Source organism: Uloborus diversus, chromosome 3 (genome assembly GCF_026930045.1).
Source record: "Uloborus diversus isolate 005 chromosome 3, Udiv.v.3.1, whole genome shotgun sequence".
Taxonomy (NCBI): Eukaryota; Metazoa; Arthropoda; class Arachnida; order Araneae; family Uloboridae; genus Uloborus; species Uloborus diversus.
In genome coordinates, this window is record NC_072733.1 from 201,590,337 (window position 1) to 201,844,781 (window position 254,445).

Sequence of the window (254,445 nt, forward strand, 5' to 3'; positions counted from 1 at the left end):
TTTTCATAATTTTTTTTACTGGTAAACCTCCGACCACGCTTGTTAACTTAGCCAGTTGACCTTTTCTTACCTTGTTTTCGATCAGATTCTTGTCTTTAAAGCATTTTATCAAGTACTTCACTATAGAATGGTATGAATTAACTAATTTAGAGACATTTCAAACCAATTTATGACTACTGCGAGGGAAAAAAAAAATCAAATTTCGAACCGTGTGTTGTTTTCTATGCATACCTGCCATTTTAACATAAGCAGAATATTAGGGAATAAATAAACAAAAAATTAAAGCCAAATGACTTTACAGTGTCATTACAATGCAAAAGTAATAAAAACCACATGAATTTATTCGAAAATATTTCAATGCACGAAGACTTTTGTGGCGTATTTTTTCTCTGTCTCATCGTTTTTTGACAAATTTCAAAAATAAAATTTGGCAATATTTTGAAAAAACTACTGGGTTTTATTCAGAATGGCATAGGAATGGTGTGAAAAAATTTGTCTTCATATTCGAATTCAGTTTTGCGTTATTTTGGTTTTACTACAAATTTTCAAGGTGTACGAACACTTTTGGGAGCCACTGTATATGAAGATTAGACGTTATGAAACAAAAAAGAAACATTAGGGAGACGACCTTCGAAACTCCTCTACATTCCCCAAACGTTGACAAAACTCGCCAAAACGGCGTTTATAACTAATTCCAAAACATTTACGCGAGAGAACATCAAAAGCCCCCCAACTCACTCAAGATAGATTAAAATAATCTTCAACTTCCTACAAAAAATTTGCCCCCGCACTCATAAGCCCCACTCGCCGCCTCTGACAAAGAGTAAACCTTCTGTTTTTCCAAGTGCTAAACTACGCTGAGTAGTTCATCCTATACTTATTTCCGAGGGACACTCACAGCTTTAGCAGATATCCGGACATAAAGCAAAAAAGTAACGAAAGTAGCAATTTCAATTGACCTTTGCCCTTAAAACCAATAGTGAGCCGTCAAATTATTCATGATAGCATGTACCCAGTATCAAGTAGTATCCATATTTTAAAAATTCACGTGGGTCACTCATTGCTTTTGAAAACTGTCATATACTTAGTATCATATATTCACGACTTTAAACTTTGAGCTCTACAAACAAATGAAATGTATAAGAGAACCATCACTTTTGCTTACTATAGTACTGCACAAACACAATCTTAAATTTTCACGAAAATGGAAGGAATGAACTATCAAAAATGACCAACTTATCAAAAAATGACACTTAAACAATCATTACTCTCATTCACACCATATTTGAAAATTAAATAAGAACTTCAAGAATAAATATATTTATTTAAAAAGAAAATTTCTAAAACAATAAAATTCAAACATGTAGAACTTGTATAAATATAAGTTGATTTAAGCTCTCACAGAGATTCTTCTTCCTAATCCACTTAGCACTGAAATACCACTATATTCAAGAATCGATTTGGAGCTTGGTAATGGAAGCACAAACTTTACGCACAGCCAAAGTTTCCAATGGTGTTTCTTGAATAAATATAAAACTCCTATAGCTGAAGCACATTTTAGAGTCAGCCATAAGTAGTAATACCTAAAAATAAGACCAGATTGATATAGCATAGTTTGAATATTTCGATAGAAGTACTCGAAATTATTTAAACATTTTGTACATGAAAATTAACTTCGTTAACCCTCGACTGTGTACCGTGTGACTCTGAGGTCGCCTCAAGTTTCATTATATTTCCCTAAAGGAGCGTTTCTTTGTTGGCGAATGTGACTTGGTTGTTGGTACTGACAGAAGTTAATATTTCAGACAGTGTCTTAGTTTGAGACCTGAGGTCTGTTTTGAAAACATTAAAAAAAATTGAACAAAACTCCACATTATATGTTTTGAATACATCAGTCTCAAACATTCTGTGAAAAGATTTCTTTTTCTACAGGAAGTAATTTGGGCTTATGAGGGTGTTATGCAGTTTCAACGAAGACAAAAATATGTATCAAAACTGAACAAAAAATACTGGCAATGGTGTTTGCTAATTTGAGAGAAATTAGGAATGAATTTCGTGAATTATGCCGTAAAAAACGGCGATTTGAAAACTTAACTGGTTATGAAATGTGCATTTAAGTTGTAAATAAACTTGATAAGTCCCACATTAGAATCGTTTTCCCTAATAAACATGTATAAAATAGTCTCAAAGCTTTTTCCTTAATCAAAGTAATCGCTTCCTCGAAAATCATTTTAACAGATATGATCTGAAGTGACACTTAAAAGTTCAAATTTATAACTCAAGTCAGAAAACTTAACCTTGTAAGGGAAGTGCTTGCGTAAAACAATTTTGAATGAATCGTGCATGAAAGGAGTAACACAATCCCGAGATTCTTAGCTCAAGAATAAATGGAAAACCTTTTGCAACAGTCGCAAATTAGATTTTTTTTCCTGGCCCGATGCTAGTTCGAAGTTCGAAAGAATTTAGGAAAATGATACTTTTCGATTCTAGACACGACATATTAATCTGTAAACAGATCATTCGGCGGAGGGGGGGGGGGGGGGACAGCTTTCTTCGTAGTTCTGCGGATACTTACCAGTAAATCAGATGAAGCTTGAGATCAGTTGTCTCATTTTTGGTGAATCTTTTATTACAGTTAGATTTACTTAATTCAAAGCTCATTTAAAAACACAGAAGTAGTATTCGAAGAAAAAATAGGCAAACATTTATTTTTGTTAGAAATAGTTTTGATGCACCTGTTTTGGTTTTAGTGTCCATTTTCAGTTTGAAATTGGCGCAAATTTAAAAAATATGCGAGCCGTTGAGAGCAAAAATGGTGTAAATCAAAAACAAGATTGAGTAATTGAATGACTTTGTGGACACTTTTGCAAATTACTACTGTCGCTCCGTATTTTGATTCTGTCTATTGGTCTACGACAGAATGGGCAATAGTTGATAGACTTGCATCACTTCGTATGAAGTAGAAGGATAAAACAAATTTCTTGATAGTGAAAATACAAATTATCAACTTACACTACTTTTGCTCTCAATGCATATATGGGTCTCCAAAATCCTAACAATATTATGTCCGAGTAGCATAACACAAAATTTGTTTAAATCAGAAAGTCTTCCTTTTTTAATAGTTAGAAATAACTTATCTGATGTTATTCTACTCTTATTAAAACAACTCATTTAGTTTTTTCTACAAAAACTTTTAAATAATCAGAAAATCACACTTTTGGCATGTCCCCATCCGTTTTTCAATTTTCTTAAATTATTTTAAATATTTTATATCAACATTCCACAAATTCAATTTGTAGTACAAAATTAAGCATACGTAAAAGGTGTAAAAGAACATTCCTTCAAATAAATTAAGTTATTTAAATCATCAAGGTACATCGTTTTAAACTTTGTCCCCAGGTTTCATGTCATTCTCCTATCCTAGGAATGAGTTCAATTATTACAGATTAAAAAAAGGAATTTTTGATTTGCTGTGTTACAACACTGTTTATTATCACCATTTTGTTAGATTCCTTGAGTATTAAGCTCATATGATTTATCTGCTGTTCTTCTTACTAAAACTTTCAAGTTCAAAAATGGGGTATGTAACACTTTTGCTGCCATTCTCCTGGACAAAATTTGTGTTAAATAAAAGAAAGATAATTCTACTCAGAGTGCGTAGTTGAATTAAGAGTTTAGGAACGAAAACTAACATTAGTTACCTTAATTATAATTCTGGGCTTACGAAAGAGGCAAATGTCATACTCCTGTTCTAAAAATCACTCTACTTGCATTATTTCTCAAGCACCGGTAATGCATCTCGTAGAATAAAAGGATTTATTTCTAATTCATTAGTTGGAAAATAAGATTGAATGAAAAAAAATAAAGTTAAATTTGGCAAACGGTTAAATAAAAAATGTATCAGGGGAATAGTTCTATTTAATTTTTTTTTTGTTCAGACGAATCGTTCCAAAAGATTTATTGGTTAGACATTTGTTTATCTAAATGTTGCTCGGATAGGTTAGTGAAGTAGCTTTGAATTTCGCAGTTGCTTTAAATTAAAAATAGATGTTATTAATGTTGCCGATTCCCTCTTTGTTTCATGTTTGCATCTCCTGAACCATAAAACATTTTGCAGGTAATGAGAAGGCAAATTTGTTTTTGCAAATGTTATCATAGCTAACTTAAGGTTTTAATGTAGCAATAGTTTTTTTTTCGTTGAAATAAATGACCATTATTCGAAGTGTAAGCTATTTAGAATGAATAATATGGGAAAACCTATGTGGGACTTGTTCTCCAAGAAATTGGGGGTGTCCGTTAAGGGAGGCTTTACATAAATTTTGTTTTATCATTTAATAACTGTACTTTGCTTTAGGCTTCAGTTATTTTAGTTACATCCCATAAATGCATTTTGTAACTCTCCTGGTGCTGCTTGTCAGTCTCTTGCTGTATGAGAATTTGACTCCCTCTTTTGAGGGTGTAACATAGTTAAAGCGAGTTTCCTGTATTATTCTCTTTATAGGTTCCTAACAAAGAGAAAGCACAATTTCAGATTTTTCCAGCATTTTTTTTTTATATGTGATTGGAAAAAGTCAGATTTTTGGAGCATCATCTATAGGGTAAAAGCTCCAGTCGGCCATTAAAGAGATCAGTTGTTGAGTTTTGTTAACCTATCAATACAACAACAAAAACAATGTAAACCCTTTAGGCTGTACCTTTCTGATGATTCACTAACTTGTTTCTGGAATAAAAACATTTATTTTCAAAACCAAGCTATTGTTAATACGAGAAAATGCTCCAGTAGTCGACCATAGAAATCCAGTGCTCGGCCATGCACGAGCCAGAAGTCGGCAGTTTCATTTTTGTTACTCTTATAAGGTGTAAGTGAATAAATTGGAACAAAATTGAATGCGAAACTTACAACACAGCATTGTACTTGAAAAATTAATTATTCCAGTAATTACGAAAGAATTTTCATTCTTGATGTCTTCCTAAAGTTTCTTTATATTATCTAAACTGCAATCAGCTTGAATATGTATTTCATGCATTTTTTTTTATTATTTATCTTCTACATCAGCGGTTCTCAACCTATGGGGGGGGGGGGTGTCAAAAAATATCAAGGCGACGTGAGGGGGGCGTTAGGGTATATCAAAATAAAATCAACCCTCTCATTAATGTTGTGAAAGTGACTAATGTGTACGCCAATCTCACTTGGATCCTAAATTACCTCAAAAAATTGTATTTACTCTTCATCTTGGATTTAATATGTTCTAGTCATAAGCTGTTCAAAATACAGTTTTAAACAGCTGAGTTAAATTTTGTGTGTGAAACTACCTAGAGTTTTCCTTATTTACTTGTTTTCAGCTATCCATATCAGCTCCAGTTTCCAATTAGATTGCTTTTATTAAGCACGTACGGAGGAAGGGGTGACCTCATGTCTGTCTTTAAAGGGGCTGCAGAGCCTGAAAGTTTTAGAACTCCTGTTCTTCGTCATTGACTAAAATGATATATGCTGCGAAAGAAGAAATTTGATGAATGGAAAAGACCCGGGTTAAGCAAAATTCTTTTTTTAGGGAAAGGCATTTTGAAAACTTCTAAAACATGAGAATTTTGACTCGTCTCTCCCCGGCACAAAAAGATTTCAGCGTTAACTGTTTATGTTAACATTAAGACTGAACGAAAGGGTTGATAGAATTCATGACCGATAAGGAGCGAATTATTGATCGACATGATTGACATTTGACTAGCCTATGTTTATTAGAACGAAACTTTAACATGCGGAACACAACATTAAAATTGAAGCAGTGAGAAGCAAAGGGATGTAAGTGGCAATATTAAAAATTTCAGGATAACCAGTACAAATGGTAGGGAACCTCTCCTCTACCTTGGGGACAAAGATAGCACAAATAGCCCTGGTAAGTGCTGCTGTACAGCATGGTTTAGAAAAACTTCAATGAAAGCCTACCTAAGACTATCTTTCTACGCAGTTTACTCGAAACATGAAAATGTCCATTTACATCCCTTTGCTTCTTGCTGCTTCAATTGCAGTTTTGGAAACAATTTCACCTCGAAACAATAAAAAGTAAAAATCCTTTTACTTAAAAGATTAGCAATCAAAGTCACGTCTAAAGCAAAATGTATCATAAAAAACAATGGTACTTCGTTGTGAACGAACTGCAGTAAAATGAATTATGTAGGCTCGTCCGTATTTTCAAAGTTTTCCGTCGGGGGGAGGGGAGGCAAAGGGTATGAATTCTGTTCATTTGAAAGGAAAAATACACCAAAAGACAAGCAAAAATGCATAATTGCATTATGTTGTGAAAATCCAGAGGGGTCAATTGCCCCCCTCCCCATTGATTGGACGGGCCTGTATTTAGGTAAATTGAAACCGAGACATTTGGGGTGTCATGAAGATCAACATCCTTCAAGAATATTAGTAAACGGTGAATAAACTAAAATGGAATTAGTAGCACGTAATGCAATTTTGAAGCTAAGTCAGCATTATTTTAAGCAAGAAATAAATTTTGATTTCCTAGAGAAGAAAACCCAAGAAAATAAATATTTGGTTATGGAAGCAGTAATAAAAAGTGTTACCAACATTTGAAATAATTAGCCTTAGTAAAATCAAACCATAAACGTAAGATGGTTTGATAAAGATAAATCACCATTTGGTAATGACATGTTAACAAAACATTTTTTCTAAATGCAATGGACTAAATTTACAACACCAGTTTCCAAGAATTCTAAGTTTAAATCAACATTAGAGGTAATAAAATGACGAAATAACCCCCTTTTGTCAAAAAAAAAGTTTCGGTAGGTTGTTAAGCTAGCTAAGGAAGAACCATTACCGCTTCATCCTCAAATTACTCCAACATTATCTGCACTATGTCAATAAAAAGTCACTTTCTATTTGTTCTTGCAAATTCAGCAGAATTTTAATTTGTATCAACTTCCCAACATTAGACCTACGTAAATCGTTATGATTTTCATTCGTGTATGTTTCACAAATACATAATCACCAGTTTCGGCAGTTTTTGTAGCTGAACTATCAATTCCTACTAAGTCATCATAGTTGTCTTGTATTCACTAATACAAATATTTAATCAGAGTTGCTTTTGATTTTAAAATCCTCATTATAGGGGGTCCCACTTACCCCTTATAGCAAAAATGTACGGAAGTGGGACCCCCTCCTCTTAAACACTTATTGTTCTTTTTTCCACGAGAAGGCTCGTGATTCCTCCTTCGTCACGTGGTATCCGATGATTCTATTTCGCTGTTTTTGGCAGAAGTTATATTCGGATCATAGCATTTTGTTGTAAAAGCAGCAGTTTTAAAATGTAAGAATAACGAAAATAGCAACAGACAAGTGAAGCAAGTGATGTAAAGGACACTAAGACTTTTTTGCACATTAAGATGCACGCTCAAGTTAAGGTTGTCTGGTGTCTCATTTAGAAGCGCGCGGATATGTTTACCTATCACCCCCGCGTAAAATAGAACTCGGCGTTAGAAGGGGCGGAGCCAAGTACCTTCTCGTGAAAAACTGACAGTACTAATATCTTATAAAAAAGTTCTTGTTGTATGAACTTTAAGTTTAACTATATGGGAAAGATTAATTATAAAAAAATAATAAAAACTAACCTGGAAACACGTCTTTAAAAAATGTAGCTTGAACTAACAAAAAAAAAATCGAATTTTTTTGACAAATACTATGACCTAGAAAAAAAATTCCACGAAACCCAAGTACGTGAAAAACCAATCACTGATGAAATTAAACATTTATCAGTGCAAAAAAGTATGAAAACTTAATCCATATTTCAGTTTTAGGGATATGACTCACTTATCCCAACCAAACCTGCTAGTATATTGACCAGTGCACCTTTGGCTGTCAAACTTTTGGTAAAAAGTAAAAATTAACGTCCCGTTACTTATTTTTGATTACTTGTATTTGCATCATTTTGAATATACATAATTCAAAGTTCAACTATTTTGCTTTATTTTCCTTATTTTTCAGCTTATGGGGAAGTCTTAAATCAATGGTTAGTATTAAATTTTAAGCTTAAAAACCTTGATTGTTGGTGAGGGCATTCGGTATTTTCAACCTAAAGGAAGAGAGGGAGGCACACAATCGAGTGTGCTTCTTCGGAATTTTATAAAATTACAGAAATGTATTATTGATTTAAATGAATAAAAAACGCATTTAACGTCTTAAATTCAGAGTCGAGATTCAAGCTTCGTGTCATTAAAATACAAAAATGTTAATTGTTTTTTATAGATTAATTTATATCTAAAAGAAGTTCTATCCTTCCTTGCAACTAGTGATATTTTTTCCATTAAAACTTCTGTTTTTCTAGACTGCTGGATTGAGTTTTTTTTTTTGCTACAACTAAAATCAATAGAGCCCAATGGCACGTGTAATGATCTCCCCTCATAGTTTCGGAAAAATCTTTCTGTAACATAAAGCACAAAAAAGGAAAAGTTTTGATTACCTAGTCATTTATGGTTTATGTTCATACGTTACATTTTCACACTTTTTAAAATCATTAATGAACAAATTTTCTTACCTCATCATTTTTCGTCGAGAACTTTCCAGTGTGCTATCGCTTTCCTTCAAATAATAACGTCTTACTCCTAGTACGTAATTCTTCATGTATTCTTCCCAATCCAGTTTGTTTTGATCAATTGGAAATATCTGAAATGCAATCAGAACCGTTAAGTGCTCTTGTTCGTTGAACATATTTATGTAATTGATCATATCCATCAAGGTTTCGGCTTCTAAAGCTTTTATAACTGTATATTCAAAAAGATACATAAAATTGCAAGTCATTAAGCAGTGAATTTTGAGACATAAAATATCGGAATTTTTGGTTGAAGGAGTAGGAGGCTTTAAAATTCCAGTAGTAGGTCATTTTCAATCCTACCCCCAACACTTTAGAGTTTTTTTTTCTTTTTCAGGAGTTCAACTGTGCTGTGGGAAAAATTAGTCAGTTTTTATGGAATGTAGGTTTACCATAAATAAACTTTTTATTGATTTATTCAATTTGTACACATTGTTTGCATTTAGATATCTTTCACATTTGCACCAGAAATTAAAAACATGACATTCAAAGTATAGGTTAGGTCCAAAACTTATAAACTATTTCAATCTAAATAAAACTTTATTAGGAGGTTTTTGAAGATTGAGGTAAATAAAGGTTACATTGACAATTTAACTGTTCGACTTCTTCCCAAAATTTTTCTGTCGGAAAAATTAGGAGTATTTAAGAATCCGCACGTTTTCTACAAAAATTTTCAAGAATTTAAATGCTAAAAAAATTCCTCATGGACATTTTTGGACAATATTTTCAGGGATTGCGAGGAAATTACCATGAAACTTACGAATTATTTTGTGTCGTATGTGAATTTTTAATTTCAGTTTATTAAATGAGAAATATATATTTTATTCCAATGCTAATTAGTTGTGAAATTTAGTAAAATTAAACTAATCAAGTTTTAAACTATGTTAGTGTGATGTTACTCAAACCAGCTCCATGGTAGTGGGGGTAAACAATATGAAAAACCATGAGCATAAATTTTTTCTCATGTAGCACACACGCGTCATCGCTCGAGACCGATACATTTTCTTACATATTTGATAATTTTATATTGTGTTTACTTAGATCTCGATACATGGATTTTGAAAGCAGAAAAACAACGTATTCATGTACTGCAAATCTGTTACGTGAAAGAGCAATTTACCTCGGCGTCTGCAGGCTCCATATCTTCCACCAGTTTTCTCATATTTCTTGTAAGGAAAAAGAACTTGCGATTTGTGTAGTATTGCAGGTGGTTCATAACACCGTGGATGCGATGGTACATGTTAACGAACCTGCAAGAAATTAAAAATATTGGACTAAAATTAACACTTTAAAGGAAAAAATCATATCGCAATGTTAGAAATGAGATGCGAGTCACTTAGTTTCGAAAAGTTCAAGGTTTTGTTAAATCTGCAAAAAATCTAGACTGTAAATTTCGACTTAAAAAACTGAACTTAAACACCGGTATTTTTTTCATTCCGCGTTATCTTATCAGAAATTAACTAATTATTTGTTCTAAAGTAACCTGAAATGGCGTACATTCAAAACTTAATTTACTCATTTCGTCTATATAAAAAGTATATTTAACTGTACGTTTATGCTTTGATTAATTTTATAGTGCTTTGATACGCCAACTATAATGTATTTAAAAACCAACGTGGCTCTGAAGAGCCATGAAGCTCATTGAACTGGTAATAATTGCTGAAAGGAAGAGATTGACGAGAGGCAACTGTGTTACGTTGATCACCCAAATAATTAACTTCTAATCAAACAGAATATGAAAACAGATGCAGACCGGGATAATTCGGGATGGAAAGAAATCGCATAAAGCTTTATGTAGTGGTCACACTAACTGCCCATACTACTGTACAATGTGAATTTTGTACTTAAATATCCAAATCTGTCCAAATCTGGGGCGCAATCATCAGACTATATCCAGCCCCAGAAAAAAATCATGACATTTATGCAAATGAGTTGATTGCAAACTTTTCCTTTTGCTTTGGAGTTATACATCGATGAAAAAATCTTTGGTGCTACTTGTCTAGATAGTAATGGGTTTTTTTTAAGTGAGTGGCATTTACCCTACTTTCTTCAATGTATAATAAAATTAAGAGTCACTTTTATATCCATATTTCAATTTTCAACATTGGAACATTCAATTATATACTTAAGTGTATTAAAAAGGTAATTAAGAGATAATTTGAGAAAGTATAGACAACACTTTGTTTTCAACCACTTTTTCTGCCTCACGAAGATATATATTTTAATTAGCACGAAAAGAACAAAATATATCTAATTGTTTTTTCAAAAACGGGTAGACTGTTGGTAGTGAGAGATACCAACAACTGTCAAACTTTTAAATTCAAGTTTTCGTGCGATTTTTTTTTTACGTAATTCGTATTGCTCATACAATTGCTGCGTATTATTTAAACGTATTAGAATGGGTGTCAATGTTGTGAAAACTTTTAAAGTGTTTGTGAAACGTTTAAACGTAACATATGCTTACTATATATAGCTTTTGGAAGTGAATGACGTACTTCGTTTTATGGACGATTTGTATAATCATTAAAAATTTTTGAACGACAAATGCACACTCGAATAAAAATAATGTTTGCTCTCGGTTATACATTTCTTTATTACTAATTTTATAAAAATTTAAAACATTTATTCTAAACCATAATAACAAACAGATAAAATAGAGACAGAATATTCTTAATTATAAATTTATAATTTTAACACTTTTCTACTGTTGCATCATTTTCAACAGAGAATATATATACTTTTGTAAAACGAGCCATTTTCCCTTGAAATGCTTTGAGCTTCACATCAGCATTCAATGAAGTTTAAAGTGGCCTAATTTAGGGAATTATGAGTTGCTCTATTGAATTTCATCTTTTAAACAGTTCGTTCAACAATCCTACAAACTTCGGAGGCATCAGTAAAATCTGATTCAATTTTCTTTTGATAATTTCCTAACAACATTTGATAGGTTGAAACATAACACTTTTGCAATTCGAAAGAAAATCAGGAAAATCGTACTCATAGCTCTGAAACATGCATATTTAATAAATGAAACATTTACATACTCATTTTTAGGAAAGATAAAATTACCTGGGCTTCTTTCTAAAGATGAATGCAATGCTATCCGTGATGTATGCGGGAATATAATGGTGGAAAATTTGACATATTTTATAATGTACATAACATGATGTAACTGTACCACCCGGCTTACTCCAAACTTCAGAACTTGGGTATTTTATCAGATACGGTAGACACAGGCTCACAACCTTCATCCACGATATTATGTTACTATTTGGACAAGTGCAGTTAACTATAGGAACTTTGGAAGGGCATTCTAACTTCACCTCGGAATCGGGAAGCTTGCTGAAAGTAAATGTTTAAAACTTTAGAAGTCTGAAAACATGAAAAAAAAAATCATTAACCATTTCAAAATCAATCGCTTAGTGTAATGAAAATACAGTAGATGTTGCAACAGATTCACCGCGTTCTAAAAGGAAAATACGGATTCCATATCACTTTCCATTCATTAGGATTCCATAAATTCATAATTATTGCAGGTTTTATCGTCACACGAATATAAACTGTAACCGTATTACACAGCAAGTAGTACTAATTGCTTAGATAATGTTTATAACTGTTTTTACAACACAATTCATTACAAGGAAAGGGATGGTGGAAAAGGTGAACGGATCTCAATGCCAAAGTCAACAGCTAAGTAAAACCAATTTGAGAATAAGCAATAAACACCGGAAGATTTATCGCATTTGATGCAGGAACCATGATTTAGACCACATAGAAATTCTTGAATGCAATCGCAGGTTCTTACAAGAAAACGTGACCTAGACTTGACAGATTTAAGTATCATCGAACACGAAACTACGCTATAGTTCGACAAGAAACGGGGCTGACACTTGAGATCAGTTAATTAAACCTTCTGTAACTTATAATACAAAATTGGAAAAAAAAAACGTGCCGGGAACCATCGTGTTGAGCCACATGCCTCAAAAATATGCCATTGCTATATCAATTAATCTAACTCATTCGGAGGTTATTAAACAGATAAACCTAAAGCGCCTACAAATTGCCATGTAAGAACTTAGTACTACATACTGTATTCATACGGATATCCATGAATTATCACGCTTCAGTTACCTAACGTTAGAACTAACAGTTTTCCCACGTTCACAGTGAAATTAGCTAACTCTAAGACCTTATATCGCTGAATTATGTTTTGAAGATACTCTCCAACAATACATTACAAGCATCAGATGATATACTATGCTTACTTTTCAAAGGGAATCTAGTGATATACTGGTGACCTTTAACCGCATTTTATTTTTTTTTAACTTAAGTGGTCAAAATTCGAAATTTACGTACTCCACTAGTTAAAAAAAGAAATCAGTTATCATCAAGTCTATTAGCAACTATTAATGAGTTTTGTATTCGACTTTTGTTGAAATATTTTTAACTGTTCGATATTGAATGACAATTATATAGTGGTTTTAAACTGGTTTAAAAAACATTCACTAAAACGTTATATGGGCACAGACATCTGAAACGTTAAAATGACTTAATACGGTAACAATAAGTACTTCAGCATTTTCCTACAAATTTCATTTTCTTCATTTAAAAGGAACAAATTTCAAATTTTTGCAAATTTCAAAGCAAACGTAAAAGAACCCTAAAGTATCCGAGGAATTGCTAGTTCAGAAATATTGTTTTAACTTATAAGAATTCTAACTTCACCTTTTAACAGCAATGTAATGTGCTGCTACAATCAGCGTATTAGCCACGGTGTCTACAGGAACCCAGTCAGCATTGACATTCTTACGTACAAGCAGTGTACGCACCACACCTTTCCCGCACTAAAAAAAAAAAAAGAAAAATTCATTTCAACATTCTTAATAGAAGTTGTAGACACTTCTATTGAAGTCTTACTTAAAATATATTTCAGATTTATAGATCAGTAACACTGGTATGTCTTAAATGAATATTGAGTTCAATATTCTTGTATGTGATTACACAAGAGCATTTTGCGTTTCGGAACAAATGTAAGAGTTAAATTCAATTCTTAAACCTAGTAAATTTTTGTTGTACCTTCATATTCCGAATCAGACGAATATGAAATGTATATAAAAAAAGGTTTGATTAATAAAACATATCCCTCTTTGGCGAAAACTGTTATGGTCACTTAATCCTTAATCCGTCAGTTTAGATTGTAATCTTACGCGCAAACTTCAAGCTACGTTTGAATTAGAACCACTTCTTTTGATGACTTAAATTTGTGCTCTCCAGTATAAAAGAGCTTATACTTGAGACACTCAACTTAAAATTTGCGATTTTTGTTCGACGAATAATACTTGAAAGTTAAGAAATTTTCAAGCAGAAAATCTTTAACAATTCAGCTCTGTATGGAAAACAAATAATAAATAAAGGAAAGTCTTGAAATATGGGGTCACAGCAATGCATACTAAATGTGACTTAAACAGAACTCAAAGATTGACCCTCAAATGTGCAATGAGATGCAAAGACGAAATTTCTCGCAAGGACAAATAGCGAAGGTGAATATATCTTCATCAGTGGCTGAACTTATGACGTCTGCTATTTTCATATGCACGTGAAGAAACTTGTTTCTCTTCCCGAAGTTTATTTCCGAATCACGATTCATCCTTAAAGTCATAAATGCTGTATGGTTCTTTAGCACATTCATTTCAAGATTTTAGAAGCCAGAGAATTTGAGAATTCGAAATAATTTCTTAAATTAGATATAGATTTGTTAGAATTATAATATGTTCTAAATTACACTAAAATTTGCTGTTATTTTTGCGTTATATATACTTTCGGCTACAGTGTTCTATTAATTTTTACCTCACTTCCTGTAAGCGAAAACGGGAAGATTTATGTTTACGACCCCGATTAAATAGGAAAGTTTTTTTTCAACAAGTCAGAACACTTTCTTCTACGCAGTTATATCTACCTTAAAGCAGCAACAAACAACGTATTCAGATTTTCACCAAATTTAGATTATGATAGATATCTGTCCACTTAGTAAACCTTTTAGTGCAAAAACCAATCTTATGCAACCACATTTATACCATACAACCAAGTCTTATAACTTTAGTTTTTCCAGCAATCAGTCTTTAGAGCTGAAACAGCCAGTTTCAATTGTAATTCAAATATGGTTAAAATAATTTGAAATTCTATGTACATTCTTAATGTACATAGAAATAAGCATGAGACACTGTCTTGAAGTGTTAAAAACTTCGCTCGGCTGTCAGAACCAGAAAACTTGACATTTTTCTCAACACTTGGTTTTAACATTGGTTTCTTCTTGATCCACGGAACAGATAAAATTTGAGATTTATTTCAAATGAAATATGTAAGTTTAGAAACCTGTAAAGTTTGTCAAGCATGATCTTCAAAGCCTAGAACAAAGAGTTGGAAGAAAATAAAACTAAGATGCATTCACTGATCATGTATTGTATAGCAACACATGATTTCCATTTTAAAATGTATTTTGATGATTCCGCGTGCAATAATTTTAGAGAACGAAATTAAGAGCAATAGATCTCGGGTCCAAAAAACGAAAAATTAAAATAAAAAACTAAAACAACTAATGTAATTATCAATCTAATTCAAAAGTGTTTTAAAACCAAGAATTTTCCTCAAACATTCTTCAAAGAGATATTACTACTATTTCGGCGGTTCATAATAGTTACAATTTCAGATTGAAATCCTAATGATTTTCAGTATTATAAGAGCTTTTGAAACAATATTTTTAACCTTACTAGGGGAAGAAACGTTTCATTAGAGGCCTAATTAATAGTTTTTGGAGAAAAAGCAAAAATTTTAATAGCGATATTTAATCCACTGAATTACAAATATCTTAAAATTCATGAAACTATTAAAATCACAACCAGCTCCTTTATTTTCAGCAGAGCAATATCAAATAAGTTTTGGTACTGTTTTATTTGTTTCGACCAAAAATTTGAAATAAAAAAATCCTGGTCTGCTGTTTAGATCTTGTCGAACTCTTTTAAAGGAAAAATTCCAATTCTTACAAAATTCCAACGTAAAAATTTTGCGCATTAACAGATAAATGCCAGAAAAGTAGAAGCGCTTTCGTCTATTTAATCAAACCTGCTTTCTTGTATACGAAAATAGATTCCCTAACCTACTTCTATCAATTGACTTAGGCTGAAAGTTACTTCAAATATAGTTTGAACAAGATTATTTCTAACGTTTCAATAAAATCCAACTGGAATGGATTTTTATTAAGCATCTACCCTCCCCCAATAACTTTAAGCGTACAAACTATTGTAGAGCCAACTTATAACAATTGTTTCTCTCAGCGTAAGATTTCGTATCAGAAAAAACAAAAATTATTTTCATACAATGCTTTACAAAGGAACTCAATTTTAATCAGATATGTAAAATTAAATTATTTTTCCCTGAAGACTAATTATGTATTTTGTTTTATAAAAAATATTCTTTATAAAAACTTTTACAGCAGTAGCCAGAAACAAAAAAGAATAGTAATTTTAAATTACTGTGAAAAATTGTTTCTGTAATTATTTACATTTAATAGTTTGCAGTGTATAGTGCAGCTCTGATTAGTTGAGCTGCGACCTTTACTATGTTTACATGTTTTAGGGAAGTTTAGTGAAAAATAGACGTTATTGGCTCGTATTTCAGTTGGAATATTTTTGAAAAACTACCAAGAAAGTTTCTCAACTTAACTTAGCGCCAATTACCCCTCCTTATCTTCTGAAACACAGGTAAACATTGTCCGAGTCGGAGCTCAACTTCTCAGAGCCTCACAATACTATTGCGTGAGAAGTCGAGCACTTTGAATTCGCATCTCATTGGTTAAGTCTACAGGAAACTACACTGGCCCCAAAAAGTTAAGGTACAACATGTTTTTCGAAGCTCACCATTAAAAAAATGGCAGTAACAATAAAATACATAGTTTGCATGAATGATAACGATCTTGAAAACCATTTATGAAAAACCATAGCTTCCACTTTTATAGAAAAGAACATAACTTTATGTGTGAGAAAAAAATATGCAAATATCAAGCTTGCGTACTTGTGTGTAAGTTGTGATGATTTTCAACTGTTGTTGGCAGCTTTGGTAAAAATAGTCAAAAGAGTTTTGAAAATGTCTCAGAGACGTCGTTTGCCCGATTGGTTTAGGTGGTTGGCTGGTGGACGGATGGAAAAGTCTCAGGCTGAAGCTGCTAGACGTCTCGATGTGTCTCGTAGTGCTGTTCAGCGACTATATGATCAATACCAATCATAAGATTCCGTGTCCAGAGAGCTGTTCCAGTCCGACCACGAGCTACAACACCTGTAGAAGACAGTTTTCTAGTTCTTTCAGCAAGAAAAACCACTACTGTGCCGCAGCTCGTTGCAGACCATTTTGTGGCATCAGAAGGAATCTCTGCTACTACGGTGCAAAATCGTCTTCACAATGCAGGTCTATGCAATACGACCAGTTGTGTGTGTTCCGCTCAACGGATTAAGGCGAAGGATCCGCTTATACTGGGCAAGCGAACACGTTTCCTGGACCCAGCAGCAATGGACTTCTATGCTGTTTACAGACGAGTCCAGATTTACATTCAGGGGGTCTACTGATCTGGGAGGAACAGCGCACTAGATACAATCAATCCAACACTGTTGAAAGGCACAGTTATAGAGATGGTGGAATCATGGTTTGGGCAGGGATCTCACTCGGTGGTCACACTGACCTGCATGTGTTCCATGGAGGAACTGACTGCTCTGTGATATCCGGATGAGATCCTTGAGTCATGTCCACCCATATGCTGGTGCTATTGGTAATTACTTCATTCTGACGGCTTGGAATGCACGACCTCACCGAGGTCGGATTGTTGAGTACCTTGAGGACCACGGTTTGGAAAGAATAGGAAAATGGCCAGCTCAATCTCCAAACCTGAATCCGATAGAACATCTTTGGGACTATCTTGACAACCGGTTGCTGCTTTAAATCCCCCTCCAAGGTCGTTACACGAGCTGGAACAAGGCTTACTCTGTCTGGTCTTCGCTTCCTATTCCGGTGTCCGACAACTTAATAAACAGCATGGAAAATCGACGCCACCAATGCATCTAAGTTGGGAGGGGGGGGGGGGACACATTCCTTATTAGAACCCATTTTGGTATTGTTTTTATGGCATTTTACTGTACAACACTGTTATGTTCTGTTTTCTTCAAGAATGGACTTTTCCGCAAAGATTGCTTTTGTTCTTATAGTTTTTGCAATACACTTATACAAATTTCTATGACGCATTCAATAAAAAACTAATACACATATCCTGCAAATGTTTTGTTTCTACATTCATTCATTTACAAATTAGACTCAAAAAACCGGTTGTACCTTAACTTTGAGGCGAGTGTATATTATGATAAACTTTGTTTGTTGAAATAAAAAACAAATACATCCAGAAATCTGTTTTTGGTTGGATGTTTCGGTGTCATAAAACAATGTCTATTTTTTTCCTCACAAATTAACTTTTTTCCCGTACGTTTAATTGTTAAAACATTTCAAACAGTTAAGAAAAAAACTAGTTAAAATACCCAAGTTGGGAAGAAAAGAAATATCACATGACCTACATCAAGCTATTTCCAATAAAAATCTATTGACAGTAAACTGTTTCACCAGCATTTATACATGACTAATTTCTCCCTGGGCGCTAATGGTAGATTTCTTTAAATTGCAAAAATTATTCAAATCAAACATTGAAATAAAAACGAAACGTTTTAACCCAGGAATTGCAAGCGGAAAATATTTTGTTTGAATCAAACTTTTGCCGCGAAAGTTATTAGGGGGAAGTGGAACAGATCAACCATACACGTTTCCACATCTTGTAATTACATTAAAAAAAAGAATTTATTGAATTAATTTGATTTTATGATGTTTTTACGATACAGCTTTCAATAAGGATTGTTTTCTTTTTTAAAACTCTTATGGGAAGTAGATTGAAGAGAAATCATTTTAAAATTCTTTTCTTTTAAATTAAAAACACTCGTTACAATAACTACAAGCAATTGTGGCCTAAAAGCTTAGAGTATGGAAAATGCGATAATTTTGAAAACAGGCCAAAGAAAGGAGAGTTAGTCATTTCGTGGATCACTCATGCTTGCGTGTGGTTCTGAAGATTTTTTTTTTGTTTGCATTAATCCCAACGCAAAATAGCAAGTTCTTTACGGACGGGAATAAAAACTGAATTAAACGTCAAATGCGCATGGAAATTATTGAAAAACGGTAAGTTTGTCTTTTGCCCAGAAGATCGGTATTTAATTCCGGAAGTCGTCAAAATCTGAAAAGTTCGCAGGTATACGTGATCCATTGGCGAAGTTTTAGCGACGTAGTTTTTACATTATTCAAATTAAAGGAGGCTTAAAAACATTTGAAAATTTCATGAAGAGGTTTAAACAAGAAAACTTCAGTTTATTAATTTACTAGCTGTACCCGACGCGCGTTGCTACGCCAACAAAAAAATACATCATTGTACTGATTTTCATGACAATCGGTTGAACGAGGCAGAATTTGCTACTCTGCAGTGCCACCTGGTGGCGAGTGGCTTCAATGAGCATATTATGCACCTTCTCCGTGGAAAAATACACATATATAGCAATTTTCATAATAATCGATGCAGGTATCAAGTGAAGCCGTGACTATACTCAAATTTTGTACTCACGCAGTTTGCAAGATCAATCAATCGCTAAAAATATCAAATAGAAAAAGTTTTAAATCCCCCCCGTTGCATGAAAAGCCCTAAAACAATAAAGAAAGAATTTGTTCAAACTCAAGAAAAAATGGCAACAGCTAACTTCTTATCAATGAGATCTTTCACGCGAATTAATTTCTGCAGCCGATAATTTTATTCGTATTTATCCAATGGATTGTGACTTAAATTGGAATAAAAAAGGAACTATCGATCGGATTTTTTTCGAACTGGTCTATAAACATTCCCAGTACCAAAAATAACAAACTGTGAAAGTTTCAGCCAAATATGCCGGGTAGTTTTTGAGTTCATGGATGACATACAGACAAACATTCATTTTTATATATATAGATGATAATTTCTTACCACCATCAGGAAACCACTTGGCCCGTTATAATTATCAATCCATCCCTGAAAAGAAAATGAAATCAAGTACAGTCCACAATTGCATCAATAACATGCATTCAGTTTCGATTTTTAAGGAAATGTACTGTAAGCAAGGTTGAAATTCCTTTTAGTATATGCGCAGAATTGTTGAAAATCTAAACAGCTCTAGATGCTGTGTTACAATTACACTCATTAACATGTAATTTGAAGTGTAACACTTTTGCTAAATAACAAGACAAATCAATACTCATAACATACATGTGAAACTATTTATTGCTAACTGAAGAAAAAACTGCAGTTTTTCCCTCATCATAGAGTTTTGTTTTTCTAAACAATTCCGCTGCTGTTTCCATTAATACATTTTCTGCCATGCGGTGATTCAAACTCGCACGAACCAAAAGTTAATAGTTAAAAATTTTGAAAATATGAATTAAGTTTTTGACTAAAAAGCAAATATCAAACATTTATAGGCTCAATTTGAGTTTATTTTTTGCACCAGTCATTGTTCAACCACTAACTAAACAATGCTGTTTGGGATGCAAAGACATATTTCATATTCACTGGGCTGAGCCCTTTTTTCTAAATACAAATATTTTTAAATTCAAAAACCTAAACTTCAAAACTGTATCGCTTTGATAATAAGTAGGTAACTGTTTCAATTCGTTATGTCAAAAAAGAACGTAATATTGAAAAAACATAGGTAATACTTTCATGAAGGATTTATCGTTCTAAATGTGAAATACATAGTTTTATCAATATTCATTACTTTATGTGGATGTGGTATTTTATTATGGAGAAATTTCTTTCGGACCATCATGTATGTATACATATGTTACATTTTAAGTTTGAACATTCATTTTTCCTTTTTTTGTACTTTCAGAAAAATTAATCAAACATTTAATTTCTTCAAAAAACAAGCCTTTTTGGTCATGTCAGAAAAAAATGGACATTAAAGGCGCATTACACCAATTAGGATATCCCCCACCTGTGGTATAGTGAGAAAATTTTCAATCCTGCATCAATGATTGAATTAACCAATTGATCTACTTAAACTCTACATGGAATTTTTATGCATAGCATAGAATGCGATAGAAATCATTGAATTTATCAAATTTTCAGTTTTCCATCGATATGTAATATGTCATCTATTGTCAAAAGGAAGAAACACTAAGAAAAGGCTACAGCTGCTCAGTCGGTGTCATAGCCGGCAATGTTATAACGAACTAGAAAGCTTCGGACGACTGCATACACAGATAGAATTTTAAAAAAATCTACATGATTTGCATGGATTTTTTTTTATTATTTTCGATGTTTTTAATAACAGTAGGACCTCACAAATCCGAACGCACATTTCAAAGCTCGGCCGAAAATAGATTTTTTTTAAATTGGGTTTTCGTTATAAAGATTAATTAAATTTTATTTGTGCGTAGTCTGTGCACTTTAATGAAGTTCATTCAATTTTCTTTGTTTAGTTACTGCTTAATAGTTCCTCAATACATATGGTACTGTAAATATTTTTCATTATGTTCAGTAAATAGCGAGTGTGTTAAATTGTTTAAAAATGTAACATTGTGTTTTGTACTGTATTTTATGTCATGTTCATGCATATTGTATAATTATGTGCATACATATTGTATAATTGTTATTAACTAGCATACTTTTTCCTAAAAGTTGTTATTTTCAAAAATCTGAACCACCTATGATACCAATTAATTCCGATTTTCGACGTTCTACTCTCATTTCCTTGTGTGGTGCGCGTACTAATTTGTGCAGTGCGCGTTGACAAAACTTTTACGCACCTTCTAAATTAACGTTAAAATACACAATATTAAAAGATATACTTAACTGTGTGTTTATCTTAGTAAAAAAAATGAGAGCCAGAAATGTGTAATGCATGTCTCACTTCTATCGGCAAACACATAGTTAAATTAATGGACTGTTCCAGCAATCCACATAACTTAGCGAGTCGAGGGAAGCAGTCTTTATTAAATACCTTAATTTCCTTGACTGCCTGTAAATATTTTAAAGTGCTACATAATATGCAGTTTGCTTGCGGGGCATTCCGTGGTATTTTTGACATTTATGTAGAGTCCGTAACGTGACCTTTTTTGCCGTAACTTTTTAATTTACTGTTTGATTAGCATATTATTTTATTTTGATCTTTTCCTACCAACACACCAGCTCAAATTAGAATAATTTGCAAATCAAACGGTAAATTAAAAAGTTATGGCAAAAAAAGGTCACGTTACGGACTCGACATAATGTCAAAAATACCGTGGAATGCCCCTTGCTGTTATTTTGAATGTGTGTCACTTGTACTTAGAAATAAGTCATAACCGATTTTTACAATGTCAAAAAACCTATATGTGAATTAGATTCTAGGTGATTTATTGCGTGCAAACTTGAGGAAAACTTGTACCCAAGTTTTAGATCAACACCCGTCTGATTACGTCAATTCAGAAAATGTGTTTATTGCATTTCCGCAACTTTTCAGATAATAAGTATACTCCTGGGGTTAAACCAAAAGTTGCCTAAATATCTAACTCTTACGAAATAACGTCAAAACTTCTGAAAAATTTACTTGTTTGTTACAGGAAATTCTATTTTTGCATCTCTTATACAGTTGAACTCGTACAACGAGTACGAAAGAACCGCAATATTTGCTAGTTTTGACAGTGCTCGTAAAAAACTGGTTCGTGAACAAATTCATAAAAGTTTACTTTGTTACTTTCTATTTCTGTACAGTAACAAAGTTTGTTAATTTGTTTCGAATTTTCTTTTCTTTCTCGCGTGTTATTTTTCGAAGCAGTTCTTAGAAATAACGTCATTTGCACCGCTGGACGCTGGCTTCGGAAGATGTTTGAAATTTTAAAATAAAACAAGGCCTTCCATGATTTGCTCTCAATTCATTACTCATCTCTAACATTCGAAATATTGAAGGAATTTGGGCAATTTTTTTTTTGTTTTAATTTAGTTGTGGATTCGAGTGTTCCAGCAGCTGGAAAAATTATTCAACCAGATTTTAAATAAATGCTCTGTAGCGCAACCCCCCTCCCCCATGTTATGCTAAGATTCACAAACCTTTAGCAAAATAAGTTCCTGTAGTGTTTTCTAACCTTTTTAGCAATATTAGATCCAAGATATTCATGTACAATAAGAAATAAATGTTGTCTGAATTTTTTTATACAAACTGTGTCTGCCCTTTTTATTATAAATTGTGTCAAACTATTTGCAGTTGGAAAAACGGATCTTAGTTATTTTAGAAAAATGGAGAAACATGAATGAATCAGTAGTAGTACTATCATAATTTTCAAACTTATTTCTTACGATGTAATTTACTTATATTTTCTATATTAGTACTGTTTCACATAAAATTTAACTCCTGTTTTAAAATTTGATGTGCATCTTGTTTTAATCATAGGAGAAAATATTAAACAAAAAGTAAATATTAGGTGCACATATTATGAAATGAAGACAAACTGAGTTTCAAGGAAAAAACATTTTAAATGATTTCAGATTTGATGCTACTATCGATAATATAAACTACTGTCTGTTCTCGAATTCCACGACCAGTAGCTGCGAACGGTTCCAATTGAAAAAGGGGTGATGGTTTAAAAAGAAGCGCACTTCCCGATGCATTCAGTTTTCGCTTGCTCGTTACTTCCTTCGTGCTATCACCCCTGTTTTGATAAAATTAGGAGAGACCTGACGCATGCGCAAATTCGAGTAAGGTTTCACGTTAAAATATCGGACAGTATAAAATTCGACAGTAAATAAAGAAATCGAGATTGTTATTGATCGTGTAACATCTCCACTTATTTCGGATGCAATCTAAAATGCTATCAAAGCCACACATCAATAACATATGCATGCGTGAAGAATTTTACTTTGCGTTTGACGATTGCAAGTAATGTCCCTCATACTTACTGGAAACGGTTCAGATACAGATGCCGTTACAATGGAAGGGCGTACAATAATTGCAGGTAAAGGTGGCTCATTTGCACATACAAGATTCTCTGCCAATGCTTTAGAAAAATGATAGAGTGAAGGCCTGCCTTCCAAATAGAATTCGCACAGACTCCGCAGTTCCCTATTAGACATCCAGCTAGAAAAAAAAAGCCATTTGAATTTAGCCTTTAACAACTACTTACAGCAAAGTATTGGGACACTCAAAATTCACATTTTTAGATTAAGAAATAAAAGACCAGTAGTTCTGTAACTTTCGGAACAGAAAAGGTATGCTCCAGTTGTCTTTGCCAAAAAAAGTAAAACATTCACGGATTTAGGGGACCAGCAACAAATTGAGAAATATTTTTTGATCATCTTTCATTGTAAACAGCTGGGCTTGTAAGCAATAAATACAAATTTCACTATTAGGTTTTCGGCTCATAACACGATGAGTTTTCCCTTACCAAACTTTCAGAATATTTGACAGCATACAAGAGAAACATAAAACTTGAGATCAAAATATGGAAAATTTGATGAAACATGAGCTTTGAAAGCAATAAAACTTTCACTGCGCATACGCAAAAATAGTAATTTATAACCTACATAATTTAAAACCCAAGAAGATTCCCCAACCCATAATACAATTCCTGTTTAAATAGCGTAAACTATAGATATCAGCAATCTATTGAGCAGAGTTTCAATAACTCTTGGATAGGCAAAGAATTGTCAGAGATAGTTCTCAAATAATCTATTTTTTTATCATGAATTACAATAAACTACTGCAGTCAAGTGTTGCAAATTTACAAACGACCTGTGATGATTCGACCTGTGATAACGACCCTTATGATTCGTGACCTGTGCAAGAATTATAGAAATTCGGCTCATTAGATATAGCTGATATTGTTTTATGTTTTTAAGATATTGAACTCTAATTTTATGAGTTGGTCGACCTACTTTGGTTTTAAATTATGAAGGCTATAAATTGCTATCTTTTGCGCATGCGCAGCGAAAAATTGCTTTAAATGTTCATATTTCATCGAATTTTCAGTATTTTAAGTTCAAGTTTTAATATGTTTTTCTTGTATGCTGTCAAATATTTTGAAAGTTTGATAAAGGGTGAGTGAGAAAAATGCGTGTTTTAAGCCAAAACCTTCAAACAAAATTTGTGTTTCGGATCGAAAACCTTATGTTTTCTCAACTTGTTGATAGTCCCCTAAATGCATGGATGATTTACTCATTTTCAAAGACTGCTGGAACATACTTTTTAGGTAGCAAAAGTTACAGAACTGTTTTTTTATTTCTCGAGAAATAAGTAAAAATGTGAAATTTTGAAAAGTGTCCCAATATTTTTGGTGATATAGTGTATATCGAAGAGTTTGAGCAGGTGATTTTACCTGAGTATTTCAATAATCTGATCAGGAGTAGTTGCTTCTCGGTATATACGTTCATCAATAAAAGCTTGGTTGCAAAAAGCGTAAGCAGTTGATACATGAACGAAAGCCTGTAAAAATAGATTTCAGTTTAAGATAAAATTACAAAACACTTATATTTTTATTAAAAAAAATAAAATTCTGGTTATTTTTAGTGATTATGAATAACTTTCCAGTCACCCGTTTCAAATATAACATTTGCTTAAATTACTTTTCGGAAACTTTTTTTTTTTTTTTTTTGGGGGGGGGGGGGGTAATATTTTCGAGGCATTTCGTAAGCCCGACGTAAAAGAAATTCCAAAAATAAATGTCAAAAAATCCACTTATCTTCCGTTGTATTAAGAACAATAAGTCTCAGTTGCATTGAAACACGAGAAAAACATCAGATACTGAAAAAATATTTGTCAAAAAGAAAGTTCTTTCTACATCAAGTTAACATTCGCAAACTTTTTTTATAAGAGCAAAACTACCTTAACATTTCCTTTAAAGCAAAATTAAAAAAAAACTTGATGGCTATCGTTTTGAACAGTATTTTACAGTATTATTTGAAATTAACAGGTAAAATAAGAAGCAATTGAAACCAGGGTGCAATCTCTGGCATAAAAGAATTACGACTGCCCCTTTTTGAACTACAGAATCCAGCGCCAGGCCTTCTTAGAATGCAGTGAAAAAACGAGCTGATGTGTGCATCACATGACTTCCTTTTACTGCAATTTAATGATAATAGCGCCTCAGAAGAAACACTTTAAAATTTTCACACCAAGTTTGTTGCGAATCGAAGCAAAGAACCTTTTACATACATAAGTATTCCCAATATTGGCAATTTTAATGTGATTCAATGGTTGACTCGAAATATGGTCAAATTGAAATTAGATTTAAAAAATTAAAATGAAAAACCCACCAAATTTGCAGCCAAGTTGGTGACGAAACTTGACTACCAAAAACTTGGCGATATATCGCCAAGAGTTAAATTATACCACTTGAGTTTGCACTGAAATTAACAATGATTTCCCCCAAAAAGGTGTAAAAGACCCCCTTTGGAACACTCAACTGCAATCAAAAAGAGAAAGTGCACACTAGACCCCACTAGGGGTCTACGTACCAAATTTCAACTTTCTAGGCCATACCGTTTTTGAGTTTTGCGAGATACATACGCACGTCACGAGAAAACTCTTAACTCGGGGATCGTCAAAATGGATATTTCGGGTGTCTATACGTTCTTAGACCCATCCGCGTGTGGTCGGGTTGAAAAAAAAAACTTTATATACATTCGAATGGCGAGCAAAATGGAAATTAAGGTCAATTTTTGGGTGAAATTTTTTTCGCGAATACAATACTTCCTTTTACTATGTAAAAGGAAGAACCAAAGCTCATTTTGGAAGAATGTCGTAGCTTTCTGTAACTACTTAAGAATAAATAACCGAAAAATGCTAGGCAAATTAAGTCATGATGTTGAAAAATACCCAGCATACAAAATGTACCGTAAGCTGCTAAATATATCAGCATTGAATGATGAAAATCTTCTAGCTTTGCACCATAACTTTTTAAGCTATTTTACTTCCATGCATAACTTTTTTGAAGACATTTGATTGTGAAACATTCATGCTTCTAAGTAAGGCCTTGGATGCGTTAAAAGTAACGTACGAAACGAGAAACTAATCGTATGTTTTGGGAAAACAAAGACAAAAGCATCGATGTGTAAAATACTTTTATAAATAAATTGTAACCATTGGTATCTACTGGAGACCAGTTCTAGTCGTGTTAGTCACTACAAGCTCGATAGGGCCTTGAGTCAACAAGCAACGAAGACTAACTCATTTGAATTTTTCAGAAGCAAATAAATCTTTCGAGAAGAAATTTAATTAGCGTTTATAGAATAAAAACCGAGGTTCCTAAGTCTTCTGTTTGTTGCCACTCATTTGACCTTTAAATATTTGTTTGCATTTTAAACGAGAATGAGTAGTTTCCCTCTACTTAGTTCTTACATAGGGCAAGTCTACGACGTCTACAGGAATAGAAACTTCAGTGTAATATTTTTGAGCATTAAATTCATAAAAGAGGTAAACAGATTGTGCATAAACATTTTACCACGTCTGAAAAAAAAGCGATGTATTAATTTTAGTGATCAGAAGTAAATGAAGTTTTAGCAAAAATGATTATCCTTAGAAGTAAAACAGGGAATTAAAACCATATGGAAATTGACTTGTAATAGGAGTCACTTCAATAATTTTCCTTCTGTACAGAATTAGGACAAACTTTTCATGGCAAGATTATCTAATATTTCTAAAGTGTTAAAATTAAATACTTCTCTACCCTTTAACTGAAATCCCACTGAATGTTTTAATTACATATTCTTGATAGCGTTCACGAAAAATAAGGAAGTGCTTTAGTAAACTTTGCAAGTTACCTCAAGTTTTATGATTTCGTGGCAGATTTTCAGAACATTCTTCACTCCAAGTAAGTTAATCCTCATGGTTGACCTGCAAAACAATGGAACAAGGTACTAGTTTTATAGGAAAGGAAAGATGTTTGACCAGACAAATTGTCATAAGATTTTATGATACATTAAAATGTCATCCGAATCTATGAACAGATACGTGTGATTCACAAACTGAGTGAAAACTTATCGCACATACGTTAGTAATTTCTTAAGCAACAAAATTTTGTTCATTAATCTTTTAAATAAATTTTTGGTGAAATTTGATCTGCCATGTCAAAATGTCCGTTTTTTCGTGAACTGGCCAGTTGAAACCACACTGCTGAGATACGAGTTGACTGGATAACACATTTAATGGAGAAAAAATGTTACATTTTTAAACAATTACGCACTGCTATTTTTACTTGTTCATATTTTAGTATCGAAATGCTGTAAAGGTTATAGTGTCATACCTCACTGATTAACACAATTTAAATACTTTAGCTCTACTTTTATATACCCTTGAAGTTATTTCTGACAAGAATTTTAAAAACATGGAGACTACGAACTCGTTCTTTTAAATAAAAATGCTTGTTGAATTTGGTTGTAAAGTAACAGAGCTATTTTCTGAAAATGAAATGATAATTGCATTGAAAAATTACATAGCATATTGTACAATATTTAAGGCAATGAGTTAAAAATATGACAACTTGTATACATGCACAAATAAAAGCAATTAAAAATAGTTAAACTCTGCTAACAGCTGTTTCGAGGGTATAAAAACAAGCCCTTTCATCAGTGCATAAAAAAAGATGATACACAAAGTCCGATGACGAATAATTTAACCACTTGTCCGTCGTCCGTTTGTACATGTATACACGTTGTACAATGAAATAAGTAAAAATATGACAAAGTTTTTGGTTGCGTCTTTTACACATTTAAGACATTGTCAACATGAGGTCCTACTTGCCTATTATCGTAACATTTTAACTACAACCTGTAAAATATAATGGAAACTTATTTTTTAAATATAAGTTGAAATGATTTAGTCTATGTTAATCCAGGCAGGGAGGTTACCTCCATAGTCTAAATTTTTGAATAAAGAAAAGTTAAAATTCAGAAATAGTAAGAGGCATTTGTGTCCCCTAGAAAATGCCTTGGTCCTAGAAACAGCTCACTAAAGATACAAACCAGTGCGCTATTTCTCACTTGCGATTTTCGAATTTTTTGAACTGCTTTATGTGTCCGGAATGGAGCATGATATTTTTTATTACTGTTTTTTTCACGAGAAAATGATTCTCTTTATAGAGCCATTTCAGATCAGGCAGGGCCTGTCAAATGATCACCGATTTTTTTTTTGAAAAAGTTACAGTAGTTACAACTAAAGGACATATGAAATACCCCGAAAGGATTTTGCAAGAATTTTTTTTTCTCTTCAGGCACATCTTACTAAAATTCTGCACAAAATCGGCCAATTTGGAAAAAACTAGCAAAACACTCGATTTGAACTGGACACCACTTCAAAAGTATTTAACCTATTTGAATAATTCTTTTTTCTCAAAACAAATCAATACTCGTATATCACCTAGACATCTTTGAAAATTTAGTCAGATTTTTTGATGAAGAAAAAAATATTTGAGGCGAAAAAATTGCATTTTTACCGATTATGATTTTTTCTCCGAGAAAAAAGTTTACTAAACCGAGATGGCAGTCTAAAGCCCTTATATGATAGTTTCATAACATTTTATTATTACCCTTAGATCCATACAGCCTTGGAAAAAAAATTTGAAAAGTTTTAAAAATCAAAGATTTTTGAAAAGAGATTACTCAAAAGGCCCATTTTTTTAAAGAATCTAAAAATTAGCTCATTTGAAACCCTTTTAATGCTCAACAATTGGATATACACCGCACCCCGTTTTTTCCCCAGAAAACGTTTTATGATTTTTTTTTTTGAAAGTGACCTTATCGACGATGGCATGCATGTAAAATAAAAATGTCTAATTTCATTCACTTAAATTCTAATTATATAAATGCCTAATAACTACAATAATTGTGTACTTTATAGCACCAACTAAAATCTTACTGACTTAATATATGTGTAACAAACCGCTTTTGATGACCCAGTGTATTCGTCTTTTTGTATGCCTGTGCGTAATTATAAAAGAGCCTTTGGTAACCATCTGACATCATTATATAAATATTTTACTGCTGATCAGGGCTTAATTGTTATGGGAGATGAGCTCCCATACTTCCTAGCTCATTTCACTCAAATTTTTGACAGAGTTCACGCCACTCAAGCATTAGAATAAGTTCTAAAGACTATAGGGCTCCTGCACTTCTTCAGTTAGAAATTGGATCCCTGGCTATAATAGCTACTTTTGGTGAGATATGTTTGGTTACCGCTTACAACCATCTTGAATTGGTTACTTCCCTCATAAAACAGGTGGGTTTTTTAAATTCTCAAACAGTAGGCGAGTTTTGCGTTTTGAATTTAGTGTACCTATACTTATGTATCAAAGTAGTCATACGTGGTAGGATCCAAAAATTCTGGAACAGTCACCAATGACAACGAAAGCACGAAATTAAAATAGTAAATCGTTTTAAATGCATTGTACTGCTTTTCCCTTAGAGCTTGGATGGTTTCCCCTGTCATGTAATTGAGTTGCACATTGCAATTGAAAGAGAAAAAATTAGACTCGTTGCGGCATATGTAAGTAACGGTGAATGCATAACTTTGATGCCAAAATAAACTAATATTGAAACAAGAAAAAGGAAGGATTTCAGCTGTTACTGATAAAGTTCACCATTATTGCAGCTAGTAGACATTAATATGATCTGAATTTCAGTGAAGGAAATTAGACATTTTCATTTTACATGCATGCCATGGTAGATAAGGTCACTTTCAAAGAATCATAACATTTTCTTTGAAAAAATACGGGATGCGGTGTATATCCACTTGTTAAGCATTAAAAGGGGTTCAAATGAGCCAATTTGTATAGTGGGTTTTGAGTAATCTCACTTCAAAAAGAAAAAATCGTTGATTTTTGAAAATTATCAAAATTTTAAATTTTATTTCCAAGGTTGTATGGATCAAAGGATTATAATAAAATATGCTATGAAACTATCATATAAGGACTTTAGACTGCCATTTCCATTCAGTAAAAAACTTTTCATGAAGAAAAAAAAATCATAAAATCGGTAAAAATGCATTATTTTCGCAACTAAAATATTTTTCTCTTTATCCAAAAAACCTATCTAAGTTTTTAAAACGATGTCAAGATGATATATGGGTCCTTATCTGTTTTTAGAAAAAAATATTCAAATATGTTAAATACTTTTGAAATAGTGTTCATTTCAAATCAAATGTTTTGCAGTTTTTTTCCCAAAATGGCCGATTTTGTGCAGAACTTTAGTAGGTTGTAACTGAAGGAAAAAATTTCTTGCAAAATCCTTTTGGGATATTTAATATGACCCTCAGTTGTAACTACTGTAAATTTGTCAAAAAAACAGTGACTGTCATATGACACTTTTCATACCTGCCTGCCTGATTTGAAATGGAATGTCTATAGTGATATGCACCACCATTTGAAAATGTGAGTTCCATTTTTCTTGCGACAGCCTTAAAAAAAACAAAGGCTATTTCTGATTTTTTTTTCGAAACTGCCAATTAAAAAAAATTTTTATTTTTGATCTGTATCAGTACTGGATTCTCAGAAAACAGTTTGACAGGCTTTAAAGGCAATAAAAATGACTGGTTTTTAGAAACTAATGTAATTCTTAAAAATTCAAACTTGATTTCGCAGCAAATGGTCACAAGACACTTAATTTAGTTATGTAGATACTTTATTTTTCCCGTGCTGTGCATATGACAGTTGCACTTTATCAAAGATTTTTATTTGTGAAAAAAGTCGATCCTTAGGCACTACGCTAAAATAGCGCGCGGAGAGAAGTATTGGCATTAAGGTGTCGGCCGACAAATCTGCTAAAGACAGCGTTCTTGTTTTCCTAAAAAAATAAATTACTAGATGAAGCGGACTCTAGAGACAAAAAATCTTTTTTTGGTAAGGCAAAAAATTTCTATTTTCAAGTCTGCATTTACATGCATAGTTGCCGAAAAAGTCATTTCTTTCAAACTCTTCAACCTGTCAAATGCAAAAACAGGAGCTCTTTTTCGGAGAATATAGTACCCAACGATCCTGATTAACAGGAAAAAACCCATCAAATTTGAAATTGCCACTTTTGAAAAAGAAAAAAATAATCACGTATCGTTCTGGAGATAAAAAGTTTAAAATTTTTGTTGGAAATCGCAAATTAGAAATGTCACCAATGTTAAAATATTTTTATGACTATCTCGGGGCAGGAATTTTTTTTGGACAATAGAAAAGTTTTTTTTTCTGAATTTCAACATATGCTTAAATTCCGCGACTGAAGATTTTTTTCTTTGCCTGCGTAAATTGACATGTACTATGCCAAATATAAACAGCCCAAAATACAAGTTAAGAAATCATCATTGTGCACTAACCGTCATGCCTAATGTCTCAATGGAGTCTTAAAACTCATTCATCCTGTAACAAATCTGATTGTTTTAGAAAACTTTTAAGTTACACGTAACAAAGCTTTTACGGTCTTTGTGTTCATGGGAAAAACCAGATTTTCCAAATCTAATCGAATTGCCCGGTATTAGAGTACCTACGTTACTTCATTCACCATCATTTGATATATTTTCATAAGTAGTAAATAAATACAGACCATGGTAACAAACTCAAGGAAGTTTTGAAGTAAATTTCCTGAATGAGGAAGCACATTTACGACTATTAGCGGACCAAGTGCAGCCGAACGTGATATACATACAATACCACGTTTATATCTGTTCATAAAGTTTACTATTAAATTCTTGTTTTTGTAAGATACAAAACCTAAATGCCATAGATTGATGCAGGAAACATCCGTTCAGAAAATTTGAGGAGTAATTTATCAAAAGGGAACAAATCATTTTATTGCATTTTCTACATCTTTCAGATGACTCAAATTCCTTACTCGATGGAAGTCTAAACGAAAAATCTTATTTTATTTTAGGGTAAAGCGACTTTTTAATCAAAAGGTAAGAAATCCGTCCGCTACAAGTTTCATTTCGAACAAAAGGGGACACGTCCCGAAAGTATCTTTGTACGAAAACTGATTCAAAAGAACACATCCAAAATCTAATCTACAAGTACTTCGATATGAGAATGTGGTGGAGGAACAATTGGGTTTTGGTAAAATTGGAACTCGCAACATTCAGGTTTTTGTTCAAAAGGGCACTGATCCAAAATTAAAATTATGATACCTTCTTATTTTTTTTAAATAAGTACTAAAATTTCTTACCCTGAGATGCAATCTGTTATGCTTTTGGGATCAATTCTGTGCTCGGAAAAAATGCTAAATTATTTCAGTTTCCCTAATTTGCTTTTTCCATCTAAAAATTTTTGGGAAAAATGGATGTTTTCTTGATAAAGTCAAATCTACTACATTCCTTTTTCTTGTGTCTGGTACAAAATATTACAAAATTGAGCTGTCTGAAGTCTTAAACTAAAGTAAGATCTTTGTCTAAAAAGCGCAAATTTAAAAATGAAAGATTCGCCGTTTTCAAAAGCAAAATATGGTTTACTTTGATCATTGAGGACGAAAATTTATGTTCTACGGTGAAGTTAATTTACTTGAATAGCTAATGTACAATAAAAGAACTTATCGTCGCCTCAGTCACGGTAAGATATCTGACAACAGGAAGATATTTGATCATATACTACTGTTCTGAGGTGAATTGTATGTTTAAACAAAGCAATATGTTGCCTTACCTTGGTTCGTCGTCAAATCTTACATTGGCTGCACAATGGAAGAAGAATGAGACATCATTTATTACTTTTTTGAGATCCTCATCGCTTAATCCTAAATTAGGAGCAACTAAATCACCATCTAGAGGCTTCACTTTCTTTAGGACGTGTTCACATTCCTCTCGTATTCTGTCAAAAGCCTGTAAGAGAGCCTAGTGCAATAAAACATTCACATATCACAATATAAATAACAAACCAACGTAGAATCGGTTGACAGAATGATTACACAGGCCTACATGTTTTTTGGTGTTTCGAATTTCATAAGTGTCCTTTGCTAATGCGAGTACTCCGATTCTGAATATGGTTTGAGCCTATTATGTCCAGATTTTGCACAAAATTAAAAAACCTTTTGAGATAATTTGGACTAAAGCAAAAAAGTATTCTTCATATTTCCTGAAATACATTGAAATTAGTTCTTTACAATGTCCTACCGTCAAAAAAACTAAATGTCGGCCACCAACCAAAGCCAAATATCCTTCACCAAGAAAGACGAAAGAAAATAAACGCGCGACTAAACACAGTTCACATGACAGAACAAGTTGGGTTCTTCACTCTCTATCTCAACCCCATGAGTTAAATTTTGGTATACATAATCCCTAGTGACCCCTGATGAAACCTTTATACACCAATTTAAAATATTTTAGTATAATGTTATGTTTATTTCAGTGGTAGCACTTTTTCATTTTCGCATCTGTCAAAGTCAACTAACGGCATCAGTAGTTGTTTACAAAATAGCGTCAGTTGTTTGTAGCAGCGAATTGCGTTTTGTTTTCTGAGTGTTTAGTGCGCTATACTATCATCAAGAAAGTGTAAAAACCGTTCTGATACATTTTGTGACGTGTGTGGTGAGTTAACGATAGAAAATCTCAGCGAAACATAATAGTATTTATCAAAAAACTGATCACGCTTACTTCGGTGTAAAGTTTGATCAGAACAAACGTCGGGCTCCACACAAAGTGTGCTTAGCTACTGAGAAAATAGACAAAAAAGTACAGGTAACTCTTTACCATAGAAATGCCAAAACGTATACTCGTATAAAGAACCAAAAACCATGGAGACGACTTGACTCCTGCGATGTCAAGGCTTTCAGTTCGAAAAATACAATTCAGTATTCTGATTTACCGTCTGCTACAAGACTTGTACCTCATAGACCGAGAATTCCCATTCTTTCACCTTTTCCAACCATCCAACAGCAATCATCAGATGAAAGTTCATACAAAACCGAAGAAAAAGCGAAAAAACAGATTTTATTTTTTAAAAACCCTAACGATTGTCTAACGTCGATAAAACTGCATTTTTTAAAAAAAAGAAAAACTCAATTTCGCAGGAATTGTCGATTAAATCTAGTTTCAATAAATATTCAGTATTTTTGGTAGTTTCTATGAAAAATTTCAAACACTTTTCTTGAAATCCTGACGTGCTGGAAAAACAAGCTCAGATTCGTGATCAGCACACCCCATTTACTATAGGGCACCTATTAAAATTGAAACACTTTCATAAAGAAAAAAAATGTAGGCCTGTGTTATTTTGCATTCAAGGATTACTTGCTCGAAAGAATGTTTCTTCACGAACACTTGTAGAAGAATTTTATGTTTGAAAAATAGAATTAATAAAATTTTCCGATTATTCATTTAGCAGTGACCTACGTGAAACTTCTCTCTCTTGGTAGTCGAGGAACTCAATTTTTACCATTGTTGGATGCGATGTTTTTCAGTATGGTGTTTTACAATCTCAGGTATTGAAAACTAGCAAATATAAAGTCGCCATTGTCGCCAATTAGTCATGCAGAAAGAAGAAAAAGTTTAAGATATAAGTCCCTGCATGCAAAAATAAAATAAGGGTTGGGGGGGGGGGGGGGGTCAATAAGCGATAGGAGTAGTAAGAGCCTTCATTTAATGGATTATTGACCGTACCAGTTATTGAGATTACTGTTCATTATTATCTTTAGTTTTTAGATTGAATACATTCAATCAACTTTTCTGAAACTCTTTTTCAAAAAGTTAAGTAAATTCAAGTTTATAAAGTGCAAAGTCGTATTTTGTCTTGACTCAGAATTTTTTTTTCTGTGTTTCAAATGCCGTAAAGTATATTAATTTATAGTATATGAATAATTACTGTGGAATACTTCCTTAAAAATAGTTCTACTAGTAAGCTTTTTTTTTATGTTCACTTATTTCCTTTTTTTGCAACTTTAACTAGGTAGTAATGGGCAATCGTCAAGGGCATTTAGGAACTAACTTGCATCGTCCTTAAGTGATAAAAACAATTCTACAGTCACATCACTAAAAGTTCAATAGCTAAAATATGGATTTGACATAGTAAATTATATTTTTTACTCGCATTTCTCTCACAATTAGGTGTTCAATTTTGAAAACTATAAATGGGAAAAATCGAGCTTATATTTTACATGAATCTGAGGATTATAATCATTTACTTAGGTGCCGATGCTTAGCTCAAATTCGATTATGAAACATTGAATATTATACGACTGTCTTATTCAACACTCTTCACAAGGGAAAGACTTTTTAATGCGGGAGGGGGGGGTTTAAAATGTTTTGAAATTACATTTACTTTTCTCTTATGAGAAAGAGATCAAGTATTTTACGTTCTGTAAAAATGTTATATACTTTATTTTCTATTTACACTGCTCTCTCCTACAAGAAATTATAATTTGAAGAATATCATTCGCATTTGTTCAAACGAAGACCCGTAAAAATGTTTAAATTACAATTCAAAATTGATCAGTTCGTACCTTGTGCTTTAACAGATCCGATAATCTGCTTTCAACAGTTCCTGGTTCTCTTGGACGAAGTAAAACCAAAATTTCTTGAATATCGGGGCATGAACGAAGCAACTTTTCCAGCAAGACCTAAAAACACATTCAAAATAGAAAAAGAGCTTCAGTACACCAGATTCTGCTCATACTAATCAAACAGCTAGTCAATTATTGTCTTTTGACTTTTTTGACTGCGCGTCGGGTGATGCGCTGAATTACGAAATAGCTATATAGCGTATGGTTTGGTTCTGATAATGCTAAAACCGATGAACTAAAGATAAAATTATGACATCTGTTGAAAAGGGTTGACGAAAGCTGATTTCCTATGCCAATAACTATTTTTGACGTTGTACCAATATAAGTTTCCTCCTCTTTGAACACAAGCAGAAATAAGCACTTCCAATTCCCAACCTGCTATGAAAAGCATACTATACTGAGCGATAAGTTTCCAAATTAAGTGTAATTTATCTAATGTTTGTTGTAAATAGTCTATTTCCTAATAAATCTGTTAGAACCAGAAGCTGTTTTTTCATTCTTAAATTGCCTATGTTCAGAAATTTTTATTTAGTCCGAAGTGTAGTAAGTTTTAAAAGAAACTAAACATGATTAGACTTGAATATGATTGAGGCTATGTAAATGCTTCAAAATGCACTAAACATTTCATTCTTTCATGTTATGTGAAACTCTAAGCTGATTATTGTATCGATTAAGACGTTAATAAATTCTATTTAGGTGATTATAAAGTTCTAAACATATTTCAGTAAACATAATTTTTTAAACTTCTAGACATTATTTAGCAAAATAAACTAATCCTTAAATTTAAAGTTGAAAAATATATTGCTTAAGTTAAGAACCTGTCTTTGGAGAGCGAGTGAACATTCACTCCGAGCAATTATTTGAGGCATGCTCTGATTCTGGTTGTATGCCAAGTAATGTGACAAAAAAGCAATGCTTTCAACATTATACTTTTTACTGTTCAAATATTTTAGACAGAAATAACAGTCAATTTTGTGACAAATCCTTCATTACTCTCCCCTGCAGCCTTCAACATGAAGCAGACCTCAAAAGACTAATATCGTACGAATTTGTGGTAGTAATCTTTGGTCACCAAGTATAAACAATGTACGGAAGCTCAATTTTAGAAAAGATACTTTCGTTTGTTGCTGAAAAGTACAAACTTTCGTGCAAACTGGCAAAAATAAAATTTATCCAATGTACGCAACTATCGTTCGACTTTCTATCGAGTACAAATATTTTAGAATGTGAGCCAAGGTTTTTAAAATTTCAAAAACTAATCGTAGAAAAATCACTCCATGCACGTTTTATGCACTTTCGAATCCATGGGAAGACCTGGAATCATTTTTTCAAATATAAACCTTGAAGGGGCCACTACTAAAACACTGGCCACTCCTAGAGTATTTATTTCAATGTTGCTTTCCAGATCTAATGTAATTTAAAAACGCTGTTCGTAATAAGTCATTTTTGAAATACGTATCACTAAGCAGGAAGGCATTAGCTTATGTGCTGGAATATTCACAAAAGCAGTATTTCACTTTATTTGCCATACAATTTATCGCAACGGATTTCTAATAAAGAGAACATCTTATGTCAATATATTAATTTCAAGAATAGCATTTATGGTACTCATTTTAATTTGTAACTCGTTCTGCTTTATTTTCACCATAAATTTTTTTTCCTGGCAGATATTACGAACAAATTGAACGTAAACCTGTACTCTTTTTAAAAATTACAAATTTCGTATTGAAGGAGAGCTACTGACATCTATACTGAATTATAGAAATACAAATTTTATAAGTGAATAAGTGGGGTTCCAGCATTGAACTAGCATAGGTTCTTTTCAAAAAAAGAAAAAGTTATGAGAGTTTCATAGTAGCTATTAATTTTTTAAGGAATCTAAACCTGCCCCGAGTTTTATACCTAGATTTAATATTACAATTGAGGCAGTGGGAAGCAAAGGGATGTAAGTGGACACTTAAGTTTTGAGTAAAACGCGTTTATGATAAGGTTCTTGGTAGGCTTTCATTGATTTTTTTTCCTACATAACGCTGTATAACAGCACTTAATAGGGCTTTTTGTTCTATCTTTTGCCCCAAGACAAATGAGAGGTTCACCTACCATTTGTACTGGCTATCTCGAAATTTTTAATTTTGCCACTTACATCCCTTTACTTCTCGCTACCTCAATTGAGCTCGAGCAGTGTCGGATTTAGTCGACAGCAAGACGGGCAACAACTTCTGGGAGCGGCAAATGTACCCTATTTTTGTGGATGTTTTTCGTCGTAATTAGAAAGAAAAACTTTCAAAAATCGAGGTAAGTTGAACAGTTTGAAGTTTTTGCCCTGGCTCTGAAAAAACGTAGATTAGGCACTGAGCTGGAGTAAGACACAATGGAATTCATTTCCAGTAGCAAAATTCTATTCAGGTCACGCAGAACCTCCCGCCAATTGAGGAAGACTGATTTTGTCTAGCTTTTAAGGATAGTCGTTACGCAATTATCCAAACATTTGTGTGACTCAGTAACATTTACTTGCTTAACAAGTTGACACGGTCATTTCCACATTTAATGATCAACAGTGGCGGATCTATTAAGATACGACAGCCGTTTTCCCCTAGAACTAAACAAAAACTGGCTTTAATAACACAAGCTTATATGTTTGATGTGGGCAACATTATGTTCTTATATTACTGACTTTAATATTTCCCCATTATGTTAATGCATTGACATTTTGTACACTCGTTGCAAAACCACCTTTTCCTGGCAACTTATTTCATTGCGATTCGATTAAATTACACTGCTAAACACATGTTTTCCACCACGCGTGTCGTGCTTCTCTTGAAGAACTTTCGTATGAGGAATAAACATCTAATATCGAAAGTTTGCTGTCACCAATACCTTTTTAGTGCTTATGTGAACATTCCATTTTAACGTTTTTTCACTATTGACTTGGAATATACAAGACTTTTTAATCTGAAAAATAAACTCACCCGCGATTCCTTTATAAACTAGGTTATTTTAGGGTTATTTTTCTAAAAAGTTGGGGTAAAGCGTTATAAACAGCTCCCAAACGACAATTTTCTGTTCTTGACCTCTGACCCCCCCGCTAAATAGAAGTAGCTATCAGATTACCGCAGTAGGTCTTGGGAGAAATACTGCAACCAATATGAAAGAAAGTTACGAATATACAAGGACAGTCCCAGGCAAGTTCCAGTATGAAAATTTCGTGCGCAAAATATTCTCTGAACATAAAATTGGGTTCAATGGAAAGAAAAAAAAATGTGAAAGGCTGCGGACAAAAATTATGTTTTTTGTACTTAGAGAACTTTTCAATGGAACTCAGATATCAGGGTCATTGGGGCTGAGTTAATGCTCACCAAATGCTGCTGAAGTATTACAAGGTATGGTCCTTTGTTGACGTAAAAAAAATTGAAAATAAAACGTTTACAGCAATAGGCTAAAAGCAAACGCTGCTTTCTAAAAATTAACATTGTTTACAGGACCTGGTTTATGAATTTAATTGTGCAGGATTTGTCCCTTCTTAAACTTCCCTTCAAATCAATGTGTGGTTGTTGTGCATCTATCTCCAGTGGGATTTTGTGTATCTTAAAAACAAGACCTAATAAAAAAATTCACTACCACATCCGTTTTCTCGACCAGGAGTTAACTATTTAAAACCATGATGCAGACAAAGTTCTTTGTTGCGTAGTGTTATGATAGCGGTTTTCACGCAAAATCATTGTGATGGAGAAAAATAGCTTACATTTTCGAATTCAGCGTAAAAATTACTACCAAGATTTAGTAAGTCTTTGGGACAGTTACTTTGCATACGAGTGTTATTGAAAGTAGTTTTCCCCTGACGAGCTCAGCACTCAAGTACTGTGTGTATTATCTACATTTTATCTTCCTGTTTTGCACTCAAGCGCTGTGTGTATTATTTATATTGTATCTTGTTTTATTTTATCTTACATGAATTCATGGGAATTAAAACTTTTATTACAGTAAAATATGCAGTCCGAGAAGAAAAAAATAAGTTCAGGTCTTCAGTACTACTGAGATTTTGGTGACTAAAGTTTAGTTTCCAATGTCTCCATTCCATTATATCTCAGACATCGCATTTCTATGTTTACCTTTGAATTTATTGACATTTACGTAATTCATTGAAAAGACTCAAAAATAAAGTTATGTGCTAAATTTATATAAAATACACAAAATGTGCAACTCGCATTAAAATCCAATAATTATTGCTTTCCAGAGTTATCAAATATAAGAAGATCCAAGTGTTTCCAAGTACTCCAAGGTGCAAGGCGCATGGAATAATGGAATAATTGGTAACTTCTATTTTAGGCATAAAAATAACAAGAATGATGAAATTTAAGACTAAATGTTTTTAGTTACATCCTTAATGACTGATTTTTTTTTAACCACTCGCTTCACGTATGTAGATCTGCTTGATTTTAGATCACTAAACTTTGGCTAATCATTTTACTTCTGGATCCTTTTCAAACAGTGTTACTTTTCCCCACAGCTGTTCAGAAACAAGGAATTCACTCAGTGTCTTTTGTATGTTGCTAAGTCGACACTCGCAATTTAACTTTTGAAATTAGCACAAGTATGGAAATACACGTTTCCATTGATCCCCTGTTTCAACTCGCCGAAACTGGGCGCTTCTTGTAGAAAAGCAACGTTTTGTAATGTACAGAAAAAATTAAACAGAAGCACGTATCGCATCCCGGCAAAGAAAGTGACAACTCCAAGAAAACAGCATTGGAGAAAATAAAGGCTTTATGCAATTGTAGTTTGAAGCGATTTCGTTACAAATGTTTAGACGCAAAAGAAAGTAAAAACTTAATTGATGTTTACTGTTTAGTTTGTTGTTGAAATTGATAATGCATACTTAAAAGTTCGAAAAATTTTCTTTTACATGAAATTTTAATGCGTCAATATTGATTATATAGTTTTTTTGCCACCATACACCAGTTGTGTAAGCTAACTTTGCTAATTTTGTGGCAAGAAAATAGTATTAAGTTTAGATTTTAAATCCATAGCTAATAAGTTCTACCCAAAATTTGAGTTTCCACTTTCCTTGCCAGAAATTCGGTGACAATGTTTCATACTTTTCGTTAACCTATTGGGCTCAACTTAACGTTTCAAATAAAAATAAAATTGCTTAATATCTGGACCTGTACTACAGAGGTAAAATAATAAGCACATCGAATTTCTCAGAATTTTGAATCAAATAATGAGATTTAATTTCAGCTGCAATAACTTTGAAATATATGTATAGCAACATCCTACTTACCCCTACGTGTGCAGCAACCTACAAATTACATAAATATTACTTTTGTAGATTCAGATTGTACGTAATCCCAAGCCAAAATTGGACTGAAATCCTGAACAGTATTCTCGAGTTTCAACATTTCAGCTCTATATTTGATCTAGCTGTAGCAAAATCAAATTTTCTCTGCTTGAATGATAGACAGGTACTCAATGAAACTCATCTTATTCTTAAATGACGATTCTTCTCATGTATGGTAAAATAGTCGCCAACAAGAAGACATGCAAGTTTATTTCGTTATTTTATAAATTAAGATCCCAAAGCTCATTTTTAAAACATGGATCTTTCTCAAGTGTTTGTCAAAATAATACACGGCAATGAAACAATCTCACATCGGAGAAATTGACTTAATAAAGTTCCATTGTTTGGAACACTTTCATGAATGCATACAAAAAAGAAAGCTGATCAAATTATGAATACAAAAATCTTAAATCTGCGTCAGGTCATCATGACTTCGAAGCAGCTGAAATAAACATTATTGAATAAAAGTATATGAAAATTTGCAATGTTTAATTCCAAACCTTTCCCTTAGATATGAATTTAGAGAATATTTCAGCTAAGTCAACTTACTTTACCCAAAAATCCAGTTGCACCTGTGATAAATATACATTTTCCTTTAAAAAGCTCCGGAATGCTGGGCTTTTTCTGCTCTGAATTTTTTTCCATTGCAAGATATGTTCTAGGAAACGAAACAATATGAGACAGTGTTACAGCAATGGTATACAAATTTGCACAATAAAATAAAGCAAAATGTGTTAAAGCATCAGTTTTAAACACTTCTGCCTTGCATTTAGTACATGCATTATGCACTCATTTGAGATTAAACCCTGTAAATTTTAATTAAATAATTTTCGAAAAGAAAACTAATTTATGTGATCTTAGGGCATTCCACTGTCGCATTTGAGCCAACCATATACAAAGTTATGCATGAAACATGCATTTCATGCTATTTCGCCAATCATTTTGTGTCAAGTGTAAAACATATTTAATAAGTTTGCAGTAAACCCCGTTAAAGATGTCAAAACGTTTTTTCTTGAGAAAAAAAAGGAACTTTTTATCAAGCCATGTGTAGAACATCTGAAATAAACTCAAATTGAATTCCTTACTTCAGAATCTTTTATGGCTGTACATGCTTCAAAACAAGTTTCAGTACAATCCTGAGAAAAATGCTAAGATAACCGTCTTATAAAAGCAAACCTTTGATTGTCACGTATAGTAAAATAAAGTTTCACTGCAAATTTTTTGTATTTCCAAAAAAGTGCTAATAGCAATTAGACAGTGAAAGAGCAATTTATAATAGTAGAATACAGTAAATCCTGTAAAGTTTACCACCCTTGTAAGTTGACCACCTGTCTATGTTGACCTCTATTTTCAGGCACAGAATTAGCTCTATATCATAATTCAACCTCTATAAGTTGATCACCTGTTTAAGTTGACCACTAAAATAGTGACCGCATGTGGTCAATATATACAGGTTTCACTGTATTTCTACATTTGATGTACAACTGAACAGGGCCCGACCAAGCGAACGGCCGGTTAAAAGTTGGCTTAAGTAAAAATTGGTGCCCTTTCACTAGAAAAGAAGTGTTTTTCAAGTAATTGTTATGCACCATATTCTATGTATTTAAAACTTTCCTTTCCCTCTTCTGGGTGTCATAGTTACGGCACTAAGAACTTTTTAACCACATTGCTTCTGCAAATGTTATGTGTTGCAGAAACAACGTGTCGAAAACGTTCGAATGCTGTAACCATGGCAACAAGAAATGGAAAAGGGTGGAGAGTAGAAAAGTTATTTGGCCTTGACACGCCGATTTTAAATACCGTTTTCGCATGCATTAAATTTCGTCGGAAACATTTGGACACGAAATATTAATTAATAATGTGCGTCATTATAGTTAACACAGCCATACCTTTAAGCATAAATTCCTGTTATGAGTTCAAAACAATTTGGAACTTCAAAAACAAATATTCAAAATACTATGAATTTGTCAAAAGGTTTAAAAATTCTTGTCTAGATTTCGTCGATTCAATTGGAAGGATGAAGTACACCAGGCTCTGATCTGTATACCCGCAGACCCCGCAGTGTGGGGGGGGGGGGCACGTCCTTAAGGTGGGCCCAATGGCCTCAGAAATCGGAAAAACCCTGCACTAAGACTCATTAACGTTGCAAATATACAGGCCTCTGGAAAGAGGCCCTACAGATTGTTAAAGGGGAAGGGGCGACTTAAAATTAGAGATCTGGAACTGAAGCAAATTTATTATTCTGTTCACTTCATCCTTCAAGGAATCCAATTTGAAATTTGCAGTTAATGTACTATTATCAGAAAGTAAGATATTTCAAAACTGATTTATATTTTATATATATATAGTTTTTGAGCATTAATACCAAAATACGCAGATGCATTTTCATCTAATTGATCAAGGATCAAAGCTTTAAATACATTTTTAAAAGTTAGTTTTATCTAGAATGAAAACTAATGTTAACTAAACGCAATAGTTATGAAAATAAGCACTCTCTGAAACAAGTTAATATCAGCAAAACTTTCCCTTAAGTGCAAAGCAAATAGTGTTTTTCAGTTTGTTAATAAGATTTTGATGCTTCAGTGACATGGAAACAAATATAGTGCATAAGTTACTTGCACTAGATTATAAAAGAAATTTTGATCTTTTCCAAGGTCGTTAAAGGGCTACGTCGACGAAGTGATTTTTAACAATAACTGAGAAAGAACGATCTATACGCTCACTGCAAAGGTTTCAGAAAATATTAAATTTCTAAAACAAACGTATTTTACAGTTACAGAACTTAAACTGCAGTTCTGCGTTTTTATAGTGATCATAAAAATTATTGCAAGAGTGCACGCGATCTCATTAATAGTGCAGTTCTGCGAAATTCAAGAACAGCATTATCAAAACAATTGTAAAGAAATATAGCATCAATTAATGGGGAGGCACACATATTATTCATATCAAAGGAACTCTTAACATACAAAAAAATTACAGGGAAGACTACACATTAATAGTCGGTAATAGATTCAAAATTAAAGAGCAATGTAAACATGAACCATATTTTTCAATTACAGATGAGCTGTACATGACCTAATGATTTACTTCCATGTTAGTATATGATTAAGAAATTTAATATCAATTGAAATTGTCTAATTGTAGCCTTTTCCCACAACAAGTGAATATTTCGTTGGTCATGAAGTAAGATGTAATATCAATGAATAAACAGATGGCATTACACTGTCGCAACAAATTAATGAACAATTTTCAGTTTAAATAATGAGTAAAATTAGGATGTGAGGAAGATAAAAAGTTAAAAGAAATCTGAAATTTGACTCAAAAGACCTGGTACACCTTTTGTAAAGTTTGAAGCTTATGTACGTCATTTGAGATTTCAGTACGGAAAATTTCATACCTCAATAAAGCGGCACTGATCAACCATGGTCATTAATCTAATTTGATTATAACAAGAAGTTTCACCTTTTTTTCGTAGTTACGAGGCATTTTCAGAAATATAATCACGTTCGAATTACATTGAAATTATATTTCAAAAGGAAAAAATATATGCAACACTGGGATATATCAATATAAAAATAACTAAATATTTAGTTAATTTAAATTATAAAACAGAAAAATTCATAAAATTGTTACAGTTGCATTGCTATTTATGCTGCAATATACAGTACATAAAACTGAAATTTAATGTTTTCATTTATTTCTGAGCCATGTGGCGTCTTTTCGCAAATACAGGGAGATGCCACAGGTTGATCATATCGATGCATAGGTTACGACTACCAAAGCTTACCCCTTACATAACAAAATGTGGCAAGCGGAACTTGCTTATATTGTAAATATCTTATTTAAAAAAATAGTCGCAAATCAAAACTTAAGACTTGCGGATTACTATGGGCACGTCAACACGACGTACTTTAGAAACGACGGAATTCCAATAATAACAGTTTTCATGGCATCCTGCAGTTGACGAATACCAATTTGAACTACCCACATTCAACCTGGTAAGGAGTAGCTTAGAAATTTTACCTTTAAAGATAAGCTTTTCAGACTAAAATTTGTATGCTGTTTTAAGCTTAACTTCATGGAATCTTCAATTAAAAATTTGAATGTATGTTTAACTTCATTGGCTATCATATTTGCATAGGCTATGAAATTCACATGGGCTATGAAATTCAGGGAGAGGTTGTAAATGGATACATCCCAGACAAAGCAGCGTACTAACACACATTAACTGGAAGAATATTTCAACTATTATATTTGTTAATTAAAAATTAATATCTACTTTTTCTTGAAAATTCATGCTTGTTTATCTAGTTAGCAGCCTTTATATAAAGTTCTGAAGTAATTCATGTGTATTGATAACACTCCATAATTACTTCCGTACATTTAACAGAATAATTTTATAAAGAGTGATGAACTTACAAAATTATAAATACAAGTATTTTCTGACTCAAAACTGGTACGATTAGGAAAGCATTGAAAACAATTTAAAAAAACCTAAGCAGCTTTAAATGTAACTCTTTAGTGAATTTAAAACCTGAAAGTAGAAAAGGCTTACTTAGTTGCTTCTATGCATTCAAACCACGTCGTAGAGAACCTTTGAAGTCACAGTCACCGCCCTTACTAAAATACCTATCGTTGCCAAACCACCTTCGACATTTTTAGCAGAATTCTGCCGTTGCCAGTTAAACACTAAAATCTTGTACAATCGAGTCAAAAATTTAATTGATAAAATTAAAAAAACTCTGTTTTAAATGAATACAAAGACTCACGACCGTGTCGAAATTAAACCATAGTGCATATTTAAAAAAAAAAAAAAAGGCACTCCGGGAGAGCGGGCAGAAACGAAAACTTGAATAATATTACGTGTGTATTTTTTGAATCGTCAGGAAATATTTGCTGTTTAGGAAATACGTTCAAATTGAGTGTCTCTTTATTCATTGTGAACTGTTAGATCCAGGTGGAACTACGTTCAAATACCAATCATGTGAATTTTTGCTATTCGCAGTGGTGATGGTTGGGGGGGGAGGGGGGGGGGGGGGGCGATTGATGCAGGAATTATCATAAAAATCGTTGAATTGCTGCGAAGTATTTTTATCTAGCATGCACTTATTACACACTGTTTAATTATTTTGCCATTAAAAAAAAATAAATAAACAAAATTGAGTTATTTATTTGATTTAAACCGTATTTTTTTAAATAGCGAAATAAGTTTATATACTGATTAATTTTCGTCTGTGAAAACAATATGATGTCTTAACAATGTCTAAAAACATTATATTTTAATGACCTCTCACTTTTAATATACAAATAGTATGCATTTTGCGATTCCTTTTCAATCTACTTTAATGTTTGAGACAGCGGGAACAGATGAAAAGATAACAGTACAGGGATACTCTTTCTGTTCAGTTTTGAAAAATATTTGACAGAAAAAAATCGCAGTCTGATTGCGTGCATAGCCAGCTACCAATTGGTTTTCTAACAACTCACAAAAAGCGCAGCCTCATCAAATCCGAATCCAGTCAACTCAAAATATTTAGAGGGGGGCGGGAATATGTAACTGTTGTTCTACATAACGTACTTTCCCAAAACTACCACAAAAATAATCCAACTCAACTCATTTTCTATCACCTTTGCCTATTGTCCCTAAAAGAAGTAAACGTTGTCAAGATCAAGCTTCAACTTATCAGATTTATCTTAACAGAGTTAACTTAATCAGAGTAATAAGAGATATCTCAATTGATGAAAACGATGTCAGAGCAAGTGTGAGTAAACGAATGCGCCTCTTATTTGCTAATTTTTTTTTACGATTTATGTTGTGCATGAGTGAACGCTCCCCGCCAAGGAAAGTGACGCAACTCAAAAAATAAATAAATAATAACAATAAAAAATTAATAAATAAATAACAGCATTGGAAAAAAAATCAAGGTTTTACGCAATTGTAGTTTTAAGTAATTCAGTCTCAAATATTCCAATACGCGACATTTTTTTAATAATATATTACTGGCTAGATTTTGTTGCCTAAATTGCACACTTAAAGTTCGAATTTTGTTTTCTAAATTATGAACCTTTAATTATGTGTGACTATTGATTACATCATTTTTACGCCACCACGCACCAGTCACGTCAGCTAACTTTGCGCGAGTTTTGTGGCAAGAAAAAGCATTATAAATGTACACTTTAAATCAATAGCTAGTACGTTTTAACTAAATTTTGAGTAGTGTCATTTTCCTTGCCGTGGGGCGTTATGATGAAGAGTTTCTTTTTAGAGCTAGATTAGTGCACGGTATGGGGAAAAAATATTTTACGAATTTTTTAGTAAATTGTGGAGGTGGAGATAGATTGGTTAGATTGGGTTTTTTGGTGCATGAGCCTTTTTAGGGTCATTCCACAGAAAACGGTCACTTTGTCCCGCAAGTGACGCTTCATATAGCTCGTTAAAAATAACAATTTAAAAGGGTGAACGAAATTTTGTACCTTAAGAAATCACAAACGTATGTGTGACTTCTTAAGCAAAAAAAAATTTGCCATTACCTTTCAAAATTATTTATTTTTTATGAAATAGAGGACGTGCGGGACAAAAATGACTGTTTTTTAGTAGAATGAACAGATACATAATTATTTTCAACGAATTAAATTATTATTCCTCAACAAATGAGATATGTTTCCTTTACGTTGGAACCTTGGCTTTCAAAACCTACAATTTGTTTCGTCATTGCTACATTAATAGGGCAAAAATATTAAGTAATGCAGACCGCAAACTACAAGATGTTGACTTAGGACTCCCCGCACGTGACGCATGCAAATGAATCAATTTTTAAGCAATTATTAGTTATTTAATTAAAGTAATACTGTGACAGGAGTATCTTTGTAGCAAATGTAAAGATTGAAAAATGTGCTCATTCCTGTTCAGTTAAAGTATTAAGATCTATAACATAATGTTGGTGAAATCATCGAGTCAGATTGAGGGTGGAATGGCTCCTTACAAGGCTATACTGCGCGAGATAGATTGGTGGTACCATGCTTCAGAAGTGGCTTAAGATTACAGGGTTGTTCAAGTCTCGAGGACTGTTTGTTCTGGATGCTCGTAGGGAGGTGTCCAAGTTGAAAGTGATTTTTCTGAACTAATTAAAGATGCCAAAGAAAAATTTTAATACGCATGTTAATTATCTTTAGTATTATTGAAACTTAACGTGAGGGTGGTGGGTATCTCAGGTTTGGAGGTCAATTAAAATAATGAATTTTGGAAATGGGTGGGATTTTATTATTTGCTTTAAGTTGAGTAACATTTAAAATATAATTTACACTTTCAGAATTATATTAACGACTTTATTATCCATCAATATGTGGCCTTTAATTAAATTGCCAATTCAAATAAATAATTATTTTACTCTTTGTTGTCATAAAATAGGACTCGTTAGTCTTTAATGAACCGGAAAAAGAGCTCTGGTAAAAATATGCAACTTTGTTTAAGCTTTGCGATTAAAAAAAAAAATAAATAAATGAAAGCATTTCAAAATTTGAAAGAAATGCCTTAAAAAATAAAGACATACATCGAAATTTCGGCAATGAAACTTATTAGCAAAAAACAAAACCTTGCTAAAATAACGTTTGAAAATCATTTCAGGGCGCTGCGTTTCTTGTTACTTGGAAAGAACAAAGAAATGACAACAAGCACTCTATTTACTGAAGGTAAAAAGAAAAGAAATTGCAAAAGTAAATCAGTTTCTTTTTTCCTCCTTCTCATTGTCTTGAACGTTTGTGACATTAGTGGCAATTACGCTGTTCCTACCAATGAGAAAATATAAGTGCAAAGGATGGCTCACTTAATCGTTAATTACTTTCCTGCTTTAAAAAGAGAATTGTACGCACTAGAGTGCGACTAGTTGAAAAGATTTCATAAATCATCTGCTCCAGTTCAAGCTCTTTAACTTAAGATTGAGATCACGAGGTATGTTCTTTTTAAAAATTGAGTCAACACGATATATTTTAAATTTAATTAACGATTTATAAGGTACCTTTTTATTTGCATTTAACAATGGCTTGAATTTCAGTTAATGATTGGCATATTTGTATAACTTCAAATATTAGAAATTTTAGCCAAATTTCCCTGATGGATAAATGTGCCGGTATAATATTTCAAAATATAATACCAGGGAAGTGTTAATTCAAAGTAATTTTGGATGAATTTTACTCCGGAATATTTGACGACACATATAACAGTATACTTTTAACTAAATAAGTGAGTCATTGCTTGCATTTTTACTTGTAGTGAGTAATAGTTTGGTTTTCTGATTAAAATTAGCATACATGTTTAATTTTAATGACTTATGACTTATTTTCATTTATATTGATTAATAGTTTGGATCTGTTAATAATAATAAGATGCAATAGTGCTCAAAATTTCGTAAAATGAAAGCTCAATTCATAAAAGTTTTGATAAATAAGTTCAAGAAAGCTATTTCTCACGTTTTTGGCAAACGTATCCATGCTTTTATAAATGTTTTGTCATATATTTTGAGACTCTAAATGCTAGTATTTTGTGTTACGTGTATTTTCAATTGAATATTATGGTAGTCATAAGAGCATTTAAATGTAATGCAATTCATGAAATAATAAGCACTATTTTACCTTACCGCAAAGCTCATAAAACAATGCTTGCGCATTATCACTTTTACAAGTTGTGGATGTGTATCATAAATGCAGTATACGCAATAAAAAATTGATTCGCGTTCAGATTGTTTTAAAATTATTTATCAGACTCCAAAGATATAAAATTATTTCAATCTAGATAAAATGTTTTTTTTTTCGTAAAATAAATTACCTATTGTTTTTTTATTCCTTTGTTTTATTTCCTAAGTTCTGACTTGTACTGAATATGCACCAAATTCGATCCTATTATCAGCTGAGATCTTTTAAATTCAAATTATTTTTTTTTTCTGAAAAGTAAAAATAGATATGTTGTGTGATATTCTTTTGATTTCCGTTTGAGTTAAGTTCTTTTTTAAACGTAACGTTTTTATTGGGTTGTCAACTTTTCATAAACTTTTTCTTTTACTATGTTAACAAGTACGACAAAGGAGTAAAAAGTCTATATTTTTTAAACAAAAGTTGAACAAATATTGTTTTAAGAAAGTTAAAAAAAAAGGGAAATAGCAACATTAAAAAAAAAGTAATAATAATATCTTATTTTGTTCTATTATTATATTTACCGTAACGTTATCATTCGGTAAAAACATGACATCTCATTTGCTATTGTTTTTACAGCCACATAGTCATAAAAAAATACCTCGGTTTTAATGTTGAAATTTTTTTTCCTCCACATTTTCAGTAAAACAAATACATTACATTTGTAGAGAAAGATTTACAATTACGGCTGCAAACATTTATTTTTATTTTTATTTAGATCTTTCACGGAAACACATTTCTGTCTCGACAGATTATCATTTTACGTTAAAATAAATATCATGAATGTTATTGAAATAAACGCTATTGTGAGTTTGGCAGCAATCGGAATGAGTTTTTGCACCCCTCACTGCAGCTGCTACACAAAAGAAGCATTATAAAGGATTATTAGTACACATGACTGACTCGCTAAATTAATTCTAACCGGTTTTAAGTTAATGTTTTATAAGTGACATCTTGATAGTTTGAAGGCAACCTTGTGCATTAGCAAAACACATTTGTTTTCTATTATCATTTTTTAAAATAGCTTTATCTATTGGCAACAAAAAATTTAATTCTGTGGTGGTTTGAAAATTAAAGTTTTATCACGTTAATTTTCCCATGTCGTTTATTTGAGTATAAATGACTACACTCTTAATATACACTTTTTGTGAAGTTAACCCACGGCCTCCTCATGACATCCAACTGCCTTTACATTTTATATTTACGAAATATTATCCTGCAATTAAAATTTTTTATTTGGAACGGCATTCCATGCGTGAAAACTTTCGAATAAAATGCAGCAGTAATTATTGTAGCCTTATGAAAAATTAATTTTTATGAAATAATAGTGAAAGTGGCAAAATTCACTTTTGTTGCCGAAACAGTATCTCTTGGGTGAAAATTATATATTTATGAATTATTAGCCTATTCGAGAAAATTGTCCTTTGTGAAATACTTTCATGCATTAAAATTTGCTTTTATGAAATCGTATTCTTTGCATGAAGACATGTATATTTGAAGGCGTATTCCGTGACATTTTCTAATATTGAATTTGCATTTACGAAATGACCATTTCTAGTTAAAAATTTATACTGATATAATACTTATCTGTAAGGGAATGTTTCTTTATGAAATAACACTTAAGGTCAATATAACGTAAGTAGTGCAGCAATGCCGATTCAGACGCTTGCATTCATAAAATACACTTGAACCAAATACCATGTGAAATATTGTATGTGTGCAACAGCATTACACACAAGTTATTATTTTTTTAATAGGAAACGGCACCATATGAGTAAAAATCTCTGCAACTAGAATATTACAAGCGTAGTAAAGTATTGGGAGCCAAGAAAAAGTTTTAGGCACCAGATAAATTATTTATCAGAGTTAATGGGAAAATTCAATGTCAGGCGGGTTGACAACACATCTTTTTACGAATAGAACAAGAATAAATAAATAAATAAATAAATAATAATGCAGAAAAAAAAGGCCCTATCTTGAACTATTCAAAAGATACATTTCTTTTAAAACTTTAAAGAAATTGCCATTGTTCTCTTTAGAGAGCTTTAAAAAAATATTTCAATTGTATACAAGTGTGTGTCGACTCCATTCTGATCTCTTAAAAATTGAACTTTTCAAACTTAACCCTTTAAAGATAACAAGCTTTGCGTTAGAAGTTAGAGTATGTACTTTTTAAGTACTAAACTGCTAAATTTCATTGTAAGTAACATATATGTCTAGTTTTGATAAAATTGGTTCAGTAGGTTTGCATAAATTGATGTATTAAATGCATCCATAGGTCCCTAATAAATGCAAAGCTGCAACTATTTTCAAAAATATAATTAACTTATTATTCATCTCAGAAATATTTGGATAATTAATGACATACCCTACACTCAACTTGAGTTACAAACAAAAAGTAGACAGATGTCATTACGAATGCAAATTTATTTCATTTGCAATGTTTTTAAAAACAAACAATACATTTTTTACAAATTAATTAATTTATTTTTTGCTAATATTGAGATTCTGATGTCGTAATGATGTATAGGTAAAAATAAAATATTTTAATCATATATATCCGTTTCTTTCTAAATTAAATTTTGAGCTTAGGGTGTACATATGCATCATGGTAGTGAAAGGGTTAATTGGTGACTTAATCAACAAAATTCTTCATTAATTCAACTTTAAATTAAACTTTAAATAACTAACCTATTTATTGTTTTTGCATCACTTTACACATACTTCGGACGTTAATAATGTGGTTTTCAAAAGAAAAGTGGTATTTTTACAAGTGCTAATATTACTTTAGTGTAAAATATCACTTTCATTGGTGTTTTGAAGACAACAGAAGGAGTGTAAATACGCAAGATTAAAAATTATATTCGTATTTTTTTTTTTTTATTATTGTTCTGAAAGAATTGTTTGCCAATGTATTTTTTATAGCATCACTGGATTTATTGGATACAGTCTACAATATAATAACATACATCAAAATTTGTTTTTTTTTAATTAGAACCTTGTACACAAAATCGTATTTGCGAGAAGCAATATATACGGGAAGACACTAAGTAGTAATGACTGAGCGTACTAATATTATAATGTAAAGAGAATTTTTTTGAATTTTTTTAAGTTCAAAAGCTGGAAATAGTCAAAGCTTAATGCAGTTGGGCCACCTAGCATTAAAAAGCAAAAGTGATCCATACTCTCTTTTATTTTACGAAAGTTTTCTTTTTCTATTTTCTTAAAACAACTTTTTCTATTTCAGAATTATTGTCAAAATGGAATATGTATTAAATTTCTAAAATATAAAATTTATGATTTGGAAGTACTACTAAAACATAATGGTGTCGGCAAAAAGTTTTGTTTAAAGAAACACTGGTTTCAGACAATAAAAAGAAGATCAAATCATTTTTTTTTTTTTGCTTAGTGTCAGGAGTTTTTCACTGATTTCTGCACAAAATTATTTCTAGTGACTGTAAATAAGAAAGCAGGTTTGCTCTATCAGGTGTAATTTATGAGATTAAGTGGAGCTTAAACTTTGTCACAAAATAGCACTTTGAGCTGATTGGAGGAACCCATTTTTGTTGATATAACCTAGTCTTAAGTATATGGTTAAGTTTTCTTCTTCGTTTTTTTTTTTTTTCTTTTTGCCAAATGAAAAAAAGGAGGGCATACATCAAAGAAAGCGAGGTAAACATCCTAATTTATTTTCCCCACACGTACTGAGTACTCATAATAAATGAGGCAGAGAAAATAAGGTAGCTATCATTTATTCTTCCGAAGAGCTTTTCTAAATAATTACAATGTTATCAACGAACACGAATTAGCATACAACATATTTAGCAATTGCAGAGACTTTGGGTATAGTATGAGCATGAAGTGTCATTACTTTTAGTACAATTTTGACAGTTTTTTAGAGTATTTTGAAGATTCTAGAATAGGAAAAGATTGAAGTCAAAAGAGGGAAAATACCAAGGCAAGTGTGATGCTTAAATGAGAATTTTACTGTTGAAATCTGTGATGAAATTGACAAAACAAATGAACAAAAATATCAAAAAGAAAAATTAATTTGAATTTTGACATCTTAAATTCAAATTATGTTTTTCGCAATCACGAGTGTGTGTATGTAGGCGTGTGTGCTTGTGTGTGGGGGTATGTGTGTTTGTGTGTAGGGGGTATGTGTGTGTAGGCATGTGTGTTTGTGTCTGTGTGCTGGCATAAGTGTGTGGGTAGTTGTGTATATGAATGTGTGTGTGGGGGGTATGTGTATGGGTGTGTGTAAGCATATGTGTTTGAGTGTGTGTGCAGGCATGAATGTGTGGGTAGTTGTGTGTATGTTTTTGTGTATGTGTGTAGGGGTATGTGTGTGTGCGTGCGTGTGTGTGTAGTTGTGTATGTATGCGCGTGTGTGTAGGACATGGATGCAACCTGAAGACGGCTTTCGCTAGAGGAGCAGCATCGTGAGGACCCGGTCGACGGTGATGGTGCGGAGGGTGGCGGTGGGAAAATAAAATGATAGGACATCAAAACAGTCAAATGAGAACAATAAGCAATCGTGATTGCTCAAAAAAAAAAAAAGAAAACCATTTTAATTAAGAGAAAAACCAATTTATTTAGTGTTTTGAATTTAACTATTGTAGGTTATGTTTCGTGCATGAGTTTAGATGTCTAATAGATATTATTCGAAAACGTGTCTTTACTTTCACCCATATTTTAAGCCTAATATAACATGTTAATGAAAAAAAAATCAATTTGCAAACAAGACTTTATGGGCAGAAACAAAGTTATATTTTGCTTTCTGCACATAAAATAAATAAAAAATTATTTCATTAAAAATCTGCACCAAAATACGCATTGTCCTGTGTTAGCTAGAGGGATTAACAGTCCTTGACAGTTTCAGGATGATATTATCCTTTTATTTAAGCTACTTTTATTCTTCACCCAGATGTCAAATATTAATCTAAAATATTAAAAACAAAGGCCAAACATGCTGTATAAAGAAAACAAATGAACGAAACTGATGATTTTTACTTTGTTTCTAGTTTTCATACAGTACGAACTTAAATTTTGTAACTTATTGTTAATGTGTTTAAATTGATAGTAGAGAACGAATTATTTCAGAATATGTTTCTTCCCTGTACACGAATCATGAAATGATATTTCTTACTCCTGTCGGTTAACTTAACTGATAAGACTTTCCAAGTGTGCATAGAATTCTTCATTTCTGTTTATTCTCGTTTCAGAAAGTCGCATATGTGCTGGACATTTCTGAGATGTCTAATTTTATAGCCATTATGGGGAAAAACGATGAATATTGCAAAATATGAATTTGTAAAAGCGATGATGATGAATTCAGATGAGAAAGAAATGTGTGAAAGCAAATATAGCTTTTTTTTCTCGCATGCAAATGAGAAATATATCAAACGAGGCACAATATAAACATTTATTTAAAACAATGAGAGTTTTTTTTTTTTTTTTTTTGCTGTTATGGCTGAAATTAACAAAAGATCCTTTTCAGGGCCAAATAAACTGTTGCGAAAAATTGTGAAAAAAGTGTTTCGGAATGCTAGTCTAAATACAAAAAAGAAAAAATAAATGAAAAAAAAAACAGCACATCAGGGCTTTTTATGCTTTTTAACTGCTTTCACAAAGATTCTGATTGGCATTGGAAGAACAATTTCGCATGCATGGAAATTTTATTGCACAATTGCAAATTTCCGCCCAGTTTATAATATTTTGAGGATAAGAATAGCTTCTCTTATTTCAAACGGTGAAAAAAAATCTTTACAATTTAGTATTCATAGAAATATATCCGAAACGGAGTAATTTTCGCAATCATGCATTTTTTAAACGACTGAACTACGCAAGAGAGGTTGAGCGGGTTGATTACCTTGGAGAACCTAAAATGTATTCTCCAGAGCACTTCCTGATGCAGTTCGGTTTTTAGTAATTTTCCGACGCACATCGTGAAACATCTTTGTTGGTGTAAGTTTAAATGACGTATGGATTACGGGAAAAGTTAAGAAGTAAGTCATCTTTTGTCTGAAAACTCTAATTAGATGTTTTTTTTTCTTGAAAGCATGATACTTTATTTTACATTAGTAAGCTTCCGTAAGCAATCATGTGAATGGGCTTATGTATATTCTTTCTCAAAAGTTATGTTCAAAATGTAGTTAATAAATTAATTTATTTGAAACAGTATTTGTCGATTTCTACAGTATGCTTTTTTACGCTTAGAAATACTATTTCACCTCTCTTTTGAACATCCTTTTTTTTTGAAACGATAATAATAATAATAATAATAATAATAATAATAATAATAATAATAATGATGAAATAATTGTAATAATAACTATATTAATAATAATAAAATAGTAATAATAATAATAATTATTATTATTATAAAGTAATTACTTTTGAAAAAGAAACATTCCAGACTGACTTCAGTACTATATCCTTCCTAGTACCGAAGTTAAAGCAGTTTTAGTAATAAGGAAGCTTTTTTTGCAACCTTTTACATTTGTTAATGTGTATTGTAAAACTGCCTTCTAAAGAAAAAATCTATTTAAAGAAAAAATTTCTTTGAAACTTATATTTCTAGTGAAAATATTAGTAAATAGAAATAAAATTTTGAGCGTACGTCAAACGGTACACATCTAGCATATAAAAATAGACAAACGAAAGGTTTTTTTTGTAAGTATTTAATTGAAACCTGTAGTTTAGTTTGTAGTTTTAAAGTCTGCATAATTAACTTTCTCAGAATAAAAGCATCGTTCTATGAAAAGTCATTAAACATAAAAGCTCCAGTAAAAGGGTTACTCGAAATAGAGTAATAGGGGAGGGTGGCCCAAAGCGGGTAGGTTTTCGAAGAACGCTCGAAAATGCCAGTTTTTGAACTTTTATCGCAACAATTTCGGTTTTATTTCCTAGCAAGGTTGTTGAACTTCAAAAAAAAAAAAGTGATTTTTGTATTTTTTCAAACCCAATATTTCTTTAATATTAAACTTTACAAACATTTGAAAAACCCACTTTGCTCTACCACGGAGCCCAAAGCGGGTAAGCTTAACTAATTGTGATTTGGTACATTTGCTCATCAAATATGAAGTTATAAATGATTAAAATATTTTACTAGCTACCTGCCATTATATATATATATATATATATATATATATATATATATATATATATATATATATATATATATATATATATATATATATATTATATATATATATATATACATATATATTTATATATATATATATAACAGTTGTACTTATCCAATTTAAAATCAGCACATTTGTTTATAAAACATAAAGCTGATTAAATTAGTGGACTAATTAATTGCCATCCTAAAAATAACTTTTTAAAGTTATACTTATCCTATTGAAATAGAAAATCTAACTCAATACACAAGTCAAGAAATTATAAATAAATATATGATTAAATCCTATACTCTCATTGTTCGAACCGCTTTGCCCTAAAGCATGCTTTTTATTTCAATAATTATAACCTTAAATTTAAAAAAGAAACAAACGAAATGACTATCGTAGTTTGTAGGTGGATGGTGTCAGAATAACGTAATATTATTGAAAATAAAAAAAATAAGCTGGTCTTCGACTAATCACAAGTTACAAAACTTCATTAAGAAAAATAATTTTTTTTTTGGAAATGTATCATTTTTTTTATTTTATGCCTGGTTGCGCCATGCCGCTTTACTGCTGCTTCCTTGGTCTCTGGGACTAATTATAACTCGGGGGTGTTCATGTAATCACGACATACGTATGCAACGCCGCTTACACACCATGGAGGTGCATACGAAGGCCTACCCGCTTTGGACCTCCCTCCTCTATTATAATTTGCTCTAAATTATATATATATATATATATATATATATATATATATATATATATATATATATATATATATATATATATATATATATATATATATACTATATAAGTTCGAATGCACTAATATCTTACGACCAACGCGGAGTGAATCAAACTCACAATTGAAGCTTCAGACATCAGAGAAGAATTACAGCGAATCAGTTAAAACAAAATAATGAAGTTGAGAAAAAAAAGTGATCATCGATTGTGACTTTTTCTTCAACGATAATGTACAAACTTTGATCTTGTACAAAACCAAGATTTCAGTTTTTGATCGGAAAAACAATCTTATTTAAAAACGAAAGATTTTTTTATTATTTATTATTTTTTTGCGTTAATGTTGGATTTAACCACTTTTCTATTTCGTTAGCCAACAACATTCAATAAAGAGAAAAGTTTTAAGTTTAGTAGTAAAAATCATGCCTTGAAAATGTGAACTAAGTGCTAAATGCGTTTATGTGAGTTTTAAATAAAAAGTATTCTAAGTACAATTCAGTGAAAAATACCAATTATGGGTAAATCAAATATAACATTCTAGCTATTCCAGTTTGAATTGTTAATATTCGATAGAGTTACAGTTTATGTTTTAACGATTTCTTTCTTTTCTTTCTCATTTTTGCTCATTGCGAAAGTTTTCTTTTGATTGTGCGTCAGTTCTTTTATGCAACTGTCTCAGTTGTACTGTTTGTTAATTATACAGAACTTTACAGTTACGAAGCTTTTTTAATGTTGTTTTTGCATATTTAGCTGAGCGAAGCATTTTTTATGAAGAAGAAGGGCCAGAAAGAAAAAGCTGAATTTCATTAGACTCGGCTCGAAACTTTAAGCGATGCTCCCATTTTTGTTTTGACGCCACACGCGTACATTTCACATTTACCATTACCAAAATTAAATTAATGCGTAATTGGTCACTCGGAACTGTTAAAATTACAAAGCCATTAAAATCTGTGTCTCGTTTTATTTTCGAAAGAGAATTTTTCATCAAATTTACATAATGTTTTGAAACGAGGAAAATGCAGCCAATTATAAAAAAAAAAAGATATATTTTTTTCTTTCCAGCTTTTTTAAATTACTTTTTTATGTTTACTTTAATTTTTAAGTTGTACTTAAAATTTTACCGTCGACGGTCCGTAGAATTTTACCGTCTTTTAAAAATAATTTATATTTTCATGCAGTTAAAAAATATACCTTTTAACATGAAGGAAATGATATAGGAAAATTTCATGCACATACGTTTTTTTTACATTTACACTTTATAAGCATTTAAGCATGTAAAAACTTTATAAGCATATAAGAACATTATAAAAATTTACAAAGTTACAATGACAGAATTGACTTTTAATAAAAGCTAAACTGTCACAAAAGCATAGAAATTATTTTTTATTGTTGATTCCTTGAGAAGTATTTTTTGACTAGTACAAAACTGGGACTACTATAGTGCTCTGTTTCTATAGACTACAAATTTATACTTCAAATTTGTACTATACGTTCTATTATATTTCATATTAATAACATGAAAAACAATTTAAAACACTTTTCATGTAGAAACATGTTAAAGCGCCAACCAGCTTTTTTGTTGTTAAGTGCATTATTTATCAAAGCTACATAAACCCTACCAATGTCCTCTTGCACAAGCATTTACAGTTAATGCAATATTTTCTATGCACTAAGAATTTCTCAAAATGAAACTTTACTATATATTTCCTTTCTCCTCAAATCTTTTAAATGTTTTTGTTTACAAATAATTTTTATTCATAATTCATATGCAACTGCTTTATAAATACAGTTAATAATGGTATTCTACAAGTGGACGCTGTGCAAATAAAAGTGAACTTACTTCCTGGACCTTGAAGGAAGTTTCACTGTTTGACCTTCTTTGTGGCTGCGGGGATTTTTTTTGGCCTTCAGATATTCCAGTCAAGGAAAAGTCTATTTAAGTTTGTGTTCCGAAGAATAAAAGGTTATAAGTGTTACCGACTATGCGAAAATGCAGTTTAGTCTCAATTATTGTCAATTGTTTCCATTCGTGCGAACACTTAGAGCGATTTGTTGCAGAAAACAAATTTAAAGGAAATCAAAACGTCATGAAACGCAATCTTTTTATTTTTTCTTTGTTTAGTTTAACCATGCTCAGCTATACAAGGGGCTGATCAAAAATTATAGTTTTTAAACTGTTTTTACTATTTACTCTACCAGAAGGAAAACAGTTTAACGTTGCGGACTCTTCTTTCCCTCTATGTGTTGTCACACATTACTCATTTAATTGCTCACAAAACGCTCTTCCTTCCCTCTATGTGTTATCACATAATGCTCATTAATCTGCTCACAAAACAGAGCTCCTTCAAAACAAAGTAGGTCCCCCCCCCCCCCCCTCCCGTTAATACAAACCAATGTAATCTGAATGATAATATTCGAAACACCAATAAAGCAACCTGTTTTAAGTTCCATAAAACGAAGGGCAGATTTAGTGTCAGATTTTGGAGGGGGTATTTATTGAAATATGAAAAATTAAATTCATAAGTGTAGCATTCGATCACAAACAGGAGAAGGTCTGTTTGGCTTCTGTCCCATTTTTTTAAGTTTTTTTTAAATTGTAGTTTGTAGAACCTAGTTTTCAGCCATATTTTGTCGCATTAAAGGCGAATCATGACATCGATGACTCATTATCTAAATACGCACTTGCGTACATGCAATACAACTAACGTGCGAAACAAACTATTCTCATATTTATTAACTGTTTTATTCTGACTTTTGGTGTCAAATGAACAGTAATAAAAGAAATACGAAAAAAAATGAATGTCCTTAATGCGAAAATAAAACTTGTTCATGAAAGCAGTACTTTTTTCCTTCCATTTTCTAAATAATTTTGTTCGTTTTCGTTTATTATATTTTAGGTCTCTGGCTATTTGAGTCAACCGCTAAAGAGGGCCTTGAGGTAACTGCTTTTTTTTTTTGCTTTCGCAAAAAATGATTATTTGTGCAAGACTTACTTTTGCATGGGATGCATGTAAAAAAAAAAAACATTTTCTGTATTTATATGTTTAGTGATATTTGAAAAGCATTGCAAAGCATGCACTAATCAAGATCGTGTGGTTCGCGATCTCTTGAACAATAAAAGAAATATCCTTTTAACAATAGACCGATAAAAGAAAGTACATCGGAGGGAAAACCCCATATTTATATCTTTCAGCACACGCATTTTAGCCTGTAAGGGGATTTTCCTGCAGGAATTGTTCCTTATTCGAACGATTAGTTAGCTTACTCGCCCCCCGCCTCTCCTCATCATTTCCCCATAGCAACCAGTTCGGAATAACGAATTTCCACACTATACGATATCCTACTCATTTAATTATGCATGATTAGAATGCTTATTAATTACTTCAGGGGTGCCCATCGATAGCGCATTCCCCTCAAATGGTGCAAAGCAATTTGCAGAAAAAGAACTCCCCAAAATGAAATTAAAAACGCCCCCCCCCCCGCTCCCCGTTAAAAGTTTTAATGGCGCAGCCTGCGCCAAGGGCCCCTATCGTGGGCACACCTGACTCTTTAACTTAGTATCGCTGTGATAATATATTTTATTTCTGCGAATAAAAGGGTCTTTTGAAATCATTAGTTTTGTACAAAATATCCCGCTCAATATAACTTTGCTTTTATACGACATTTACACAGGACCATGTGCAATATATTTGTGTATACATGGCAAAAAACAATTTTTTGAGAAACGGTAACTAAAGATTTTTTTTTATTACCGACTGCGCGTGAGCGACGCAAAGGATTGTAATGTGTTTATAAGTCTATGTATGTATGTCTGTTCCTATGTGGCGTTCTGCAGGCTGAACGCCTTGGCCAATTTTGGTAATTCTTACGTCAATAGATTTGTCTTAACCTCAGGAGTGTCACTAAACACATGACAGCAATCAAAATTCATGATATCAACAACCAGTTGCCATATTTTTCAGTTTGGGATCGGCGTATGTTGGGTGTTGCACACTGTGTCGCACGCTACCTGCGTGGGACAAATGCAGGTAGTTTTCGCTGCCTGAAATTTTTGTTTACTAAGTCTACTAATTGGGGTCTGATTGACCTAGTGGTCTAAGCGATTGCTTCTCCCACTTGAGGCAGTGGGTCAAGACATCCTCGCTCCGGATGTACTTTCTCCTCTTTCTGATGTAAATTCTTTCGTGTGTTCTTTATATGTATTCTATACTGCAATAAAAAATATATTATGCGTAACGAAGGCAAGACACTCAGATTGTAGTCCTCATCAAAATAAACCCGTGCAATAAGCACCAAAAGAAAGAGAGCCTACTAATTCGATTTTCATCTCTAACATGTTGCATTTGTTTTTGCCTTGATTCAAGGGACTGAGTTTCGCGACAAGTGCTTTCTTGAGAGGCTTTTTTAGTTTTGCGAGAAAGATTTGACTGACGACGTTTCCGGTTTCGCGTCATCATGAGTTATACAGGCTGTTTATATAGCTGTGCTGTGGTTGACTTAAGTTCTTGCATTTTTGCTAAAGGTCAAGCACATGTAGCTTTAAACCGAGTTAAGTCCCTAGGGGGACTAATTATCAGTAGTTTAAACCACCGCAAGTTATTTAATAAACCTCACGATACAAACTCTCTCAATGAAAAGACAAGATTGCGAGTCTTATAATCATAATGACTAAGTCAATGAAAATTAACTAAAAAGTGTAAAATAAAAATAATTATTAAATAAAAACAAAAACCCGACTCCGCAAAAACTAAAAAAAATAAAGAAAAAGAAAAATGTATAATCCCAGTAGTTTAGAATGCTATTAAGTACTACTGAATAACTGTACCATTGAAATAGTTTTATATTCGTACACAGATAAGACATATCATAAATTCAAAAACAGAACAGAAATATCAACAGTCGGGCCCATTTGAATTTTACTGGGTTCTTTGAATCAGAAAGGAATGGGCCTCGACTGTTGATCATTCTATTCTGCTTTTGAATTTATGATTTGTCTTATCTGCGTACGGTTATAAAAATATTTCAAGGGTGTAGTTATTCAGTAGTACTTAATAATATTCAAAACTACTGGGCATATACATTTTCCTTTTTATTTATTTATTTATTTATTTATTTTTGTTTGTTTGTTTGTTTTTACTTAGTCGGGTTTTTTGTTTTTACTTAATAATTTTTTTTAACACGTGAAAATAATTATCATGAGAAAGAAAAGACCAAAAATGAAATTAAAACCTACACAGTTTCACGTTTTTGAAGCCTTCATACGAACAGACACACACACACACACTCACACACACACACACTCACACACACACACACACACACACACACACACACATATATATATATATATATATATATATATATATATATATATATATATATATATATATATATATGATTGAAATCTTGAACTGCAAACCATTTAACTCCACATATTGTCTAAAATAAGTTAAAAGAAAAAAAAACAAGTAACTCCAGATGTTGCGTACAAATAGAGACGCTCTTGGTATTAAAACTAACTGCACAGCTTGTTACAAACCTAACACGTCTTTATTGCCTCCTGAAAAGTAGCCTATCATGGAGGTAGTTGGTTTAGTCTAAGCCGTCGGTAGACGAGTTTATGTGTATATGTGCGTGTTTATGGTTTACTAAGGGGAAAAAAACATCAATTTAATTATGATTTTTTATATTTTAGAATCTATTTTCTCATTGAAAAAAAAGTGTATTAAAGAACGTAGTTTTAATTCTCTTTCATTTTCTTATTGTTTTATTTTTTGTACACAGACCTAACTTTATATCAACCGTCTCCAGAATTTTCATACGTTTTAATAATAAACTTTCTCAAATATTCATTTTTGCATTGTAGCAATTCTAGCCATTGCCAATATACACATCTCTGTAGGCTGCTTAGGTAACTGAATCACTAATGAAATAACCGAAAATTTCAAGATAAAGTAGTTGTAAGAATCTTTTTTTTTTCTTTTTAAGATTGAACGTTTCTTCAGTGAGGACTTATTAATTAAATAATTGATGTATTAAAAAACAAAACCATTTTAAAAATTGTAATACTGATATCAAACATATATGAATTCTTGTAATGTATTTACAATTAAAAAAAATATTCCTTCTGTGCGCTTGCTCTGGATTTAGCCCATGATTTTTAAAAATTTCTGAGTTATATTTATAATTTAAAGGGAACCGTAATATAATCAGTGTTTAGTTTTTGACAGTAAAAAGCTGCGAAACATTAGCAATTGAAGTATTAGTTTTACTGGGTCACTTTCCCTTGTGATCTATTTCCCCCAACCAACTCTACTTATTATTATTATTTTTTTAATTTATGTAAAATTGTTTTAGCATTTTTTATGCATTGAAAATTGAAAATGTACCTAAATAATTTAGTCAAGCTTATTTTCTCTTTTCGAATTAGACGAACAGTAGGGTCTGGTGGGGTAAAGTGGTCATAAAATCCAAGTTTTTCAACTTAGGTGGATAATAAACCAAAGAAATTCTCTAGAAACTTCTTTAACTTTTTTCTGTTGTTATTTTACATTACAAGGGTCGCCGAGAGCCGAGGCAGGTTCCATATCCATTTGCTTACCATTCCCCCTGAAACATGTCATATTTATACTACTTCGATTCAGAGCCGGGTCCCTAGTTTCTGATTAGGCTGACATGGTCTCTCGTCGGTACTGTACATGTACATTACATTAATAAAAAACACGGAGCATTGAATTTTAGGATGAAAAATATTGATTCAATTAGTCTTATACCACTTTCTTTTCCCTATGTATTTTAAGACCACTTTACCCTATGGGGTGTGGGAAAATGATCATAACATGGAGTAAAGTGATCATAGTTAAAGAAGTAGTAAAACCATTATGAATAACCGTAATATTTATATATTTTGGTTTCTTTCCAAGCTACAGCCATTTATCTGATGTATGTCCATTTTCCCCCACCTGGCTCTGCAGTTTATGAGCAGATAAAGATACAGGCTAATCATTTAGGGGCCCCTGGAGGGAGCAAGTGCCCTTCCTGACTTTGAGACTTAACATTAAGTGGGAGTGCTTTTAAGGGAGATTTTGACAAAATTTGCATTGAGTGACCCTTTGCCCCCAACCCTTTGAAACATTGGAAATGACTATCCAATAAAAAGACCAGAATGTTTTGACGGTATAGCAGCTCACTATTAACAATATCTCTGTAATCAAATTCAACTGTATGTGGTAGTACAATATAATTTAGCAGAAAATAATATAGAAATATTTTTACACTTATTATGTCTGAAGAAATTAAATAATCATATCGTATGAGCTGTGCAGAGATTTTTGTTCCTCTAGAGCAAAAATAAATAACTTCACTCATAATTGCGTAATTGAATAGTTTTATTTCGCTAGCACCTAATTTTCTTAATATAGTGAAGATGATTATATAGTAAGGTTTGCTTTTTTACATGAATAGCACTTTCAGCATATTCTCATTACTTCTCCTTTCAAATACCTATACACCTTTCAAAAACCTGCCTGATGAAATACTATAGTTTTGCTCGCATGGAATATGTTTACACAAATTGTATTAACACGAAATTTATTTTATCTAAATTAAGCAGTAACACCTTTGCAAGAGAAAAATCTTAATAATTTTCAAAATTATGTAGCTATTTTTCCCTTTTAGTTTACATTTTCATTCATCCATAGCTCGAAATTTGTCATATTTTACTTATTTTCAGGCTGGAGTTTTTGAAAAAGAATTACTGACGTGTTACAATGGAAGCTGAAATGGAACTCGAGGCTTATTCCAATTTAACTCCAGTTCAAAGTTTTTTCTACGGAAAATCAATTTTTCTTACAGGAGTAACTGGCTTAGTAGGAAAGGTAATTTTTTTAATATTTCATATGGACTTACTTTTTTCATTCTGAAAAGAGATTTAATGAAGGCGAGCATGTTTTCATCGTTTTTAAGGAACAAGTGACTTGAATCATTTAACCTAAAAAAAAAAATATGTATAGAAAAATAAACCTCTAAAAAATACGCCTGCAAAGTAAGAGACGAGTGCACGGAAGATAGACGAAATGTAATTTTTTTCAGTTGAGTTGATTTCAATGTAACAACAAGTGTTTTTTGACTAGAATTCATTGTTTAAATTTCAACAGGTACAATAGGAGAAAGATCAACGCAAAAATTCGCGAAAAGATTTCCTGTACAATGAAAAAAGATTGAGGTTTTGAACTTTCAAACGAGGTTTTCTCGAACACCGGAAATACTGACATTTTGCCATTCTTCAGTGTGCTCTTGATATGGAGGTTGGAAGACAGTACTTTTAACTATGTTAAATTTTAGTAACTTGTACCAAAATACACTCTGTACAACTGTTAATTACAAATTGATTAATTACATTCAGTGGAGATGAAAACTACTTGAAGTGTTATCCTCTACGTTCAGCAGTAGTAATTTATATATTTTATCAGTTTGATGAAATGTTTAAACAAATCATATAAATTTATTTTACAAAAACGCAGTTTCAAGACTAGAGCTTGGTAGCTACTTCGGAATCGCATTTTGAAAACCCCAAGATTTTACGGAAGTCTTATTTTAAACCATAAAGTAAAATCAGAAAGTTAATCATAAAGATTTCAAGAATTGGTTTTAAGTCACTTGCCTCATCAGCGGCCCCATCTCCGTTGCGAAGCACCTCCTTAGCCGGTTTATTCCTTGTTCAGCAGTAATAATTTATGCATTTTGATAAAAATGCACCAGTTTGATGAAAAGTTAAAACAAATTAAAAAAAATTAATTTGAATTTTGTCATCTTGAATTCAAATTATGTTTTTCGCAATCACGAGTGTGTGTATGTAGGCGTGTGTGTTTGTGTGTGGGGGTATGTGTGTTCGTGCGTAGGGTGTATGTGTGTGTAGGCATGTGTGTTTGTGTCTGTGTGCTGGCATAAGTGTGTGGGTAGTTGTGTATATGAATGTGTGTGAAGGGGGGATGTGTATGGGGGGTGCGTGTAGGCATATGTGTTTGTCTCTGTGTGCAGGCATGAATGTGTGGGTAGTTCTGTGTATGTGTATGTGTGTGTATGTGTTTGTGTGTGTGTGTGCGTGCGTGTGTGTGTAGTTGTGTATGTATGCGCGTGTGTGTAGGACATGGATGCAACCTGGAGACGGCTTTCGCTATAGGAGCAGCATCGTGAGGACCCGGTCGACGGTGATGCTGCAGAGGGTGGCGGTGGGAAAATAAAATCAAAGGACATCAAAACAGTCAAGTGAGAACAATAAGCAATCGTGATTGCTCAAAAAAAAAAAAAAAACAGTTTCAAAACTGAAGCTTGGTAGCGACTCTTGAACCGTATTTTAAAAATCCCAGTTTGTTGCGGAACTCTTATCTTAAGCCACAAATCAAAATGGGAAAGTGCCTCATCACGATTTCAAGAATTGATTTTTAAGCCACTAGCCTCATCAGCGGCACCTTCTCCATCTCGAAACACCTCCGTAGACGATCGACAGCCTCTTGTCCAAGCTTTGCACAATTGCATAAGCCATACCCTTTTGGGTAAAACGTAAGTCTTTTTGCTAAAGTTGGAGATAGGTGGAGAAAAGTACTTCTGAATTCATAGTGTAAGCTCTGAATGACAACAAAAGGAGTTGCTATTCAGACTCGAATGGAATTTTATTTTAAGTTTCAGATTCTTCCTATACAAATTCTATGCTCGTATGATTTTACATTCGTGTTGCTACTCACAAAAAACCAACCTAAACTGGCTCCCTCACTTAGCTACCTCTTTTAAACGAAAAAAGGAACGGTTGCTTCAGTATGCAATTTAGCATGAATAAATTTTGTATGTTTATGTAAAAAAAATACAAATAATTCATTAGTAATTATTTAATGCAGGTTTTATTAGAAAAATTGCTACGATGCTGTCCAGGGATCAAAAAAATCTACCTGTTGATAAGATCAAAGAAAAATTTAAGCTCTCATGAACGATTGGAGAAGATTTTCAAAACTGAGGTAAATAATTTTCCTTTATATCACATAGTTATATATTGTAGTTAATTGGAAAATGAATTACATATTTTATTTGTAAACCACGCAACAACCAAGCTTAGAATGTAACCATCCCTTCCCCCCTTCCAGCCCTTACCCTCGGCTTTCAATTTTAAGCTGAGGTGAAAGTAACTGACCTTAACTGGCTTAAACAGTGCTTAACAGTAAACTACAGAAAGTAACTGGCTTAAGCAGTGTGGAGCGATGAAACTCGTCTAGCAAGGTTCTAGTCGAGAGTTTTTCATAGGTCTTAAAAATCCAGACAAATTAATGGGGAGGAATCGATACAAGTAAGTCAAGTTATCAAGATCTGAAGAACCAATCTCTGGATAAGAGTAACTGAAGGGTTTAAATAATTTCTTTTAATATTTTAGAGAGAAATTCCCCCATGAGTCTCCCAACTTACTATAAATGTTCATGCTTTTGAACTTTGCACCTCTCTACCCCTCAGAAGACTATAAATGGTTAATATAATGCTCCCTTCCCCTCCAAATAAAGATGATGGCTTTGAAACTGTCGGAAATGGAAAAATGGAGGGCCGGTAGGTGGGCATTTATAAAAAAAACTGGGACGTAATGGGAAAAAAACAGGGGTCATATTTGGATTTAGGGGATCATTTTACTTAAAAATTAAGCAATAATGGTAATTTTTTTTTCTTGCCGTGCAGTGTTACTTGTTGTATATTTTACGATTATTTGTTCTTAACATCCTGGTCATATCATTTTCACTTTTTCAATTTTCAAGTTGGTATCAGTTAAAATTTTTGTTTAAATCATTTTCACTTTTATTGCTTTTAAATTGAAGTCCATTGATTTTTTTTTTTTTTGGTATTTTACAGCTATTTAGTAAAGTCAAAGAAGTTTACCCACAGTTCCGCAACAGCATTTGTATTGTTGAAGGAGACATAACCAAAGATCGACTTGGGCTAACTATTGAAGACTTCGAAAAGGTTCAAGCCAATGTTCAAATTGTGATGCATTCTGCTGCAAGCGTCCAATTTAACGATCCCTTAAAGTAATTTATATCACTTTCTTTCCTTGCATGCTAAGCATACACATGTAGTAATGCACAAAAATAGTGATGTAAAGGGTGTCCCAAAATTAACGCAAGATTTGAATTTGCCACCATTTTTTCCATAAATTGTTGGCAGCCATGAAAAAAGAACAATTTGACAGTTGAGAGTTTAGGGTTAGTAAAAATGGGGTGTTATTGTACCATACAGCTAGAGAGAGTGAAACATTTCGATTACTGCATAAGGCATTTCCTAGTCGCGTACTCTCTCATTTCGGTCATCAGAATTGGCACCCTAGATCGTGTGATTTAACATTTTTAAATTTCTTCTTATGGGGTTATTTGAATTCAAAGGTCTCTGTCAACAAGCCCACAACCACCAGTGCATTACCGTGTTGCGATACCGATCGCCAATAACAGTAACTGCTTGACCAGCCTCAACTTTCATTATTTTTGAAACAATTGTTCAATAATGAAAGCGCGTTATTGTATCGTATAACGCTCCATTTTTGATTACCCTAAACTCTCAGCTGTCAAATTGTTCTTTTTTCAGGGTTGCCAACCATTTATTGCAAAAATGGCGGCAAATTCAAATCTTGCGTTAATTTTGGGACACCCTTTATAATACTGCAGAGCTAAGCACAAAACTCGTATCTGCCCTAACCGACAAGACTTAAAAATAATTATAATTCTAACGTCTGATTTTCTCGCAATAGATGAAAGGAACTGGAGTTCAATGAATATACAGTTGGCTCTCTGCTTAACGACGCTCTATTTAACGACTTTCTCGATTTAACGACGGCTTTTCACGGACCCAGATGGTCCACTGTAGTGTTAAATGCATTCTATTTAAGGACGCTCTCTACTTAAAGACGATTTTGTGTGGTCCCTTGAAAGTCGTTAAACAGCGAGCCAACTGTATAGAAGTCATTATGGGAAAATCTTCAAAAGAAAGCCTTGGTTCGTAACTGGGCTGTTTAGTCAGCTATGATGATGATGATGATGATGGTAACGCATATGTGAGTGTAGAAAAGTTATTTGTGAAATGACGTTTGATGCACTGAAAATAATAAAGTTACGTCTAAAAAAAATCCCTGCATGGGACACAGTGGGGCATTTTGAGGGCCTTTCGAAAGTAATTTTGTTAGAAAGAAATATAATAAGAAAAATTTACACTGATTGTTAAAGGGTTCTATAATTATGTTCTGCAATTAAAATTTCTTTATATCTAAAATTAAAGAAACTATTACAAAAATGAAAATATTGTCCGACTCTCTCCCCTATTTATTAACATTCCTTTACTTCTCGCTGTCTCATATACCTAATATATTCACATACAGGGTCCCACTCAAGTCCCTTGCCATCCTCTTAACAACATTACTGCAGCTGTTATATTCATAAAAGTGGTCTTTAGGTATACTAAAGGTGTTCATGCGCTACTAAATAAAATTGCTTACGGCGCCACCTGATGGAAAATTGCGGAGTTAGAATTTTTATCTCAAAAACGGTTCGAGATAGGGGAAAAAAGGGCTTTAAAAAGTTGTAGGACACCATCAATTTAGAACAAATATTTACCTTGTTGACATTAAAGCAAAGAATAGAATGGCTTAGTTTTCGTGATGTCACGAAAACGGTCCGGATTCACGTTCCCGTGACGTCGCGAAATTTGAACGGAAGGAGAAAGAATAATCTTCTGAGTAAAACACGTTCCGAAAACGTCAAGTATATTGTTACAGCTTGTTGTTTCTTTATTTTTATTTCGGATCATTTTCTTACGTCACAGTGTAGGAAATCCAGGAAAAATAAATGCGCGTTACAGCGTTCTATTCTATGCGTTGATGTTCACGAGGTGTATTTTCTTACTAAATCGATGATGCTCTACAACTTTGTACATCTCAATCCGTTTTCAAGATAAAAATCCTAACTCCGCAATTTTCCACCAAGTGGCACCGTAGGCAATTTTATTAAGTAGCAAATGACTACTTTACTATACTTAGACACCACTTTTATGAATATAGCACCAGCCGTTCCAAAGTTAAGAGAGTGGGAAGGGACTTAGTGGGCACCCTGTACAGTGGCGTAGCGAGAAAAAATCCTTAGGGGGGGGGTTCATTTTTTCTGTAGGTTAAAGTATACATATATATATATATATATATATATATATATATATATATATATATATATATATATATATATATATATATATATATATATATATATATATATATATATATATATATATGTATGTATGTATGTATATATGTATGTATGTATGCATATATATATATATATATATATATATGTATGTATATATATATATATATGTATATATATGTATGTATGTATGTATGTATATTTATATATATGTATGCATGTATATATATATATCAATTAAACAACAATTGACATTATAAACGAATCTTCAGGTTCGACTGAAAAATGCTTTTTTGGGGCTCATGGGAGGGTTCTGACCCCCCCTATCCCCCCATGGCTACGCAACTGACCCTGTATAACGTGAAAGCATTGACGTGTAGAACGTAAACGTGACGTGTAGAAGTAACATAAAGATATTGAATATACCATCGCAGAAATCTATGGAAAAAATCGCAACGGCAAAGCTGCGTGTTCTGCTCTGCTTACACCCCGTAAATACTAAGCACAAGAAGCCCTGAAAAATTCTTCACTTTTTATGGCACAGTTTAAAGAATTCGTAAATTCCAAAACGGTGGACTGTTGTAGAGGCCTGTGCATTTTAAAAAATACTTTTCTTTGGTTTAGAACGCGATGAACTAAGAGCATGAACAAGTTATAAAATAAGTATTAAGTTGATGGTTTGCTTGAACGAAACCCAGGTAGCATCAACTCATCGGATTTTGCTTTTGCTCGGCCGATCATCGACTCCTCCTAAACTCATCGCGTATTTCACGCTGATATCGTTGCGATCAGAATCCGAGAACGGTTTTCGATGAGACGTTTTTTATCGGAAAACTATATCCTTACGATCAAATTTCCCGATGAAAATTTGCCGAGCTGCATTTCATCGGAAAAAGAGATCGTAACGACCAAATTTTCCGATGAAAGTTTGCCTAGCTACATTTCATCGGAAAAAGAGATCGTAACGATCAAATTTTCCGATGAAAATTTGCCGAGCTGCATTTCATCGGAAAAAGAGATCGTAACGATCAAATTTTCCGATGAAAATTTGCCGAGCGAAATTTCATCCGAAAAAGAGATCGTAACGATCAAATTTCCCGATGAAAATTTGCTGAGCTACATTTCATCGGAAAAAGAGATCTTAACGATCAAATTTTCCGATGAAAATTTGCCGAGCTACATTTCATCGGAAAAAGAGATCGTAACGATCAAATTTTCCGATGAAAATTTGCCGAGTTACATTTCATCTTAAAAAAAGTAGGTCGTTTAAATTTTCCGATAAAAGTTTTCCCAATCTAAAATTTTTGGAAGTCTCCCAACTGTTAAAATAGGATAAGTTTTATTATTCGAATATCCGACTATTGATCAAACGTAAGGCTATACGGATCAACATTCAGGGTTGAGTATCGGAGGAAAAATGACTGAGACTTTGACTGCGAATCCGACTCCTGGATTTTGGAAGGGTTTACTCCGATTTGCTGCAAAATGCATTCAACTTTAACTCCACGATTCCAACCCCGATTACCTCACTGGAATTGCGAACAAAATGAGACTCCGACTCTGGAATGATTTCTCTCTATCTCCAAAACAATTCCATTCTGTTCAATTTGACTCCCAAAATTACCGACTCCGACTCGGTTTGCGGGCAAAATGATCGACTCCGACTCTTCACTAGCTGGCGCCACAAGTATATTCACTGAAGAAAATTCTCACTTTCCGTTCAGAAATCTGTCATGGCCTTGCCCCCCGATAGATGGCGCCACAAATGATTTTCTATTTAATACATTATTTTCCTCTTTGGAGAGAGCATTGCTTGTCTAGTGGTTAGCATATGAATCTCGTACTCCAGAGGTCTAGGGTTCGATTCCCGGTTAAAGTGAATTAGATTAAGCTCATGAATCACGTTCATCAAAAGTTGTTAAATTAGAAATTAACTAAACAAGTTATTAAAAGAAATTAAAGTATATTAAATAATTGTCCCAAATGACGTCATCCGAAAATACCCCTTCTGAAAGTTTTAAAGATGGCGGAAGTGTCACGTGATCATCCAAGATGGCGGTCCCATCTTCCCACTGTTAATTTTTTTTCCCTCCTGCTTGTCCCTATATCGCGGTTGTTATTACTTCTCATCGTATTTTCATCCTAAATTCATCGCCTCGGAACAGCACTGCTCGTATATTGGTCCAAATCTCATCGTATTTTCATCCAAAATTCATCGCCTCGGAACAGCACTGCTCGTATATTACTCCAAATCTCATCGTATTTTCATCCAAAATTTATCGCCTCGGAAAAGCACTGCTCGTATATTGCTCCAAATCTCATGGGTATAGGGAGCAAAATTCATCGGATACCGATGATCGGATTCTACTATTGCCGATGAGACATATTGGAGCAATTTCCGATGAAAAATCCGATCATCGGCAGATCATCGACCGATCAAAGTTTGATCGGATTTCGATGAACGGCCGATGATCGGCCGATGAGTTGATGCTACTCGGGAACAACGTAGAGCACAAATTATGCAGCGAAAAATATACACGCATGCTTCTGAGTCACAAGAAAAACCTTGAAGTGTGATTATTTTTTTCCACTTTTAACCCTATAACAATTTTTGTCCAACGCTTGGGCCTCACTTAAGTCGTTTTGTTTGTTTTTATATTTGTGTTGAATAGGTTCCAAAACTACTGGACCGATTTTAACCTTTTTTCCACTATAGATGGCTACATTATCAGGAAGTAACATCGGCTATAATTTATTTCTAAAAACTTTGTTGTTCAAAAAAAGTTCTTTAATGTTTTATGCTATGTTTAGCACTTTTTAGTACGTTTTACCCCACAGACTCGGAACCAATTGCGCCAGAAAAATATTTTTGTACTAAAATGTAGGAAGTTTAATTTTAAGTATGTTTAAAAGAAAAACTCTGCAGACAGAGCGATTTTTGTATTTTTTTATGAATTTTTGCAAAAAAAAAAAAAAACTTTCGAAGTAAAAACATTTCACCCTTTTCAGAAAAAAAAAAAAAAAAAAATCAATGATACGCAATATTTTTTTTTTTAATTTTTTTTAATGCAGAGCACGGCATGACGATAGTTTTTGCGATCTTCAATTTACGATGACGCCATAGCCACGTGTTTTAACTGCAGCGCTTGCTTTAGCTTATTTTTTTTTCTTTTTAATTTAGGGAATTTATTCCTTTCTCTCCCCCCCCCCCAACACATACGTTTTGCTGTGTTTATTTAACGTCACATATTTGTGTGCATTTAATTCAATAAAGGCAGCGAGTGTTTTTTTAATCTTTTGCACACTGTGAGGATCATAGAGCTTTTTTTTTTTTTGTGCTATTTTAATTAAATAAATAAAGCGCGCGGTTTTTTGAACGATCTTTGTTTTTGTTAGGGATTGGCGGTTAGATTTAAATAAATAGAGGTACATAAGATAATTTAGAGATAGATCGTAGAAGTAGATAGATAGACATTGCGTGTAGAGAAAAAAATGTGTTTTTTTTTTCTTTTTTTTTCAAATTAATACTTATATACATAGAAAAAGATTGTTAACTATCATCAGAGGTAGACATGCATACATCGTATAGATAGATAGATGACTAAATGTACAGGTCGATATAGGTAGATGGTCAGTATGAAATTGATAGACCCGTCATTAAGGGACTTCAACGGGGGATAAATGCCCCCCCCCTGACGTTGGAAAAATAATGCATTTACATAAAAGTGGACGTGCTTTTTACTATTTTCCGACAAAATGTACATTGAGAGTATCCCCCTCCCCTTTTTCTGGAGACTATTTGCATAGAAAGTCGAATGGCGTAAAGCTTTTCGCCACAGGCGGCTAGTAAGTAAATAAAATGACGTAATTATACAATTAATTGTAATTCAAACAAAGTGAAGAAAAAGAAGATATCCGTTAAAAACACGCAATTCAACATGAAGCAGCCGTAAAACTAAGAAAATAACGAGTCATTAGTTTCCCCAGTAAAACAGGATACACACATTTCCAAGATGGGGATGTACGAAGCTGTTCCTTTGAAATCTATGCGGTAGCAGAAAAAAGAACTGGTTTCTGTTCTACACTTACGAAATTTGAAATAGTTACCACGGTACCCGGTTATGGATAGTACGGGCAGATTACGTTGGTCATTGACGAAAGACGTTGACGCATGGGCAGCACTTGCTTTAAAATATTTTTAAGCTATTTTTCGAAATAAAATTTTGAACATAAGTGTTTAATTGTTATTTTTATTTTGCATAAAAATATGTAATAGTTATGTGTGTGTTTCAGAATTGCAGTTGAACACAACTTGATTGCAACGAAAACTGTCATGAAGTTTTGCCATGAGCTGCCAAGAATTGAGGTAAGAGTGCAGTTGATGACTATTCACTCAGAAATTTTTCGTATGTTCATTTATCCATAAGCTCATTTTTCTGCATTGAAAAGGTGTAATCCCCAAAATCACCTGTATGCCATCATTTGCAAATTGTTTACTTTAATGACATTTCCGGTATCTTTCATATTATCAATGATTTATATTAAGTAATTTATGCATTAAAGTACAATCTGAAACCTACTAATTTCTGTAAAATTAGTTATGAGACAGCAAACACATAATGAAGAAAATATAGTACCGTGGCTCTGTTAAAAAGTCTTTAAAATGGACAAGTTCATTTATGGTTGGATTGATAGAAGAGAAACTCTTATACTGGGAGAACAACGACAATATCCGGAACAATAGCAAGTGCTTTGTCCGGTACAACAGCAAATGCTTTGTCCGGTACAACAGCAAATGCTTTGTCCGGTACAATAGCAAATGCTTTGTCCGGTACAATAGCATTGGTTTTCTTTACCCCTTTTTTAACCGACTTCAAAAAGGAGGCGGTTATCAGTTCATACCGTATGTATGTTTTTTTTTTTGTTTGTCCACTCATAGCGTCTCACTTAGTGAACCGATTTTGATGATTCTTTTTTTAATGGATAGAGGATGGCTCAACTTAGGTCCCATTACTTTGTTTGACCATATTTGTTCTTTAGAAAAAAAGTTATGGGCAAAAAACAGTAAATTTCCCTATTAAATGATTAAAATGATATTGTAGCGAAGTTCGCACGTTTCATCCGTGGATAACGGTGGCTCAGTGGTAGAATTCTCGTCTCCCACACGAGCAACCCGGGTTCAAATACCGACTAGGACAAATTGAATTTTACTAAAATTTCGTTTCTACCGTTTCCCGAATTTTCTCGAATGTTCTATTAATTTCTGTATCTTTTCAAGTCTGGAAAGTTCCAGCACTTTTTCAAGTTGTATATAAGAAGATGTAACGTTCATTCGTGGTTCTGAATAAAGATCTCGAGTTGAGACTAACGAGTATTCGCTTCATTTGGCTTTCACATTGCCTTCGCTATCTTCATCTACGCGACAATATGAAACTCATTGTTATAAAAGTTTGGTGCCATATAACTGTAACATTAATAGTAATTGTAATGATAATTTTGAATAAAGGCTTTTCTAAAGTAATACAGTGATATAGAGCCGCACTTCTTACTAGGTAACTTCTTTACTTTTACTGAAATATCTACATTTACACTAAAAAGAATGAAATAAAAAAATTTTGAAAAAAAAAAAAATAGAACCGACTTCAAAATTGCTCTAAAAAGTGAAAAATAATTTTATTCTTTAAACACCATCGATAATACTTTTAAACATAATTTTTGAAGTTGGCGCAAAAACAAAAAGTAAAATCCATTGTAACCATGCTTCGTTCATATTTTTATCAAAAAATCATCCAAACTTAGGAACGAAACATTTATATCGTTACTCAAATATGCTGTCATCAATGCGTAATGCATGTGGTAGTGAAGAAACTGGACGTGGTTAAATTTATACTTGTAGTTGAGTTATGGCTGTGAATGATTTTATCGATCGTTTTTGCGCCAACTTCAAAAATTATGTTTAAAAGTATTATCGATGGTGTTTAAAGAATAAAATTATTTTTCACTTTTTAGAGCAATTTTGAAATCGGTTCTTTTTTTTTTTTTCAAAAATTTTTTTAACAAACCGAATCGTTCAATCTTTAGCCCGTCGGAAATCATACTATCAGAGCCAGATTGTTCGTATAGTTGAACCAGTGTACAGAAAATGTGCCTTTCTCACTGCCAGAAAGCAATGGAGAACATTAATCGGCAGAAAGCATCAGGGGGGGGGGGGAGGGTAGAGGAAAAAAATATTATAACTTTCCTTTACCAGTATCATCTGCTTCCTCTTTCTTCGCTCTATCTCTTTTCGTCAAAAGTCCCTCCCCCCAACCATTCTCCAGTTAATAGTTTGATTTTTTTTTTCTTTCAGTTTGTGTTTCCGTAATGCATAGTAAAGTGTTTCAATGCACTATGAGCAAAATTCTGTTCATATTTTCGTAGTGCCTTGAGCATCAAATTCAATTTATTATGAGACTTGTGGGGAAGAAATATGAGATATGTGTGAAAACAAGAATCTCTATTCATGTAAGATTTACCTCTTCAACACAGTTTAAATTGTAAATATATTGTGACCAGATTTTTTTTATGTCGCCTTTAATAATAATAATAATCTCTGCAAAATTGAGAAATTTTTTTTGTGTTACATGTAATAATTATTATTATAAGTATACAGTAAAAGAATTGCTACATATGTATAAGAATGTCAGTCTATATAAGACTCATTTCGTGAGAAAATAAAATTAAAAATATTTCGTACAAAGCATTAAAATTTAAATCTTTTGATCCCACTTCAACTGTCAACCACAACACCATAGAAGGGAAAATAAGAAATACTTTTGTGCTGAAAAGTGAAAGGAAATATTAACGTTGTTAATATTTCCTTTCACATAATGTATATTCAAACATTTTTCAACTTTTCTTTAGGAGAACTATTGTATATGTACTACTACGTACTATTTTTATGCACCGTTATTTTCGGACGTTTGGTACTTTTATAATGTATGTGGTATTTTACGAGTGTTAATTCTGTGATAAATGTGACTTTGGGCAATTATTAAAAAGTGCTATGCTCAAAAAGTCAGGTAGCATTTTTTTCTCATGGCAAAAATAATTTTCATACTTATAATATTATAATACAGTTAATTATTCAAAATTCTTACAGCTTGTTATATATATATATATATATATATATATAATATATATATATATTATATATATATATATATATATATATATATATATATATATATATATTATAATAGGGAAGTTGCAACCTATTAAATGTTCATATTTTGACTATTGGATATTGTTAATTGACCCTCAAAACTAAAAAATTCACCATCGCCGAATTTTAAAACACCGTGATTGATATTTAATGAATTTTTATAAATCCACGCGCAAAAGTGCGCTCTTCTGAAACGTCACGAGCTTACGTCACTCGGCACTAATGGGCAGCCTTCCACCGAAGATCCCTTGTTTTCGCTACGGACATTTTGAGCGCTCTGATATTTTTATTTTTTAGAAATTCAATAAACCCTTTGAACACACTATGGAGACCTGATTCGTTAAAGCACAATCTAGTAATCTTCCTCAAGTAACATCAATGATGGTATTCGAATATTTCCGAGAGGATGACAGGTTTAATGTTTCAGAAACGCGAGGAGTTAAATGCGAGGAGGTAAGCCTTACGTTTCGTCTTCGAAGCCAACTGCTCGTCCTTCGCCTTCTCCCGCGGCGGAAGCGCGCATGACGTCACTTCCTGTGCCATTTGACGTCACAATTGCTTGAACTTTAAAAATTAATTAAAAAAAAATAATTATCGTATCGCAAAATTTTTTTTCACCTATGATGTTCATACATGTTACTCTATCATATAAAAATAAAATTGAAAAATCGAAAACTTCTCTATTCTGGGCGCATCCACAGAAACATATATATACATTAATGATACACTAAAAGAATACTTACTTTCATTTTAAATCTTAATTATATCTGTAAATGTAACTTGAGTGAATATTTTTTTTTTACCCGACTACGCGTGCGCGGCGTAAAGGGGGTTAATGTGTTATGAATCTATGTATGTTCGTTTGTTCCTATGTGGCGTTGTAGAGGCTAAACGCCTTGGCCAATTTTGATGATTTTTACGTCAATCGATTTGTTCTAACCTTGGGAGTGTCACTAAACACATGACAGTAATCAAAATTCACCATATAAACAGCCAGTCACCATATTGTCAGTTCGAAATCGTGTCTTGCACGCTACCTGCGTGCGGCAAACGCAAGTAGCGTTTTCACTGCCTGCATTTTTTGTTTACTATGTCTACTAATTCGATTTTCATCTCTAACATGTTGCATTTGTTTTTGTCGTGATTTAGCGGACTGAATTGCGCGACGTGTACTTTCTCGGGCATTTTTACTTTTTCGAGAAAGATTTGACTGACGACGTTTCCGAGCTCGCGTCATCATGAGTTATACAGGCTGTTTATATAGCTGTGGTGGACTTAAATTCGCGCATTTTTGCTAAGGTCAAGCATATGTAGCTTTAAGCCGAGTTAGTTACCTAGAGGGACTAGTAATCAGTAGTTTAGATCGCCGCAAGTTACTTAGTAATCCTCACGATATACACTCTCTCAATAAAATGACAAGATTGTGAAATTTACCGTCTTATAATCATAATAACTAAGTCAATGAAAATTGACTAAAAAAAGTAAAATAAAAAAATAATTAAATAAAAACAAAAAACCCGACTGCGTAAAAACCAAAAAAAAAAAAAAAACTAAAAAGAAAAGAATATAAGCCCAGTAGTTCAGAATGTTATTAAGTACTACTGTATAACTTCACCATTGAAATAGTTTTATAATCGATACACACACAAGACAAATCATAAATTTAAAAGCAGAACAGAAGGATTAACAGTCGGGACCCATTCAAATTTTAGAGGGTTTCTTGATTGGTCAAAAAGGAATGGACCCCTACTGTTGAGCCATCTATTCTGCTTTTGAGTTTATGATTTGTCTTACGTGTGTATCGATTATAAAACTATTTTAATGGTGTCGTTATTCAGTAGTACCTAAAAACATTCTGAACTGCTGGACTTGTATTTTTTTTCTTTTTCTTTTTATTTTTTTAAGCAGTCGAGATTTTTGTTTCTATTTAATAATTTTTTTTTATCCTGAAGAGATGCGATGCGACTCCTATGCAACATGCTACGTTTCCAAGAGCTTTCTTCTCTTCTTAATTGCAATCTAAGCATTTTTCGGACATGAGTCCGAAATATGCTTATGTATATATATATATACATATATATATATATATATATATACATATATATATATATATATTATATATATATATATATATATATATATATATATATATATATATTATATATATATATATATATATGTATATATATACATACATATATATATATGTATATATATATATATGTATATATATACATACATATATATATACGTATATATATATATGTATATATATATATATGTATATATATACATACATATATATATATATATATATATATATAATATATATATATATATATATATATATATATATATATATATATATATATATATATATATATATATGTATGTATATATATACATACATATATATATATATATATATATGTATATATATACATACATATATATATATATATATATATGTATGTATATATATACATACATATATATATATATATATACTATATATATATATATATATATATATATATATATATATATATATATATATATATATATATATATATATATATATATATATATATATATATATATATATATATGAGTGTCGCTGATAATCTTATTCTACTTCCAAAGGAAAAAAAGACGGAAAAAATATTTTTTTAATGATTTTTTAAATGTGTGAGTAAGGTTACCCCTCTGAGGATCTTTTTTTGCTGCAAGTGTTCATATTTTTGACTTTTCATCTCTTTAGCCAATCAGCTGTTTAGTCCGCTGTCGAAAGCTGAAAACAATAGAGAGAAGCTATCTCAAAAAGTGGTGGACGATGGGGAAAACACAAAACAGTGATCATATGAAGGGTTCGGGGGGGAAGAATGTGATATGCCACGTGATGTGAATTTTCAGTAGGCAAATTTCCAACTTACAAAACGTATTTGTAGAATTTTTCCAAGGTATTATACATTCTATATTCTGCAATGATAAAACCAGATATGTTTTTCTCCAAATAACATTAATCTATTCCATGTTAATTTCAATTCTTGTTATGAGAAACAAAAATTTCGACCGAATAGTCATTCCTTGCGACTTGTCACATTTCTGCCCCGAGCTCTTCATATATGGATTCAGGGGGTCATTTTATATAAGTCTGAGCAAAAAAAGTGTTAAATTTTTTTTTTTTTTTTTTTTTTTATTCAGTATAATTAGTGCAAGCAAATTTTTCTAGAAAGATGAAATATGGCCTAATTATACACTGGTGTGCAAAAATTAAGGACGAGACGGTTTTTTCAATATAACTTTGTACAAAAGCTTTCCAAATCAACACATTTAATACCGTAAGATCCCCAATACGTAAGGACATGTGTAATGTAAGCAACACTTACTAAAAGAGAAATCAGAGGGATAAAAAGAAGCTTTATTGAAAAAGTAGCATGGAGCGCAATGCGACTGAAGGCCGAAACATCCCTGTGATGGGTGTCCAGCAAGAAACATCCGGTCTTTAGTAGGGGATATGATCTCCCCCGACTGCTAGGTAGGTTTCACAGCCTCTGGCCATGTTGAGAATGAGGGTGTCAATGAGTTGTTGAGGCATTGCTGCCCATTCGTCTTGCAGCGCCAATCGAAGCTCCCGAATCGTTACTGGTGGTAAGGTACGAGCTGCCAAGCGTCTGCCTAGAAAATCCCATACATGCTCGATGGGATTGAGATCCAGAGATCGCGCCGGCCAATCCATACGTTCAATATCCTCACTCTCTAAGAGCTGTTCGGCAGCTACTGTGCGATGACATAGTGCATTGTCGTCCATGAAAAGTAACTGCGGACCCATAGCGCCTCTAAAAAGACGCACATATGGAAGAAGAATCTCGTTACAATAACGGGTCCCGTTGACTGAACCTGCGTCGAAGATGTGAAGGTCTGTACGACTACCAAGCATGATGCCTCCCCAAACGAGAACACCGCGACCTCCATAGCTGTCCCTTTCAATGATGTTCGAGGGATGATTGCGGCTTCCCCGCTCTCTCCAGATGAGTATGCGATGAGAATCGCAACTCAGGACTGAATCTGCTCTCATCTGTAAAGAGTACTCGTCCCCATTCATTGTCTCTCCAATTCCGGTGTTCCCGGCACCACAGAGAACGCTTCTCCGATGGGCAGGCGTTAGAGGTACACACCGTATAGGGCGTCGTGCAAACAGACCACCACCGTGCAGTCTTCTGGCCACGGTAAAACGCGATATCGGTCGTCCAGTCGCCTGTGTCGTGTGTCTAGCGATTTCTCCCGCTGTCTGCCGCCTGTTTCTTCTGGCCTGTAAAACAATATACCGGTCATCTGCGGGTGTAGTTCCTCGTGGACGACCACTACTGAACCCCCGGATAGCTGTTCCTGTAGTTTGAAATTGTCTCCAAAGTCGTGAAACGATGCTGTGAGCAATTCCGAACTCTGCAGCCACACTTGTCACACTGCGGCCTTCCTCCAACTTCCCAATGATTCAACCTCGGGTAAAAGCATCCAGATGTCGTCTAACAGATTGATTATTCGCCATTTCTCGCTGAGGCAGCAACTCGGTGTGATTTTAACTGCTATACGGCGTACAATCTCTTTGCCAGCAATACTGATCTTACACCGACAACATGCTTTATACTACTCAGACACTCCCCCATTACGTCTGCCCTGCATATCTGCGCATGTGCTACCGTACATCACATTACTTAATCTCCTGATTGGTCTTTCTGTCCGCTCTGCCTCTTCGTTCAGCTGATATGCTAATTTTTCGACTTCGTACTTAATTTTTGCACACCAGTGTATATAGACGATAATCAAAATGTTTAGTCATTACAGAAATATCCTTAGACAAACTTACATTTGTTTCCACAAAACTAAGTCCTAAAAAAAACCTGTCCCTTCCACAAAAAAACTTCCTAAAACGGAAGTTCCTTTCCGTAACTCTTTCAACTGTTTTACCTATCTTAAAAATTCACTTAATTCAGGACAGTGATTGTGGATGCAAAAGTTTAAGGCTTATAATTGAAAGATATTTCAAGGACTTACTACTAATTTAGCCAATCATTGTACGCCACACAACCACTTTCCATTTATAAACATAACTAGCTGCGTTGCTCGGCGTTGCACTGTCTACCTGGAAAGTAAAAGTTGTGTCAAGCGACGCATGCTCAACAATCAGTTTAAAATCTACACTAATAATATAAGCAGTAGAGTTTATTTGTTTGAACGCGCTAATCTCAGGAACTACTGGTTCGAATTAAAAAAAAAATTTTTTGTGTTAGTCCATTTATTGAGGAAAGGTATAGGCTATATAATATAGGCTATATAACATCACGCTATGACTAATAGGAGTGGAGCAGCAATAAAAATATTATGAAAACGGGAAAATTTATGTTATAATATTAAATGCTTGGAACGCAAGACGTGTGTTGCCACAGTGGCTCGACCTGGCGCGGGCTTCGTGATCCAGAGAGTGTAGGTTCGAGTCTGACATGAGGCAAATCTCGAGAGTACATTTTAGAGATTATCGTAAAAAAATGCAAAAAATGATTTGTAATATATATATATATATATATATATATATATATATATATATATATATATATATATATTATATATATATATATATATATATATATATATATATATGACGTATCATTGTCTTATTTTTTTCTTATTAATTATTTAATAAGAAAAAAATTTATTTAATTAATTTATTTAAAAAAAACTTAACAGTTTGTTTGATCGCGCTCATATCAGTAACTACTGGTTCGAAATTATTTTTGTGTTGAATCGTCTATTCATTGAGGAAGGCTATAGGCTATATAACATTACGCTATGACTAATAAGAGTGCAGCAGCAATAAGATATGTTATGAAAACAGGAAAATTTATTTCTATACTAATATTATAAAACTGAAGATTTTTGTCTGTTTGAACGTACTAATCTCGGGAAGAGGAAGGCTAAAACCAGATTGACCGAAATATTTGTTATTGCAAATTAAATGTTTAATTAATTGTTTAGTTCTATGAATTCCTAATAGATGGCGGGGTAAGTTTAGTTCTATGAATTCGTAATAGATGGTGGGGGTAAGTTTAGTTCTATGAATTCGTAATAGATGGTGGGGTAAGTTATTTCTTCGAGAGGGCATTGACCGACAGTGTCGATAGCTGCGAGGAACCATGCCCATGCTACGCTGTTTGTGATCAGCGAACAGATTTTTGAATGCTGTTTTTTTTCCCGATGTTCCAGGTACCTCATTTGTTTTTGTAGGATTTTTCTATGGGGTTTTGTTTTCCTTATTTCTTCAACGTTTGTTTTTGTTCTTATAGTTGAAGATAGTTACATATCTAAGTAAATAATTTGATTTCTAGTATTATTCAGTTGTGATTGTTCTTTATAATGTTTTCATTTTAACATTGTTTATTTGGCGAAACACTCGAAAATGCAGGGGAAAAAAAAACCGCTTTACTCACTAATGGGTAGGGTTACGGTAGCGAGGTTGTTGGCGCGTTAAGCGATGAACTATGAACATTAAAGGATTATTTTGAGTTTTAAAGCTACTGTTGATCTTTTTATGTGTTTTGGCGAATAGTTTTAAATTCCACAGAGACTTTGATAGGTCTGATGAAAAGGTGTGTACGCATTTTAGTTGAAGAAAAATGTTCAGAAGGGGGACGGAGGGCGTGTTTTTTTTTTTTTTTTTTTTCAACGAACTTCCTTTAACTTCTTAGCGCGGGCATTGCCGTGCGTGTACTGCTAGTGCAAGATAAAATAATAATGTAAAATTTCCCGTAAACGTGTAGAAAGGAGCAATTTTCGACATACAATTTAAATTTAGAACCTCTTTGGATATTTTTTAATTTCCAAAATTCAGTCATCGTTATTAATGGGCGAGAAACATCCAGTTTCACGGATTTTCTGCTGAAAAACTCCCCTGGACTCAAAAGGGCGAACCCCTCCCCACATGTAAATTCTCGAGCATCAATCTGTGCCAAATTTAGAAAAGATCCGACATACACTGTGGGTTTGTACAAGGAACATATACACACATACAAAAACATAAATCCCTCTTTTTAAATATAGATGTTCCATGTTTTTTACACTTTTTCAAGTTTTTTTAATCACAAACGGAAAAAGGGGGGGATTTAATTGCTGGGAACTTGTCATATATTTCCTTCTCTGTATCCATTTCTAAAAATAAACATTTGGAAAATGCCCCCCCCCCTTTGATGCACAACGTTTTAGTCTTGTATTTATATGGCTTTATTAATATGCGTTTGAATGTGCGTGAGTGCTGTCATCAATCAGTTCCGCACGTGCTTTTCTTTCAATAAAACACGAAAATCAAATCGTAAATAGCTTTACATTTATATCTTTTATCAATACTTAGTTTTTTTTAACCCTGTAAGAATTTGTTTCAGCATCTAATCCTGTTAAAAACAAGCACAGAAATAATTGAAATTAAATGGCAAAATCTTTTGACACAGCTCGAACAAATCGCACATAAAATAAATGATTAAAATAGCAGAAGAAAAATATTGAAAGTGAAAATGTTGCCCTGAGCATCACAAGGCCAGAAATTATGAACTATAATCCTTACGATTCAGAAAAGAATCTTGTGCTACTTTAAATTTTCGGAAGTTATGTGCTCATTTGGAAGTCTGTTAAATTGCACATGTTTTATAAATTTCGCGGTCTACTTCGAAAATAAAAGTTGTGTCAAGTGACGCATGTTAAACAATCTGGCTTAGTTAAAAAAAAGAAATACAGTAAACTCCCAATTATCCGCGGATTAAAGTGGCATGGTAAACCGCGGATAATCCGAATTATAGCTAAAAAACGATACTGGTGTATACAATAGCTAAAAAATAGGAATAAAACTCACACATACAGAAAAGTTATAGCTAAAATCAATAACATTGACTGTAAAAATATATGAAAAGACTAAAAACAAACAATAACATAATCATAAGTCACCACCGTTGAAGGAAAAAAAAAAGTTAAAAGACCAGCGGACAATCCGAGCCGCGGATAATCCGACCGCCGATAATCGGGAGTTTACTGTAGTGCAAAATTTTCCGTCAGAAAAGAGCAATTTTATTTATCACAATTTAAATTTAGACCTCTTAGAAGTTTTTTTTTTATATTCCAAAAATTTGATCATTTTTATTAATAGGCGTTACATTCCGTTTCCCGAATGTTCTGACTTTCCCCCATAAGGGCCGTTTCCATGGACACTTTCGACCCAGGAAAAAAACTGCTTTTTACCGCATTCCGGTTATTTGCGGGATTTATGTGGAATCTTTCTACTCCTGCTAGCTTCTGGAGTGAAAGCGGTGTTTTTGCCTAGAATGCATTACGCGAAACAAGTTCGTCTACTTGCCACTAAGGATGCTGGGTAAAAACCGCTTTCTGTGGTATAATGGGAGAACCTCTTTTTACCTGGAAACAGGAAAATTTTCAATCGGTTTTTTGTGGAGCCAGAGCGGGGATTTACCGGGTCGAAAAGTGCGTTATGAACGCGGCTATAGAAGAACAAAACCCTCTTTTGTGAGTTCCTGAGCATCAAAGAACCTCTCTGTCAAATTTGACAAAATCCAACGAAAACTGGATCTGTAAAAGGAACATACTCACTCTCACATAAATATCCATTTTTATATCTATAGATCGCACTGCACGTAAAAATGCTGTACTAAAATACTACGATACTGAATGCGGTAGAGAGAATAGTTTCCATAATGGTATTGAAATGTAAAATAAAGTAACATTGGAACTGCGGACGGTTGCCAGTTCGACTCCCACCGTCTGTGTACTTTCTCTTTCTTTGTGTTGTAAACTCTTCCATACTATCGTCAATAAAGAGACTTGAAGCAAGAAAAATATACTTCAATAAATAATGTACCCCTTATAAAAAAAATAGATAACAAAAAGTCAAAATCATGAGCGGTAGCTTCAAACGTAAATCTAACAGTAGAATCAAAATCGGTAGTGCAATACCTAATTTCATCAAAAACAACCCTGTTGTAAAAATTTCCCCGCTAAGAAAACCTTTAACTTTTCCGCACAAAAAAGAAGGTTTTCAAACACATCCTAAACCCAAAAACCCTCAGCCTTAAAAAAGCTATGATATTTAGTTTGCCCGCCAAGTATCTGCCAAACTGTCATCCTTCCTCTTCTCCTCTTTCATCACACCTACTTCCATTAGAACCTCCTCATACCTTCAACTCCTCAGAAATATGGATAGACCCTTTAAATTGTTTATATTTTATTTGGTGGGAAGCTTTTTGCTCACCAAGCAACCACTTCATTTTGAAAAGCTTCCCGCCAAACAGGATAAACAATTTAAAGTATCTATCCATATTTCTGAGGAGTTGAAGTTGGGATTAGGTTCTAATGGAAGTAACTGTGATGAAAGAGGAGAAGAGAGAGGATGATAGTTTGGCAGATAGTTGGCGGGCAAGTAAGATATCATAAATTTTTATGGCTGAGGGTTTTTGGGTTTAGGATGCAGGTTTTCTTTTTTGTGCGGAAAAGTTAAAGGTTTTCTTGGCGGGGAAATTTTTACAACAGGGTTGTTTTTGATGAGATATCACATCTTTTTGCATTGATATTATTACTTTGTCTGTATTTTTAGAATTGAGAACTTCAAGTCAGAAAATTTTCAATTGAAACAACGTTGCTTTGTGTTTTTAAGGAACAATAATGGCAAGCCTAATTTTACGTCAAGTTATTTTCTGATCATTAAGATTCCATGTTCGTTTTGCGAGAGTTGGGCCGTTTAAATTTTATTTTAACTTTGTATCCTCTCTGTTGCAAAGAAAAGTTCTTGGATAGTGAAATACTATATATTAAATTATATTGTTTTCGAGTATTTTACAACTTCGAAATAAATTCTATTAATTTCCTTATTTGACGGATTATTCAACATTTTCATGAAGGTTTCTTTAAATGTTTTACAGCTTGTGGGCTATTTTAATCTAGCTTTTCACTTTTCATTTAATGACTTTTTTTTCTTAAATCGTGGATTATTTTACGTTTTATGGGATAATTTTAATTGTTTGTTGATTTATCTTTCTCTTGACGGAAGTCTTAGTCTTGTTTAATACCTAGTTTTGTTTAAAAGTTCATTAAAAAGACGAAATAACGCATGTTTTCACCACGCAAAAAAAAAAAAAAAAAACCCCTAAGCCATTAAATATTTTAAATTTGAATGTGTCAGAAGATCTAAACAAATGTACTCGACGTCAAATCGTGGATGTCCCAAATTTGTCACAGCGACTGCACATGATCGCGAACTTAGCTCATTTCAAAAGTCTTGCTTAAATTAGTTGCAAAAATTTTGTCTGTTAACAAATTACTGCAAAATACGGATATCCACACACATATTTCATATATTTTCAATTCGTAATGTGTTATGTTTGTGAAAAAGACATTAATTTAGAAAATAGGCAAACCAATAAATAAGTACTCTTTTTCACTTTCAATTATAAAGTTAAGAAGTATCATATTCATATGCGTGAAGTTTTATATAATATGTCACGCAAAATATTCTAATGCTTAACCCCAGTTTCACTGACATTTAAAATTTCTTCCTCCTGAAATATATCAAAACTGAAAAACAGGAAGGAAGGAAATTTCTATCAACGAAACTGGGCGGGGGGAGGGGGGGGACTGTATTTTAATCTCATTCATTAATTTGTTTCTATGCTTAAATATAAACAAACAACATAGAATCTTAAAACAGAAAGCCCAATGAGCTGAAGTCCGCGCGCATGCGCACTCGATGTGGCAAATTTGCGATATCCGCGATTTGACGTCTAGTTGAAACTGTTGGATCTGTTTTATTAGTCTTGATTGTGGGGAATTTCATTTCCTAAGACAACTTTTGAATAACTGTTAGATGTTAGACCTGTTCTAGCCTTGCAATTGCAGTCAGAGATTAGCAAAGCCTATGAGCTGAGAGTCAGTACACAAGAGTTTAGGGGGAAATTAGTGATTTTCAAACTTTAATTACTCCAGCTCATGATGTCCCTGGGGGCTGAATTTTTGTATATGTACTCAATGGCCCCCGAAGAATATCTATACAAAAAATCATCACCATAGCCCCAAGGGGGCTGTGATAGAACCTCGGGAAGGTACAATTTGAGGGGGTAAGAACGAGGGGGGAGGTGGAGCTGGTCAAATGGCACAAAAGGCAAATCAGTAGGGCACAAGGAATGCGTGTACGAAATTTCAGCCTGATTCGTCTTTTCGTCTGGACTGTAGCCCTGTTAAAGAAAGCGAAAACTTTTTTGAACAGCGATTTTCTAAATTGAATTCCTCCTCCCCCTGATGGTCCCGGGGATTGTATTTTGGTTTATGTCTTCAGGGGCCACTAGAGATTGAGTGTACCAAAAATCAACTCCGGGGGCCTTCATGGGGCTGAGATACAGAGGGGTGAAAAACCCAGAAAACTACAACTCGTTCTGTCGTGTAAACTTTTCCTTAATCGCGTTTTTTCTTTCGTCTTTCTTGGCGGTGGATTTGCTTTTGTTGGCTGCTGACATTTGGTTTTCTTGGCGGCTGGGACGCGGGAGCGTAATGCGTATCACTATGCGTATCACGGGACGCGGGAGCGTCCCGTGATACGCAGGGCCGATCCTAGCAGGTGTGCAGAGTGTGCACCGCACACGGGCAGCCAAAGCAAGGGGCGGCCGCAGGCCGCGTATTATATAGTTCTTTTAATCAAGCAAAATTCCTCAAGAATTTCTCACAAGATAACATAATAAGTCGAATAAATATGCTGAATTTTAAATGTTCAATTATCAAAGTAAGTGCCAATTTTCCAACTGCATAGCATTTTAAGAAAAAAGGAATGTTAGAGCACATTGTGTTGCTCCATTATCCATTAATATCAACTCTTCACACACACGTTTCATTTAGTTGCAAAATTTGTGACAGAACTGGTAATCAGGCATGGATACAGGGGAGGGGCAGTAACGAAAATCCTCCCCCCCCCCGAAGCATAAAAGGGTGTCTTCTATAAAGGCCACTAGTGCTTCACCCAGCCTCCCAAGTTTTTATTGACCCTAAACAATGAAGACATAACGTCACCAAAGACAGCCTAAATTTGAGTTTTAAACTTCAATTTCGAAAACTTCCGATAGGAGACGACCGAATCTTCCTCCCTCCAGCAATTTCAACAAAGATAACCCGAAATTGCCTATTTAAAACTTCTGTTTCAGAAAATTTTTGGGAAGAGCGCCGATCTTTCCTAAACTAAGGTCACACAAAATAGCTGCAATTTGACATGAATTTTGAAAGAATTTCAGGAAAGAACTCCAACATTACTTTCCCCTCAAATCTCGAAAAATTTGATAAAATTGCAGTTTTTGACGTCAATATTGAAAATTTCTTCATGGACCTTGAATGTTCCCGACTCCGTTCTCCGTGCTACCAAACACAACCAAAGATTAATTGCAGCTATTTTTCATACGCCAATTTCTCAAATTTTCTGGAGACGATCCGCCCCCCCCCCTTCCTCTGATGTCACTAAAGACAGACTATAAAATGCGTTTTTACGACTAGTAAATTTCGGTATCTTTTACTTTGTTCAAAGATATAAATTGTACCTAAGGAGTTTCTAACTTTTTACATAAATTCATACTTCTTCTGCTTTTTTTTTAACTAGAACTTGATAGAGAAATTTGAAGAAAGATTTATATGGGCGTAAAATATTAGTCAAAACAATTGCAAATTGCTCTTCAGGGGCGGCACATTAGGTCTTTGCACATGGGCGGTCGGCACCCTAGGATTGGCTCTGGTGATACTCATGGTAAAATAATCATTATTAATGCGCATGCTTCGTACTTGTGCTCAATGCACATGCGTGGAATTTGTGTTTAAATTTTTTCAAAAGCTTACTCATTTTAAAGGCGACTGCGAGACACAAAGGTTGCTTTGGGATAAAAAAAAATGTCTGCGTCTTCCACAGTGAGTGATAATACAGCATCGGTGGATTTTGTTGCATGGAGGAATCCATCGAGGGAACTTAGCTTATTGGATGCTGATCAAAGTGTATACGCAAGAAGTTTTCATGAAAAATACGAACAATCGCCTTGTCCCGAACATTTATGCGGTAGAACTACAGTTGGTGATATGACATTTTTGGTGGAACAGTTCCAGTGTTTGGAGTTAAGAGGCTCAAATAATGAAACCGAGCAGAGTTTCGACAAAAGTAGTGCAGATGAGTCGTCGTTTTTTTTGAAAGAGTCTGAAAAAGAAAAATTGCCGTTAACGCTTCAGCCCAGAATAAGTAAAGCTAGCAGCATCGATGAGTCGTCTTCTGAATCGAACATAAAAACAACAGACAAGAGATCATCTGTATATTTTCGTTTCGATCCACTTTATGAAACACCCGTAAGTGATTTAAGCAACAGCAGTGTGTTTGATGCTGACGATTCTGGTAAAGGTAAAAGTGAATCTAATATTGAATCTATAAGGACATTGAATGTCGGGAAAAAGTGTTATACAGAGGAGCAAGTAAAGGAAATTTTAAGAAAACACAAAGAAGCTGCTGAAGAAAAGTTTCTGGAAGAATGCAGAAAAAAAGCTGCAGAACAAGAACAACATGCTCAGGTGGAACTGCTAAAAATGAGAAAACTTTGTCAAGCTTACTTAAAGGCATCAGAGGACATGATTAATAAAACTACACTTTTAAAAGAAAAAGTGAAGCGTCTACAAGACAAAAATAATAATAAGCAAATTGAAAACAAAAAGATACGGGAAGAGATTTCAAAAGAGGCTCTGAGCCACGAAGAATTGAGTAAATCTTTTGAAGAACTATTTAGTCGACACAATCTAAGTAAAAGCATGATAAAAACTTACAAAGATAATGAAGAAAGTTTAGTAAAACAGTTAGAACATCTGAAGAAAGCTCTAGAAGAACAGGAGACGAAAACTGCTGAGCTCGAAGTCAAACAAGACGCTATGAAAAAGTCTCAAGTTACTCAACTAGCCAAGTTAAAAACAGCCGAAGAGAAAGAAGAGGCAGTTTTAAATGCCAAATTGCAGAGGACGGAATTAACCATAACAAGTTTGGAAAACAGCATTAATAAATTAAAGCAGGAAAACGTGGATCTTTCTAAACTTTATGATGATCTTGTGAGCAAAGCTAGTAAATCTTAAACTAAAATTTAAAATATATGTATAGTGTACAATCTTTGGAAATTCTTCTTTTGAAACTGATCTTGAAAAATCGACTACAATCAGTCATGCCCAATACTTTTGCCAAGCAACGGATAGTGACTTCAAGAGAGTTCTGACTTTAAGACTTGAATAATAATTGAAATGTGTGTAAAAGCGATTTCCCCTAGCATACGCATACTGGGTACGTAAACTGAGCAGTTTTTTATCAACTCAAACTTACAGTATTTTTAATCTGAATATTATTTTCTAAAATACATTTACGTTTAATGCTTTTTCTCAGCCAGTAGTCGCGGTACATTTCTCTTATTTTTAGCTTTCTTGTTTCCGCGATTGCTATTCAGAATCAAAGCTCTGTGTCTAATTAGAAACTTATAGAGTTGCTGCAAATGATCGTACAAAATTGTTTGCTCTTTTTCTTTATTATGTGTTTCAATCGGATTGTTTTAATTTGTTGCTAGTATAGCTCATTTGTGTCTTGTGACTAAAACTATATTTTAACTAGAATTTAATTAAAAAACTAATTCTATTCTTTATAACCGTTATGCTTTTGTCACTAACTCGTATTACGTGCAAAAGGCACGCGATGTTACTTATGCATTTATTTTTGTGGAATAAAAACAGTACTTACGAAATCACACTATGTCGATGTCAATTCATAGTTTCAATTTTCTCATTACTGATATTGTGGCATTTATGTACCATTTTACCAATCGTAGAAATGAATACTTGTACTTGTTTGCAAGGGTTCTTATGGAATCGAAAGATGGGGACAGTTAAAAATAGTAATCAAACTAGTGTTTTTTGAATTAGTGTACTTAAAATGAAATGCATCGAAACAATTTAGCAAATTTCCTTTTTAACTATATAATTTAAAACTTACAATTGATTTTTAAAATTTGTTTTTTCAAATACCAGTAATTATTTATTTCATTATCAATCGATTAATATTGTTGATTCTTTTTATTTAAATTGTTCTACCGGTAGGCTTTAATGTCATGCGTCTATTTCCCCTGTTTCAAACTTCAACTGATGGGTAAATATGGTAATGGGAGACGAGACTCTCTGATACTTCCTTTTAGGGATGACATTGACGCAAATATCGATGATATTGAACATTTACTAGATTTATAGCATGTTTCACCGTCTTAAATATTTTAAATCCTTTCGACTGGTTCTTTTTCGTACAATTGCTAAGTTTCAATTTTGATAACATAAAAAGTAATCTAATACTACAAAAAGAGAGCAAACAAGTTTGCAATTAAATTAAAAGTTATTATAAGGGGAAACTAAAAGCGTAGGTACTGAATTATAAGTTATTCGTTTATTTCCTCTTTTTTTTTCCGCAATAGGGAGAAGATCAGCTTTTTAACTTTTCCTCAGGCACGGGTTTTGCTGTAAAACAGCAAAAAAAGTGAAGAAACTCATTGTCTATTGTTGTTTTGTTTCATTTACGTACGCTTACATGTACGCATTGTATGATAAAATACCTCTTTCTGAGGCTTCTATTGGGTGCTTAAGTTGTTCAGTTACATATTTTTATTACATTTAAAATAGGTAATGGAATAAGAGGTTCCAATTTATAAGCTGCAGCATTCTTAACTTTTAGAACAAGATTTATTATAAGTTGTCAATTTCAAAATTAATTAGGGATCAAGCAAGAAATCCGAACAATTCTATATATCTATCAGTAAAATGATCAAAACAGTGCTTTAAGTAACAGAAACCGCTTATTACTCTTGCTATTTTATCACCCCGTTTCCCATCTGAAATTTGAATACTCTCGAAATTCTACGGTTAAGTGCAATTTTTGCTTCACAAAACAGAAGAATGATGCAACAACATACTGAAATAGTATTTGTTTGATATAGTTTTCATTTCGATGAATTCCCGTTTAATTTGTATTAATTTACAAAATATACTTTAATGTCAGTACTATAAATAAGACAATTTTAAAACATTTTCCCATTTTACAAGACTCTGAGATAGGAGATATTTTTTTTTTTTGAAAAAAATCAGTGAAAAATCAATTATTTCGTTAAAAAAATAAAATGAATAATTGAACATTCTAGGCCATTTTGTTTTTCTTTTTGAACATACGATGAAAAGATCAGACATGGATTTTTATTTATTTTATTTATTATTATTTTATTTATTTATTTATTTATTTATTTTTTTTTTTGACCTCTACTTTTTTGAATCTTCAGACCAAGTCTAATAAGTTCTGTGGTCGAGGAAATCAGCTTCGGTTTTTTTAACTTGGAAATCTTTCAGTTGTTATATTGTTCCTCCACAAAATTTTTCCTAACCCGAATTTTTCAAATCAAGTGAAAATCGTTACCTGGCAGAAAATGGCTTTTTTTTTTCTTTCTAACTGTTAAGTTTCAAATTAAGTGTGTAGCTATATCACGGAAAATTGTTATTTTCCTCTTAACTTTTTAAAATGTAGCTAGTACTTTTGCATCGCGATAGTAGCGCGGTATTATCCCCCCCCCCCCCAACTATACTTTTTGTAAATCAAACTATTTTTGATGCACTACGGAAAAAAGATTGTCATTGCTTGCAAAAAGACGAAACCTTCCACATTAAAATGAATTCATTCATTCACTTTAAAAAAAATGCCAATTTCTTAAAAATTTTTATCACAATTATACCCTGAGATATTTTTGATTAGAAAACTGGCCTTTTGATTTCAAGTGGCTAATAAAAGGATGTTAAATACAATTTTCACTTAAGAAGAATTGCATAAAAGAAAGCATCTCTTTTTATAGTTGCGAAGAGTAAGGTTTCTAAAATGATACTTATGCTAGCGGGAGTAAAAATTTCTAAGATATTTCTTAGAAGAATGTGTGTGAGTATACTAAAATTTTACTTTTAAAAAAGCTGCAAACAGTTGTGCAGGGAGAACTGAATTCCTTATGAACATTTCTCAAGGATCGGAATATTTTGAGGTTTTAATTGCTGCTAAAATGGATCAATATACCAAATGCTAATGATTAAGAATGAAATGGTTGTTTATGGTATAATTTACCATAAATAATCTTTTCCCAATAGTGATAGGAATTTTTTTGATTCTATGTCTCTTTTAATTTATGTTGTAAGTTGAAAAAATATACATCACGAAGTTCCAATTTCATGCAATTAATGTTTAAAGATTATTTCATTGGCAGATATACTTTTTCAGAGCTTTACTAAGTTTCGCAAAAAACTCGAATTAAAGAACTTAGTTGATGAAGATTCTTTCTTAAAAAAATTAGTGATTTTGAGAAAATTGGCTCTGAACTAAGCTGATTCACTAATAGTTTTAAAAGTTTTAGCATAATTGATCTGCACATCCACTCTAACGATATTCTTAACGTAAATTCAGGGTGAATCTGAAAATTTGGGTCAAGCTTCATGGGGCGATAGAACGCAACTATTCAAACCGTACTCGTCATAAAATTTTTGGTCCTAACGGTGTCTTCAGTGTCTTTGCAAATGTGCGTCAGTTCGCAGGTGTGAAAACCTTTATAACAGCTGGCAGACGTTCTTTTGAGCAATTTATTTGAGAATTTCCTAATAATATTCTTGTTGCTACTGTTTTTTGACTTAACTCGCATTTATATGTTAATCCTTTTTTACATGACAGTGGATAATTATCTTCTAACCGCTTGGGTGCCGATAATACGTTTTATGATCCCGCAAAGTTGGGCCCGTTTTTCGGATTCATCCTTTGTATGCATGAAAATACGTTTATGACAACGTAATGCGGTGTTTCATTTAAAATTACTTTTGAAAAATTACTCTTGAGAATTATTTTATTGTGATAAATTTAAGCACTTTTTATTTGATAAAGCCATTATATAACTGCCATTCAATCTTTTTACTATTATTTTTATTGAAATATATGGCTGGATCTGTTATGCATAGGGTCTGGTGGGGGAAAGTGGTCATACGTTAAATAAATGGCTATAGCTTGGAAATAAATGTTCGAATGAATGTGAAAAATTTATTTTACGATAGGGCAGTTAGAACCTACATTTTGAATACAAAATTTCACATTTGACAAAATTTTATTTGGTAAAATAAAATATTTTGTGTGAATATGAAACATTTCAAAATCTAAACACCTCTTTTAACTTCCTTGGGAAATTTTTTTTGTTAGAATTATGAACAGATTGACTGCGCAGGAAGCTTCCTATATGTTTCAAGTACTCTTACTCATTAGCAGTTAGCTGAATCTATTTTGGTTAATTTTTTAGAACAATTTAAGTAAGATGGGGTAAAGTGGTCATAATATTAGGCTTAAAACTAATATTGTCCTTCTAAACATCACTTAGTATTTAAGTATGAGGCAGACATAAATGAAATAATTATTTCACTTAATATGTATTGTTTTTACAGTAAACAGGATTAAATATATGAGTATATACGTATGCTTACGCATATACTCGTGTAGACACGTATATATACGTATTCACATAAATGCACCAATAAACGCGCAGTATATGGGTTTTTGCAAGTATTTTTTGTCTATAAAGATATACATTCGACTATACACGTATAAACCCGCTTATACTCGTATATATACGAACACTTATATACTCAGGTAGACACGTATATATGCGTACGTACTCGAAACTCGAGTAGACACACACAAACATATGATATACATGTATACAGGGCGATTTTAAACTCTTGGGCAAATTCTTAAAAGATGTAAGAAGGGAGTAGAAGAAGCAAGAATCACAAGAAACATATGGTCACAACGCTGACGCGCTACATGCACGCAAAGTCAGAATCTGAGGGATGCAAAACAGGTCACAAATTTATTACACGAAGACCATTTTACACAACATTTTAGGTCTTAAGAAAGTGTTAAAGTGATTGATGAAATTTGTGGCTGGCTGCTGTAATACATGCGTCGCAATCACAAAGCACTCTCTTATGCAATAATGAGACTTTTGAAAAACTTTCATCAGTCGCTGTGCCTTTGTTGCGATGCGTGTATTAGAGCTACTACAGGCTGTAACTTTAACATCTGCTCTAAATATTTCTTAAAAACTAAAATGCTGGTTAAAATAATCTTTTTTTTCCCCAATGGGGCTATATAAGAGTCCCACTTGAAAAGGCGTCTGGGCCATAACCAGACCTATTGCGCTCCCCTACAATGCATCAGCCTTTTATGTGTCACCATTAAGGCGCTGATGCATGACACAGTAGTTTTTTTTTTTTTTTTTTTTGTCCAGTTTCAACCAGGGGGAGACACCTGGGCTCTCTTTGATGCGAAATTGCACTAGGAATTTAATTTTGCCTAGGGAATTCTAAGCCAAACGGGGATCTTTTACATGCCGCATAATCATATGACATGGACGCTGATGATTTTCTGCATCTCGGAAATGCACCGACCGGCATCCTCAGGTCAGAACCTGGGTCCACAGACGTACAAGGCCAGAGCCTAACCATCACGCCGCCAGCGTCAGGTAAAATCATCTTTGTGTAACAAATTAGTTACCTGTTTTGCATCCATCAGTTTCTGACTAGCACGTTAGCGACCTTAGGTTCATATTATGATTCTTTGTTTCGTATCCTCCCTTTTCACAACCCTTTGATTTTTGCCCCAGAGCTTGCATTCACTCTGCAAGCATACATGTGTATTAGGGGATATACTCGTGTATACATACATGTACTGATATACACGTAAATGTACGTATATACGTCTATACTGGTACATAATCGTGCTTACACATAAACATGAGTGTATACCCGTTGCTTCCATATGTATGTACGTGAGTAGTCGTGTACAAACACGCACTGGATGTATCCCTGAAATAAATTGTGTATATCCGTATGTATATATACCTATATATGCGTATATATGTCTACTATACACGCATATACTTTGGAATCCATGTATATACTCGAGATACAAGTGCATACACGCATATGATGTTCGATTACACGCGTATATACTAGTGTAGATACGTATACTGTAGGTAATCACGTATACATGCTTATGTATACCCACGTGTACTCGTGCATATACTTGTAATTATAAAAATAACCGAAATATACAAATATTAGGGTTATTTGTAACGGTTTTGCATCTATTTTTAACTATGACCACTTTACCCCACCCCATGGGGTAAAGTGGTAATAAATACATAGGGAAATGAAACTGTTATAAAACTACTTAAATCAATATTTTTCCCCTGAAATTCTATGTATTGTGTTCTTTAATAATGCAATGTAAAATAACAATAAAAAAAGTTGAAGTGTTTAAAGAATTTATTGTATTTAATATCCACCTAAGTTGAAAACCTACGATTTTATGACCACTTTACCCCACCAGACCCTACATATTATTTACATTATGCGTATGTTATTTGATATTTTTGAAACTGTTCCATTCATCAACTATGATTAGAAAGTTAGTATCGTGATCATTTGAATAAAAAAAGAAAGAACTGAGCTTGTGCGTGTGCAGCAAATCCTTACCAAAACCTCTAACTTACATATTTGTGCGTAATATTTTATTTCCGCATAAAAGTTAGGCCAGAAATATAGTGCTTCAATTATCACAGTCATGCTCCGCCGGTAAATTTCAAATTTGTTCGTTTGTTATATATATTTAAAAAAAATTATATTAATTTGAATTTTTGGCATCTTGAATTCAAATTATGTTTTTCGCAATCACGAGCGTGTGTATGCGCGTGTGTGTTTGTGTAGGCGCATGTGTGTGGTTGCGTGTGAGTATATGTATGTATGTGTGTGAGTGAGTGTTGTGTACGTGTGAGTGAGTGTTTTGTACGCGCTTGTGCGTGTAGGCGTTCGTGTGTGTGTGTAGGCGTTTGTGTGTGTGTGTAGGCGTTCGTGTGTGTGTGTATGAAGGCATGTGTGTTTGTGTCTGTGTGCAGGCATGAGTGTGTGTATGTGTGTGTAGGAGTGTGTGTAGGTGTGTGTGTGTGTGTAGATGTGTGTATGTATGCGTGCGTGTGTTTGATATGGACGCAGCCTGGACACTGTTTTCGCAAGAGGAGCAGCATCGTGAGGCGGCCGGTCGACGGTGATGCTGCATAGGGTGCTGGCGGGAAAATAAAATCAGCGTAACATCAAAAGCAGTCAAATGAGAACAATAAGCAATCGAGATTGCTCAAAAAAAAATGTAGAATAAAACTTAACTGTGAGGTGTACCAAATATATTTTTGGTGCTGATAAGTGCACACAATTTTCCAAAAACTCGAAATGGGGATCGTGGTAAGTTACTAATGTACTTTAAAAATTGGAATCCAAATTTCAGGAAGTGTCTGGGGAGAGGGGAATAGGACCCTTCCGAAGAAAATTTTCAAGAGAATGAGAGGACTTTATTTTTCCTTTGTGGTTTACGCCGAAATTCTGATATAAAACTTTTATTAGATAGCAAATGCAATATTTGAGTAAAATAAGCGTGGGAATTAGCAATGTAGCAAAAATTAAGAAGCATTATGCTTCAGCGATAAACTGTCGAAAACTATCAAGTATAAATATTTCAAGATATCCATTCAAATAATTTTTTTCATACGATTTTATGTCGATATAAACTATACAAGCTAATGTGTACGTGTAAATTGTCATACAGAAGATTTTGTAGTTTAGAAGCAGAAAAGATAAGGAAATAATGCAAAAAAGAAAAAAATAAAAAAAAGAGCGAAGATCCAGAAAAAATCAGACAATTCGTCAATAAATGCTTGCTTTTCACCACAGTGTCCCTCTAAAGTATCGTTTTTTTATCTCTTTGATGAGTGGGAATGTTTTTGTTGTCCACTTTTTTCGAGAAAACTGTTTTTTTTTTAAATTTTTTTTCGGAAGTATAGTTCGGAAAGCAATATTCAGAAAGTGTTTTATTTGCAAAAAAAAAAACAAAAAAACAAAAAAAAAAAAAAATGTCAAATATTGTTTATCTTCAAAAAGTAACACCGAATTTCTTTAACTCTAATTCAACCCTTAATTGGGGTGGTGATTATGTATAATATTTTTGTAACCTAAGTGGTGGGATGAGGTGTATCTAAATAACAAGAAAAAAATATTTGTTGTGAACTCCAAAAAATTTGGCAAATTAAAAAAGATAGAAATTTACACCGATTTTTGTGGTAGTTAATATAAATATAACTAGTGCTGTAAGTAAAAGGAATATACCAACAGCCTGGTTTAGATGACACCAGTCTTCATCTCGGTTATTGACTATTCCGGACTGATGAGTCCAGAACAAGGACAAAAAATTGCAGTCTCTTGATATCATAGTCAGGCTGTTGGTATACTGCTTGTACAGTACTGTGCAAATGACTTGAGACAAGCTCAAAAATTTTCACGACTGTTGTTCGGTTGGCATAGGTTAACCAACATGCACGGAACAGCAATCGAATACAAAATGTCCTTCGCTAGATTAAATCAGATCCTGTCCATGGTTTGGCATGGATTCCACTAAATTAGAATTTTTGATCTCGTCATCACCAAACCAAACTGTCATAACGTTTTCAAACTTTTTTTTTCTTTGTTGAGCAGTCCATTTTACTTGCATGTCTCTTTACAATCCTTCACAAATGTTCGATTGGGGGTACAGCAGGAGATTTACCAAGGTAATACGAAGTGTTCATTTCTTTTCTTGAAAAAAAAAAAAAGAACTTGTTGAAAGATACTAACACCACCAGCGAACGTTTGCATCATATGCACAAAATTACCTTTACATTATCAAAAATGTATTTTTTTGCGTTCATCATCCCTTCAATTAGTACTAAGCTGTCAAGTTCTCCAGGAGTAAAATAACCCCAAACATTACTTCCTGAGGGTGCTTAACTGTTTGAGTAAGATATTTCTCCCTGATGAGTTCTCCACCACTTCGCTTGACAAATCTTGATCGAAACCCTTACACAATAAAATGCGTTTAGTCACTGAATACAATCTTCTTTTAGCCTTATGCAGTCCAGGATTGATATTTCTTGGCCCATCTCAAAAAGATTTCTCTTCATTGAAGGCATCAATAACTTTTTGGGTGTTCTCAAAAATCTCCGAGATTCAATAAACTTTCGTCGAATTGTCGCTTGTCAGAGAACACATGCTTACAGGATTGGCTGGCTCTCTAAAAATCTGTACTTGTTTTTCAAGTTCACTATTTCGTACAAAACATTAGTCTGTTAGAGGTGTGGTCTTGCGTTTGCGTCCACATTTACCCTCCTGTTTTGGAGACACTCAAGAAATTACGTGAAATACACCACCAGCTCAGTCATTTCCAGCCGAGGACTGCAGTTTCGTGCTTATTAGCACTCATCAGCCCGGCATAGGAAAGTGACTGAGCTGGAGATGGAAAACCTATTAAGGAAGTCAAGAGTGCGAAACAAACTGGTAGCTAATATAGAATTAGCAGACCACACGAGTGACCGAAGCAATGGTTCGGTTCAACTCGAAGATTGAACGCGAGGCAGGTATATTCTTTTGCTGATTAATAATCAAAAAAATATTGGATTTCCCAACTCCAACTGCTGCAGCAATATCCCTCACAGTCATATAAATGTATGCTGACAAAGGTTAACAATTCTAGTCATTTTCCTTCGAATGATATCCGTTTTTTTAAATGCACGTCAGAAGCAGACAATTCACACAATCGACCACTCTTTACAGCAACGGAAGGTAAAATTTTTGACACGTCATAATCACGCAATTAAATCGGTTTCGATGAGTCAAGGGCAGTCGTGCGTTTTAAGAAAATGTTGTTGAAAACGGTTTGAAGCAGAAGATCCATGAAAAAGGAACGACTTTCTTTAAAAATATATTAATCCCAATTAGTTTGCACTGTACTGTATATTGTCGTGCTAAGCACAAAATTCTTATCTTTTTATCAAAATTGAGTTACGGTCACCAAGTGATTCTTAGTCACATATTTCACCTAAACACAATGTTTTATGGCCATTTGTGAATGAGAAATATTTTTTCAAACGTTCTGAAAAACTTGCATCTGCATCAAATACATGGAGTCACACAACTTTAAACGGAAATTTCTCATTTTCAACTCAGATGCAGGTACGACTTTTGCACTTAGCACGGCAGTGTAGTTCTGCTTTTGCCCTGGCTTATGGGCGGTAACTTACTGCACACTATCATAAGTGTTCCTAATAAATGTATAGTACTAATGAAGCCGCGTATACAGCATGTTCGCTTTTAATCTGCAATACCTCTATCTTCGCAATCCTTAGTCCGAGATGCAAACTTCCAATCGAAAAACTGTCAAAAATAAGATGCAGGATTAAGATATGAAAAGTTTGAAGTAAAAGAATAATTAGTGCAAAAATACAGAATTTAACACTTAATATGATCCCGAAGTCCCAAACATTGCATTCAGGGAAATTGTGAGCATGGAGAAACAATTCGAACACAAAGTTTGACATTAGTATGATCAATATTTATTGAAATACGAAATGCGGCGTTTTCTGACTTTATACCATTTTACACGCGCAGCGCAGTCAACTATACATTTTGAGGGGGAATACAGCGACTAACAAGGATTTCAAATTATATGTGTACATAGAGTGTGATTTTTCAAACTGTACGAACTTTTGTAGCGTGTTTTTAAGCGGCATAGCTTATCATTTGCCCCCCCCCTCCTTTTTTTTAATAACAATGAAAAATGTAAATATTTTGTTTTTTTACTTCGACAGCATGTCATTCTACTGAATGCGCGATAGGATCCAATCTCATCTTCTGCATGATCCCTACTAATTTTTGAACTCGAATATTTCCTTGAGTTTTGGTCAGAAAAGTTTCATATTTTTGCGTTGGCATTATTTTAAAATAAAGATTATTTTCCTAATACCAATCTAGGGGAGCTGTGGACCACATAAAAAGTTAGATTTCACCTTTTTCTTCGCTTCAAACTTTTAATATCTTAGCTTTGAATCTTATTTTGAACACTTCCGCAATTAGAAGTATCCATCTAAGTCTAGCGGTTGCGAAAATAGGTTTTGTAGTTTAAAAAAATGGAAGGGTACAATTTATAATATAGTGTTATCAAATTGCTATTTATGTGATCAACCTTAACAGTCATTTTTATAAATGAATGCAATTACAATATTCATTTACAAATTTCTTAATTTTTTCAAATGTACAAAACATGTTCCAATGCAGTTTAGCCGAGAGATGGAATTAGGGGCAAAACTGTGATGTGAGCTCCTACCCATTTGATTTTGCCCTTACTGCCTCTCCCTCTTAAAGGCCCTTTACTTTGAAGTTAAGGTGAATGTCGAGTTGACATGAAAACAATGCTTGGAAATCTAGTATATTTGATAGTATCCACTTTCTTTGTCAACTGAATTTGATAACTTTTTGAAATTTTAGGTTTTGTTTGACTATCAACAAGAGGCATAAGGAAAATTTAATTTTTCATCCTCGGTTCATTGCTTATGTACACACATAAAATTTATATGGCTATTTGTTTGTATTTTAAAATTTTTTGCAAGCTTGCACCTGTTAGACGTGATGATGTTTTTACCTTTTGACTGCAATCCTCAAAAGCGTAGCCCCAAGTTTCAATGACTAATGAGACATGACAAAATAGCAGTCAGTTTACTTCAAAACTTATCTCATATTAATATATATATTTAAAGTTATCTAATTTTTCTATCGTAAAGTAAGTATACAAATTTAAATAGCATTTTACCTGCAATGTTTTGATATAAGTTTTTTCCCCAGGTTCTTGTGCATTTATCTACCGCATATGTTAAAAGAGAAAAGGATGGATCCGTTCTCGAAAGCGTACCGAAGTACAAAATAAGCCCGAAGCAACTGCTGGATGCACTTGAGTACTTTATTTTTCTATATCTAACTAATAAATATTCGTACTTAGTAAAATGAATGCATGCGTTTATTATTGTTTTAATAAATTCAAAGTTTAACGAACCGACTTTCAAAGCGCTTCTGTATTTGCTAACTGATTAAATGCTACAATGGTTGAACTAAGGCAACTTTTTTTTCTGAAACATTACTGCATTTACAAAGATCAAAAACTTTTGCCAAAAAAATTAACTCAATTCTGTTGAAACTGTAGAATTAAAAGTTAAAGAAAAATTAAAGAGCAAGTTACTTGTTCGTTAGTGGTTGGTGCATCATACATATCAATCTTTTTGAACCGTTTAAAAAAATACACTTAGTTTGAAAATCATTAAATACCTAACTTTTACTACTGTATAGAAGTTTTTTCTTAAAGAAACAACAAAAATTAAAAAAATCATACTATGTTTTGCGCGGAATAAATTGTAAGCATAAGAAACTTGGGTCTACTAATTAAATAATCAGTAAGACATACAAATACAAATATAAAAGTGACGACCAGCAACAGGCTCTGGGCCCAACTAGACTGGTCCTAGTCAATTTACAATCCCCAGTGAAGATCAATGGCCCTCTTTAAATTTTCTACTCCCTTGCTCATTACCACCTCTTCCGGTAAGCTGTTCCAAGGTTCCACTACCCTGCTAAAATAATAATTTTTCCTAATATCCATGTTAGCCTGAGATTTAAATAGCTTAAAACAATGACCCCTTGTCCCTGCTAAACTTCAGCCCCGTAACATCTTTCAGTTTAATAAATTTAAACAACTGAATCATGTCCCCTCGGTCTCTTCTTTGCTCAAGACTGTACATTTTTAGCATTCTAAGCTTGGAATCATAGTCTAAACGAGAAAGTCCATTTATTAGCCTTGTAGCCCGCCTTTGAACCCCTTTCCAATACATTAATATCTTTCTTAAGATATCACATCCCAACATATAAGTGAGAATGCAGAGGAAAATAATCAACAGCGTTCGGACTTTTCTGGCAGAGGAAAGAAAAAACTCTTATTGAATGGTTTTTCTTCTATTTCTTGAGATGATGACAAGTGTAAAAAAAGTTAGGCACTATTGCAAAATAACTGTTTGGTGACTGATTTTTTGGGGTTGATTATACTGCCACAAAAAATGAATAAATAACCAAATAAAATTTAAATCCACCTATAAATCTACACTTAAAATACAATAATGTATTATAGTGTAGATTTATTATCAAGAAAAGTCTGTCAAAACAGGAATTACTGAGGGAAATTTGCAACGTATTTAGTTTTGCCATATTTCGGACCAAATATAGGACTAATGACCTTTCTGATATACAAGGTCTGTGAGAAAATTATCCAACCTTTGGCAAATCTGGAGCATTGGAAAAGTTAACCCCCTCAAAGTTTTCCTCTTGCCTCCCCCCTCCCACTCGCTCAACGGTGTTGCCATTCTTGGGTCTGAAATTTCGTACCTTCAATCACCTCTTGAGTTTGAGGAACAGCCAGAAGTCGTAGAGAAGTCGTAGGATGCCATATCAGGAGAGTAAGGAGCCTGTTGCACCACAGGATTCTATTTTATTTATTTATTCATTTATTTATTTTTTGCCGAAAAGGTCCCACTGAAATACGAGAAATGGGCTGAAAAATCGTCACCAAAAGAGATTTGAATTTTCGAAATGGTATCCACTTTGCTGTCGCTCGGTTCCTGACAGATTTGATGTAGTAGTTCTTCCTTGCTTTTCCTTAAAATTAATAGCTCCGACGAGAGCACTACACACTACGTCAGTCAAACTCTGTTTTCAGGCGACTGACGCTGTTGATGGACAGGAAGAAATTCAAGCATGCGCACGAAGGTTCAAAGTCAGTTCATGCAAGAGCGTTTGATTAATATCCATCAGGTCTTCACACAAAAAATATAAGGTCGGATGCCTTTCTAATACCCATCATATATGGGGTCACATTTTTATAATGACCTCTCCAAAGCTTGAAGTTCTATCCACCCTTGAGTCAGAACTAGACAAAATTCACGTTCTGTATTCCTTGATTAATATTTCATTGAATGCAATATTGTTTCGTGTTGTTAATTTTCTGAATCTACATAGTCGTTCTAAATTAATCCACATTTCATGTCCAGAAAATGACGTATTTTTCATTAGAGTGCGCTTGATGTTAATTCATTTAGGTGAATAGAACAAGTGTGTTCTCAGAATTTGGTGTTTACTTTATAAGTCTAACTTCTCTAACTTTGCCATAAAATTAACATAAGTTACATCTATACAAAATAGGGCACTGTTTTTCGAATTTCTTACATTGTGTTCTTTTTCAAAACTCAAGTCATGGAATACAAAAGGAAAAATAATGAGCTATCAAAGGTGACCCAGAATATCCAGAGCAGCCATTGTTATGCTCCAGAGCTGAGTCATCACAAAATTTACGATCGTATAAATAGTTATTGTAACAGCGGCTTAAAAGGGCGACAAAATGTTTCGAAAGGGAACAGGGAGTTTAAGAAAGAACAAGGCACTGCATAGTAGCAAATAATGAAGTCATCTTTAAATGACTGTATTTTACAATGTATGAAGGACTCGGGTTATATTATAAATTGATAATGTTTGACCCAGTAGTGTAGCTATGCGGTCTAGCGCCCCAGGCGAACTCAAGAAATTGTGCCCCTCCTCCCCAGGGTCGCCCACATGGGAAGTCACCGGAGGTCATTGAGACCTCCATTTTTTTTCTGGAACATTTTGATTAGTTGATTTAACAAATAGGAGGCAGCATTATAATTTTTTTTTTCTTCTTTTCTTTCTTAGAATCGTTTTCAATGATGCCCAAGATGCCCAATGTTCCTTCTCGGTTGATGTTATTGTATGTGTCTCTAGCTCTTTTTCTTGCGATTTTTTTTTTCATTTTTTAAAACATTTTTCAAATTCTATGATTAAAAAAAAAAACTTTTTTTTTTTAAATCAGTTGAAATGCCGCCTCCCTGGCTGCTGCGCCCCTGGCGAGAGCCACTCCTGCCAACCCCTAGTTACGCTACTGGTTTGGCCTATATATTAAAATTATATTTCTGATACTGATTTTGAGAAGTTTTGATTGATAGTGAGGTGGTATTGAATTTTCTCGTGCCTTATTTGTTACGAAAGTCATCTTGTGAAATTAAACTTTTGCAGTATTTTAAAGGCGATTAATATTACAAATACGAAATTATAAATGCGAAATATTATTATATAATATTACAATAAATACGAAAGTGACTTTGTTTGTAACCTTTTCACGCCTTACTACATAACCGATCATCAAGAAATTGTGTGTACATCTTGTCAGGGGTGTCGTAAGGTACCTTTCGTTAAGAAGAAAATTACAGGATTTTTATAAGAAAATCCTACATCTCTAAGTTTCTCATATATATATATATATATATATATATATATATATATATATATATATATATATATATATATAATGCAATTCTTCTTCTTGCTAGAACAGATGGATGGATGATAAATGCGAAAATGCAGTTTCTGATTTCTTGTTGGACGGGGAACTTACAACTTATTTGGTCACTAAGGCGTTCGCAGAAATGGTTATACAAGAAGAGCATGGTAACATCCCTGTGGCAATAGTGCGACCTTGCTACGTTGGTCCTACTGCTCAAGACCCATTTCCAGTATGTTCAGATAATAGATTTTGATTTTAAGTAATTTTAAGTAAACATCTGTATAAGAGTTAATGCGTTAATCACCTTTCTGTCGTTCATGTTTTATTACATACAATATGTACGTTATATGATACAATCTGTGCTTAACAGCTATAGCTGGGAGAGATGATCTGGAAGTTTGGAAAAAGCTGTCATGTGTAGTTAGACGGATTCATGAGAGAACAGGGTGTTATGTTATGCATTTGGTGAACAAAATAGATCTCTCTTCTCCTTTTATGTGCTGGGACATAATTTTTTCTTCCTTGTTTAGTATAAATCAACAGACAGTACTGCAATGGGAAAGTAAATTGCAGTAACTTCAAATTTTTATTTATTTTATTTATTTATTTATTTATTTTTCCGACTTTTTGTCATGTATTGTACTTTTGCTTTATTGTTCAAGTTTGCTTATTTGATTTCCGCTGAAAATAAAGCACGAAACAACGTCCATTTCCAAAATTTTCCTTTTGTTAGTATGGAATACAAAACGCATTTCTTCAACTATATCAAAAACTCATTTATGCAGATGCTGCTCTTTTCGGCCCTGTTTTGAAAAGTATCCACTAAACTGATTGACACTATTTTTGGTTCTTATGGTATCATTTGGTAGGATTGTTTTACTAAGTTAATTTAGCTTCCTCTGTACCATACAAAATTCATCTTATTCCAACCAAAACAACATGAAGGATTGTTTTGAGATGGATAAAAATAAAGAAATTATTTGATCTGTTGGGAGCGAATTTTATGAAGCAATTATTGTACTCTTGTGTACTTCTTTGTACTCGATGTTAGCGGCTAATACCAAATTTGATCGTAGGCCTTATTATACTCCTTTGTTTTTACAACAATGTTTGTCATGTAAGACAAACAACGTTAGAAGAAGCACAAATTTGCAAATAAGAGCAGACACGTGTTTCGGTGTTAGAGGGAACGCCTTTTTCAATGCAAAAAATAATGAGCTTATGGATGAAAAGACATCCGACACACAGGGAACGCCTTTTTCAATGCAAAAAATAATGAGCTTATGGATGAAAAGACATCCGACATGCATTGAAAAAGGCGTTCCCTGTAACGCCGAAACACGTGTCTGCTCTTATTTGCAAATTTGTGCTTCTTCTAACGTTGTTTGTCTTACATTACTGTTCAGCACAAAGGTATTTATTTATCTTAATGTTTGTCAGTTTTACTTCTTATTTAAAATCTTTCTCAACATGTTATGGATATTTATATGCAGTTACGATTATTTACTAATTGGTTCAGTGTTATAGTAGTATATCAAGCAGACTTTCTGGAAGGTTTTACCACATGGTTTACGGTTCTAGTTCGGACGATGAGGAAGACAATGTGCGGCCTTCTCCATTAAAAAGTACAGCATTTCAGAAGCTTATGCCTTTACCAGAGAAAAACATAGAAAAAAAAAACCATCAATTGTTAGAAGAAAAGCCATTAATTATCAGAGAACCCCAGTCATCAAAGACCTGTTTGACAGAAACAAGAAAGAGAAGAAAATAAAAAAGACGTAAACCCTCAATGAAGGAAATGATACTGAAGAAAACGATGCTATTTGGTACTGTCACACACTTGTGAGAGGATAAGATGAAGGACATGAGACTATATCGGAAATGCGGCAAGTGATATCATAAGGAATGCGTCGGTGGGAGTCTATGACAAAGATAATTTTGAGTGCCCCTGACGTTTGTTGAACAAATATTTTTTTTCTTTTTTTTTGTCATTTTAAAGTTTTTAAGCATGATTTATGCATGCATATTACAATTGATTTCAATTATCAATGTCATAAACTTATTTTGCTTATTTAAGAAAGTTTAAGTTCTTAGGCCTTATAATCCCACCATAGTGTGATAAGGACTAATGACAAGGTTTTAAAAAATGTTTTATTTCATGTTTGTTTTCTGCGAAATTGGGGATTTTTTATTAGTTTCTTGTAGTAGTTTAACTGTACGTTTAATTAATGTTACAATTTGTTGATGCGGATACATAGTTTTTATTTTATTTCAAATCTCCGTTAGGTAGGCCTTATTACTCGCACCTACCTTACATATTCTATTATTTTAATCGTCTAAATAAAAATAATAATAATTGCACTCAATAAATTTCTACTACGAAAATAGAAAATAGAGTTGCCGTACAGTCGACTCCCGCTACAACGCGATCCGACTTACGTGAAATGGCTATAACGCGAATTTTTCAGGAGCAACGAATTTTAGAGCTAAAGAGAATTTCACTCGCTCTCAACTTGGAAAGGAATCGTGATGCTAAGTTTCGGCTTTGTTATTAACTACTAAACATTGACTTCGTGAATGTACTTTCATCCTTTTAGCATTAATGACTGTGCAAGTTCTCACACACAGCACTATAAACATAGTTTTATTAGTGTGTATGCATAACCACTCCTCATTTTTCGTTAATTTATTCTAAATATGAAAAGTGATGAAATATTGTGGCACCTAGGCACGCTGTTTCATCTAAAGTTTGAAAATGGAAAACAAAAGCGAAAGTTTGCGACAATTTAAGGAAATGTAAAGATTTTTGATACGCTTGGACAGCTAGAAAGTGGGTCGAAGGTAGCACACTTATGTATGAGTGAATTCATACGTATAATTAAAAGTCAAGAGAAGACATTCCGTAGAAGTCCAGACCTTAGTTTTAATATGAAGTTCGCAGAGTAGTGTTTAAGCAAAATACAAACTATATGAATTGGAATTTGCTCATAGATTATAGAGACCCTGAAAGAGGGGTGTTACCATAGATGCAAATGTTATAAAAGTAAATGGGAAGCTACTGTATTTAAAAATATATTAGAATGACGATCAGAGATTGCGCAGAATAAATCATCATCTTCAATTTTTAAGTTATAAACGTAACTTATCGTATCAACTGTATAGTACTCTCACAGTGCAGTACTTTATTATTACTACTGTACGTACCGTACCGTTTTATTTTTGTCTCTCTCCCCCATTGATCACTGATTTTGTGCATCGTAACAGTATTTTATGTTGAACAATGCAGCTTTTTTAAAAATACAGTAAGAATTCAGCTCTTTATGTAAGAAGCGGTAGTATGTAGTGACAAAATGGTTTGAAACAGTTTAAAAGGTGCTTAAAAATGTCTAAAATGATTGGGTATGTTAATTAAAAAATCATATACACAACACTTTTCCACAACGCGAAATTTCAACTTACGCGAGGAGTCTTGGAACGCATCCCTTGCGTAAGTCGGGATTCGACTGTATTTGAAAAAATAGCATGCAGATTATAAAAAAAGAGAAACTTTTTAATTTCATTGTAAAATTTACATTCAATTTTATTTAGTTCATTCATTTAATTTCATTTTTGTGTGCAAAAGACAACTCCTTTGCACATGATGTTTATAACTGAAATCTGAATCTGATGGATTAAAGTGATTACTATATAGGCGTCTTGAAGTTGTGACCAAAAGATGTCGCTCCTGCTCTGAGTTTACATACAGAATACTTAATTTGTTTTCTGGCTCTGAATAATAAATTGAATTAACGGATTCATTATTAATTAACGGAAATAATGATTAATGTTGCAAATAATTACTAATATTTTGTTCCAGGGTTGGGTTGACTCCATCCAGGGTATCTCTGGATTACTTCTCGCAGTAAGTCATTAAAATTGTCATATTGAACAAAAAATTAATGTTACATGCACACAGTTAAAAAAAATATATATATTTTTACATTTTAGGGGGCCAAAGGTGTTCTTCGAACTCTGAAAAGTGTTGATGACTTGAAATTGAACATAATTCCTCTTGATTATGTAATTAATTCCGTTATTGTAGGTGCTTGGTATGTGGGAACAGAAAGGTAAGAAACTATATTTAAATTTGTGTCCTAAAAAAATATATATTTATATTTATTTAACTACATTTGGGCAGATCCTGAACTGATAGTTTCTTAATGCCATTATGACCTGTAAAATCTGGTTAATTAAATTTCACTTAGAGTAAAGTTATGAATAATATGAAGGTTGAGTAATTCATTTGATTTCGAAAATTAATTTCTAAAAAGGCGAAATATCGCATATTGTTAAGCATAACATGTGTTTCTTTACTAATATAGTTTATATATCTTACGGTGCGTAAACCTACCCTCTCTGCCCAAAATGCCACAACACCAGACTTGCAGTTTAACACTTCTGTGGCGGTTTGGATCTAATTTGAGACGAATTTCTTCCTTTTCCTCCATCTTTTTTCAACAACTTTTTGAGCGTAAACTAATTCTTCTGATCTGACGTCATCAGACTCATGTAATACATTAAAACAACAAACATGAAGACCTAGTAATTCAGAAGTATACTTTGTTTATATTACGTATGTTGCGTATTTCTTAGAATTTAATAGTGCTAAGTGAGATTTCTTTCAATTATCCTTTCAAAAGCATGAGAAAGAGAAAAAAAATCCCAAAAGTTATAATGCATTGAATGCGGTGTTTGTACTGTTTCTGACAAATATCTTTACTTCTGACAACATTCACAGACATTAGAGGGAATAAGTTGCAGATTTTGCTCCCCCCTCCACCGGAAAACTATGAAAATTTCGAAACAAAATCTGCTAAGAATAGTATATTCTGTTCTGGCCTGGGCCCAGAGCCTGTTGCTGGTCGTCACTTTTGTATTTGTATTTGTATTCCATGCAATCCACTGCTTTAGAGGGCGCTTCAGTTCATGCAGGGACGTTAAGTTTTCCATGATTTTTTTAGTTGAAGTGTGTGTGTGTAACTAGATTTACCGATGGTTCTATGGTCCCTTTGTAAACTGAGCGATGTTCTTAGCACTCGTGAGAAAAAGCTAGTCGCTCAATAAGCTAGGAGTAAGTGAATTTTCTGAGAGTACATTGACTTTCTTTCACATGGAACAGAAATTCAACGCATAAATTCCGACGAAATCATATTTGCGGTCGTTTTGATAAAATATTTTAAAACTTTCATAAAGACATTTTATTGTGAAAGGATATTATTTTTTTTTTGTTTTATTCTTTCAGACCTGCAGACGTATATGTCGCAAATTGTGTGATGGACTATGACAAATTACCATTAGCCAACAATGACATTCTAAGCGTTGTCCTCAAAAAAAGAGATGAATACCCTTTAGTGAATATGTTCCGATATCCACATTTCACCATTTATTACAACGAAATTGCCTTTCAGTTGCACGCGCTCATTGATCAATGGATACCAGCTATGATTGTCGATGCCATTTTGTTTATATTCACTGGACAAACAATGTATGTATGCATTTTTTTTTTACTCTGCAAAATCTAAACATTTCATTCTGTGTATTTATTGTAGTTATAACCACACAATAATCATTCATTTATTTATCAACGTCCATTTTAGTCTCTTTTATTCTCTTATTCACTTTCCACTTTTTGTCATTCTTGCTGTTGATTCATTTTTACGCATAATCATTTATATCAGTGATATTTTTTATTTAACGTCGTTTGCCATTTTGCTAAACTAGTATGGCTTTTTTTATTGTAATTGGCATCTTTATCATCCTTTTTTTATTCTTGTTTCTTTTTATCTGTTTTATCTGTTAATTTCCTCTTTAATTTCATTATTTGCATTCATAAAATGTGTTTTCTTCCCTTTCAATGAATTTTAATACTTGTACCTATTTCAGTGTTTGTTCTATTCTGTACTATTCACAGTTATTGAAACTAGAGATGTTATATGTATGACAAAACTTGGACGTTTCAGAAACAAATAAACTAAATGGCGCAACAGACGGTGGGGGCTGAGACCTACTGTGTCCATCTCAGTTTTCGTGATCGAGGGCTTTGTGTTGCAAGGCAGATGTTCTAGTTAGGGGTCAGCCGAACGCGGAACCCCATTGTTTATTTTCCAAGCACGCTTGATACTCATTTTATCGACTCATTAAAAATTGCTGAGCCTACTAGGCCCAACCCGGGAATTGGGTTTTGATCTGCAGCGTGGAATTGCGAAACAAGGACGGATCCAGAAAGCATTCAAGGAGGGGGCAATTTATTTCAGACGCTTGCCCCTTTTAAAAATTCCCAAACCTCCTTCACCCCAAAACCCCTTAACGTCACGGAAGGTCGTTTAATTTTTAATTCTTTTTTTGAAACTTCCATTTTTAAATCAATTCTGGAGGAGTGTACTGATTATTATCTTATACCTTCACGTCATCAAAGGTGTCCTAAAGTTGCTTTTTTTTTGACTTTAATTAGAAAACTTCCAAATCAATGGGGGAGTTCCAGAGCTCCATTCAGCGTCATTTAAAATCGTCTAATTGAGTTTTTGGAACTTCGAAAATTTCCTGTGCAAAGTTCCGATCCCAGTCGCTAAAGTGTTGAGAGATGTGCTACAATTGCGTTATCATAACTACAAATCTGAAAAAAATTTTGAGGGAGAACCCTTCTTTTTCGTAACATTATTGAAGATCGTCTAAAATTACGTTTTCTGGAAACTTTAGTATCGAAAATTACCGAGGGAGTGTTCTTGCGTCTTGGCTCAAGGAGGGGGCGATCGCCCCCATCGCCCCTATTTTGTATCCGTCCTTGGTGCGAAGCGTGAGTGGACTATTTTTAAATTATTATCAATCAATTTTTGAAAGTTTCATTAACATTCATAAGCATATCTAACTTTTTATTAAACGTACTTAAGCATATTAAGCATTCTTAGGTGAAATGATACAGGATGAGCTAGGTGTATTGATAGTACAGTTGAGTACTGGTGAGTGTCGGTTGCTGGGTTTTTAGTGCGTTCGCATGTTTCGCAAAATGCAAAAATATTAAGTATCTAAATTCTGAAAATGAAGCAAGGGATTTTCGCTCTTTTGCTGATAATAATAATAATAATAATAACAAAAACGGTGCACGATCTGAGAGAGGCAGCAAGTATGGCAGTTTTTGACTGGACCATATTATAAATCTTAGCCAAGATGTTTAAATTATTTTTAAGTTAAACAATATTTAGTCTAAATGGGTATTATGCCACCCCCACCCCGCACATTAGATGCATTGATGGGGGGAGGAGATTTGTACTGTTTTAAAAATGAAACGTGTTTTCTCAATGGTAAGTACGATTTTAAATTTAAATTCAAATTTAAAAAAATGGATCTTATGTGTATTTATTCCTTTAAAGATGTCATGACTGAATATTAAATTTTCAACAGGGGATGAAACAAATTGAGGCATTACGAAAGATATGTTAGCGTATTATTCACTAATCTTCAATATTTTAGCATTTTTTAGAAGCCTCTTTCCCTAATTTTGTCTTTTCAGCTAACGAATTTTAGAGCTCAGCTTAAACCTTGTGCTCTCTCTCCCTCTCTCTGGTCGATTGTACCAATATACTTTGAAGATTTAGAGCTGATTTTCAGCAATGAGTCAAGAGAAATAATGAAAGAGCAAGGGCATATTTATGGAGCGCCAAAGTTGCCCGGGTTCTCCGAAATAAATTTCAAACTCCTTGTTGTGAATAAGGATTTTAATGTATTCAAACTTAAGTTTGAAAAGTTATCATAATATTTAGTTTGAGACCCTCTCAAAATGAGTTCCCATATACGCTCCTAGAAATAAACATGATGAATATCTGGAAAAGAAGCAGTGCCAGAGAGGAAACTGGGGCTCTTACCCAGGACCGCAACTTCTAGAGGGCAGCAAATGAACCCTATTTCTGTTTTTTCGTGAAGCTCAATAAAAAGGCTTGAAGAAAGATGGGTAAGAACGGTTGTTTTAAGTTTCTTTCCCTGTTCGAAAAAGTTGTCGATTCAGCATTGAGAAGAAGCAAATGTCTGCACATCTGATGTGGGACAAAAAGCTCCACTAAATTAGATTATATAAGAAGTACGAGCGACTTGTTTTCAGAGATTGTTCTTCTGAAAATCGAGTGTTGAACAATACTACATACATACAAATTTGGTAGAAAAGTTCAGGGCTTGAGCAATTATAAAGAATGATTCTATCTCTTTCTCAGCTAAATTTATTATTACTTTGAAAAAACAAAGTAGTCACGGAAGCTCTGATGATCATCACTCTGTGATGATTGAATAATTTATATATAATATTTTAAGGACCCCAAAATATTTTTATTACTAATAGCGAATTTTCTATTTTAGTTTGGTCAAGATTTATAAGAAAATCAATTTTCTGTATGGGATTTTCTACAGAATTGCAAAAAACAAATGGATATGTCGGCTTGAAAACTATAATGCAATGAAAAAAAGATTGTCTGAAAAGGATTCTGAGGTAAATTAGTATTACTATCTTTTATCTCTCCTTTTCACTCTCCTTGTTACAAATCTAAGTACATAATTATAATAACATACATGGTAGGATTCAAAAGCAATGACCCTTCACTTAAAAAGACAGATTTATTGAGCTGATCGGTACAACTGACTAATAGTTTTAAAAATAGGAACTTCTGTAGGCGGCTTTTCCAGGTCTCAAAGGCATCCCTGAAGTCCTGTTCCGGGAGGTAATGCAAGGGCTGCCTTGGCATGTGCTTGGATGTTCTCGATGGATTCGAAAAATTTTCTTTTCAGCGCTGATTTTAATAGTGGAAACAAAAAGATGTCAGGAGGTGACAAGCCCGAACTGTAGGAAAGCTGGGGCACCATGGAAACGTTGACTCAGACCTTCTTCAGTCGGAACTCGCGGCACAAGTTTCGAACAGACTTTCCGCATGTGCAACTCCTTCCTAACAATGCGTTGCACCGCATTGTTGTCTCAAATAAGTCCAGGGCTTTTGCTACTTTGTAGAGACTCAAACGGCCGTCCATGTTCAAAAATTTACACACTCCTTGCACATTCAAGTCAGTACGGGCCAACGACGGACGTTCAGACAGGGGTTTGTCAGTCACCAGTTCCCGGCCTTACGAAAAACCTAATGCCACTTTTCTACTTGCGAGTAGTAGGACTCGACCGATGCATCGGCCTGGCCGATGCATCGGCGCCGATGGTTCAACAATTTAGCAATCGGCATCAGCATCGGCGGCCGATGCTAACTTGCAGGAAGCATCGGCCCATCGGCCTTAAAAAACACCGAAAAGTCGATGGAATTGGCCGATGTTTTTTGGGAAAAAAAAAGGATCTTTGTTGTTTTACTTTTCAATACAAAGTAAAGGGAGTTATTGTTTTCATATAAAATTGTTTACTTAAATTTCAGTATGAATTTCTATTTTAGTTACCGCTGAAAGAGTTTTTAATACTGCATTCAGGTACCAAACAAGTTAATTATTGCGTTGTTTCTTGCGGCTGGATGTATGTATTTCTCATAAGTCATAATTCAAAAATGGTAAGCTGTAGACGGCTAAATTTTCGCATGTGGCATGTGGTACATTCCAGTTGTGCACTTCGCTTTTTGTTTTCGATCGGATGTTCTAAAAAGCCTATTTACTCATTTTTTGTGGCTATTAATTACTTATTTCAATGCAAAACTAATATAGCGTCTCACACTGACGATCATTTGGTGATATATTGTCGAATTGGAGACCATGGAAACAAATATGAGATGGCGAAACCGGTTTTTTTTAAAATTTTGTTAGATTCCCCTTGAACCGACGGTAATTTTTAACTTTTCGATATTTGTAATATGAATCACAGTAATGCAGTCTTTTCTGCATTGCTTCGGCGGAGCTACAAGTTTGGGGTCCATCGAAATACATTTTGGGGCCCTATTTCTCTATCACAGAAGTTGTAAAACATTTATCATAAGCATTTTTGTAACGCCTACGGTGCCCCTATGGTTATAAGGCCTCTCGCGCAATTGCAACATTTGCTATATTTTAAATCCGCCACTGCACGTCGAAACAAACTCGGATGCAAGTTTTAAAAGGGTTTTTCTGCTCAATGATTATGATTATTTTGAACTCTATTTTTTACGACTATTTTCTGTATTTCCGAGAACACTTGCGTGCCCCTCCTCCCACTCCCTCGATTTCTGAGACTAAACTCGAGTTGTATTTCTGAGTTGTTTAAAACTAACACCATTCATAAAATTAGAGTTGTTTTTTTTTTCAAACTTTATCTATTGTTTAGAAAGAATTTAGAGCATTAATATGAGAAATTGATTAAAGACGTTTTGAATGGTGACATAATTCGGAAATCGAAGGGAATTTTGAATTTTTTCTTCGGAAGTGCTGAAGTAGATTCAGAAACTCTTCCGAGGCGTTGGTAGTAGCTGTTCTGTATTAAAAAAAATGAAGCCGAAGTTGGGGCCGAAGATCCAAAATCAGAGGGTGACCCCCCCCCCTAACTCACCCTCGTCGTTTCAAGCGTTTCTTAAATATTTAGCGATTATTTATTTTGGTCAAGAAATGTCATTTTGCGTATTTCTTATACTTGTTTCACTTATATTTCGTAATGCGCCATCTTTTTTGCAACATTAATAGCGATCGAGTTTTTTTTTTTTTTTTTTTTTTTTGTCTGTTGTAAGTAACTATTTTTATGTATTTATATAAAATCAATGAATAAGTTATTTTCGTTTTCATCATATTTTTAATAATATGTTATAGAAAAGTTTCAATGATTTTCAAGTATGCATTTTTTTAACTTTCAGAAAATTAGTGTTAAAATGAAAAATTTAATTTGAACTTGTTTGTATTGCTTCATAAAAGATTGAACAATCAAATTATTCAATATTATGTGTGCAATCATCAGATCAAGTAGTATATGTATTCAGTTATTAACTTGGTGTAAATATTGAGTTTGTTTATTGTAGCTGCGTTTTAAGACCCTCGCTCTTTTCATGGCTATTTCTTTTTTCCGCAAAATGTATGTCACTGTTATAGCTTTTATGAAAAATGAAAACTTTTCTATTCATAAATTTTAAAAAATGTACAAATATTCCTATTATGATTTAATATTGTAATTTATCTGTTACCTTTTTTGTTTAATTTGATGACTAAAAAATGTCTACGTAAAATCTTTCTACTTTAATTACGTAAATTGTTGACGGTTTCATAGTTTTATTCTTAATTTTTTTTGAATGATTAAGCAACATAATTTAATGTTTTTTAACTATGTTTAGTTTACCTAAATCCATACATTATTACAATGCTACTGAAATCTTAGTTATATGTTCAAAAAAGAAAATCAATTGGTTATTAAACAGTCTCTTTATTTTTCTTCCTTTTTCTTTCTTTCTTTCTTTTTTTTTTTTTTTTTTGGCTGTTCTTTGTCTTCCATCATACAGCAGTCAAAAAAGGAGAAGCATAATTACACCCTATACAGATTGTACGTAGTACCATCCAAAAGTTCGGGGGACAAGCTGTATAAAACCTTACACAGAATAGTTCACATTACCAACGCACATCCACCTTCAAAAGGTCACCTTGAGGAACTATGTACTTCTACCAATGTTCATATAACTTTTGGAAACATTCCTGGAAGCCATTTTTCGCTTCTTTCTGTGATGCGGCTTTATTTTATTCTGACGAAAAGCGGCGTCCATGCAAATGTTTTTTGGCTGGGAACAGGTAAAAGTCACACGGAGCTAAGTAGGACGAAACGTTATGTTATTTGTTTGTCATATCAGAGTATTGACCAATCGAACCGTGCATCCTCAACATGAAAGTCTCCTTCTTCCCCACGATGAAGTTAAAGCAGCAGCGCAAGAGGCCTTACAGGAGGTTGCGATAAATGTCTTCCAGGAGTACTTGTAAAAGCTATACGAACGTTGGCAGAAGTGCATAATCGTTCAAGGTGACTATTTTGTAGATAGATGTACTTCGGTAATGTGAAATATTGAGGGTAAGGTTTTATACAACTTGTCCTCGAACTTTTGGATCATAGTACGTACGTATGAGTTTTCAACTTACTATTTCATAACGTTTTTAGTGACGCAAGTTTACGCGCATGAAGGCATCACAAGAGAATTTGCAATAATTAAATGAGGAGGCGTTCAAAATGGATATTTTGGTCATTTATATGTTGTTAGGTACATGTACAGATGCGCCGAAAAAACTAGTGAAGTTTAAATTGGGTGATCGTAAAATAGAAATTTAGGTCGAAATCTGATTTTTTTTTGTGATTACAATTCCTTATTCGTAGAAGGGAAGTTTAGTGAAATGAATCAATGATCCTTTAAATCCCTGACAATCTTATCAATTTATTTCTGTTAGATTTTTTTTTTTTTTTGCCATCGGCCAACGGCATCGGCCATCGGCAATCGGCCATTTGGAGGAAAACAATCGGCCATCGGCTATCTTTGAACAATCGGCCAACAATCGGCATCGGCCCATCGGCCAAAAAATGCCATCGGTCGAGCCCTAGCGAGTAGGACAGACACTCAGTCCCAAATGCTTGTTGAAGCATTACGAACGTTTGGGGAGGAAACCGTAAGCAAAATTTGATCGCTTTCCGTTGCTCTGACGAACTTTCCATATCGCCGTGTTACACACCACCGTATTGGGGTTACTGTTAAGGCCGATGATACCGCTCGGAGCCAACTGACCTGCGTTGCACCGTAAAGCTCAAAACACCCCACCACCGTCGCTGTTAAGCGGAGCGAGCTGCAGGATGTGCATGCGTCAGTATAGCGTGAGGCTCATTACTTTTGGATCCTACCGTGTAGTCGTGAGTAATGAAAGGTAGAGAAACACTGTTTTACTTAACGGCAAATTCGTCTTTGTAAAATTTTGCAGGGGGGAGTGGGAAAGTAAAAATTCAATCCCCCACCCCTTTCTCCGCCAAATAATAAGACTGGATAACATTATAATCAGGCTCTAATAAAAAAAATACCTCCGATCAGTTACCGCTTAAACTATTCCATTGGTTAAAATTTGTAAGAGGAGTTGCCGATAACGATTGTTGTCGTTGTGCCAATCTAATAATTTCTTTTTTTTTCAACCTAAACAGAAAGGAGCTAGTCCAAGACCAAAACTCTTATTATCAGAACGTGGCAATTGGTCTTAGTGGTTTCAGATCTTTGGTAACGTCAACAAAACCGTTGTTTTCGTTGTTGTTACCAACTACGAACTTTGCTGCTAACAATCACAACAATGACGAGGGTGTTCTAATATTGCCGTATGCTCATAGCACAATCAAAAAATGATGACTGTCCAAGAGATTGAATGATTATCAGAATATGAGCAAGAAATTAACAGTGCATTAGTTATTACATAAGAATAAAAAATGGCTTTTAACTATAAGCATCTACTTCTCTTTTTTTCTGTGAAATCTTTAATTTTCCAAAGCCTGAGGGTCTTGCATTCAGACATACATTCTTATTTTTTTCTCCCCACAAACGAATGTGACTGGAAACGTACATCCAAGGTAGTTTCATGAAAATTTGTACTCAACTTTCAAATGCTAAAGCAGCCATGTCATCAAGGGAAGAATCAGCCATCAAGGCAGCTATGTCATCAACAGCAGAAATCAAAATGAGTCATACTGATTTATTTCCAATGCTTGTGAGGCGCAGTGTAAGCAATTTAGGCTCTTGCTCCAAAAATAACCAATATAAGCAACATAGAATCTACTGCTTGCTGATAGTGAGAAAACTTTGGTTTAATTATTACTCTTTTTAAACATTGACACGCTCTGCTATGGCAATGAGGTATGAAACGATGTTAATTGTGCGTAAAAGTACGGTAGTAGATTTTATTCCTCACTTGGCTGGTGAGGAGCTATCTTACACTGAAGGAAATAAATTTTTCATTCCTATTTTTCTAGATATTTTTCTTAGACACTGACAGTTTTGATTGGCAGCAATACATTGATAATTGTTTGCAAGGAGGAAGAAAGTTTTTGGCAAGGGAAGATCCATCCAACATTCCATATGCTAAAAAGAAAGCCAAGTGGTTCGTATATTTAATATATTTTTAAATGTTTTTTAAACTTATATTGTTATATATGAAATACACCGCCAGCTCAGTCAATTCCAAGCAGAGAATTGCATTTTCGTGCTTATTAGCACTCATCAGCCCGGTATAGGAAAGTGACTGAGCTGGAGGTGGAAAATCTCTCAAGGAAGCCAAGAGTGGCCAAACAAACTGGTAGATAATACAGAATTAGCACTGATCAGACGAGTGACCGAAGCAATGTTTCGGTTCAGCTCGAATGGTAACTTACTGAATTATAGTGTTATGTTAGTTGTTATTGTTATGTTATTAGAATCATTACTATTGTGAAGATTTAATCAAGGTTGTATCATCTAGGATAATGTTTTCAGAAATGCTAGCTTGACCGTATGCCAATAAAAAACTGAACAAAAATGAATAAAAATTTGATTCATGTCAATATATCAATATTGTGTAAATATATCAATTTCATTTTAGTAATGAATGTAGGAAATAACGTTTATAAATATGTACCTTTTTTTTAAAAAGTATTATAAATATGGGGCGGTGGGTATCCTAGCCCATGCATCAGACTCTGAATAGGGGTATCTGGGGTGCGAAGCCATATGCAAACAAATACTCACCGAGTACATGCACATAGCATGTGCTGTTCAATCAGTGGGTCCAAATATAATATGGTTAGTTGTTAGCTGTTACCATGTTTACAAAGCTCCTAGAGACATTTTACTATTCCTAAATTGTTGAGAGGGCTGTCATTTATTAAGTCCAAAAGCTAGACTCTCACCAGTATGGAGGCTTCACTTTGACAGTCGCTGCACTATTCTACTTTCATTCCTTCTTGCTACGGGATAAGATAACAACAGATTCATACCTTGTTTGGCTGACATAAATACCTAAAAAGAAATTACTTTTGCTTTTTTTAGTCAACAAGACTTGTACTTTGGCAATTTTTAATGTAGTGGTATTAAACCTCCCCCTCCCCAGGACAACTAATTCTCAAAAGCCACGGTATAAAAATGATTGAAAGCTAATGAATGCGCATTTTTTTCATAATGTCATATTGAATTCATCTGACAAACAGTTGTTTTCAAAACTAAATCAAAGTGTACTTGCTGAATATTGGGAAAATAGTTCTGCACTAATACAAGATTATGTCTCAGTTTGTCAAGTTTTCTGACTGCCTTTACCTTACCTTTCATAAATGTTTGGCTGAATAACTGTGGGTCACAAGTTGAGTATTGTTTGTTTAATAAGTGTTGCGGAATGTGTAACTAAACTTAAGTAACTTAATCCTTAATTTCATTTATTTCAAAATAAATTTCAACTAGAAAAAGATGCCACATATTTTTGCCTTGTCATTCAAAATCTCTACAGAACTCCCTAGTAGCACATGATGTTACCATCTAGTGATCAACTTCTACTACAATGTATTTATTAACTAGCAATTCGTTTTTAAACGTAAAATAACAGGCTGAAAAATTCATAAAAGATATAATGAAGGTCCACAAAATGTGTATGTCATGTGATTTCGATAATTTAGCAAACGTTGCTGTTATAAGAAATCATTCATCAACTTGTTAGTAACAATAAAAAAATAAATAATAAATAAAAAAAAACACCTCAAAAACAAAATGAAATTTAAAGAATTTACAAAGATGTTGACAGATAAGCAATTTGCATTTGAATATTGTTCCTTAGATCGTATAGCCTGGCCCTGATAAGCCACGTTCCGCTTGATTGCGGCTTAGATTATTCCTTTTTTTTTTAAATAGCCGAAGCTGGTTTGATTTGCCGATAAGTTATTGGCGTTGTGCCAATATAAGAACTTCACTCAACCCAAACAGAAATTAGCTACTCCAAAATCAAGAGCCTTTTTTCCAGAACCAGACTGTAAACAAAATGCTCGATGCTATACAGTTCAGGGTTATTGTGTTGAATAATGAGAAACTTATTAAAAACGTTTGTAAATGAACTATTTAGTTGCGATTGGAACAGAAGAAAAAAATTAGTTATTTAATTGTTTTTATGAGTGCACTCTTATTAGCAAAAAATAATTAAAGCGAGTAATGTGAAAAAATAACTGATTCATCTTTCCTTCTTGAACTGTTTTGATTGGAGCCTTCTTGGCCGAGCGGTGGAAGCTACTTGCTTTGTTCCATCCTCATCCTTTCCCCGGAAGTTATTTTCTTTTCTTTGTGTTGTGAATTCCATTCTAACTTGCAATATTTGTATCGTAGAGCACTAAAACAACTGTCTTAATAATAATCATAAACTGTTTTGATTTTTTATGTATCTGAATTTTAATAAGTTTTATTGTTTTTTTTATTTTTAGTTGGTGGATCGTAACAACGTTGCTGAAATATTGTTTTATATTATTTGCATTTTATTATATATTGTCTTGTTTTGGTATATTAAGCAATGCAGAAGAAAGAATGTATACAATACATAATTAAATAGCTATTTTTGTTGTTTTATAAATAAAAATGTTTTTTTTATCCTGCTTGTTGATTGATGGTTGCTGTTATTGTAATCACCGTTCAAAAACTTGTGCCAAACTGCACAAAATGTTGTCAGCCAATATAAACTAATACAAAAGTATTAAATTCATTTTTTTTTGCTACAAATTCAGTTTTATATTTCAGGAGTTGTTTCTACACATATATTTAACGCATGATCTTTAGTGACGAGCATTGCTCAGTTGCTAACTCTATACCAATTTTGGAAACTCCCCCTTTTAAGCCAAATATAGCCTCTTAAAGTTTATTTATCCATATTAAAATATAAAAAGTTATTCTTTATAAATGTCTCTATATTCATAAAAATTTAGGGTATTGCTTTCAACTTCGAGTAAAATTTTGGGCGATACATTTTCTTGCCCTGTGATCATCAAATAAAGACTTGCAAATGTGTACCTTATTCGAGAGTTAGGCACCTGTTTTCAATGGAAATTTATGCTTTAATGCTTAAAAAAAAAACGCCGCTTCAAGGAAAAAAAAAATTTCTTTGTCAATGCTTAAGTACAGAGAAACTCATGCTTCTCTTGTTTTTAAATGATTTTGATTTAGACTCGCCAAAGGCCTAGTGCCAATAGTCTTGAGCTGCACTGTATTCATGTACGCATGTTACTCAATTTGCGGCATCATTTTCGGCTTCAATTTTGGCGAAACACAACTAAATTTACTTCAAATGCTAGTCAATTTATGATGTCACTTCCGTCCCATTACTTCCATGATTTAAATGCTAGTCAATTTATGATGTCACTTCCGTCCCATTACTTCCATGATTTTACTACCATTGTCAGCATCTTTAACTTTACAATTTGTAATTTTTTTTTTCTTGAATTAAATTTCTTAGATCACTTGAAAGTGAATAATTGTTATATTTGATATAAATGCAAATTCAATTGATAACAACAAACCGTAAATTGTCTAATCTAAAAGAGGAAGTAAACAATTCTGCCAGTGATTGGTTCAAATTACAATGTGTTCATTCGTTAAAAAGAAATAATAACATCGTACATTAGGACCGGTAGTAATAACACCGATATCACACAACTAAATAACTTTCAATTTTAGTTTTCATTCAACTATTCTTCGTTAAAAGTATTGAAGCAAGACAAAAAATAAAACAAAAAGTTCGCAACAATTCAACAGAAACGTTACAGAAATTTTAAAAAGGAAGGGAGTTTCCTAGCCGAAAAAGCTAACTAATACATTCTAAAATTGAATAATTTAAAAAAAAAAAAAACGTGCAATAGCAATTATATGATACTTAAATTAAATTATTGATCCAAACTCCATAAAAACTAAGTAAATAAAAGCAACTTATATTCAACAGTTACACTCAAGATTGTGAAAACTGCAGCAACATGAAGGACTCATTATGAAATAACAAAATTTATTGCACATATTACTTATAGTGCTGCAAATAAGCGATCAAAAGTTCAGTGAAAATCATCAATGAAATGAAAATAACAGACGTAAATTAATATCGAATGTAGCTATCCCGCGCAGCTATGGGAGCTTGTACACTAGGGTGGTTCAAAAATACATGTAAAAACAAAGTTTCTCCAAGATAAGAGGACACCCCTTATTTTTTTTAGACTTGTCGATAGTAATATACAGGAAGAATTTTAGCTTCTTGTTTCAACTGAAAGAGGGTGCCCAACCCCCTTCCCCAAACTTCATATGTAGGGGGGGGGGTTAAAAAATACATTGAACTGAAAAAAAAACAATGCTACATATTATAATATACACTATTAATGTGCACACTGTAAAAAAAAACTGTAAATTTTGAAGAAGTTATCCGTATTTTTTACAGAAAAAAACTGTTCATAATAAAATACAGGATTTCTCTGTTTTTTCGAATCTGTAACCGGTTATAAGCGTTAACTGTTACCATCGCCTCACCGCGTACTTTGTTTTTCTTCGAAATTTCGGCCGCCTGTTTGGATTTTGGTTCTCGTGCTCGAGTTTTTTGATCTTATATTTATTTAAAGCGAGTAAGTCTTAAATCGTTTGCAACTTTCATTTCATTGCATCCTAATCAATATTTTATTATTATGTTTTTTTGTCATTTGTTACAGAGGCATATTCGGAAATTTACCTTTGTATACATGTATTTCGTAGTAGTATAGTAAATATTGAAATGTATTTATAAAAGTATAGTTTCATTTTTTAATCTTCATAAAATAATAAATCAGCTTGAATAAATAATAAAAATACGGAAGATTTCTGTAAAATAAACGGAAGAAAACTGGCGTCCTGGCTGACAGTTTTTTTCCGTAAATTTTACAGATTTTTTTTACAGTGCATATATATTGGAATAAAATAATTATTTACCAAAAATCTGAGGAATTTAAACGTTTCTAAATTTCTGGCATTTTTTATGCTGCGGCTAATGTTAAATTATAGGGTTACTGAGCACCGTCTTAAAATTTGAGTAAGAAAATAAAACTTTTACAGCATAATGCTATTAGTAAGTCTAGAAAAAATGTGGGACGTTCTAGACTCTGACTGAAAAAAAAAGTTCTTTTGAACTACCCTACATTATCCCCTATTGTACACATTAGGGCATCCCTATTGCCCTATTGTACACATGACCCCACAACTATTGCCCTATTGTTGATGCCCTATTGTACACATTAGAGCATCTAATCATAGAAGTGTTGAATATCAGGCTGGGAAATATCATTCCATATTGTCCCACCTAAGAAGGAACATTTGAAAAAAAAATAATGCTTTTTTAATGAGAAACAAAAAATAAATCTTCTGCCTTTCTCAATGTAGGTCCCGATGGACGGTAAATTTCATCAGCCTTGACAAATATCAAATAAATTATTTGTTATCAAAAAACAAAATTACAACTTTGGGACGTATTACCCTGACAGTCAGGCAATTCACTTCACTCCTTCAGATCATATGCCCCACTTGAAATAACATCACAAAATATTTTCTAATCAATTAAAATGGAATTATTTAACTAAATTAATACAAATCATTATATAAGTAACACAATAAAAATTTCAATTAACTGTAAAAGAATAAATTAAGCTTAAAGATGAACATTTTTTTTTGAGCAATCACGATTGCTTATTGCTTTCATTTGACTGTTTTTGACGTTCCTTTGATTTTTCCCACCAGCACCCTCCGCACCATCACCGTCGACGGGCTCCTCACGATGCTGCACCTCTAGCGAAAACAGTCTCCAGTTTGCGTCAATATCCTACACTTACACGCATACATACACGCACCTACACACATGTACATATATACACCTACACACACATACATACACCTACACACATACACAAACACATACACACACAAAAACACACACACCTACACACTCACATACACACAACTACCCACACACTCATGCCTGCACACAGACACAAACATATATGCCTACACACACACATACCCCCCACACACACCTACACACATACACACAACTACCCAAACACTCATGCCTGCATACACACAAACACATATGCCTACACACATACACATACCCCCACACACACCTACACACACACACAACTACCCAGACACTTATGCTTGCACACACACACAAACACATATGCCTACACACACATACCCATACCTCACCCCACACACACACACATACACACACACTTGTGATTGCGAAAAACATAATTTAAATTCAAGAGGTCAAAATTCAAATTAATTTTTTTTTTTGAGTTTTTTTAACTTTCCCCAACCATTGCAACTTTGATTGTATGTATCGCCAACGTCCCATTCAGCCATCCAAAACAGTCCATACACTTAATTGAGTGGGCAGATGACTTGGTAGAATATTCATCTCTTTTACATTCCAAGCAATATTTTCATGTATTCGAATGTGTGCAAAGACATATTTTCAAAACATAACTTGGACATTTTCTTGAATGTTATTTTTTTAACTGCATATGTTTTAAAACTATGAAAAGAAACGTAAAAACAAGTTTTCAAAATATTATTTTAAAAAAATGGACAAATTTGAAAAAAAAAAATAGCGGAAACACGTGTCATACGCTAACAGCTATAAACCAAATTAGGTTCTACTCACACGTAAGTCCTTGAAGAAATACATTTTTATGACACTTAGGAGTGTTTTGCTGTAAAAGATTCACTATTTTTTAAAATAGTTCAGAAATATAGCTGAACAAAGTTCCTATACTGGTATTCTTTTTTTTTTTTTTTGAGCAATCACGATTGCTTATTGTTCTCACTTGACTGTTTTGATGTGCTATCATTTTATTTTCCCGTTAGCACCCTCTGCAGCATCACCGTCGACCGGCTCCTCACGATGCTGCTCCTATAGCGAAAACCGTCTCCAGGTTGCTTCCATATGCTACACACACGCGCATATATACACAACTACACACATACACACACGCGCACACACAAATACATACACCTACACACACATACACAAACACACACACAAACACATACACACACTCAAAAACATACATACACACGCATACATACAGACACCTACACATACACAGACACCTACCGACACACTCATCACATTCATGCCTGCACACAGACACAAACACATATGCCTCTACACACACATACACATTCCCCACCACACACAAACACTCATACACACAACTACTCACACACTCATACCTGCACACAGACACAAATACACATACACATAATGTGTATTTGTGTCTGTGTGCAGGTGTATACACCTACACACACACACACACACACACATGTGTTTGTGTATGTGTGTGTAGGTGTATGTATTTGTGTGTGCGCGTGTGTGTATGTGTGTAGTTGTGTATATATGCGCGTGTGTGTAGCATATGGAAGCAACCTGGAGACGGTTTTCGCTGTAGGAGCAGCATCGTGAGGAGCCGGTCGACGGTGATGCTGCAGAGGGTGCTAACGGGAAAATAAAATGATAGCACCTACCCCTACACACAAACACACATACCCCCCCCCCCCACACACAAGCACACACGCCTACATACACACACTCGTGATTGCGAAAAAAACATAATTTGAATTCAAGATGTCAAAATTCAAATTAATTTTTTTTCTAATTGTTCTGGTTTAAACTTATGTGCTTGAAAATATTACTTAATTCTAAAATTTAGCTTAGTTTTTAGAGAACATCAAGCATATTTCAGTAAACTATCCTCAAAAAATTTCACATCAATACTTGAATAACTTTTTAAGGACATCATTCAATGACGTCTTTGTTACACTGTCTACTATAACAATACTGATCATTGTTATAGTGGACTGCTTTCTTCAAAAATATCACCCTTCAGAAAACGCATTTAAAGGCAACTTCCGGTCTGGAGTTAAGTTTACGACTCTGACAATACAGCTAAAACTCCAGTTGTATTTCATGTAGAGAAAAAAGTAAGACAGTTTTTGAAAGCCAGTGAATCAGACTACAAAATAGGATCATAAAATTTTTTTTTAATGAAAATTTCGTCGAAAATGCCGATTTCTACGATTTCATGCCTTGTATTAGAGGGAACCATATGCCCTCCACCACTTTGCAAATCACTTCCTTTTCTTCTTCAAAATTAAAACATTGCCAAGTGTCTTTTTAACGCTCGCAGTTTGAATAAATGTTTGCAAAAATATCTTTTTCTTCCTTGTTTTCGCCTCATATTCGTATCTGTGACATCATTCATCCTTATGAAAAAAAAAATGTTTACTGCAATAAAAATTTCTAAAATGTCTGGTTTGATGCAGTATATACTTTTAGATGTAAAATTTTATAATATGTTTGCTTCATAAGTCTAATTCCTTATTTTTTTTATCAAGTTGTTCATTATTATTTTTTCAGTTTAATAGTCATTAAATATAAATGCATAATTACGATAATGTTAATGTGTTTGAAAGCCGCTAGATAGCAGCACTCTACGCTCTAAAGGGAAAAGCTCGATTTTCTACAAGGACAATGACCGTAGCCCACGAGGATGCACCACTATTTGAGGAGGCTGTAATTTTAGACTAAATTCCTCCCGCCACCCCCCACTGCAAAAAAAAAAACACTTTTGATTTTGATGCAGTATCGATTGAAAATTTCATAATTGATTTGATTCATAAGTCTTATTCCTTTTTCGTTATCAATTTATTCATTAATATTTTTTTCCGTTTTATAGAGTCGTCAAATATAAATCAATAAGTAATATAATGTTAATGTTTTTGAATGCCGCCAGATAGCAGCACTAAAAAGGAAGAAGTTCGATTTCCTATTAGGACGAGGGTGCAATGGCTGTAATTTTCTACCGAATGCACACTGCGCTGTAAAAGAACACCTTCGGCCTTCCAAATGTTTGTGACATAGTTCTTGCTAATTTTTATGTAAAATGAGCTGCTGAATCCAAATATGATCACCTTTTTTCTCACTCACGTCTAGCTTTTTAGAAATGGAGCCCCCCCCAGGCAGGCCCGGATCTGCGTACCCGCAGACCCCGCTAGGGCCGAATTACTAAATAGGCAATGTAGGTAGTTGCCATGGGGCCCCGAGGTTCTTAGGGGCCCCCTGGAGAAATCTTAAAGTTGAAAATAGTATGTAAGAAAAAAGTTCATTTCGACAAAAAAAGAAAGAAAGGAAAAAGTAAAAAAATAGAGTTCCCTTTTAGTTACTGTATTAATTGTTAATAAACATTATTGGTAATACTTAAAATTGTAGTCAGAACCTAAAACTATAAATTTTAAAATGAGGGGTAAGCTATGAAATTTGATGAAGGATTTGCGTGGTGACAGAAATACAGGCTAGAGAAATAATATATGAGATTATGTATAAAATACACGTGTGAGGGGGGCCCAACACTTCTAATGCCTATGGGTCCCGAAATCCTTAATCCGGCCCTGGACCCCGCAGTGAAGGGGGGGGAGGGGGCTATGTCTTTAGAGGGCTCAAAGGCCCAAGAAATGGAAAAAAAAAATTGAAAAAGACTAAGACTTATCAACGTTGCAAATATACACTGCTGGTCTCTGGGGAGTAGCTCTACAGATTTTGTTTCAGGGGGCCCAAAATGTATAGATACGGGCCTGCCCCCAGGCACGGATCCATAAATTTGGGGGCCCCTGAAACAAATCACCAGGGCCTCTTACCACCCACTGGATGCCCCCACCCCCCCCAATAACTATTTTTTGTTGTTGTTTTTTAATTGCGTCAATATTTCAACCGCAGTTTTGAATTTACTTGTTTAAATGTTTTTAATGATTTATTATTATTATTATTTTGAGGTTTTGAGTAGTTATGTGTATCTTTTAATCCTCATTTTTGGAGACTCATTTTATTTATAAGTTATGGAATCAAGTAATCAAGTTTCACAGGACTTAACAGTACTCTATTTTATTCAGTCTTTTGATTCAATTAAAGTTTAAAAATAAAAAAAAATTCAAAATGTTGGTTTTGAAAAGGGTTGCCACATTATGTGGAATCGGCTAATAATATTACCTTGGTTGCTGCCTGCTTTTTAACTGCTTGAAAACTTCTACGAATTCATTTTTGACACATTAATTAATTTTGTTTCATTTTTGTTAATGTTTAAGTCGTTTTAGATTCCGTTCTGTGGTGAACCAAAATTCGCAGGATTTTGTTCATTTGAGCTGGTCAAAACTAGGGGCGATCTGGGTCCCAGAGGGTGTCAACTCGGAATGCACCGATTAATCGTCCATAATCGGCCACTTTGCCGATTATTTATAATCTGCGGAGAAAAATATTTTTTTAATCATGCCTTTAACAAGAAACCACAATGACTACATTTATGAACAATAAATAGATGTAATTAGCAGCAAACATTATTATAGAACTTCAGTATGAAAGTGTACAGAGTAAAAACAAATAGTTTAGAAAAGTGGCGTAAAACTGAATGAAATTTTAGAGAATGATTCTCACAGCTTATATTCACATGATACTACTAAGAATAATTAAATTCCAGGACTTGTAGATTGGAATCCGAAAAACATTGATCCCCCCCCCCCCCCCCCGCACCCAACTTTTCATATCGCCTGCCTTGCAGCTACCTTTTATTTTTATGTTATTTATGTTATTTCTATTTATCTTTGGAGGGACAGAAATGTAACAGAAATAAACAAATGTGTATATGATCCCAGTGGAACAGTGGTGCACTCAGGAATTTTTCCTGGGAGGGGGCTAGAATTTTTTAAAGGAACTCTGATACGCGAAGTGAGAGGCAACATCAGTAAAATTTTGACAGCATCCTCCCTTCCAGATTTATGTAGGTTTTCTTTTTTTTTAATTTCGTATTATTTAAGTTTTATTACAGTTGTATTTTGATTATATTCAAACTTCACGAAATTTCAAGAAAGAAAAAAATAGTGTTATTTCCTGTTCTCAGTGTCGAAAAAAAATGTGACGGAGGAATTAGTAGTATTAATGTGATCATTACGAACATTAATTATCAACAGCCGATTAATCGGTAATCGGCCAATTTTGCTTATCGGTGCATCCCTAGCGTCAACCTTAGCCTCCACAGGGCGCAAAAAAAGTGCAAAAAGAAAATAAAAAGGTGTCAAAAAAAATAAAAGAAGTAAAGAATAATAAAGAAAGGAAAATAAAAAAGAAAAAAAATGATGGTTCGCTAGTTTACAAAATAAAAAAAATAAAAAAAAAAAGCGAAGGGAAGTCGCAGGTTTTTGAGCAGAAAAAAAAAAAAAAAAAGAAATTGTACCCAAATATTAAAAAAATAAATTAATTAACAAAAAAATTTTTTTCTTTAAAAAAAGAGGCGTTCAGACTTGAGGGTGCAAGTGCGCACAGGTGGGAGGGCTCATCGCCCCGTGAACCGATGGATGGATTTTCGGAACATGCTGCTATCAGTTTTCACGGCATTTCTAGTTAGCTCACTTTGAGAATACTTGAATCCGTTTTACGAATTTCATGTTATTCCTCTATTAACCGTTGCTAGTTTTTAAAAGTTGTGAGCTTTTTAATATAAGTTGATATACAATACATGAACTTCAATCTTTTGATCAAGCTAAGTTTTTGTTTTTACCCTTCAAATCTTTTAAACTGATACACCTTTCATTAAGATATTTTTAAAAGAATTTTTCATGATTTCCGTCCATATTTTTCTTTACTTAAACGAACTGATGTGTACCTCACATGACTCCCTTTTACTCCAATTTAATGTCATTTTTCCATTATTGGTAATTTTAATGTGATTCAATAGTTTACTCTATAATTATGTATCACCAACAGTGGCCAAATTGAAACCAGATTTAAAAAAAAAAAAACGCCAAATGTTTCGCCAAGTTGGCGACAAAACTTGGCGACCAAAAGATTGGCGATATATCGCCAAGTGTCCGCCAAATTGTAACACCACTTGAGTTTACATCGAAATTAACAATGATTTCCTCCCCAAAAGGGGCAAAAAACCTTAGAAACCCCCCGATTGTAACCAAACGAGGTGGAGCACAACTAGACCCTACTAGGAGTCTACGTACCAAATTTCAACTTTCTAGGACATACCGTTCTTGAGTTATGCGACATATATCCGCACATACGCACATGCATGCATACGTACATACAGACGTCACGAGGAAACTCGTTGCAACTAACTCGGGAATCGTCAAAACGGATATTTCGCGTGTCTATCCGTTCTTAGGCACTTATCCACGTGTGGTCGATTCCAAAAAAAAAAAAAAAAAAAACTCAATATTTATTCGGGGATAAGCAAAATGGAAATTAAGGTCGATTTTAAAGTGATTTTTTTTTTCGCGAATACAATACTTCCTTTTTTGCAAAAGGAAGTAAAAATGTGTTTAAACATCAGCTTGACGACTCCCGAAAAGTTATTTTTGTTAAGATTCGCTGGCGTTCTTGTTTCGCCTTTTCTGCAACTGTTTGCTAAAGCATAAAAATATTTTCAACTTTTAAATGTGAGTACAGATTTTTTCTTTTTCTTTTTCTTAGAGATCCTTTGGTTTGTCGGTCCGTGGTGGGCCCCTCAGTGGTGTGCCCCCCCCCCTTCACTCTGCAGTGTTACGTAAATCCGAGCCTGGAGCCCTCCATTATAGCTATTATTTTCATTTTCTATTATTTTATGCCGAAAAATAAATGAAAAAACTGTAAAACTAACCGCCAGAAAAAAGATTGGTTTTGATGATTTTGAAAGTATTTTAGGGGAGAATATTCAAATGAGCCTCCCAACATGCTTCAAATGTTCATGCTTTTTAATTTTGCACCTCTGTATCCCCTTAGAAGAATGTTAATGACTAATACAATTCTCCCTTTCACTCCGAATAAAAATAACAGCTATGAAATTCGAAAACTAAAATCTTGGGGCGCTATTTTCAAAACACCCCCGCTGATAATCAGGAGTTTAGTGTAAAAAAAAGTAGCATGTAGTCGTATTAACAGCTGTTCGAAAAGACGATACTAAACCTCGCGAATTTATTTCTCTACTAGCTGTACCCGACGCGCGTTGCTACGCCTACAAAAAAATACATCATTATACTGATTTTCATGACAATCGGTTGAACGGGGCAGAAGTTGCTACTCTGCAGTGCCACCTGGTGGCGAGTGGCTTCAATGAGCATATTATGCACCTTCTCCGTGGAAAAATACATATATATAGCAATTTTCATAATAATCGGTCCAGGTATCAAGTGAAGCCGTGACTATACTCAAATTTTGTACTCACGCAGTTTGCAAGATCAATCAATCGCTAAAAATATCAAATAGAAAAAGTTTTAAATCCCCCCGTTGCATGAAAAGCCATAAAACAATAAAGAAAGAATTTATTTGTTCAAACTCAAGAAAAATTGCAACAGCTAACTTCTTATCAATGAGATCTTTCACGCGAATTAATTTCTGCAGCCGATAATTTTATTCGTATTTATCCAATGGATTGTGACTTAAATTGGAATAAAAAAGGAACTATCGATCGGATTTTTTTCGAACTGGTCTATAAACATTCCCAGTACCAAAAATAACAAACGGTGAAAGTTTCAGTCAAATCTGCCGGGTAGTTTTTGAGTTCATGGATGACATAGAGACAAACATTCATTTTTATATATATAGATTAGTTACATGCAACGCTAGCTTTGTTTAGATAACTTCTTCCGATGCGAATGTCTATCCAATGTTCTTCATTTCGCTATGGATTGATGCTGAAAACAAGTTACAGTCGGACCACCATATATCGAAGTAGCAAATTGCCGGAAAAAAAATTCGATATACAGAAGTTTCGATATATGGAAACGATCTTATTTTATCATAAAAATATCCTAAAACATTAAAATAAAAGCTAATTTTCGTGTATGAAACCCAATTTATAATTTATGCTAGCATCGGATTAAATGAAAGTTATTTATTTAAAAATTAACAGAAATTACATTTTTACATCAACATACACTGTTAAAAATTCAGGAAGATTTTCTGGTAGTTGTTACTGTAAAATTGCATCGCCGACGCATCGCTGATTTTTACGGTAATTTATACCGGAGAAATAAGCGATCCCAGCGCCAACTGGTTGCTGTGGCCTACCGAGGAAACCGTAAAATTTTACAGTAACATTTGATTTTTACGGTAATAGTTACTGGCAACATGGATGCCAGTAACAATTACCGTAAATTTTCCGGAAAATTTTTAACAGTGTACATCTTAATATCCTTCGGTAATTCAACTTGATCGAAACGTTAGGGGATTTTCGTTTTAAGTATGTGATCGAGAGAAAAGTAAAAAATCAATCTACTTAACTTGAATGATTTTTAATGAAGCTTAAGAAGACTGGGAATGATAATCAACAGATAAAAGAGCTAACTTGTAACTGATTTTAGTGTTACTGGTTACAACTAAGATTTGAAATAAACTTGAGGGAATTTTAGAGCTTCAGAACGGAACAACGACTTAACTACACCTCCTTCAATCCCAGATTCCTTATGAGTTCCGTAGCAAACTTTAGCGAACATAATTTTCTCCTCTAACATTCATTTTTCATGAGACAAACAGTCTATAAGTGGAAAAAAAATCTACGAATGTCTCGAAAAAACTTTCGATACATAGAGATTTTTTCGATACATAGAAACAATTTTTCTATATAATGAACATAGAAATTTGCTGGGATATTGATATATAGAAAAATTCGATATGTGGAAGTTCGATATATGGAGGTTCGACTGTATTTAGTCGAGTCGCTCAAGCACCTGAATGGAAAAGAACACATGGGGATTCTATTGAAAGTGATTGTGAGTTATTGTCTCACCTGAATAAAAACAAGAGAAAGAATTTGAACTTGGCTACAGAAAGTGAACTCATTACAATGGTTGTTTACAAATGGCTTTTCCTTTTTCTTGAAAAGAATGAGAGCCTAAAAAAAGCGCTTTGTGTAATTGCAATGAAGCTCTTGTAAACAGCAGTTTAAAGCCCTCACTTGTTCCGCCCACATCCGCCGTACAAGGAAAGATTCCGCCAATATTTAATTTAAAAAAAAAGAAAAGGCAGAACATAAATTTTTTTAAAGAAGTACATAACATCTAGCATCTTTCCCCTGGCATCAACTTGAATTTCGACATCGTGAACTCAAATTTTGTTTTTTGTAATCACAAATTACGATAGGACTCTACTCGTCGGGATTCCTGTCTCTGCAAATGGCTTCCATCGCAGTCATGATTGTGAAAAACATAAGGTTTCTATCGCAATCATAATTGAAAAAACATAATTTGAATTCAAGACGTCAAAATTTAATTTAATGCCAGGGGGTGCTTAGGATTGGATGCTGCTTTTGTCTAAAGTGTGCGTGTGTGTGAGTTCTAGAGGAGTTTGTGAACTCAAATTTTGTTTTTTGTAATCACAAATTACGATAGGACTCTACTCGTCGGGATTCCTGTCTCTGCAAATGGCTTCCATCGCAGTCATGATTGTGAAAAACAAAAGGTCTCTATCGCAATCATAATTGAAAAAAAAACATAATTTGAATTCAAGACGTCAAAATTTAGGTTAATGCCAGGAGATGCTTAGGGCTGGATGCTGCTTTTGTCTAAAATGTGCGTGTGTGTGTCTATCTACGAATGTCTCGAAAAAACTTTCGATACATAGAGATTTTTTCGATACATAGAAACAATTTTTCTATATAATGAACATAGAAATTTGCTGGGATATTGATATATAGAAAAATTCGATATGTGGAAGTTCGATATATGGAGGTTCGACTGTATTTAGTCGAGTCGCTCAAGCACCTGAATGGAAAAGAACACATGGGGATTCTATTGAAAGTGATTGTGAGTTATTGTCTCACCTGAATAAAAACAAGAGAAAGAATTTGAACTTGGCTACAGAAAGTGAACTCATTACAATGGTTGTTTACAAATGGCTTTTCCTTTTTCTTGAAAAGAATGAGAGCCTAAAAAAAGCGCTTTGTGTAATTGCAATGAAGCTCTTGTAAACAGCAGTTTAAAGCCCTCACTTGTTCCGCCCACATCCGCCGTACAAGGAAAGATTCCGCCAATATTTAATTTAAAAAAAAAGAAAAGGCAGAACATAAATTTTTTTAAAGAAGTACATAACATCTAGCATCTTTCCCCTGGCATCAACTTGAATTTCGACATCGTGAACTCAAATTTTGTTTTTTGTAATCACAAATTACGATAGGACTCTACTCGTCGGGATTCCTGTCTCTGCAAATGGCTTCCATCGCAGTCATGATTGTGAAAAACATAAGGTTTCTATCGCAATCATAATTGAAAAAACATAATTTGAATTCAAGACGTCAAAATTTAATTTAATGCCAGGGGGTGCTTAGGATTGGATGCTGCTTTTGTCTAAAGTGTGCGTGTGTGTGAGTTCTAGAGGAGTTTGTGAACTCAAATTTTGTTTTTTGTAATCACAAATTACGATAGGACTATACTCGTCGGGATTCCTGTCTCTGCAAATGGCTTCCATCGCAGTCATGATTGTGAAAAACATAAGGTTTCTATCGCAACCATAATTGAAAAAAACATAATTTGAATTCAAGACGTCAAAATTTAGGTTAATGCCAGGGGGTGCTTAGGATTGGATGCTGCTTTTGTCTAAAGTGTGCGTGTGTGTGAGTTCTAGAGGAGTTTGTATTATAAGCAAGGAAACCGAAGGAACATTAAAAGGTGTCAAGTAATAAGTAAGCAATCGTAACTGCTTTAAGAAATATAGGAGTGTACCGATGCCGAGAAACTTGAACACAGTTCTGGCTCTGCTTTTTGGAGAAAGTAAATTTCCCTTTCACAAAAAAAAAAAAAATCTTCACATGACATTATTGTGCGTCTCTGAGAAGTTGAGCTCCGACTCTGAAAATGTTTACCTCTGTTTCGGAAAATAGGGAGGGAGCGCTGATAATTGGCGCTGAGTTGAGAAACTCTCTAAGTAGTTTTTCAAAAATTTTCCAACTAAAATCCGAGCCAATAACGTGTCTATTTTTCACTAAACTCTCCTAAAACAGGTAAACATAGTCAAGGTTAAGCTCAACTAACCAGAGCTGCACTATACTTGGAATATAATTTTTACCGTTTTTTTTTTTTTTTCATTTTAACCTAATTGTTTATATGCCACTTGTCCAGCAATATTATGCAAGAGATGAGCGACTGCAATTGTGTTAACATATTGAAACATTTTTTTTTTAAATCTTAGTAATGTATCCGCCTGTCTGAAGAAATGAACTGTATTCTCGCAGTTTGCTGCTTTAATACAAAATCAAACCCCGGTACTATTAAATTTAACAAGCCATCCGTTGTAACAAGAATAGTTATCTTTTCTTTCCTGTCAGTTTCATGAAGACGGCAAAGTAGCTCTTAAGGCAAAATTTCGAGTAATAATGGAATTATATACGATTTTCGAAGGTACATACAATGACAGAAAGTTTATTCGGATCATGCGCAGAAAATATCGCGTACTGCATGCTTGGGAAAACAAATTAACCTTATTCCTTTTCAAGAAACACAGAATAGTATAGCATTAGATATTTGACAAAAGTGAGATTTTGAAAAGAACAAAATTGAATTTTTCTGTAAAAGTTGCAAATTTTATATTATCGGGAACTACAAGCTGCCGTATCTATCATATTAAAACCTATGCGCGTCTGTATCTCCCCCCCCCCTCTCTCTCTCTGGGTATGTATGTTTGTAACACTATCTCCTACGAACTGGCAATGTCTACCAGGTCAGTACTAAGACCGTTGGATACAGGACATCCCGGGGAAACGTTTCCGCCCTATTTAACCCCTCTGAACCTTAAGGGACCAGACATACAGTCCTGATGATATCCAGGGATGCCCTGACACACTGAAAAGCATTAAAATCATCAATTAAGGCAGTGAGAAGCAAAGGGATGCAAGTGGACACAGTTTTGAGTCAAACGCGTTTAAAGATTAACTCCTAGGTAGGCTTTCACTGAATTTTTTTTCTAAATCATGCTGTATAGCAGCAACTACCAGGGCTACTAGTACCATCTCTTGCCCCAAGACAGAGGAGAGGTTCACCTACCATGTGTACTGGTTATCTCCAAATTTTTAATTTTGCCACTTACATCCCTTTGCTTCTCACTGCTTCAATTGTCACCCACCGCAAGTAGTGAAAGGGGTTTGGAGAGCGAAACGAGCAGGGGTGTAGCTCCTGGTATTCCATACATGTCGTGAAAACTTTAAAAGTTTGTTTTCACGTCTTTGCTATTTCTCTATGAACATAATCCTTTCTTTGGCTCTAGTTAGCTATACAATGATTTTAAATGGTCCGTGGGGTCCTGATTGGGAAGCGTAGAGCTCATAACTGGAGAGTCCCACGTGCTATTGAAGATCCTCCATGTTCACTTAATGATGACTGGGGCACGTTAAATATGCAGTGGTCATAAAGTCCTCCACGTGAATCAATACCTTTGAGTGTGCTGAACCAAGAGTTGTTCGACTTCTGGTTTGGTTCAAAATCATCAGTATGTTGATAGATGGTGATCTGATCTATCATCATCTATCGTGTGCTGAAAAAGCCAATTCGAATTTTTTCCTAAAAATCGTGCTCAATAAAAACGGAAGCCGTCCTTCTCTGCCTTGAGTCGAATAGCAATCGCTACTTGGGCTCGGGTACCAGAGTGATATTTACAACAACGACATGAATTTAAATAGGGAAAACCACCTTGAGACAAACTAACCCAAATGCAAGGGTAATATGGGCCCAAATAAAAAACAATTGAAAAGGGTAATTATTTGAAAAGAAGAGATAACTATTTAAAAAGTATAGTAAGATTAATCTAAATGCGTAAAATAGCTTCCACAGCTTAGAAATAGGAAGAGTAACAAAATTATTCAGAAAAGACGAAAAAAATTCCAAAATGAGGACCCCAAGTAGCCCGTATTCAGTGTATCCCAACGGAAAACGTTTGTGGTGGAGAAATCACAATACTTAACTATCTCTTACAGCGCATTGATTTATCCACCGGTAGAGAAGAGACGTTCCTACCACACTAGCACTCGAGCCCTGCGTTGCTGTGCAATCTCCTGTCGAGATTATCTTCCCTACAGCTCCTTCAAGTTTGTCGCACAACCGTCAAGTATCAATAAATTTTACCTCACATTAAAGGAAAAAAAAAACAGTCCTTTTTTGTGAAAAGTTTATTGCTGAACTACGTCATGCTGTAAAATAAGTAAAACATTGAATTTGTTAGAAAAAAAATTGTTTCTGATCATTAAATAGAGGCCTTTCAACGCATTATAAAAATTCAATCTCAAATACGTGGGAAAATGATCACTGTGATGAAACTTAACATGATCAGTGCAAAAAAGTTTGAAAACTTTATCCATATTCCAGTTTTAGGAGGGTGATCCACTTACCCCAGTGACCCACTTCCCCCAACCAACCCTTTAAGTTAAATATAATGGAAACTCATGAGTGAGGTTAATGACATTTCATTCATTTACTTGAAACCAACATTGTTAGAATGTAAATAAGCGAAAAACTTAAAAATATTTTGGTCTGCCGTATTTTCGTGGACTCAAGCCCCAATCCAGTCTCTGTTTCAAGATGCAAAAAATCGCCACCGCTCATATGGCATAATTATTGACGGAGCCTGTGCGGCCCCTATTTTTATTTGTTGTTCAATAAATAGGACAATAACTAAATGTAACATGCAGCTTTTCGATTTTGCTTAATATGACCCTGTTTGAATGCTTATTTCATCCATTTTGCTTTAGCCTCATAACAGTGTAAATGTTTAACCGTACACCTTGAAAGACGAGAGGAGCCACAATGGCCCCTAAAGGTATTTTCCATCGAGGAGAAATAAAATGGAGGGAGTGAAGACTTTCATTCGTGAAGCAAAGACACCCAAGTCACGTGATAAGCTTTAAAGCGAAGCATTGGAAGAAATCAGGTTTCTTTCGCTAGCTTCACGCAAAACTTGTCAACCATTCGTCGTTGCTAAGTCATGTGACTTGAGATCTTTGCACAAGCTTTTACAAAGTCAATGATTGGACTTGCTCCCTCCATGTATAATTCCTGCTCTAAGGTATTTTTCAATAAAAAGAGCGATCTTCATCCCTTACGCTTACTCATCATAGCTTGAAAAACTACTACTCACTCCAGTTTCACTTTTATCCTTATCCCCCCCCCTTTTTTTTTTCTTTTTTGAAGCCGATCGGAATTCCATATGCTAAGCATTGCCCATGCGCTGAACAGCAGCCAGTATTCTTTGGAAATAATACTAACATGACATTTTTGTGTTTGGAGATAAACATCGCAGAATATCATTGTGTACTCAGTTTGAAAAGCCGCGCCTGACATACGGACTCACTCAACAAGAGTTTTTTAAAGATTTCACTCAAAACATACGAAGGGGCCACACTGGCCCCTTCAGACTTCTTAGGTATACGGAAATTTTCAGTATTTTTAGTGTTAAAGACCCTTGAAGTCTCTATTTGACTCGAACACTTCTAGCACAATTTCGCAGCGCGTGAGAACCCTAATGTCTCCATCTGATGGGAAACTGGGAGCCAAATTTCTCAAATAGTAATCACTGTCAATCTCTCCAAAGCTGTGACACATAAAAGATTGGATGCCATCACCTAGAGATCGCTTTAGATCTGCAAATGGCAAGATACCAGAACGCATTCTTTTTAGGAATAATAATTTTAAAAAAACGTTGCCTACGTTCGTAAATCATTACGAAAATCTTAGCCAAATCTGAATAAAATAAGAATTATTGATGAAAATAGTAATAATAATGATGAAGTTTTTTTTTTTTTTTTTTTGTCAAGCTTATCGTCTAGCTCAAGTTGTTAACGAAATTTAATCTAAAAATTTTCTAAAATTCACGCAATTTATTTTTGGACGGAAAAGATAATTCTTTGCTAAAAAGTGAGATTTCGTTTGAAACAAGGAAAAAATGAAAGTTACATTCGTTTCTTTGAGGAAGAACATCATTTTACGTTCAGAATTCTGAAGCGCCTTTTTCCTCAAAAAATTATAATAAACGCAATTTTTCATAATTTCAGATTGATTGCGACTAATTATAGATAGTGAGTTGTATACAAGAAAATGAAAATAATAGCTAAAATCTAATGTCTAGATATTTTATTTCGTGTTTTTATAGGTATCTCAGTCATTCTTATTTTTTTTTATTTTTTGTGTTTATTTATTTGTGTTTATTTGTTTATTTATTTATTTTTAAACATGACACGATGTATTTTTCTTGTCAGAAAACAAAATCGAGGAACCTATAGGAAGAATAACATAAAGTAATATTTATTTCAAAATGTCAGCAAAGCATAACATAAAAAACTTTTGAGATAAGGCTCAAAATAAAAACAGAATTATGATTAAATCAAAAGTAGTTTTGTTTTAATGAATTTTCTTCATGAGTTCAAGACTTTATAAACATTCAGTCAGTTCTTCTCAAAATGTGACGGGTGCAATAAGTCATTTTGATTTGCAACTTACAATTAAGAAACAGCATGAATCATCTCCGCTGATCTCCAGAAAAATTTCGTATAGGGAAATAAAACTGATTGACACACCACAAAATCAAGAGCTTACATAAGGGAGGGGCCCAGGGGGCCATGGCGCCTATCAAAATCAGGAAAAAGTAAAGGTAGTTATTATTTGGTTTAAGTTAGTTCAGAAATAGTTTCCAAGCTTTTAAGCTTCGAAAAAAAAAGTGAAAAATGTAAATAAATAATGATAATAATAACAATAATAATACGTTAGGTGGCAACAAGCAGTGGTGTAACCAGTGGGGGCAGTGGGTCTGTGCCCCTGTCTGAAGAAAAGAAAAAAAATGTGTCTTGAAAAAGCGAAGTTGTTTCAATGAGAAAAAGCAAATAATTTGGGATTTTCCCCCAACATTATTTGCTTTTTCTTTGAAATCTTAACTCTTTTAAAAAGACATTAAATTAAAAATTCTCAACAAATGCTGATTATTGGTCAGCAAATTCCACTCCCTTCTCTTTCTTTTATTACATCTTTTTTTTTTCTAGCCAGTCTGAAAACTTTCAAAGTGCGACAACCCTTAACACTCCCGCCTCGTTAAAAATTTAAAATGGTTTAATTTTTCGGTTGAAGTAAAAATGAGATACTGATGTCCTAAAACAAAAAGTGCGTTTTTAGGGCATCAATTTAGGAACAGTAAGGGAGTAGGGTTCTTGAACTACCACCCTTCCTCCAACGTTAAAGCAAGAAATAGTCTGAAATGCACTTTTAAGATCTAAATTTTTCAAAATTTCAGTCTGATATCCATAACCGCCTCTTGCCACTTAACGTTTCCAAAGATAACTTTTAATACCAGTAAACTTTCAGGGGAGGAGCCCCGAAATCTTCCTTCCCAAAGATAACCTTAAATTGACTTCAGTTTAAAAAAAAAATTCAGGTGTGAACCTCCTCATTTACCCCTTTCCTTTATCATATCCAAACATGCCCTGAGTTGTGTTTCAGTGTCAAAATATTTCGGGAAAGATAAGTTTTCCAAAGAATTCCCGATATATTTGATAACCTGATGTTATCAAAGATAGCCTAACACTAACTTCAATTTTGAAAAAAAAGGCAAAATTGGAATTTTGAGATTGAATTTTAAAATTGAGTTAGAATTTTGAGATCTTGAATACAAATTATGCTTTTCGCAATGACAAATTGCGATTGGACCCTACTCGTTGGGTTTATTGTTTCTACTTCTGGCTTTTATCGCAACCACAATTTGAATTTAAGTCGTCAAAATTCAAATGAATGCTAGGGGCTGGATGTTGTATGCTGGATATTGTTTTCGTGTAAAAACGAATGCGTAAAGTTGAGATGATCGTTTATAAATAATTCGATTCCGAGGCATATGGCCGCCTGCATTATAACCGTAGAAAAATAAAATAAAAGAATGAACGTTATTCAACGGTGAATTGAAAACAATAAGTTACTTGCGATTGCTCAAAAAGTTACAAAGGGAACACAAACCTCTCCTATTCTCTGTATATACAAAACATTACAATATTTTACTGCAACTTTGAATATTTGTTCCAGGCTGCCCCTTCTTCCATACATACATCTCCTCCTTCTCCTAGTACCCCGAAAGATGGAGTAAAAGTGTTTTTACAACCTCAATTTCGAAAATTTTCCGGGGGATTTCCACCGATGCCCCTTACCTCTGTCCTTCTTCCAACCTAACCAGAAATATTTTTAAATTGGTGCGAAACATTCGCCCTCGACGGAAGAAATTAAAAAACCCGCTTATTCTTAGGGCTTTTTTTTTTTTTTTTGGATAGAAAAAATATTACTTGTTTATTTTTCGAAAGTTTTAAAATTATGTTTTTCCTTTGAAGTTCGATAAAGTTGGCCTACCAAGAAAAAAAAAAAACAACTTTGAGAAAAAATATATATGATACCGCGATTTACCATGCTAAAATTAACGTTTGTTTTTCCTGATTTCAATGCAAAACAACTGTGGCTTAGAATCCTGTCCCCAATGAGTTAAAATTATATAGTCATGGAAATTTGAATCAGAAATCAGGTGAATAAGTTTAGTCATTTAAAAACTTCACTTTCCGACCTATGGGATTATCGATCTTATAAATTTCCCGTTATTATCAGGACTTTCTTATCAACTGAACTAATGGACCTTCATCTCAAGATGCTATACATTAAGCCAATGCGCAAAAAAAGCAACAAAATAAATTGGAAATCGGTGTTTTTCTTTCGTTAATACGTTTTTTTTTAAAAGTTATACTGCAATTTACTATGTTAAAATAAATGTCGTTTCCTGATTTCAACAACAACGAAACTATAACTCATAATTCTGCAATGAGTTTAGTCTAGATATTCACAGTAATTTGGACCAGAATTCCGCTGAAGGAAAAAAATCATCTGAACGATATTTTTTGGACCACAGTTATTTGAACTCACGACTTTTGCATTATTAGCGCAACGCTTTGAGGCACTTGAGTCACCATTTAGTGATGCTATGCATTGAAGCAATGTGTTATAAAAAACAGAACAAATCGGTTTTTTCGACAAAACAGCCAAAATGAGAATTGAGGCCAGTGAGAAGCAAAGGGATGTAAGTGACAAAATTAAAAAAAATGGAGATAACCAGTACAAATGGTAGGTGGACCTCTCCTCTGTCTTGAGGCCAGAGATAGTACTAGTAGCCCTGGTAGGTGCAGCTGTACTGCATGATTTAGAAACTGTTTCTATTGAAAACCTACCTAGTATTTGAACTTGAACTTTAAACGCAATTTACTCGAAACTTAAAATCATCCGTTTACATCCCTTTGCTTCTCACTGCCTCAATTAAAGGAGTGAAAAGAAAATCTTTAAAATGATGCCTAATGAAGTTTGATGAAGTACGGGTATCCCTCGTATAACTCGGTTAATCCGTTCCGTGTAGTATCGAAACCGTGTTATACGAGACTTTTTTATTAATACAGTCGACGCTCGTTATAACGACCCCTGTCGATCAACCAAAATCGGTCACTACAACGAGAGGTCGTTCTAACGTATATTGCACGTTATTTAGTAGTTTTTTTTTAATACACGAATAGTTTCTTAAAGTAGTGCTTAAATTTTAAAAGAGAGTCAAGAAACCAACAAAATAAGTTTAAAAATTTTTTGTTACGTTATTTTCTTTTTAAAAATACTGTTCTGCAATTGTAGAAGCTTTCCGCTTTTTTGACTTTTTCAAAAAAAAATATATGTATATAATTCGTAATGTCTACTGATGATTTACATTCATCACTTTTTTGACCCAAAACCAACAAATAGTTCTTTTCAATGCTAATATTTTACATTTAGGAACATAAAATGTTTAAATATTAGTTTTCAAATAATTAGTCCTGAGAATAATACACAAATTGAAATTAAGTTTTGGACGTTGTATTGGAATGAACGGGCCAGTTCGGACGCTCTAATGGACAGTAAAATAACATTGCATCTATGGAATAGAAATTGGGACTTTATGCATCGGTCGCTATAACGGAAGGGTCGCAGTAATACGAGGACGTTTTATAGAGCGTTGACTGTAGTTTTTTTACTTATTTTTCAACGTAATTAATCATGCACTTATCATAAATCATGTTAACGTGTACCGTGTTGTATCGAAACAATGTTTCGTGCTATATCGAAACCGTATTGTACGAATTCGTGAAATAATATAAATCAAGGAATGTGTACCGTGTTATATCGAAACCAAAATCATAAGATGCATATTTTACAATAGATGGAATTTCTGTTCAATAGAACATACACGCAAAAACTGGACCAGAACATACCAGAACATACAAAGACCCACTGATTTAAAATAAGAGTAAACGATAACTAGACGAATAAAATAACGATGGAACTTAATTATTTTACATACCTCAAACTAAAACTGTTATATGCACAACAAGAAAAAATTATATCAATTTTCTTTACTAAGAACAAAACGCATTCTATAAGAAAAAAAACTGAGCTTTTCTATAGCAATCAATTTCGTCTGAGCAACAACAACAAAACAAAATATAAAATAAAATAAATAGAATTATTCTGTTTATTTTGTTTTATTCTTTGTTTCGAGTACAGTTTTTGTATTTATCGTTTGCCAAATTTAGCTTATGTTTAATCCTGATGTTATTTTCTTACAATGCATTGGAAACAAAATAATCATCTTTTTGCAATTAGAACACTGATGAGAAAAATAAAGTATGTATTTAAAAGTTAGTGTCATACGGGAAAACCAAACTTTTGAGCCGAAGACAGACAATTTTTCTTAGAAGTTTCATAAAAATAAAGTAAAAACTTATTACAGTTATTATCATACATTTTTTAAGAGTATTGAGCAATAATGAAATCTCTTCTTTTAAAATTTGTGATACATCAAAACCGTGTAGTATTTAAAATCAAGCTGTGTACCGTGTAATATCGAAGCCGTGTTGTAGAAGTAGGGGAATGTGGGGAAAAGTAAAATGGTTAAGATGACCGAGTTTTTTCAAAATGAACAAATCGGAAATTTGTTTTGAAAATTACAGTAGATAATGTATTTTATAATAAAACTTGCGTAGAAACAGTATTTTTATTTTTGCCAGTAAATTTGAGTCTTCGAAAATAAGTGGAAATTTTTCACTTTTTTCTTTCCATGGGGAAAAGTGAAAAATAAAATATTTTTGTAATGAAACATTTTCTATTCGATTATAAAACATATTTTTAATCAAAAGAATTAGTAAATAAAATGTTGAATGAATAAATAAATAATAAAATGAATAAACCAATTAATATATGAAGAAAAATAAATGAGCGATTAAAAGAATGAATGAAAAAGAAAATAAGTGAATGAGAATGAATAAATAAGTGAATTAATCAATGAAGGAATGTAAATGAATTAATTAATTCATTTACAAGTGACCTCTATTGTTGCCATTACTTTGTACACTATTAAAGAATTGTGTCGAGATTGAAAACAAAGCGAAGTTAAATTAAAATTTAAACAACAAGCAAAACCATGCTGGAAAAGATAGAAAAGCTGACTGTGATTTGAAACATGTTTACGAATGTCAGGGAAAACGGTCATATTTTACTTCACCTATTACTATGTGATTAAAAATTGCATAATTTAGCTTTAACTTTTTATAATTCAGATATTTCCATTCTGGTAATTTAATTTATAGTTTAAAACTGCTTTCAGTTGAGTCACTGTGATTTTAATTTGAGGTTGCCAAAATAAATGCACCTTAATTGGAAAAAAAAATCATTATTTTGTGTCTCCTGGATTCTTTTCGGTTATTGTTATCAGTCGGTTATTGTTATCAAACTGTATTTGTCCCAAAGTAATCACATTAAGCGGCGCCTACTGTATATATAATGCTTATCGAACGGTTAGAGTTTTGCTAGCATCTTTTTCTTTGGTTGGTTTTCTTAACTTTTTACTCTTGTAAGTAGAACTCAGATTATATGCAGAATATAACCATCAAAATATGCATGCAAATAATTTTACTGCAATGTTAGAAATGAAATTATCTGAGATATTGGTAATGTTTGTTAATGTTTGATGATAATAAGAGACTTGAAAACAACCCAAATTTAATTTAAGAAATACATTAAAAACAACTTAATGTAATATTTTATTAAATTTCCTTATAAAGACTATATTAGTATTAATATTTCCTTCTACGAATTTTCTAGAATAGTGAACTAACGCCTAAAGCATGAGCGCACTACGTTTTCGGCAATTTAGCAAACGCAACAAAAGCCTACTGTTTACTTTTTATGTCATACTATACAGTTTGTTCAGAAATTTTACAGCTTGACAAATGTATTTCGTTTTCATTGTGTGAAACGGCCTTAGTTTTTATTTACCTCTGTTCTAGTTTTCTTAGAAATCTTCTTTTTAACATGATGAAATACATAGACCAGTAAAGTCTAAGTAAATACACTAAGTCCAGTAAATATACTTTGCAGAATATTTCGCATTTGTTTTCTGCTTTCATCGGTAATCAAAGCAGGGAGAGTAAAATAACATTTTTTTAAAGGAACAATTTCACTGGAGGAAATAATTATATGTTCAGGAAAACGACGATAGTAGGAAAATCAAAGAAATAAAAATATTTACTAGGTCTTGAATTAATTATCATTTGATACGGAAACCTTCGTTGTTTAAGAAAGGAGAAAGAGCATGAATAATTTCCCCGATTTCAATTCCTTTTACTCCTTGATTCTGAAGTGAACTGATAAATATACATACCCACGCGCGCGCACACACACACATACACACAATTGTAGACATATGTGTGCATCTGTGTATTATACATATGCTGGGTTTAGAAGGACGTAAAACAATAATACATTTACGTAAAATATTAATACATATAAAATAATGATAGAAATTGTTTAGCCCCATTCTAGAGAAATAAAATCTGTTTAGAGTACAATATGTACTCTAAACAGATGTACTGTATTTTGTACAATAACATTAATAGTCATGCATTTAGTTTTTATTTACTTAAACATTGGTAAATATACAAATCAATTTAACAATTTCTAATGCTTTCATGGAACCTACATATTTTGATGAATAATGTATTAAAGCAGAAAAAACTCCAGTACAAGTGTCAGACAACCTTGTTCCAAATCAATATAATGTTAAGTATTACGATGACCTTTTACCATGGATACTACGGAGGTGTTGTTTTGTAATAGCCAAAATCTTTGACAGGATTAACTGTCTAAGCACAGAGAAAATGACTGTCGATTTTTTTTTGTTGAGCAATCACGATTGCTTATTGTTCTCACTTGACTGTTTTGATGTGCTATCATTTTATTTTCCCGCCAGCACCCTCTTCAGCATCACCGTCGACCGGCTCCTCACGATGCTGCTCCTACAGCGAAAACCGCCTCCAGGTTGCATCCATATGCTACACACACACATACACACATACACACACAAACACATACACACACATACACATGCAAACACAAACACATACACACACGCTTACATACAGACACCTACACATACACACACACACATACACACCACTACCCACACATTCATGCCTGTACACAGACACATATGCCTACACACACATACACATACCCCGCCCTCACGCACACAAACACTCATACACACAATTACCAACACTCCTGCCTGCACACAGACACAAGCACACATGCCTACACACACATGCCCCCTGCACACAAACACACATACACACACGCCTACATACACACACATACACACACGCCTACATACACACACATACACACTCGTGATTGCGAAAAACATAATTTGAATTCAAGATGATAAAATTCAAATTAATTTTATTTATTTATTTATTTATTTTTTTTACAGTGTGCTAAGGGAGAATAGTTAAACATTTAGAAATCTTTCGTTTTTATACTGGTTGGAGAGTCTAAACAATGTTAGGTATTTCGGTGCTTTCTTCTTCGGAGAAAAATATTGCGCACTTTTAGTAAGTAGTTTCAACATTACGTTCATGCTACTCCAGTGTGTTATGCGCAATCTCTTGTTCTTTTTTCTTCTAAAAAGTAGCTTTCTCGGTTTCAAATTTTAGCGATGGTTTTCAAAAACGTTCATAACTTTTACACCTTCTATCAACTGCTGATCATATGAAAACTCGAATAAGAATACCCAATTCATTCTCAGAAAAATATACGTATACTCTATTTACATTAAATGGTAAATATATTATTCATCATATGAGACACAAAGCTTTTCCGGCTCGTTTTACAGATATACAAAGAAGGTGATTCAAATTTTAGATGATACATGTGAAAATATTCGTTTTATGAACGGCAGAAGTTGGAAAACGATTACATGGTAAACGTTTCCGGGGTTTGAAGTTTTACGGGATTTCACTCTCAATCCCGCGGTATTAATCCCGTTAAATATCATGCGGGATCCCGCGAGGTTCCGGATTGAGATTTTGGGATTGAAGCCCGTAATTAGAAGTTATTTATTAAGTATATCCTTTTTTTAGATCCAAGCTAGGACCAGAGGAAACGTATTTTGTATTTTGCAAAACTTAAGTTTCACTTGCCCGTGTTAATATTTCTAAATTTTGGATAACTATACAACTCTTTAGGAGTTTTTTTTTTTTTTTTGTTTCATACCAACAAATACAATAAAGCAATTAGCAATTAAACTATGAGTGGGGCAGCTAAAAACAGTAATTGCGACTCAAATTTACCTTAATGATTGCAGTAACAAAAAGAAATTTTGAAAAATTGCTTTCAAAATTGCCTTCTGTGACGTGGAAGTTCTTTTAAACTGCAATGTTGCACATGTGGTAACTGCACTCTATGCAATACATATCATCGCCTCTGAGCAACTGTAAGATATCTGATCCCAGGGATAACAGTAAGATATCCTACCAGTAGCGTAACTATGGGGTCTAGCGCAATTGGCGAACTAAAGAAATTGCGCCCCCTCCCCCCAGGGTCGCCCACGGGAAGTCATCGGAGGTCATTGTGACTTCCCTAATTTTTTTTCTTTTCTTTTTTTTGGAACATTTTGACTAATGATTCGACAAATAAGAGGCAGCATTGTAATTTTTTTTCTTATTTTCTTTTTTAGAATTGTTTTCAATGATGCCCAATGTGTGTTCCTTCTCAGTAGATTCTATATACCCCCTCTAGCTCTTTTTCTTAAGAGTTTTTTTTTTTTTTTTAATTTTCTTTGATGCATTTTTCAAATTCTATAATCAAAAAAGAAAAAAAAAACTCTAAAACATTTTTTTAAATCAGTCAAAATGCCGCTCTTCTGGCTGCTGCGCCCCTGGCGAGAATCACTCCAGCCAACCACTAGTTACGCTTCTGTATCCTACTGTTGCTTTGAGGTGACGATATGTTGAATGGCACAGTCAAACAATTTTGTCAAGAGAGCAATTACATCCTTACACTATTTATTCGCAGCGTCTAGTGCGTTGATTTGAACTTTTCGTTTCATTTATCTCTAGTTGATGCCTTTACTTTGATTTTTAATTAAGTTTCCAAGCGTTATCAATTTTAAAAAACAAAATTGTGTAGTTTGTTCTATCTCTCTCTGCACAGTATAGGTCTTCCGTTTTCTGCAGTTTCACGTGGATGTACTCTGCCGGGTGCAGGTAAACGGCAGTATATGCAGTAATGAGCTTTCGAGATATTTGAAGAAATTTGTGGTGGATTTAATACTAACAATAGGAAAATGTTGGAGTTAGACGTTTTTTTTTCGAGTCTTTTTTCAGTAGAAAACAAATAAGCGAGCTTGTACAGTAAAGATAGCGTACACAAATCGATGACAAAAATGAAAAAAAAAAAAAAAATGAAAAATTTACAGTTACTGCCCTTTACTTGCACACGGCAGTACTGTACTTTGGAGGAAAAACAGCATGTCATTTGCCAGGCTTGGCTGCAATTTTTGAACGTTTTGCCTAGGTTTGCAGAAAACATTTTACTACTCTCATACCCAGCAGGGTTAACATTTCTCATATCAAACGTTTGCACGAAACGATAAAGAAGAAAACAAAATTGCTCTAAAAAACAACGTGCTAGGCAATGTACAAAAGGATAAGCATGCAACAGAGCGTGTGCGATACTGATACATAGATGCATAGACTAGTTGAATCTCATTGTAAGTGGTTTACATCCTTTGTTATCAAAGATGAGAAAAGGATGCGAATGCTTTCTAAAAGTATGATATGCCTTGTAAAATAAATATAAGAAATACATTGAAGAAGAAATTTAGACTTAAAGTAAGAGAAAACAACGTTAGAAGAAGCACAAATTTGTAAATTACAGCAGACACGTGTTTCGGCGTTACAGGGAACGCCTTTTTCATTGCAAAAAATAATGAGCTTATGGATGAAAAGACATCCGACAAAAGCCAAATTTAGACTTGTTTTCGAAAATTTTCGTCTAAAATTAAGGATTAATAGACCTTCCCACCCTTCTTCTTTAAACCCCTCATTCGTTCAGACATACCAATGCACAATATAGTAAAATATGATTTAAAAAAATAAGGAAAAATTTTCAAGTATATTCTAAAGTCGTAATTCTTGTTTTCTAATTTTTTTGTGCTTGCTGAAAAATCTTTGGCAATAGGAAAATTTTTCCGGATCAACCATTGAAAATACATAAAAAAATTACTAACAAAATTGAAGAAACATGATACAATCAAAATTTTGCAGGTGCGGGTTTTTTGTCAGAGGTTAAAAACAAGACACAGAAAGAGAGAGTTAAAAACAGAAGGAATCCATTGTTGTGCATGACCTCTAATTAATTTCATCTTAGCGTAACAGATACACACCAGATATAACGGGCCTATAATTTTAGAAAAATATACGCAAGACAAAGTCTTACTTTAAAGACATTTTTCTTGTAGATTTTTCCCTTATTGAAATTCAACACACGTGATCTATTTTCTCTCCTTTGCAGATTCATCTATCTTTTCTCATGTGCTTTCGATTTGCCAGCAACTCTTTTCCGCCAAGCCGGAAGATTTTCGCTTGTTTTTCAATTGCTGATATTTTTGCAACTTGCTGATAACGTCAAAAGATAATAAGCTAGGATCGCATGGACTTCAAGGCTATCTTCAGAGCCGCGGGCTTCAACTCTTTTGAAGAAATATACAAAATTTCCTCTCTGGGATATAAAAACAAAGACTAGGGAAAATGTTTTCGGAACCAGTTTTTTTCTTTCAATTGGAGCAATGGCGCTGACTCGCCCTTCAATTCGAAAACTTGATATTAGAATAAAAGACGCCACTGAACTAAAGATGAAAAAAAATTGAAGTGGTGAGTGACCAGCAAAGGTGTTTTACAGGACTTAATACCATGTACTTTTTCATTTGAATTTTATATTAACTGTAATGTACTAATACACACATTAGGGTACGACCAGTGAATGAACAGCTAAGCACAATTTCATTTTTTAAAAATGCTAGTAATTTTAAATTCTGTACTATACAGGTCGTGATAGTTAAAACATTTTAATCGATCTCTGTAAATATCTCAAAAAAATCCCCCGAACCTAATTGGTACTGCTTCGGACTTTTTTAGGTGTTTAAAGAAAAAATGGCACAATGACCCAGTGAATGAACATCTCCAACCAGTAAATGAACACAAATTGGTCCAGTGAATGAACATGATAAATTTTGATTCAAAAAGAAACCAAGTTTCTTTGAGATCTATCTATCTATATAACTATCTATATCTATTTATCTATCTATTTATTTATATAACTATTTATATCTGTCTTTTTATATCTCTATCCATCTATCTATATATCTTTCTATTCTTCTATCTACTAATCTATTTACCTATTTTTCGATATATCTATCTATGTCTCCATCTGTCTATCTACATATCTATCGGTTAATCTAAAAACATATTTTTCTATCTACACATCTATCGGTCTATCTCTTTGTCTATTTACCTATTTATCTATTACTTAGCATTACAAAAAAGTACAAAAATGAAAATATCTCAAAGAAACTTCAAATTTATTTTTAAATCAAAAGAAATTTTGCCAGTGTTCATTCACTGGGTTTTCGCAATTTTTCGTACCCAGTGACTGAACACCCCTCTACGTGAAAATCTACGCATTCCGCATTGACTGAAACAATTTAAATCCATAGCTTAAATACGTATACTTAATTTTTCTTTCGTGGAGTTGAAAAATAAAATTTATTAATAAAAATAATACTTATGAAAATAATTGATAGCACAAAACCAGCCTTATTATTTTGAAAGAGAAAAAGAACGATTCACGGCAGTAAAAATTTCAACTTTTTTTTCAGGAAAAAATGCGTATTCAAATTAACCAATCAGGTGTCAGATAGCTTAGAAAATCAATAAAGAACGCCTTTGTAGTGAATTTATTTAGAAAAAAAAATTAGAAGCTTGTTTTTTTTTTTTTTTTTAAATGATGCCCTGTTCATTCACTGGGTGGTGTTAACTCACTGGTCGGTCTACCCTACCAAAAATACTAAAATGCTCTTAAAACAAGTGCTTGTGTTGTAAGATAAATAGGGGGAGTTCACCGCATCCAGGATAGATGGTGCACCCCTTGTATTTCGTGCAATTATTGATAGAAAGCAGTCAGACGGGCACAGTATAGGTGCAGTTGAGATTTTCTTAACTAAGGGGCTGTCCACAAATGATGTCACGCTTTGAGTGGGGATGGGAGCTTGTGAAATCGTACGTTTTTGAAAGGGGGAGAGAGGGGGTAACAATAAGTGTGACACCATTTATGGTCAGCTCCAAACCTGTGTAAAGCGTGAGTTCCAATTTTGAGATCATCATGTTTAGCTGTCGAATCGTTATTTTAAATTATATGCGCAATTTCCCTAACGAAACTTTTAAACATCTTATACTCTTCTTGCTTGCTTCTGCATGTTATACTTCTTGTCCTTTAAATATCGTCCCAACGCATGATTTAGAAGTCAAACTGTGTACGGTTCGCACAGAGAATTTTTTTTTTTTTTTTTTTTTTTTTTTTTTTATGAATACGCTTTTCTCTTTTACAAGGGAATGCAACTATGGTGTGCACTGTTAAAAATTTTCCGGAAAATTTACGGTAATTGTTACTGGCATCCATGTTGCCAGTAACTATTACCGTAAAAATCAAATGTTACTGTAAAATTTTACGGTTTCCTCGGTAGGCCACAGCAACCAGTTGGCGCTGGGATCGCTTATTTCTCCGGTATAAATTACCGTAAAAATCAGCGATGCGTCGGCGATGCAATTTTACAGTAACAATTACCAGAAAATCGTCCTGAATTTTTAACAGTGTGCGGTTTCTGAAATGTTTAATATAGGATACATACCGCACCGCGTTCAGGTATACATGCCACAGTTTCTCTTTACGGGATACCGCTATTACTGAAATTGAACTTTATCTAGCCACTTCTTATTTACTATGGTTACTGACTTTTATATTACTGAAATAGGTTTTGTAGGCTTGAATAATAACAATCTTCGAGATCATTTGTTTCAGACTTTGACGAATAGTTAAGTGCTAGTACCAAAAACACAACACAAGAGAAGGTAAAGTCATCAAGTAAAGTACGAATCAGCCTATCTTAAGTCAATTTACAACACGTTGATTTAGCAGTGTAAAACCCCCCGTCATCACTAGTACTAAAAACCTAGATAAAACATCTCCTTCTGATACTCAGCAAACTCATAGTAATAGAATAGAAGTAGCACAGAACCAAACAAAGAAAGCAGCAGCACTCTTAGCCGCCATTAAGAATGCGAATAAATCAAATTTAGGAAACAGTTTCCAAAAAAGTAAACTTAAACAATAAAAAAAAATAATAATTTGATTTTCGATGAGGTTAGGAGATCACGACGGATCATCACATATGAATGATTTTTCAAACATTATCAAGTTTACAACACTACAAACATTAAGTTTCTTTGTGTTTTCACTTAGTGAACAATACTTCTGCTATTTATACCCGTGTTCCTAGTAACTTAGGTTAACGCGCTTCGTGGAAAGGGAATTTTTGTAGCATCTGATTTAACAATTGGTTTCGCTACGGAGAAATTTTATCATAAATAACATTTTAAGAACAATGTGCTTTGAAAAAAGTACTTGATTTTTTTTTTCTGAAAAGTCCCTTGATTATCAAGGGACTTTTATGTTAAGCAGTTCAAAAATATCCATCATTAGAATCTAAAAAAAAAATTTAAAGTTTTTTTTTTTTGAAAAATCGAATGTCGCTATGTTTAGTAACATAAAATCTTAAAAGTAGCGAAATAGTTTCCCCATGAAACCAAGTTTCATTGGAGATTCATTTCATTAAATATTCGAATAAGTTTTTGTTTGTTGAAAATAAACTGTGACTCAACAAAATAAGCAAATCACTTTTAGTTATTTGAACTACTTTTTTGTTACTAGTAACTGAGCATTTACGTCAGGTAACTATTTTTTTTTAATCAAAATTAGTGAACTCATTCGTTTTCGAACGTTCAAGAAATCTTGAAAATAGATGTTTATTAATCTATTATTATTTATTTATTGATCCGTGTTGGATTGGTCCTAGCAGCATTTAACACGAAAACAGACGTTCAAAGCATATAACTAAATGATCAGTGTCGCCAACTAAGTAATGAAAGTACATTTACTAAATCTCAATCCTAGATAATTGAACAATGAACCGAAGTAATTTCCTCCTGATGTTATTTATTCCATTTAGTGTTTTAGTTTCTAAAAACTCCATTCAAGTCAAGTGACGGCACAATAACATCTTGACATTTAACTAGTTATTCGAACTTCCTCTTAGGTTTTAGTTTCTAGTAACTGAAGTGTAGTGACTATATCATTACGCCTTGGTGTTCAATTAATTATTCCAATACCCTCTTCGTTTTTCTAACTTCTGTTCTGTTTATGTTTAAATCAAGTCACTAAACAATTTTTTCAGGATATTTAATTAATTACTTGATCTTTTTTTAAAGAGTTACAAGTAACTCTATAGATAAAACGATAACATTTTAACATTTAATTAGATATTCGAGTTCATTTTTCGAGTCAACTTTCAAGTCAAACAACTACACAATCATTGTACCTTTTGATATTAAGCTTGCTACTTGAGTATATTTTCGTAGTTACTGGTTATTTTAAATCAAGTTACCAAATAAATCAGTTCCCAAGCATAGACATAATGCATTCGCTTCTCAAATAGGGAAATCTTTTTCGAACATTCATGAGAACATCAGATGAAAGCCGTTTCCGATGTCGCGTGACCCTGGTGTTCGTTGTTTTTTACCGTTGTGACAGACGTCAACACAGAAAGCAAACTGCCATCGATAGCTCTTAGGGTTCTTTTTTCATCCTTTTCCTCAAAGATATGAATTCGACAAGAACCGGTCCTATGGTCAATTGACCTTCAACTTCTACGCCCGGAGACAAACTTCTCCAAACATTCTACTAATGGCCATGTTCAAGGATGCTCTTTAGCTCATTGCTACTGCAGACATGGTTTAGGGTTTTAGCCTGTGAATCTCGTCTCTTCGGAATCTCTATCATCCTAACGGTGAGCACCTTTTCTACTCTCATTACCTTTTGCGCAGTGGGAAGCTTGCTTAGCGTGAGACACTTTCATTCGGCCGATAGAACATGCGCTTGTCGGAAATTACTGTCACTGTTGGTGGTAATTGGCTATCTCAGCAGGAGAAAGTGTAGTCAACGCGTCTTTTAAGTTTTCAAGTATCTGGCGTTGGGGAGTTTATGATACGGTATTATTTTCATCTTTATTTATGCAATTCTGATTCATGAGAACTTTTATTTGGTGCACATGAAAAGTATTTCAGGTTCAACTGTGATACATTAAAATACTTTAAAATACTTGCTGAATTTTATGTGCCCTATGTTTTGAAAGTGGGGTAAGTCCCTTTTTTTATTGTGAGATATTTAAGATAAGGTGTTTCAACTATCAGCTTCATTAATGAAGAGCTAAAACTTCCAACCCCTGGGTATTAAGATTTCAATTTTTTTGCTGGGGGGGGGTCAAAATTGTTAGATAAAAATGTCATACTAACTTTTATCTATTCGTTCTATTTTCTTCATTTCTTTCAAAAATCGACTTGCCCCACTTTCAAAATAAACGGCTCCTATTTGTTTGTGTGTGTGTTTTTGTAAATGCTATTTCGTTTTCGTTTTCATGACATATTGTTTTCTTCATTTTTGTAAACAAGATCATCAACTCTTGCTATCAACTATCGTAAATTTATAATTAAATAGTGACAGTTGCTAAGCTTATGCTACGAGCATGCTCTACCCTAAGATTTTTTTTTTTAATTTTAACCAATGGATAAAATGAGGGAATTATGGAATACCATTTATATTTCTAAATAACACTCTATACCATTTATATAACTATAGATTTTCGAATTAAAATCCCCAAATAATCTCGAGTACGTAATATAACTAACTGTAATGGAGCTGTCACTTGTAAAAAAAAAATAATAATGCTTTGTTTTCATTATTTTATTGCATAACGAATAGAGGTTAATATGAAATAGCCTAGTAAAATGGATTTTATTTTATTTATTTATTTTTATTTATTTATTTATTTATTTATTTTATTTATTTATTTATTTTTTTTTTGTGAAAATATGTTAGAAATAGAAAATAACCAGTGAATAAGTTTAGCGTTTTTTAAAAACTGGGTTAGTTTTTCATTAGTTACATTTACGGCACTTGCATTATTGGAAATCTTACTTTAATTTATGCAAAAATGTGCTATTTACAAATATATAAGGATCGGTAAGCATGCATTTTGATGCATTTATTTGAGAGCTACATCAGCACTATACCTATTTTGATTTTCGCGAAAATATATTAATTAAATGTAAAATAATTTTTTAAAAAATCTTCGAAAAGTTGAAGTTCTTTTAACCTTCATAAGATTGGATTTTATTTCTATAACAAAGCATTTCTAACTCTTCTGTGCGATGAAACGCATTGAAGGAAAGTTAAGATTTGGCAGGAAAAATAACAACTTCTGTCATAAATAGATGTACCACGCAATACGTTCTGAAGGGCACCGTTACATGTTTCAGTTTTACCTGTTGCTTCCGGTTAAAGTGCAAATTTTCAGGCATTAAAGTATTTTTTTTCTTCATACTATTTTTTAGAATTTTTTTCGGGCTTCAAACTACTGTTCAAAACTTGTACGAAAAAAAAAATCAACTTTTTTCCCATGAATAAATTGTAACCGTATATTTGACGTATGATTAAATATGTATAAACTTCTGTGCGAGAAATATTTTTCTATTTATTGTTAGTTTTGTCAAACGTTATTAAAAATATAATATAAAAAAAGCTTTTATCGCTAAACTTAACATTGACGCTTTGCTCAATACCATTAGCTTGAGTTTGTTATACATTCAGTAATGTTCAATTAACTGATGCATGCCACCTGGCTATTGGGATGACGTATTATCAGTACATCATGAGATATGACGCAGAAAATTTATAGCTGCATTAAGTTAATTCAATCACCAAAACTTACCCCCCCCCCTCTTCTAATATGAACTGAAATACACTCTTATTTAAATGAATGACTTTATAAGAACACGAATTTATTAAACTTAATTATCAGTATGTGTCAAATGGGAATGATACATTCCTTTTATTATGTATAACAGTTTAAAATATAGTATATTAATCGCACTGAAGTGAGGATCGAATCCGTCGGATTTTTCAGCGCGTGTATTGTCCGTTTTTCAGGAGAAAGCACTTCGCCCCCCCCCCCCCCAACGCAGAGTTCCATTTTACGCGGGGGTGATCGGTACGCAATCCACGTGCTTCTAAAGGAGACAAGCAGGCAGCCTTAACTTGGGCGTGCATTTGAATGAGTAAAAAAGTCTTAGTGTCCTTTACATCACTCGCTTCACTTGTTTGTTGGCATTTTAGTTATTCTTACATTTTAAAAACTGCCGCTTTTACAACAAAATGCTATGATTCGAGTACACCTTCTGCCGAAAACAGTGAAATAGAATCATCGGATACCACTTGACAAGGTAGGAGTCAAGTGCCTTCTTGTGAAGAACGGACAATATTCATACATTTATTTTTTTTATGACGGCCCCCAGACTCTTCAAAATAATAGCCCAAAATTCGAGTGGTTCAATTCAGTAGCCTTCAGAGGTTATTAGGACCAGAAAAACCCGTGGATAATGCATGCTGGAACAGTAAAAAAAATCGCAAATGTAGAAGCTGTAATTGTGCAGCCAAATCTCCAAAAATCATGATGCTTGCATTATTTTGTAACTAATTTGAACAAGCAACATACTTAAAATATTCTGAAGAAATTAAGAGTTAATTGTTATTTTAGCTTAAGGAACGAATTATTATCTTATTATTATTATTATTTCTTTTTATTTGAGCTGTGTACATAATTAAAATTTTTAAAGCATGACAGAAATAAATGCAACCCATTGCATAATTATTTAAATTTCATGTAAATGGCGTGCGACATTACCTTGTATTTCGAAGAACACTATTCGTAATTTTTAATCTTTCTTAGATTTTAAATGCTCATTAATATTTTTCTAGAAAATATTTGCGGCTTTGTATTTTATAAACTGCCGAATTTCATTAATTATAAAATTATAAGAATTATGCTTGAGTTCTTTATGGAGTAGTAATGAAACCTTTTCTCTTTTTTTTTTTTCAAAATTTACCATGGCGCATTTTTGCCTCCTGAACTCTACGGCAAGTTAATCTTTTTCCTTAGCTCAAAACTAGAAGTATGTAACTGGGACTAATATTTGTTTTTATTTTCACTCTAAAAATTTAATTTATGCATTCAGTTTTTCGCGGAGAAATTCAGAGTCCCTTATATTTCTACATGAAGATATGCGTAGACGATCCTTTTTTTCTTTTTTTTGATAATGAAAACTATTTCTTTATGTTGACATTTTATTGTTTTTTATTCATTTTTGAAAGTACTTTATTCATTTTTAAAAATTTTTTGGCAACAGGGTAAAAACAAACGATTCTACTTTTTTTTTTGACATAATGCATTTATTTTAATGAGCTTATTATTTTTAATTAACGGGAAATATGGGACAAAGTGAAATAGTTAAAATTACTTACATTTTCAAAATAACTGCAATACGTAAAGAAGCAACAATATGTTTCACAATAAATTTGCTTTGAAGTATTATTTTTCATTTTTGGCAGTAAATTTGTATCTTCAAAAAAGTGAGAATTTTTTTACTTTTGCCAAAGAGAAAAAAAAATTTTTCCTAATCAAATATTTTCTAATTGATTATTAAATTACTTTTCATCAAATCAATGAATAAATAATGAAACAACAAACGAATAAATAAAACAATAAATATATTAGTTATTAAAAAAATAAATGAGTGAAGCAAATTTTGAATAATAAATAAATAAATGAATGAATAAATAATTGAATTAAAAAATGAAAGAATGTAAATGAATTAATAAACGAATGAATAAGCAAGTGATTTAATAAATAAATGAATAAGTTAATGAAAAGAACTATACATTTCATTTTGCATGATTCACTTCGCTCCGCTTGCACGTGAATAGTAATAACTATATTACTGAATAATATTAACTAAATAGTCATTGCTCGGGGCATCAGTAGACCTCATTTAATGTTTAAAATAATAATTACAAAAATGTCATCATTTTATAATAAAAATTTTTTTTTGACAAACCACAATGTAGTTTAATATCTGAAACATTTTGAAAATGACTTGTATACTTTGATCTTTAGAGCTATGTATTTTTTGACTGTGATCAAACAAATGTTTAAGACCAAAGTTGAAATATTACTAGTTTGGGTGGCGCTGACAACTTTGACAATATTGACTCGCTATTTCTTTTTACCATACATTCCTCTACTTAATTCAAAATGTTACATAAATACATTTTCAAGGCCCTCTAAAGATTTCATTTTTTTTTTACATCGAAATGGATATTTACTGAATGTAGTTTAAAAAATCCATGCGTACACGTACATTAATTTTTTTTAAATGATAGAAGACGATCACTTGTACTGTCTCTCCCGCCCCCATTTGAAATTTCCATTAAAAAAAAATTAGTATTTGAAAATTGGGAATTTTGCGCAGGCAATAATTATTTTATTGAGCAATTATTTCGGGTGTGACACTTGTACATATATATTCTTCTTTCATTCGAGAGGCTTCAAACTTTGGATTTCAATCGTCATATGTTTTTGAATGCAAGTAACCATTACGTATCTTAATGTAAGGTAAAAACTCTTAAAAAGAGATTTTGTATTTATAAAATAATCTGTACACGCATGCTTTGTCGGTGTGACGTAAAATGACACACCGGAAACATGTGCAAATAATGATTTTAAATTTGTAAATACTCCCAAACTGCTGCTAAATTAAGCATGCAATAGGTGTCACCAGATTAGATCATATACCTGAATCCACGGTGTCTAGAGTCATTAGTGGTATGAACTGTTCTAGACGGTAGTTCACGCCCCCAGGAGGGGGGAGGAATTCGTAACACTCTCGATGGGGCAGTGTGTTCAACCCGCAAAAGTACCACTTTAACTATACTAATAATTAAACTTTATTTATGTAACTTTACTCTTACTAGACTTTATTTATGTACCTTTTAATAAGTGGGGAGGGGGGCACTTTATTGAGTTATAGTAAATATAAATCTATAGCAAAGTATTTGTACAGAATAGAGTTAACTCTCGATCATCGGCGATCGGATTATCCGCGGGTCTTTTCACATTTCTTATTTTTTTCTCTCTTTTTTTTTAACGGTATTAAATGTTTTTTAAACTCATGATTGTGTTATTGCTCGTTTATAGCTTTTACATTTGTTTTTTACTCAATGTTAGTAGATGCTATATAGCAATGTTTTTAGCAAAGTAAGTGTGAGTGTTACTTATGTTTTTTAGTAATTGTATACACTAGTATAGTTTTTGACCTATTATTCGGATTATCCGCGGTTTTCGCTTATCCCCGGATACTGTGCCACGCTATTCCGTGGATAATCTAGAGTTTACTGTAGTGTAGTAATTATAGATGTAGTGAAGTATATGTAATGTATAGTATAGTAATTCCATATATAGCAGTAGTCATAAAATAATTAAATTAGTGTTTATTAAAACCCTTATTTAAAAAAATTAAAAAAAAAACTTATGTTTTGTTAAAATGTCAGCTGAATTTTGAATCACTTAAAATATAAATAGAGTGATTCATTTTAAAAGTATTTAAACTTAAAACCTATTTTTTACTTACTGGTTTATAAAATGAACTGTTTTTCAAAATTAAATGTTGCGAAACTAATCTTCATGTTTCCAGCAATTAATATTTCTGGTCGGTGCTAAATCAAGCTATGTCACTTGCAATTTTAGCATAATTAAAATAATTGATAATTACATGTGCTTTAATAAGCATGACACATCACACAATAATCCCTTAGAGTGTTCAAAATTTCGCTGAGCATGGGCGTGAAAGTTAGTTAGAGCCAAAAGAAAAAATCATAATAAGAAACTGTACTACCATTTTTTGCAAAATTGATAACTTTGACATTGTTCTTAAGTACAGATTTATTGCCGTAATTCCGGCGTCTGAAAACAAATCAATAACATATGCAGAATAATTCAAGCAACAATTTACTTATTAAAAAACTAAGCTTTTGTTTAGTTTTGCTTTGATTTTGTTTATTACAGTCGTTTGTCTATACGATTGATAAAAAGCACGTGGATATGCCCGTGAAAATCACGCGATTCTAAAGAGGAAAGAATTTCGCGGTCGTGTCTCTTTAAAAACGATGGCTGTGTAATTGACTGGTAGAGTCTTAAATTATCATGTGACGACAGAAATTTGAAATCAGAAGAAGAAAAATGATTGATTATTACTACATACTTTCCTTTTTGCCCATTTCTTTGATGAATCCAATCTTTAATAGTCAGCATTTCGATAATTTTTTTACATTTATACGTATCTCCTTTTCAAATATTCCTCTATATTATGGTTTTCATTTTGTTTTTTTACATTTTACGTCCGTAAAACTATTTGTTTTCACTATTTTTGCATCATTTCATCCAAAATCAATTTCTATGTTGCATAACTTTGCACAGCTTGAAAATAACTGTATTTTTGACTATTAAGATTACACCGAATACTAAAAATATCTGCACTTACGTATTATATTGCAAATTTGAACCAGTATACTTTGTTTTTCGAGGACTTATTTTCCACATGACTTTAACCTGTTTGTTTCTACTAGCAATTTTTTAATGATAATCCTGCATTTAAAAAAAAGTTCAAAGTGTAGCTAAATCGGCAGATGAAATTAGCAGTCACAGTATTTTTATTCGACGTATGTTTATGAGTGGTAATTTTCTAGGATCGAACTGCAATGACATATTTCTTTTTTCTTTTCAACACACTTTTCGCGATTTAAGGAAATAGTTCATGCATGTGATATCACTTACTCACTTCTATGATTTACTCATTTCTATCATTTATTCAATTCTAAGTTGTATACTATTATATCTTTTGTCGTTTTTACTCTTTTATTGGCCAAATGACTAGTTATGGGCATGGTTAAGTTTATTTTTTTAAATTATGATACAAATGTTGTTTAAAAAAAAAAAGAAAGAAACCTACCAATAATATCTCTTAGAGAAATATTTAATGAGTTAGTGCAGAAAATGGACACTTGGAAATAAAACTAACCAGAAAAAAAAATGTTATTCACGTCACGTAGCTCCCTTTTTACGCATTTCCCCCCGCAACTCCATGCAGTCACGTGAATGCATTTTGCGTTCAAATTTGTGGCATTTATCTCGTTAATTTATAATCGAAGCCGGAGTAATTACTTACAATTTTAATCTTTCTTCAAAAATAACCTGCTATGCTACAAAAAATTAATTAATTAATTAATAAAAAAAACTTTAATTTAATGTTTGACAAATTAAAACTTTTTCAATCAATGATTGCAGTAAGGTGATAACTACGAGCTCTGAAAAGTTACAAGTTTGCTTTAAATAGTCTATCATTTCAGATTTTTCATTAATACTAAAAATCATACCAAAAATAACACTAATGAATCTTAATTATTCTAAAAGGTATATCATGATACATGAAGCAACAATCAAATAGATAAACCGTCTGTAAAGTACGAACTATGCGCAATTGCATGAAAGATATTAAGAAATTATAATACAATAAAAAAAAAGGAAAACAACATTATTTTTTAAGGACTGAAAATGAAAAGTATATTTTTAATAAATTCATTCGACTGTCTTCAGTTTAAGAAATTCCGCTGTCAGATATGATTCAAAAATTATCATGAATAATTACCGTTTCTAAACGTTAGAGTTAAATTATAAAATAAAGTACAAAGAACATCCAATCCGCACAAAATTTCTAAAGAAGGAAAAAAATAATAAATAAAAGTGATTTGATGAAATGTCCATCTTAGCTCTAGTATATAATCGTATGAAGCTAAATAAAAAAATAACAACATATAAATATCCAATCTAAAGAAAATTGGAGAGAAATAATAAAAAAAAGAATTAATAGGGTAAAATTTGCCGTTTGCAAGAAACTAATAACAACGTAATAAACACAGCAAAAGAAAGATGAATAAACACTGCATTTATGCAGGCGAAAAAAAGAGTCGATAACATAAAAATTCAGTGAAATTACAAATAAATACCATTTTTATACTTGCGAAAGAAAGAGACGATACTATAAAATTCCAGTGAATAAATTTCACTGACCACTTCGCAGTGGATCACGCGATCGCTATTTGCCAATCGGAATGACAATAGAATGAGGAACGCCAAGGCATGGCACGGCAAAGTAAAATTCTTAAACAATATTGATTGCTCAAAAAAAAAAAAAAAAAAAAGTAAAAGCTAAACCTAATAATATTAAATTGGAAGAGGAATTAATGAATCCTATCTGCACCATTTGTATTTGAAGATTTTTAAAAATGAACTCCATATTATATGTACACAGATTCGAAATTTCACGGTATTTTATATATCTGTTTCAGCGAAATGACAAATTTAACAATAAAAAACATACGTGGTTGTTTCTTAGGTCCTTTTGAACATAGTCGAACATTTTATTTTTGGTTAAATTACTTGAAACTTGAATAAAAATACATAAAATAATATTGATGCTGTCCATATAGTTATCATTTTCTAAGATATTTTGGTCGCTTTTAAGCATTATAATTATAATTTTGGTTTGTGTTGAAAGACATTTCGTGTCGCACATTGCTTACACTGCATTTCTAAAATATACATTCATTGCTTTGTTGAAGTGATATTTTTGTGTTGGGAGTAACGAAAGTTTAATTACCACAGGCAAGAGATGTGTCGTTTGTAGTGAGTTTATGATTCGTTTGGAGTGTCGGAGGAGTTATGAGTCGCTTGGAGTGAGTTTATGATGAGGAGCGTTTTTTACTTCAAACGAAGGAAAAAAAGCTAACGATTTCATATTCGCTGTAAGTTTAGAACGGAAAATGTAATGTATGTTTTTAGTCTACATTTTCTTAGAAAACTGGTAATGCTTTAAATATTTGCTTAGTTTTAAAAGCTCAGCTTTAGGAACTGTTTTTTTGGTTGCTAGCTTTTGTGTACTTTACCTTAAAGAAACAAATAAAGTAAAAATTCTTGTCATGCATAAGAATGACACGCTAACTAGGCACTATTTTAGACGAACAATGGGGAATATGATTTACTAGGATAAATCTGATTAGGATTATTCAATAATTTATTCGCTGCGTTTTTGTAAATAGCGTAACTGAGAAGCATATAGTATAGAGAGTGATTTTCGAATAGTTAACGTGAATGCAATTCCTTGAACATTGTTTCCTATTCAACTTCTGATCTCTGCCAATATTTCAACGACAAGTATTTTTTTTTTTAATTTGTTTCGCGTAATAAAATAACTAATAGTCAACCTAGCAACGTCATACAGATACTTTAAGAAACACAATTGCGCAAAGACTGGTGAAGAAACACAACTGGAAATATAAGCAAAAAAAAAAAATATATCCAAGCCACAATTGCTCAACTTATTACATAAACAGCCCGACGAAGAAGCGAAGCTGCGGTCTAGCCAGCTATCCTATCCGAAACTCGAACGAGCGAGGTTAAGATGGTGAAGCGGCTTTTGCAGAGACTTTAAGGATAAGATACTACCCATAATGAGACCTATACTTTTACTTTTTACAGGAAACACAAACTAATTTACAGTTGTGAAGAAATTCCTAGAATTTAACAAGGCACTAAAAATCTATTGTGACACGCGATTATACATAAACTGCGATCGCATTATGTTTTCCTCCTCTCACTGAGAGTTTGTCTAAACAAGAAACAGAAGCCTATTCAAAAATATTTTGACAGCTTTGAAAATAAATTACAGTGAAATCCCTTTACAACGAACTTTAAGGGACCACAAAACTTGTTTGTTGTAGGGAGAGTTTCGTTGAATTCAAGAAATGTGACGGAGATTAAATCGGGACTGAAAATTTATGTCTCTGAAATGGAATGTTCGTTGTATTGGTAATCGTTGTAACGGGATTTCATCGAATATTGATATCAGAAATAAAAACATTTCCTTGACTTAAGCTGTTTATATTGCGATTGCCTACCGACATCTATTTAATAGGGGAATAAAATGAGGTATTTTCAGTTACCTCATAGTTTCTAGGGTAAGAGGAATAATGATTTCATTCGCTAGCAAGTAGTCATAAAAACAAATATTTAACACCCAAAAAGTGTAGTTTTGGAAACGATGCGCCAAAATTTTGTTACTCAATTCATCCAAAAGACACGGAAAGATGAAAATTTGAAAGATGGAAATTCTGTTTTTTTCCCCGACTGACCCTACATAAGGTATGTCTGGAAAGATTGGTGTGGAGGGGGGGGGGCATTTAGAGACAGTCAGTATAAAAATCACGATCTTGTCTAACACCCATTTCTGTAAAAAGATGTTAGACATTTTCATTAAGTACAATCCTTTTAATTTCCTTATAATAACACTATAAATTAAAAGATAATTTTAAAAATTTTAAATCTAAGTATTATTTACAAAATCATTTGCATCGCTACTTGATACAAGATATAGCTGAAATTAGAGATGTAAAGGAAATTTTATATGTTTGTAAAAGTATCGCTGATTGAATGCATTGCCATACACTTACAAATTTCCAAACATCTTATAAAATTCTTCTTTTCATAAAATGGTATGTGTAAAACACACGCGAAGCACCATTTTAACATCTTCATACCTAAGTTTAAAACAATCACAAAAAAAAACAACAACAACAACTTCCGAGTAAAATAGCAAAGGTATTTAACGGCAGGAAAAAAAACTGAACAACAAAACATTAAAATGAAGCTAAAGCTTCTGAGAAGCTTCTGTCAATCAGCAACAAGTGCTTTTATTATTTCAACAAGAGAAGAAAAAAAAACCTCTTGACCTCTGACGGTGTTGAAAAGAAAATAATATACTTATTAAGAAGGCAGTTAAAGAACTACCTCTTAAGTTAACAGAGGCGTATACTATATTCCATTAGCTTTTTTTTTCTTTTTTTTTCTTTTTTACTGCCATTTCTTTATCTGAGTAATGTTTACTCTTATTTAATAATGCATGGTTTATTTATTTATTTGTCTTTTAAACTTTTGCCTTTTAAACGTATGCTTAATGATAACAACTCATTCATGTATTCTGGTTTTGGGCTGGGTTTTTTTCCTAAAAGTTTTTTTTTTCCCCATTTCAACGTTAGATTTCATTATTTTCATTTAAATACTTCGTTTTAAAATCTCATTAATATTATGTATGCATCTTTCAGCAAAAATGTTCCTAAAAATTCACTTTTGATCTGCGAGACTTTTTCCGCGTAATTAGACGTTTTAAGCATTTTCATAAAATTAAACAGTGAGAAGCAAAGAGATGTAAGTGGACATTTCACGTTTTGAGTAAAAAACGTTTAAGGATAAGGTCCTTGGTAGGCTTCATTGGAAAGTTTTTCTAATTCATGCTACAAACAGCACCTACCAGGACTACTAGTACTATCTCTTGCCCTAAGACAGAGGAGATATTCACTAGCCATGTTTACTGGTAACCTCCATTTTTTGTTAATTTTGTCACATACATCCCTTTACTTCTTACTGCCTCAAATACTTACATCCCTTTACTTCTTACTGCCTCAAATACTTACATCCCTTTGCTTCTTACTGCCTCAAATGTGTAACAGCGTAATATGCGTGCGGTATTGCTTGTGTATTTTTGTAGAAAAAAATATCATTAACCTTTTGGGTTCGGGATGGCACAGCACTTTGTACAACTTTGTAAATATTTTCAGTTACGAATGCCACAAATTGATCTACTTATCAACTGGCTTCTGAATTTTTTAATTTGGTCCTAGTACAAATGCTATACTATCCCTGGATCAAAGGGTGAAGAGCTACTAAAAGCTGCAAAAAAATTACTTTTTATGATAAAGTGGCGCATATATGTATGTATTATATCATATTGTTGGTAAATTAATGATAAAAGAATGTAAGGTTTTGGCTAACTTTATACTTTTCATCATTTGTTAAAGCAGTGCAACAAGTTAAATGTCATGTAAATCTTCAGCCGCATACACAAAACAAGAGTTGATATTTAAAACAGAGCTTCATTTTTTCATGAATTACGTGTATGCTTTTTAACCACTTATGTATCATCTAAAAGCTAGACAAATCGTGGAGTAATCCAACCGTCTTTTGCAAAGGTTAAATTATGAAGTACTTTTGAAAGTGCTCTGAGCACTTTTACAGCAGTAATATCTGCCATTCTTAAGGTTTTGATAAACATGATTTCAAGTTTATGATACTATTTATTCCGCTAAAGCGCCATAATTCTTAAGGAAAAAACAAAGCAAAACCAGTTGACCCTGAAAGTAAGGAAGAGCTTAAATGACTACGTCTTAATTGGTTTGGTTTTTCAGATATCCATAATAAATGTTCATGAAATAATGTTTCTATATTCGCGAAATAATGTTGTTACAATCAGGAACTCCTAGCTTTACAATTGATACTTATGTGTTTTCTTTTAATTTCTAAAACAGTATTAATAATGCATCTTGTAGAAGGCAAATTTTGGAAAAAAGACAATACAAAAAGAAATTTGCTACCAACAGGCAAAAGTATAGCAGCAGTTTTTCAAAACATGGCTTGTAAAAAATTAATAATCTTATTTTGTTCCTTCACGATTTACCGTAATTTACAAGCATAAAAAAAGTTGACAATTGTTTTTGAGAGCCTAATTTAGGTAGGTGACGCATTCAATAAGAAAAATGTCTATGTGTACCTCCCCCCCCCCCCTTTGATTTGATAATCCCTTTAAAAAGTAGATTGAAGCTCAATAAGGCCATAGTTAACATTATTAAGATTGGTGTCCTTATTTAGATACCGATGAATCGGTATCTAAATAAGGGCACCCAAGTCATGATATCATCCTGTGCTGCATATGCTGCATATATGAGCACGTACTGCGTCAGGAATGACCAAAAAATAGAAAATAATTTCTTAAGAGTGCCACGAATGTAACGATTCATCATTCTCCTTTCCATTGAAGAAAATATGAATTTTTTGATTACGTTTTAGAGTTTAACAAATGCGGTTCAATATGCTTTTATTATTAACTAAAAAGATTTTTCCATTTTTTTTCCTTTTTTCAACTTGATAGCAATTTTGAGGGATTTTTTTTTCTTTTTTAGAACTGGTCTCATAGGGGACTCGTGTTCCTAATTCCACCGAATTATCTTTCCGTGTTTAAACTACCGAAAAGCAGAATTAAAACTTAAATTTTCACACAGAATTCTTATTTTCTTATCTTTTATGCGTCACCATATTGAATGTGAAAATGTTAGGAAATGAGAATCATAAATGAGAGTGATACTAGGACATGAACCTTTAGGTGACCATATATGGCGCATTTACCTTATACTTTTGTATAAGTACTTGACAACGCTCTTCAAAACTATGCCAAATTGCAAAATGAAAATATTTGTTTTTCATTCCCAAGCTTTTCGCAAAATGCACTTACAAGTGAACAACAGGTGTTCCTAAGTTAGCTAATGTCATTTGAGAAAATATGTGTTAGTGTTCGTGGAAACAAACAGGAAAATTTACCATTTCGAAGGCAACCACCGTTTTGAACTAAAGGAAGTTTGTCGTCCTTCGAAATAATATTTCAAAAACAAAAATGTTTACTTTAGAAAAGCATTACTAAGAGGGTTTCCAATCCCGCGCTGAATTCAGTCCCGCGGGATTTCGGGATTGTAAGGAGCCAATCCCGCGGGATTGACTTTATTTTTCTAAAAATTAAATTTTTATGTCAAAGAGAAATAGTTGTGCTTTTATTACTGGAATTTAAAGTCTTCTTGAAACCCGTACAGAAATTGTAAAGCACTACAAATCAGATTCTAATTAATAATTATCGTTTCGTAAGCAAAACTTCCCGCTCGTATGGGATGGCAAAGGAGTTTTACTCTAAAAATAATGCGCTTGATGAAAACACGTGCTGTGGCTCCACTACAATTGGTTTCGCTAAAGTTAAATAATTGTGGACATTTAGAAAAGATCCGCATTAACTTCATCACCTTCTGAAATAGATTTTCCTTTTCTTATGCTGGGTTTTTATTTTGCTCAAGAACTGCACATTTTTGGGGAAAAAAAAAAAAAAAACGACGTCTGTTTGATATGTGTTTTACTGTATCCAATTTAACTTGCATTGATAATATCCTTGTTGCTTTCTCAACACTGGTCTTTGTATCAGTGAATTTGATTCATAACAGCAAGAGATGAATAGCTTGATTTCACCATTTCATCAAGTCGCAGTCTTAGTAAAAGTTTTTGCATAACTTCGCTACTTTTCCCCCTCACTTTAAAGAGGAATTCAAAAACTTGAGCAGCTTAACTTATTACACTGTCATACGAGTCATCCCGTGTTTCATACAAGTTTCTGTCTCCCCACTTAAAGACGTGCCAAATATATAAATAATGTCATGTTTATCATTGCTTTCTTCTTTAGAGTGCACTTTTTGTAACTTAGAGGTTTTGAGTGTATTACTAAAGCTTACAAAAGTACTTCAACATTGCATTCAGGCTACTCCAGCGGGTTTTAGAACATATAATACACTTTCTCTATTTTTTCTAAAGGGTAATTTACTGGATTTTAAATTTCAGTGACGGTTTTCGAAAATGCTTATAAGTTTTATGCATTTTCTCAATTGCGGAACGTATGAAAACTGAAACCTCGAATGAAAATACCAATTCACTCTCAGAAAAATATACTATATTTTTATTGTGTTCTTAAATTAGTAAATCCATCGTTGGTCATGTGAGACACAGTTTTTCTTACTCTTCTTGGAGATATACTAGGAAGAAAATTCAACTTCAGATTATGCTTGTGAAAATAGTCGTTTTAAGAGAGGAAAAGGGTGGGAAACACTTGAATGGAAAAACTTTTGCGGGATTGGGAATCCCGCAGGATTGAGCGCAAAATCCCGCGGGAGCAATCCCGCTAAATATCCTGCGGGATCCCGCGGTATTCGGGATCGGGATTTCGGAATTGGAAACCATAATTACCAAGTTCTTTCATTCTGGTTTAGTTTTGAAAATCTAAGTACACATACTTTCAAAATATATAAGTATTAAAATCAGCTCATAAATGGCACAAATAACAATCTTTATTAATATTCGTACTATTTTAAGCATTTTAACTAGTCGTACAAAAGTGAATATTTTATTTACAACATGGAAGTGTATCGTATCGTTAAGTCGAAAATTATTACCGTAAGCAACAAACAGTATTATTCTGGGCCAGCAGCGTAACCAGGATTCTCTTTCGGATTAGGTCCAATGAAATTTGCCTTTACACAACTTCGAGTTTTTTTGTGTAAGAACATAAGAAGTTTTTATGTGCGAAAAAATGAACATCTTCATTTTTGAATTTTTTTTACTCATTTCAAGGACGGTTCAAACCCTATGGATTCTCTTCTTGGCTACGCCACTATTCTGGGGACATCTCCGAGTGAAGTACATTTAAATACCTTATTTTTCTCGGACGCTCTCTCTCTCTATCTCTTTTTTTTCTCTTCTCTCTTTTTTTCCCTTCAATTTTGTGGAACGTCCGGATAATTTTATTTTTTTAAGGGTGAGATAAAGGTTTTTCAATAAACTATAATACTTACCTTATTTCTTTAGTTATTTATTATTAACTTTAGAAAACTAGCATTTGAAGTGTATTTGTTCTACCCCCTTAAACCGTTTTTAGCCGCTCCTTCACAATGACATTTTCTTATGATTATCATGCTAATCATTTATCCATCAATTAATATTTATATCATGATAAACATCTTGTTGCAGTGCTGTGACTCACTAAATCTTCACTTTAATCACTGCATATGTTTGTTAAACGCTTCCGTGGCTGCGTAATGGCCTAACTCGAACTCATCAATCAAAAGTTCTCTAATTAATTTCGTTTTGCTGGTTAAGTTCTAACACGTCAACTTGTAATGCTTCGTATCAGAATTTAATGATATTGTGTGATAAGCAAGCCGAAAAAAACCTCCTTTATTGGTTATTTGCCGTTCCTCATGCACATGAACATGCGTTAAGAGCACAGTCAGAAAATTTGCACATCTCAATATTTCAAAACTTTTGACTCACCCTAGTACTTTTTCTACAAACTAGTTCGTTGATTTTTTTGTTAGTTTTACTTCATTAAAAACAAATCAGTTTTCAAAACAAATAAAAAATGTAATAGAGAATACATTTTCAGGTTCAAGCATGGAATCAAGAATCAAGTCCTCTTTATGAATCCACAGTGCAACCTTTCTTTAAAATTATAAACTACTATATTCAACTGAGAGATGGGTGCACCGTTCGATTGGTTAACGAACCTGAAAATAGTACATAAAAATGCTTGCACATACCTAGGTACCTTATATTGTAGTTAGGTATGTTACCTTTAATTGAAGATAACTCTGTCCTTTCTCTTTGCTATACAGTCATTTAGGGTAACTTCGAGACGTAATTCTCTATTTTAAACTGCCTTACTCATATTTTAGCAATGATGTTAATTAATTAATTTATTTTTTGGTATAAAACGGAAGAAATGCTCCTAAACTATAGTATGATCTCATATGATATAAAAATTAATGAGGTTAGTGCACTTTGGGTTCCCTTTTTTCAAAATGCATGAACAGAGCCACTAATCTGTATAGATTTAATCTGATATATCGTCGCCTCAGAGCAAGAGTAGGATAAGTTACTGTTATTTCCGGGATTAGATGTCTTACTGTTTCTCTAAGGTTACGATATGCAAACAGTAATTTTAAAAACAATCCGATTGGAGGAAGTATAAATGACCGAAATAATAAATTAATTTCGTATAGAAAGATTATTAAGAAATATTGCAAATATTCCAACGTAAAATGCATCACTTTGTCTAGGGCACGATTTTTTTTCCAGACAAATATGTTTTATTTGCTAATATTATTATTATTTAAGACAAAACAGCTGTATTAAATAATAATAATAATACTAATTGCAATGAAGTTTTTTATAGGTCAACTCGTAGAAAATTTCAGATGAAAATGCTAACCCATCCAATTGAAAATCCTATGGAATAAAAAGAAGATTTTGATTGAATCAAAAATATAAAAAATGATTGAGGCTTTTAATGAATTGAAAAACTTTTTCACTGAATTAAAACTGAAATAATACAAACGCGGTTGCTCCTTGGACTAAATGCAACTACGTGGCTCTAAGATAAGTACGAGGTAACTTAAAACATAATAACTTCTACTGAAAACCTACAAGGAGAGAGCAATGATTTAATATCTCATTTAATACTTATTCTTACAAGCAAAATTATGTTCTGGGTAACAAAAAAAGTATTTGATTTTTTTTCCTATGACATTAAAAAAAGATGAATTGCAAAATTTCACTTCAAACCATATAAAAGAGTTCCCCGCTTATAATTAGCTTTCTCTTAGATTTCAAAATTGGGCCGAACGTCAATTAGCACTAATAACTTCCCGGGTGAGTAATAAAATTTAGAACTAAATATTATCCAAATTAATGGCCGGGGGAGGGGGAGTACTTCGTATATAATCATGGATTTCCCCACACTACGTTGATGCTGTAGTTCATGCCTTATGGGGAGAAATCGCGGACCACAATGACAATGAGGAACTAAATAAATCTTGAATGATGATGGTCTTAAATGTGGTGCGCAAGCTGATCGTACTTAAGAGCTTTCTCTAACTAATACATGCAGCTTTTTTTTTTTTCATAAAAGCAACGTAGCTCAATGGTAAACCGATGGTTGTACATCACGCATTACATGATTACTTGATTACATTTCTGTTTCAGTAAATATGTAAAGGGTACTCGGTAATACTCGGAAAATATTTCTATTAAACAAACAGAACACCTGACTTGAAGAGAAATCATACTTCAATGACGACTGCAAGCTTTCGTTAGCAGATTGAGCGTTCGTGTTACTACAACACTTTTGAACAAGAATCGAGTTAGTGCTAGGGTGATTTGCATGAAACGTGTTTTTACTATTATTAATATTATTTAATTCCTCCAAAAAGATTTAGTTACCCGTCATTCATACAAGAGCATTTTTTTTTTTTTTTTGAATATTACCCCTTTTAACAAACAACTTAATCCTTTAAACTTGCAAGAGTTTATGATGCACCCTGCATTTCTAAAGCTAAATAGTTTGGACTGAGAATATACAATATAGAGAGGTTCTGATAAGTTGAGCTGTGACCTAGACAATGTTTACTTCCTTTTAGGGAGTTCAATGACAAGAGGACGCGTTATTCGTGCGGATTTGAGTTAGAATACTTTTGCAAAACCACTACGAAAGAGAACCGACTCAATTCACCGCCGATTTCCTATTATGTACCCCTAAAAGAGGTAAACAGTGTCAAGGTCATGGCTCAACTTAGCAGAGTGAGTCATACTATACTAATATTACCCCCCCCCCCTTCATATTGTGACCCAGAACTAAACTAATCATTCATAATTAGCCTCGAATACTAATAATTTTCCTCCCCAGAAGGAAACTTAAATATCTCACGTCGTTTTTTGTTAAAAAAAAAAAAAAAGGATTTTCACTTCATTTTCTTCATAAAGGTTCACATTTTCGTAAACGAAGGAAAATGTCACAAGATATTTAGGGCTTTTCTAAATGCCTGGAACGGAAATCAGTGCGTTTCAAGGATAGAAGAGAAGGCTATCTTGTTTCCTGAATGAGAAATGAAGATCCTTCATATGCCAGTGCAAGAGCATGTCTTGCCCCAAGTAACGATTTATTAAAAGATGATTACTTAGATTCCTATGAGGCTGAACAAGATTACTTTTTTATAGTATAAGACTCGTGAAAGTAAAAATACAAAACTTGCATTTCATGTTCAATTGAATAAAGGAGCGCCCCAATTGGAGGTCACAAGAGGTAACTGTGACCTCTTAAAAATTTGCCAGGCTATTCAACAAACAAATTTAGAGACAAAATTGCAAAATTTTCGGGTTTTTTTTTCCTTTAATAATGCTGAATATCTCTTCTCGTTAGATATAGGTGTGTGGGTGGGTATGTTTGTATTTTATCATTCGGTATAGTTATGAGTTTCATTCGGCAAATTTCTCCCCTCCCAAAAATTTAAGTTCGGGGCGCTCCTGATTGCATAGAAATGCGTTATTTCCAAACTCAAAAATTTTCACTACTGAATCCAGATTTAAATAAAGATATTGAGAACAATTGAGATAGGATAGAATATTGAGTATGTATCTATTTGTATCATATTTGATATACCATACAATAGAGTTTCAAAAATCCGAGGTTATTGGAGTTGACCGCACTTAGGATTTCTGAAAATTTGAATCTTTTAAAAAATATATTTTTCTATAAATAAAAATAAATAAATAAATAATATTAATAACAATAAATAATTAAATAAATACAATCTCATTGTTAGTGGTTTGTTTACGTCGATTACAAATTTTGACTACATTTCAACTGAAATCGTTTTGGATCATTTTCCACCTTTTAATTGTTTCCAATCTTTTTACAGGTTGTTACTTATCAAGCATAGCTTTAAATGTTCTTTTTCTTTCGCATTAATTTTCAACGCACTAATCTTAAAACAAGAACTAATCATTTTCAAACGCAGGCCCTTCATTTAAGGGGAAGAAACTGTTAGATCAAGGCCCAATTTCCCAATAGGCAGAGTAGGCAGCTGACTAGGGCGGCAAAATTTTCAGGGGCGGCAAATTTTGCTTTAACCACAAACTTTTTAAATAATGTTTTTGAAAAATGAATTTATTCTTGAAAGTAAAACATTAGCAATCTTTCATTTTTCACACAGACACTTTTTTTTTTGCAATTTAATTATGATTACTTTCACACATCTTATGAAAATCAAATGTTTCTCAATCACGGTAATTGATCAGCGTAAAATAGTAAGTGAAGACGAAAAGCGGGTGTCGATTTCAGAAAGTTTTGTGCGTTTATCCAGAAGTCGCAACAAGATAGGAGTTTGACTAAGATTTTTAGTGCTATGCTAAAGTTTATTCAGTACTGTTTCTTGAGTGATTGACGTTTATTTTCTTTTTTACATTTTTAATATTCAAAGATGGTTTTCTGAGTTAATATTTAATCTAGGAAGCGAATGAAAATAGTGACGAGCGAAAAAGGCTGAATGATTTTAAATAAAGGAAGCATGCTAAATTAAAAACCGAAGAACAAAAAAGAGTCTTCAAAAAATTTTTTTAACTTGATACATTTTCTTTCAAATGGGCAGTTTTCAAAAGTGGAAACTTAGGACTCTTTGCTAAGTAATCCAGATACAATTTACTAATGAAGTACCATCGGACTGTGAGGAGTGGTAAGAACACAAGTGAGTGAACGTAATAACACAGAGGAAATTATTCAAATTGGTAATTCGTAGATGAAAAAAAAAAAAAAAACTTTAAAGAAGGAAAGAGAACATGTTTTATGACTAAGGACCATGAAAAAATAATAACCATGCTCTATTAATTGATAATTGTAAATAAATATGCGCATTTTAAATATTATTTAAATTGGTCTTATGTGAATCGCTTGATAACCTGCCCAAGTACAGTACTTGAGCCATGAACCCCCTGATGTACAAAATTAAATAATATAAACAGAGGCGCATCGAACTAAAATTTTGGGGAGGTGGAAAATTCTAATTTTACCGAATGATAAAACACGAGCTCACACGCATATTATAGATACGTTTATAACATTTAATGAGAAGGAACGTTAGGATCATTAAAGAAAATTTTTTAAATTGAAAAAAAAAGAAAATAATATGTCGCAATATTATCTCCAAATTTTCCGATTCGTCAGCAAAATTTGCCGAATATAGAATTTTTTGGGAGATCGCTATGACCTCCCATCGGGGCGCCCCTGAATGTGAAACGTCATCATTTCTTCATAAGCCTGACAGTTTAACATTCGGGAACACTTTTTTGCCTGTTTTTGGAGTTTTTGCTTATTTTAGGGGGGAGGGGGCGGCATATTTCAAATCAGCCTAGGGGCGGCATGAAGCTAAATTTTGCCCTGTGTTAGATGAGTAACTTTTAAATTCCTTTTCAAACCAACATATAGCAGTGTGCTCGTTCCGAGTCCCTTCGGGAAGATCAGTATGCCGTTCAAAAAGGTAATGATACTTCCATGCGAAACGAATTGAGGCGGTGAGAAGAAAAAGGGATGCAAGTGGACATTTCAAGTTTTGAGTAAAATGCGTTTAAAGTTCCGGTCCTAGGTAGGCTTTCATTGAAATTTTTTTCTAAATCATGCTGTTTAGAAGCAACTACCAGCGCTAATAGTACCATCTCTTGCCCCAAGACAGAAGAGAGGTTCACCTCTGATTATCTCCAAATTTTTTATTTTGCCACTTACATCCCTCTGCTTCTCACTGCCTCAATTGTACTTTTTGCAAGACAGGGAGCAAAAGCCAAAATTGTTTGAAACGTCTAATGAAAACCCCCGGATTTCTAAGCCTCGGATTTTCAAAACTTTACTGCATAATATCTGAGTTGCCAAAAGTCTTTTCAAATTTTAAGGGCCCAAAAAATTTCAGGAACCAAAAATTTAATTACGCATGAAGGTACTAATTTTATCGGCACCATGTCTGTGGTCGGTATTGGAATGTTTGCCCTTTAGGAATCTTAAATGAGATGATGCAGATAGGTGCTATTCTGACGTGGGCAGGTAAACGGCAGTATCTGCAAAAATGAGTTCTAGAGATATTTGAAGAAACGCATTTTGGATTCAATGCAAACAAAAAGGGAAATGTTGGTAGTAGCCTTTTTCGCTCTCCCCCCCCCCCCCAGCGGAAAACAAAAAAAAAAGCTTGTACAATAAAGGTAACGTATAATAGATGACAAAAAATGCAAAAACAATGAAAAATTTGAAGTTACTGCTATACTGCTCCGTACCTGCCCTCGACAGTATTGTACTAAACAGCTATTACGAACTGAATTAAAATAGTTTCGGGGGCAGTCAAATCGATATTCGAGTGTCCATGAGGACGTTCTTGCATGCGTTCATGTTTGTACAAACGTCCTGAAGACAAAAAGGCAAAATTTAAGCAGGTTGATTCAGATGGAAAGTTACATTGAAATTTGAGTGGACATTTCTTCAAAAATATAATTTACCTTGAAAGGGGTTATCCTTATATGAGCCGTTGAGAGCAAAATTAATGTAAGTCAATGAAACAAGATTTTGCGTTATTGAATGGTTTAGATGCCATCCCACTTTCGCACAAAACTCTTCCGCTATTTTTGTTTCGAAATTACTGCCAGTTGGTCTCGACTTACACCGCTTTCGCATGCAGTAGAATGAGGTTAAAATTCATTTCTGATGTTATAACGAAAAATAATAAAAATATGAGGCGTTGCGGATACGAAAAGAGAACTCAAGAAAAGGTAGTTTTGAGAAAAACGTTCTTGAAACTTTTTCGATAGGACAGAACTCAACAAAAATGGTACCACTCTTTACGTATTTTAAAGACAAACAATGGGCAAACTCAACATGAAAATATATCCACACATTCTGTCTAGATCAGTGATTCTCACCCGTCACCGGCACCGGTCAGCAGACAAATTTGAATGGTTTACAGATATTTTTGTTCATTATTTTTTTTTACTCAAATAAAAAAAAAAGAAAAGAAAACACCATAATAATATCTTATGCGACATCTTTTACGTGAGTTTTGTGATTAATTTTGGATGGTTTCTGTGATTTTTAAGCAATGTTTATTACTTATGTATAGTTATTACATAGTTATCATATTATTAACATTTAAATATTTTTTGAAATATATCTTTAACAACAAGAAAACTTTTATTAATATATTTATTAATTTATGTAAAAATAAAAACACTTTCACAAAAAAATTTCCCAAGTGTTTAATGGTCCCTGAGCCAAAAGTCATACGTTTTCTTTTGACTAAAAGAAAAGGGAAAGAAACAAGAGGGAAAAAAACCTCATCGGCAAGTAAAAAAAAAAAACAATTGTTTTTAACACATTTGTTTTTAACAATCAGTAAATTATTTCTTTTTTTTTCTTTTTTTGCAAAAAAAGGGAAAAAAGAAGAAGGGGGGGGGGACATTATCGGTCCACGATTTTTTTGCAAAAGCCCCTGCAGGTCCGCGGGTCGAAAAAGTTTGAGAAACGCTAGTCTGAATTCTACTGCTGAAAAAAAAAAAAAACCCTATGTTGAGTTCGCCCATATCGTATCCGTAGCGTCTCATGTATAGAAAAAGGATTTACACCACTTTTGCTCTCAACGGATGAACCTTTCATAAGCAAGTTATTACTATTATTTTGGAAGTTGTTCCTAATTTTTCAATGTTGTATAGCATCAAACACGGACGTGATCTTGAAAATTCATTTTAATTACTTAATGTTATTAACGTGAGCGTAACCAGAATTAACGTTAAAAGGAGCAAACAGAAGCGCAACTAAAAGGTTCGAAAGGAGAAGATTAGGAGTCACCCACCCACCTTACAACAAATAAAATTTTATTTTAAATGCTCGCAAATCATAATTTTTCTGGCATAACAGAAAGAAATAAGAATATTTTCAATTTCAAGTTTAATGTTTGTAGTGTAAATACTTATTTTTTAATGCAAAAACAAATGGTAAAAGGTCATTGAAAATAGTGCATTCAGAAGGAGAGCAGCGTTAAGTTGTCACTTAAAGGGTCCGAGACACAAAAATTGCCATTTTTTTTTTTTTTTTTTTTTTTTTTTTGTACCATATAAAAAAGTTTTCAGGGTTTTTTTTTTTTCTACTTAAGGCGAGAGAGAGAGAGAGATAAGAGGGTTTCAGATGAGTAAAAAATGGTCTAACAAACGGTTTTTCATTTATTATATTTCTTAAAACTAAACCTCTAGCTGAGCCGTTAAACAAAAAAAAAAAAATGAATCGGTGGAAAATTAGCGAAGTTATGACACTTTTTGTGGGAGCCACGCCCCTTAGTTTACTAAAAAAATGCCTTAAAATGCATATAAAATGCATGTGTGAAAATGCATATTATCTTTTAATTTTTAATACTAATACCATTTCAGATGAATCATAAGACATTATTTCTGGTGAATGTGTATTAAAAATCAAATTGTTTATTCAATAACGAAATTTGCAACAGTAAAACAGAAAATGATGATTTTCTCAAAAAACCTAATTTCCAACATAATTAAAAAATTCAAACTATTCCAGGGTGATGAATTATTATTTAAATTTTGCTGTTTATGCCAAGTACTTAAGAGGTTTGTTAACATTTTTTTGGGAAAGATTTTTCTGTTTAGTTAGTTTTGTGGAAAATATTTGCTATATATTATTGAAATATAGACATGTTTTACCAAAAACGTCTAGCTTTTGGCTTTTTTTCCAGATTTATTTATTCTTATTACAAAATTTTGAAAAAATGCTTCCAACATTCTATTTTCGGTTGTTTTACTTATCATATTTAGCTAGTATTTTAAAATTTTGATAAAATTTCATACGCTAGTAGTAATACAAAAAAAGCGTTTTAAAATCAAAATTTAAATTAAAAAAAATTTAAAATAATCCAATGAAATTTTAAAAATTAGTTGGTATTAGCATCATTATGCTAAAAATTTCAACGAAATTCATTGAAAATTACTTTAAAAAAAATTGAAACCCCCTTACCACCTCAAAAGGACGTTTGAATCTTGTTTCTATCTTAGTTTGAACGAAATATATAATTATTTTTGTTGCATGCATTCAACTAATATTATATTTAATTGTAAAACTTCAGACGCGTGTATCTCCATGATTCTATTTTTCCCGATTTTTTGCATTCAAAGTCTTATAAGTCAAGAACTGATAAAGATAAAGTAATGAAATTTGGAGCATATCTTTCTCAAACAGTTTACTTTAATTTTTTTCGCAAATTAGAAAAATCGTTTACTGCATTTTTTTTTAAGTATCTTCGAATTTTTCGAAAATTTTTAAAAAATATTTTCTATATTTCATTGAATTAATATTCTAAAAATTGCGGAATAAAAATTAAAACTTAGATATTTGTGCATAATGTTTTGAAAAAAAATTGAAAATTGACCAAGAATATTTTGAGTTTTAGCGATTTAAAGCAACCATATTAAAAAACAAATTAAATTAAATTTTTATTTTTAATATTTATGTTATGATAGCTTATTAAATAGCAACCATACTTAAAAAATAATAATTTAAATATATTTTTAAATATTTATGTTATGATAGCTTATTAAATAGATGATGAATCAGTGCAAAAAAATTCAAAACTGTAAATATTTTTTTTTTCAAAATGTGTCCCGAACCACCTTAAGGCGGTTTTCCTAATGAAAATGGCGCACTCGATGTAATACAGTCTGATGAGTCTAATTAAACTCCATTAGGTTTTCAATTAGTAACTATTTGCTTTTTACAAGAAAAATCTGAAGCGGAATTGAACATAACTACTAAGAAACGAAAAAATAAACTCCTACGAAAAACGGCGCATTAATTCGTTTCCACAAAAAGCCGTAAAGAATAAGAATTGTCATTTTCTTGAACCCAGTCCCAGTGCCATAGCTGCTGAAAATTCAAAACTGCAAATAACACCCCACACTCAACTGAACCCAAAATCAGTTTCAAGAATGAAAAGAACACTTAACAATTAATCACACTTTCTATTACATTACAACTTTCACTCTTCCATATGGAATAGTAATTATCCATTTATAACGTTTGCTTAAAAATAATTAATAATTCGTATTGATATATCTATGATTTTAAAACGGGGAAAGTGGGAAAAAGGACAGTATATTTATCATTAGCTTAACTTTAATCTTATGCAGTTTCTATGGTTTTTTTTCGCGAAATCATTTAAAATACCTCTTCAAACATCAATGTATTTATGAATGTCAAATGCTAACTAATAACGGTTTCGATCTTTCATGAAAATTGGGAAGGAATTTCAGAAAATCCGGTGTGTGTAAGTCTTCTTCTCTTTAGTTACACCAAAAAGGATTTGTGCAGTGCTGAGTCCCTATGATCCATGATACCCTGTTGCGCTTTAGGGATACCATTTTTGCTCTTTTAAACTCGTAGGGGTGCTTATCTTGAAATATTACTTGTATTTTTAAGAATTGGAAAGTAATTTGGACTGCTTCCCGATCATTAAAGGCAAAAATATTTAGTTGCTACCGATCTCGCTTGAAAATGCTTCTGTATCCCCCCCCCCTTCCACCCTCCCTTGATTTCTTCGAGGGAAATAAATAAATGTGTTTGAGTTTTGGGAGGAGTTTCAACTCCAAAACCCCTCCCGTGGCTGCATCACTGGGAGCCTTCTCCCCCCCTTTTGGCTACTCCTATAATTATTAACACGATTTATATAAACCATATAGCTCTTTTACTATCGGCTTTTTTTATTTTTTTTCAAGTAGAAAAATGACAAAAAATAAAATGGTTTATAGATAGTGTTATGAACTCAAAACATTTCTGAGCAGCAATTTTCATTTAAAAACGATAATTTTACAGTTGAAAGTTTAAAAACAACTTTTTAAACAAAACAAATATTTACCTACGCTGAAATACATAAAAAGGTATTTGACATTTTAGGGTGTTCTTTAATAAAGAACAGTTCTTTATTAACTTTAATAAATAACTCTTTTAGCTTCTTTTCGGAAAGGAGTATGCATCATTTAAATCAGAGTTGGTCCAGTGGACTGACACCGGTCCATAGAAATATTCGACCGGTCGTTCGTCCAATGTAAAACAAAATTTCCTTTATGAACGGAAAGAAAACACTATGATGATTAAAAACAAATATCCTATACGACACACTTTACTAGAATTATGTGATTACTTTTTGAGCTTCTCAATGACTTTTCAGAAATGGTTATATTATTTCTGTTCCATCAAATTCTTAACTAATTCATTTGATATTATGATTATGTTTTGTAAAAAATAAAAAAGTCAGTCGTGAGCAAAATTTTTTCACAAGCATTTAACGGTCATCGAGTGGAAAGTTTTTTTTTTTTACAGGAAAAAGAAAGAAAGGAAAAACAAAACCGGTCCGTGAAAAGTTCACTTGTTTTTAGCAATCTGCAACGCAAACCTTTTTCCTTTTTTTTTTGCCCCTCAAAAAAAGGAAAAAGAAAGAAAGGGTAAAAAAGATAAAACAAGATGAAGTTTAAAAAAAACATCACTGGTCAACATTTTTTTTTTCTAAAACTTGCCGGTCCGCGGATCAAAAAAGGTTGAGGAACGCTGTTTTAAATCAAATTATGCTGAAAAATGATCAAGTTTGTAATAGTTTCTTTTCAACGCTAATAGATGGCGCAACAACACTTGAAAATCAAACTTCATGCATCACCCCTTTCATTGTTTTGTCAGTGATTTTTTTTTTCCATTGTCATTTCCCCAGCATGAAAAAAAAGGGTTATCTTACTATTACAAATATTATTTCTTTTTTGGGTTAGAAACACTGGTTAAGACCAGCAGTTTTCGTAATAATGTGTTGTTATATGATGCGTTATTTTACTTATTTCATAAGTAACTTCTAGCGTAACTGCCATCGTAATCATTTGAAAGACACAGGACAGGGCTTAAGAGAGCTCATCTCCTGCATGCAAATTCAGGGGCGGACCGGCCGTAGCGATGCGCCCTCCCGCTCTCAAGCTGAACGTCCTTTTTTTGCACCTTTTTTTTTGTAAGTCAAAAAAAGTTGGGATGGGAGGGGGGGGGGGGAGCTTCAAACGAGGCGAGCGCCTTCCAGCGCGTTTGCTCTTGCGCCCTCCTGTTTATGCTTGTGCGCTTTCGGTTTTTTCTTTTTTTTTTCGTTTGAAGCTAGTGAAGCGATCCACAAAAGTCTGCTGCTGTTCTCAGTTTAATACTTGATTACAATTGAATAATACATTGAACTCATAGCACCCGGGATGTTATAAAAGTTAGGCGGCAGGGGGGGGGGGGGGAGATTAGATCCTGAGGAAAAGTGAGCACCCTCTGGACTGTGCAACCTTCCCCCCCCCCCCTTGAACCTGTTACCCTTATTTTTGTCTCTTAGTTCAAAGCGTGTAAAGAAATCCATAAAAGTTTACTAAAGACAAAACAATTAATACTTGTACTCAAGGGGTTTTACGCACTTTCAATTTTTTTTCTGAGCGTTTTTTTTTATTATTTTTTTTTTTTAAAGCTCTCAAACCTGCATGTGATTTTCTTATTTTTCTTTAGGTTTTGCGCCCTCGAGCCTGTGCGTTTCCTTTTTTTTTCCTTTGCGCCCTTTTCGCCTCTAAATCTGTGCTCTTTTGTTTTCTTTTATCCCCTGGAACCTGAATCTTCTTTTTTTCTTCTTTTTTGCGCCCTTAAACGAGCACGCTTTCGTTTTTTTTTTTTTTTTTTTTTTTTTGGTGCCCCTCTGAAACTTTTTTTCCTTCTTTTTTTTCTTTTTCTTTTCTCTTTCATTTTTTTGCACCATTTTTTTCCAGGCACCCTCTCGAGGGACCCAGTCCGCCCCTGCTTGGTGAACGAACAGGATAGCTCCACCTTTTAAGAACTTTCAGGAAACACTAAAAACCGGTTTAAATTCCTTTTTGAAGATTTCGTCCTTATATTTAATATTATGTTAAGTTTTCGTGTATGAAACCTGATTTTAGTGACATTTCTTGCTCTAAATAACTATAATAAACCCAGGCCCAGATCTGAGTAACCGCAGACCTCGCTTTGCGGAGGGGCCCACGTCCTTAAGGAGCCCAACGGCCTAAGAAATTGAAAAAAAAAAAAAAAAAAAGAAATTAATTTGAATTATGAAATTTTGAAATCATATTATGTGTTTCGCAATGACGAGTTGCGACAAGACCCTATTTATTGGAGTTATTGTTTCTAGAAACGGCTCCTGTACCCCCAAGCCTGCACCTTCTCCTGGGCGGATACGTGTGTTTTGTTATGTGTGTAAGTAGACCTGTGTGTACACTCGTAGGCGTGTGTGTATGTGTGTGAAGGCGTCTGTGGGTGTGCGATCGTGCGTGTGTGTAGGACATGGACGCCACCGACCAGGAGAAGCGGGTTCCGGGCTGTGCTCAGGACCCGAGCAGCCGCGCCTGCAGAGGACGGTGGGCGGTGGTGCTGCAGAGGCTCCTGGTTCAAGCTGAAAAAGGAACCACAACGCCAAGGACGGTCAAGTGAGAACAATAAGAAATCGTGATCGCTCAAAGAAAGAAAAAAGAAAAAATTAGCACTAAGACTTCTTAACGTTGCAAATATACACTGCTGGCCTTTAGGGAGGGGCTCTACAGATTTTGTTGCAGGAGAGACCCAAAATTTATAGATCTGGACCTGAATAAACCAAATTCGGTTCGAATTTTTAACAACATTTCAAATAACTTTTGGTTTGAAAGAGAAAATAAAATGCGAGTCTCGCGATTAAAAACTCGAAGCTACAAAATAATGCATCAAAATAGGCAACGTTCTTTTTCATTTTCTCTTGCAAGGGTGCCAATGAAAGTTAATTTTTTTCATCATGTAATTTTTTGAAAAACAAAAAACACCAAAACAGTCTAGCTGTCCTCGATTGCAATTCTACTTTGGTGGTCGAAAGGGTACAGTGGCCACTCAAAAAAAAAAAAGGTATTAGGCGCGCTCGAGAAGAAAAATAACTCACATTCGAAAGAGCAAAAGAGAGCGCACATGAAAAAGCACCACAACGCAAAAAAGACGCTGCAGTCGTCACTAAGGGGTTGTCTATAAATTATGTATCACTTTATTTCGAGAGCTCATTCCTTTGTCACATAGTGTGAAAATTCCGCTCATCCCTTGTCACATGTTACGCTGTTTCTCATAAACACAGTGCAATATGAAAACGTGCGATATCGCAATCCTTGTTAGCATCTATCTCCCCTATCACAAACTGCCACAATTTCACGAGCCCCCTCCCCCCCTCAAAGCGTGACATCATTTGTAGACGACCGCATCTGTCCCTCGTTTTATTCGCGTTTTGCATTTCATGGTTATTGAAAAATAAATCATACAGTGCCGCTACTAGAGCAGCCATCAGAAATACCTTCTTCGGGATACGTGAAAAAAAAATGAAATAAATAAATAAAAAATACAAAAGACCTGCGACCCTCTTCCCCCAATCAACTGTAATTTGCATTCTGAAACTTTGAATTCAAATTATGTTTTTCGCAATCATGAGTTGCGACAAGACCCTACTCATTAGAGTTATTGTTTCTAGAAACGGCTCCCCCCCCCCAAGAATGTCCCTCCTCCTGGGTGGTTACGTGTGTATAGTTGAGTGTGGTGTGTGTGTGTAGGCTTATGTGCACGTAGGTATGTGTATGTGTGTAGGCTTACGTGTGTGCACGTAGGCATGTGTATGTGTGTAAAGGCGCGCGCGCGTGTGTGAGTGTGTATGTGTATGTGTATCTATGAGCATGCGTATGTAGGACATGGCCGCGCCGGTGGTCGGTGGTGTTGCAAAGGCTGGTCCAAGTTGAAAAAGGAACCGCAACATCAAGGACAGTCAAGTGAGAACAATAAGCAATCGTGATTGCTCAAAAAAAAAAAAAAATGCAGGCGCTCAGGTTTCAGGGCAAAAAAAAAAACGGACTGAGAGAGAGAGAAAAAAAACGAGTTAACACAGGTTTGAAGGAGCAAGAAAAAAAAAGCACACACGTTTGAGGGCACAAATAAATAAAATAAAAATGAACATTTTCAAGGCCGCAAAAAAGAAAAAAACGAAATCGCACAGGTTTGAGGGCGTAAAAAAAAGCAGGTCAATCAGGATCAACGGCGCAAAAAAAAAAAAAAAAAAAAAAAAATAAGGGCGCATAGGTTTAATAGCGCAAAAAACGAAGGCGCACAGTTTCGAGGGCTAAAAAGAAGAAGGCTTTCAGGTTACAAAAAAAAAAAATGCTCACACGTTCGAAGGCTAAAAACAGAAGGCTCTCAGGTTCAAGGACGCAAAACCAATGTAAGAAAAAACCGAAGTCGCACAGGTTTGAGGGCTCAAAAAAGAATAAATAAATAAAACGAAGGAACACTTGCTCGAGGGCACAAATAAAATGAAATAAAAATCAAAATTTTCGAAGGCGCGCTTAGGTTTGAGAGATCAAGAAAGAAACGAAATCTCACATCCCAGAGGGCGTAAAAAACCGATGACGCTCAAGATCAAGAGCACAAAAAAACCGTGTGCGCATAGGTTTGAGGGCGCAAAAAAAAAAAAAAAGAAAAGAAAAAGCAAAGGCGCACAGATTCAAGGGCTAAAGAAGAAAAAGGCTCTCAAGCTCAAGGGCGAAAAAAAAAATAATAAATAAATAAAAAAACCGAAGGCTAAAAAAATGAAGGCACTCACGTTCAAGGGCACAAATAAAATAAAACTGAAAATTTTCGAGGGCGCAAAAAAAGTGCGCAGGTTCGAGGGCACAAAAAAACAAAGGTGCCTGGTACGAGAGATCAAGAAAAAAATGAAACTGCACAGGCTTAAGGGTGTAAAGAAACGAAGGCACTCAGGATGAAGGGCGCAAAGAAACCCCAAGGACGTATGGGTTTAAGGGCGCACAACATCAAGAGCTAAAAAAAGACTCTCATGTTCAATGGCGCAAAAAAATGTAAGAAAGCGAAAACCGAAGTCGCACAGGTTTGAGGAAGCAAAAAAAAAAAGTAAACAGGAAAACAAAAACGAATGCGCACACGCTCAAAGGCACATTAAAATTTTCGAAAAAAAAAAAAAAAAAAGGACGCACAGGTTCAAAGAAAAAAAAAAACAAAAGGCGCTCAGGTTTGAGAGATTAAAAAAAAAATGAAATTTCACTGGCTTGAGGGCGTAAAAACGAAGGCGCACAGGATCAAGGGCGCAAAAAAACCCCAATGTCGCATCAGTTTGAGGGCACAACAAGAAAAACGAAGGCACACAGGTTCTTCGAGAGCTAAAAATAAAACGAGCTGATGTGTGCATCACATGACTTCCTTTTACACCAATTTAATGCTATTTCCCTATTATTGCAATTTTAATGGGATTCTCTCTCTAACTCTTTAAATATCACTAGCAATGGCCACATTGAAAGCAGATTTAAAAAAAAAAAAAAATCGCCAAATTTTTCGCCAAGTTGGCGACAAAACTTGGCAACCAAAAGACTGGCGATATATCGCCAAGTGACCGCCAAATTATAACACCACTTGAGTTTGCATCGAAATTAACAATGATTTCCCCCCAAAAAGGTGCAAAAGACCCCTTTAGAAACACCCGAATGCAACCAAAATAGGAGGTGCACAACTAGACCCCACTACGAGTCTATGTACCAAATTTCAACTTTCTAGGACATACCATTTTTGAGTTATGCGAGATACATACGCACATACGCACATACGCACATACATACAGACGTCACGAGAAAAGTCGTTGTAATTACCTCGGTGATGGTCAAAATGGATATTTCGCGTGTCTATACATTCTTAGGCACTTTTCCGCATGTGGTCGAATCGAAAAAAAAACTCAACATTCATTTGGGGGTGAGCAAAATGGAAATTAAGGGCGATTTTTGAGTGAAAACTTTTTCGCGAATACAATACTTCCTTTTTTGTAAAAGGAAGTAAAAAGAAGACTCTCAGTTTCAAGGTCACAAAAAAAATGAAAGAAAGAGAAAACCGAAGTCGCACAGGCTTGAGGGCTCAAAAAAGAAAAGAGAAAGAAAGCGAAGGTGTGCAGGTTCGAGGGCTAAAAAAAGACTCTCAGGTTCAAGGACGCAAAAAAAAAGTAAGAGAAAACCGAAGTCGCACAGGTTTGAGGGCGCAAAAAAAAAAAAAAAAAAAAACGAGGAGCAGGGACAAAAAAAAAACTCACGGCGCATACGCTCGAGGGCAAATGAAATAAAAATGAAAATTATCGAGGGCGCAAAAAAAAAAAAAAAAAAAAAAAAAAAAAAAAAAAAAAAAAAAAAAAACGTGCACAGGTTTAAGGGCATGAAAAAAAAATCGAAGTCGCTCAGATTTGAGAGATCAAGAAAAAACGAAATCACACAGGCTTGAGGGCGTAAAAACCGAAGATGCTCAGGATCAAGGGCGCTAAAAAACCGAGGGCGCATAGGTTTGGTGGCGCAAAAAAAAAAAAAAAAAAAAAAACGAAGGCGCTAGGTTCCAGGTCTAAAGAAAAGGAAGTCTCTCAGGTTCAAGGGAGCAAAAAAAAAATGTAAGAAATAGAAATTCGAAGTCGCACAGGTTTGGGAGCGCACAAAAAAAAAGCGAAGGACGAAAAAAAAAAACAGAACAAAAAACAAAGGCGCACACGTTCGAGGGCACAAATAAAATAAAATGAAAATGAAAATTTTCAAAGGGCGCAAAAGAAAAAAAAAGAGGTTTGAGGGCTCAAAAAACACGAAGCCGCTCAGGTTTGAGGGATCAAGAAAAAAAGAAATCACACAAGCTTGATGGCGTAAAAAAGGAAGATTCTCAGAATCAAGGGCGAAAAAAAAAAAAAAAAAAAAAAAAAAAAACGAGGGTGCATAGGTTTTAGGGAGCAGAAAAACGAAGCTGTACAGGTTCGAGAGCTAAAGAAAAAAAAGTCTCTCAGGTTCATAGGAGCAAAAAAAAAGTAAGAAAGAGAAATTTGAAGTCACACTGGTTTGAGGGCGAAAAAAAAAATGATGCACAGGTTCAAAGACAATAAAAACCAAAGGTGCTCCGCTTTGAGAGATTAAAGAAAAAAATGAAATTGCTCTGGCTTGAGGGCGTAAAAAACGAAGGCGCTCAGGATCAAGGGCGCAAAAAAAAAAAAAAAAATTCAATGGTGCATCAGTTTGAGGGCGCAACAAGAAAAACGAAGGCACACAGGTTCGAGAGCTAAAAAAAAGAAGGCTCTCACTTTCAAGGGAGCAAAAAAAAAAAAAAAAAAATATGAGAAAGAGAAAACCGAAGTCACACAGGTTTGAGGGCGCAAAAAAAAAAAAAAAAAAAAAATCGAAGGCACACTTGCCGAGGGCACAAATAAAGTAAAATTAAAATGAAAATTTTCGAGGGCGTGCTTAGGTTTGAGAGATCAAGAAAGAAACGAAATCGCACCGGCTATAGGGCGTAAAAAACGAAGGGACACAGGTTCGAGAGCTAAAAAAAAATGCTCTCAGGTTCAAAGGCGCAAAAAAAAAAAAGTAAGAAAAAGAAAACCGAAGTCGCACAGGTTTGAGGGTACAAAAATATAAAAAAATAAATAAAAAAGCGAAAGCGCCAAAAAAAAAAAAAAAAGGAAACGAAGGGGGTTCGAGGGCACACAGCGGAAGGGCGCATCAGTCCGTGGGCCGATGGTCCAACGGGTCAGTCCACCCCTGAGAAGTGTGTTCTACTCAGAATTATATTTTATTAAACTTGTATGGGGGGGGGGGAAGCGTCAAATTCTTTAAAATATTTTCTCTTTTCTCGGGGCTCTGTAAAAAAACAAACTAATCGGGCAGTTATGTTAAAGCATAGTTCCCCATTAGACTGTTTCAGAATGAAACAAAAGTTTGAATCTCATGGTTGGGTCAATAATGAACCAAATAATATGCATACCGATACATGTTAAGAGATCGACAAATATTGTAAAATCTTAGTCACCAGAAAAATTTTTAGTAGCCAGCCATTTTTTCTCACTGTTAATAAGAATATTCAATGTAACGTTTTACCAGAAAGATTCTTGTTCTGAATAAAGTAGTCGTCAAGGTAATTTTTTAGTCGGGATTTTTCGGGCGCTGTGCATGTTGAAATTACTCCTTCATTATTGCTAAAAATGTATCAAACAGTTAAAGTTATTTCATGTAGTTAAGGTTTACTTAACAAACATAACTTCTGGTGATTGTAATAAATCACAAGTGGTGTTTTTAGTATTGCAAGCATGAACTAAGCTGAAATGCACGAAAAGATAATAATGGACTGTACTATTTATGGATTTAAATTATATGTCACCTGAACTATAGTGCCTAGAAAGAGTAGCTATAGTGCCCGCGTCTACTAATGTAAACACCGCGAAATTGAACGTGCACCTCGACTGCACTGCCCTCTAGCGGTTTTCATACAATTTGTGTTCAAGAATCGTGGGAAAAAAAGCGCCGATCGGCACACTACTCTTTCTAAGCACTATAACTTGAACTAAATCATTAAGCTATTGCAATTTTGAAAATTGCAATTACTTAAATTTCGAGAAAATACATAAGAAAATTCATCCCACGCCAGCTGCTTTCGTTAAAATAGTATAGATCATGAGCTCATGAGTGCCAGATCTACATCATAGTATAAAGGCCCAAAATTTTTCTGCTTAAGTACGTCACAGCAGGTAAGAACCAAAGCGTAAGAACGGTTCGCGAATATTTAAGCTGAGTCGCGCTGGCTTTGGAAGGAAACAGATAGCAAAATGTGCGTCAAAAACTGAATCATTCCATGTCAAGTGACCTCGTCGTCTCCATCCTATCATCTCCGATTTGAACGAAATTTTATAGAAGTGCAGACATGCCTTTGAAACTACCCTATACAAATTTTCAGCTTCCAACGCCCAAATCCTGAGGATCTAGGATCAATACAAAAAGGGCTCCAAAATGGCCGAACAGCTCTGTGAAATGAATTGTCATGTTTAGCAGGGTTCCCGAATCGGAGGCCATTTTGGAGTCCACTTTTTGTTTCTTTTTGAGGTTTCCTAAATCCTTATGATTTGTGACTTGGAAGCTGAAACTTCGCACAGGTTAGTTTCAAGGGCATGGCTGCACCTCTCTAAATTGTCCTCCAAATCGGAGATGGTTGGATGGGGACCACTAGGTCACGTGACGTGGAATTAAACTATGATTTTTAGTTTTTGAAGCAATTTTACGCACATTTGCTACCTGTTTCCTGCCAAAGCCTGCGCGACTTAGCTTAAATAATAGCGAACCATTTTTTACCTGCTGTAATGTCCTTACGCTGAAAAATTGTGGGCATTTATACTATGACGTAGATCTGGCACTCATGGGCTCTAGGACTAGTAAATTCTTTTTAAAAAAAATTATCGAATAGCATTTCTTTTTACTTATTAAAATTACTTATTTAAACGGTCAGTTTAACTGAATTTTTAACTGTCAGTTAAAATTACTTATTTACCTATAAAAATTACTACTTTTTACTTATTACTCTTCCGAATTTGCTGCAACTTTCTACGCGAAGCGTGGAAGTTCGCTTTGGATAAGAACTAATATTGCTAATATAGTAACCATATGGAAGTGCAAATGCTGGTCAATGCAGGTAATTTGATGCGTATTATGATCTATTTTAATCATGCATACCTTCCTTTCCTTTCTTTCAGGTCTTTTCATCTCCATTATGGCAGAGCTAAAGCTAGAACGCGTTAAATACCTTCCATTGTTGATGGCAAGCTGTATGCTTCTCGCCGTGTCATTGCCGTACGTCATTACAGTAGCTTTAGAGAAAGTAAACATGTTCCTACCCTACATCAGGTAACATTCAAATCCATGTTTTATTAAAATTTGAAATTTAAATTTTGCAGTTAGAAAACTGTCTGTTACTTACGTGACATATGAAGCGCCAGTCACTAAACGAAAAATGCATGTTTTTCGTTACGCCATTGATAAATTCTGTTAAAAATTAAGTATAATGCTTTGCAAGAGTTTTATGTGTCTTACAGTATACGACAGCCTTTCCAATTCGACTAATAAATGAATCAATCAGACAGGGGTGGACTAGGTCCCCCAAGAAGGCGCCAACCTTAGCTCCCAAAGAAGCAAAATAAATAAATAAATGAAACTATGGCGCGCGCAAAAATAAAAATAAATAAATAAATAAAAGTAAAAATAGAAAAAATTAAAAAAATAATTAAGTAAATGTTATGTTTTATAATTCACGTTGTATGCTTTAACTTTATTTTATTTTGCTTACTGTTTGTTATGTATGTGTGTTTTTGTTAATAAATCTTATCTTATTTTATCTTATCTTATCTAAATGAAAAACCGAAGGCGAAAAAGAAACACCCCGAAGGTAAGAAAAGAAAACGGAAGGCACGTAATTAAAAAACAAATTTAAAAAAATAAAAAATTAAAACTACTAAAAAATAAAATAAAAAACCGAAGCCGCAAAAAAATAAATAACTAAAATAAAATAAAAAATAAAAATAAAAACGACAACGATACAGAAATGCACAAGTTCGAAGGCGCACAAAAAAACTCAAGCACACAGGTTTGAAGGTGCATAAAAAAAAACAAAAAGTTTACACGCTCGAAGGCGCAAACGAAAAACCTAAGGAGCTCAGGTTTAAAGGTGATAAAAAAAAGATCGCACAGGGGTGCAAGGTACCAAAAAAAAAAAAAAAAAAGAAAGAAAGAAAGAAAAAAATAAGGCGCACACGTTTGAGGGCGCAAAAAGAAACAAAGGCGCACAGGTTTGAGGGTGAGGAAAAAAAAAAGATGAATGTGCGCGCGTTCGAGGGCAGAAATGAAATAAAATAAAAGGAAATTTTTTGAGGGCGTAAAAAAAAAGGTACACCAGGGCACAAAAAGAAAAAAAAAACTGAAAACGTTCCGGTTTGAAAGCGCAAGAAAAAACAAAGCCCTCAGGATCAAGGGCGCAAACAAAAAAAAAAGTTTTAAGGGCGCCAAAAAAAAAAAAAAAAAGGCGCACAGATTCGAGGGCTAAAAACAAAAGAAGACGCTCAGGTTCAAGAGCACAAGAAAATGAAATAAAGATAAAAACAAAGTCGCACAGGTTTGAGGCACATGGGGGGTGCGACTTTTTTTTTAACCTTTGAGTCGCACAGGTTGAAAAAAGAAAATACAAAACGAAGGCGCGCAAAGAGTGTTCGAGGACACACAGGCGGGAGGGAGCATCGGCCCGCGGGCGAGTCCGCTCCTGCACTCAGAAGTCAATGCGGTAAAGTCCTGTTTCTGATACTTCCTGACTTTTATAAAGTATAATGAGATAAACAATGTTATTTTTAATTATTTAAGCCAAAGAAACAAATCCACTGCTACATATTCAGGGAAACTTTGACAATTACAATAAACTTTGCGTCACTTCAAGTATATTTTTTATTCACTTAACTTTAATAAGTTGGAGTTGATAACACTTAATTTAAGCTGCTGTTTTTTTCCTTATTGCACTACCCTAGATAATTCCAATAACTAGGGTTAAAAAATCGAGTTAATTCTTGTACAAATAAAAAAAATATTTTACGGTGACTTTAAAAAACTTGCTTATTTCAAAATACATATCTCATTTATTTCTCATTGAACAAAATATTCGAAAGATGCAGTGTTTGTTTCAAGCGGTTACATTGGTCACAAAAAAAATTGTTATGTTCGTCACGCCGATAACTAGTTGTTAAAATATTTTACTAAAAATTTAACATTTTAAATACATTCGAGGTAGCTCTTGGGAAAAGAATAAAGCACAATTTCTCTTATATTGGAATTATAAAAAATGTGGAAGGGAAAATTAGACGTTTTGTGACGAACGTAACAGGCCGTTCAACTATTAAAGAATCTTAGTTTGAAATAAAAGCAATAATTGAAAACATATATCATTTACGTCAAATGACATTATCGTGTAATGACCCTACATTCTCTATTTTATTTACATGGATTTGATTAAACAAAGAGGTTATTGAACGCACAAAAGTCACTGTCACCCCTTTAAAAGGAAGTATTGGCCTTGAAAAACATTGCACTCTTTCCCTCACTGATGAAAAACGGACGCTTAAAATAAACATTTTAATGTAATGCGGAAACAACAAGGAAATAACTGCAAAACAGACGTTTCGCCTCATTTATCACACATTTCTTACTTTCAACCTAAACAATATTCAGTTTATCTTGGATTTCTTCTACCTAATTGAAAATTCTTTAGTAGGAATGTGAATAATAAAACAAAATTTAATGTTTTTTTTTTTACATGATAATGGCACGATACACATCAAATTCGTTTCTGCACTTTGATAAGATAAAAACGTAAGTCAATTCTAACTACACTGTAAAAAAAATTGTGTAACCTTATTCCATAGAATCGATGGCAGCTTAGCTGCCTCCACTGCTCTGGAGTAACTTAACTGATACAACTGGTGTAAAGTTATACATCACTTGTGGAAGGTTACACAGTTGTAATGTAACTAAAGCGTAACGTTTCACTCATTTCTGCATAAGGTTACACCAGAATTTTCTGTATGCTTACAGAGAAATTGCTTGAAAGGTTACACATTAGCAAAAACTAAGCTTTCATCTGACTTTCTTGAAAGATTTATCAAGTTCATGCCCTTTAACCCGACCAATATACACCAATCATTTATTTATTTCAGTGCACAAACAAGACTTTTTTCATTGCACTAAGAGATGCTCGAACCCTTAGGGCGAATCTCAGACGGGTCACAGAGCAAGAGCTTTTACCGCGTGGCTACCAAGGACGAGTTTCGTTTCGTCTATAAGAGTTTACCTGCTCTGCGCCGATTCTGAGTTTTACGCATGCGCGTTGAATTCTACTGAAACCATAGTGCAAGATTTCTCCAGTTTTTGAAACAATAATGTTACACACTTCAGAATTCGTATAACATTACACCCATTAATTCCGGCAACCTTACATGTTTTTTTTACCAAGAAATCTATGTGTCAGTACATTAAGGATTTTTTTTTCTGTTTCGTTTTCATATTTTAGTTGTTAACGACGAAGTACTTAGAAAAAATGTCAGTTTTAAAGAAAATATTTTCCCTGCAATCACTTAAAACTTTTTTTTTTCTAAATCAAACTGTCATTCCGTCACTCATGGCATGCATCTTTTAAATCCTTTGTTCGTTTCTTCTTATTTTAATATCTTAAAAGTATTTCATTAAAAAAAATAAGTTAAAGTTCTTACAATGAAATTATTTTCATAAAACTCATTTACTTCCTGGAACCTTTTTTTTTCTCTACTCACTAAGTATTTGAATAAAATTCTTTATTCCTTGGGTTGGGAAATTCTCACTTGCTTCTAATTCAGCAATCAAAATTGCTAATTGTGGTCCTACTGCCCAATAACTGACGTTTGACAAAATCTATTCTTTTGTGATTGGTAGATAGCGATTCACATGATTCTTCGCTGTATAGACAAAAAAATTATTCGCCCGAATTAAATATTATTACCTTTTTTTTCTTGCATGTAATAGAATGTTTTTTTCTTTACTTTATTTTATTTATTTTTTGTTTTAGTTATCATTAACATTTTAAACGATGAATCATAACTTTGAGACGTATTTTACTCAATGTTTTTTATTGGTAATTTATTTCGGATTGGATGTTGAAAATAATAATTTTATTCTTTAACTTGAAACGCTTAGCTACAGAGGTTTTAAATGATTTTATGCGTGTTTAAATTAGATGCTTGTTTCCATTGGAAAAGAGAGTAATGACGGACAGTTGTTGTCATTAAATCAGAATTTCTGTATTACTTTAAAGACTATGCTTGAAGCTTAGGAAAAATTATGTGTGAACATTTTAATTAAGGAAAAGGATTCCTTTTTTCTTTTTTATTTAAGTGTAGGAATAATAATTTGCATTTGCTCAAAAACTTAAAAAAAAAAAAAATGCAGGAGCACAGCCGTGTGGGTACAGCTAGTTTTATACTGTGTAGAGATTTGAAGTAAAAATATTTCGGTAGCCCGGATTTAAAACACTAAAGCGCACAGGGATGAGGGCGCAAGAAACACAGGAAGGCTCGCAGGCTTGAGGGCTCACAAAAAAAAAAGGAAGCGCACACGTCCAAGGACGCAAATAAAGCAACATAAAATAAAATTTAAAAAAAGGCCTGAGAGCGGGGGGGGGGGAGCAAGGGCCCTCTAACGAGGGTACAAAAGGAAAACCAAAGAGCTCAGGTTTTAAGGTGCAAATGAAAAAAAAAAAAAAACTCGCACAGGTGTGCCGGGTACGAAAAAAAAAACGAAGTCGCACAGGTTTGTAAGGAGCAAGGGCAAAAGAACGAATGCGCAGGTTTGAAGGCGCAAAAAGAAACAAAGGCGCACTGTTTCAAGGGTACAATAATAATAATAATAATAATAATAATAAAATAACGAAGGCGCACACGTTCAAGGGCACTATGAAAACAAAATAAAAACAATAATTTTCGAGGAAGCAAAGAAAAAAAAAAAAAAAAAGGTGCACAAGCTCGAGAGCACAAAAAAAAAAAAAAAAACGAAGGTGCTCAGGTTTGAAAGCGCAAGGAAACAAAAAAGTTGCAGAGGGCGAAAAAAAAAAAAAAAACAAAGGTGCTCAGGATCAAGGGCGCATAAAGAAACAACTGATAGCGCAGAGAGTCCAAGGGCTGAAAAAAAATGTGTTCAGGTTCAAGGGTGCAAAAAAAGGAAGAATGAAAGAAAAAAAACGAAGGCACAGAAAAAAAAAAACCGAAGGTGCGCAGAGGGCGTTTGAGGGTGAACAAGCGGGGCGGGGGGCGCATAGGCTCGCAGAACGATGGGCCGGTGGGTCAGTCCGCCCGTCTGTGTGTAGACACAGATGATTCGCTAACATTCCCGCTCTAAATGCAATACAGCGGAAAAAATGTATGGCTTTTCTGAAGAAATTACGAATTAGTATGCGAGGGTGCAGAATATGTCCGATCCGGCGATCTCAGGATCGGGGGAAATTTGAACAATCTGGGGAAATTTTGGCAGATTCGATTTTTTTTTTCTTTTAATTTTCGGATTATTTTTTAGTGTCTTTGTTTCAAGTGTCTTTTGAATGCATTTTCTTTTGCATCACCACTCTTTATATTTTCATTAAGTATTTATTGGATAATAATTTACATTTAATAATCAATATTAGATAGTAGATTTTCATTAAAACTTACATGTATTTACTTAATTTACTTTTTAGATATCTAGTTCTACAAGTTATCAGTTCATTCTATTAGTTTTAAAGATGCATTTTTTTTTCAAAATTATCTCTACCTATACTAATGAATGAATTTTTATCTGAAACATAAAACATTGTAAACTTTCGGGGAAAATTTCATAGATTGGGGGAAATGTTGGCAGTAAAAACATTATCTGCACCCCTGTTAGTATGTATCCTGTAACTTCGTATACTTGGTGCTGAAAAAGGGTGTTCCCAAAATAAGAGTTGAGTTAACTCATCAACACGAACAATTAGGAAAGTTGCAACCAATAAATGTTCATATTTTGACTATTGGATATTGTTAATTGACCCTCAAAACTAAAAAAAAATCACCATCGCCGAATTTTAAAACACCGTGATTGATTTTTAATGAATTTTTAAAAATCCACGAGCAAAAGTGCGCTCTTCTGAAACGTCACGATCTTACGTCACAGGGCACTAATGGGGAGCCTTCCGCCGAAGATTCCTTGTTTTCGCTACGGACATTTTGAGCGCGCTGATATTTTATTTTTTAGAAATTCAATAATCCTTTTGAACACACTGTGGAGGCCAGATTCGTTAAAGCACAATCTAATAATCTTCCTCAAGTAACATCAATGATGGTATTCGAATATTTCCGAGAGGATGAGAGGTTTAATGTTCCAGAAACGCGAGGAGGTAAGCCTTACGTTTCGTCTTCGAAGCCAACTGCACGTCCTTCGGCTTTTCCCGCGGCGAAAGAGCGCATGACGTCACTTTCTGTGCCATTTGACGTCACAATCGCTTGAACATTAAAAATTAAAAAACTACTTATCGTATCGCAAAAATTTTTTCACCTATGATGTTCATACATGTTACTCTATCATATAAAAATAAAATTGAAAAATCGAAAACTTCCCTATTTATCATATAACTTAGGTAGCATTTTGAGCTCCGAATGCGCTAGTTCTTCACGCACAGCTGCGGATAGCGCGATGCCAATTTGTGTCACTCATTGCTAGTTTAAATTTATAGTGTCTCATTTCCTAAGTAAATACTGCAGTGGGAAGGTAAAGAGCAGTATCTGCAGGAGTAGTAATGAGTTTTTGAGATATTTGAAGAAATGCGTTCTGGATTCCTTACCGACAATGGGAAATTGTTGGAATTTCGGGGTTTTTTTGTTCTATATTTTCAGCAGAAGCTAAACAAACATTCTTGTACAAGAAAGCTAAAGTACAATAGATGACAAAAATGCAAAAAAAAAAAAAAATTAAATAAATAAATAAATAAAAATAAAAATAAATAAATAAATAAAAATGAAAAATTTTCAGTTACTGCTATTTGTCTTCCCTTGGAAGATTGGATGAGTTTACTTAGTTAATATTTTCGGTGCTGAACATTAGAGGATTTTGAAGTGTTGCTCGCGTACAAAAATGACAGATGTTACTTGTGCTATAAATCTAGAGAGAGAGAAATACTTTTTCTGATATTTCTGATATTTTAATGAGGAAGCTATTAAACTAGCAAAATAAATGTGAGAAATCTATTATAGGGTAGACCGATCAGTGAATGACTACTGAGGCGCAATCTCATTTTTAAACATCATATCGTCTTTAAAAATTATAGCATTAGGCACATGACAGGGAAAACGTTTTAATTTATGTATGTAATTATAATTAAAAAACGACAAAACTTTTATGTTTCTGGATCAGGTTTCTTAGATATTGAAACGGAGAAAAAGTGTCAATCTAGAAAATGAACACCCCAACCAATGGACAAAATAGAATATTCTAGTCTTTTTTAATTTCTTTGAAATTTGCAGAATTAACCATAATTGGTAATTTATATTAACTATATCCATATCCATATATCTGAGTTAAATTCATATTAAGGCAGCAGGAAGTTAATATGGTCAATTATTCTAAGAAAAATGTTTTAAAAACTTAGTTTTTCAAAACAATTACTTGCTAATTAGTCATGGGGGGAGGGGTATGTCTACTCATTGGTCGGTCTACTCTACTCTATTTAAATGCATTAATCAACTTCATATGTTTTCGTAGTGTTGACGCAAGTATTTTTTACATTTTTAGTCATGCAGCAGCATTTCCTCCACAATCTGCATTTTTAAGCATATTTATGGCAATTGGAACGTTTTTTGGTACGTAATTATTTCATTATATCGTTCTTACTTTTCAATCTTTGTACAATGAAAAAATATTTATATATGTGGCATTCAGAGCTAAAGTGGATCAAGTCCATTTTGATAAAAGCAGAGATTCTTATGAAAAAAAGTTGCACTGAGGAAAAACCGGTGCTTAAACGTGAGCATAATAGACTGCAAAATGAATGTGGTAGTGTGGAATGAATTCTAGAGATTTTATTTAGGAAGCTCTAGTTATTGTTATAAATTGTGATAAAAATTTGTATAACAATAAGAATTAATTCTTCAAGAACTGAGAGAACTTACTTTCCTGGTTTCTTGTGGAAAAATAACTAACTCTCTACTTCTCTCACTTTCAACTTAAAGCATCCTGTATCAAAAGAATAATAAATAAATAAATAAATAATAAAGTAAACATTTTTTTGCTAAAAGAAAAACAGGGGAACATGTTTCGACTTGGTATGGTAAGATAAAATTGTAATAATTATGGCAGACTGATAAAAATATTTAATAAATATTTTATTCTGGTAATGGCTAGTTACTTTCCATGCATGTTCCAGCATTAATGAAGAAAAAAACTATATTATAAACTCAAATTATATCTCTTATATTGTTATGCAATATATTTCAGTAAATAATAACTATCAAAGGTATTTAAGAAGGTCCGGGACCCATTTTGAAAAATAAATAAATAAATAAACAGTTTACAGTTTTGAAATTTTTTGCACTGATTCACCATCTATTAAATAAGCAAAATCATAACATAAATATGAAACAAAAATTATTTTAAGTAATTAATTTAAAGACAAAAATAGGGTCACTTTAAATCGCTGAACCTCAGACTATTCTAAGTCAATTTTCAAATTTTTTTCGTAAATCTAAACACAAATACCTAAGCTTTAATTTTTATTTGGCAATTAAAAAAAATATTAATTCAATAAAAAATAAAAAAATAAAAATATGTGAATGAAAATTTCGGAAAAAATTCTAAGATACTTTTTTTTTTTCAAAAATTTACATTTTTGGAAGTAAAATTTTTTTTTTTAATTTGCCGAATTAAAATTCAAGTAAACTGTTTGAATAACATATGCTCCAAATTTTATTACTTTATCTTTATCAGTGCTTGACTTATAAGAGTTTGAATGCAAGAAAAAACGGGAAAAATTGCATCATGGAGAAAAACGCGTTTAAAGTTTTGAAGTTGAAATTAATATTAATCAAATGCAAGCAACAAAAATAATTACATCTTTTTTTCTAATTAAGATAGAAACAAGATTCAAACGGCATTTTAAGCAGAAAAAAACGGATAATATTTTTAAATGATTAAAAAAATTGCAAAAATTTACGATTTTTGTGTCCTGGACACCTTAAAAAAGAAATAAAAAAAGCAATTTTTCAAAGTTCAGAAAAAATGTAGAACTACATCTCAGCAAAAATTCTTCTCTTTGTAGGTAAAATAATAATGTGCAGGAAAAATTTTGAATGATACTCTCAAGTGCAGATTTCATTAATATTTCTGACATGGTTTTCGCAAGAAAAACAATAAACTCCCATCGAAAGGTGGAAATTTCACAAGACGGAATACCTATTTAGAACCACTGTTTTAACTCTACAGAATACTGATATATAGCTATATTAATGTATTAATGTGCATTTCAAATTTATTTATTTAGCTGTTCCTACTTTCTTCTTGAGATTCGCAGCGGTAGATCAAAAGCGAAACCGATTAGAACCGAGGAAAATCAAGATTCTTAACATCATAGCTGTGTGTGCCGGTGTACTAGCGGCAATCGCCATGCTATTATCCAGCCATTACCCTGTGGGTTACGTAACTCACGAAAGAATGGATTGGGTAAGAACCGTTATTGTTTTTTTCCCTAGTAACTTTTATTGTTTTCAAGTATTTTTATACACATGGTTAGGAATAATTTTGAACGTAAGGAAAATTAAGGACTTGCATAGAAAAGAGAGATAAATTTAACTTTTATTTCAGGACATAGTTATACCCGGAGGAAAATAAAAAATTCAAAATTACTTTACCGTACAATATTAGTTAAATTCACCTTGTTACTATTATTATTGTAAATAATGAGGCTTAGTAAAAGTAATGAACTGTATCCATTAGTAAGCCAATTGCAGTCATCCATCAGTAATGCTTGTTTACATTTCAAACAAAATAATAAAGGTACATGTATTCGTCATAGTTGAAGCTATCGATTTCAATTATAATTGATCATAATATTTGTGAATGAAAATAAACAAATAAACTGATTTATTGTTAATTATTTATTTATTTGTTTATTGTTGTTATTACTATTATTACTTGCGGAAGATGAAAACTGTGTTTTTTATTTTATTATTTTAGATTTTTGATGAATGAATGGAGTCAGAAAGAATAAGTTTAAACTGAAACTAACGCAAAATAAATAACAATTACTCTTTAGACTTCAAAACATATCGTCGCCTCAGAGCAACAGTACAACATCTAATCCCAGGAATAACACTAAGATATACACTGTTAAAAATTTTCCGGAAAATTTACAGTAATTGTTACTGGCATCCATGTTGCCAGTAACTATTACCGTAAAAATCAAATGTTACTGTAAAATTTTACGGTTTCCTTGGTAGGCCGCAGCAACCAATTGGCGCTTGGATCGCTTATTTCTCCGGTAAAAATTACCGTAAAAATCAGCGATGCGTTAGCCCACCATTTTACAGTAACAATTACCAGAAAATCTTCCTGAATTTTTAACAGTGTACTGAGACGACGATATAGCGCATTAACTTCATGTTCAAAGAGCTGTCGTTTCCATCATCACCAATAAATAACTCGAGCGAAATATTATCCCTCTCGTCAAGATTCATTAATGAATTTGCAATGCAAAGCAAGAGAGGTAAAGCTTTAAACTATATTTTGACTTAATGAACACTTTTTAAAAATGTGTCTTTCGATACTTCAACATAAGATATAGATACCTATATAAAAGACAAGATAAAGGATTGAAATGAAATATATTTTAATAAAAATCTAAATACTACCGGTTGACAAAGAGTCTGTTGAGTGAGTCAATTGTTTTTTCATCATCAAAAAAAAAAAAAAAAAAAGAAAAAAAAATCTCAATTTAACACCAGCTTTCGCGGAATAACTTTAGGAATACGTAATTTTTCAAATTTTTTGTTTTTGTAATTGAAAATGCTATAATAATAAACAATTTTTAACCAGCCTGATTTTTTCAGATGAAATCCGTTGTCGTTCCTCACTTTTCATGTACAGCACTCCTAGTGACATTGTATACAGTGTACGTATTGATCCAAGCATACCTGACATACGTCCATCGGAAGAGATCCACGAAGAACGTATTTGTTCATGCAACACTTTCCATGTGTGTCGTCATCACAAATTGGACATGTATCCTTATCCCATTTATTTGTGTATAATTTGCATGAGACCATATATTTTTGCAAGCTTCATTGAGTGTTCGAACTCACTCAGTACTAAAATAAGCACTAACGGTCTTATCCACCAGCTGTCTTCGAAAAGGTCTTTGACAGACAGTTTGGATGCCTGGTGGAGACTTAAATTCTCTGATGAATACGATCCTTGTAGAAATTCGTAGCTTCATGTCTGATGCAGCTTAAATAATTTAAAATTCTTTCAAATAAGATGTCATCAGAAACTGATTGCAATTCGAATTGTATGACTACTAGCATTACATTTGTCTGTTGTATATGCAAAAATCGCGTGACCCCTAGTATTTTATGTAATAACACGGCAAGGATGCAATAAAAAACAGGGCCATTTCCGATTTTTTTTTAACGTCACTGTTTATATATATTTTTTTCTATAATTACTGTATGATAAGGTAACGTTTAAGAAATAATAAGTGAATTTTTCATTAATTTTTATGAAGAAATGAGCCATTAAAAGCGCCATTGACCTTGTAATTCTAAAAAAAAAAAAATTGCGGTAACCCTCATACCTTATATATGAATCAGCTCAAATCAAAAACTAAACTGATTTCATTAGTTAATAAGTTTTTCCAGGTAGCAAAATCGTTGTTTTAGTTTTAATTTTAATTTTCAATTTTAGCGTATTTTAAAGTAATAAGGTGCAAAAAAAAAATCGATGAAAAATCAGTATTCTGATTTATAAGTGCTGTAAAATATTAAAAAATCATTGAATTAAAAAAAACGAATTTGTTGCCCGTAGAAACTTATTAACTAATAAAGTCATTTTGGTATTTTAATTTCAAATGATCCAGTTATAAGTTTTGAGAAACACCTCAATGAACTTTTTTTTTTTGAGACCTCCGCGGAGATTTGTTCTCAATGACTCATTTTTTCATTAAAAAAAAGAAAAAAAAAACATTTCACAGATTATTCACATGTTACTTTATTATGAAGTAAAAAAAAAAAAAAAAAAAAATTAAATTTTTTAATCGATTTAATCTTACTCCCCTCCTTTCTTAAGGGATCAAGCAAAGACGTTAAACACGGGCAGCATAAAGGTTAAAATTCACATTTTTCGCTATTTGATTGAACTTAAAAATTTCACTTCTTGTTACCATTTCCTTATTCGTTTTCGTCCTTTATTACTTTCTTCCTTTGAAAAAAAATCAAGTTACGTCAGGGAAAAAAGATACCCATCCATGACTTCTAAATGACGTTCAACTGTGCTTATATAAAAAAAATCCACACCTTTAAACGATTTGTTGTTTACGTTCTTTGAAAGTAAGATTGAATGAGGGTAGTTGAACCATTTCGACAGTATCACTCTGTAGGATAGTATTTTGTCACTAGCATGTTTAATAGTTTACCTGAAGTGAACCTCAGTTATATAGCTACAAATGGATGAGTTTATATTGTACAAAAACAACTAGATGCTATTCAAAACAAGCAGAGATACTGTTTTAACTGATATTTCAACCCGAATTCAAAATAATAGAATACTTCCCACTTTTTGGAAATAAGTTTATTCTAACCAAATATAAGTGCAATTAGGCATTTGAATGAAAGTGCCACCTTTCTTAGACCTTAAAGTGCGCATTTCATTTCAAATATATTCAATTAAAAATAATCTTAGAAAGAATAATCCAAAAGTTTATAGTGATGAAGATTTACATTGAGTCAAAAAATTAGAATATTCAAATTAAAGGGGGGGGGGGGGGAAACACTTTCAAAATAAACAATATCAATACTAGAATGCGTCATTTTTTGCTGGATTCAATGCTTTGATCCTTTCTCACACGGATTCTACCACCTTTTTCCATTAATCGTTTCTGACACTGTTTCCATATCCTCTTGAATGCGGCAACGAGCTCAATTTTGTTCGCGGGCACCAGGTCTTGAACTGCTTTTTTTAGATTTGACGGTACCACAAATTCTTGATCGTGTTGATATTGGTAGAGTTGCTTCACCAATAATACCGAAAATCCTCTTTCTGTTTTAAACCTCCGAGTTTATTTAGAGATGTGACACGGAGTAGAATCTTGCTGAAAGATAAAAGTGTCACTAAATGTGTAACTGCTCTGCGTCAGATGAAGTATCATGCAGTATTATTGATAAACAGCGGAAGTCACGCATTGTTTCGTTTTACGCGATATACATAACTTCCCAATCAGCAGCCATCATGCACCCACAAACCAAGAAGGATGTGTCCAAGTGGAGAGAATGTCTTACACAAGATTTCTCATACGCTTTTCTTTTTAAACGTCAAACATGAACAACTTTTTTTGCTCACAAATATTTCAAAAAAAGATTCATCACTGAATATAATCCTTTTCCAACCTTGTTGCCCCTGTTTGAGCTTCTCTTTGCTCCAGTAGAGTCGTGCACGTTTCTGCTTCATGTTTATCTTTGGTCTTACTTCGTAGATTCTCAATTAAAATTGTAGTTTATGCAACCGTGCAAGTGTAGTTGGCATGGATAAGATAACTATACATTCTGTCCAGCACTTATGGACATAAGAAGCATTTTTCAACAACTATTTTGGACAAATTACTTTAGTTTGGGTTCATCTCTTCCAGGTGTTATAATTTTTCTACTTCGTTTACTTCGGTTACTTTTTAGTTGGTCAGTCCTTCTATATTCCTTTAAAATCTTACATACCATAGATTATAAAAGGTTCATTTGAATTGAGTTGGATAGTTTTTCTCTAACTTTAAGAAATTATACAATATGTAACTTCGTTTTTTTTTTTTTCCTATTTATCACCTTGACGACCCATTTTGAGCAGTAAAAGGCTTTTAAAAGAGTGTAAAATTATCCGAGCGCCAAGCTCCATACTTGTGACAAACTACAGGGTAACAGGTATGCAAATATTTTCGCTACTTTTTAAAATTCATATTGAATGAATAGATTATTCTAATTTTTTGACCCATATAAACAATCTAGCTCTTTTTCCAATGAGTTAATCATCCATAAATTAATAAAATAATATCTGAAAAGTTGTTTAAATTGATTTACCCATTCATGAATAATGAGTTTTAGTCTTTTTAATTTGCATGCGTTCATTTTTCCCGACTCAGGGACAAGTTTTGTTCGAACAGTTCTGATATTCTATTATTTTGAATTTGGGTAGTATAACTGGAGCGGTTGAAACAGCTTCTAGGATCAATTGGGGCTGGGGCACTTCACAAATGCTGAAAATCGTGTTGTTACGCATTTTTTGATACATAGAAACTACATTAATGATATTACTAAAAAGGAAATAACGTTAACATCTTCCTTGAGAAAGAGTTAATGGAAATTAAAATCTTTTGAAATTAAAGTAATGAAAATAATAGTTGTACATCAGAAAACTTTGATCACAAAGTTTTACATTACTTAGTAAATTTCTTAATTAAAGGGTGAGATACGCATCATCTTTTTAATTTTGAGATGATAATTGATTTAACTCTTAAAAAATCAACTACACATTACTTGAAACATCTTAAAATTTAAAATACAATCGGAACTTTAGATTAAAATGATTACAGCTTTGCATATATATATATAAACTATATTAATCCTACATTTTAAACTACATTAAGACATATTTTTATGATGTTTTGCTAAGAAGAAATAAATATTTTAATTTTAGTTAAAACCGAACTCATTTTCAGCAGCTTATTTATCAAGTCTAGCAGAATGGAAACTTTTTCTAATATAAATGCTTCCTGAGTACATGGTTATTTAACATTGCGCGTTAGCTAATTTATATTTATTTGTTTATTTATTTTTTTATTGTATCTTAACATGCCTACCTGCTATGCCGTAAATGCCTGAATAATGAACCGTGTATAAATTTTCATATCTGTCTCAATATTCAAACTTGCAATTTTTTTTTAACATATCGTGGCTTAAAGTATTGTACTCCTGGGTGTCTACTTTTTCTAATAATTTTGTTCATTTCTTGCTTTAGGATTATTTTTACAGGATATTTTTGCTACTTGGTGTTTCATAAGACTTTTATTGTAACTTTTCCGTGCAAAACACGCTTTCAGTAAATTACCAGTTCTCTTTTTGTTTATTTACTGTTCCAGAACACAATAGCGAAATATTTATCCGAGTAATTTAAAATTTTAATTATTTCAGCGCTAACAAATGTGAAAAAATATATATATCGCTGAATGCAACATTTTGAAGCAAGCAACTTTTATTTTTATGTTTAAGAGAATCTTAAGTAGGCATGAATATGTACGTATTACTAATTTCTATATAAAATCTAAATTATTTTACTTATTGCTTTTATTCATCCTTACTAAGATTTTGTGAGTTTGAAAACCCAATTTCTCTCTATATTTATTGAAACAAAATAAGAAAAAATATTCAACCATTCTCCAGCATTGCGTTATTCAGAGAGTTGATTATATTATATTTATATATATTAATCAAATATCTTACATTCTAACAATATTTCTTTACAAAATTTTGCATAACTCAGCGTATTTACTCTGTTATTTTTAATGAAAATGATACACTTTCTACAACATTATTCTATTTCATCAAATGGAAGAAAATATTATTTTGCATGCCCCATTGTGATACTCATTCGAAGTTTATTTCATTATTATACTATTTTATTTAATTTATTTTATTCTCCAGTTTGTTTGCGTTGTGAAACGTTAAAACAAAAGATGTTTTTATTTGTATTTGAAGTAAATGTTTTTTTTTTTTTTTTTTTGAGCAATCACATCGCTTATTGTTCTCACTTGACTGTCCTTGGTGTTACGCTGATTTTATTTTCCCCCCGCCTCCCTCTGCAGCCCCACCGTCGACCGGCTCCTTCCGATGCAGCTCCTCTAGCGAAAACTGTCTCCATGTTGCGTCCATATCCTACACACACACGCAAGCAAACATACACTTACACACACCTACACACACACATCTACACACAGCAACACACACGCCTACATATACACACATTCACCCACACACTCATGCCTGTACACAGACACACACTCCTACACACACATACATACCCGCACTCCTACACACACATACATACCCGCACTCCTACACACACACATACCCAAAGAAACATACACGCCTACAATATACACACTCGTGACTGCGAAAAACATAATTTGAATTCAAAATGTCAAAATTCAAATTAATTTTCACTTTTTTTTGTAATTATACTTTTCTAATTAGATTAACTAAGGAAGTTTGTTTTAATCCGTGAAATTTTGGGGAGGAGAGCAAAAAATATTTTTTAAAAAGATGGAGAGAAATTACGAAACATCTTCGCATATTAAAATGTTTCAATTAATATCAAAATTAATTTCCACTTCCAATGAAAATTAGAAAAAAAACTTGGATGTACACTCAGACATATGTTATCTCCAAGAATCTTGGAATATGTACTTATAATACAAGGGTCCGCAATCTTGAGGCTAAATACCGGTTCTGTTCCTATTTCTGCTATGCTATGATAAAATAATAGTTTCTTATTATCTTTAAGAAACCACTATTTTATCATTAGGGGTGCCTCCCCGTAAGAGCGAGAGCGTCCCTCCCTAAATATCGCGAAGCCCCCCCCCCCTAAAAAAAGAAACAAGAACCCCCCAAAAGGAAAAAATACCCCTCAAAACACCCCCTACAAATTTCAATGACGCAGTCTGTGTCGTGCCCCCCCCCCCCCCCCCCCCCCTCAGGTGGGCACCCCTGTTATCATAGCAGTCACTGGAAGAGAACCGGCGTTTAGCCTCAAGGTGGCGGACTGACGACTCCCCGTGTCACTACTAACTTTTCGCAAAGCTGCTCCTGCCATAATTTTATAAGAGGTCAAATAGCTAGTCGAATTGACTATGGCTAAGTTTTCTTCTGATCGTCTTGTTTTTGTTGAATTGAATTTGCATAAATCTAAAAAGGCTACGCAGCAGCTTATTTTGAATCTTGAAAATGATAATATTGATATTGCACTTGTGCAGGAGCCACACTGTTACAAAGGTAAACTTCCTGGTTTTCCAAGTACTTATAGACTTTTCTTCGACACTAATTCCGATGTTATTAAGGCTGCCATCATTATTCTCACGAGTTCGATTGCGGCCTTTTTGAATATACAAAATTGTGATTACAATGCTGTTACTGTTGATATCTCGTTTAGAGGTTTCAGCTGTAGTCTCTTGTCGTACTATTTTGAACCCTCTGTTAATATTGACTCTGACCTCTGTAAAATTAACAATATTTTATCCAATATTAAATCCAAGCAAATCCTTTGGAGTATGGATGCCAACAGCAAGTCAGAGGTTTGGTTTAGTCCCGTGACTGATTCAAGGGGCCTAAAGTCAAGTGAGTTCTTTAGTGCTTGGCGACTGTTTACTTTAAATGAAGACTGTGGACCAACTTTTGATGCAACGCAGGGAAGCAGTTATATTGATGTGACTGTTGTCGGACAAAATCTTCTACAGTTTTTTGGACATTGGTGCATTCCCTGATTATGATTCTTTGTCTGACCATCGGATGATCACTTTTGACATGACAGTGTCTGGTGTTAATTCGGGTCAAGATATTTCTAGCATGAGTAAAAACTTCAATTCTAAAAGAGCGAATTGGAATCTTTTTCAAAATATTTGTCTTAGTGCAAATGCATCTCTGCTGTCACGCATTGAAAACTGCACTCGGTCAGGTGTTTTGGAATCAAGCGTTAATGATCTGCAGGAAATTATTGTTTCTGCAGCAGAGCAGTCTATTCCTGTGATGCTCATAGCGTTCCTTGGTGGACAGTGGAAATCTCTTGTATGCGGAAGCAGCTGAATGCAGCCAGGAGAAGGTATCAAAGGGCCAAGAATGCTTTGTTAAGAGACGTATACAGGAAAAGTTATCTTGAAATCAGGGTCGGTATAGTGCCAAACTGGAAGAAAGCAAGCTTAATTCTTGGAAGAAATTTCTTAGTGATATTACGCCGCAGAACTTTTGGAAGAAAATCTACACATATGGTGTAAAAACGAACTTTGTTAAAAAGATTGAAATTTCAGGTATTGAGATTTCTCCCGGAAATTTTACCACGTCGTTCCAGGATACAATTGAAGCTATCACGAGGAAGTCGTTGCCTCGTGATTTCTCTGTTTTGGATACTTCTAGTCACAAAACATTTCGACAAGGGGCTACTTTACCATATGATTCTGTTGATGATGTACCTTTCTCTAAAGCTGAAGTTGACTGTGTGGTTGGGAACTTGGTCCTGAACAAGACACCAGGAACGGACAGGATTGCAAATGAAATGATTAAAAATTTTCATATTAGTTGTCCTTCTTTCCTGCTGGCCCTTTTCAATGCATGTTTAAAGCTTGGTGTATTCCCTAGAGTTTGGAAAAAGGCAAAAGTTATACTTCTTCGTAAGTGTTCTGATCTTGCAAGCACCCATGTTGACAATATTCGGTGTATTAGTTTGCTCCCTTGCTTGGGAAAGTGTCTTGAGAAGCTTTGCATGAATAGATTGAATTATCATTTACGGAAGTTTGGTATACTGTCTGCAGATCAATATGGTTTTACTCCTCAAAAGATGCTGTAATTCGTTTATGTGACATTGTTAAACAGGGTAAACGCAGAAATCTTGTTACATTCCTTGTTTTCCTTGATATAAAGGGGGCGTTCGACAATGCATGGTGGCCAGGTATTTTGCATTTTCTGAGACTTTCCAAAGTTCCAAAAAATATCTACTGCCTGCTAAATAGTTTCTTTCAATCCCGTACTGCAGAGCTCACTTTGGGTAACATTACGCAAAAATATGAGTTGGAAAGAGGCTGTCCTCAAGGATCGGTGACTGGGCCATTTGTTTGGAATCTTATCATGAACGATTTGCTTTGCAATCTGTCAAAGTTTTCGAATTGTCAGAAAATTGCATTTGCGGACGACTTGCTTTTAATCGTTCAGGGTAAGCACTTTAACGATGTTTGTAGTCTGACTCAAGAGATCCTTAACTACGTTTTTGATTGGTCGAGGCTTTTTAAACTGAAGTTCAATCCTTCGAAGTCTAAAGTGATGATGATCCACAAAAAATCGAGGGCAGTCGAGAAGATGGACTTGATTCTTGGAAATGAACCTATTGAAGAGGTGCAACAGATGAAGTATCTGGGTATTATCGTGGATAATAAATTGCAATGGAGACAACACTTTTCGTATGTGTCCAACAAGTGTGAAAAAGTTCTTCTCGGCTTTATGAGAATTTCCAAAAATGTTTATGGTGTGAAGACTGACGTTCTTAAACTAATCTACAAGCAGGGCATCGTTTCACTTATTTCCTATGGTTCAAGTGCTTGGGGGAACTCCTTGCGGAAGAAAACAAATAGTAAACTCCTTAGAAGAGTTCAAAGAAGATTTCTGATTCGAATTGTTAGGGCATACAGGACAGTTAGCTACGATGCACTTTTTGTTATTTCTGGTCTTCCGCCTATCGATTTTGTCATTCTAAGCGACATTGAGGCCAGGGGTATGATGTCCAAACCTCGTCCATGCAATTTTTTGAATGGCAAGCTACCCATCTCCAGTTTACCACAACCTTCGAGTAGAAAGCCTATTACTGTTGTAAATTATGACAGTATCATTCTTGATCATTATAATTTAACTTGTTTTACGGATGGTAGCAAGTTGGAAGGCAGAGTTGGGCTGGCTTTTGTTGTATATGAAAATGGAATGGAGAAAGAAACCGTCCAACATCGCATACCTGATGAGTGCTCGGTTTTTCAGGCAGAGCTTTTGTGCTTGAATCTTGCAGTAAAATGGCTTCAGAATTTCTATAATACGTCTGGAACTGTAAAATTTATCATATGTACTGATTCATTCTCCTCCCTTTTCTTATTATGCAATCCAGCTAGCACCGAAAGACTTGTGGTGGAAGTTCATTCTATTCTTAGTGCGCTTGAAAATGTTGAAGATGTTTATTTCACCTATATTCGAGGTCATAGTGGAAATTTCGGCAACGAAAGGGCAGACCAACTTGCTAAGCAAGCGACAAGGCGCGGTATTAACTCAATCATGGATATTCCTGGGTCTCACTGGAAGTTTTTGGCAAGGGAGAAAACTATCGCAGACTGGAACACGGAGTATCTCGCCTCCTCAAATGCACGGAGGACAAGGAGGTTCTTCCCTACTGTTTTTCATCGTCAGCAGTGCAGCTATTTTCCTACAAATTTTAAACTGTCTCAATTTCTCACTGGCTATGGAAATTTTAAAAGTTACTTGTTTAGATTTGGCATTTCGCCAAATTTGCTTTGTGACTGTGGAGTTGGCGAGCAGAGCGCTGAACATGTTCTTCTACACTGCAGTTTACAAGATGGCCCAAGGACTGTCTTCAGAAAAGGTTTGGCAAATTTTTCCTTATGCTGGACGCCTGTTTTCTCGGATCTTGTTAAAAGATTCGAGACTTTTGTCATTTTGTCTGATTTTGTTAACAGTCTAAACTTTTAAAGTTTCAACTTTTTATACTTACTCTTGTAAGCTTCGTGGCATACTGTGTGGAACACGAGGAATTTTTAAATTGTATTAATAAAAAAAAACTACTATGGAGGGCATTGGGCTGAAAAAGAAAATCACTTTTCTACCGCAAGACGCGCGGGAGCGAACCGGTTTTCCATGCCTATGTTTATGTCTTTTCAATTACAATTTTATTTTCTCATTTGAACATGGAATTTTTCAATTTTGGGATTAAATTAAGTTTGGCTTCTTTTTGCCGCCCCCTTTTTGCATTGTTTCTTTCAACAGTTTTTCGATTAACTTGGTTTGGTGTATTTCTGTTCGAGTGTGATCTTGTGATAGATTTTTAATTATCTTCCCGATGAGATACAGACTTGAAATTTTGAATATAGTTGAGAATCGGATGACAATGCAAATAAATGAATTTAAAATATTTAGAAGTGATCGAAATTTAGTTTTAAAGCCAAAGATTTGCATAAGTTATTTTGTACAAAAAGAATACATTGTATAGTTTTGTATTTGGTATCAATGGAAAGTCCGTTAAGTGTTCCATAAACGTATTTTCATTTAAAAAATTTATGTCGTTACACTTATCAGAACTTCCTCCTTCCCCTTGTCCCTTATTACAAAATGTCACTCTTTTGCCACTTCTCCCCTCCCTCAAAGAGTGACATCATTTGTAGACGGCTCCTTATCACTGTAGGGAAAAAATAGAGTTTCTCATGTCTATAGTTTTGCTTCTTTAGACTTGCATTGACCCCTCCCCTTGCCCCACACATCCACTCAATGATGTTTTGGGAACTAGGGGAGGGGGTCTGTCCGGGGGTTCTCCCCTGGAAAATTTTCAAATTTGCTGTCTTAAAAATGCATTTTAGTTTCATATTTTTCAAAACTTGCAATTCCACTTTGGGTGACACCCCCTAAACGGATGTTACCCAACCACCAAACGGGTGTCACCCCCTAAACGGGTGTCACCCGGGGTGGACCGCTTCTCCCCCCCCCCCCCCCGCAGCGACGCCCTTTGATAAAAAGTATCACATTTCTGTTGCTAACATTTAATTTGGTTACATTTTACATACTAATGCAACTATTCTCATCATTTGTACGACTAGATATCTCAAAATTTATAATTTCAAAAAAGTGAGAAGATGCCACCGGTGCATTTCAAATAAAATGACACAGCATTGATTTCGAATATCTTTTGGAATTCACATCATTGAATAAATAAAAGGACAAACAGAGTTATTTTCGCGCTTTTTTTTTTTTTGAAAATGTTGTTTAATACGTATAATGTTTTACACGTTCTGATTGACTATTTTTTATTTTTATTTATAAGCTTGTTGAGAAAAATCAAGAAACTCGCTTTATTTTTATGAAAGGTTTAAACCAGATTTTTTTCCGTAGTTACAAAATTTGGAAATCAGAGATAAAACTTCAATTTAAATTTTAAGAATGTTAATATTTTTGCAACATCAAAAACTTTAAAAATTCCGTAGATTTTTCAGGAGTTCATAAATGTGTAGCAAAACTTTTCTTGAATTTATTCCTTTAATTTTCGCAAAAGTTCATCCTTAAATTTCTCCAAACAATCGAGCGTAGAACGCAATGTATCTGCCCTCATTAAAATTAGCTCGTAATGACAATCTACCCTCGTCGTCAACCTTTTCCAGGCTCTTCTAGAATTTTTTACGGTGCAAGGAATGAGCAAGAACTATAGACAAATATTTTCACTGCTGATAAAACATGTTTATTACAATAGAATTGAAGGGCTCGGGGAAGAAATGTGACAAGCCACAAGGAGTGACTTTTCGATCAAAATTTTTGTTTCTCATAACTAAAATTGAAATCAACATGACAATGGAGGTCATTTGAAGAAAAACATATCTGGTTTTAGTATTGCAGAATAAAGAATGTATGATACCGCTGAAAAAATCTACAAATATTTTTTATAAGTTGGAAATCGGCCTACTGAAAATTCACATCATGTGGCACATCACATTCTTGCTCTGAGCCCTTCAATTGAAGCGTATGGCAGCAAATTTAGGTATCTCCAAGAAACGTTTTTTTTCTACCACTTTTGACTATCACTTGATGCCGTTTGCTACCCCCCCTCCCCATCGACAGCGTCTACTACAAAATAAAGAAAGCCATTAGTGTTAAATTGGAAAAGTTTTTAAAAACATAATTGAATGTAAATTTACACGGGATCAATCAAGGAACTTTTGATTTAAATAAACTCTTTTAATTGTAGCATGCTTGCTTTTTTGTTCTTTCCCTACCTTTTGATATCTGTTTTGTTCCAAAAATTAAGCCTGATACAATACCACACATGCTAATGGTTCTTACAAGTGTAAACTTAATTTAAAAAATTCTTATAAAGAAATGATTATAAAATTTGATTTAGTAGTATGCAATATTTTTTTCTCAGATATAAATTAAGCTCTTTAATTACCTCTCAGCTTGTTTGCCATTTTACGCAGCAATGCGGGAAATGGGACCGCGAATAGTGGACGCAGAAACGGGAGAGATCAGCTTGGAATCACAAGAGGTAAATATTATTCATTCATTCCTGACAGTTTGTATTATTCGTGCATAATGTCGAGCTATAAATTTTAAACTCGTAATGGAAAAATATGTCCGGCAGATTTTAAAGTAAACGAGCTGATGTGTGCATCACATGACTTCCTTTTACTCCAATTTAATGTCATTTCCTCATTATTGGCAATTTTAATGTGGTTCAATTGTTTACTCTCTAAATATCACCAACAGTGGCCAAATTGAAACCAAATTTAAAATTTAAAAAAAAAAATCGCCAAATTTGTCACCAAGTTGGCGACAAAACTTGGCGACCAAAAGATTGGCGATATATCGCCAAGTGTCCGACAAATTATAACACTACTTGAGTTTAAATCGAAATTAACAATGATTTCCCCCCAAAAAGGGGCAAAAGATCCCCTTAGGAACATCCGAATGCAACCAAAAGGGAAGGTGCACAACTAGGCCCCACTTGGAGTCTTCGTACCAAATTTCAACTTTCTAGGACATTCCGTTTTCGAGTTATGCGAGATACATACGCACATACAGACGTCACGAGAAAATTCGTTGTAATTAACTCGGGGATCGTCAAAATGGATTCTTCAGGTGTCTATACGTTCTTAGGCATGTATTCACGTGTGGTCGGGTTGAAAAAAAAAACTCAACATTCATTCGGGGGTGAAAAAAATGGAAATTAAGGCCGATTTTTGAGTGAACATTTTTTCGCGAATACAACACTTCCTTTTTCGTAAAAGGAAGTAAAAACAGCAATAGCCTGAATTTTCGAGCATTATTTTTGAAATATTTCATAGCACTGAAAGAATACTGAGAAACGTGAGGGCGCAGGGGAAAAAAAAACTAATACAATTTCAAATATTGCTTGTTGTTTTGTCTACTTTTAATGCTCTTCCTCAAGAATAATAGCTCATTTTTATTAGAAATGCATTTTTCACTTGACAATGCATATGCTAGGAAAGGCACTAGGTGTAGAATCCATTTGCGTTCAAAATAGACCAGTATGGAAAGGAAATGCTAGAGAAACAATTCTTCATTTGAACAAACAGTAATTACACCAAAGTTAGAATCATGATGAAATAATATAACTTGGTTAAATACACTTACCAACATGCAATCAAGATTTAATAAAAGCAACAAAAAATTCCATTTTTTTTCACACACAAAAAGGTATTTTCTTTATAAATATTCGATCACTATAGATTATTCGTGATTTAAGAATGCAAGTTGTATATATATTAATTATTATGCTGCGCTCTTAGTTTTTGAAAATATGAAATTACGAATCACTTTTAATCACATCAATTACGAATCACAAATTTATTGGTTTCGAATAAAGTTCTGAAACTGATAATTTGTCCACCATTCGGCAAGTTCTTCTTCTTCTTTTTGTATTAAATTATTGCTTGCTTTATTTCTTTTAGTAGAAAAGAAAAACCTGCACATGACGGAAACGAAAGCTATGATTTAGCGCAGTACCGAAAATGAAATGAAAAGAAATTAGAGGTGGCGATGATTTTCGGCGGAAAAGTGTGAAAGGAGGGGGAGCTCGACGAAAGGGGGAATTTTGAGGAAGACTACGAAGTTGCAGCCGTTCCAAGATTGCCTTCTTTCTTTCGCTTTTATATAAAACGAGTGTTCGTCGTGCAGTATCTTTGATTCTAAACGTGGGGATACAACGTTAAACATGGCTAAGAGAAGGCTAAAAATTTTAAGCTTGCAAGTCGACCAGGGGCGGACTGGCTCGCCGGTCCATCGGCCCCCTGTACGCCCTCAAATCTCCTCCGCAAATCTTCGATTTTTTTTTCTTTTTTTGGGGCCTAAACCTGTGCAACTTTGTTTTTCTTTCTTTTTTTTTTTGCCGTTGAACCGAAGTGCCTTTTTTTTTTAACTCTAAAACCTGTGTGACTTCGTTTTTTTCTATATTTTATATTATTTATTTTTTTTTAATTATACATACATATATATTTTTTTCTATTTGCGTTCTTGAAACAAAGTGCCTTCTATCTTTTTTTTATTTTCTTTCCTTTATTTATTTATTTATTTGTTTTTGGCACATCCACCTCTTTTTTTTTTTGCGCCCTTTGGGAGTTAAGGTGGGTGTTTTCTTGGGGGACCCAGTCCGCCTCTGAAGTAGACGGTCTATTCGGTTCTGGCGTAGCGCAGAAGGAAATTGCATTGAAGTTTGGTGTGCTTGGTGTTTTGGGGATGCAAAAAATTTTATATTCTGCGTAAAAACATAATGTTACAAATCCTGTAAATAGTAATTATTGTAGTAACGTAACCTGTAAATAGTTTCCCGTAATGAATATACAACCCCTTTTCATATGGCTAAAGTATACGACCCCCTATTTCCTTTTTGTTCATTGATAAAATTTGATAACGGTCTACTACTTTACAGAAGCGTGTGGAATATTTGAGAAATTTCTTTTCGGTGTCTATATAAGCCGTTAGCGATGGATAAACAGTGGAGTTTCGATTGAGATTTCGAACTGAGAGCATTTTTGCTCTGTTTATTGCGAGGCATTTCGCTGTGTTGTTTTCGTATTTGGAAGTAAATACGTGTGTAAATGTTGAGTTTACGGTGTTGTGTGATAATTGCTTAATTGCTGATGAATAATTTAGCAGTTATTGACGATATTTCCTGTACATAGTGTAAATAAATTTCCTGTGTTTTTATCAAGAACTGTGTCATCCTTTCAAGAAAGTGGAAGTCGCACCGAATCCGATACAATTTGGCGCCCAACGTGGGGCTACTTCTGGACTTTCTTGGAGTAAGTGTGATTTTGGACATTTTTTTTTTCATAAAGACTGTTTGAATTTATAGACTTTGTTTTTATGGTGATTACTCGCGCAATGGATGACCAATTAAAACAACTTCTGGAAGCAATTAATGCTGTGAAAAGTGACTTGACCGAAAGTTTGGCGGCTAATCAAGAACAATTAAAAAATGATATGGCGGCTAATCAAGACCAATTAAAAAATGAATTGACTGCAAATCAAGTGCAATTGAAAAATGAACTGGCGACTAACCAAGAACAGTTAAATAGTGATTTAACTGATAAAATTACTACAAGTCAAGATGAAATAAAAAGTGACCTAATGTCGATGAAAACCATGATGGAGAATCAACTAACCGCCATGGGAGATAAAGTCGATGCTCTGGAAGAAAAATTTGATACTGTGGAAGAGCGTATCGCCAATGTGGAAAATAAGTTGGAAGAAGAAGACAAGAAATTGACTTCATTTAAGGAAGAAATAATTAAGGACGTGGAAAGGAGATTGGCGACCGCGGAAAGCAGCTCTGTACAGTTTGGCGCTCCCACATCGGTTACTCGGCCGTCCATTAAACTTGCCACATTTGATGGGAAAACTTCGTGGCAGGTTTACAAAACTCAATTCATGATAGTGGCGGAAGCGAACGGATGGGACTCTGCTACCAAGGCCTGCCATCTTGCAGCATCCCTGAGAGGTGACGCAGCGGACATTCTTCAGACCCTTCCGGACAGCCAGCGCCTGGATTTCGCCGCCCTCACAGCTGCGTTGGAGCTTCGCTTCGGTGAGAAGTGCCAGAAAGATTTCAGCCGACTCCAGTTGAAGTCCCGTTTCCAGAAAACCGGGGAAACCCTGCAAGAGCTAGCGGCGGACGTCGAGAGACTGTCTCATCTTGCTTTTTGCGACTGCCCTGCGGATGTTCGAGACAACCTGGCACTCAACTACTACATCGACGGGGTTCGAGATCCGGAAATCCAGAAAGCTCTACGGATGGCGGATGTCAAAGACCTGAATTCTGCTGTTGTGTATGCGATGAGATACGAGGCCGCCCAAGAAGCAACCCGTGTGGATCGCCATCTAATCCGGACTCAGGAAGCTGATGAGTCTGATTCCAGGTCGTCCCACCTCGCTGAACTTGAGAGACAACTCGGTGACTTGACAAGACATCTGAGCAGCATAACAGCCCAAAAGAAACAAGAGCAGAAGTGCTGGAAATGCGGTAGTGAAGGACACCTGCGAAGGAGTTGTCCGGCTCGCCAAGCTACGCGAGGGAAGGAAATCACCATCACCAGAGCTCTGCAGATTTCCTCTTCTAGTAGTGGCAGTGATGGACTTTTCATTTACGCACATGTAAATGGGAACCCCTGCAGACTGATTGTCGACACTGGAGCCAATGTGACAATCATTAGGACAGATGTGGCTCGTGAATTTGGATTGAAACTGCTGTGGACATCGCCACGCGTAAGTCTCCAGACTGTGACAGGTGACAAGATCGAGATTGACGGTAAAGTGGACTTGGAAATAGTGTTTGGGAATGCCACCTACCATCATACGGCATTCGTCGCTAATATCACGGACCCCTTCATTCTCGGATTGGACTTTTTGAAGAAATATGACTTCACTCTCGACTTCAAGACTAATGAGCTGCACTCGATGAGAGAAGACATAGCCGTTTTCCCTGCAGAAAGTGATGTAAAATCCGCTCATCAAATAATAGCCCAAACAGATTTATCGATTCCCTCAAGGTCAGAATCATTAATACCTGGCTCCCTTGAAGAAAGCAATAGTTTTCGATTTGGACTCATTGAATACCCTAACCTAAGCAATAACCTAAAAGGAGTGCTGGTAGCATCTACGCTTGTGGACCTTTCCAAGGATGTAATTCCTGTAAGAGTCGCCAACGTGAGTGAAAGGCCAAGGAATATTCGGAAAGGTGAAGTGTTAGCAACTTGTACTCCAGTAAACTGCATCATTAGAAGAATCAATTCCCCCGAAACTGTGTCTTCTGAGTCCTTGACATCGAAGTTAATTGGGAGTGCGCCATTATCGAAAGATCAAAGAACTGCTGCGGAACAATTGGTGGACGAATTCAAGCATCTGTTTTCCTCTACATCGGAGGATGTTGGCCGTACGAATTTAACGCAGCATAGGATTTACACTGGAGAACATCCCCCTATTAAACAGCATCCAAGACGACTACCGTTCGCTAAGAAGGAAGAGGTTGAAACCCTCCTGAAAGAGATGAAGGAGAATGATGTAATCGAACCTTCATCCAGTCCTTGGGCCTCTCCCATCGTCTTGGTCCGAAAGAAAGATGGCTCCACCAGATTTTGTGTCGATTACCGACGGCTGAATGAAATCACCAAGAAAGACAGTTACCCTCTTCCACGGATAGATGACACCTTGGACACTCTTTCCGGACACAAGTGGTTTTCGACCCTGGACTTGAAGAGCGGCTACTGGCAGGTTGAGATACACCCTGATGACCGAGAGAAGACAGCGTTTACAACTGGACAAGGCTTATGGCAGTTTAAAGTGATGCCCTTGGGCCTCTGCAATGCACCAGCTACGTTCGAGCGTCTTATGGAGACAGTGTTAAGAGGACTTTCCTACGAATCCTGTCTGGTCTACTTAGACGATATCATCATCGTGGGACGCAGTTTCGAAGAACATCTGGCAAATCTTAGGAAGGTGCTGCAAAAGCTTAAGGAAGCCAATCTGAAGTTAAGCCCGTCCAAATGTAATTTGTTCCGCCGGGAAGTGAACTACCTTGGTCACATCATCTCTTCTGAAGGTGTACAAACCGATCCAGAGAAGGTATCTGCGGTCAAGGGTTGGAGTCGTCCCGAAAACATCCATCAGCTGCGAAGTTTCCTGGGGCTTTGCACGTACTACAGGAAGTTTGTGAAGGGTTTTTCCAACATTGCACGACCTTTGCATAAGCTGACGGAGAGCAAGCAAAAGTTTGAATGGTCCAAAGAATGCGAAGATGCATTTCTACGACTGAAGGAGGCTTTAACATCAACGCCTATCCTCGCCTATCCTCAGCCTGAAAAATCCTTCATCCTGGACACTGATGCGAGCAACGAGGGCATTGGAGCTGTTTTATCCCAAGAAATTGACGGCAATGAACATGTCATCGCTTACTGGAGCAAATGCTTATCAAAGTCGGAGCGAAATTACTGCGTCACCAGAAAGGAGTTACTGGCCACAGTGAAAGCTGTAGAACACTTCCATCATTACCTCTACGGCCGAAAATTTCTGCTTCGGACAGATCATGCCTCATTAACTTGGCTTTTGAACTTCAAAAATCCGGAAGGCCAGATAGCCAGATGGATACAGTGGCTCCAGGAATATGACATGGAGATCAAGCATCGAAAAGGGTTATCTCACGGTAATGCTGACGCTTTATCAAGGAGACCCTGTCCTGAGAACTGCCACTATTGTTCCCGAATCGAGAAACAGTATGGAACGACTAGCCCTACCGCATATCAGGTGACAGTGACTCCAATATCATCAGAACCTGATCCATGGAGTGACGACCAAGTTCGAAAAGATCAACTTGAAGACCCCGACATAAAACCAATTTTGGAGTTCATGGAAAGTGACAGTCGGCGACCCAGCTGGCAGGACGTTTCCATCTTCAGTCCTGCAACAAAAAGATACTGGGCTTTATGGAACTCGCTCCATTTACGGAACGGCGTGCTACACCGAAAATGGGAATTTGACGACGGCAAAACATCTAGGTGGCAGTTACTACTTCCCCGATCAAGGATTTCAGATGTTCTGAAAGAAATACATAGTAGTGCGACTGGAGGACATTTTGGTGTCTTGAAAACCCTCAATAAAGTTCGGGAGCGCTTCTTCTGGAGCAAGGCGAAGGATGACGTGGAGAAGTGGTGCCATTCTTGTGACGCCTGTTCTGCTCGTAAAGGACCGAAGAAAAGAAGCAGAGGGAAGCTACATCTGTACAACGTTGGAGCTCCTTTCGAACGAATTGGGATCGACATCCTGGGTCCTCTACCAAGAACTGCTGATGGGAACAAATACATTCTTGTTTCCATCGACTACTTCACCAAATGGCAGGAAGCATATCCCATTCCAGATCAAGAGGCTACCACCGTAGCAGAGACTCTAGTCCAACATTGGATCTCGAGATACGGAACACCTTTGCAGATTCATTCCGATCAAGGGAGGAATTTCATCTCTGCTGTGTTTAAGGACCTGTGTCAAATTCTCGGAATTGAGAAAACTAGGACAACACCACTACACCCACAGTCGGACGGCATGGTGGAGAGATTTAACCGCACAATCCTGAATAATCTCTCACTTATGGTCTCCAGAAATCAACAGGATTGGGACAAGAAGCTACCTTTGTTCCTGCTGGCCTACCGCAGTGCTGTCCACGAGACTACCGGATATGCCCCATCTCAGATGCTCTTCGGACGAGAGCTTCGGCTACCTTGTGATCTCGTCTTCGGTCGTCCTCCGGATGCGCCTGCATCGCCTGAGGAGTACATCCAGGATCTCCAGGCCCGGTTGGAAGACGTTCATATCTTCGCACGAGAGCGAATCAACATCGCGGCGGAGAAGATGAAGACCCGATACGACACAAGGTCTACTGGACATGAATTCAACGAAGGCGACAAAGTTTGGTTATGGAATCCCATCCGACGGAAAGGTCTGTCACCCAAATTGCAGTCGCATTGGGATGGACCCTACAAAGTCCTTAACCGACTAAATGACGTCGTAGTGAGGATCCAAAAATCACCTAATGCAAAACCTAGGGTTGTACATTATGATCGGTTAGCCCCATACTATGGCAATAGTTCATGAGTATTACGTAAACAACCATGGTTGATAACATAAAAGTTGTAGATAATTTTTTTGCTTTTAATGTTTAGTAATATTTCTTGTTATTATTGTGTTTTCTGTATCTGTTAGTTATTAATTAATGTGTATATTTGTAAACTTGTGATAGAAGTTTGGCACCCTTTCTGGGGATTGTACTGCCCGGGACGTGCAGTCCTTAGGAAGGGGGCAATGTTACAAATCCTGTAAATAGTAATTATTGTAGTAACGTAACCTGTAAATAGTTTCCCGTAATGAATATACAACCCCTTTTCATATGGCTAAAGTATACGATCCCCTATTTCCTTTTTGTTCATTGATAAAATTTGATAACGGTCTACTACTTTACAGAAGCGTGTGGAATATTTGAGAAATTTCTTTTCGGTGTCTATATAAGCCGTTAGCTATGGATAAACAGTGGAGTTTCGATTGAGATTTCGAACTGAGAGCATTTTTGCTCTGTTTATTGCGAGGCATTTCGCTGTGTTGTTTTCGTATTTGGAAGTAAATACGTGTGTAAATGTTGAGTTTACGGTGTTGTGTGATAATTGCTTAATTGCTGATGAATAATTTAGCAGTTGTTGACGATATTTCCTGTACATAGTGTAAATAAATTTCCTGTGTTTTTATCAAGAACTGTGTCATCCTTTCAAGAAAGTGGAAGTCGCACCGAATCCGTTACAATAAATTAACTTTGTAAACGACCGATTGGTGTCGCAATGGGATAAATATGCGAGCAGTTTTGGCGATTTTTTTTTTTTTTTTTTTTTTTTTGAGTTAATAAAATCGTTACCGTTACTTAATACTAGTGACCTGGTTTCATTTGAATGCTCCTTATATTTTGACTTAACTACCGTGGAGGTTAGAAACTTGAACAGTAACCAAATGTGGAACTTTAGAAAATGAATTATTTAAACCAGAAATCTGAACATTTATTTTGTTCTTGACTGATCCAAGAACGTCAGCATTTTTTTTATTATTTTGTAGATATAATTTAGTTTTCACTGAAACATTACAAAACACAACGGACTCGAAACTTCTTGCATTGTTTATCAGCAATGAATATTACGCATGAATTAATTAAACCACTACGTTTTGATTTCGCAGCTGAAAGAAGCGACTTCTTACTTTCGGTTGTTTTATTTTCTGAAGTTTTTTCTTCTTCCCTTGAAGCAGAGGCGTGCACAGAAGTTTTTAGGTCCGTGGTAGCCCGATCGGTAGAGTGTCGGATTCGGGGCCGGAGGGTCCTGGGTTCGAACCTCGATGGTCGAAGATCCACCGTCGTCATTAAAGGGGACTGGGCGACGTTAAATATGCTCGTGGTCTCAATGTCCTCCAAGTGAAACGATACCTCTGGGGGTGCTAGTACTAGGTAGCTATAAGCTCCTAGACTAGTTCTAAATTCTCATTAACTGTTCGATCCGGTGATGGTGCTGCCATCTATCGGTATATAAAATAATGGAGGCAAGGCACTTAGTATGCAGTCCTCGATATAAATACAGTTGTAGTCAGTTGTGACTCTGAATAGGAATAGAAGTTTTGGGGCCCGTCGCAAATGACTTTTCCGTGACCCCTCCATGTTGTTCACACCTATATTTCACGCCAAATTTTTAAAATATTAGGCCCCCTTCAGGCTCGGGCCTAGGCCAACAGGTGTCCCTTCTGTCCCCTCCCCTCCCCCAGTGCACGCCCCTGTCTTGGAGTAATCATTTTTCCGACACTCATTCGAAAACCCGCAGAGTAAAGACAAACGTAGCGCATTTTTAATTTGTGAAAAACCCTTTCAGCAGCGTAATTGAAATCCGCAAATCGAATCAGAAGAAAGTAATGAAAAAATAAAAAAAGACTTGGCCATGAACTTCGGACAGCGGTATAATTTGTTTATTTGAACACACTAGCATACATTAGTTTTCCCTTTTGTTCCAGGTGGGTTGGATTTGTAATCGAAATTTGGTTTTTTCTTGCCTAAAAACGATTGCTTATTGTTTGAACATTTTTTTTAATCTATCTAAAATTCTTGATTTTTTTATCAAAAGCGGAGAATTTCTGTACATTCCATTAACATTACAAACATTTTCGTATATTCATGGTCTAGTTTCTTCCTTTATTCCCTTTGTAAAAACAAGGGCTATGGAGTCGGAGTGGGACTGATTTTGGGGTAAAGGAGTCGGGAATCGTTATAAAACATGCCGACTCCGGGCTTCTTTCTTTCTTTAATTTTCAGACTCTCCTCGCATTTTTTTAAAAAACTGACTACCAATTGGTTAGATTACATGTATGCCGACTAATAAGAAAATAACTGTCATTGGCAACCAGCAGGCTTGATTGTTTATCGAACTTACTGTAATAGCTACCTACACCTTTAACTTTCGTTAACGAATAGCAACTGTCAGCAAACGATATTTCTTGCCTAGCGTTTTTTAAGTAATCACTTTCAGACAAAAATAATAATGTATTTTTTACTTCGATCCCAGTTGTAAAACAGTAAAAAGAATGTATCCCTTTAGCTATAAGGACCTGTAGCTCGGGAGGAAATTTCTGAGGGCGTTCAGTAAATTCAAATAAGTGTTGGTGCGAAAGCGTGAGTGTAAAAGATCCAAAGATATATGTATGCTTTTTAAATCTAAAGACTACGTCTATAAGCTTGGTTCTCACTAAAACGTATGAAAAAAAAAAAGTATATGATTTCTTGGATACAACACTCAACAGTTAGTGTTGTAACTAATAGTTAATCTTAAAATCTTCATACTTAGGTTAATTCTAATGCAGCCAATAAAAGAAAAATTAATAATAGTTTAAAAATCTAAAAAAACACGCTTTAGTAGCAAAATGAACTAAAAAAGTTAAAAATAATCTTTGGGTGACAAGTATATAAACTAATTCACCAAACACTTAATTTTACTGTAATGAAAAAAAAGCGTGGGGGGCTGCTTATTTACATTTTTGCATGGATAACAAGTGGAAGAAATTTAAGACAACTGATAAGAAGCTTTTTTTTTCTATTCCAGTAAAATTAAGTGTTTGGTCAATTACTTAATATGCTTGTCATCCAAAGATTATTTTTAACCTTTTAGTTCATTTTGCTACTAAAGAGTGTTTTTTTAGTTTTTAAACTAATATTTTATTTTCAAATAAGATTTAGATACTAAATATTGCTAACACTTGTAACTCTCAAATGAAATCTTTGTGCGTGCGTTCGATTTTTATAATGGAATGTATCTTAGTACTCTGCATTATTTGCATCAGACACTTTGAATGCTTTCTGGTAAATTCACGTGCAAACATTGTTACACTCCGCAGCTCTGATTTGTTCGTTGTAAGTAATTCTGGCTATTTGTCCAAAGGAAAGCTGGACCCAAAAACATACTAGTTAAGCTAATAAAAGCGTGTTAAAATTATAATAAACTAATAACTTATCGTTAATAAATTAATTTGATTATAGAATATTGCATTGTTATCGGGTCTGAGGTTGCATTCCAAATTTTAAAAGAATCTGATCACAAAAAGTGTGCGAAAATTGAGTTGAAAGATTATAAATTTAATTTCTGTGCAGACGAGATTAGAACGCACGCCCAATGATTCCCGGAGATGGACGTCAGCGAAGACCCGCGCCTTAGACCTCTCGGCCACGACCGCTTATAAAACGGTGGAATGTACTAACATTAATAAGCCACTAGCTCTTAGTCCAAAGGAGAGTTACTCACAAACATACAAGTGAAGTTAATAACAGCGTGTTAAAAATTGAGGGAAGAAAAAAATTAGGTATGGTAAAAGTTATTCATACAAAGCCGTATACGTTGCATTTTGCGTAAAATTTGCTCCAGACGTACATGTACCCTGCCTCTCCCTGCAATATAGTGCCCTATTTTATAGATGTAACACAATTTAAGATTTATAGGGGAAATTTTTCAGAATTAAAGCATTTACATTTTTTATAAACTCTGAAATTAACTTGGGGTGTTACCCACCAGATGGATAACACCCGGGGTGGACCACCCCCTCTCAAGAAAGTTTTTTTTTTTTTGACTTGGCAAGCGCTTTGTTTCGATGAGTGCGATGTCTCAACGACATCATTTGACGGAATTAGAAGCTTCTAGAATTGTTGGCAGGCTAGAGGAGGGCCAAACTCAAGCCGAGGCAGCTGAAATCATTGGAGTTTTGCAAAGTGTGATTTCTAGGACCTGGAACCGTTTTCTGTAGACTGAAAATGCTGTTCGAAGATCGGGACAAGGTCATAGACAGGCAACAACGCTCAATGAAGACCGTTACATAGCTGAAACGGCTCGGAAGCACCGAAGTATGAATGCCACTCTACTGCAACGACACCTTCGCTCCTATATCGGCACCACAGTTTTGACACAAACTGTCCAAAATCGCCTTCACGCTGTAGGTCTGAATGCTCGTCGACCAATGGTGTCTGTCACGTTAACTGCAAGGTAACGTCGTGCCCGCAGGGAGTGGACAACAGAGCATGTGAAATGGAGCAATATTCTTTTCTATGAAGAGCCTCGTTTTTCTCTTCATCCTGATAATAATTGGCATATTTTCATTTGGAGGGAACGTGGCACTAGAAACAATCAAGTGTTCGTGCACGAAAGTCAGGGGTACTCACCCCTAAGAGCAAAGGCGCACCCCCCTAAAAAGCCCCCAAAGCAAGAGCCCCCTTCAAAAAAGCGAAAAATGACCCTCAAAACACCCCCCTGAAAATTTCAATGGTGCAGTCTGCGCCCTGACCCCCCCCCCCTCAACCTAGGTGGGTACTTCTGCGAAAGTGTCAGATTCGGTGGTGGAGGTGCGATGTTATATACCGGCATCTTCCTTGATGGGCTCACCGATCTGCATGTCATTCGAAATGGAACTCTGACCCCCCACCCCCTCACCCCACTCCATCCCCGTCGTTGATATAGGGATGAGATCCTCAGACCCCTACAGATTGTAGTCCCTTACGCTGTAGCAATTGGAGATGATTTCATGTTAATGGACGAAAATTGCAGGCTATGTCGTGCTAACTTCGCGAATGATTTCCTTTTGGAGGAAGGAATCATACGAATGGAATAGCCAGCTTGTTCTCCGAATATAAACTCAATAGAGCATGTTTAGGACATTCTAGACCGACGAGTTGATGGACGCCTACCACCTCCACAAACTCTCCAAGAACTGGAAAATGCTCTTCAGGAGGAGTGGAGCAGAATACCCCAGCCCCTCATTTATAGCCTCATTGATTACATGCTGGCCGTAAGGAGCCCATACCCCTACTAGATCAGATTTTTTTTTAAAGAAACCCCTTTTTTCGTTTTTTTTTCATATGCACAAAGTGCTTATTTTTCGTTTTGTGCCCAAAAATTAAATAAAAAGTCTTTTTTTCTGCCAAACAAATGTAATTTTTTATCTCACATAGTTTATTACTGTCTGTCGATACTGTATCAGTCATCCAAAAGTTTCTCCATGTGCAAGATTAACCTTTAATTGTTTTGAGCAGTGTAGTATATCAACGAAACTCAGAGTTATTCATTTGCTGAATAACTTTAAAGAAGGGGCTGTTTTGAATGTCGATGAGAACCATTTCAGGATCATCCAAAACCTCACACGAATAATAAAAGTCATTGAAATGCTCCTTCAATTTCTATAAAATCTATTCGTCAAAGCGACTCGTGAGACAATTAAATGTTTACCGCATTTCAAACCATGCCTAAAGAAAAGGTTCGATTTTTAGATGTGTACACTTTTAACGAAGATCTCAATTTTGTAAGTCGTACCATGCAAAATTTACATAGGACTATCAGCTCCCATATACCCCCTACAGGTGGGGGATGGGGCGTCATTTAGCGGATCAGGAAGGGGCAACTGATCCCCCGCCCCATCTGACCTTGAGAAATTACTATATTTACACAAAAGTTTGCGAGGTTTTGGACGTTTTTCATTACAATTTGCATTGAGTAGGGAAGATCGGGGCAAGATGAAGAATGTCTTAATTTTTGCGTTTTTCACTAGGAAACAGCATCAACTGGATACTACTGGCTCTCCTATCAGCTGTTCGTTCATCAATAGTATAAAGACGGTGAAATTGTCGTATTTGTAGTAGTTCTGAAGCTATGATTATATACCGCTGCTACGTTATAACTTTTATGCATGAGTAAATAAGCTCTGCTAAAGATACAAGAATGATAGATTGTTTCTCTTTAGTATTTATGAGTAACTTAGTTTATATACTCCCTATTACCATGAATAAACGTCAATTAATTGCCTTCCTTTATGGCCAATTACGAAAATGGCATTTTTATTTGTGACTATTGTTAGCTGCACAATTAAACACTTCAACATTACTTGCAATTCATTACGCTTAATTTGATGCTTTTTAAGATGTAAAAACACAGTAAAAATTTGTTAACATATGTAATATATTCAAAAAATTGTGTTCAACCTTTTTCAGTGTTGTCATCTTGCCCCGAGGTCAAAGTCATCTTGCCCCAGTACTGGAGAAAGATAACGATTTGTTAAGGTTATGAAAAAATAAAAATATCCTTCATTTATTTCATTTGAAAAATTTAATGGTACTATATTTTGTACTACAAAAGACTACTCTAACAGTTCGTGTAAAGGAAATTTTATTGTCCTTAAAAATAAATTAAACAACAAAAATTGTTAGCGTAGTCATCTTGCCCCGGTCTCCCCTATACACACTTTGACTTAACCTGGAAAACATCTAAATAACGGGCCTGATACGATCTCTGAACTTGATCTCGATGACTTTTTTTTTTTTTATGTGGGGGTATGCCTAACAAGATGCTTACCGTACAAAACTTGTTGCAGTAAATGAGTTGAGAGCAGTCATTGAGAGGGAATGGATGCACCCCAAAACCAAAGGAAGTAATTAGAAACGTATTGGATTTCATTGGTCAACGTTTCCAGCTGTGCCTGAACCACAATCGCCAGCATTTTGAACATTTTTTTTTTTTTACATGACTGGTTTCTACATTGGTTCATTTCGATTTTGTATTTGAAACGTTTCTGTGTCATAATAATTGTTTGCGTTATATTCATTCAAATAGGATATACATTTTTTGGGAGACTCGGTACATTAATGATGAACTGAAACAGCTTTTTCTCCTTTTCTTTACGCAATAACTGCCTTATGTGTGTTTTTACTGCATGGAAGACTTGCTTCTTTATTGAAGCAAGAGTACGCTATGATAGATCATATCTCATGTGGCAAATTCAGGTTGCGAGTTCTGGGCTTGCAATTAAACATATTAGCTTCTTTTATTCATCTATTTTATGTCTTTTTTACATTGATTTATTTCACGCGGTATCATCCAATGATTCTTACGGGAAAAGATTCGTTGAAAAAGTAGAGAAACTAATACTTTATCATGCTCCAAAGTTTAATTTTAAATAATATTTCTTAAATTATATATTGTTGTCTCTGATCATATCATTAGTTTCCTTGAAAGTCACAACTTTTCCCTAAATTTTGAAAATGGTTTCCTGAGGCATACGTTTTCTAGCATGAGGTTGATTATTTTTAAAACATCTGTGTTAAAGTAAAAAAAGATATCTAATAAGGAAAATCAAAAGCAAAATTTGATAATGACATATAAAAGCCTAACCATTATGAGAGTAGGCGCATTTCAATCATCGTTTTCAGTCTTTCATAGATTACAATAGCTTTTTCCTCAACTAGCATTATGAATTAAAAATATATATATATATTGTAGTTTTAGGTTTAGTTAAGTTTTAAAATGTACAAAAATGTTTGTGTTTTGAATGTAAACTAATAGCTTTCGTTTTTTAAACTCTTTGAAGAACTAAAGCGTTGCTGTGAAGATTGAAGCTCAATGTTTTTTCAAAAACCAATTACAGTTTTTTTTTTATTAATAACTTTTTTTGCTAATATTATGGTTCTGATGTATCAATTACATGAAAGAAAAAAAAAGCTTATTTGTGAAGCATTTGCGATCCATAATTTATAACATAAATTTGAGCTTAGGGGACATATATGTGCCATCATAGTCCTGAAAGTGTTAAATATGACTTGGGTTTAATCATTCAAAAAAAAGCAAAAAAGCAATAATTAAGTAAATGGAAATAAATTACTTTTAAATAAAAAAAACGCCTTCAAAAAATACCCAGGAACTAAAAAGCAAAAAATAACTGATTACACTTACGTTCTATTTCCTACCCAAAGATAGAAATGAAATTTATTTTACAATTCCTGTACAAAAATCAACTAAGCTAAACACCGAATTATAAAATGAACACTGATTTATATTACTATACGATGAACTATTTTAAATATTTAACTAATTATAAACGAGGTCTTAATTTTTAATAACCTTTTGAAGTCGGGGCCTCCTATAAACAACTACATAACGTAACTGACAACCCACCGAATCCTGAATTGAACACTAATTTAACTATATGCGAAATTAGTCTTTGAAACTAAACCTACTCAGTTACGTTAGGTAGTAGTTTATAGAAGGCCCCGACATCAAAAGGTTATTAAAAATTAAGAGATCATATGTAATTAGTTAGGTATTTAAAATAATTCATCCTATAGTATTTTAAATCAGTGTTTATTTTATAATTCGGAGTTTAGTTTAATTGATTTTTGTACGGGAATTGTAAAATAAATTTCATTTCAATGTTTGTGTAGGAAATAGAACGTAAGTGTAATTAGTTATTTTTTGCTTTTTAGTTCCTGGGTACTTTTTGAAGGCGGTTTTTTTTTTTTTTTTTTTTTTAAATAATCTATTTTTTGCTTTTTAGTGCTGTAAATAACACGGCAAGCGTCTCGGAGACTTCCGACGACTGTGAAGAAAGGCCTTTTCAAATGCGTAACTAATGTACAAAAAAAATTGTCTTCATCATTTGTTCAACTTTATCAAAGTTTGCTTTCCGAAAGCAAATGCACGAGTCACTAAAAAATAAAAATAATAAAAACGAAATCGCTTTAAGTTTAAATTTGTAAAATTTTAAATTTTAGAATTGTAATATTGTAAATTGTAATTTATGTTTCGCAATTAGTGTCATGTAACTCGTGATAAAAGTCGCATTTTTCTTCACACGGCCACACTATAGATGAAGATTAAAAATTCCACTAGAATGAATTTTTTGTTTGCTTCAGAGAATCCTTAACTGAAAATTTTCATTATCATTACTCTTAATAATATAAATTTTAAGTACTTTCTTTAACTATAGTTAAAGAAAGTATAAACCTTTGTTTTATAGCCTTTGTTTATCAATGGGTTTTATATTTAATCGTTTGTGAGGGAAATTGCAAATTTATTGTTTCACCCTTAACTTTTCCCTAAAGAACAAATAGGGTACATCAAAGATTTGGAACCTAAGTTAGACCACCCCCTAAACAAAACCACCACTAAACAAAAAAAAAAAAAGCATAAAAAGCGGTTCACTAAGTGAGACGATATACAAAGTTAATAAAGTACAAATCGATTTAAATGTGAGTATGATATTTGAAGAGTTTCGTCAATTTCATCAAACCTGAACTTGATTAACATTAGACCGCCGAGGAACTATGCTGTTTCAAACAAAAAAAGACTTTTCCTTATCGGTACAGGCAGGGCGCGTGCACAGAAATTTTGGAGCCCATCACAAATGACTTTTCCGAGACCCTCTCCATATTATTTACCCCTATATTTCACCCTTTAGTTACAAAAATATTGGGCCCCCTCCAGGTTCGGGCCCGGGCCAATAGGTGTCCCTCTCCCTCCCTGTGCACGCCCTGGGTACAGGTGTCTTCGAGTATTTATGGAACATTGTACAAAGGAAAAACAAATCCGTCGAGTTCAGAACCTCCTCCTTTTTTTGAAGCCTGCTAATTAATATAACCCTAATTTCAAATTGAACTGGCGGCACCGTGAAATAGTAAATCCAGAATATTGGTCAAACTTCAGAAATCATACACAGTTATAATGTATATTATTAAAGAATATAAATTAACTCGTGGGGGATGGGTGTTCTGTATTCAATTCCCCCTCAATTGAACACTAAATATGTTTAAAAATTGGAATATTAAATAAAGAACTTTATATTTTAGTGCCTAAATAAAGTTATTTATTTGTAAATAAAATATTAAGGCAATTAATTCAACTACTGCTTTGCTACGCAGTAATAAATACATTAGTAACATCTATAATAAAAAATTACCATGCGACGCAGCGTTGAGAAAATTAATCATCCATATGCCGCGAGAATTTAATATCGTTCAAGAGAAAGCCAAAACCTTAGGTGTGAAAATACACCGATCACAGCAGCACCACGTGACCATGACGTATGAAATTTAAAGTTTCTTGTATTTCTCCGAGACCCCTTATCCGATCCAGACCAAATTACAATGGGACCATCTGGGAAGTATACCCTTCCAAACAAAAAAAAAATTCAAATCGGTCCAATAGTGTTGGAATAATTCGAAAACACACATAAAAAGCCGCAATACGAAATCATAACCTCCTTTTTTGAAGTCGGTTAAAAATAGAAAGACATTTTCTCTCTTTTTTTTTTTTTTTCAATCCTATTTTAGGCGAATATTTGGCAAGGGGGGTGGGGGGTTACAAAGTATCTTACTCTGCTTACGATGACACCTTCTTGACAATATTTAAACTATATTATTAAATATATTTCTGATTCCAGTCAGAAAATAGATGCCTCTGAAGATCAGGGTACATGAAAATAGAAGTCCTTTTCAAAATCATATACTGACTTGTTTATTAAAACTGTATTTGTTACTGTACAATGATAAAGTTCCTGTTATCAAAAATAATTTACTTATATTCACTGCAGTACGTATTTACTTAATATTAGGCATGTTTGGATTTTAACTGTATGCGAGAAATATGCGTGCGGTAAAGTGAAATAATCTCTTTTTTTTTTTTTCATTCTTTAATCATTAATTCATTTACATATTCATTAATTTATTCATTCATCAAATAATTCGAAAAAGGTCATTTATTCCCCATAACTTTGCCCGATTTGAAGTTTCAAATTTATGTCATAACTGAGAAATAACACTTCAATACAAGTTCAATTACAATACACATCGTTCTCTCACTAGGTAGTTTTTTTTTTTTTTTTTTTTTTGTAACTAAATTTCCAATTTGTTCATTTTGAAGAAATGTATTTTCAAAACTATTTCATATTGCCCCGCACATTCCCTCACGTAAAATCTACGTCGTAACCATTGAAGAAATACAAAAACTAATAACGCCGACTTTAAATGAAAACTACTTTGCAATTTGCGAAACAGTACTCAAAATTTGTAAATTTTTGCAATTTTCAAATCTTATTAAAGAAAATATTCGGTATGTAATCAGAATATTAGCTCTTACTTAACCTTTCATTTAAAAACATTTAACTGTCAGAAAATGATCATGTCAAAAGGGAGGAAGAAAACACTTTCTCTCAACTTCTGAATTAAATATCGCTCGTTTGGAAAAAGAGTGCCACAATACGAAATTTTCAATTTTCTTTTTTCTTTTTTTAGCTTAAAGGCCTTCCACAGATGTTATCTTCTTTGGAAAATAATGACAGATTTTTTTTTCTAATATTAACCACTGGAGAGCACAGCAAACTTACTTTACTTAATGCAAATTGCCTGAAGAGTTCAATTTCAAACGCTTCTCCTGTAAAATTTCATTTCTTCGTATTGTGGCACTCTTCTTATAAATGAGCGATATATGGATGCCTCAGTTGCCAAATCGATTAACGCCACTTTTTAAAAAAATCCTCATTTCTGCTTTAATAGTGCTCAATCAATGCTTAGAACGTGAATTTATATTGAATTTTTGGTTCAGTACATTTCTGATCCGGGTGGCCAGTCGGTGGATTTTCGAGATGAAGAAAATCATCAGCGCCCATGTCGTATGATTAAGCGGCATGTAAAAGATCCCTTGGGTATTCGTTTGGCTTAGAATATAACTCGGCTAAATTAAATTCCTACTGCAATTTCGCATCAAATGAGAGCCCAGGTGCCTCCATCTGGTGGAAACTAGGCTAAAACACTACTGTGTCAAGCATCAGCGCCTTAATGGTGACACACGAAAGACTGATGCATTGTTGGGGAGCGCACTAGGTCTGGTTATGGCCCAGACGACTCGCCTCTTGAGGTGAGTCTCTTATACAGCCCCATTGGAAAGAAAAAAAACACATTTCTGATCCTGCGATGGCAAAAAATGTAACACGAGGGCCCATTCACACCTATAGATAACACTATCTTCTTCATCACTTTTCTCGACTTTTTATTTTATGGAGTTAATCGATTTGGCAAGTGAAGCATTTATATATCGCGGTTAAAACTGAAAGACATCAAAATTAATCAGCTCTGGAAACGACATTTGAATTATTACTCGATTCCGAGTCACAACTGACTACAACTGTATTTATGTCGAGGACTGCATACTAAGTGCCTTGCCTCCATTATTTTTTATACCGATAGATGGATCGAACCGGATCGAACAGTTAATGAGAATTTAGAACTAGACCAGGAGCTAATAGCTTCCTGGTGCTAGTATCTCCCAGAGATATCGTTTCACTTGGAGGACATTGAGATCACGAGCATATTTAACGTCGCCCAGTCCCCTTTAATAACGACGGTTGATCTTCGACCATCGAGGTTCGAACTCAGGACCCTCCGGCCCCGAATCCGACACTCTACCGATCGGGCTACCACGGCCCCCGAATTATTACTCAAACACACAAGTAAAAAAGAATTTCTTCCATTAACTCAAAAGTACTAAAGTAATACAGAAGGGGAAACTTGTGAGAATGGACCTTGCTTATCTTTGTTAGTACTTGTGTATCAAGGAAATCCCTTTGGTGCTGAAAAGCACTTCTTTATATAAATAGCTGAAAACAAATTAATTTTAGAAGATATAATATTAAACTTTGATGTTTCTCTTATGATTTTACTGTTAACACTCGTGATTAGACAATCAATTTCGGCTTTTAAACTCTTTTCAAGATGTATTACGCAACATATTAGGTCTCGATATCGATAATTAGTCTGCAAAGCAAAAGCAGCAATTATAAAAATTTGAATTGATAATGATCAGTTGCATGCATGTCCTTGTCAATTTATAGCCAACATTTTGTTTTAATGCTCTAGTGAATGATACTGATTCTGTTCTGAAACCTATTTGATAAATAAAAAAAAGTTAACAACGAGTTCCCTAACAGAACAGCTTCAGAAGATAAAAATTAATTTGTAGGTTTGATACGCACAGTTACTTTGTGGTTTATACTCAAAAAATAATTTATGTATATATTTTTTTTTTTTTCATTCTTTTCGTTTTTAGTGTAATGTTCAGCTCAAAACCAGGCTTAAAAGAAAAAAAAAACTTTTGAGGATGATTTTTTGGTTACCTTTTAATTTATTACTTCCTTTTACGAAGTGAAGGAAGTATTGTATTCGCAAAAAAAATTTCACCCGAAAATCGCCTTTATTTCCATTTTGCAGGCCCCCGAATGAATATTGATTTTTTTTTTCAAACCGACCACACGTTGATGTATGCCTAAGAACGTATAAACACCCGAAATATCCATTTTGACGATCCCCGAATTGATTCCAACGAGTAACGTTGAAATTTGGTACGTAGACTCTTGGTGGAGTCTAGTTGTGCACCTCCCCTTTTGGTTGCATTCGAATGTTCCAAAGGGGGGCTTTTACACCTTTTTGTGGGGAAATCATTGTTAATTTCAATGCAAAATCAAGCGGTGTTATAATTTAGAAAACACTTGGCGATATATCGCCAAGCTTTTGGTTGCCAAGTTTTTTCGCCTTGGCGACAAATTTGGCGGTTTAAAAAAAATTCTGGTTTCATTTTGGCCACTAATGGCGATATTTAGAGAGAAACCATTGAATCGCATTAAAATGTCCAATATTGGGAAATTAATCTGTTTTAAACGTGTTTTTTTTTTTTTTTTTTTTTTTTTTTTTTTTTTTTTTCAGTTCGCAGCAAACTTAGGGTAAAAATTTTTTAAAGTTTCTTTGCTGACTCCAAGGCACTATAAGCATTAAATTGGCGTAAAAGGAAGTCATGTGATGCACAAATTGACGTAAAAGGATGTCATGTGATGCACACATCAGCTCGTTTATTTATAACAAGACGTGTTCGGCGGCTAAATACGATATTCACTTTTATGAAATTCCGGTTTAGTGGCTACTTTATAAAATCTGGTGCCAGTATAAAAAATTACAAAACAAAGAGGGTGGTAAAAATGGGAATGGCATAAGAAGCGAATAGCGCATCCAACCGCCTAGCATATCTAAGTAAATATTCATTTCAACAAAACATTCTATGTACATCTGTCTATAATCTATCTATCTATCTACATACATCTACTTCCTTATTTATCCGTCTATCTCTACGATACATACATTTATATGTGTATCTATATTTATCTTTCTATCTATCTATGTTTTTCTACTCACTTATATCTCTCTTCATTTAAAACTCACCTCCAATCGTATTTTCTAACGCAAACAAAATCAGACATAAAAATCATGCGTTTTATTTAATCAAAAATTGACACAAACAATTACTGTTTATGTGTATTTATTGCATGAAAATGCGCACGAACATGTAAACTTAAAATTATATTGCCAAACGATTGGAAAAAAAAGAAATCGAGTTCTTAAATTTAAAAAAAAAAAAAGTAAGGAATATATGCAAAAATGACATGGCTTTTTTTTTTTTTTTTTAAGAAGAAAGCAAATGACTCCAGTTTGATCACGTGGGAGTGACCAAACGTCGTTTTCAGCAATGCGTAGAGGCAAATGCATCTTGTTCTGCATTAAAAAAAAAAAAAAAACCTTACTTATAAAAAAACCCTTTGAATATTTTTGATAGCTATTTTTTTTTCTGAAGAAGGCGAAATGTTTCTATGAGATACTTAAAGCTAAAAAAGGCTTTTATACTCTCGGCGAGACGAGTTTAGATAGATTAAAACCTAGGAAAATAAGCTTTTTTCAAAAGTTCGTTAAAAAAACAATAATAAAAAAAACGCTCTGTCTTTGAATCTATTAGTGCGCGTCTGTGTGTGTGTGTGTGTCTAACCCAATCTCCTCCGGACTGTGAACGTCTACCAGGTTAATACTGGTACCGTTGTATGCAACAACCTTGAAGCTTCATTTAATAACTGTGATTAATCTAATTACTGGCGTTATAATTTAATGCTTCAACAAAACAGCAATGCACGAGAAAAAATTTGTATTCTGAATCATTCGTTTAACGGTGCATCATGACCACTGTATAAAAATTCAAGTAAATTATAAAAGTGTTTCGTATGATAGCAAAATGGCATATTGCTTAATAAAAAAGAAAGTTAAATCTACAAAAATCAGAAATTGTGTTTTCAATGCCCTCCGTCAAAGGGACGCCACTCACAATTGACTCAAAATAAAGTCTTCATTACAAAGTTATTTTAATTCAAGGAAAAAGAAGAGTTAGAGCTAACATTTGCTACGATATGGTGGCTGGAAATGCAATTTGACGTAGAATGCAATTTTTACAGCAAATTTATTTTATACTTAAATATTAAAAAATCATTAGTTTCATCAATTGCTAACGTATTGTATTTTCTTATACTATTATTAATGCTTACTCAATCCATGCTTTTTCTCAACAGTACAGTTTCTATTACATCATCAGCTCGCTGTCTGAATGGGCTTTTACATTCTTCAGCATACTGTTCATTGCCACTTTCTATAGAGACTTCAAGAACATGAATCTCCGCCTCAAAGTAAGTCTGAAAAAAATCACTGATATTACGTTGGACAGTGTGCAAGCCACAGCTCATTCATCCGTCAATGGTCACGAAGAAATTACGAAAATGTAATCGTGTACTGTGTATATCATAGCCATACCTCAGAACTTTGACAAACTTTTACGGCTCAGGCACGTAAAGAAATATTTATTCACAAAATGCAGTAAGTCGTTTTTATGTTATTTGTATTGTTGCTGAAATTTTAGATGACTGCTGAAATTTTAAATGTGTATTTTAAAAGCGACTTTTTATTTATATACTTATTATTGGCATTCATATGTTAGTACCTTTCTTATTTGAAGTCGTTTGTTTGTATTTTACGTGTTCCAATGTATCTTTTGAAATCAATAAATGAGAAAATATGCCATTATGTTCATTTCATTTTGTTTCTTACTTATTTTCTTACCCATATTCAGCGGTGGGAATTTACTATGTTTCAATAAGATCTCCTGTTGGAGACTATTGATCAGGATAACTGAAAGGCAAAGACAATAGTAATTTAAATTTATCATCAGGGTTAAGGTAATTTTAAATAATGTACTGCTTGGAAACAACTAAAAAATTCGCTAAGTGAAATTTCTTGATATTAATGGGCAAGTCGACATCATAGGGCTCCGAAATACTTTAGATATGGCGCGGATACATAGAAAATGTAATGAATCGGTTAAAATTAGGTTTAAAATTTAGAAGAGATTTCCGGTAACATTCGTTGAAATAACAACCTGTAGTTCATCAGTACTACTTTAAACCAACCCTCTTCCCTCCTCATAAGGAGTTGGTCGAAAATTCAACTTGCAGTGATCTGTTAAACTTGAGGATTTTTTTTAAATTGCGGTTTGAAAGTTCCTCCAATGAACCAGCTCTTGGCCAGTGCAAACGAGCTCGTTAACTAGTTATACCTCGTACATGTTATTTTTTCGTTGTTGCTAAATCGACTCGGAGATGTGGGACCCAGCAGGATATAAAGTCGAACCTCGTTAAAACGAACTCAATATAACCTTAAAATCCTATTCGTCTGAACAGTATTTCGTCTTATCCGAAAAACAAACAGCAAACTTGGCCGGCTAGTGGTGTGACAGTAAGGCGCTGGCCTACTACGTCTTGGACCAGGGCTCTGACCTGAGGTGGACAGTCGGTGGATTTTCGAGATGCAGAAAAACCAGCAGCGCCCTTGTCGTTTGATTATGCGGATGTAAAAGATCGCTTCGGTATTCGTTTAGCTTGGAATTCCTAAGGCAAAATTAAATTCCTAGTCCAGTTTCGCATCAAAGAGAGCCCAGGTGCCTCCACCACTCGGCGTCAAAATCTTCTTGCGTCATACTTCAGCGCCTTAATGGTGGCACATGAAAGACTGACGCCTTGTCGGGGAGCGCACTAGGTCTGGTAAAGGCTAAATGGCCTCTTACACAGCCCCAGTGGAAACAAAAATAAACAGCAAACACTAGGACGGAGATCCAGGGCCGCAGAGAGCCAAGGCGGGCCACTTTTCAGTTATGTCGCCGGGCCCCTCCCTCCCGCCAAAAAAATAAAAAAGGGGTAATAAGAAAGAGGGGGGAAAACAAAAAAATAAGGGAAAAAGGGGGGGGGGGTCAAAACTGCTTAGAAGAAAATTTAATTCTCTTTTAAGAGCCACGGCAGTAAATACCAAAAGAGTAAATTTTACTTAATCTTTATGTTTTCTCTTATTCGGAGTCCCCCCCCCCCCTTTTTTCTTCCTTCCTTTCTTTTTGTTTCTTTCATTTCTTTCTTTCCCTTGCGTCAGTGTTGCTGCTCCCCCCCCCCCCCAAGTCCCGGGCCCCTAGTTTCCAACTTGGCTGACATGGCCTCTCGTCGGACCTGCGGAGATCGCAAGTATAGTTCATCTCGGCAGTAATTCGTTTTAATCATGTTCGAATTAACGAGGTTCCACTCTATCGTAAGATTTAAGGGGTACTAGTGCGATTTTCGTTTAATGAGCAGCACTTTGGAGGAAGTCCCATTTACATCACACAGCACTCAACAGATAAAAGCAGTCTGCTAAAAAATATCAATATTTTCAGATCAGGAGCCAAATAATTCTGATGAAGAACTTATTTGGCATTGATATTTAAACGCTTATAGGAGGATTTGATTATCATTGAAGAATTAATGTGCACCAGTGACCATTATCGAGTCCAGAGGGTCTTCGACCGGGCCATTATCAAACCTGCAACCGTTTGATCACGAGCCCTATATTCTTAACTGATAGAGTAATCCATTCCCGACATCTGCTTTTTAAAAAAAAACTTCCCACAGTTGTAGCCATGCCTTTAAGATATAACAAATGCAAATTTTGAGCTTCCAAGATCCAAATCCAGAGGACCTAGGAATAATATAAAGATGCGGGGACAGCTTTAAAAAAATTGCCCTGCTTTGTTTTATCCTGCAAAAAACAAATCTATACTGGATCTCTAAAATTTTGAGAGCTTTAAGTTTATGGCGGGCGGGGAGGGGCACTCTACTCATCCCCGCCCCCAACCCTCTTTATACGCAATCTCTCTCCGCTTTACCTCACGTAAGTTATTTTCAGTACATAAATTATGAAACATAACTGTTATTCAATGATTTTATCATAATTGATCTTCTTGATTAAGTGAAGGTTTTTAATAAGCAAATTACACATTTTTCAACAACTGTACGTTTTTACTATTTGAAACCACAAAACAGTACACACAATGTGCGTAAAACTAAAATAGATAGGTAAAAATTTTTTTTCTTTGAATTTCGTCCTTTTCGGTTTAAACGTGTCTTATGATGTTATTTTTGTGATTTTCCTGATACTTACAGTTAGATTCTCTTATTAGTGTGATTTTTGTGATTAATATTTCTGATATTTTATTGCATGTTTTTTTTTTCCTGTGGGGAAGATATATGTAAATGTGTCTTTCCATGTCAAATCAACGAAAAAAAACCCACTTTTGAGATTCATGTCAAGAAAATCGACTAAAATTTTCAGGTTTGAGTCGCCTCAAAAAGTGACATTTAGACATTACCGAAAATTCTATTTACTCTGCTTCTATAGGAGCTACAGTGTTTCTGAATTTTTTTCATCCAGATATCCGATGACTGTTCCCTGTTTCAGAGTAACTTGCGTAAGGGGATGCCCCCCTTAAATAGAAATTTACCCCACTCAGGTTATACGGGGAGTGGGGGTCCATTAGGGTGGTTCAAAAAGACTTTTTTTCACCTAGAGTCCAGGACACCCCCTATCTTTTTTAGACTTACTAGTATTATGCTGTAAAAGTTTTAGCTTCTTACTCAAATTTTAAGAGGGTGCTCAATGACCCCTTAATTTAACATTAACCGTAGCATAGTAAATGCCACACATTTAGAAACATTTAATTTCCGCAGCTGTTTTATTTATTTATTTATTTATTTTTTTTTTTTTGTTAATAATTATTTTATTGCAATGTATATGCATGCATATTACTAGTGTATATGATAATGTGTAGCATTGTTTTTTCAGTTCAATGTATTTTGTGAACTCCCCTCCCCATACTTATGAAGTTTGGGGGAGTGAGTTTAGCACCCTCTTTCAGTTGAAATAGGAAGCTAAAATTCTTCCAGTATATTGCTATCCACAAGTCTAAAAATATTGAGGGATGTCCTGCTCTCTAGGAGAAACTTTTTTTCTTACATGTATTTTTGATCCACCCTAGGGCCCATCTCCCCCCCCCCCCCAAAAAAAAACATCATAAAAACTAATATTTTTCAAAAACAAACCTTAAAAATTTGAAAGCTGCGCCATCCGCTCCCCTCTACCCCCCCCCCCCTCGTAGGATCCATTGCTTTTGGTCTTTTTGCAATAAATAGTTTTTTTTTAAATCCAGAAAGCCGATAGCTGTTCCCTACTGTTGAGTTACTTGCGCAAGGGGATGTTCCCCCGAAAATAGGAATTCACCCCCTCATGATATGGGTGTGGGGGACTCCCCCCCCACCGAGAAAACATAATAACTAAAATTTTTCAAAAACGAACCTTACAAATATAAAGTCCGCGCCACCCGCTCAACTAACCTGCCTCCCGCTGCTTTTGGCCTTATTGGAATAAATTGCTTATTATTATTATTTTTTTTTCCAGAAGGCCGATGCCTGCTCCCTATTGCAGAGTTACTAGCGGAAGCTCTTCCTTAAATAGACATTCACTCCCCCTCAAGTTATAAGGGGTGAGGCAACCTCTCCCCCCCCCCCCAAAAAAAAAACGGATTATAAAAAAAAAAAAATCTTTTAAAAACATTCCTTAAAAATTTCAAGTCTGCATCATGACCCACTCCACTCGGGGGGAGTAGTGGTTCCCCCCGTTGGAACCATTGCTTTTATTCTTACTGGAAAAAACTGCCCTTTTTTTAAAAAAAATCCAGATGGTTGATTGCTGTTCCCTATTGCAGATCTTAATATACTTTAGTTACTTGTTGTAGGGGATGCTCCCCTCCCCCCAAAGAAATATGCACTACCCCCAAAAAGCAAGTCTTTTAAAAACACTTAAATTTAAAACTGGGTTGATCCAAGATGTTAATAATCACTTAACAATTGATCGGTTAAGATATAATCCGGTTAACATGAATTAATTATCATGGTCTTAGTATTTTCCCATTAACGAGGTTTGACTGTAACAGGAAATTTCTTAATTGACTGTGGTGTGGTGAACCACTAGTCCTACGGTGTACTGAATTCTACTTCATGGTGGTCCGAAACAATTTTTACTGGTCTCAGAACAATTGATCACCAGTGATTCTGAACGCTGGTCAATGCATAAAAAATTTAAAATAATTTTTATTTGCAAATGCAAACCAAGGAGCAATTTTGCAAAAAGTTGCTAGTATAGAACGCGCTATGAATGAAATTGTACATAAAAACGAAAAACAAACAAGGGTTACAGATTTCTTCCAACAGCAATTGATAAGGAGTCGGATTTTTAAACAATATGCTAAGATTTTTAAACCTCGCAGCTGATTTTGTATTTTCCATTCCTAATCTGATGCAATACGCAAACTCGGGGTTCTACTGCATATGGACACACATTAATTTTTCAGATTTTGGATTTTCTCTTACAGTAGAACATCAATTATCCGATTTCCTACTATTCGAATCACTTTCAGAATGTCTGGAAAAAAAAGGAAAAAAAAGACAAAATTATACTGGGGTTCGTACAATTCCGTGTTATTCACTCCTCAAAACTAGCCCTTCCGCGTACGACTACCGCGATATGAGCGGGGTATCCGTTTCGTCCGAGACTACGGATCACGTAAAAATCGCGGGCGAAGAATTTTTTTCCCCTTATTTTAATACGGATCCCGTTATTTCTAGAACCCCTATAACTGGAGAGGCAGCCGCATCCGCCATATTGAAGCAAGCGTACTTATCGCACAACAGGGAAATACAGAATAAAACCGTCCAAGGAACACTGCAACATGTTAGCAAAGACGACAGAGTTTTTACAACGTAATTATAGTAAAATCATGAGAAATAAATCGATATTAACCAAGGGTCGGCACTAGTAGTTCTGCCGCCCTAGACGATATTAAAAAGTGCCGCTCCCCCCCCCCCCCCGTTGAATAATAATAATAATAAAATAATATATTAATAAAATAAAAATAATAGTAAAGTGCTTAAAATTAAAGTGAGTTTCTAGTAAAATTCCAAACTGGGTTTTGCATATCCAAGCACTAGTACACACTTTAAATTATCTTTTTAACATTAAAGTAGGGCATCTTTTGGCACTGAAACAGATATTGATATCTTCAAAAGACTTTTACATCACGCAATTTGCCACCTGTAAAATGAAGTTGAATTTCTAGTTAAATTTACTATGTTTTGCATATCTATCCAAGCACTGGTACACACTTTTTTTTTCCAGCATCGAAACAGTGAATCTTTCGGCTCTCAAACAAATATCCATAAAATAGAAAAAAAAAAAAATTCAACTTCGACGTTTTCCGCCCTAAAATCTGCCACCTAGGCGGCCGCCTAGTTCGCCTACCCCAGGAGCCGGACCTGTATTAACCTCACACAAGCGAGCTCCATTTCCAGTCATTTCGTTGGTCAAATTATCCATTTCTGTTTACTTCCTGCATCTGCTGGAAATCTGAACAGCTGAAAACCTTTTTTGGGGCTGTTTGCACAATTAACAGCCGAACAACCACCATTTGACTCAATTTAACATATGCTAAAGAAATGTTAACATCAGCAGTAATGCAATCGCTGCGAAGCACTGGATCAAGTTTGCTCCAAAATGGCGGATGCGTCGACTCCTCCACTATACACTGTTAGAACTACAGGAGCCGTTGAAAGGTCCTTTGGCACCCTGGGGTGAAAGCAAGGTGCATCCGGGTGAAAACGGAGGCTTGGAGATGTCCTTGCGGTACTTTTGGCTCCTTTAAAAAGGGTGCCCAACTGTCACGTGATCTGTCACATGATATTTATGATTTTTAATGGCGGCGTTCATGAAATGATAGAAGTCATTTTCATGCATTTTGTATTATTACGTTTATTTTTCAAATTTATTCTTCGTGATTACAGTAGTAGATGCCTTCTTCTGACGACTCGATTTTACTAAAAGGAGCTTGTAACCCTGTAACCGCTGTTCCATGCTTGTTTACAAGTCAATGAAGTGAAACTGGACCGTTACTACTTCGCTAAGTTTTTTTTGTTCTTATATTTATTTCACGTATGATTATTTTGTTTCGGTCGCTATTCTTTTGAGAGATGAGAAAATTATATAGTTTCGCTCACAATTCTGTAAATATCTTCGACTTTTTTTCGTTTTAATGAATCTACATCGCGTGTGCTGATACATATGTGCTGAATTTAAGGTGAAACATTTTTTGACTTTGAGATATTTACCCACGTGATTTCATGCTGTCAATTGTTTCGAAAGCTAAATTGCATGCATTTTTATTTCGTTTCAAACTATTTGGGTCGTTGCACAGTCAGAGATGTTTTAAGAAAATTTTCTGCCTTGCGAACGATCCTATTGGTTTGAAGCGCTGATTCTCCTTGAACGAATGAAGTTGAAATTTCTGAAGATTTGTTTACTTCTCGTCAAAAAAGTTTTAAGACTAAACTTTAAGGCTTGTGTAGTAAATTAAATCTTGACTAACATGCTTCATTATAAATAATGATGTGAAACACCTCTTAGCTGCTGCATAGGTTTTAAATTCAAATTTGGTAGGTTGTGGCAAATAGAAAAACATGCTTTGCTCTAGCAACGGAGCAATTGATATTTTTTGTATTCCCATTGACCAAAATTGTGGAAGGATCCTGATTGAGGAAGCAATCTTGAATTTACAGTCAAACCCTGACTTAAGGCCCACCCTTTAAAGCACCAATCCTATTATGCCACCATAATTGTGTCGCTTGTTATGACACAGACCAATACCATGCTCCAAAAAAATGCTTTTTCAAAAAAATTTCTGATGTTTACAGTAAGTTGACAATTATTTAATTACAAATGGGGCATTCCAAGGTATTTTTGACATTTATGTAGAGTCCGTAATGTGACCTTTTTTGCCATAACTTTTTAATTTACTGTTTAATTAGCATATTATTTTATTTTGATCTTTTCCTACCAACACACCAGCTCAAATTAAAATAATTTGCAAATCAAACGGTAAATTAAAAAGTTATGGCAAAAAAAAGGTCACGTAACGGACTCTACATAATGTCCAAAATACCTTGGAATGCCCCAAATACTGATTATTCTCTTCTGTATCTATAGTGTAATAAGCACTCCCATCCAAGTTATTCAAAAGTAGAGTACACCAAAATGTTTCCAGGCAAAAACGCTTTGTGGAGAGCTCGTTTGCAATAAACTTGTGGTCTACTCTCTACCGAAAAACACTATCAGTGGTTGAATAGGAAAGTGGGGCTTTGTTAACATGTGCCTGCATTTTTTACACCAGGGCTTAAATTTTACACAACCTTTACAACCCTTTTAGCTAAATGGGTTTATGGGATGAAATTACTTCAGAAACTTGTCAATAGCTGGAGATATGGGGATTTAGTTGAAGGTGAAAAACAGAGTGCAGAGTAATGTTGAAATGAGAGATTCAGAATAACATCAACAAAGAGATTGTTTTGCAAAATCTTCCACAGTAAATAAATACATTGATGCCAAAAAATCAGTTTCAGCTTTTGAAAATATGGCTCTCGAGGAAATTATTAAGTTAGCGATTCCGATTCATCTGAAGGAGAACTTGAAAATGTAGAAGGGAATTTTAAGTCAGAAACTGTAAAACGAATGTCGCATTTAGAAACTAACAAAATTCTTAAAGGAATATGCGACTGATAGAAAAATGTTGAACAGCCTTCTTGCATTAGAAAAGAACAGAGCTATCTTTTTTGAGCAAAAAAAAAAAGTCAAACTGAAACTAAAAAATATTAATATTTTGGACCAGAAAACAGGTAGTTTAGATAAACTAATTAATGTTGGAGCCTGAAATCTATTAATTTTTTTAACTTAAAGAGGTAAAATCATGCTTTAATTTTATCACATTTCTTAACATTATTTGTAATCTTACACTTTATATTTCGATATATTGCCAAAATCGATATAACGTCACCAAAAGATGGGATTTGACAGTGGAGTTATATCGGAGTTTTACTGTAAGTCTATCAAACAGTCATATTAACATGCAGACTGCAAGGTTTTGTCGAAGCAGAAAGTGGCTCAATCACATAGGCATGATCTTAACATCATTGTATCCCAAGATGTCACGAAATAGTGCTCAAAGAACTCCATAACTTGAAGGTGAAAATTCTGGTTTTTAAAAGCAAAAGCATTAGGCTCAGAGCTGAAACATTAGGAGTACAGTAGAATACCTTTATAAGGCCAACCTGTATAACGCAATTGTCTATAAACCGCACTACTTTTCAAAAGTAAACAATAGGTTTTGAAGAAAAAAAATCTCTCTGGTTTGTCTTGCAAACATAAATATTGTTAGGTAAATTCAATTTTGAAACTGTTTTTCATCTTTTCATCTTAATTCAAAGCTTTTAAATAAAAATTAGTATTCACAGAGAAAAGAAAATACCAGATGGCTCTTGAAAATGCAGCTGTTATGTTAACCATGGAGCTAGCAGAAGTGCAGAATAACTCACTTTCTTTTGATTGTGAAACATATTTATTTGTGAATGACTAATGGTTTATAATTAGTGCTTTAGGACTCATTGCAGATAGAACTCATTCTGAAATGCTAATATATAGATATATTCTGAATATTAGTTTCAAAATTTGAATTGACCTATATAATGCCAAAACCTGTATAACACAAAAGCTCTGGTCCCAAGGTGTGCGTTATAACGGTCTTCTACTGTATTATTTATTAATTGTGGGTACTAATAATGCAATATATTCATTAGGTTTTTAGTTGTTGCTTTGTAGGAATTGAACATTTTTGTATTCTGTCACTTTTTTCTTACCTGGGTGCAATATGCTGTCAGATAATAGTACCAGGCTTGATGGTGCACTGATTTGGTGCAAGTAAAAAACACCATAACAAGATTAAAAAATAACTTTATAAAGTGCACAAGAAAGATGTTGGGGGAAAAAAAAAAACATTGTCTAGCATGCATCATATACAGGGCCCTTGCTAGGGATTTCAAATTGTTAGCCAACAAATTAGTCAAATTTTAATTGTATTAGCCAAAGACCTAAATTTAGTTGATTTTAATTGTGAATTAAAAAAATTTCCGGAAAATTTCAATTGGAAAACAAAGGAGTAAGTTTATAAAATAGGGTCTGGTGGGGGAAAGTGGTCATAATTCAAATAAATGGCTATAGCTTGGAAATTAATGTTCGAATAAATGTGAAAATTTTATTTTAGTGTGGTGCATTTATAAACTATATTTTGAATACAAAATTTTACAACTGGCAAAATTTTATTTGGTAAAAAAAAATATTTTGTGTAAATATGAAAATTCTTAAAATCTAAACACCTTTTTTAACTTCCTTGGGAAATTTTGTTTGTTAGAATTATGAACAGATTGACTGCACAGGTTACTTCCTACATGTCTCAAGAACTCTTACTCATTAGTAGTTAGCTAAATCTATTTTGAATAATTTGTTAGAACAATTTAAGTAAAATGGGGTAAAGTGGTCATAATATTAGGCTTAACGAATATTGTTCTTCTAAAGTCACTAAATCTTTAAGTTTAAGGCAGATATAAATTAAATATTAATTTCACTTAATATGTATTGTTTTTACAATAAACAGGGTTAAATATACGAGTATATGCGTATGTATACGCAAATACACGTGTAGGCACGTATATATACGTATTCACATAAATGCACCAATAAACATGTATTTGGGTATCTGCAAGTATTTTTTATCTATACAGATATACATTCGACTATACACATATAGTCCCGCTTATATGCTCGTATATATACGAACAATTATATACTCAGGGAGACACGTATATACGCGTACGTACTCGAGTAGACACTTGCATATAAGCATATGATATATATGTATACAGGGTGAGTCTAAACTCTTGGTCAAATTATTAAAAGGTGTTAGACGGGAGGATAAGAAGCAAGAATCATAAGAAACATCCAGAATCAAACTCAAGGCTGACGCGCTACATGCACGCAAAGCCAGAAACTGATGGATGCAAAACATGTCACAAATTTATTACACAGAGACAATTTTACACAACATTTTAGGTCTTAAGAGAATTTTAAAGTTATTGATGAAATTTGCGGCAGCTGTAATACATGCATCGCAATCACTCTGTTGCAATTACGAGACTTTTGAAAAACTTTCATCAGTCGCTGCACCTTCGTTGCGATGCGTGTATTAGAACTACTACAGGCCGTAACTTTTAACAACTGCTCTAAATATGTCTTAAAAACTAAAATGTCGGGTGAAATCATCTTTGTGTAACAAATTTGTGACCTGTTTTGCTAACGTCAGTTTCTGACCTTTTGTGCATGTAGCGCGTCAGCAACCATAAGTTGCTTATGATTCTTTGCTTCTTATCCTCCCCTTTCACACCACTTAGATTTTGCAAAAAATCTTGGATTCATTCTGTAAAGCATACATGTATATTAGCGGATATACTCGTGGATATACGTGGATACATGTACTGGTGTATACACGTAAATGCACGTATATACGTCTAACAGGTATAGAATCGTGTTTACACGTAAACATACGAATATACTCGTGCTTTCATATATATTTACGTGAATAGACACGTACAAACACGCACTGGATATATCCGCGAATTAACTCGTGTATACTCGTATAAGTATGTATGTACACTTTTATATGCGTATATGCGTCGACTGTACACGTATATGCTCAGGTATGCACGCATATTCTCGAGATACAAGCGCAAAACACGCGTATGATGTTCTTTTCTACGCTTTACTCGCATATACACGTGATACGTATATACTCGTGTAGACACGTATACACTCCTATAGGTAATCACGTATACATGCGTGAGTATATACGTGTATACACTCGTGTATACACGTATATACTTGAGTAGGCATGCGCATGCATCTGATGTATATATGTATCTATTCATATATGAACATGTTTACTCATGTCTACACGACACGTATAGTAGACTCGTGTATACCCGTATATACTCGTACATATACTTGTAACTATAAAAATAACCGAAATATACAAAAATTAGGGCTATTTGTAACGGTTTTGCAGTTTTTTTAAACTATGACCACTTTACCCCATGCTATGACCACTTTCCCCCATCCCATGGGGTAAAGTGGTCATAAATACAAAGGGAAATGAAAGTGTTATAAAACTACTTAAATTCAATATTTTTTTCCTGAAATGCAATGTACCGTGTTCTTTAATAATGCAATGTAAAATAACAACAAAAAAAGTTGAAGTGTTTAAAGAATTTGTTTTTATTATCCACCTAAGTTGAAAACCTACGATTTTATGACCACTTTACCCCACCAGACCCTAGACAATGCAAGTGCTAATATTTTAAATATGCAGTATACACTAATATTTTACTAAGCACCTAATAACAATGCATACGACATGGAAATCCCAATTTGTTTTTTTTTTTTCTTGCAGATTTTCTAATTATAATTTTGAGGGTCGAGGGAAAAATCTTTTTTCTATTTTTTATGAAAATTTCCGAAAATTTTCCGTTTGCCAAGAATTATAGCAAATCAGCTTCTTTTGTTGAATTTACAATTTTATCACTTTTGGCGCAGTGGCGAATCTTTAGCACGGGCCCTGACATTTGTAAGTAAGTTTTCATTTATTCTATAATTCTGCATACATTATTTTCTTAAAAATTACCGCAATGATGTACAACAACTTTGTTATATTCAGTTGGACTAAGCAATGTAGAAATTTCTACATTGTGATGCATCGCCAACCTTACATGGCAATGTCACAATACATCACAATGTAAGTTTGTTTTTTTTTTGTTGAAGATACAGTGAAATCTTGTCACAACAAATACCAATACAACTAAATATCGGTTTCAACAAAGGAAATTTTCTGTTTATTTCATTTCCATTACTTTGCTCTAATTCAATTACAGCGAAAATTCCGTTACAGTGAGCAAAATTTACGGTCCCTTAAAGTTCGTTGTAACGAGATTTCACTGTAAACTGCTTGTTTAAATTTTACAAAATATGTTCCAGATGAAAAAATATAAATTATCCTAAATACTACAAACAGATTCTAACGCTAGCAGGAAGTTGCCAAAAAAAAAAAAACTGTTTAAAGGGACAAGATAGCAATAAATATTACAGGTGTTTTGGTATTACAATGAATCTATTTTCCTAATGCAAAAAGATGTGAGCAGTCTTTTAGCATTTAAAAAGGGGTTCATCAAAACACCAAAATATGTACATGCAATCTTAGTAGCTATTTTACACTTTAAGCGTCTTTTTTTTCCTTTTGTTGTTGTTGAATGATCATAAGATATGTATAAACTTTGTTCATCAATATTTTTTCTGTCAAGAGCTTAAAAAACTGCATTTCCTGCAAGTTTTGGGAAAAGTGAAGATTTTCGTTCGCTTATGATACTTCCATGAGAGATAACAAAACTTAAATTTTTGGTTGGGAAATTTTTTTAATTTGCTGAATT

At 33.8% G+C, this 254,445-nt stretch overlaps 3 protein-coding genes across 7 annotated transcripts; 2 read left to right on the forward strand and 1 right to left on the reverse strand.

The window, feature by feature from the left end:
* Positions 1–1,390: 1,390 nt before the first annotated feature.
* On the reverse strand, positions 1,391–42,170 carry LOC129219128 (fatty acyl-CoA reductase 1-like). Its single transcript, XM_054853448.1, has 12 exons — positions 42,068–42,170; positions 36,121–36,237; positions 33,333–33,520; positions 27,490–27,562; positions 25,047–25,153; positions 23,632–23,809; positions 19,684–19,728; positions 13,320–13,438; positions 11,664–11,936; positions 9,715–9,844; positions 8,541–8,668; positions 1,391–1,583 (listed from the first exon to the last, which is right to left on the reverse strand). Exons 1-12 carry the CDS (start codon positions 42,161–42,163, stop codon positions 1,391–1,393), a joined length of 1,647 nt encoding a protein of 548 aa, XP_054709423.1. The 5' UTR covers positions 42,164–42,170.
* Positions 42,171–49,356: 7,186 nt separating this feature from the next.
* On the forward strand, positions 49,357–124,499 carry LOC129219383 (fatty acyl-CoA reductase 1-like). 4 transcript variants are annotated; one of them, XM_054853768.1, is made up of 14 exons: positions 49,357–49,466; positions 60,972–61,012; positions 65,807–65,951; positions 67,968–68,084; positions 68,959–69,134; positions 75,579–75,651; positions 104,383–104,492; positions 107,984–108,161; positions 111,789–111,833; positions 111,920–112,038; positions 113,214–113,456; positions 116,315–116,444; positions 121,872–121,999; positions 124,332–124,499. In XM_054853768.1, exons 3-14 carry the CDS (start codon positions 65,844–65,846, stop codon positions 124,450–124,452), a joined length of 1,548 nt encoding a protein of 515 aa, XP_054709743.1. In that variant the 5' UTR covers positions 49,357–49,466; positions 60,972–61,012; positions 65,807–65,843; the 3' UTR covers positions 124,453–124,499. The 4 variants fall into 4 exon arrangements, with proteins under 4 accessions (XP_054709743.1, XP_054709746.1, XP_054709745.1 ...); XM_054853770.1 differs by lacking the exon at positions 49,357–49,466 and adding an exon at positions 49,706–49,757; XM_054853769.1 differs by lacking the exon at positions 49,357–49,466 and adding an exon at positions 56,113–56,211.
* Positions 124,500–158,305: 33,806 nt separating this feature from the next.
* On the forward strand, positions 158,306–241,705 carry LOC129219385 (DNA damage-regulated autophagy modulator protein 1-like). Of its 2 annotated transcripts, none has more exons than XM_054853772.1 (7): positions 158,306–158,461; positions 194,806–194,956; positions 202,415–202,482; positions 204,159–204,337; positions 205,723–205,894; positions 217,842–217,930; positions 241,201–241,705. In XM_054853772.1, exons 2-7 carry the CDS (start codon positions 194,823–194,825, stop codon positions 241,408–241,410), a joined length of 852 nt encoding a protein of 283 aa, XP_054709747.1. In that variant the 5' UTR covers positions 158,306–158,461; positions 194,806–194,822; the 3' UTR covers positions 241,411–241,705. The 2 variants fall into 2 exon arrangements, with proteins under 2 accessions (XP_054709747.1, XP_054709748.1); XM_054853773.1 differs by lacking the exon at positions 158,306–158,461 and adding an exon at positions 158,505–158,663.
* The last annotated feature ends 12,740 nt before the right edge of the window (positions 241,706–254,445 follow it).

Bases quoted from the DNA above. Each gene is read 5' to 3' on its own strand.
- LOC129219128 (XM_054853448.1), bottom strand. From the start codon at position 42,163: ATGGAAAAAAATTCAGAGCAGAAAAAGCCCAGCATTCCGGAGCTTTTT. The intron at 23,810-25,046 runs GTAAAATCACCT...TTTTTTTTCTAG, and splicing joins CAGATTATTGAAATACTCAG to CTGGATGTCTAATAGGGAAC. The intron at 19,729-23,631 runs GTAAGTATGAGG...TTTTCTTTTCAG, and splicing joins CTGTATCTGAACCGTTTCCA to GGATGGATTGATAATTATAA.
- LOC129219383 (XM_054853768.1), top strand. From the start codon at position 65,844: ATGGAAGCTGAAATGGAACTCGAGGCTTATTCCAATTTAACTCCAGTT. The intron at 65,952-67,967 runs GTAATTTTTTTA...TATTTAATGCAG, and splicing joins TAACTGGCTTAGTAGGAAAG to GTTTTATTAGAAAAATTGCT. The intron at 108,162-111,788 runs GTATGTTCAGAT...ATTTTGTTCCAG, and splicing joins CTGCTCAAGACCCATTTCCA to GGTTGGGTTGACTCCATCCA.
- LOC129219385 (XM_054853772.1), top strand. From the start codon at position 194,823: ATGGCAGAGCTAAAGCTAGAACGCGTTAAATACCTTCCATTGTTGATG. The intron at 194,957-202,414 runs GTAACATTCAAA...TTACATTTTTAG, and splicing joins ATGTTCCTACCCTACATCAG to TCATGCAGCAGCATTTCCTC. The intron at 202,483-204,158 runs GTACGTAATTAT...TTATTTATTTAG, and splicing joins GGCAATTGGAACGTTTTTTG to CTGTTCCTACTTTCTTCTTG.